Below are 268,796 nucleotides of genomic sequence, written 5' to 3'. Positions count from 1 at the left end.
ACTTGGACTCATTCCCGCAGTCGCTCAGGGCGAACCTTATGCTCTCGCCAGAGTCTTTCCTCGCCACGGTGCACACACGCTCTCTTCAGCTTTTCACCCCCTCCACGCCGTTCCAAAAGCCGTCGTCGGCGTTCCTCCCTGCACAGATACTCGTGACCCTCGCCCTTGCGAGTCTCAAACTCGAGTGCACCCATGTTGGGCGAGGTATGATAGAAGATTGGCTCGCTAGACACATTCCGGCACAGGACTCCGATAAGTCCGAAGGTTATGCGAAGGTCTTGGAGCTCTATTGTCTGCACGTACTCCCGCGCCTGGAGGAGTGGGATTACGCAGAAGATTTCTTGCAGTACGAGCGTCAGCTTCCTGCGGAAACGCGCAAGGTACGCTTTTTGTTCTGTCCTATAACTAAGGGTTGGAAGGGAGTGGATAGACGACTTCTGTCCGAGGCTGCAGCACGGGGAATAGTGATTGTGCTCACAGTAACGAGTAGTTCTGAGCGTACCCCTCCGGTTCAGAAATCCTCGGGAGTTCCTGCTTCTCGCTCGTGTATGAAGAGTGATGTCACGTCTATCTTCGCACTGTGCTATCTCTGCTGGAAATGATCATCATAGCTGCTCAGTTTGCTCTGATCTTGTACACTTGCATTCGGGTGTAGTGTTTGATCTTGCAAGACTTACCCTCATCTTTTTCAGTACATGCTCACGTCGCTTCAAAACCTGCGGGCGCAAACGCTCACCATGCGCGCCTCTACCCCTCTCCCTTCAGCATCCCCAAAGCTCTCCTACCCATCGCGCTCCCCCTCACCAGCCCTATCAAATGCGTCTTCCACCTCTTCCTCCAGCACATCCACCCACACCGCCACACCGCGCACACCCCGCCCCGGGCGGCTCGCAGGGCTCACCCCTACAAGCACCCTGACGAACTCGACTTCCACCCAGTCCATATCCTCTACAACAACATCACGCACCATCACTCCCACCTCCGCGCGCCGGCCCCGCTCGCGGAGCCGCACAGAGACGAAGAGACAGGATCCCATAGAGCACGTCTGGGGCGCGGCATCGCCGCCCGCGCGCTCTGTGCTCCAACCCGAGAGGTCAACACCGCCCGGCATGCCTGCACACCCGGTTGCCCGCCGTCCGCACTCTCGCGCGCACTTGGACGCTACCGCAGAGCGAGAGCTCGCGCAGCGCGCAACGGGCCAGCAGAGCATCGTAGCCCTCGCCCGGGCGTGGCTCGCAGCGCTTCTCGCGCCACCGCGCACGAAGCTCACTGCGTTCGTCGTATTCTGCATCGCGCTTCCCGTGTTGTCGTTCTTCTTCCGCCGCCGGCGCGCGAAGACGCCAGTTGTGGGTCATGTGGCCGCCGCGGAGGGGGTGCGCCGGCGACTTAGGGCGGCGGAGGGCAAGGGTGTGCTCGGCACGCTGTGGGAGGAGCTCGTACGGGCGGTCGGGGATACGGTGCGGATGGGCGGACGGGGACTTGTATGAATCGGTCGTGGTTGTGGAGCGCTGCTGTACGTTGATGTTCTTCGAGCTTGCGTTTTGGTGCACCATTGAATAGCGGTTGTTTTTGAAGCGCAGTGTCTTGGAATATTTTTCTTGGTTCGGATAATGTTTCCGGCACGTTCGTTCGTTTATTTTGTCTCCTTCGTACGTTATATTTTATACCGTGTTATGGTACAGTTGAATGACATTGTGAAGGAAGTTGTACAGTAGGTACATGGCCTCGTCCTAAGAACGTTGAACGGCGCGTGCACGGGATAAAGATATCATCTCATCTGTATTCCGCCAGATTTGGAGAGACGAGTGTATGAATCTTCGGCATACAGCTCCACACATAACCTTCCTCACAACGACACTGCTCCAGGGAGGCTTTGCGGAATCACGGGGCTCGGTGACCAGGCTCGATCTTTGCGGCCTCCTCTGCGCAACTTCTGCACGACAACGGAGGACCAGCCGACGGCGGGTCGACTGGACCTCACCGCCGGCGTCAGGACGTCCGAGGAAGGTGTCGCCAGGCTCGACGAGAATCCGAGGAGCGCCCTGAGCAAGTACTATCGCGACTGCGGCTGCGGACAGAGAAAATGATCGACATACCTCCGCAACGAATCGTACAGAGTAAGTAGTTGCGCAGATTGGGGCCAGGCGCTCCAACTAGGCAACGGGCGATAACGTACTTATTGATAGTTAGACTTACGGTGGGTCGGCACTGACTTCCTCCAATATTAAACCATTACAGCAGGGCGTGCCATCAAAGAGTCGAGTACAGGTGATGCAGCCGAGATTCAAGAGGATGCTGTGCGAAGCCCGAGTGATGCAGACTCACCAGTACGTCCACGCAGTGTCGCTTTGGGTCCGCTGGATAGAGGGCGAGGTGGTGAATGTGGGATAAGTAGCATATATGCCGCCTGCGGATGACGTACGTCGTGTAGATCAAGTGAATATTCTTGTTGAGAGACGAGTTTGCGGGCAGAAGATATTGCAGTGAGAAAGAACGAGAGCTGTGTTGAAACAACTCGTCAGTGGCTGCGGCAAGGTCATGGGGAACGAGATGGCTGCGTGTTTGGCGTACAGATCGCGATGCCGCCGCCGCCTGCTCCTCGTCCTCGTCCTCGTCCATCCTCATCTCCGTTTTCCCCCACGTCGTCTGCTCTTTCTCTCTCTGTCTGAACGACGCTGCGGCCATCTTCTGGGACAACGACCGTACGCACGAGCGAGCGAGAGGAGACCGGGAGAAGACACAGCCGTGGGACTCGTTCTGGACAGTAACACTACCCTGGCCTCACGCCGACGCCGACCCCTCCTGGGGCTTCTCCCAAGGGGCCACCGCCGACGCTCAAACACAACAGGCTCCATCCATCGCCTCTCTCCGAACCAGCTCCCCGCGCCCCTCATGACCGCAAACGATTCTCACCCGCCCACCAAGGCCAGCCTCAAGTCCTGGTGGAACACCTTCACCTTCGCACAGCGCGCCAAAAAGGAGGCTGAGGAGAAGAAAGGCGAGTCCCCGTTATTTCTACTGTCTTCTTTGACTTGGGTACGGCGTTGTTCGTCTGTCTGCACGCGCGGACTGTGGAGCGTCGCCCGCCGATGCGAATCGGGATACACCTGCTGACGTCGGGATATTCATGTCGTAGTCAGACCCTCGATGATGCGTCAGCGTACTGTCTGCATGATTGCAGTTAAGCTACGCTACATTGAGGGTCCTTCGCAGTATCCCGTGGCTTGACAGCCGCCGGGAAGGACTCTGATCTGCTCGCTATGGACTTGTATTATGATGAGATGCACAGTTCCATTGTCTTCGTCGATTATGGTCCGGCTGGCGTTCTGTTGCGTATGCTTCACTCTTTCAGTGCGTTATGACCCACCCGGGCTCGTATGGAAGTTATCATTTTGACAGAATATTTTGTGACTTTCTTGGTTGCATGCTGTTGCCCGACCCACTTAGGCGACATCTCTATGCTCTTGCTGGTGCTACGACTGCCTGTGCGATTTTCTTCCGGTCCTGTATTCGATGGGCGCATCAACCTCTATGCGACTTGCGCGCATATGCATTTTCCTTACGATCCGCAGCGGTGGACTCCGTACTCCCGATCGTAGCACGGCGCCCTCTGAGCCGATCGTGACCTCCGCGGTATTGCAGTCTCCTGGTTGGCATAATTGACCTCGCTATGCCGGTTATCGCGAACGTGACTTTCTGCTCTCAGTTTCCCTTGCTGCATGATCTATTGCTCTGGACGTCGGAGTCTACTGTTGATGGATGTTCTTATCATACTAAAGGTGCCCGTCTCGTGGTTTAATATTCACGGACGTGGGTATGGTGTACTGTCTCAAGTTCTGGAGCGACTCCCTCCGAGTAGTTCTGGGCTCTCTGGAATTTTGATACCTCGCATCAGTCCATCTGGCCTCAATTTTTCTTCTGTGAACTTTGTTTCACTCTCATGTTTCATCGTTAGCTTCTCCCCGGTGCAGGCTCCACAGACGATGCCGTGTCCCTCTTGTCCACTTCGTAATCGCTAACACCCATTCCTGTAGCAGGGGAGAACGTAGTGTTCGGCAAGCCACTGAAGGAGAGTCTTAAGTATGCGAGCGTGCAGATCTCCACCGCGAATGCCAACGGCGAGCTGTACGTGTGGGGGTACATCCCCGTCGTCGTCGCCAAGTGCGGGCTCTACCTCAAGGAAACCGGTGCGCACATTTCCGAAGCGTTACCTATGTTATCCCACTGATGCGTTTGAGTCAGCGACGGAGGTGGAGGGTACGTTTCGCGTGAATGGTTCGAACAAGCGCATGCGCGAGCTGCAGGCGCAGTTTGAGTCTCCGCCGCGAGTGCGTGCTAGTAGTTGCGTGTTGCACTGGGCGCGACTTATTTTTTTTCTTCCTAATTTTGGGGCAGTACGGAAAGAACATTGATTGGAAAAAGGAATATTACACGACGCACGACGTCGCGAGCGTGTTCCGGAGATTTCTCACACAAATGCCCGTACGTCTGCGTCCTGCCTCCTCCTGGTGACCGCTGAACGTGCTGCACAGGAATCTGTGATACCCCACGACATGTACCATTATGTGAGTGCTGCACATGTCTGATGCGGTGCACGGCTGACGTTCGAGCCCAGTTCCGCGATGCCCTCGGTGAGCCGTGGCGTGCAGCCACGATGTAGCGCGACTGACGGCACTCTCCAGCGAAGAACCCCCACAACCAGGACGAGGTGATCGCGACGTACAAGCGGCTGATCCGGTCGATGCCGCGCGCGAACCAGTACCTACTGTTATACGTGCTCGACCTCCTCTCCGTGTTCGCGCGCAAGGCGGACAAGAACCTCATGACCGCGAAGAGTGCGTGCGCTCCCCGCTCCTCGTCCGTGCCGCTGACGCACTAAAACTGACACACCGCGTTCCACCTAACCCTCTCCCCCACAGACCTCGCGGTGATCTTCCGACCCGCCCTGATCGCGCACCCGAGCCATGAGCTCTCGCCGCCCGAGCACCAACTGAGCCAAGACGTGCTCGAGTTCCTGATCGCGCACCAGGACTGGTTCATGCTTGACATCCCGTCGCCGCCCGCGCGGCCCGCCGAGGGCCCGACGGCGCTCGGCGAGCCCGTCGACATCATGCCGAGCTCGGACGAGGAGCAGCCCGGCGGGTGGAAGCTCGTGAACAAGGACGCGTCGATGCGCCGCATCACGCGACGGCGCACGACCACGGAGCGTGCGGGCGGCGGTGAGTGCGTGTGCGCCCTGTGGGCGCTGGTCCCGATTTCCGATCGCGACGCTGATTTGTTTTTCTCCCGTCCCGATTTGGTGCGCCGACAGATAAATTGCAGCCTGCGGCCGGGCTGTCACCCGTACTTGAATCGCCGCCGTCGCGCACGGAGAGCTCTGCGGTGAGTGTGACGCGGAGCCACACGCTGCCATCGAAGGCTCGGCGGGGAGATACGCTGGCTGCACACGAGGACGAGCGGCACGCAGCGAAGGTGCTCAAGAAGCATAAGCGTGCGTCGATGCAGACACGGCGGCCCGCAACGAGCGATCCTGCCGGTTGATTCACTGCATGGCGATGGCGGGCGGGCGATTGCACGCAGGTGCAATGCGCTTGCCGGGGCGGAGCGGGGCCGTGTACAATTAGATCTGGGGGCGGGGTGCGCCAGGCTGACTTGAGATGCATAGTACATCTCGTATACCAGTGTTCATGCTACCCCCTTTGTTTGAGTATTTGCGTGGATGTGTTCCTACTACTTACGAGCTGTTGTTTGTTGTGCCTACTATTCTACTCTTACCTGCGAATCGGATCATGCGAAGACAGGAATTAAATAATGGTCGTTATTCGACGACATTGGAGATCAATGTTAGCAATTTTTGCCTAGGAAATACACGGTAGACACAGTAGTGGGATATCAAGCTGAATACGAATCACGAGAGGCTCCGACGGACGATTGTAAAGAAAAGAAAAGCATAGGACATGTGAATACGCTGGTATCCGGGGATCGTAGCAATTGTTTTGTCTTTGCGGACGCAAACTAAAGGCCGTAAGGATTATCTTGTCCACGAAAAGATATCGAGCTGGATACGAATCACAAGAGAGACGAGTGCATAGACTGGTGGAGGAGAATATTTTGCTATTCGGGGATGATAGTAATTGTTCCATCTCTGCAGACATAAACCAAAACCTAACAAACATTTTCTTGTTGAAAGAAAAGATTCTGCGCAGGAGGAGCCAAAATGTTCTTATCAGTAGTACTCTTCCTGGAACTCATCGTCAGTTATGCGATGAAGCTAAAACGGACAGTATGCCTACATCGTCATCCTCCTCAACAGGTTGCACCCTGACATCCATCGCCAACCCATTATCCCTCCATCTCATCATTGCATCCATGTCCACGTCTTGCGCACGAGACAGGACCACAGAGCATTTTTGTAGCGAGACCACTGGTCGCGCTATGACAGATGGCCCGCGGCACCGCGACTCGATCATCGCGGCGAGCACACCATCTGTTGAACTCAAACAACCGTCCAAATCCAGGCACTTGAGATTGGGACACAGACACGGAGCGACGGGTGGGGCTCGGTACGTGAGTCGCTCAAGTACACCATCTGTGACCACCGGCCACCGTCGTGAATACGCCAACCTAAACTCCTCGAGCTCGGCACCTGTTTGCGTAAGACAATCAATTAATTCCGCTGAAGTGAGCGTCATGTTTGTCATCCGGAGAGTTTTGAGAATGCACGCCGACCTCGACAGGAGGGCCATCATTTCGCCTTGAATGGATGGCGTAAGGACTAGGACCGAATGCAGGTAATCGAGGTGGTTCTCCACCTCGAATTTCTGCAGTGCAGGGAGTACAAGGGATTGGAGAAGTGGAGAAGTATCAGTGAATACTGTGATCGCGAAGTCGCGCAGAGTAGAATGTGTTATCCTCAAGTTTTCGGGAAAATTATTGTGGTCCGCATTGCTGACCAGAAGGCAGCACTGAACTAGTGCGGGACACATCCTCAAGAGCTTGAAACACTGGTATAAAGACAGCGCGTTGTCCAGCTGCAGCTCCGTTAGCTGTGCCCAAGGAACGCCTCTAATGGACTGCAGCGGGCCCGAAATCCTCTCGGAAAAAAACCAACGGAGAGAGCGAAGTTGGGGAGCAGATGTGAAAGGTAACGGCATCACGCGGCCGACCTCTGGGCCCTCTAGACGTAAGACACGGAGGAGAGGTGCAGGAGAACTAGGCTGTGCAAGTTGTGACAACGGAGTATGTGTCGATATAGTGACCTCTTCCCAGCGGGTAATGTATTCTGCGAATATACGGAACATTTCTACAATGACATCGTCGGATATGTGGTTTGCAGGTCTGTAATCTTGATACCAAGCAAACGTGAAGCGGAGAGGAAGCGAGCCGGAGCATTGAAGCCAATGTTGCATCAACTTTGGACCAATGAAAGGAAAGAAGGATGAGGCGTAGGTGAGACTGAAGCAGCACCAGAGGGCAGGCGTCCTGAGTGCGACTCGGCGCCACAAGCTACATACCCTGCATAACAGAAGCGGAGCAGTTCCAAGAGATACGTAAGCACCAGACCAATAATGTGGATAGGAATAAGTCAAATCGAGGAAAATTTCTGTCAGAAGTTCGACGGGAAGCCTGTGTATTGGATGCTTGGCGTTCTGGCATTCAGAGGTGCGTTGCTCATCCGCAACTGGTGTAAAATCACCCGCTGATATTACCAAGCTACGGCTGCCCGTTGGGTCTGGCAGAACAAGACATGTCATGAGGCTGCAGGGGTGTTAACCTCAATCCGAACGCACCATTGGAGTCTTCAAGATGCTCCATACAACATAAAGTACGCTAGATCGGGGATCGGATTCGGATCGGATGAAGAGGATGTCCGCCTTTAACTATGCAGAGGTAACCGGGATTCAGGATAAGATGCAAACCCACTGGATGAAGACGGTCAGACCTTGTCTTGTTCAAGTTGCACTTGACTCAAAGTGGCATGCTGCAAACTTCGGATACCACGCCGGAGGAACTTACACCGCCGTTTAGGCCAAAGCTCGGGTAGATAGTCAATTTCCGAGATCAGAAGACAGTTTACAAAAAGATCAGATTGGCATCATACGGACATTTTTGGGACATTATGAGCGGGATATCTCCCGGATAACTCGCTGCTCTCAGCCTGATATCCTCCGTTCACACTCCTGCTGAGCTTTGCCCTCCATGAAGACTTCGCTGAGATTTCCCCCAAAATCTGCCTGGCGGCGTCAACCGTGGGAACCACTGGAACGCCACGTCTTTTCCCGGCATGGTCTGATGTCAAAGTCTGCTTCTCTCCTTGACCAAGCCTCCAACTTCTCTTCTTGTCATTCGTCCTGGTCGCGCCCACGTTCCAGCGCAGTCCTTGTTCTGTTCTACCGCCCATTGCACATTTTCAAGCTCAAGTGCCTTTCTTCTGCAGTGTTTTCTCTGTTGTGCTGGACTTCTTGGTCTCTGGCAAGTTGGGCTGTGACCAACTGTGTCCGTCTGGCCTTGGCTGTTGTGCCGGCTCCTGCACCAATGTCATCTCTGCCCAAATGCGCAAATACCCTGTACGAGGTGCCTTTCGGTGCATACCCCACCTCTGTGCCCTGCTGACTACCCCGCGAAGGGTGTCTGTCGCCGAGGTGTGCACTTCTACTCTTCCTCGAGTTTAGCACACTTGCTCGCTAGGTGATGGGGTCACCATCTCACAGAATCTGACGGGCCGCGGAGAGTGCTCCACAGTGTGGCACGGTGAATGCCCATGCTACACCGTATACAAGTGTAGTACTGTAGCTCCTACAATAGCGTCCTGTAGTGTCCTGTAGCATACAGAAAACCAATATATTTGTTATTTACACCCTTAACTGCAATATAACAAGCCGCGCAGCTGTTATGGAAACAAACAACGATGAGGAGCCGTGCCCTGCATGTTCCCGAGCTCAGCGGGAGATCACTTGCTGAGGTCTCACAGCTCTCGCTCTCCCCGGAGTCTCCTGGGATATGATGATTTCTATCTGGGTGATATCCGTGCCAGATCCGGAAAGAGTCGTGGGATCATCACGCGATATTTGGACCCGGATCTCAGCCTGGACTCTGGCCAAAATGGCTGTGTACTTTACAGTCAAGAGTCGTGAGAATCCCGATATTTATTTCGAGTGTCGGGAAATTCTGCTACAGAAGTCACATTAGCTTGCTCATTACTCCACGTATGTATAGTACGAAATGTCTACAGAATGTGCATCGGGAAAACCCAACTTTTCTTAGGGACTTATTTAGATTGTAGCGGCGCAAGCCCCATCCCCTGACTCCATTGGAGGCTCTGCACAGGTGCTCACGTACTATGCCTGACCATTCATTTTTGGTCCCACCATTTAGCTACTTTGTAGGTATCCTTTGTGGCATATTTACAATCTTTTTGAGCTTGAATGAGGATGAACAGCAGAATATTTGATGATCATGAAATCTGTGTATTTATACTGCAAGTAGGTGAGCAAGTGCGCCGAGGAACAGTCACAAATGTATACTAAAATATGCACTACATCAGGAAAACCCCACTTTTCCTTAAAAGGGCACTTAAATAACTTAAATGAACTTATGGTCCTTATTTAAGGACATAAGGACAAAAAGGGCTTAAGGCATATTCTCTGAGTGTCTGAAATTCGACTTATTTGAACACTTATGGCCTTAAATAAGGGTTGTCAGACCCAAAAGTCTAAATAAGTCCATAAGAGAAAGTTGGGTTTTCCTGATGTGGTAAGGGTTCTGTCTAGGAAGGATGTAGTCTGTGCTGCCATAAAGCAGCGGTGTCTTATGAGTACTGCATTGGTCAGTGGTGGGGAGGTTGTAATGTCAAAGGGATGTGTCCGCGTGAGTATTCTACTTCATTGCATATATATTACACAGAGAAATGGCAAGTCTGATGCTGGACTTCTCAGAATGTTCACAGACCATCAGAATGGTTGTATGTATCTTGCTAAACTTCAAGACTGGTAATGCAACTGCTGCTCTAAGTTTCAAACAGTATTAAAAGGCTTACAGGCTTCACTTTGTAATAAATGACAGCATCTTTGGAGTTCCTGTTAGATGTCAAGCCATGACTTCCTATTCTGGTGATGGCTAAAGTCATCTAAAAGCCATACCACCAGCTAGCACTGCTTTTCAGTTGAAGTGCCTATGTGATGGTGTACCATTTGAAACTTGTTACTGAAGTTGTATAGATGTGCTCAGAAGCTGAGACATTTTCCTGATTGTTGGCTAACATAACTATAGCTTTGAAGACCAACTAGTGTCTAGCATGAGTCTGACAAGGTATACCCACACTTATGAAAAACCCATACCCATCACATGGGTATGAGTTTTATACGGGTTGGGTATGGGTCAGCTATGGGTCTGTATAGGTCGAGACCCATCATGGGTATTTTATGAGTTACAGTGTGGAAGTCATAGTACAATAGCAGTAGGCAAGTCTTTGTGCCATTACCTGCCATGCTATTGGAGTGATGAGATGAGTCTTCTGAGCTGTGTGTGATACCAGGTTTGAATTATCTAATAGAGGTACTATATAGTTATGTCACCATCATACTTCTGGAATCCTATGTTTATAACAAACCCATAAGATGGCCCATGAGTTTTCATGAGTTACTCACTGCTGACCCACATCCATACTTATAGATACCCATACTTATAACTCATGTGGATTGGCGATACTCATGTCATATACTAAGACCGACTGGATCCTATTTTGAGATTATAAGTGAAATAGTTACAGATAATGGCTCATACCATATCAGTCATATTTGCATGAGTGGCTGCAATTTGTGAGCAAACAGCATTGTCGAGTGATCTCACTTTGATATCCGACAAGTGCTATTCAAAACAGCTGATGGCGATGTGAAAAAGTGGTCACAAGTTGCACATTCTGTCTTTTGGTCCAAGAGAATTACAATCCGACATCACATGAGTTGTTCACCCTATTTTGCAGTTACTGGAGTTTATTCTATCATTCCACTTAACATTTTTAAAGTGACATATCTCTAGCCCCCTCTGACTTCAATTCTCTCTACCACTGATTTTATTGCATGTTGCACCATTGCATTGCAGAAGCATTCAGACCAGCTCACGACACTTTATTCGAAAGTCTATGAAGCTCATATCTAAGCCGTGATTTGTTTTGAGCATGAACATGATCATACAATTTGCGACTACAATTTTATTCATGGAGCTCTCATCCTCATTCGCAACACTTAAATAGAGAAGGCTCTCAATTGCAAAATGCGTGCAAGATATCTCAAACCTCTCATTATTGTTTCGTGAAATTATGGCGATGCATATATCCTTTGCGAACTTGACAGCTTAGTACTCGATCTACTCATTGTCACTTTTTGAGTGATTCCCTACTTTATGCGAAAGTATCTCTCACTCTCTGACAATTTCTTTGACCTTCCCAAATCACAACTTTGTGAGATGCAGAAGTTGACAAGTTAAGAAGATAATGATGATTTAAATCTCAACCTTGCAGTGATGCTGAAAGATGACTTCGAAGATTACAATGATGAAGATGTTTAGTTTTATATTCACAAACCACCTCCTCTCAGTTTCCTACATACATTTCCACAGTTTGACTCTCTCTAACTTTACTCTCTTGTTTAATTTCTCACAACTTTTTTCTCCTCTTCATTATAGATCACCATTTGACCTTGCTGACTGAAAACAGTCACATTTTAGTTGGGAGGAGGACAAGTATATCATTCATGATGTTTCAACATCACAACATTTTTCAATTTTTTCTTATAAATCTCTAAGTCCCTACTCAGTTCTCCTGCAATATTTTTCCGTCTCTCAAAAATCTCAAAAAGACATATTTTTTTTTACTTTCTACTTGAAATTTTCTCTTTCATACAGATATTATGTTACAAGATGTTTAGAAGGACAGAAGATAATGAAGAAAGATGAAGAAGAAAAGTTGTGACATTGTGCAGTAACTGTTGAAATCTGGAGTCTGAGAAGTTGCTGAAGCACATTCGCTGAACGTGCGTTATACCTTTGGTTCGGCTTTTCTGTTTTCTCTTGTAACTACTTAATGCCTCAGCTCTACCGCTAGCTATATTAGGTAGTGTCGAGTGGCTTATATACCATACGTTCACTCACTGGATGCCCCAGAGAATTCTACTTCTGGTGCATCCATGTATGTACCCCCTTCCTATTATATTCACTCGTACTTACAGCATCTGCAGTGACCATCATGTCACTAACAGGTATGAAGAGAGAATTCTACTTCTGGTGCATCTGTTGACTGTCATGTCACTAACAGGTATCTCTCCAGTCTGTCTGCCCCTCCACTGTGCCCACTGCACTTATCCGGCTTTGCCATTTCAACCCTGAGTGGGTTGCTCCATTGCTACTTGCATTTCGATAGGTTATGAGCCTCGCTGTTATCAGCTGAGGAGTTTCCCTTACATCACACATGCACCCCGAATTTTATAGTGAAGCACTGCTTTCATTATCAGCAAACTGTTACCATCGACCACAGTTCTTACTCGTTCACCTCTCATCGTTTTCTACAGCAACAGGGTCGTGAAGTTTCTGACCTATGTGATCTTGTTCCATATCCTGCTTCATTACTCTTTGCACACCTCTCACATATTGACAGCTCACTCTTCTCCCCTGACTTCATCAATATTCCGTTGCCACTATCATCCTCTTCATCATCATCAAGCTCCCGTGCACCATCTCTGCAGCCTATTATGCCTATCTCTCACTGTCTACCCTGTGTCATGACCACCACCATTGCCAAGGAATTTTCTGACATCCCAAAGCTGGCCACTGATGGATCCAATTATTGGATTTAGTTGGGCTGTATCAAGCATGCCGCCAGTGGTTGCGACACCGATGAGCTTCTTGATTGTGCTGCTGACCCGATGTCTGATGCGGAGCTGAAGCTTAATAAGCAGATGCTTAATGCGATAACTGGAAAGTTCCATGACTCACTGTTCAAGAAGTACCTGAATGTCAAGAAGGTACATGAAGTCATGACTGGCTTGAAGGTTGAATTCAGAACTTCGACCGCTGCATCCAAGGCCTGGACAGAGGCAAAACTTTTCTCGCTTAGGTGCTCCAATGACCATAAGGTTCATTAGCACTTAGACTAGCTTGCTGAGCTCAAGGAGAAGCTATCGAAGATGAATGTCAAGATCGAGGACTGTACTTACATCAATGTGATTACCACATCTATCCCTCGTTCATTCGCACCCATCATCACTGCAATTACTACTGCTGTCGACATTTTCAATTTGACACTTGCATCTGGTGCTGCTTGCAAGGTTGTCACATCAACAGAAATAGTTACTGCTCTTCATGCAGAGGCTGATTCCCACTTGATGTTAAAGTCTGGTGATAAGGCTGCAACAGCCGGTGCTGCCATCACTGGCAGTCATGGAGGAGGCTGAGGGCATGGCCATCATAGTTATAGAGGTCGTGGCAATGGCTTGAGCAAAGGGAATATGCTGAAATCAGATGATGATCTTACCTGCTACAAGTGTGGCGGAAAGGGGCATTGTGCACCCAACTGCCCATTAAAGAAGCAGTATTATCAGTGCTTAAAGGAGAAATTGGAGGCCACTGTGAGCAGCTCTGATTCCACTAATACAAAGCCCAAGGCAGATGGGAAGCTGAAGGACAATGCGAAGGATACTTCTGCATCAACTGTCTTTGCAGAGTCTGTCTTGTCCATGCATATTGAGGAAGCCTGGAGTGCTTCCATAGTGTTCCCTGCTCCTCATGAGGAGATTGTGATTGACTGCACTGAGCTTGCAGCCCAAGACGAAATTCAGATCTTGGAGACTTACCATGTCTTCACCAGAGTGGCCAAATCCAGTCATCGAGTTGGTGCATTGTGCCACATGACACTGCATCTTGATCAGCTGTCAAACTTCTGCACCACTGTGCTGCATTGGATTCGTGCTGCGAACTCGGAGATCTTCTACTCGCATGGTGTGGGTGACCTGCTAATGCATCTTTCTGCTATAAATGGTGGCAGGCATATTTGGCTGAAAGGGATTCTGCATGCACCTGCTATGCATGCCACACTTATCTTGTTAGGCCTTCTCAATGAGGCCAGATTTGCCTGGCTAGGCCATGAAGGCACATTGACAATTTTGAACAGGAAAAATAATGTCATCGTGAGCATTCTGCACAAGGATAATCTTTATCACATCTTCTATGACTTTACATCCCTGGCATCAGCTGTTGAGTTATCACTTTTCAAAATTCACAAGCGGCTTGGCCATGTCAACTATGCATACCTTAAGGTCATGCTTTATCGTGATCACATCGCTGGCATCGCACTTGATCCTCAAAGTGTCGATAAGACTGAATGTAGGACATACCTTGTCGCAAAGGCACGCTATGCCCCCATTGCTGCAGTACATCAATCACTATTGGTGGAGAAGTTTGGTAAACATCTTCATATGGATGTGTGGGGGCCCGCATCAGTGTTTACCATTAATCACTGCAAGTATTATCTTACCCTCATAGATGATGCGACTCGCTGGCTTGAAATGCCACTTATGCACATGAAATCTGAGGCATTTGGAAAATATGTCAGTTTTGAAGCATGCCTGCAAACGCAGCATGGTGTGCACACTAAGATCCTGCAATCTGATCGTGGTGGTGAGTTCCTGTTCGCCAATATGGATGCGTATCTTGAGCGTGCCAGTACTGTTTGAAAGTTAACTGTTCATGATACACCGGAACATAACAGCATAGCAGAATGCACACACCTAACCATTTTCGATGGCATGTGCACTGCACTTGCTGGGTCTGGTCTTCTGAAGTGGCTATGGGGTAAAGCTCTTGCTTACATTGTTTATGTTCATAACCGCACAGCTCACCATGCACTGCAGGGAAAATCCCCTTTTGAAGTCCATTTTGGCTGCGCTCTGGATGTCTCAAATCTGCATGAATGAGGGTCAGTTGTGTTTGTCAAGGTAGATACTAACTCAAAGCTTGATGTGCGCAGCTGTGAAGCGTGCTGGATCAGTCCTGATTCTACCTCGAATGGTTGACACATTTATTGGCCAAAGGAGAAAAAGATTTCTGTTGAAAGAAATGTCATTTTTAGTGCAGACTCTCCACATGTTGAGGAGGAGCACGATATCGATATAGGACCTACCATTCAAGTTTCCGACACTGTTTCGCATCCTTTTAAATGACCTCAGCCTGATTCTGAACCTGAAAAATTCCTGTCACTCGAGCTCAGCAAAATTCACAAGCCTGTTGATCCTGATATTATCATGGGCAAGCATGAACAAAAACCAAGTGCAAAGTTGCACAAAATTGCTTCTGGTCGAGCTGAAGGCACTCTGATGGACATTGCTATTGACAATGATAAGAAATCCAAGGTGGTTGCATACTCTGTAGGTGCCGCTACATCTGATTCCCTAGAGTTCAATCCTCACTCTGTTGCTGAGGCAAAGTGTCATCCGGATTGGCTGAGGCAAAGTGTCATCCGGATTGGCTGAGGCAAAGTGTCATCCGGATTGGCTGAAATGGCAGGAGGCAATGTGTGACAAGATTTGTTATCTAGAGTCAAGAAAGAGCTGGGTGTATGTGGATCTGCTGCCATATTTGTCGGGTCACAATGTCATAGGTTCAAAATGGGTTTTTCGCACCAAGCGTGATGCACGTGGAGAGGTCACACATTATTGTGCATGCTTAGTCACCCAAGGATTCACGCAAGTCGAAGGCATGGATTATTTTTCTGATGACATCTTCACCACGGTATGCAAACTTGCATCTGTATGTGTTATTCTGTCTGTCACTGTGCGCAATGGTTGGTATGTGCATCAAGTCAACGTCAAGAGCACTTATCTCTATGGCAAGTTGCATGATGATGAGAAAATTTATATGCGGCCACCTCCAGATATTGAACTCGATGGGATATCCCCTGGACAACTACTGCTATTGCTCGTTGCTATCTACAGACTGAAGCAGTTGGGCCGACACTGGTACATTCGACTTCACAAAATCCTTGAAAGCTTTAAACTGGTTTGTCTCGAGCACAATGACACCATTTTCTACCGCTGCCACCCAGATGGTGAAATCTTCATTATATTCCTTCATGTTGATGACATGACTCTTGTCTGCTCACTCCTAGCCAACCTTCTTCACCTTAAGGATATAATCTAATCGAAACTGGAAATTACTGACAATGGCGAGCTGCACTGGCTGCTCAGAATTAAGATCTGGCATAATCTCGAGAAGCACATCATCGTGCTGTTGCAGCGCGCATATATTGAGTCGATAATTGCTTGCTATGGTTTTGCTGATGCAAAGCCACTCTCTCAGCCTATGAATACTCATGCTCATCTATCTGTCGACCAGTGCCCTGTGACCACTGCAGAGTATGTCATCATGTGCGATAAGCCATACCTCGAGGCACTCAGAGCACTACAGTACGTCTCCATCGCTACCTGTCCTGACATTACTTTCACCATCGGACAGCTCACCCAATTTGGTCAGAACCCGGGCATCATGCACTGGAACACTCTCAAGCATGTTTACCAGTACCTCAAAGGTACCGTGGACCTATGGCTTGTTTTTGGCAGCTCAGAAGACAATAACATCATTATTTACTCCGATGCTGATGGTATGAGCATGGAGGGATGCCGCACTGTTTCTGGCTACATTTTTATGCTCAACAGCAGCACTGTCTCATGGTCTTCAAAGCATCAAGATCTCATCACCTTGTCGACAACCAAAGCTGAGTACGTCACACTCACACATGCCAGCAAAGAAGCACTGTGGTTATGCTCATTTGTTATTGAATTATTCAGTGATCCTGAACACCTCATTCCTCTTCACTCTGACAATTAGTCTGTCATCGTGCTTTCGAAAGACAATCATTTTCATGCACGAATGAAACATATTGACATCTGTTTTCATTTCATTCACTATGCCATTACAGATGGCAAGATCAACTTCTCATACTGTCCTACCGAGAACATGACTGCGGACATCCTGACGAAGGCCTTGCCTTTGATGAAGAGCAAACACTTCGCTTCGTCAATGGGACTCTCAAAGGTTTGAGGGGAAGTGTTAAAATCTGGAGTCCGAGGAGTTGCTGAAGCACATTCACTGAACGTGCATTATACCTTTAGTTCAGCTGTTCTGTTTTCTCTCATAACTACTCAATGCCTCAGCTCTACCACTAGCTATATTAGGTAGTGTCGAGTGGCTTATATACTATACGTTTACTCACTGGATGCCTCAGAGAATTCTACTCCTGGTGCATCCATTTGTATTCACTTGTACTTACAGCACCTGCAGTGACCGTTACATCACTGACAGGTATGAAGAGAGAATTTTACTCCTGGTGCATCCATTGACTGTTGCATCACTGACAGATATCTCTCCATGTCTATCTGCCCCTCTGCCATGCTCACTGCACTTACCCAGCTTTGCCGTTTTGACTCTGAGTGGGTCACCCCATTGCTACTCGCATTTCGATAGTGACATCGTGAGAACTCAGTTTACCTTGCACTGGTTCCTACTTCTCATCCTCATCCTCACTCTTGCCTTAGTTCTTCATCAACTCTTCCAGTGATGGCCTTTGCAATTGTGCTCACAACATTCTCTATTCACAGTGATATTCTCACCACTTTAGAGATCATGCTATCATTTCTATGAAGACTTGGATTCCAATTTTGCATTTTACATCACAGATATCAGAAGACCTACCAGAGCAGAGATGAGATAGAGACAGAGCAGACAGAGATAGCCATGATGAAGAGATTGTTAGGTCAATTTTTACACAAACCTTGATGTAGCCTCAAGGTGTCAGAAGTATTTCGTGCAGTCACATTTTCAGTTCGCACCATAATGTAGAAGCTTGAGCAGCAGGTTCTACTATAGTGCTTAGCGATCCAATTGTATTGAGGATTGAGAATAGTTTATATTTTAGTTAGGAGGAGATAATATGCTCCCTGCAACTCTGGCCTCTGAAAATGCATTTTCCAGCGATCTCTCAGACCTCACCACTCTATGCCTTAGCCTCTGAGATGCATCTGACTCTTTCACGATACTCTGCAAACTTTTGCAACTTTGCTCAACTTTGCGTAACACCTCGTGATGTCCCTCTGAGATTTGACATTCTTTCATCACTCATAAATTACAGTCTGTCACCATTACTTTAGTTGCTTATTACTACAAGCACTATTCTAACTAACCTATTTAATAAAGCTCATTGTTTATGTCTGATGTAATAATAAGAATTCAATACTAGTATACTAAAAAGACAGCAGTCATCAATATTTAAGGTTGATGTTTATTATTGGCTGGCTGTAATCAGATGCAGCATTGCTTAAGCTAGTATTACAAATATATATTTCATAGTCTATACAAATGTAGAAAGATTAAAATATATAGTGGATTTTGCAGTAATAAAATGTGAAAACCTAGCCTAAAAAGTCTTATTGTATCCTTTAACACCACATAACAAGTAATAATTTATAGGGACAAGCCAGACAAAATACTCAAAATGAGTATAATAGCAGAACAAGAGACTTTACCCACTATACAATCTTATTAAAATTTTATATGAGATCATACAAGATCATGAACCGCTCAGGCAGTGATGTGAGATAGGTGATAAGAATCTGGACAGATTACACATTTTGCAGCAATCAGCTAAGACATATAACTTGTTTGAAGTGCGCCAATACTTTGCATGGCAGGTATGATGACTGAACCTGATTGACTAATGGCTAACTGAGTAGTTGTTGTACATCACAGCACTTAGATTAAATAACAGATAACAGCTCTATTTTAGAAAATATTGAAATTACATTCTATAGAGCATTGTATAGAGTTTAATGCATTGTAACCATTATTATTGAATCAAAATTAAGAAATAGACCTAGTTAGCATATTAGAACACTTGATTTTGTCAAGATTTGAGTGATAAACCACTTTTGCGATACTGAGGTGGACAATAAGAAGGCCTGCTTTTTTCCAATTTGGAAACTAACTTATCTAAGGTACCCATAGTTATCTGGACCATGCCCCTAATTTTTCGGTTTCTTTCTGCATTTTTATAAGATTTCTGACCTCAAAATACACTTGCTCAAATTGAAAAAGTCAGAGCCTTTAAAGTTATAATTCCTGAGAAATGAAGAGCATCATTTTTATAAGTGATGAAACTTTCAGAGCCAAAAAGATTACCTAGTATATATGTATAGTGGCCATAAAAAGTATTATTATGATGCATACAATTCTCACATTAAAAGATGATAGAAGAAGACATTATAAATGTGTCTACGAGAATCATTACAAAAAATGTTACCAACATGCCTATAAGAATTATAACAAAAATTAACCCTAAAAACTGTTACAAATGTGTCTATAAGAATCACTATAAAAAATGACTCTAGAAACTATTACATATGTGCCTACAAGAACCATCACAAAAAAATGACACTAGAAAGTGTTACAAATGTGCCTATTAGAATCACTACAAAAATGTTACCAATGCACCTATGAGAATGACTACAAAAAATGACACTAGAAACTGTTACAAATGTGCCTATGAGAATGACTACAAAAAATGACCCTAGCAACTGTTACAAATGTACTATAAGAATCACTACAAAAAATGGCACTAGAAACTGTTGCAAACATGCCTATAAGAATCATTACAAAAAATAGTATCTAATTGTGTCTAGTAAGTGTCCTACAATATTCTGTGATACTTTATAGTGTAAGTTTATGAAGTCTAAGTTTAGAAAGACCTTACAATATTTTACAAAGCCATCTACTGACTCTGAGTATATTGTGTAGTAATATTCAGTAAGTTAACAATAACCTATTATGCCAGCTCCTAATGTGCTCTTTAGTATTAGTTTGTAATAAGTTTAGAATAGTTTGAAAATGTTACGATCACTTTGTAAGATGCTTACAATAGTTGATAACGGCCTTACAATACCCTACAAAGTGTTATATTGACTGCTAGTGTGTCTAGTAATGTTTAATAAGCCTTCTACAATGCCTTATTATGCTATTTATTGAACTCTAGTACACCCTCTAGTATTAGTTTGTAAGAACCTTAGAATGACCTACAAGACCGCCTAGTTACCACTACAATAGCCTGCTATACTGTCTATTGACACCTGGGATGAGATCTAGTATGAGTTTCTAAGGACCTTACATCATGTCACAATTTTCCTGGAATTTGTGCAATTTTTCTGGATTTTATTCTAAGTGTTTGCTCCAGCCACAAGTTACATGCCTCATGGGCATTAATGAGATGACCAAAACTCATGCTGTCACATGATGCAGTGCGAGTTTTTGTCGTCTCACTAACACCCAAATAGGTGCTGTGGCGCGAAACTCGAGTGACTGAAAGTACTTCCAGCCAAACTTGCAAGGCTTGTGGTTCACTCAATTCTGCTCAGATTTTAATGAACACAGTAGGCATTCTGGCCAGATTTTTGAGCTTAATCTAATAGTATTACTCTCAGAACATCATATTCACTTTCTGCAGTGCTACAATGCATTTTCTCTGTTTTCTCTTACTCCTGCTTGTTTCTTCAATGTGTACTGCATGTAATAAATAAAGCGCCCTATCTAACATGTACATGTACATTATAAGGTTATTTCACAATTTAGCTGGAATTTTTACAATTTTTATACACTTTACGCTGAGCATTCTAATTTAAAATTAAGGTATCTTAGCCAGTTTTATAGTTTTACTCAGATTTACTTAGTTTAAGAGAGCATTCTGAACTATATTATGCATAGATTTTAATATCACTAAATTACTGTGTGCATCCCTCATTTTATTAACTATAATGCACCAACCTTTGGTGACTGCTGGAAAAAGTGCATGATAGTTAAGTTGGTGAAAGGCTCATCCTGCAAAGAATAATTCCTTTGTACCCCAGAAATTGTGACTACTAATGACTATACAACAGACAAATATAATGTGTTCCTTAAAGTTAGAAGAGCAAAGGTAGATCTCGACATCACTGTCAATTTGATATATAGAAGCAGCTAAAAAGATAAAGTAACTGAGAATATATATTATTTTATTCTCATAAAAATACATACTAAATTTGCTGCCTAGAGATGCCATTGAATGAATAAACAAATGACTATAAAGTGAAGAAAAGCGCAAGAAGAGTAAGTAGTGAGGGCGAACAGATAAGGTAAAGATCTTATCAGCTATATTGGGCAATGTTTGGCCAAGTCGTGCCAGTTTTCAATATAAAAATTTCACAGTCCGACTGAATGCAAATTATAGACAAGTAAGCAGAGCAGTAAGCAACTTTGTTACCAGAGTGGACCCTAACCCTAGGTGTCTCATACAAATTTTGTATTGAAATTTCATTCTCATAGCTTCTTGGGGCAGTTTCTTGTCACACCCAGGATCCAACTAGAATGATTCCTTCGTACCTCAGTCATTGTAACAGTAACTGTTTTAGCTAATAGCTGAATGCCCAACTTCACCAGAGATATGCTCATTAATACATCTGCCTACATAAACTGCTCCAGCTCATCTAATGATTGCTACATGTATGCCACAAACTTTGAAACAGAAACAGTATGATGGAGAATGTTGCACACCATGTTATTGTTTGATTATTCCATAGTATTCTTCTAGAGAGTATTATATAGGACTCTGCTGTGTTTGTACATCCAACTTCATATGCCAGGAAAGGGTGATAGATTATGCTTGCAAAAGTTCTTTTTATTCACAGTAAAGCTTTGGTTCTGGTGCAGTCAATAGAATAAGGTTATGTGCCAGTGTAAAGAACTTGAAATTAGTGAACCCACTTGAACCACTCTGCATTTTTTTGTTTAGCCTGCTTCGACTCTGATTGAATTGATGCCTTCTCAGTGCAATAAGCACAATATGGTGAAGTTCTCATAAATGCACGAGAAACTAAATCTTAGCTAAAAGAGGTGGCATCCAGAAAATAAGAGAGGGTGTGCCATTAGTGTTGTGTAGTCCTGTCCTGTCCTGTCTTTTTGCTTTTTTGAGAAGAACCAGGACCAGGATTAGGATTAGGACCAGTGCAGGTCAGTTTTGGTAGGATCAGGATCGGAACTGCAGTCCTAAGATCAGTCCAGACTAGTCCAGGACTAATGGCAGTTCTAACTGGTTTTGAACCAGTCTGGACTGGTCTTTCTTATCTAATGCATCAATTACATATAGATAAGAGAACACACAGACAGTAGAATCTTACTTTAGACTATACTAATTTAAAGTCAGTATGATTCGTTTATGAATATATCACCTGTAACTTATTACTAAGTACTTTAATTCCTCTGAAACTGTCATTAAGACAGTTCAAATATAGAAAGTTGAAGCCTATGTCTTTGTTCTTATAAATTGGTCCTGAACTGATCCAGGACCAGTCCTTGTGATCCTAAAAATTTCCAAAATAAGAGGGGTTAAGGACCAGGATCAGGACTGAACTAATATAGGACTAGTGTCTGGTTCAGTCCTAATTAGTCTAGTTCTGATCCAGTCCTCAGTCCTAAGGAGGTGGTCCTAGGACAGGACTACACAATACTATGTGCCATTATGGTTCATAGTATGACTAGCCATAAATTATATAACAGCTTGGCACATTTAATCAAATGTCATGGTCCTTATCTTTTGGGAAATACAGGCTGTATAATGCCTCATATAAGGCTGTCTTCATCACTTATTCATCAAAGACCTCTACCATTAAGTGAGCATCTAGTTTATCTAAACAAATCTGTTATAGACCATCTAGAGTTAAAAGTGTAATATTATATGCTATGTGCAACTTGATTTTATAATTTTTTTAATGTGCCAAGCATCACTGCCTCAAACAGAGCAGCATATTTAGTGGAAGTTGAACTCTCTTGAGGTACCTTAAATGGACCAGGTGAAAACTGAGAATTACTGCAGATTAGACAAGTTATTGTTTCAAATTAAAATTAAGAACATCAGGTATCTCAAAGTGCTAGCATGAAGATTGAAGTGTGCTAAATATAGCCTTTGTCTTGAAAGACCTCAAGTGCTTCATTGCAATTGCACAGCTCTCTAGATAAATGTAAAGTATGAGCACTTGAGATGCTCAAGCTGCCTTTAATATCCTGAATAGATGTGATGTTAATACCCACAATAAAATAACTCTGCTTTAGGATGGTGAACATAACATGCCAGCTAACAGAACAGTGGCAATCATGGTGAACTTATGCATACTATATGAAGTGATGGTTACAGCTGTCTGATTATCATTCTACCTAGAGGACACATTGTGCATGTGCTGATGAAGACAGCATGCTTGTGTGAGACATCAAAAAGCTTAAGCATTATGTAGATAGCTAGCAGATTAGCAAGAAGATTCTCAATATTAATGATTATCTTGTGTGATAATGACAATAATGAGACTAAGAAATGGGCAGCAAACTGCACAGGTCTAATTCATAAAGGAGTAATACATGCCCACAATATGGCATCTAAGTCTATTGACTGAAAATATACTGTCAAGTAAGGGCCAAAAGAATAATGAATACAGCTGCATTATATTTGATTTAGAGCAAGAAGAGAAGCTTATTGTGCAATATCTTATGCATGATAGTGGTGTCTGGGATTTCTCCATGAATGAGGGTGATGCAAACCTTTTTGTGACTGTAGACACTGATAGCTACACATGTCACTTTGACATATACTGCCCCTTGTCTGTTTTGACACTCAACTTTGGCAAGAAGGTCAAGTACTGTCCTGGCACCATTTTTATGCACTCTAATCTCAGTTCCTACTGCATTTTCTATTTTATTTTTTTCTCCTTTCTCATTGCTGATGTCTTTCTCTAATGATTTATTTAACACTCAGCCATCTTCATGGGTGGACAGCTAATCTAGCAGATCAAAATGTGAAATGTATGTGCTCATACAGTCATATATAGGCTTGCAACAGGAAATAATTAAGTCACATTTTTGACATGAAACTCAGCATACTTAACTCTTTTTACTATGACCAAGTATAACTACATTGATGCTCTCAGGCACTATTACAAATAGCAGCTTATGTGAATTTTGTGATGATCTGAGGAGTTGGTGGAGTGAAGCAAGGAACACGAAAATATTAAAGTCAAAGATGAAAATACTGGCATGGATCTGTACTAGCACAACAACTCCTAGCAATAACTTCTAATGTTATTGAACTATGATAATTGTTATCACAAGTGATCTTGGTAATGTGATGTACATTTTGAGAAACAAGTTTAATTATATATGAAAGTCATTAAAAGTCAACAAATTTACATGTCTGGATTGGCATCTTGAGATTATAAATGTTCTTTTACAAACTCTAGTGATGCTTTATATACGAATGGAAAGACGATAACAAATGCAAAGGTGGTCGATAAAATGGTGAAAAATACATGAGTCAGATAGCTAAAACTAAAGAAAATAAAAAATTGACTCCTTGGTCACAAATTAGTTTATACAACTTCCAAATTCATAATATGCAAAAGGTTACCATTAGTACAGTCATGAAACAGAGTTAATATATAACATCATGCAGAATGAGCTACATGATATAGGTTTAACATAATATCTTGATGTCTAAATATACTTAGTATTATTAGTTTAACAATAAAGTTAGTCACATATGATACATTATAATATAAAAATCCTGTTAATGTTCAGGATTCATTCTAAAAAATCTGTGCATCACTGTGTCTACATGAGTCTATGAGATTTAATAGTTTACATCTAGTATGTCTTTTGTATAAAAAGATTGATCAGCTTTCTCGAACTTAAGGTGAAAACTTAGTTAAATGCTGATTTCTATAGCATATCACTCACCTGAAATGCATCTTGCAGGGGTGTCTTGTGCTTCAATAGCTTTGCCAAGATTACTGACTCAAATGCGGTGAGCTTTATGTTGAATGAAAATAATATATCTTGCAGGTCTGCATATTCATAGAGGCAGATGAAATAATTGATAAAGAGGAGTTTCATATCAGCCAATATGACCAATTAAGTTTTGCAGAAGCTTATGATATCTTAGACTTGTTGAGTAGCAGTCCAGTAAGTTTAGTAATATAACCAGCTATGGTGATGACTATCTGTTGACTAACACTTGTGATGATATTAATATGTCAGTGCACATAAAAATCCTAAAAAACAATGTATATAAACTTACAGTTGAAAAACATTATTGTCATAAGGTTGAGAATTACTTCTAGATGACTTAAAAATATCATCAGAATGTCCTGTAATATTTCTAAGAATGAAGGCTTTCTTAGTATCTGCCATAATAAATGAGAATAATACAACACAGTATGATTGTTTCACAGTCAGCATTGTAAAATCAGATGCTACAGGTGTCAGGTTCTCTATAATAGCATTAGCTCCACCTAGCTCAGGTTGTCTCTCCATTTTTATTCTGAATGGTGCTGTTATCTGCAAAAGAATATTTCACAGTTAATAGCCAGTAGAGCTATGGCTACTGGTGAGAATAACATACAAATTTTGAAATTAAAGCTAATGTCTGAAAGCAGGACAGATGGTGGTGAAGGACACCATTTCATTGCATACTCAGATATATAATATATCAGTGTGTCTAAACAACAGGTACTTTATTATCTAAACAACAGGTACTTTATTAGAAAGAGTTTTGTAAAATCCAGTTGATATGTAAAGAGCCTCTTATCAAAAATGGGTTACCAACTACCTTTTCAGGTATGAAGCTATATCACCACTTTTACCATGCATAGAGAAAATTCATGACAAATGTTATAAATTATAATAGATATAGTTAGACTTTATTTTGAATACTGTCAAAGAGACAAAAATAGCCTGTACTTTTCACTCACAGCTGTATTTCATTTTAACTGTCAGTCTGTTTGTTATGTCAGGTTTTAATGTGGGCTGACATATTTACTTGAAGTTTATTTAGAGATCACTATCAAAATTTGTTGATCAAAAGATTTTCACCTAACTTTGATATATTGTAAGCCTCTGTGAGACTTGACACATAATATGAAAGCCTCTGTCTCAGATGTTGGGTGTACATATTTGACTTTGCAGATAAATGCTCTACTAGCATCTGTAAGCCTACAAGTACAACATTAGTTGGGCACCAGCTTTGTAAGTGCAATGTCCACTAGAAGGCAGGCAAAATGTGTGTTTCATTTATAAGATCCATGCGCACTCTCTCTAAGTAAAAAGAAAGTGTGAACACCTTTTCTCACCTCAATTCTCTTTATATGCTGCCTGTCTCCATTTTGATCTTGCTTTTTTCTACTCTCTGATCTTCTAGATCTCTTACTATAATTAGCTTTATTACTCTTACAAATGTAGCCAACAAAGACACATTTGTGATTTAGTTCAAATCAGATTTCAGCAGCTTAACAGGGCCTAATTTTTTAGGGCTGATGCCTCTAATTAAGGAAAAGAAAATCAAGAACTTGATAAGGATTGCCCACAATTGCAAGAGGCTATCATTCCTGCTGATCAATCTCTTCTCTATATTATCTTCCATCTCTCTATACTCACTGTCACATTATCTTCCACACACATTTTTTTTTACTAATAATTACAGTAAACTTCTTCTTGCTTTCTTCAATTATCTCCTAGCTCTCAGGAAAAAGTTTAAACCTTGATTAATACTTTACTATTTTTACCTACTAATGTAATCTCTGATTCAATCTTAAAATTACTCTTTTCTATTAAATGTAAGCACCCATCCTCTTTCACTTTCCATACTTAATGCTTTAAAATACACTCTTTTACAATGATGTCAGTTAATAAAAATATTCTTTATGATCATAAACAGTGATTCTGGATAAGAATTGTGACTAATAAGCAGAGATAAGAATTGTGTCTAAGAAGTAAAGATAATTCTTCAGATCATTTACAAAATACAATTTAATAATTGACACTAGTCAGAATTAAACTCTTAACCTCATTATAAGTCACATAATATGTTTTCAGCTCATGTTTTAGACTACTAGACCATTAAGCCTTGCAAGTTGTGGACCTTATATAAAATATCTGACCTTTTTAAAAAAAATAACTTAGTCAGCATACACCATCACAAAGCTGGAGCACTTCTGGGACCTTATAATCCACCAGGGCAGGAACTATATACCTTGCACAGTGTGATTAGTTAGGGAGTGACTATGTCTTGTATTTTCTTATTTTTTGCTAATCGTCATTTTCTTCCATATCGTCTAAAAAACGATCCGGTTCCTATTACTGCAGTGAACAATCATCCAATAGCTGCAGGTCTCGTTACTCATAATGTTGTTACTTCTTTATCTCTTTAGTCTCATTCTGAAAATATTTCTCTCAGTATTGTTTCAGTTTCATTTTCAGTTATTCTTGATTTGAATTGACTTTGTCCAGTTGTGAGCAGCACTTCTGTATACAATATCCTCACAAAGTGATAGCTAAATTGTGCATGCAGTGGTCAGTACTGTATTGTACACAAAGTAACCAGATTGTGTACATTGTTGTACACATTAGTAACCAGATTGTATATTGTAAATGATATTGTAATTATAAATAAAAAAGAGCAAATTGTATACAATTACAATTGTACAGAATAAACTGCACCCAGTCAGAATTGAACCTTGACCTCTCAGCACATGCTTACATAAGCACATGTGACATGCACATATCCAACTGAGCCATTTGTTTTTATCTGTCTTTCAAACTCAATTCTATATAAGGCTATTGCCTCTACTAAAAAATGTTATAGTGTTTTGTAAGAATCACTACATTCTACTTATTACTGATAACCTAACCATCTACAAATATGTAGTTCATTTTTATTATAGCTTTATTACAACATTATAACATTTTTTAGTAGAGGCAATAGCCTTATATAGAATTGAGTTTAAAAGACAGACAATAACAAATAGCTCAGTTGGATATGTGTGTGTCATATGTGCTTATATAAGCATGTGCCAAGAGGTCAAGGTTTAATTCTTACTGGGTGCAGATTATTTTGTACAATTGTAATTATATACAATCTGCCCTTCTTTATTTACAATTACAATATCATTTACAATGTACAATCTGGTTATTAATGTGTACAATAATGTACACAATCTGGTTACTTTGTGTACAATATAATACTGACCACTGTGTGCACAATTTAGCTGTCACTTCGTGAGGATATTATATACATTGAGGTTGCCTATTAGTGCTTTGTCACCATAATCCTGCAATTGATTAGACTCGCAACTGCTTGGTGCTCTCATACTGTGGTGTGAATCCTTTTAACCCCATTTCAGCACTCGGAAAAGGCTTCGGTCTTGCACATATTTCTCTATTATCTAGTTCAGTCCAGTCTTTGTCCCCAACCATGCTCAGTTTAGGTCTTGGTCTAAATGAACATACTCTTGTACCTTCATACTCAGACTCCATTGGTTGCTCAGATTGAGCACAATGTTTAATGACTGCTCGAGGTATTTTCTATTTCGCTATCTCAGTTACATCGCCTCTGTCTCCTTATCATGGTTTTAGCATTAGCTCTGGTCAAACTGGAACACTTTCTGCTATCTGAAGCAAACTTTGCTCACCCATCGCAACTCCTGACCCTCCGCGTTCCTCTCTGAATATCGCATTTGTTAATGCTCACCATTTTCAGAAATATGCTAGAAATGGCGAGACAGCTGCTATTTGGTATCACCCTATCAGTTCTGAAGAGTATAATATTGCTGCTGCTTCTCTCAATTCTGACCCGTCTTGTGCTTCACAACTGGCTTCTTCTTCAGATTCTCCTAATAATAACCTGCTTGGTTACATATCTGAAAAATATCATGACTGAGCTTTTGTCTTCACCATGAAGGATCTCAAGGATCTTCCTCCCCCATTGACTATGTGATTGTACAATTAACATTAATGAGGGAAAGACTCCACCCTTTGGTCCACTTTATCATCTTTCTCAGAAAGAATGCACTGTTTTATTTGATTATATTGAGACTAACCTCAAAAAAGAGTTTATCCACATCTTCAGCCGCTGCTCCCATTCTTTTCATCAAGAAGAAGACAGGCAATTTGAGACTTTGCATTAATTATCGCAGTCTCAACTTGATAACAAAAAAGAATCACTATCCACTTCCCCTCATCGACGATCTTCTCAACTGCATGCAGGGTTGCAAGGTGTTTTCTGTCCTTGATTTCAAGAACACCTTTAATCATGTGCGAATCAAGGCCGGCGATAAGTGGAAGACCACTTTTTGGACTTATCTAGGTTTATTCGAGTATATGGTGATGCTCTTCAGGCTTACCAATGCTCTATTCACTTTTCAGACATTCATCCAGGACATACTTTATGACCTGCTTGATTTCATCTGTGTGGTTTACATTGATGATATTCTCATCTTTTCTCACACTCAGAAGGAACAAGATCGACATGTTCAGCTTATACTCGAATGTCTGCACAATGCCGGCCTCTATGCAAATGCAAAAAAGTGCAAGTTTGACAAGTCAGGAGTCAAATTCCTCAGGTACATCCTTGGTGTGGATAATATCAAAATGCACTCACAAAAGCTCGAGACAATCACCAATTGGCCTTACCCATGCTCTATCAAAGACATGCAATCTTTCCTTGATTTTATTAATTTTTATCATCATTTTATTGATGAGTACATGCATATTGTTTTTCCTTTGAATTTTCTTACCTGAAAAAACTGTCTGGATCATTTTACTTTTGGTCCTGATGCTATTGCTGCCTTTGAACAATTAAAACACATGTTTACCTCTTCCCCTTTGCTTCACCATTTTAATCCAGCTCTCCTTTCTACTTTGTTTACTGATACTTCTAACTTTGCAATTTCTGGTATACTTCACTAGCCTGAGCTGCAAGGTTTCTTACACCCTATCACATACTACTCTCATAAGCTGTCTCCTTCCAAGATTAATTATGAAATATATGACAAGGAGCTCCTTGCAATAGTAGATTCCTTTCGCAACATGCGAGCCTGGCTAATCGGCACTCCTGTGCCAATTGCGATTGTTTCTGATCACAAAAATCTGAAATATTTCATGACCTTGCACATCCTTAATCAGTGTCAAGTGCGCTGGTCTATGTTTCTTTCTGAATTTAATTTTCATCTTGACTATGCTCCTGACTTGAAAAACCCTGCAGATGCTCCCTCGAGGTGTTCTGACTACACACCTCAAGAGGGAAATGATGTCCTTCACCTGCAGCAAAAAACTCTGCTGACTCTGGTCCATACTGAGCAACTTTTTCCAATTTCTCATCCATCTGCTTCGTTGTTTGCCCCTCCTGGTGTTTTCCATTCGATCTCAGCCCTATTGACTCTCACCATTGACAATTCAGAGCTCCTGGAGCAATTCAAAACTGTGATCTATGATGATTCTGAATGGCCAGAGGTAATTGCTCGAAGAGACCAAGACTTTGAGCTTCAGGGCAATCTGGTGTTCTATAAGGGTTTATTATTTGTTCTGTCTTCCTTGCATCCAGAAATCCTCAATACTCATCATGACTCACTCATCTCGAGGCATCCAGGGCAAGCGAGGATATTGGCACTCATTTTTTGTGACTATTCCTGGCATGAAATGCAGACTTATATATGCCACTACGTCGAAGTGTGCAACATTTGTAGCTACATCAAGACTCCTCATCACAAGCCATACAGCCTTTTGCAACTTCTCACCATCCCTGAACATCCATGGAGGTTTATCACCATGGACTTCATCATCAAGCTCCCAGTCTCACATGGTTACAACTCTATTTGGATCATTTGTGATCACCTTACACATGTGGTGCACTTTATGCCATGCAATGAGATGATTGATGCTCCCGGACTAGCCTAGTTATTCCTCAACAGGATTTTCCACTATCACAGCCTCCCTGACTTGATCATCTCCGATTGATGATCTATCTTTGTCTCTAAGTTCTGGAAAGAGCTAACTACCCTCCTTCATGTTTCTATTAATATCTCCACAGCTTATCATCCCTGTACTGATAGACTTACTGAGCACACGAACCAGACACTCAAGATGTACCTGCATATATACTCCTCGTACCAGTAGGATGATTAGGTCAACTATCTACCACTCGCTGAGTTCGCTTTCAACAATTACGTCAACTCCTCCACCAATTAGACTCCATTCTTCGCTGACTTTACCTATCACCCGACATTCGAGCCTCACCTCTCTAAGCATTCCACTGTCCCTGCTGCCACGGATCTCGCTTCATGCCTGGAACACCTTCATGACAAACTACATGCAGAGCTGAAGGAGGTGCAGGAATAACAAGCTCGATATTTCAATACTCGCACTTAGCCCACACCAAAGTTTTCTCCCAGCCAACTCATTTGGCTCCTTCGATGCAACATTAAGATGACATGACCGAATGACAAGCTTGACCATTGCAAGCTCAGTCCGTACCCTATCATCTTCGCCATTTCTGATTCTGACTCCTATTTGCTCAAACTCCCATCTTATCTATCCTATCTTCACCCCATCTTTCACACGTCACTTCTCAAACCTTATTCTGACCCCTCTGAATTCCATCTCCACGCCTCTCCCGAGCCCTTTGATCTCAACAATGCCACCAACACTATTTAAGCCATCCTCAATTGCCACAAACTCGGCCAATGGTACGAGTATCTCGTACACTGGAAGAATTTATCACACGATGAAGACTCATGGACTTCACTCTCTGACATTCCCACCATCCAGAATGAGCTTTTTGAGCATTTCCATCACTGCCCCCTGCATTGTCCTCGCCCACACCATTTTATCATTGATCGTGTCATGCCTGTTCCTTCATTTACAGGTATTTCTACTTCTCTACAGGAACCTCCCATGCTCTCTTTATCCCCAGCCGATGAACATGCTGATAAACATGCCTCTGTGCCCACTGCTGCTGCTCATGCACCTCGTCTTGCTGATGAACTCGCTGCCTGCACTCCTCTCATGCTCATCCCTCGTGCTCCTGCCGTACCTGCCACTGCTCTGCGACCTTCATTGCCCCCGCCAGTGCGTCAGAACCTGTGCCAGGTCTACGAGCCCCCGTCGCAAATAACGATGTGCTCCTGCCGCATTTCCCGACCCATGCAGCATCATGATCACTGAGTCTCACATGCTGCTTGCCCTTAGGAAGGAGGTGATGTAACAGCAATGCTGTTACATGTCTGAATATGGCCATTTCTTGATGATGCACAGTCTGTTCTTAGTTTCTTTATTTGGTATGCTCACTACTTCATATGTACACAGAATCCTACCTATGATCACGCACGGAGACTCTTAGTCAGCATAGGATATAGCTCGCACCTGCCCTCATTTTGTACCTCATCAAATCAACGCATGAGCGTCCGCTCCCATTGTTCGTGATTCCTCCGTCTGACCTCCTGAAGCATCTCCGAGCATAACGGCTCATCTCTGCTCATTTTCGTGACTTCTGTTGGTGCGGCCGTTACACCTTTGACCTGACTGCACACCCTGCCTACATGTCAGGGTCTGGCATGGTGTTCAGAGACTGTTTTGTTGGTCCTGTGGTCAAGTAATGGAGCAGTATATAACCATGCATATGCTTTATGTCGAGAAGAAATCAGTGCTATAGAAAACTCATTGCGAACTCGGACACAGTGCCTGAATTTTGGCAGCAAGAATATTGTTGGCGAGAAGATCTAAATATAGGGATGTAAAAATACCGGCATGAGGCACGGCCACGGCACGCAGCACTGGGCGCCGCAGCCGAGCCTGGCTGGGGCCAAGCTGGCTGTGGCTGAGACAAGTGGAGGATCAGATGATGGGAAACAGGAGCGTTTGTATAGCTTGCAGGCGCTGAAACGACGAACGGCGAGGATTCATTCTTGCCCCACCCGTCGTCGCAGGACCGTAGTTTGTTGAGAGAAAAGTCGGAGAGAATTTGAGACGATGGCAGGACGGTACCGCGACGAAAGCCCGGGCGGGAATTGGGACGGAGATCTGCAGAATCAGGACGACTATTACCACCTAACCGACAGCAATCTTCCCGTGCGTCCGTCTCTCCCCTTATACTTCAAATACCCTGGTTGACATCGCAACTCTTTCTTCTTCTCGTTCCCGACACACGCACAACCTACTCTCGTCCAACGGTCCTCCTGCTGTGCAGCCTCCCCACCGCCTATCCGGCGCAGACGATCCTTACGCTTCCTTCAACCACAGCAGCAGCGCTGTGCACCAAATCATAACCCCCGACCCCGTCCTGCCATTGAATAACCCTTCCGCATCCGCCATGAACAACAACGGCACGTACAGCAACCTCGACTCCCCTTATAGCAACGCTGCCTACAGCAGCAGCCAATGGTTGGAGAAGCAGCAGGCCAGCAGTCGCCGCTCCAAGTACATCGTACGTTGCACCACCATTTGATTCGCGAGTTCTGGATTCATTGCGGACGTACCACCCGTAGGTCATCGGTTCCCTCGTCACGCTCCTCATCCTCATCGGTGTCGGCGTGGGTGTTGGTGTCGGCGTCTCTAAGAGCAATAGCAGCAAGCACTCCTCGAGTAACTCCGCGTCGGGCGGTGTCGTCAACCAGACGAACCCGAACGACCCCAGCACGTTCGTTCCTGACTCGAACCTGCGCCATGTCTTTTATGGTCTTTCGTATACCCCTACGGGTTCGCAGCTCCCCGACTGCGGGAACTCGCTCGGTGCGTGATGATCAGAACGTGTGCGTGGGGGGCGCCTAACTCTTGGTGTGACTACAGCGGATGTTATTGAAGATATCCAGGTTGGTGATTTTCGCTGTCGTTTGGTGAATCATATTGATGTGCTTTGCGAATGTAGTTGATGTCCCAGCTTACCTCGGTACGCTTCGGTTCACCCAATTTATATCTTTACCCACTCTGACTCTGCCTCAGCGTATTCATCTATACGGTGCAGACTGCAACCAAACCGCTCTTGTCGTAGGTCGCCTGATGAATTAATCCCTGTGACTAGCTGACGTAGTATACAGCTGGAGGCGATCCGCCAGACGAAAACGAACATGAGCGTCTATGTCGCAGACTACAACGTTCCGACAAACTCGACGCCGTACGAGCAGCAGCGTGACTACATCATCGAGGCGCTCAAGACATACGGCACAGACAACATCCTCGGTGTTCTCGTCGGCAACGAGTTCATTCTCGAGTACGCCCCCAATTTTTCCCCTCGTCGCCCCCGTTTAATAACCGGAATGATTTTTCTTTGCGCTTAACAGCTACCTCGGTGCGAATGGTGGTACGAGCCCGAACGACGCGGTTGGCGACGCGGGCGGGAAGCTCCTCATCTCCAACATCACGGACATGAAGAGCACGCTGGCATCTAATGGTTTCGGGAGCATCCCCGTTGGCACCGCTGACGCTGGGGCATACTTCAACGACCAGGTCCTCCAGTCCGTTGACTTTGCGGTGCGTCCCCATCTCGGCCTCTATCCGCGCTGGCGACTGATCATTTTCGCCCTGTTACGCGCGTGTGACGTTGCAGATGTCGAATATCCACCCATGGTTCGCGAACGTGTCCATCGAGCAGTCCGCAGGGTGGACATATGAGTTCTTCGAACAGCAGAACGTTGCCATCACGGCAAGCTATGCGAACAACCCCAAATGGTATATCGGCGAGACCGGCTGGCCATCTGTACGTCCCGTCTCCGTTGTCCAATATAGGCGCTTGATTAGGCCTTGCTGACTACGCATCCCGGTAGAACTCGACTAACATCCAAAACGAGAGTAACGGTCCTTCAAACGCGTCCGTTGCGAACCTCCAGGTGTGCTAGATTCTGCCTTATGTGTAAAGTGATACTGACGGCGCGGTGTAGTACTTCATGGACACATTCGTGTGCGAGTCGAACCAGAACGGCACTGGGTACTTTTACTTCGAGTTCATGGACGAGACGTGGCAAGTACGTTTGACGTCCTCCACAAAATCGGTTGTTGGTGATGTGTGCTGATCGTTTCGTCTAGGCCCTTGAGTTCGGCGGTGTTGAGGGTTCTTGGGGCCTGTTCTACCCAAAGTACGCGACCTTTACAATACCACTCGCCTTGCTTGACTACTGACACACATGCTGCAGTAAAACCCTCAAGCCGCTCACCATCCCCACCTGCACGGTGTCATAAACACCCGTCGTCGCAACCTAGATACTTTGGCGCCCTGCGCCTCAGTCTTCCGTCTTTCGGTGGACCATCCCTACACTCCTCCCCTTCGTCCGCCATATCTAACGCATGTTGGACTTGAACACTTTCTTGTCGTCATCCTTCACATTCTTACCCTTTATGCATCTGCATTTTGCACATTGCCGGCTCACCCTTCGCAAATTTGCATTCTCACGGACCGTTCGCATTACCATTATTGTGTTTGGCGAGCCTCATGCGCTCCCTTCCCCTCCCCCTCCCTTATTTTTGGTTTGGAGAGCGGGCGCCGGACGCGGACTCGTAAGTAGGAGTGGCCTTGTTCGTACTAGTAGCCGTATTTGCGCCGTTGCAGGCCGTACTGTTTTTTCCACCTTCCTGACATTGTTTCTGATTCATTTTTCGTCCTGTTCGTGTCGCAAAAGTTGATATCATGACCTCCAAGTGGCATGCACTTTTATGATGGCGCTCGGTCGTGTAAAGAGCGTCTATTTGCGAATGTAGATCTAATGCGAGATTGCACTAGTAGCTCGCCTGCTCATGGATCGAATTCGGCTCGACGGTGGTCCCTCGATCGTGGTGTGGGTGCCACTGCTCTGATCATGAGTGCAGTGCCCGAGACATTATTTTCACTTTTCGTACTTGCTCGAATCATGCATATGTATATGGACACCGCCCCCGGGTGGACAGGATGTCTATCTCGTCCGGCCTGCTCGACTCTACTTAAATCAGCTGCATCGTTGTGTGCATGTGCCATCACCCCGTGGTCCCGCGGCCGTGTACGACAGTACCAGCTTAGCACCTCGCGAATAAGATAAGCCTCGCTCATACCCAATTAAGATAGGCCTCACTCCCAACTAAGTGAGTGAGGCCTATCGTGAACTTGCCGCTTGCGAAATGGAAGCAGTTATATCACGAAGCCTTGGACCCCCCGACTGCACGAGTTTCCCTGCCCACGCCCAACTTGACCCCGTTGATACTGCATAGCGACATTGTCGTCGCCATTGACCCAACATCGAGCCTTCTCTCCGTCTCACCAAGGCGCACGCGATGCTCTCACTCGCCCGCGTGCGGTCGGTCGCAGAGCTGCTCGCGATGCTCCTTGCAAGCGTTCGGACGCGTCCGCTCAAGCTCCTCGGCCCCGCCGCTGCGGTGAGTGCACTCGTGCTCGTCCTGCGGCATCTCTGTGCGCGTCGGGCACATACGCAGGCGTATACTCGAGCGCTGGCGGGAGACCCGGCGCGTGTGGCGCGCCGTATCCAGAGCGGAGACGAGGAGTACGATCCAGAGGAGTATGACGTCATTGTCGTTGGCGGAGGTGAGTATCGTCCTTGTATGTATCGCAGATGGGACGCTGACCAAAAGAGGGCCGTAGGCACCGCGGGCTGTGTGGTCGCGGCACGGCTGTCGGAGGACCCGTCGATACGTGTCCTGCTTATCGAGGCCGGTGAGAGGTGCGTTGTGCTACGGTGCTGAGCCTCGTGCATTGAGACTGAGGTAGTTAAAGCTCCCGGCATATGGTGTTCTCGCAGATACCATCTGCCTTTGCTTCTCTATTTCATGGCAAGCACGAATACAATTTCTACACCATCCCGCAACCAAACGCTGGTGGGAAGGCAAAGTACTGGCCGCGAGGCACGTTGCGTTATTCTCGTTATCGGTTGGACGCTAACAATTGTTCGATGATAGCCAAGCTTTTGGGTGGATGTGAGTGCATCGGTTTTGACAAACCGCGCATATACCCCATGTTTTTAGGCATGCTTTTGCCGTGAACCTTTCTGATGATGTCAGAGGGGTTTGCAGGAGGACCGGGGTTCTCACCGACCTGTGTCTGAAGGAGGGATTGGACTTGTAAAAATATTTTGATCTTGGCTGCACTGCCATAAGATTTGGCGTCGAAGCTTGTCTGTGACGGTCATTTCTACCTTTCTCTGATCCTATGCATTGGGGTGCATGAACGGAGTATAAATATGGCCCTTGTTTAAATTAGCGCGCTAACACGATTCCATAAATACACAGGTTCCTCATTAAATGCGATGATGTGAGTCCAGGCTCCTCTGACGCGCACAGCTCCCAATATCACAGCTCGCAGTTTCCACCACTGCGCGCCGTCCGACTATGACGAATGGGTAAGGTACCAGAAAGGCGCGGAGGGTGCAGAGGGCTGGTCGTACAGCGAATTCCTCCCGTGCGTCGATGTCTTTGTCAAAGCTCGATTTGTTAACCTCCATCGTCCCACAGGTACTTCATCAAGTTCGAGAATTTCCACCCCAGTGAAAAATTTCCCCTCGTTGACCCGACGCTGCGTGGATCCGGCGGTCCTGTCGCCAGTGAGTCTCCTCCCTTGTATATGCATATGGAGCTGATCGAACCTGCAGCTGGGTATTTTGGAAATGCTGCGGTGCATACGATGAATTTCATCGAGGCCTGCGACAGGGTCGGCATACCGCGCAATCCGGACCTGAACACGAAGAACGCGTTGGGCGTGAGCAAGGTGAGCAGGTGTCGTTGGTTATGGCGAATCTCTTGTTGACGGATTGCCGGCCAGACCAGTGAGTATATATGCGGCTACTCTGTATTCACATTGCATCTCACTACTCACAGTGACAACCATCGACTCCAACGGCCGCCGTGTGACGACAGAGACCGCATACCTGACTCGCAAGGTTCTCGCTCGGCCAAACCTCAAGGTTGTAACCAAGGCTCGGGTGTTGCGCATTGTCTTCGACGTCAGCAGTGAGACACCGCGTGCGGTGAGCGTGCAGTTCCTCGACGAGCAGGGCAAGCGCTTCGAGGCGAAGGCACGTAAGGAGGTCGTCCTCAGCGCGGGTGCGATCCATACGCCCCAGCTTCTCATGCTGTCCGGCGTTGGGCCCGCCGCACACCTTGCGGAGCATGGCATCCCCGTCGTCGCGGACCTGCCTGGGGTTGGTGCGCACCTGATGGACCACCCTACGATCGACCTGTACTTCAGGGACAAGACGCGGGCACTGGAGGCTGGAATGTCGCACACGCCCAAGGGGTTCATGAAGACGCTGGGGTTCTTCCGTGCGATGCTGCAGTACCAGCTCACGCGCCGAGGACCCCTTACGACGAACGTGAGTCGCCATGTGGTTATTGGTGATGCTGACCGATCTCATAACGATATCTCGTGCTGGCAGCTTGCCGAGGCTGTTGCATTCATACGTTCGTCCGACCGCTCACTGTTCCTCAAGGACGAGTTTATCCCAGATGCGGAGCTCGAGGACACATCGTCCGCGCCCGACGCGCCGGACATCGAACTCTTCAGCTCGCCGATGGCGTATACAGAGCACGGATATGGCCAGCCTTTCGACGGGTACACCTTTGGGCTGCATGCCACGCTCTTGCGGTGCGCTCCCGCATCCTGACTATTTTACGTCCGCATTCCACTGACGTGCATCTGGCGCCCAGGCCAACGAGCACGGGCACCATCCGCCTCAGCTCCGCTGATCCGCTCGACCCACCCATTATCGATCCCAAGTACGCATCTCCCCTTCCTGAGCATGCGCACCCTCTGACCCGTACACGTGCAGCTATCTCTCCACGCGGCACGATGTCGCGCTCCTCGCGCGTGCCGCACGCCTGCTCGCGCGCATCGCGTATACGGAGCCACTCGCGGGCATGCTTGACCCCACCGGCGAGGCGGAGCCGGCGTTCAATCATAAATTGCTTGCGCTGGACGACGCGGCGCTCGAGGAACTCGTGCGCGCGCGCGTGGAGACGCTGTACCACCCGGCGTGCACCGCACGCATGGCGCCCGCCGCGGACGGCGGTGTCGTCGACCCGTTTTTGCGCGTGCATGGCATTCCGAACTTGAGGGTCGCGGATGCGTCGGTGTTTCCGACGATTGTTGCGGGCCACACGGTGAGTTCGGCGTCGGACGTGGGCTGTGATGCTGATGCTGACGCTGCGCGGATTGTGCTAGATGTCGCCGACGATTGCTGTTGCGGAGAAGGCTGCGGATATGATCAAGGCTGCATTTCGTGCGCAGTAACGATGTGGAGTGTAGTGTGAATATGTGCGAGAGGCCCTGGGGGACGAGTGCAAAGAAAAGGAAAGCATAGGACACGTAAATACCCTAGTATCCGGGGATGGTAGCAATTGTTTTATCTCTGCAGACACAAACTAAAGGCAGTAAGGATTGTGTTGTCAACAAAAAGATATCGAGCTGGATACGAATCACAAGAGGGACGAGTACATAGAAAAAGAAAACTGGTGCCGGTGAAAATTTTGCTATTCGGGGGTGGTAGTCATCGTTTTGTCTCTGCAGACATTTTCTTGTTGAAAGAAAAGATTCTGCGCAGGAGGAGCCAAATTGTTCTTGTCAGTCCTCTTCCTGGAACTCATCGTCAGTTATGCAATGAAGCCAAAGCGACGGTATGCCTACATCGTCATCCTGCTCAGGAGGTTGCACCCTGACATCCATTGCCAACCCATTATCCCTTCATCTCGTCATTGCATCCATGTCCATATCTTGCGCACGAGACAGGACCACAGAACATTTCTGCAGTCGCTCTACGACAGATGACCCGCAGCACCACGACTCGATCATCGCGGCGAGCACACCATCTGTTGAACACACACAATTGCGCAAATCCAGGCTCTTGAGATTGGGACACAGACACGGAGCGGCAGGTGGGGCTCGGTACGTGAGTTGCTCAAGTATACCATCCATGACCACCGGCCACTGTCGTAGATACGACAACCCAAACTCCTCGAGCTCGGCGCCCGTTTCCATGAGACACTCGATTAATTCCGCCGAAGTGAGTGTCAAGTTCGTCATCCGGAAAGTTGTGAGAACGCATGCCGAATTCGACAGGAGGGCCATCATTGCACTGTGAACGGATGGCGGAAGGAATCGAACCTCATACATGTATTCGAAGTGGTTCTCCACTTCGAATTTCTGCAGTGCAGGGAGTACAAGGGATCGGAGAAGCGGAGAGACATCAGTGAATACTGTGATGGCGAAGTCGCGCAGAGTAGCATGTGTTATCCTCAAGTTTGAGGGGAAATTATTGTGGTCCGCATGGCTGACCAGAAGGTAGCACTGAACTAGTGCGGGACACATCTTCAAGAGCTTGAAACACTGGTATAAAGACAGCGCGTTGTCCAGCTGCAGCTCCGTTAGCTGTGCCCAAGGAACGCCTGTAATGGACTGTAGCGGGCCCGAAATCCTCTCCGACAAACACCAGCGCAGAGAGCGAAGTTGGGGAGCAGATGTGAAAGGCAACAGCGTCACGCGGCCGACCTCTGGGCCCTCTAGACGTAAGACACGGAGGAGAGGTGCAGGAGAACTAGGCTGTGCAAGTGACAACGGGGTATGTGTCGATATGGTGACCTCTTCCCAGCGGGTAATGTAATCTGCGAATATACGAAGCATCTCTACAACGACATCCTGGGATATGTGGTTTGCAGATATGTAATCTTGATACCAAGCAAACGTGAAGCGGAGAGGAAGCGAGCCCGAGCGTTCAAGCCAACACCGCATCAACTTTGGACCAACAAAAGGAGAGACCGATAAGCCATAAGAGAGACTAAACCAGCACCAAAGGGCAGGCGTCCTGAGTGCGACTCGGCGCCACAAGCTACATATCCTGCATAAGAGAAGGGGAGCAGTTCCAAGAGATGCGTAAGCGCCAGACTGATGATGTGGATAGGAATAAGTCAAATCGAGGAAAATTTCTGTCAGAAGTTCGACGGGAAGCCTGTGTATTGAATGCTTGGCGTTCTGGTATTCAGAGGTGCGTTGCTCATCCGCAACTGGTAGAAAATCACCCGCCGATACTACCAAGCTACGGCTGCCCGTTGGGTCTGGCAGAACAAGACATGTCATGAGGCTGCAGGGGTGTTAACACTCAATCTGAACACACCATTGGAGTCTTCAAGATGCTCCATACAACATAAAGTACGCTAGATCGGGGATCGGATTCGGATCGGATGAAGAGGATGTCCACCTTGAACTATGCAGAGGTAACCAGGATTCTGGATAAGATGCCAACCCACTGGATAAAGACGGTCAGACCTTGTCTTGTTCAAGTTGCACTTGACTCGGAGTTGCACGCTGCGGCGGCACTGCTTCAGTGCTTCGTATTACACGGGAGGAATTTACCCTCAGCGGCATTCCCCAGCACGGTCACGAACGTACACGTGATGGTCGCGTCACGTTGTGCTCAAGTAGCTCAGTCTGCTCAGTGATTTGCGTACTTTCACCCATGGCAGATGTGGCCTACAGCTGGGGCCAACCATCAAGTCGGTCAGAGACCTGGCAGGTCGTACTTCGAACGGTTCACCGTGCTCTCTAAATCTCCTATGCCGCCAATACACCTTAGATCTTCCCGTCGCACTACTGGTTCACATCTTCCTGACCACCCCCTCGGTATACGCCCTGTCCTACAGTGAATCCGGCCTCTTCCATTAATTGCCTGGTCTGCCGAGGTTGGCAAAATATTGCACAGACAGAACACCCGTATGCTGTGGCGCTGGGTGTCTGTCGATACTAAAGAGACTCTTCTTCAACCCCCAGCCCTTCACTCGATCACATGGCTCAGTTTTCCGGGATTGATCCTGTTCAATTCGCCCTCGACGGACCATATAAAACCGAAGTGTCGTCGTGCAAAATGAGATCATCGGCTAATTCACGGCGAGATCTCAATGCGGGTTCAGCAGGCGTTCATATATATGGCACGCGATCCATTCACAGATCATAGCTGCGCGCATCCCGCTTTGATCTCGTCAGTTACCGCCCTGAGATGCGTGGTGCCAAAAATATCGTACTTGGGGTTAATAAATGTTTAAATATTAAATAATCTGGGTACGTTTGGGTAGGCTTCCACTCGGATAATGAAACACAGTTGCGGTGAGCTAGCCCGCACCCCGTTCCCTACAAAACACTGTAACATCACAGGCATGCCTACACGACCGATGCATCTCGCAGGGTGTGTCACAGCGTTCTTGAAGCAAGGTTTCTGGCAGGGACAAACAAAGAGAACGACTTCGGTGCATCAGCCTGGACTCTCAGAGGAGGTTCTCAGGTGAACTGCCTGGGGGATGAGATTTTGTTTGATCGTCTTCATGTTACAACAACAGCAGCAGTAACAGCAATACCCAAGATCAGACGTAAGCGATACAATGTTTTAATCAAACATCTACACAGAACGCCCGCACTACACCTTCCCCACTTCCACTGCCGAGCCGTTTGACTTCGCCATAGTGCGCAGGTTGATAGCGGTGGCGTCGGTGTTGCCAGTGTACACAGAGAGTGTCGGGCGAAACGTGAACGATAATGTACTCACTGACTGCGAAGCCCTTTCCCTAGTCCATGCCCGTCCCAAAGTGACCCGAAGAATGATAAGTTGAGAGGAGAGACACTAGGGTGTGGCGACGTCGTCAGCACCACCGCACGTGTAAAATGCAGACGAAAATTTCGTACCGTGAAAAGAATGTAGAAGGAGAGGAACAAGATGGAAATGTCGCTATTGAGCCCATAGGTTATAAGAAAGGCGATACCGGACAGACTGTACGGCAGCGCAGATTCGATGATGATGGAGACGGTGCTAGTATATGTGCGCATGGCTTCGCGGCCAAGGGTCTTCTTGGTGCGTCTTGCGAAGGCGAGAATGCGCCCGCAGATGAAACATGTAACAAGGACATTGAGTCCAATGGAACACGTGTAGTACGCCAGACCAAGGTCTGCTGCGAGGCCCGCGAAGAAGTTCCCGCTGGGTAAGCCCGAATAATATAGCTGTGTAGTACCGATAGCTATGCAAGGTGTTCGGATTATTCGATCCGTTCCAAGGGAGATAGACCAATTGCTGTACTCACCAAGTGTAGCAAGATATAAAAGGCAGGGGAAAGCAACAATGCGGGCATCATTCCAGATGACGAAACAACGCCAAATCTGACCGACGTTAGCAACGCGTGCGATCTAAACTTGGGAGACATTACCATGAGTCCATCGGTCAGCAGGTTGAGAATGACGGTAGAAGCTGTGCCCATCGTTTGATACCAGACAGAAGCGTACATCTTCAGATACGCGGCATCACCGCCTGGAAAGCCTGCGTTCACAATCCACATCTCCTCGCCGAAGACTGCTTGGACGGCTACGAAGATTGTAACGAGTAGCAGCAGCCCAGTGCTGAACCACATGTAGAAGATATCAACTCGTTTCTTCGTTGCCTTGTACGACTCGACCAGCTGCCGGATGCTGATAAAGTATAGGACGAGCTCTACTCCTGATACAGGGAAAGCGGGACATCGATTCAACGTGTCAGTCGATGAAACAATGAGAAAATTGTCATCATACCGTACAAGATGCCGTTGATATTGTTGCCAATGTAGTACGCGTTCTGGAAGACGGGGTTGGGGACAACCGAGGTGGAATTGGACGCGGTCGAGTTGGACATTTTGTCGCGAGTCTAATCGGACAATCGGCCACGGCTGTGGCCAACACTGCTGCAAGGACGGGTAACACAGCGAGTGAACGCAAGCGCGTAGCCTTCTCGGTCTTCTCCTATATACGAAGTCAACGAAAATTTTGGACCTGAGTCGTGTGAGGTGCATCATCAGATATCTTCATTGAGCTAGCTCTATCGCCAATGACACCGATCCAATCCGCATGTACCTGATCACTAGAGGAGTGATCAGGGAGGAAATGTGCGAAAAGCGGACGAGCCTATCGCGGCATGTGACATCGACGTCGAGATATATTATGAGCTGAGCGTAGTTGGTGCACTCACTATTCAATTTCCTCGTCCAATCTGTGCTCCCAGCCGACGCAAAATGAGCCAAGGAGAAGTAGAACCGCCTCTGCCTCCACTGTTTCGTTATCACGGCAGTTGACAGTGTGGATACAGTCATCCTGTTCGAGACTTGGCGCGTTATCCGGACACCGCGGTGGCTGCTGGGCGCTCCGAGTTGAAAAATCCATGAGATCGAGAGGGCGTCATGAACAGCGATAAGCTCAAAAGGGTATCGCGTTTATAAGCGCAGCCACAGCCATGCGTCAAACAGGACCTAAATCGGCAGTTGCACCACCACCATCATACCCATACCTGTTGAGAGGAATCACCGCTCTAGGAGAGCAGTACGAGGGGACTGTACGAGAGTACAGTAGAGTCTGAAACTCATACAGCCACGGTATTCATCGGATCACCCGGAAGTGGCGTAGCTCGTGGTCGCTCGGTACAATCTGTGAGGCACCGGAGAGTGAGCAAATCCGTTTTACTTACGAGTCGCAAATTGACACTACACCGGCCGAACTCGAGCTGTGAGCGTATACTTGGCGTTTGTGACCAGTGAGTAGGTGTCCGACAAAGACTGTGCCTAGAGCGAGCTTATCTTCGTGTACCTTACATTGCATGGACAGCGTGGAAGTGTGCGCCTTTAGCTACAGCCACCATAAATTGTGTCGACAACATTATAAGCACCACTCAGGCTGGGCGAAGGCTCGCTTGGGTCTCTGCGGTTTCGCGAGCCTGTTTCCTGAAAATAACCCCCGCGAAACATCTACGAGAGGTTCGTTTTGTAATTTGTCATCGAGGCTAGCACTGATCGTGCTGCTCGGACTTCTAGCAGTAACAGAGAAAATGGAGAAACAGCTGCATCGGTTGAGAACTGTGACATTGAGGCCCGGGGAAGAGAGAGAATGCACCGTCACTGCACCGTCCCAGATCGAGATCGGTGCGTGCTTGTATGTGACCTCATATGGGAGGTCTAGACAACGCGAACGAGGCTACCAAACCAGGGCAGATCGGATGCAAATCATACGGAGTATAGAAACTATGTAAGGCCTGCTGGGATTATCGTTAAGGGGAACCAACGAAAGACATTGTAAGCTATAACACATCTAAATAAATACAAAGTTTTGTACATGATAGTTGTAGGCTATGTAGGTGGCGACATTGTCCATGATTAACGTGCAGCACCTTGCACTTACATGACTTCAGAATGTGAATAGCGATGAGCCGGGTATAGGGATGTTCTTCCTTCGCCTAAGCAACTGGTAAGCGGGGGTTCAGTGTATGAAAAGAGACAGCTTACAATTCGTGAACTATCACGACCGGTGAGATGAATATGTTCAATTGAAGTTTCAGAGAACGATGGGATGACTCACGTCGAATGAGGAAGTTAGCGAGAACTGCAACGAACAAACAAAGACTAATTAAGACAGGACCAATAACTTGGTCTGTCGCAAAGGAAAGTCAACCGTCCACACCTGTTACAAGATATCGACGCACGTACCAAAAGATCCAGGATCCCGTCTGCGAATCATGGTAATCCTGTGCTGATAGATGGCATAACCGTATATCTACACCGTCGCAGTCAGACAGATGGCTGGCAAGAAGCAAAAAATGCGGCCCACCAGGACACCTATACTGATCCCAGCGTATACGTAGGCGAAGTCGCGCGCTATTTTGTCCTTGGATGCATTGAATAAGGCCACTGCCAGGGATCCGATAAGAACGGAAATATTCAGGTATGACACCCAAGCTGCGAATAATCAGAATCAGCAGCGTCACGCAAAGTGGGAATAAGACACCCGAAACGCACTCCTCTCATTGGCAAACCAAACCTTGCCTTCGACCTTGATTGGCGTAGCGATTTTCTTGGGCACTCTCACCTGCGGCGGTAAATTTATAGAATGATAATCCCGCACGGTGGGCTGGTGGCCCTCCTCGTCGCGAGTAGTATCTGGGATGTGGTCGGCGCGAGTATAGCGAGGGTGGGGTCTGAATCTCTTTGGCAGTGCAGCTAGCGCGGAGGAAGAGAAGGGCGAAAGCAAGTCCGACATTGCGTACCATGATCGTCGAATGAGAGAATCGCGACGATGGTCGTCCTCAACAACGCCTCCATTACGTGGGGGTCTCGGTATTTGCTCTGCCGTCGAACTCATCGTGAACAGCGAGCGCGAATGTTCTGCCAGTGCCAAGACGGAGAGTAGTTCGCCACACCGAGACTGCAATTCCAGATTCCCACGATATTTCCCCCGGCCTAACGGGTATGTGAGTTACGTAATATATGACGAACGTCACAGCGCGCTCCGTTTCGAGGACGTTCTCGTGTGTTCTGGGACGACATGTATACCCCTCGTTCTCATATTTATCTTCGTCCTACCGTTCTCTACGCAACATCATTATCCTCAAGTTTCGATTCATAACGCACACCACCTTTTCTCTATTCTCATTACGTCAGTCATAACGAAGCATGGGCGCTGACTACTACAAGCTCCTTGGAGTAGAGAAGGATGCGAGCGACGACGAAATCAAGAAGGCGTACAAGAAAATGGTAAGTGCAACATATTTAATGCGCGTCACAGACTGGTTTCATAGGTGTACTTCAGGCCTTGAAATGGCACCCGGATCGCAATGGCGGATCAGAGGAAGCTTCGAAGAAGTTCAAGCAGGTGAGCACGTTGCTGCACTGATCTAAATGTGCAACATGCGATTGCTAACGCTTCATGCTATATTCTAGATTTCTGAGGCGTTTGAAGTACTCAGTGACAAGCAGAAACGAACGATCTACGATCAGCTCGGTGAGGAGGGCCTGAAGGGCGGCGGCATGCCACCACAAGGTGCTGGCGCCGGTCCTGGGGGCAGCTTCTCTGGGTTCAGCGGATTCCCCGGTGGCGGAGGATCCACGTTCACGTTCACATCGAGTCCGGGCGGTCGCGGCGGCTTTTCACCGACAGATCCTAACAAGATTTTCGAGTGGGTATTTTGCAAGACGTTGTATGGGACTACGTACTAATATGCTTCCTTGTAGGCAATTCTTCGGGATGAGCGGACTTGGTGGACTTGGGGGCATGAGTGGCTTCGGCGGCGGCGGCGGCGGTAACAGGAGGAACACGACCAGCATGTTTGGAGGTGACCATGATGACGACATGTCGGGCACGTACTTTGGCGGCATGCCAGGGGCAATGCCATCTGGTCGACCGTCAGGCAATTCTCGACGTCCCCCCACTCCCGTACCAGCCAGCGGCCCGGCGGAAATCACACGCCCTTTGAAAGTTTCGCTGGAGGAACTTTATTCCGGTACCGTCAAGCATCTAAAAGTGGGCCGGAAGTTACTTCACGGCGGTACGGAAGAGAAGGTGCTCGAAATCCATGTTCAACCAGGGTGGAAGAGCGGTACGAAGGTGCGCTTCCAGCGTGCGGGCAACGAACAGCCCTTTGGGGAGCCGCAGGACCTGGTGTTCGTCGTGGAGGAGAAGCCGCACGACCGGTGCGTGCGTGAGGGTAGCAACCTTGTTTGCCATGTATCCATACCCCTTGTCGATGCCCTCGCAGGCGATGGCGGCAAGCGTACCGTCGAGCAGCTCGACGGAAGGAAGCTACAGGTATCCCTTCCCAGTGGCATTGTGAAGCCTGGGTCGCAAACGACCGTGCCGAACGAAGGTATGCCGATCCGGAAGGACAGCAGTGTGAGGAGGAGGGGAGATCTGATCGTCAAGTGGGATATCACATTCCCAGACCGCCTCACAGCTGCGCAGAAGGAGGGCCTTCGCAAAGTGCTGGGATGAAGTGGGTGCACTGTTTTTAGGACGTTCAATAACAATGTTACAGTATAACCGTAGTGTACCTGCAATGTGGATTTATTTAATAACAAGGGAAGTGCAGAGACATTGCTTGCCAAATTTGTCACTCCTCAGATTCGAACTTGAGCTTGAGATGCTGCACCGAGTTGGGACTGGTTGTGCAGGATTCCGACACATGAGAGGAACTGGGAGTTGAAAAATGTGACAATTCCATGACAGGGTGGAGAGACCTCGCAAGCAAGGTAATCAGATTTCTGGTACCGGCGTGCGGGGGTAGTAAGGCAACCTTTCCTGATACAGGATGTTCCCCGAATCATATTCAAGCCGTGAGATTCTCGTCATATCGCACACCTGTCAATGCCATGAAGCTTGTAACACGCTGGTGTTCGTAGTGACTTCGTACCTTGGAAGAGTGGCCGTCGTTTTGATGAACATGATGTAGAGCTGCAGTGAAGAAAGAAACGATGGGAACGTGTCGAAGTAAATACCAATCGCAAAAGACAAGGGCAGACTGTGCGACCGACCTGCTCGGCTGTGAGATTTGCAGATGGAATGTGAAGTAGCACGATGACTACTCGTTTTCATTTTGAGGCGTTTTGCTCTTCACGGCTGCTAGAGCGAGCGAAACACACTCGAAATGCATGGACTAGGGAAGAAGCCCATGAGATCGTCGATAAGAGCAGTGAGGATACAATACCGGGAGTTTTGCTCACGGAGTTGATATGACGGAAATGCGTCCGACTCTAGGAACGCTGTGAACAATGGTCGGAACTGGCCGACGATGTTGAGATGCATCAAGTAGCACATCTGCGTAAATGGGGACAAAAACCTCATGGAAGGGAGCAACGAATGCGGGGGAAACAGTGAATCACCGAAAATGAATTGTCCGCCGGCTCCGCACGATGCACTAGAATGCCTGTGACCCGCAGATCTCGTTGAACGGATTTTGGGGCCGCAACATGTCGTGAAACGAGGCCGTCCTGTCGGCTGAGGTACTGCCACATTATTGTACTACTGATGCCAGGAAAGGGCGCACTCGGTATGTAGAAAATCCACGAGCATCAAGAGCACCAATTTGATCTCGGTTGGCAGCGGCATTAGGGTTCTGCCGTGAGTGAACACCCCACATTGGTAGACAGACGTGATTCTATGATGAGTACGACGTACGTATTGCAGTTTCCCGGCCACGGCAACGCCGTACCCATGCGCACCTCACAGCTAGGATTTCCATCACCGAAATACCTTGGAATTTCTTTCCTTGCCAACGGGAGCAAATCCCAGCAGGACCAGTTGGCGGACTATTCGCACAATGCTCTTGCCTCGCTGGCCTGTGTCAGTCTGAGCCTCAAGACAGCCCACGGCGTGGTGATTTGCCTGCCTGACACCGACCAGCGGTCGAGAAGAGGGAAGTCTTCTAGTAGAACATGTGTAGAGATGCGAACTAACCTCCTCAATCGTCAATTTGGTGGCAAAAAGATTCATTCACAGACAACTCACTAACCACCGCCGGATGTTGGTCGCCTGCAAGCTGGTCATCAGTTCTTCCACCTTTCCCGAGCGTGTTTTACGTCACTTAGTGAGAATATTTTTTAGATAATTTCGACGTCGGGAAACACGTCGGGGTCTGAGTCTAGACAAAGAAAGCCACAAAGTGTTAGGTGGGCAAGTAGACGCAAGACTGCAGAACCACGATGCGGTACAGAAGTTCTGGTAGCAGTCGCCGACATGTCTCCAGACGAGTTTCGAGTGACCAATAGACTACCCAAGTTGATTCGAACCAAAAAGGAAGATGACTATCACATAGAGCGAAAATTATGCATCTTGTAGAAAATTTAGCCAGCCAGTGCGCAGGAAACTACACGGTGCACGTGGGAAACGCGACGCGTAAAAGTCACGTGCAAGAAATCTTCAATGAAGAGTTTTCTTCTGCCAGTGCACGCCGTGTCGGGCAGCGACAATCGCTCTGATCATGAATTAATATCTTCTCGGTCTAGCTATGTAGCGGTATCAACTTCGCATCATTCCCTCTTAGCTTGTTACTCTTGGGGAGCCTTGAAAAAATCAGGATCATCCGCCTCAGGTGGTCGTTTGTGGTCGTGAGCTTCGTGTATTATCTCCACTTTTTGCGTGCAGACCACATGGGCGGCTGTGTAGACATGAGTGATTTGCAATTTGTGCCTAACCACAGCCGAAACGCAGTCCGCAGGCGACAACGCAACGTACTTAGACAGACTATATCCTCTTCACCAGGACGTGCCAGAAAAGCCCAACACCCTTGTCCAGCCTCGGTCTGTTCTCGCGGGTTGCTGAGTTTGATGGTGGAAATTTTTGAAAGCCTCGGAGGCTTGCGCAGAAGCAGTACTGCCGGTCACCGGTCACCTGCCACCACATTCAGCATGTTTACCACGAGGCCAGGTGGAAGAGTCGTGCATCTCGTTTAATTCATCATGCTCCGTGGTTGAGCAGATCCGATGGTTCTTTGTCTGCGGCCTCATTTTAGATTACACCATCACATATAACCGACCACTGGCTGGTCCTCTGTGTCTCTTAAGTCTCTGTACGACACACTTACGAATTCGTTCGCTGGCGGACGACGTTTCTGCTCAAAATGCCTGTAGCTGTACCCAAGACTACCGACTTCGAGATCCTAGGACTGACAGCAAATCCGACAGAAGCAGATCTCAGGGCAGCATACAAAACACTTGTATGTCGTACGGCTGCTTTTCTTCACCAATTCCTGATGTTTCCTGTAGGCTCTGAAATGGCACCCTGACCGCCATGTCACTGACAAAGAAGAAGCCCAAATGAAGTTCGTCGAAGTGAGAGTCTACCTTTCTTCTCAGTCAGAAGATGATATCTGAAAGGATGTCTGCGTATTCTTCGTAGATCAACGAAGCCTATCGGACGTTGTTGAAGCACCTTGAGAACCAGAGAAAAGATGGAAGGCGAAGAGAGCACACCGACAGCCAGTCGTCTCGGTGGTTCACATCATCGGCACACGCGTCGTCTTCAGCCTCCAGCGCGTCCGGAATGTCGTCGAGTTCAGAAGAAGATCTCAACAGACCGCATGGAGATGATCGGTGAGGAGAACGCTCTTTATGCGTTGCTGCTTGTGCGATCGGGTCTGCTGACACGGTGCTTCTTCATACCAGACGGCCTCAATACACTTCTCATCACTCGTCACCTCGTCGTGCACGAGTTTCTCCTCAAAGCAAGAAACATCCATCTCAGTGTTCATATGCACACTCGCATGGCTATGAGTCAGACGAATGGTCAGACGACGAGTGCGTACTACGGCGCCCCCACAATTGTACTTGAGCTAATGATACGTTCACAGCGACTTTGTCAAAATGAAGTTCGCCGCTTTCTCCGACGCTTCGAAGCTGCGCAAAAATAATCACAAGGCTCACATCGTGGGCGATCCGATCAACCCTCTCCGATCGCCCGCTTCAAAGGGCAATCTCGCCCAGGACTGGATATTTCCTCTGCAGGTCACGCTGGATGATCTGTACTTCGGCGCCAGACACCACTATCGCATCACTCGAACGCTGTGGTCTGGTAAAAACGAGACCGTGCGTATCGACGTTGACGTTCTTGCGGGCTGGCAGAAAGGGAAGCAGATCCGCGTGCCAGGCGGTGGCAATGAACGCAAGGACGGGTCGTTCCAGGATATCGTGTTCATAATTGAAGAAGCACCTCATCCGCGGTATAGGAGAGTAGAAGACGATCTTGTCTACACTATTCAAGTACCTTGGGTGGATTTCCACTCGCGACCATGCAGAGACACTGGAAACGACTCAGAATACAGTGACTCAGGAACCGAGGAGCAGGAAATACTCGTGCAGGGAATGAACGGTGAAGAGTTCGCACTCCCGTTACCTCGCACACTCGTCGAAGGTGCAGATGGGACACGCCTCATCGGTGCTGGCATGCCCATCCGAGAAAGGGAAAAAGTTGTCGGAAAGGGGGACCTATTGGTCAAGTGAGTGATGTTTCCCGCTTCTGCTATTCGCTCCTTACCGATCCACTACAGGTGGGAATTCATTTTCCCTGAGACCGAAAAGGCTCAGCTTTCACGCTGGCAAAATCTCAAAAAGGCTATGCATTGGAGGTTCTGATTACTTTCAGCTGCATGTCGGAAGCACGCTACGCGTTCGGTTTCTATCCGGGCAACTTTGCGGTGGTGTTTTGTATGCGTATATGGACTCATTGTATCGTATTGAATTGCTTTGAAGAGCCGTGTATGCTAGATGTTCTAAGAGAATTCGACGGTTGCGTCGATACGATTGAGCGAGGCCCGTCCTGACCCGATAAGATTAGATCGGAATCCAACCAGGCGCTTGGGAGTCTCGCGGTGTCACGGTGGTAGTACTCCATCCGCTACTCCAGAGCTCCCTACTCTTGGCTGGCCTTGGATTTGACGACATTACGATCTATTGTAACGACGAGAAGAAGTTTCATGCATTCTTTACAACTTTGACGTCGACCACACACGCTACTGACCATGGGAGCTATTCTCCGCGCATTCACCGTGCTTTCTCTCGTGTATGAGTTCTGTTCAGCCCAATACGCGCCGATATCGAGGTGAGTTGGGTGTTGAAGTATCAAGGGATGTAATTAATTGTGTGAATATGAAGATGGGGCCAGGCTACAGCCCTTGTCGAGGACATAATTTTCGTGATTGGCGGCAGGACAGATCTGTACAATTCGTATTCATACACGTCCGCACCCGTCAACAACGATGTACTCTCATTATTCCTGTCGTCATCATTCAACATCTCGTCACCGCCATGGGACTATGTTGCCGGTTGCTCAAACTGTTCCTCATCCCAGGCTCCCGCGGTGGTTTGGCACACTCTATCCGCGGTTAATACGTCCACGCTTCTGCTCTTCGGCGGAGACCTTGGTACGACTGCACCTGTTCCGGAGAGTGCAGATTCTGCTGCGCTGGTAGGCATCAGCAGTGCTCAGACTCCAGTGTGGTATCTCGAGGCAGATTCCTGGGCCGACGAACCGATGCGTCGAATGTATCATTCTTCTTCTTCCAGCGGCGGAAAAATCTACATCGTTGGTGGGCTGAAGACGGATGGGTCTAACAATGCGTACTCCGACCACTATGTTTTCGACCCTAAGACACCGTCATTTACTCAGCTGCCCTCCACGAACGGACCCCCTGACATCTATGGCCACGCGTCGATCGTCCTCTCGAACGGATGGCTCATTGTTTTTGGAGGATACTGTCAGTCAGAGAACACCCTCTTGCCTTTCACCACAGTTTGGGCGATGGATACCACACAGTCTACACTCGGCTGGGCTACGTTGTCAGTGTCTAATGCAAGTGTACCCTCTCCTCGGCGGGGATTCGCCGCCACTCTTCTGGAAGGAGGGCAGGTCGTTATTCATGGCGGAGCCGACGCAGAAATGCAGACGACACTCAGCGACGGGTGGGTTCTCGACACGACCAGAAGCCCGATGGTGTGGTCTTCTATCGACACGTTATCTCAGCTTGGACCGCGGCGGGATCATTTCGCCGTTGGACTAGGTTCTCAGGTTCTGTTTGGGTTCGGTAGGTTCTGCCTCGTGCCTTCCTTTACACTTATCTGACTCGTTGTTTGGCAAAGGGTATGCCAATAATGGTGCTGCCCCTGCCGCGCTTGAGTTGTTCGACCTTCCGTCGGCATCATTTGTCTCGACCTATACGCCTTCTTCCTCTGTGACCAACCCCACGTCACATACGATCCCAGGGCCTAGTCCCAGCAGAACAGGTCAGGCCTCAAGTCCAACTGGATCGTCAGATCCTCAGCACTCAGGTTCGGGTAGCGGGTCTGGTGGCGCGTCCGGTACAGCAGGTGACGATCCTCCAAGTTCAACCGGTGGGGCGAACAGTGGTGGCTCAGGAAGCGGTGGAGGAAGCAGCGGTAACGGTAGCAGCAGCGGCAAGCCATCTGCGCACAGTAGTCATGCCTCGACCATCGCGCTAAGCACTGTCTTCGGAGTCCTGGGACTTATCGCGGGTACCACTGCGGTTACATGGTACGTCCGGCGGCAGCTTGCACAGGACCGCTTCCATGCTCTGAGAGGCTCCGACAACGAAAGCAGTCCCGATGTACTTGTCGCAGGCCGCGAGAAGGCCTTGCCTCATGTTGTTCAGAACGTGAAGAGTAAGCTTGGAGCTCTCGTTCCCGGCCGCCCCTTGCCACAGCAAGAGCGGCGTGATATGCTGGCCGACGAGGATGCAGTACCGTGGTACAACGTGCGCAGAGACACAAGCAGTGGGCAGTCTTCAAGCAGTTCAGGCGCTCCCCACAGGCATCACGGTATCGGGGACTCCCTAAGCGAGTCGTTGGCTTCGCTGCGGTCCGTTGGGGGCACGATGCTAGCGTATGCTACTGGATCGCGCGGCTTGAAGTCGAGAGAAGCTAGTGCAGGATCTCGGTCGACAGCATGGTGGGAGGAGAATTCCTATACTCCTGTCGCAGACGACGTGGGTTTGATCAATGGTGCACCCGTCGGACGAGCCGCAAGACCGCGAGGTGGGCGACAGGCATCTGAAGCGACAATAGGAACATCGTACTCGCATTACGAGAATCCATTTGCCGATTACGACGTCGAGGAAACCAAAGCGGGCGGAGATATAGATTTGGACATTGCGGACCACGGATTTCCGTCTCTCTCAGACCCCCCTCCACCGCCGCTTGCCAACATCAAAGTCCCACCCACTCCTGTGAACGTGACTCGTCTCTCCCCGCTCTCGGAACATCCTTCTGTTGCCACAATTTCCAATCCTGTGACAACATCTGACTCGTCTCTCCTCACTGCATTCAATGCAGGGCCGAGTTCTACTGATCATTCTAGCGGCTCGGCTGAGACTTCCCGTTCCCTGCGTCCTCGACCCTCTTCTATCCTCGATGCAAACCCCTCCCCCACGCAGCCGATGCGCCGCTCAGACAGCTGGTGGACCCGCTTTGCGAAAACACCTCTTCTGGATCGGCGCTTGAGTGTGGGCAGCAGGAGAGACTCTCCGCGACCGCTCGACTTTCGAGACCCGAACCCGCCACCACGGCTCATCCCCATCGAAGAGTCGACGCACACGTACCCCGACTCCCCACCCTCACGGCAGGAGAGTGGCCACGTTCGTGCACGGCTGTACTCGAACACGCAGCACGGGCGCTCCGCGTCGTCCCTGCAGACGTCGAAGACCGCGGACTCGGAGATGATTGAGAAAATGGGGCGCACGATGGACATCGCGATGAACAGCACGCTCACGTCGCATGCGAGCGGCTCCGGCACCGACTCGCAGAGCTACAGCGACGCGGATGCCCCTCAGCGCCAGCTGAGCCTCTCGCAGTCTGCTATGTTCCCTGCCAGCGGCGACGACGAAGTGCTGAATCCCGTGCAGTCGCCCATGGAAACGACGGAAGCTGAGGCATCCCAGTCGAGGCTGCCCGCCCTTCCAGGTCACCCTCAGGTAAGCCCCCCGAAGCGCCTCGCAGCAGGAGGGAACGTTGCTGCGCGTGTGGAGGCTTTTGAGCGGCGCATGTCGCAGCAGGAGGATACTGCGCCCTTACGCATCCGGAAGGACCGTCCGAGCACGTATGGCGTGGTCCCAAAGCCCTCGCTGTTCGTCGCAAATCCTGATCAAAGAAGGTCCGACTCCACATAGCCTTACTACCCTGCTTCGCCGGTTTTCTGTCCGTTCAGGATTTTTTCTCCGCTCGCGAACACTAGAATATCCCGTTCCTTGGGCACACCCTATCTTACGGCCTAAGTTATACCTCTGTCGTGCCTTTCTTCTGACCTTCTGTGACAATATTACGATGCTCATGATTTACGAACTCGATACATCTTGCTTACGACCTGCTTCCCGTTCTTCTCTTTTGTCTGTGCTTCTGTGTACGTACCATGTGAACGCTCAAGTGCAGAAGACTATCATGGAAAAATATACTGTTGTTGTACGATTTCTCTCATCAATTTTATCGAAGGGTCTGCGCTCCAGATTGGCCGCACCTTGACGCTCCTCGTTGGAGGTACAAGGGAGAATCTTCGTATCTGCAGGCGCTCGCTGCTCCTAGCGCTGTCGCCGATCAGTCTCGCATCTTACGACAGCATCTGAACAAAGTACAGCTAGCATGGCACCACGAGAATTATCTTCCATATGCGCCTATGATCGCTACCATGCACCGGCTCGTCACTGTTGGCTGACTACTACCGAACTGAATACAAATTATTGCAATTTAGAAAATTCGACGAACCGCAACGTCGGTGCATGCGATGCATGTCCAGCTGACACCCAGGCCGTAAGTTGGAATTGATACCGTTTAGCACATAGCTGCACTGGCAGAAATCACCGGGCGCAGTCTCTCCCGCACTTGAACTAAGTTACTCACCAAATAGATAGGCGCACCGATCGCGCTGGCCAGGTTATTTTTGCGCGATGAGATCACAGTGCGTGTCCCGGCGCCGGTCGCCACGCCGGTGTTCCTCATCGACGAATATTTATTTTTATCAGCCGCAGGCAATATGCACGGCCGACCCGCCCGAAAGGAATCCTCGGGCGTTTAGTCAGCAGCACCGACCCCAGCGAAGTCGCGAAGCTGATGGCGGGCAGGTACGTGGGTCAGCGATGCCGACGGGCGTTTGTCATCTCCCGACGCAGCGGCACTGGCTACGGGGACAGTCAGCAAGGGTCCGTGCAACACTGCAATCCTGCCTTCGCGGGTCCGGACGGATCCATTATGATACCCATTCGAACCTGGGAGATATCAGATTTCGCCGCAATCGTAACTGAGCGCTCAGCGCAGCCGCTGCACGCATGGCGCACTAACTCGAATTACCCATCGCGGCCCGCAGACTTGGTCGGAAGGTATTCCGTAGTACGACAGTCTTTTGGGCTTCGTCCGATGCAGCAGGAACGCCCGGGAAGTGGAAGCGCGGGCATCAGCCGCCCGTGGTGATGTGCACTTACCCACTTACCGACAATCCACGATCTGTCAGCCTTCAGGCCTCAGGACTGGATGGTAGGCGGGATGCCGTCATGGAGCACGTATCGTATCGCTGTTGCTGCAATGCCTTTGTTTCTCCTCTTGGAACAGCCGACCGGTCGGAGCAGCCTGCTGCCAGATGGTAACATTGCACTGGAATCGTGGCGACGGCCTGCTGGATGTCCTAGAGCGACGCATTCGATGCTGATTGTTGCAACTGGTCGTCAGTCGGACGCATACGGTGTCAAGGTATTGGTCGCGTTCTCTTCTAGTCATACAACACGAGCTAGGAAAAGTACAGCACGGGCTTTGCTTCGTGCCAGCCAGCCATCTACACCGACTCGACCTCTGCGAGGTACTTCTTCGATTCCTCGTCGTCTGCCCGCTTCAGGATCTGCATTCGCATGGCAGGTGAGCGTCCGGAAGGCTCAATCACGCAGGAGCGCGTACCTCAATCAGCTTCTCGACGTACTTGGTCCAGCACTCTTCCCTGAGGGTGCCCTCGACCGACTTCCACGCGTCCCTGGGCGCGCGTCAGGACGCGGGTTCGAGATCGACATGGAGAAAATCAACGGGGTTTACATACCACTTGAACTTGCCGGTGAAATCGAGCATACCCGGGCGGGGCGTATTCACGTCTCCGACAGTGGCTGCGAGAGGCGCCCACGCTCGTCAGGACGCGCCGTGCTTGGTGATGCAGCGTGGATACGATGACGCACCTTGCTTGAAGTACTTGTAGAACTGCACGATGGCGCGACGATGATCAGCAGGGCGCGTCGCGGACGCGTGCGGCGACTCACGTAAAGCTGGTCGTCCTGCGTCGGCTTGACGGGGCCGTCCTTGGGGAGGCTCTGGATGATCTCGACGGCTTTGTTGAACTTGGCCTCGGACATGGCGGCGGCGGTGCAGACGGTGCTGGAGGATGCTGGTGTGGGTGTGGAGGACTAGGAGGGTGATCAGTGCGCATCCGGCAGACTCCGCTTACATATAGCCTGCACTGGTGGCCCCAGCGACCCCAAGCTGCGAGTGCGCTGCCCCAAGCATCGATGGCTGCGATTGACATGATTCGAGACAGAATATTAATCCTTGTGTTTTCCGTTTGTTCACCGCATCCGTCCGAGAGATCGTTCGGAACCGCGATTCTGTGTGCGCGCCGAGACTCCGCCCGAGCCTAGCTACGAAGCGCGAACGGTGGCGGAAGACGCACACAACATGCGGTAGAAGAGCATATAAGTGCTTCTCAAACCGTAACAACAACACCCGTCTCCGCGTCGTCATGCTCACCCTCACCATGCTGGCTCGCTTGAAAAATGCGCGCGGGCGCACAGCCCGTCTGGGAAAGGGCGGGTGGCTCGTGTGGCGCAGAATGAACTCCGCCACAGCTCCGACAGGCGCGAACCCGCGCATTCACATATTCCTCTGCAACTGCATCATCGCCCTAGATACTCTCCATTCCCCATTCTCCTCTCCTCGTCGCACACCACGACGACGACGACGATACCCAAATATTGACCATGTCTACCTCTCGCACTGTCCCGCCACCCTCGAGCCAGGAAATCGCGCGCAAGCTCTCCATAGTCAGGTCGCCGCCAAAGGTGCGTTCGCCACCGCTGCCCTTCAGCGCCAGCCTATCTGACACAGAGCGCGTCGCGCAGAAGACCGCCATCGTGCCCATCCCCGTATCGGGCACCGAGTCTGACTCGGACTCCGCGTTCGGCTCAGACCCCGCCAACGCCCCCATGTCCACGTCCCTACTCAGCAGCTCCTCGCAGCACCCGCCGCTCTCGTCCATCGCGGAGCGGCACTCTGCCAGCGGCGAGGAGTCGGAGGAGGACGACGACGATGACGAGGGCTACGGCGAGGGCGAGGGCCACAGGGACGCTGCGGGCGCGCACACGCGCGCCTCCCTCGACGAAACCGTGATCAAGACCGGGTACCTGTGGAAGAAGGGCGAGCGGCGAAAGGTGAGACTTTGCCCGTCGCGCTTCGCCACCGGGCGCTGACGCTGACCTGGCGCCGCGCTGCGTCTCTCTCTTAATTGCCTGTGCAGACGTGGAAGAAGCGGTGGTTCGTCCTGCGCTCTGCCCACCTCGCGTTCTACAAGACCGAGGCGGAGTACAAGCTCCTCCGTCTGCTCGATCTCTCCGACATACACTCGTGCACGCCTGTTGTGCTCAAAAAGCATGCGAACACGATCGGCCTGGTCTCTCCCACACGTACGTTCTACCTCCAGGCCGAAAGCCCCAGGAACGTGCAGGAGTGGGTGAGGGCGATCAACGATGCCCGCACGTCTCTGCTCTCCACCTCGACGCAGTCATCCGCCACGGCTCCGGTGCCCATCCCTAGCTCGACATCCGGTCCGCGCACACAGGTTGCTGCGTCACAGCTATCACGTTCGCTCTCCCAGTCTGCATATACCACCCATCAGCTGACCTCGTCCGAATCCGACGACAATTCGCCAAGCAATATCGGCACCGCCTCTGCCCCACCGCAGCCGCTATCGGTGCAGAGCGAGCTCTTATCCTCGCCATCCAAGTACCCAGGGGGGGTCAAGGACCCATCAAAAGTCGTGCTTGCAGGGTACCTGATGAAATGCGCGTCGCGCAGGCACAACTGGCACAAACGGTGGTTCATTCTCAGCGGCGAGCAGCTCGTCTACTCGCGCAGCCACATGGTGCGTGTTCAGTTCGCCTTCGCAATTCAGTCATTAGTGCCACGCTTCGGGCTTCCATTTGTCTGTATTGCGACCGGTCGCGGAGCTTGGGGAACGTGGCTGTGGCTATCCATTTCTGCTCATGATGCTGATGATGACGCCCGCGACAGGACACGAAGCCGCACCGGCAGATACCTCTTGGACAGATCCTGGACGCACTCGAATACGACCTGCCTCACGACCGGCACACGCCCAGCGTGGGCGTGGGGTCGCCGGGGGTGGCGTCGCCACCGCAGGCAGCGATGCACGGGGACGAGGGCGAGCGTGCGCACGCACACACGTTCAAGGTGGTGACGACGAAGCGGACGTTGCTGCTGTGTGCTCCGAGCGAAGAGGAGGAGATCAAGTGGCTGAGTGCGGTGCGCGCGCTTATTGCACGGCGGTCTGGGGCTGGGGTCGTGCCCGGGGACTCGGTGGTGGCGTCCGCGTCGTCGGGGAAGGTGCTGGCGTCTAGCATGCATCCTCCGATCGGGGAACACGGACATGGCGGGGTGGGCGTAGGCGCGGGCGGGGGGGCAGGAGGAGGGAGGCGGAAGGACTCGATTGCTCGGCGGCTGAGCGTGAGTGGGGGAACGGCGAATGTTCCAGCGGAAGCGGCATCGGAAAGGTAATCTCTATGTTCGGCGCTCTGCTGGCTGTTTCCCCCGGCACAGCTTTGGGTGGGAGGTGATGGCGATAAGAGGATCGGGGACGCTCAGGGAATGGTGCCGCTGCTCGCTGCGCCGTTGGGTGATGCAAAGTTGAGTTCTCGTTGTACACTAGCGTTTATTCGGTAACATGGGATCTGCTCTGTCCGCTTTCTGCAGCCACCACAGGGTCCGCGGAGGGTTGCGACCATCATCATTCACCGGGGTAGGCTCGCACCATCGTGTTCCGAGGGGGCATCTGTCAAGGACACGGTGTTTCCTTGATTGTGTCTGGTTGCGATGTTGTCGCAGCTTTACCTAAGCGCCAGCTGGTTCTCGTCTTCTGGACTGTAGGGTGGCATCGAGGTCATATGTCGCGTTGGGTGGGCCACCGAGTGGTCAGGCCTTCAGGAAGCTGCGTTTGGTGGCGTGTTGGGCACTGATAACGGCAGCTTGGCACGGACTGGCATGGAATGCTGTCAGCGTCGAGAACGGGCGCCTCCCACGGTGGATATGCACGAGGAGGGGTGGCCGGGGAGAGCGCCGGTGGCTGACTGCGGTGCCGGGGTTTGTGCGCGCCTAAGACGGATATGTTCAGATGGGAGCGCCAGCGAGGGCGAGGCCTGGGCGTGCGCCGACCGATGCGCGTGCCTGTAGAATCGCATCATGATACGGTATCTGATCTCCGCGGCTATGCTCCTACAATGGGCGTCCTTGTGACCGTTGCAGCCCCGCGAAACCGCACACGAGGGCGCCACCGCCCGTCGCAGTGGTCTGACCTTTCTCCATCTGCTCTTGGAGCTTCGGCGTGCTTGGTGAGCTGCACTCGACCTCTCAGTATGCTCTGCGCACGCCCAGGCTTGCACCAACCCTCGGCGAGGTGGCACGGGCGGGAGATGATCAAAAAGCCGAGGGGTCGGGCGGTGATTGGCTGGTGCGTGCCGGCCGAGGCGGTGAGACGGGAGTCGTCGGGGGACGCGGGGCGGGGTGATCGGGGAGCTGGCGGTAAGGTTCAGTCGGCTGGAAGGGGAAGGAGGGAAGACATGACCGTTTTCCTTCGCAGTTCGCACGGGTTCACCCCAGCGCCCTGGGGTACATATACGGCCACTCCCTCCTTCCACCGCCTCGTCCCGTCTACTCGACGTCGTCCTCTGCCTCTCCTCCTCACCGCCACCTTCTCCGTCCTCTATGCCCGACCTTCCGTCGACTCCCCGCAAGTCCGTCTCCTCCACCTCCGCCCAGCTCAGATCCTCCCAAAAGAAATCCGGAGCGCCCAAGCCGAAAGGCGCCGTCCGCGCCAAGTCGGGCTGCTACACCTGTCGCATCCGCAGAAAGGTCTGTCTCTGCGCGCCAACGCCCGCTCGTCACTCTTCCTTTCTCCCTCGCTAGACGCTGACCGATTTCTCCCTTTCTTTCTTCCACCCCCTGTGGCGCATCCTTGTTTTCAACAGAAATGCGACGAACAACCGAACACTGAGGGCGCCTGCCAGACCTGCGTCCGTCTTCGCCTGCAGTGTCTCGGTTTCGGTGCAAAGCGTCCAGACTGGATGAGAGTGAGCTTTTTTTTTGCATCAGATAGGGGCGCGTGCCAACGACGCCACACATTCCTGCAGGAGAACAATAGCGTCACCGAGCTCCGCGAGAAGATCAAGACCTTCCTCGCCTCCCAGGGAATGATCAAGGGCCATTCTGGCTCGGGCCCTCGCGCCTCTGAACAGGAGCCGCAGATGCTCGTCCTCGTCGACAACCTGCGCGCATCCCCCTCCAGCCCTCCCACTCCCACTCTGTCTGCAAGCTCCAGCGATGGCCACCGGCCACACAACGGCCTCGCAACGTCCTTCGTTCGCGACGGCTCCCATTACCCCCCAATGCAGCCCGAGCCTCCATACTCTGCCTCCAGTGTGTATTCCTATTCGTATGGGCTCCCGCTCGGTAGTAACCTTTTCTAGGCTGGCAACCCCATATTCCCGACATGGGGCATCATGACCCGTCGATGGCTCGGAGCACCACCATGCTGCCGAACTTGTCCGACATGTATCCCACACCATCCACTTCTATGTTACCGTCTTCTACTAGTCTAGTGCCCTTGTCTTCCTCGTCGTCGTCCTGTAAGGCTCCGTACCGTTATTAGTGTATTATGAATGTATTGTGCTTAATGCCCTCGTTTGTTGGCAGGGCTCCCGGCGGGTGGTTCGTCTTCTGCGCAACACGCACAGCAACAAACTGTTTCAACATACCTTTCCCCGGCATCTTCGAGCACGCCCTTCTCAGCGTACTACAATTTCACCTACGACGACGAAGACCTCAACGATACCACCAGCCCGACGGGCCCTGTGATACCCCCTACATTGAATGGCTATGCCTTGCCCATCGCCGCAGAACACTCTGATATGATCCAGTACTACCTCCAAAATGTGCTCCCCATCCAGTATCTGCTGGCGGATTCGTCCATCAGCGCCTTCATGCTCAGGCTGCTCCAGGAGAGCTCGTCTGCGCGAGACGCCGCATGCGCGCTCTCGTCGCTCCACCTGCAATGCGTGCGCTTCCCCTCGCGCGCTCACTCCTCGGACGTAACGGCCATCTTCCGGCGCATCGAGAGCACCCTGTCCTCCAAGAGCCGGTACAACGAGGGCGACGCGATGGCGGGGCTGCACATCGTGTCGACGTTCCTCTTCACCGGCGGGCGGGGCGCGTGGATGCCGTACCTCGACATCGCGAGCCAGTTCGTGGACAGCGTGCTCACGAACCCGCGGTTCTACGGGCCAGAAGAGGTGCTCCGCCGCTGCTCCGAGTCGACGCGGTTCATCATCAAGACGACGATGTGGTTCGACGTGCTGGCGAGCGTGACGACGCAGCAGGTCCCGCGCTTCCTCGCGACGTACCGCCAGCTCTTTGGCCGCAGCGGCGCGTACATCGACGACCCGCTCGCGTCCGCGCCCGAGATCTCGATGCTGCCCGTCATGGGCTGCGAGAACCACATCGTGCTCGCGATCGCGGAGATATCGAGCCTCGCGCACTGGAAGGAGAGCCACCGCGCGCGCGGCTGCCTCAGCGTCCCCCGCCTCGTCGAGCGCGGCGTCGACATCGAGAACCGCTACCTCTCCGCGAGCGCAGGTGCGTACGCGCCGCCCGACCCGAGCTCGCTCGCCGCGGACCCCGACGTCGCCGCGCGCCGGCAGCTCACGAACGACATCTTCCGCGCGTCCGCGCGCGTGTACCTGCACACCGTCCTCTCCGGCGACTTCCCGTCGTGCCCGGAGATCATCGCGGGCGTCGCGGAGACGATCGAGTGCCTGCGCCGCGTGCCGACGCACCTGCCCGCGGTCTCGCGCGGCGTGGTGCGCAGCGTCGTGTTCGGGATATGCATCTGCGGGTGCCTCACGGACGACCCGCGCCACCGCGCGTTCCTCCTCAAGATGCTCGAGTCGCAGCAGGGCGAGTCCGTCGGGAACGTGTCCGAGGTGCGCAAGCTCATGGAGGACGTGTGGGCCCGCCGCGAGCGCAACCAGGGAGGGCCCGTCAATTGGCGCGACGTGATGCGCGAGTCGCAGCGGGACCTGCTGCTGCTCGTCTAGTTCGCCGATGCGAAAACCCCCCTCCCCTCCTGCTCCCGCATCCACTTCTCTGTTACAGCCCACGATATTCAATAAAAGCACAACGCCATATCTGCTCTCTTCCTGCTTGCTTTGTTTTCTGCTTCCGCTGCTCCGTGTTTTATGCTGTGCGCGTCTCCGCCTCCTCTCCAGTGTCTCAATGTAAATATTACACCAGACGAGGCTCTCCCCGTTCATGCTCTCCGCCGGTTCCCCGTGTTCACGACGTATGTTCCCGCCTCGAATTTTATGACCGTTCGCATGCTACGTTTTATGTCTCGCTCCCCCGCAGCTGCTGTAGCGTAACTGTAAATTTAATACGCTACGTGTACTACACCACCCCGTCTACGGATTCCCGCCCCGCCCCGGACCGCCCAGCTGTTGTTCTATGTTCCCAATGCACGGACATACCTTCGTTGGCCTCCTTTATTTCGGGATGTATTTCGGGCTGCTCGTCGTTCTATTCCAAGACTGATCATGAGAAGGAAGGCTTCCGGTTCCAAGACGCGAACACGTTCCGTGGGCTTATCGGCCGTCGACCCTCTGCCCTCTGCACACGACCACAGGTGCACCGTGCACGGCCGCAGAACAGGGTATCATAGTGTCGGGGGAGCACAGGCGCCGATAAGAGCGAAGAAGCTTCGCACCACGATTAAAACACTGATTCGCAGAGCACACGCACCGCACCGCAACGACCACCACATTATTAACTCGATCGTAACGAGGCAAAACGAGGGCGCCTTCCATTATGAGCGCCTAGCCGCACCGATATGGCAGCCACGCACCGGGGCCCCGGCGTGCGCCCGTCTGGCGCTTGCCCCGTTTGGGCTCGCAGCGATAACGAGGATGAATGTCCGGCGCACCGGAGGCTCCGTGGTCCCCCCCGGCCCCCAGGAAGCGCTCGATTCTCCACCGGCGTTTCCTGGGCTCCGTCTGCGTTCTGCGTGCGGGGGACCCGAGATACGAAAGTGGGTCCTCTTCTGCCTCGAGCCTTGCAATTGCGGGCAGTGGGTCTTTTTGAGGGTGGTGGGTTCGACGAAGGTGATTCGGATGTGGCGGTGGGGGATCCAGAAGCTGCGTGTTCAGCGTTCGGCACGCGCTGCAAATGTGGACCTACACTCATCTGGCTCGATCGGGTGCTGGAATACAGGTTTTCGTCTGGGCGTCTGTGTGTCCGAGGGCGCGGACTGGTTCGGCCGTGGCAGGATCAGCGGGGGCGCTGGGGAGGAGTCTGCGTGCGCTTCTGGGCCGGAAGAGCTTGGGAGCCTCGAGGACGGCGAGGACGTCTTTATGAGGGGTCGCGGACACGCGCTGTCGCGGTGGGCAGGCGCTCCGGTGTGTGCGGAGGCGGTCGTCGCCAGCGATGGATACTGCTCTCCGAGGGGACGGCTGCACGCGCACCGCATCAATTGAACGTGCGTGGACAGCGCGGCGGGTTGGTCCCTGCCGTCGTCGTCGTCATCAATACAAGGACTGCCTTATTCGCGCGTGCCCTTCCCGACGAGTCGACGTCGGAGAGCAGCGCGTTTTCTGATGCGAAGTTCATGTCCCTTGTGACTGCGTGCAGCAGACCTTGCCCGTCGTCGCCTTGTACTCTCTCTGACAGCAGACGTGTGGGGATCGTGCAGCGAGCCCATCCGGTGGCTCGCGTTGGTGAGATGGTGTGTTGATGAGCCGAGATGGTGAGTCATGCTGAGAGTCGCTACCGCTGCTACTTCGTATTGACGACTCGAGGACGTCCAGCTGTGCAGAAGGCACCAAATGAGACAACTAGAGCTGTACGCGGTAAATTGGTAAATAGACCTCGCTCCTCGCGCTGGACTCGAGGACGCGGTGGCTGTGCGAAATACAGCTATTTCTCTCTAGAAATGGAACACAGCGTGCTCTGGGGGGGCATCGCCTCGGAAAAGCTAGTTGGCTCCATACAAGTCCCGAACAGCGACGTCGACTCGCAGCCTTGAGCTTTGGGCGCGGGCAGCTCGACGCCGTGAGGAGCATGTGCAGAAGACGGTTGTTAGGGAGGAAGAGGTAGCGACGGGACGCAATAATGCGATCTTCGAGCGGTAGATCTGTGGGGCTAGGCACGAGATGGCAGACGTGCGTTCGTCCGGAAGTTTCCTCTCGTAGATGGCAGGAGGATTGATGGTGCGGTCGAGGGAGAAGACAGGTGTGAGTACGTGGTTTGGCCTGATATGGTAGACGCTCCGGAAGGACGGGGCTTACATAATCGCAGGGGCTTCGGAGACGTATACGGGGTGTCGAAGACGGTGGCGTTGGAGTGACGGGGTCTGGGAACGCCGGAGAGGAAGGAGGATGAGTAGTAGCGAAGTGCCGGAGGACGAGCACCGGAGGCTAGTGGATCTGTACGGCGGTTCGGAGGTCGGTGGTGCGGAGAATGGGATCGGAGTCGAAACGGGTGGCGTCGGTGATGGAGCACTTTCTGGGTGCACGTTCTGCGCACAGGACGGCGGCGAAACATATGCTCCCGTAGCTATTTCCCCAGCCCGTCGCGCGTGCTGCGATCCGGCGTGGCGGTGATTTTCAGTCACGAAAAACAACAATCCTCCCAAGTTCTCGCGGTCGCTGACATTCCGCAAGAACATACGCCTCGCCTTTTTACAGTCACAATTGCCGAGTCTCTCACTGCCCCCGCTCCCCGCCTCCGCATTCTATATTACTTACATGCTTCACTGCGCACCGCTATAATCATTCGCTCTCCGTCACGTCTCTTCTCTTCCACATGGCCCACCAGGCACTGGACGAGCCCGCCCAGTCCTCCCCCGAATTTTACTCTGACGAGCCGTCCAGTAATGCCTCTCCCGTCTCCGCTTCACCTTCCCTCAATATGACACCAGCAATGTTCGACGAAGGCGACTCTTCCGGCAGAGGCAGCGCCACGAGCACCCCCGCGCGCTCCGCCCCCGAAACAACGCGCCCGCACTCTGCTGGCAAAGGCGGCTGCTGGTACGTGCCTCGGCGCTCCCCCTTCCCGTCCTCCACTTGACGTCTGACCACGCACGCACGCACGCATATCAGGACCTGCCGCGTACGGCGAAAGGTGTGTCTCGCCCGTCCATCCTCGTGTGCGCACCGCTGACCGCGCGCACCGCAGAAATGCGACGAGGAGCGCGAGGGCGAGTCCTGCAAGACGTGTCTCCGCCTCGGGCTCAAGTGCCTCGGCTGGGGCGTCAAGCGGCCAGACTGGATGCGCGTACGTCCGCTACTTCTCTCTCTCTCTCTCCCTGCTCTCCCCCCTGCCTCCGTCTGTGTTTGCGCGCACTCACCGTGGCGCTCTAGGACAAGGAGCGCGTCGCCGCGTACCGCGCCGAGATCAAGGAGCAGCTCACGCGCGAGGGCCGCATCCGCGGGCAGCCCCGCACCACCTTCGGGCACCTCCACCCGCCCCCGCCGCCCCCTCCCCCGCTCGGTGTCGCGGGGCCCGGCCCCAGCACCCTGCGGCGCAACCACAGCTTCGGCGAGGGCGACGCGAGCTTCCGGCGCGCCTACGCCGCGTCGCCCTACCACCACCCCCACCGGCTCGTCCACGGCCGAGGTGAGTGGCGCGCTAATTTGTCATGCCCCCGGCCCCGCCACCGCGCGCGGAGACACCGCTGACGTGCTGCTTTTATCCTCCGCAGGGACCGTCAGTGCGCGCAGCAGCCCTACTGCCCAGCACTACCCTCTTGGTGTGCCGTTCGTTGCCCCGATGGACGCACCCTTTGACGTGCAGGAGTTTCCGTATCACCCCGCTTCGCTGTCCCCTACACTACCAATTCCAACTAATGAGCCTGTACCCGAGCCCGTACCGTACACACCATTTCTGCCCGCCGCGCACGAGACGGACGCGCCGCACTCCGCGGGCCTGGCGCTGCCCTCGCCGCACGTCGCCCCGGGGCCGTTCACGACCGTGGACGAGTACGTCGGGTACTACTTCAACTACGTCCAAAAAGTACAATACGCGTTCGCAGGGCCCGCGCTCACCAACACGCTCTACCCCGTAAGTCCCTCGCCCTCAATCTCAATCACACTTCGATCGCTCAGATCTCGTTCCGCAGATCGTCGCCGCGGACCCATCGGGCGTCGTCGCCCACGCGATCTGCGCATTATCTAGTCTACACTCTACACGCGTGCGCATCGCGCAGCGGCTCGAGGCCCCGGTGCAGAACCCGGAGCAGTCGATGCCCAAGTACTTCTACGACCAGGCGCTCGCGCAGATCGCGCGCGCCAAGGCGCACGGCGCGCAGTACGCCGACGCGGACGCGGTCGCCGCCGTGCAGCTCATCTCCTTCTCCGTCCTCGCCAACGGCTGGGGCGACTGGCCCGCGCTGCTCGAGGTCGCGTGCGACTGGCTCGGCCAGAGCAGGATCCACGAGGAGCAAAACCCCAAGCTCACGCTGCTCAACATGAGCCCCGCCGCGCGGTACGCGGCCAAGGCGACCATGGTGCGTCCCTGCCGCCTCTTCCCCCTTCCTCCCCCGCCCAATGTACTGACCTTCCGCGTGCGAACCCGCGCAGTGGATCGACGTCTTCTCGAGCATCACGTTCATGCAGCCGCCGCGCTTCCTGCCGCTCTACCGGCGGCTCTTCGCGGGCGGCGGCGGGTTCTGGGCGAACTCGCAGCAGCAGCACTTTGATCTGCGCATGGACGCGCTAACGGGGTGCCCGGACGAGGCCGTGCTGGCCATCGCGGAGATCTCGGCGCTCGCGCACTGGAAGGCGGCGGAGCAGCGCAGCGGCAGCCTCAGCATGCGCGAGCTCGTGCGCCGCGGGGACCTGATCGAGCAGCAGCTGAGGCAGCTGGCGGTGCCCCGGCAGTATGCCGACGTCGAAGAGGCGGCGGCGGCAGCGGCGGACGCGCAACAGCCGGGGCTGGAGCAGGCGGACGCTGCTGCGTCCGCGGTCGGGTCGTATGCGATGGAGGAAGTGCGGCAGCTTACGGCGGACATCTTTCGGGAGACGGCGGTTTTATACCTGCACACGGTGTTGAGCGAATCTATACGGGGTATGTGTTCACGCGCCGCCTGTGTGAGAACGGGGTTAGCGAGTCTGACCGTTCTGTCTGCGCGTTTGCTGCTGCAGGTGTCCCGGAGATTGTGCAGAGCGTGAGCACGATCGTGGCGCTGCTCAACCAGCTCCCGCCGTCGGACTATGACCGCGCGCTCATCTTCCCGTTGTTCCTGACGGGGAGCATGACGGAGGACCCGCTGCTGCAAAACGTGATCAAGGAGCGGTTCGCGCTGGTGGACGACGGGCTGGGCCACATCATGCAGGCGCGGACGTTGCTGGAGCACATCTGGGGCAGGAGCGCACCGATCCACGGGTCGTCGCTGGTCACGGTGGTCGAGTGGCGGGAGACGCTGTGCAACCAGTGGCGGAACCTGCTGCTGCTATGAAAAGTCACATGATCTACTCACCGTTTTGCTTCCATTTTTTTTCGAGATTGTAGATGCTTCCGCGCTCGCTGTTCCCCCCGTTCGGGTTCTGTCGATAGTTAATCCTTACCTGCTTTGTGTCGTTCTGTGTGCTACCGTTTCGTACAGCCGCGCATTTGTGCGTTCTGGTGCTGTAATACCCCCCAACCGACGTTATTTGCAATCTTAATAGAAGTAATTTAATGGCTTTGTGTCAGCATTCGTATCTGTTATTATTATGTTCGGGAATAGAATTATACCTTGTGGATCAGGGCCGAACCTTGTTGCTAGGGGGCGGAAAGGCGTCGAGGATCGCGACGGGAAGGTGTCAGTGTCGCGTTGCACGAGAAGCGGGCCGTCGGGCGCGCTGGGACGCCCGACGATGGACGAACGAGGAGGAGTATATGAACGCAGAGAGTGGCCAAGCAGGGAAGACAGGCCGATCGGGGATAGCGGGAGCAAGGACGGGGGTGAGGGAGGAGGGAAAGAGCGTGAGGGAGGCGAATCCTTATAGCTATTTCCCGATCAGCCGGCATATAGGCCCAGCCAATCAGGGCGCGCCTGGGAAACGCCGATGATGGAGCGCCCCGCGGGCGACATTGCTCCTCGGCCTCTTTCTCCCTCCGCCACCATTTTTCGCCTCGGTTTGACAGTGGCGCTGCGCCGCCACGCGCGCGCGCGGACGCTGGGCGGGACTCTTTGGACGGCGTCCTTCTGATCCCGAGTCTGTGCCTTTCCGTTCCGAGGTCACGTGCTGCTCGACCACCAGCGCCACTGTATGGCACCGGCGCCCATCTCGACTCTCCTCTTTCTCTTTTCTCGAATCCGCGCTGCGACAGCGCTCTGACGGTGGCGGTCTCGGAGCCGTTGTAGATGCGCGTCACAGCTGGACGCTCGGGAGCGGGCCGCATCCGAATATTCCAGCGCCATCAATCATTCAATCAGAAACCATCGTTCGTGTCTTCCCGTTTATTTACAGCCCCCGTTGTGAGTCATTTCGCTGAGCCCGCCGCTGCACGCGCGCAGCGCGATGCGGTGCATAGCCCAACAGGGAACATTCGCGTATACTTACCCAACGTTTCCATCCCCCCTTTTGCTAGTGCTGCCCCGTCCATGGATGAAGAACTGCAGGCGTCGCGGTCCGGGTACCGCCCCACGCAACGTATGCACTGCAGTTATAGTAGAGAGAGTGACTCAGTTCCGCACTCATCACCCCGCAAGAGGCTGCGACGTGTGTGAGCGAGCTGCTAGTGCCCGTGCGGCTGGAGGTTTGATCGCCTGTTCCAGGAGCAGCGAGCTTGAGGTTTTGCTGCCCGGACGACCTGCCGGCATCCTCGTGTGTCCTTCGGGCCTGGTGAAATGCTGATGCGAACTCGCGCGGTGCAGAATGTGCGTCGAACGCGTTCCGTGCGTCTTTTGCTGGCAGCGCCCTGCCTACGGATGGCAGCGCGACCCGGGTAAGTGCCAGCTCGCGGACGTGTGCGCCACTCACGCGATGTTGGCTCGGGCAGTGGCCGCTCACTCCGCGAGGGCCGCGACGTGCGGCTCGTGCGGGCGAGAACCCTAGGCGGGGGTGTCGATCGCCCGTGCATCCTCGTGCATCAAGCCCGAACGACTTGTTTGCGTGCTCGACGCCTCATGTGTTCTGCGGGGCCGGCGAAACGCCGATGCAGGCTCGCTCGCCAGCAGCTTGTTCGCTGGTTTGTTGCCACCGAGCGAAGGCGGCCTTTCCGATCCAAGACGATCCTTCCTCAAGTAAGTTTCGTTCAATCCGCAGACGTCCTGCGCCCACCGAGCAAGCCTGTTACCACACGATGATGACGGCAGTCACTCCAAGCACAGTACGTCGTCCAGGCTCCGTAGCTACCGGCTGCTGGTAGTGCGGGCTGCCCCAAACATACCGCGTCCAAGTGCGGTCGGCGGTACAGTGCTCATTGCTGCCTCAACGTGAAGAACGTACGGCCGTGCCATACCAACATTTCTAGCGAGAATGTGTGACGCCTTAATCGGGAACGCGAACCGGATGGTCAGATACAGAGGAGGTACGAGGGTTAAAACAAAGAGTGTACCGTCTGCCTTTCTGGTGCCTAGCCGGACGGAGACCATCATAAAATTTAAAGTCAGGGCGTAGCTGGTAAGTTCTTTGCTGCGAGAGTCCTCGCGCGGTTTAGCTGTTGAGATGTGATTGTCGTTACCCGTTTACATATCTCCTGATTGTGATGGGAGACCGCGGAAGTCTGGTCTTCCCTAGTCCTCTGTTTCCGAATGTTGGATCCTCGTTGGGGAGTGTGCAGTTACAGTTGTGTCACAGCAGGCTGAATGATTCAAAGTCGAGGAACCTAGCTCGCAGTTTGCGACAGTTATCTCCTACTGTCGTCCTGTGTTTTCATGGATATTTATGCTTTATCTGTGCTAGAAGACCCGTTGCTTATACGCACATCAGTCGACCTTGGCGACACTTTCCAGCACATCTACGAAGGGCGGTGAGTCGCATAGAGACTAACTCCGGCTTGCATCTCTGATCATGGGTGACTCCATTTGCACTTTCTTCTCTACAACCACGCGGCGTCGATCAAAGTGTCTAGTTCCTACCTTCCACCCACCCGCTCCCAAAATTTGTATATACAGCAGGTATTTATTCGCCGCTGCTCAGCACTTTCACCCAACCACCCATCCACGGCCCCTTCCTCAGTGCCACTTAAGTAGCGATGCTCACCTCCATGTATGTCGACTGACGACTATCGCACTCAACGTGCATTCTAAGAGCGACTCGGATGGGGGATATCAAGGTGAGGTGTTATGCATCTTTAAGGTGGCCATCGACGAGGATACGTGCGATGTCCACGCCATAGCTGTACATACACCTTTGAGCGCCTCGTATTCCGGCTGCCTTCCATCCTGCCTGATCCCCGCTGAATGGTGTACATGGAAGAGAACATGTCTGCTCGGAGACTCGGACTGCGGTTCGTCTCGACTTTGCCCAGGTCTGCATCACTGTCTAGTCGTTGTATTATGTTTCGTACTCAAATTCTGTTTCATGTGGGTTGACTTCGCGTGTTGAGTATCTCACCACGCCAGATCACTGAGCAGGATAGTGGGGGAAAGGGAGGTAGCTACGAGATAGCTGGCGGCGGGAGGAGAAGCCAGGGAGTTATCTGCACCCGCTGTACCGAAAGTCACCAAATGTTTTACTGTGCTGGCTGCCATGGTTTTTTCGACGTTCGACATATTACTTTCCGGCAGCCTCCGAGGCGGAGCTGAGGAGCGGCACAGTGTGAATGTCTATGAATGTCTGGCTTGCGAGACTATCACCAACGATCGTCTGGCTTGAGATACTACGCGATTGACCAATATTGGTCTGACTCTGGTGGGATGGTCTGTCAGTGATCAATAAATGTTGTATTTCAGACGGCGCTTGCCGCAGCTGTGGACTACCTATCCGTGAAGATAAGATCTTCAGCCTACCTACGTAAGTGGCGGATGGAATATAAGTTTGCATTTCTGACTCTAACCACGACAACGCACTGTCCGACATGTCTTCCAACTCGCCATTAGGTCTCGCACAACTGTCACACTTGTCAACGTCTCGTAGTGAAAATGGACGCTCTCCGTCCGCACCTCCCGGTGTCGACGTCGTCAGACCATCGTCTTCTGGCCTGTCACGCCCTCCCGCTATGGCTCTCCCCCCCTCTCAACCTCGTCTATCAGCACAAGCTACCGCCGAGAGCTCGTACACTAGTACGACTATAGATCTGATGCCTCAGCTCGAACGGTCTGGACCGTCGGTTGTGAAGACGCGAACAGGAAGCGTGCTCTCGAGAGGATTCATCTTGAAGACGGATCACTACCCATCAGGTTAGCTGCGTGCTTATGGATGGCGTACATTTTACTCTTGATTCACCTCTGAAAATCTGCAGGACGCGCTCTGGATCTTGACCTGAATGTACACGGAGCCCCGAACTTCAGAGCTCCCAGACATGGCAACCTGAACGTGTTCGGCGTGGCGCAGCCACGCACACAAGGTCTTCGTGGTATCCTGTCCGTACTACGCTGCCGGCCAAATGCCTCTAACCCTACTCATGTGGTGTGGTTCTGTACACGAGAAGAGCCAATAGGTGAGCTGATTTCTGTCAATGTACATGCGTGCAGGCTCGAAGTTGTGTAGCAGCGTCTTAGTCTGTCGCGATGCATCCTGACTATCTCCGCCGGCTCGTTCTGGTACACATATTGACCATAGCTTACTTTTTCTGAAAGTTTATATATCTGGTCGACCATTTGTTCTGCGTGACGCGTCTGAGCCTCGGCGGACGTTGAAGCTATCTGATCGCGCGGAAAATCTGGAAGCTATTGAACTACGTCTGAAAAATGACATTCTTGTAGAAGCCAACAAGTAAGCTTCAGTCTGTTCGAATAATGTGCTGAATCAACTTACGATGCCTAGATTCGGAGGGTTAATACTTACTCACAATGAAGTCGGTAAGGATACCAAGCTGATAACATCATTATTCTCGAATGACAATTTCTCCAGCTTCTGATACTGGAGATGGCCCTATTCTGCCCACATGGACTGCAGTCGACACCGCAAATGTCAGAACTACTCGAGAGTTAATGGAGAACATGCACAACGTCGGCTGGAATGTCGAGGTAAGGTTACTGAAATTATAGATTTACCCACTTCTAACTCTCTGAGCTCACCTCAGTATCACCGGTAGGCATCTCGTTGATGAGCAGAACACGCGAACTGATCATGTCCGCAGTATCCCGATATCTCCTGAGCGACCCATAGAGGTGGGAACACATATTCATCAGGATATATCAAAATACTCACTCCGCTCACCAGGATAACTACCTCGATGCATATTTACGCGTCATACAACATACGGATCCGTCATCGACAGCTCTGGTATTTAACTGTGGTATGGGCGTCGTGAGAACTACCTTCGCCATGGTAGCTGCGTGTATCGTTCGACGGAAGCTTCTGATTGCTCGTGGGATGGACGACCCGTACGCCGGCAAGATCAAGTCGGGTACTAGCACTGTAAGTACACAGATCTTAGTCAGGCCTTGTATACGCGTTGTGCTCATGCGATCTTTGATAAGCCGTCAAACAGCCAGGTGAGCCAGGTTTTATATATCCTCCAGCAACGCCTGATGCACGCGCGACTGACTGTCATCGCCGTCGACAGCTGTCCAATATGAAGATCGCACAGGCATTAGAGCAGGCCAGCGCGCAGCAAGATCACAATAGGTCACTCCTCCGGATCACCTACATTATACAGCAATGTAAGGACCTTTTATTTCTTTTTACGACCCGATTATTTTCGGTCAGGAATGATTTCTTACGCCTTACACGCTCCGACACAGGCCTTGACACAAAGAGCTCGCGGTCCGCTATTGAACTGCTCCTTACTCAGCCCGCGCTTCTTGAGAGTCTGCGCAAAGCACACATGGGCAACTACGGTATCATTCTGAGTTTGTTGGGCTGTCTTGACCATGGACTCAAGTCGAAAAGGCTCGTCGACAGAGTCATCGATTCCTGTGCGCCACTGTATTACTTGTCACCACTGACTACACCTCTGACGTGAGATGACATTACTCCACAAGGTGATCATGTCACGAACTTGCGGGAAGACATCTTTATGTACCGAGTGAAGTATTCGCTGACGACGACGATGGACGAAGCAGAACGGGATACCTTCTTGAAAAAGGCCGTTCAAGCCCTTGAGAAGTAGTGCGTAGTGTATTCGAGTTCTTTTAAGCAACAATGACCTAAATGATTTCAGCTTTTTCTTGATTGCCTTTGCCGAGTACGTCGACACGCAGCCGGATTTCTCGCAGAGCTTCTCCAGCTGGCTGAAGGTCGGATATCTATTCTGCGAGAACATGAGCCATATGGCTGATGCACCTGATTTTCACAGGCAAGGTCAGAGATCTGGAAGTAAGTTACACCTTTCAGAGCTAGTCTTATTCTGCTAAATCATCGCACTCTAGCCAAGTCATGTTTCTGCGCCGATCGTATGGGTCCATTCTGAACGTCTTCGCGCCCGTCAGCGACCTTTCGTCACTGTCCAAGACGGGCTCTCAAGGTGGGGTCTTAGTTCCTGGACGGCGGAACGATGTCGCAATTTCTGGAGGACAGATACTGGGCGACGAATATTCTGATCATGTCATTAACGTAAGTCTCTTCGCCTTAGCGCTTGAACGTATGAATTAATTGTGTATAGAATCGTAGTGGGATTATCTTGCGAGAAGGGTCAGTGTATTCTGCTAAGTGCGCGATAGTGTCATCGACTGGAGCAAATTTACAGAACTTTGCTGAAGTCCGACTTGTGGCTGAGCCAGTCTCATCATGTCGAGGACGGCGTGAGAGGTGCCATCAACTTCCGGAATGTTCCCGGCACAAAAATATATGCGCTCGGCCAACCGACACTGGAGGCCATCGACGAGGTAGTGAGGCGCGTACGCAGCGCGCACCCATCCGCGGACCGCGTGATGTGGATTACACTCAGGGAAGAGCCGATTGTGTACGTCAATGGTGCACCGTACTGCCTGCGACGCGAGCGGTTCTCGCTCCGCAACATGAAAGGTACGTTAACACTTGCCTGCTGGAGTATGGGCAGTGATCGGAGTGTGGTCATAGACTACGGCGGTATATCCGCTTCGAGGTTGGAGGTACTTGAGGAGCGGCTCAGAGACGATGTGCTTGCGGAGCTGAACGCCTTCGGAGGCAGGTCAGTAATCCTCAGACCGTATTACTGTCCATGCTGAGCACACGGACACTTCAGGCTGCTCCTACACACGGAGACTCCGGACGGAGCTGTCATACCAGTTTGGGAAGAAGTAGAAAACCAGAATGTTTCCGTGTTGAAGGATGTCATGGCTGTGCGCAAGCACATTGGAGATGAAGCTGAGCTCTGCTATGCGCGCATACCCATAACGGCCGAACGGCCGCCAGACTTCTCCGATTTGAGCGAGCTGATCGACGTGGTCGTTCGCAACAGCGGATCGCATACACCTATCGTAATCAATTGTCAGCTTGGGCGCGGGAGGAGCACCTTGACTTCTGTGAGTTAGCGTTCGCTTGTTATTGTGCACTGCCATGAGGTTCATTTTGCATTTGTACAAAGACTATCTTAGTTCTCATACAGCAGTGGCTAGAAGATGCTGCCAGAGTTAAATCATCCACTATACCGCGTGTACGCAGCCGATCGGTTACTTCATCGTCAACTGCAAGGCGCGTCGGCATCAACGGGCATCTACCATCACGTCATTCCTATCAGGTCATCAACAGTATGCTTTTTTTGGTTCAATTGCTGAGTGCGAGCCTAAGCACCAATATTCCAGACCTCCTGCGTGTCATCCGCAAAGGACCTGCCGTGAAGGGCATTGTAGACGACGCGATAGATCAGTGCGCACAAGTTGTGAACTTGCGGGACGCCATCGAGGAAGCGAGAGCGCAAGCGGAACAAGCTACAGACCAGCAGCGGAGGCGTTCATACGCACACAAAGGCAAGTATAATCTTCGCTCCAATTTGCGCATCATGACACGCCCACTGAAATTAATGCATCACAGGATTGCACTATCTCAGACGCTACTTCGAGCTCATCCTCTTTCAGGCGTATCTGCAATCTGTCGAGCCAGATACCATGCAGTCCTTTGAAACGTTTGAGTCGTTCGTAAAGAGCCGTCCTGGTGTGTTCACACCTTCATTCTTCAGAGATGTTTACCGACGTGAGATTTGCATCAGTGATTAAGACCTTTGAAAAGGAGCTGACTGTGGACGATATGAGTACCCTACAGCCCTTGGAACGGGCGGACTTCGCAGATGGTGTTGCTCTACCAGACGAAGTTCGACAGGTCGTCACCAACCGCGCCGGAAGTATTCTCTCTGCTTCAACTATCCTCAAGAGTGATTTTTTCTCAAACCTGCAGAAGATGAGTCTGCCCGAGTGAGTCGCATCTCATCTGCCGTTGCTGCTCTGCTGAAGAGGTACATAGACGGATAGAGGGGGCACCTAATTTCCGACGTGTCCCACTTAAGCTCCGCCTAGTATCTTCCGATACCTTGTCGGCCCCTGACCAGGCGGACTTCTTGACTGAGACTGTGACTGACGGTAGGTGGGTCTGTGGAAGGTTCGTCTTGGTCTCTGCTTTATTTTTGTTTGGTGACTGACGGTCGTGGACGGTAGTGGAATGCCCACGGTGCAAGGGTATATTTCCTTCCTCAGCATACATATATGTTACTCATAACACTACATAGGCTGAGGCGTGCATTAGCACGAGTGGATTGTAGCCCAGACAGCCACAACATGGTCTATTGGACATCGCTGCGAGAGGTCAGGTCAAATTTCGTAGGCAAGGTGATTGTCTGAACAATCTCTCAGGAGCCGGTAATATACATCGCTGGCAGACCTCATGTCTTGCGCCTCATAGACAAGCCATTAGAGAACGTCGAGTAAGCATTGTCTTACTATGTCTTTCCTTGCCGTTGACACTCCATGGTACAGAGCTACTGGTGTGACGACTGCTATGGTGGAAGCAATGGAAGAGAACTTCAAGAAGGACGTCTTGAACGAAGTTCACTCCGGCGGCGGCCGCATTCTGCTGCACGATGAAGTTGAGGAGCGTCCCGGTGTATTCTCTATCATACCCATCTGGGAAGACGTCACTGATCAAGACATCATGACACCGCGAGATGTCTTTGACCTCATGGTAAGAGAAGACTACAAGGTAAGCGTGTTCCATTCATCAGAGGTCGCATCTACTCACAGATTGCAGGTGGACTATGCCCGGATTGCCGTGGTACGTTCCTACGTTAATTCTTATGTTTTCTATGGTCTTTGTCATGACAACAAAATATGAATCGGTAGACGGACGAACAAGCACCACTCCCTGATGCTCTCTGGCAATTGCTCGAGCGCGTTCGCTCAGGACTTGTCAGTGGTAGAGTGAGCGATTTCTTCTTCAACTGCCAGATGGGTCGGGGTCGCACAACGACTGGCATGATTGCTGCGTGCCTTATCTCGACAACGCTGAGTTGGGAGCATGAATTGGAGAGGGGTCTGCTGTCACCAAAAATAGAAAGTGAATATGGACTAGAACAATACGACTTAATTGATGGGCCTTCTGAGGAAGAGGCGTACTTACAAGGTATCCGTTCCGCGTTCCCTGTCATGCAGTTGCTTTCACCGATGATGTTCGATAGGAGAGTACAAGGTTATCTTGCAACTCGTCGGGGTACTCTCGCATGGGAAGGTAGCAAAGCGGCTTACCGACCAAGCGATCGACCTTATGCAAGACGTACAGAATTTGCGCAAGGCTATATACGAGTGCGTTCTCAATGAGCTTATGTTATTTACCTGATGGCCTAAATCGACGACTAGTTATAAACTGAAAGTGAATGCGAGCGAGAAAGGCAGCGCTCGACAGTCCAAGTTGATGGACCTCGGCGTGAATTACCTGTAAGTTCATGTCCTCTACGTCGTGGCAAGAGGCGTGTTAAATAATACCCAGGTATCGTTATGGGACGATGATTGTATTCGCCAACTATCTCATCGAGGCGCGGGAAGGGAAGTTGCAAGGATCGGATGTGCCCTTTCCCGCGTGGCTTAGGGAGCGGAGGGAAATCACCAGGCTCTTGGGACGCAGGTCACTAGACTGAATACGAAGACCCATGGGACACTTCGCTCGCGTATGAGGATCACACGCATTAGCGACATGACAATTTCAAACGCACTCAGAGTAGATGTCTGTATTCGATGCCATCATTCCTTTCATTGCTGCACTCGCGTGTGACCAGGGTTCAACGACTTGAAAATACAGTATTACTGTGAAAGAGTGAATCCGAAAGGTGAACTAGTCACACAAGGCGGCAGATGACACCGTTACCTGCATTAAGCTTGTTGGATACGGTTCACAAAATTAGCGTGAAAGCGAATGGGAATCAGCACGATAGGCTGCAACCTTGATACTTTGTGCTCAAACATACAGTCTAGTGTAATCGCTTCTGCGATGTTACTTGAGATACCACTGGAGTAGGCGATAGCTGTAGGATCAGTTCGCTAAATGGAAACATTTGCGCGGATCTTCATCGCCATCCTTGGCTATTTGGAACTCATCCAGGGACGGAGAATAATTCACAAAGGAGAAACACTCACAGAACGTCGAGTAAGATTGTGATAGACCCTGGAGTTATGATGGAGGCATGGCTACTAATGTCCTTAATTCACACAGTATAACTGTCCGTCCTGGTATAACGTCTTGCGCCATTGTCTCTAGGGAATAATAAACTGTACACTCATGGAGGACCTTAGTCCTAAGACACTATTTCTACCTTCTTCGCGAATATCCAGACAGGCCAATCGATCCACGGAGACTTCATGAGCTTATATCCTTTCAGTTCCAGGCCAATCTTCTCGTAGATTTGTACCTGCGCAAAGGCACGTTAGAGTCGACAACAATGGCGAACGCCCGTTGCTCACATTTATCGGATTCGTCGTGGCCAACCCGAAGGTCTCACCATTCGCCTAATTGCAAGATGTCAGACTGATCGCTGCACACTCACATCAATTCGACATGTACCTCGTCGAAAGCTAATTTAAACAGGGCTTTGGCTATCCCTTTGCCTTGATAATCTTTGCGGACGAACGCAAAATTGCACCAGTAGCCATTCAGCTCGGTCTATCAAGCACTTTAGTATCTAGGCCAACTGAGAACGCATTTGAAAGGAATGTACATTAGTGATACCTATGCTTTCATCGATGAAGGCAGGGAAGTCTTTCTTGAGCTAGGATGGACTGTATGAACGACCTTACAACACGTTTACTGATATTACGTACTGCTTGTGAATGGTAAGCTTTGCCTTCTTCCGACAATACCTTCATGAGATCATGGTAGCCTAACTCCAACTGACCTTCCCTGCACCGTCCGATGAGACATGGGTGATACGGGAGGTGTAAGATGCGTACGTGTCGAAGAGATTCCTTCCAGGTCTTGTACAGAGAGTGAAGGCTACCATGACACCGCTTTGGTCAGTAGCGGTGTACATTTCTCCAGACACAAGGGCCAGTGGCTTGATCATTGCGCGGACCATGATGGAAATGATCGTAGGGTTTCCGCCCGTCAGCGCTATGGCCAGAGGATCTAAACGAAGACCTTATGAGCAAGTTGATCCTCGTGAAGTTGCACGAAGACTGGCCTTTCGGCATGAGATCTGAGAAAATTTTCACTGCTTCCTCAACCATAGCCTCTGGCACAGGCATTATTATCAGTGAATGGTGATGAACCGGACATTGAATTGACTGACCACTAGGCTTGTCAATGCGTTGCACAATGATGTTTGAGGGAGCCATTGAGCACTTCCACTGCCCGAAAGGTTTGCTGAACGAATGGAAAAGCTGGTGCGGGGGTCTTATGTGACCGGCTCCGGATTCATGCTTTAACGAAGGATAACCACTCGATAAGCGCATAAGATATGGACGGGCGGCCAAGGTCATTCGGGATGCCAGTGCGACATCGGTGGACAGACCGAGCGCACAAGGTGAGACATCGGTCGACAGACCGAGTGCACAAGGTGAGACATCGTAACGATGATCACGAACCTTTTCAAATACCCCAGTTATGATGACCGCACCACGAGCTTGAAGAACAGGGTTTTGCTTCTCAGATTGCCACGAAATGGCGTGGATGGCTACCCACAATATTACAGTAAGGATCGTATCATGAGGCCCCTGGTCAAAAAATCGTCCACAGGCGGCCTTTGGGCGGTCTGCGAAGAAAAGGCGGGATCTTGATCTTCGCATCTCGCCGGGATGCAGGGATTGCGGACGCGAGCGGCCCAGGCGGCGCGACTTGGTGGCACACCGATGCGCAGTGGTACCACCCTGAGATTCCGGAGCGTTTGATTTCGCAGTCCGCACTGTGAATGGATTTTTTGGAGGGGCCTATCGATATGACCGTTTAGGTCCCCGTGTCCCGGGTCGATCTAAAGGTTGCTTTCACTCTGGCTTGCACTGTGTGACTGACCTGCAGATTCTTTCTGAGGGCCACAACACTGCATGGAGGACTCAAAGTCTTTCCATGAGTACTACATGGTCGGACTGTAGCACGCACAGCAACCGGTGTATGGTCAGAATGCCACGTGATCTGAGCCACAGCAAGTGGAATTTACCGAAGCGATCCGATCCGGCTTAATTGAACAAGTCATGACCCGACAAACTGGTTTGACCGGCTCGGGTCGGAGTCACAGCAACACTAGTCACGATATGCAGGCCATACTATGAAGAGCTGTATAGCTCGGATAACTTGAGAGTCTGTCCCACTGGATCCAAGACACGAAAATGCAGACTATGCCTGTTGACCGGAAGCTCTACTGTAGGTTTTCGACCAATCTGGATGGTCACAGGTCACAAGGACCTTGGCCTGTCTGGAATCCGACACTCTATCCGCGGTCACACAGGTGGTGTCCAGATGTGACTATTCGCTGTTCCAGGCAGATTTTCTCAGGCCTGCAGCGTGAGGACACTCACAATGTGCAGAGAATGCTGCAATACTAATGATAGATGAAGGCTAATCACAGTTAGCCTTCAACACCCCCATGAATAGCTGCAGGTTGGCCGGCCTGATGGCTGGCAGGTGTCCGCAATATGTTATGCATCCGCTGTCACGTCCTGCCTGTCCACCTGTCCAGATCATTGCAAAACTATCTGTGGTTACACCCCCATCCGGATTGGTCAAAAAGCTACAGTAGTATGCAGATAAAAAGATGGAGAATAAAGGCAATAATGTACAACTACACAAGAACAGCGTACGGACCAGATAAACAATAGCACAGCTGAGACCGGAAGGCAGGAAGGGAGGTGCGAATGGGGAACGGCAAGGGGCACAAAATTCTGAGTGGGTCCGAATATGGTGAGTGGCAGGATGTAGGCTTCCCGATGGATCAAAGAACATGTCAATCTATATGATGCATTGGGGATCTACCAAGGATAGGAGTTCAGCTACCGTCTGGACTAGGGAAGGAGCGCTATGCCCAACATCCCGATATATTTCTCGGTCAGTGGCCAAATTGGGATATGGCCCAAAGGCCGAGAAGTGCTGTAGTGCAGGCCGGAAGAGCTGATATATTGCGCACATCTGCGGGGTACATCATGACCAGTGAGTGGTGAGCTCTGGTCCCAATGTATCGCTGTCTGGTTCTCATTTGCGCATTTAATGTATCAAATCCACACATACACCTGGTGTGCTCTCATGGACTTGGAATGGTTCTTCGACTGAGATTTTGAATGCACAATGAAGATCTGCATGTTGATGGTGGCTCTGCATACCTGTTTTATGCAGCCATGCTGAGCTCTATTCTTTCAGTTTGGCAGAGGTATGGAGACCGGTGCACACTGGGTCATTTGAACTGGTGAGGATAAAGACATTTAAAAGTCAAATTTTTGCCATTTAACCCCACAATTTGCCTTCTGCACAGATGTCATCTCTCAACATTTGTGGTTTCTTCTGCCTGGCTTCTGGGCATTGTGTGTCTAGCACGAAGCCCAATTCTACATTTAAGACCTATTATTGCATCTACGACACCACAGTCCAGTGTGCATCTGCCGCTGCTGTTGGTGCTGAACTGCGTATCTATAGCCCGATGAATGATGTCATCCTCACTGACAACATGATTGCATTGGTGTTTGCAAGAGCTCATATCCTCTCCAGTGGTGGTACAGTTCTTCTTGAGGCATCTCACCTTTATCCCTTTCCCCATGATCTGAGTAGTGATAGCTATGAAGATACGATTGCGAATGTTCCATCTGCATTCATTTTTGGTGTTGGGACTGTTGGTGGAGGGTATGGCATGCTTGAACGTCCGGCCAAGTTCAGTGATGCTCCCGTGGAGAAGATCAAGGTATTTGACATTAACATATCGGACTATGTCCGCAACAGTACGAGGCTGTCTATTATGCAGTGCACCTATATGTATTCCTTCTTGCATTATTGACTGATGATATTGTATACAGACTCATGCAAGTAGGCCCGCACTGGATGAATGCTCGGGTTCCGATTGCGGGATCTACTGTGCACTTTTTCGGTCCATGCTGGTTGATTGACCCTACTGGGAAGATTGCAATTAGCATCGAGTCTATCGTTATGAACCTTGGTGGACCTTCGGTGCCTCCCCAAGTTGCACCTCCTCCTGACTTCAGTTCACCTTCGAAGTGCAAGTGCTATGTAGCATTTCCATCCACTACATCATCATCTGTTCTCTCCGCGCAGCCTGGTACTTTGGCTATGTGAGTGGTATTTGTTGTTTTAACAGTCATGTAGTAACTGTATAATTAAGTTCCACTCTGTCTCTCCTGTTTTCGATTATGAATGCCGCTATTCAAATGGAGATGTTTCCTTTGCTGTACATTGGACGTGGACTGGCATTCTACATCATACTTACTGTTGCTTAGCAAAGCAAAGGTGACTGGAGAACACAGTGGCACTACACCTCTCACTGATCCGTTATGGAGGATCTGAAGATGGAGGCAACTGATGGCTCCCTGGTCTCTCAGAAGGTGTGAGATAAGCATGCTGCGAAGTAGGGATGGCAGTAGATAGAACTGTCACATGTCTATGTCAAACAGGTTATTATTATGTCTGTAATCTAGCCTGACTGTGTTGTATTGCGTGGCACGAGCTCAACAATGAGTGTCACAAAAGTTAGTACAGTTGTGCACACATTAAGATTCTGCATTCCTCAGTTTGCGCGCTCAGCTAGCACAGCTCAGGATACCGCATGCTGAATTCCCCCGACATCCACCATTCCAACAATGTTCACATGTTTGCACTGAATGATAGGATTGTCTGACATGGTATGCACCCTGTCATATGCTTTTTATCACACTAAACATTCATTGGTACTATGGTCTCTCCATTTTTGGGCTTGCAGCGACTTCGGTGTTCTCATGCTGCAGCATGACTTGCTCTTCATTCTCCTGTGGTTGATTTTCTAATTTGCAGGATATAATGCATCGTCTCTCCACAGGCAATGTCAGGCAGCACACTTTCAGCAATGGACGACTGTGTCATCTTCTGTATGTTCTTCCGATGTTCAATAATGCACAATGCCTTACACAGTAAGTCCTATTTCAAATGCACAGTCAATTGATACTGACACCAAATAGAATGACTGCACTATCATATTCTGCTTGAAGGTGTCTATGTCTCCTATGCTGATCACAACTGTCTCCGCATCCACGCTGTTGTCAATGAAGCTTGGCATGTTGGGATAACTGATTTGCTGCCACAACTTGCATGCCTGCTCACAGTATGACATATTCAGATTCATCATGCACTCCACTAATCTACATTACAGTTGAATGCCCTATCATAATCTGAATTCGAATAGCTGCCATATGCTCATGTCAGGATGTGTTACGCGGCAGCGAAACACGAGTGTCAAGTCGAGTCGTCACGAGACAAGGTCTTAGTCTAAGACACAAGTCCGTTCAAGAGACACTTCTGGCGATGTCCTCGCACTGAAGGTCGATCAGAGTTCGTTCTTATGACTCGCAGTAGCTGTCTGCTACTAGCGGTCGATCTTAGTCAAAGACAAGTGAAAAGCTGGTTTAATGGTAACTAGGTCGAGATGGGGATTCAGCTCGACAAGGTCGTCTACTTATACAAAAGGTATCCGCAGTACTACGCAGTAATACGGGATCGTTCATTGGCTAGATAAGGTGAAACGATGTCTGGGCAAGGTAACAGCGAGGAAGTAATATGTGTGAGAAAGCTGAGTAAGATCGTGAGATATAATTAGTACTAATGGGGATGACGAGTCGTGTATCAGAACGAGGTAAAGATGCGGCATACATGCACGTCTTGCATGTTGTGATAAGAGGAAGGTCCGGAGTTGGATCCGATATAACCCTAGACTAGGGGTTCTGGACGTTTGGGTAGAGAATCGGAGGTTACGCTCCGATGAGTCACGTGTTGGATCACGTGGTCTGGTAAAGTAAGGGGAACGAAGAAAGGAAAAAGAAAAGACGTGCCATAACTGAGGAGCATTGTAACATCAGCTCCCGTCTAATGTTTCTTGTCCCACAAGAAATATTTGTAGTCTTCATCGTCGTCGGGGACAGTCCCGGACATAATGATCACCTCCACATCTGTAGCACATCCTTCGGCCAGTTCGTGGTCCTTGTTCATGCGTACGTCCATCACGATAGGGATGACTGCGACGCGAAGAAGTCGATGCGTGTGAGAAGGAGGGTTGCGATAATGGGGATTGACCTGTAGGTACGTGCGAACGAGGGGGGCGAGGTCGAACAGGAATTGGTTCTGGTGATGAACGAGGAGTGGATGCGGGTCTCCCATTAGTGGTGTATCCGAGGATGTGCCCGATGTCTTCGTCTCCATGCTCCCTCCAGATCTCCTGTGCTGTACGACTGACTGTACTGTGCATCAGAGACCAGACTTGGTCGACTCTGGTTCGGGCTCTACTCGTCCTCTCCTCTGCTGCAATGAGCTCTTGTCTGGCCGTCTGCATCCACTCGACCATTTCTAATGCTCGTTGCATAGAAACCACCGCTTGTCGATCTTGCGGGAGATTTCATAGGGCGACGAGAATATCTGTGAAGTCGACGGGGGTACGGATGGCCGAGATCAGACATGTAGCAAATTCTTGTTCGTCCGATGCGTGACTGAGTTCGATTGAAGGTGAAGGCGATGAAGCGTGGATGAAGGGTGTCTGTGTTCAGGAGGGTATTCCATTGACAAGCGTAGGTGATGCGGGGGTACTCATAATCGTAGAAACGACTTCAGCGAGTATGTTGTGAACAAGGTCGTCTATAGCAGAAGTGGGCATTGGTGATACGTGGTTTTCTCCTCCCTTTATACCTTTCGGTCATTAAGGGAATTGCGGTTATCTGTGATGTGAAACAGAATGTCGTGGATGTGGGTAACAATCAAATAGATGAAAATCCATTGGGCGATAAAGAGCATTCCCATGGAGATAAGGACTGCCTGGTCAGTTCCAGGCATCGTTCTGATCACCCCAGCAGTTAGCGTGTGGGTGGTCTCGTGTGAAGAGCGTGTGTTCGATGAGTCATCTGATAAGCATTCGGTGGATGATCCAAAGGAAAGTGAGGGTTGTGCAGTGGAGGACTATTAGGAAGATAACTAGGAAGGCCGTCGTGGTAGTCATTCCAGTTTCCTCATCCTCTACTCGATTCCCCTCATCCTTTTATATGCGTCGAGGGTCTGCTTTGCGTTCTGTAAATTGTGGGCAGGTTCCCACGAGTTTTCTGCTGATGAATATCCCTTCCACTTGACTAAGTACCTCAGGTGACCTCGGTATGCCTTGTGATTCAGGATTGCTTCGACTTCGTACTCTTCTTCATTATCCACGACATCAGGTGGTGGGTTCACATAGTTCGGACCATGTATGTCGTTTTCGCGATAAGGAGATAGAAGGGCGGCGTGGAATACGGAATGAACTTGCCAGGTCTTCGGGAGTCTGAGGCGATAGTTGGCTGATCCGATGACTCCAATGATTTCGAATGGCCCCTCATGCTTGGGAGCTATCTTGCGCGAGGCATAGTTGACCTTCAGGTTCCTCGAGTCTAGCCAGACCTTCTGTCCTAGTGTGAACTTCGGCGATCCTTGTCTGACTCGGTCCGCCATCTGTTGTCGGGCTAACTCATGCATGGCTAGTGCTTCTAGTCTTATCTTCTGCAGCATGTCAAGCCTGGATTCAACCGATGGAATGTTCGTCCTTGGGAATACGGAAGGGAGTCCACATGGTTCATATCCCATCATGATGCGGAATGGGCTCATCTTCCGTGCCGAGTGTTCCCTTGTGTTATGACAAAACTCGAGGTCTGGCAGGCGATCAGCCTATGTTTCAGGGTTGTTTCCACAATAGAGTCGAAGATAGATTTCCAGCTCCTGGTTGACTCGTTCTGTTTCTCCGTCCGTCTGAGGGTGATAAGCTGTGCTCATCGGTGATCTAATCTGGAGTAGTCGATTTAACTCTTGGAAAACCTTGGATGCGTATTGAGGTCCTCTATCTGAGATGATTCGGTCAGGTAGTCCGAATTGCGAGTAAACTTTGTCATGAAAAATCTTGGCTGTTCCTTCAGCTGTGATCATTTTGAGGCAGGGCGTAAGAATCACCCCCTTCGTAAGGTCATGGTCTACTACGACCATAATCAAATCAAAGCCGTTGGAAACGGGGAGGTCGGTGATAAAATCTGTGGTGCAACAGGAAAATGGTAATGCGTGTGGGTCTGCGGGGATTGATTCCAAAGGAATATGAGTTGGGTGAGTATTCGGTTTCATCTGTTGACAGGCGGCACAGCCTTCAACGTAATTGTTGACAAATGCATACATGCCGGGCCACCAAAATTCATGACGTAGGAGTTCAAGAGTATTGAACTTTCCAGGGTGGCCCATGGCAGGGGAGTCGTGATGTAGTCGAACGAGGTCACGACGAAGAGATTCAGATGGTGGGACATAAATCTTTCCTTTGTAAAGGATGACACCATCGCGAACTCTCCAGTCGGAGAGCGAGGACTTCATTGGGAACGGCCCTTTGTGCGCGATCGCTTCAAGGGCTTCATGAACAATGAGGTCCTTTGCTGCGTGATTTCTGATTTCGTCAAATAGCATCGGGGAAATGGATCGCACAAATAGTGCATCGGGTAGAAGGATGTGATCTTCATTGTCACTTTCACTGTCATCGAGTCCGTTACAATGAGATAGCGCATCAGATTGGATCATCTGAGTGCCAGGGACGTGAATGAGGTGAAGATCGTATTGTGATAATTTAAGACTCCATCGTGCTTGTCGGCGGTTTAACTTCTGCGCTGTACGGAAGTACGTGAGGTTCTTGTGATTACTGTGAACTTCGACGGGATGAGGAGAGCCTTCTAGATAATGGCGCCATTCGGTAAGGGCTCGAATGATTCCGAGAAGTTCGCGGTCATAGATTTCGTAGTTTCGTTCAGCTGGATTGAGCGTCTGTGAAATGTAGGCACAAGGATGGAGTTCTCCATTGATATCGGCTTGTCGTAAAACTGCACCCGTAGCAAACTTGGAAGCATCAGATTCGACAATGAAGGGTTTTGCTTTGTCGGGCAGCAACAACACTGGGGCAGTACTGAATCGTTGTTTCAATGTATCAAAAGCTGTCTGACATTCTGTTGTCCATTCAAAAGGTGGAGATCCAGCAGCGGTACGCGTAAGGTTCGTCAATGGTTTAGCAATATCCGAGAAGTTGGCAATGAATTTCCGGTAAAAGTTTCCAAACCCGAGGAAAGAGCGAACACCTTTTACCGTGCTTGGTTCAGGCCATTCTGCAATTCCTTTAAGTTTGATAGGGTCCATGCCGATGTAGTTTTCTCGAATGATCATGCCTAGGAATTCGACTTCCTTAACGTCAAAAAAACACTTTTCCAGTTTAAGGAATAGGTCGTTGTCTTTGAGTCATTGGAGTACACGTCGGGTTCGAACGTGATGTTCTTCCAAATTGTTCGAGAAGATGAGGATATCATCCATGTAAATGACTATCCATCCTTCATCGATCATGTCCTTGAAGAGTGCGTTCATCATCATTTGGAAAGTCACCGGGGAGTTGCAGAGTCCAAAGAACATGACCATAGGTTCGAAAAGTCCGCGATTTGTCTTAAACGCGCCCTTCCATTGGTCACCATCTTTGACTCTGACATTGTTATATCCGGAGCGTAAATCCATTTTCGTAAAGATCGATGCACCTTTGAGTTGATCCATGAGCTCAGAAATGAGCGGAAGAGGGTATGCATTTTTCACCGTTCCCTCATTCAGGTATCGGTAGTTCTGACAGGGACGTAGTGCTCCATCTTTCTTTCCAACGAAGAAGAATGGCGAGGCCATGGGGAACTTCGACGGTCGAATGTATCCTTTTCGCAGATTTTCTTCCAAGAAGTCATCCATCGCTCCTTGTTCCTTGAGCGATAACAGATAGACTTTACAGTCTCGTGGAATAAAATCGGGTTTCAAGTCAATGGTGTGGTCCCAGGGCCTGGTTTCTGGGAAGCGTTCAGCTGCTTTCTTTTCAAAGACTGACTTCAAATCGTGGAGGTAGTTGGGGACCAACTCTTCAACGGTTTTGGGTTTGTCTACAGCTGATGCTTCCTTGTGTGCTTGTTGTGCCAATTCCTGTGATTTACCGGATGGTTTATAAAAAACCGTATTCTGTGCATTACAGAATAATGGGGATCAAGTACTGTGTGTAATTCTTCCGATGGTGGGGCCTCTTCGTATAGTGAAGACTGCGGTTCCAGTCTCTTCATTTGTTAAAGGTGACTCCTTCCTGATGGGTTCAAATACTCCAATAACTGGTTCTCCTGCAATATAGGAGATAACTAGATCGTCATCATCAAATTGATCCATAGAGGGTTCTAATAGTGGGTCGTCTGGTTCGGTATCATTCCGTACTGCGGGTAACTCGCCACGCTCAGTGTCATCGGCTATGATTTCTCTGATAGATTCTGAATGTCCAAATGAGGTCGGAGAAGTTTCGGTGGTGATTAACTCCGGGAGGTCATCTTCTTTGAAAATTGAAACTTCTTCATCTGGTACATCTTCGACGGTGGGTTTCAGCGGCCATTTGGCATCCTTGCCAAACCAAAAGTCACCGGTTTCCCAATTAATCATCAGATTGAGGCGTTTAAGCCACGGCATGCCGAGAAGTATATTATCTTTGCCAATACCGGTTAAGAGGAAGCGAGTAAGTGTCTTCCTTCCTCCAATCTTCATCATCTTCCAGGTATAGTGGGTAATGGTACCCATCTGATTCGGTGTGCCATCTGCATTTACGACTTTAATCAGTTTTGGTAATTCCCATTTAAGGAAATCATTTTCTTCCGCAAATCGAATATGCATGAACATTTCGGCCTCACCGGAATCGATCAAGGCTTCTGTTGCAACGTCTTCCTTCTCTCCCAACGAAATATTCACAGTGATTGAATTTCCGCTAGTGTTACAAATAACGAGGGGAGATACGGTAAGATACAACAGTCCATGCGTTACTAGTGGCCATCGTTTCAAAAACTCAACTGGGTTCGTTCTTCATCAGTCATGTCGTTGAAGACATTTCGCACATAGGCGATCTGTTCCTCTCTGGTTCCTTCCTTCAGTATCTCCTTCTTCTGTGCGAGATCTTCTCGCATCTTCTTGATCCACGTGATCGTGTCTGTGTCCAACCCGGGCTGTATCATTCTAGCACGGGTGAAACCTCCAAATTGGGAGTGAAATTGTCTGTCGTTGGCTATATGGCCCTTCTGTTCGCATAGGAAACATAATCCTTCTTTCATTCTCTTCAGTCGCTCGTCCGGGGACAAGTGCGAGATGTTGATATGATCAATATCCATCGCATTTGGATCCTTTGCAGAAGTCGAGTAGTAGGGACGATGGACAGATCGGCCCTTTCCTCGTGTCGTCGTAGTGGCTCCTCGCTTGAAGATCTGAGCAGATCTCCATTGGTTATCAAACCGCGAGGCATATTCGTACCACTTGTCAAGTGTCTTGGGCATGCTTTCCATCCCCTATATCCTTTGTCGGAGTGGGTCGTTAAGTCCCCATTTGAAATACTCGATATTTCCGGCATCTTCTAATTTCGCCTTGGATTCAAGCGATCGGAATTCGGCAATGTAGTCATCCGCAGTACGAGTCCCTTGCTTGATGTTACGTAGCAAGGTACGAGCGGTTTCTTCAATATTTTCATCGCCAAATGCTTTGTTCACACTCGCAATGAACTCTTTCCAACTTCCATAAGAAAGGAAGTCATCATTGGTGAGTTCCGTTTCTATGAAGCTCTGCGCCCATGATCCTGCCGTCCCTCCTTGCATGTGCGACAGCACGAATGCAATCTTCTGATTATCCTCTTGGTAGACATGGCTATTTCCAGCCATGTAATTCTTGCATTGGTTTATAAATTCCCTGAGCTTTGAACGGTCTGAACCGTTGAAGATCTCGGGTTTTCTAAAACTAAGTTCCTTTTGGCTAACATGGTGATGACCTTCATCCATGGTAATTGTAGCCACTGGTGGGACGTCAACAGTTATGATTGGTGCAAGAGTCGATTGTGGTATGGGATCCTGGGCAGGGGGGTTCCAAGGGGCGTCTGGTCTTTCTCCTCGATAAGAGATTGGTATACTGCTGTCTGCGATGTGTAGCAGTACAAGCTTTCCAACGTTATGGGGTAGATTTGCTTCGTAGTCACCACCTGGGTGATCGATGTGCTGGTCTGGTCTGATGAATAAGGGTCTTCCGTTTAAAACGTGTATGTTCCTTTGCGCGTCCCACTCTGCCCGAGATGAGAGGAGATCGATGTATTGCTTGGGAAGAGCAGTCGGGTTGATAAAGTTCAAATCCAGTGTGGATAAATTCTCCTGTGTGACCTACGTCTACACGTAGACTGCACACCGTCCTTAACTAAGTGGGTTCGTTTGTCGTTGGCTAACAAGCCCGTAGAGTGTCTTCTGTCTTCAAACTGATACACCTATTTGCTAATTGCTCGAGTGATTACCTCAGTCTCCTCGGCCTATTGGTCTCTCGGACAGACCCCTCTCCGAAGATGAGTGATCAGTCTATCCCTTCAGCTACCTTGATTACAGAGTAATCTCAAACGGTGCTTTAGCAATCGAATCAGGTGTATCATTTAGTCTTCAAGGTTCGGTCCGGTCGGTAGTTCATTGTTAGACTTTTTGGGAAGTCACAGAAAGTAATAAGATCTCGACCTAATGTTACGCGGCAGCGAAACACGAGTGTCAAGTCGAGTCGTCACGAGACAAGGTCTTAGTCTAAGACACAAGTCCGTTCAAGAGACACTTCTGGCGATGTCCTCGCACTGAAGGTCGATCAGAGTTCGTTCTTATGACTCGCAGTAGCTGTCTGCTACTAGCGGTCGATCTTAGTCAAAGACAAGTGAAAAGCTGGTTTAATGGTAACTAGGTCGAGATGGGGATTCAGCTCGACAAGGTCGTCTACTTATACAAAAGGTATCCGCAGTACTACGCAGTAATACGGGATCGTTCATTGGCTAGATAAGGTGAAACGATGTCTGGGCAAGGTAACAGTGAGGAAGTAATATGTGTGAGAAAGCTGAGTAAGATCGTGAGATATAATTAGTACTAATGGGGATGACGAGTCGTGTATCAGAACGAGGTAAAGATGCGGCATACATGCACGTCTTGCATGTTGTGATAAGAGGAAGGTCCGGAGTTGGATCCGATATAACCCTAGACTAGGGGTTCTGGACGTTTGGGTAGAGAATCGGAGGTTACGCTCCGATGAGTCACGTGTTGGATCACGTGGTCTGGTAAAGTAAGGGGAACGAAGAAAGGAAAAAGAAAAGACGCACCATAACTGAGGAGCATTGTAACAGGATGTGCCATCCAAACATGACATTGTTACTCACCAGTTATTGCACATCTCATGAACTCGATGCATGCTCCAGAATCATCAAGAGATGATGCTGGGTATGTCATAGCTGTGCTATTTTGCTGCAGCTCGACAAATGGAAACAGCACATGTCATGCATCCTGTGTACAATGCATCTCGGCACTCTGGGTATATGGTCTGCAATGTCAGCCTTGCATGTGAGCTACCAAAGGACCTGTGTTCTGCCTGCGAGACCCTGTCTCTATCCACTTGGCACAACTCGGGCAATGCACACATGTTTTCCCACTAGCATCCAGAGTCCAAGACAAATTTTTGATGTCCAACTTAAGTGCTGGCTCTTGATGCACGACTGGATGTGCAAATGATAGCGGCAGTATGAACAAATTGCACTGTAGAGGCTGAAGTGTCTGGAGTACAGGAGCCTGATATATGGGTATCCCTCACCGGATGAGATGTGGAATAGAAAGAGAAGGTAGCAATGCTGAATGGGGTAATAGATTATGTCTGTCCGAGCTTGGTAAACATCCTTCAAGAGAAGTGAGACTTGTGTCAAAAGGATCGGAAGTAAGTGAGTCTAAAGAACCAAAATTATATAGATTTTGTAATAGAAGTACTGGTGAGGTGCATGCTGAGGGAAAAAATGGAGTCTGGACCGACAATGAAGTACTCGGAGACACTGTTGCAGATGAGTCTGCATGCAATTCTGAAGAGACTGCCATCGCCCGAAACTTGTTTGCAATGGAGAGGTGTAAGATAATGGAGTAGATGCCCTGGAAAGGTCAGAGAGCAATATGGAGGAATCCACAGATGTTAAAGGGCACAAGCTTTTCTGTTGAGGAGATGGGCATAGATGAGTGGCTCTGTCTTCCTCTGCTTGACCCAGCCATCCTGAGGTGTTGGGGCAACAAAGGTCCAAGCCATTAAACATGGCTAAGTAGGATTAAGATGACATTAAGATAGGGAGTGTGCAGCTGGTGCAACACATCCAGAGTATATTCAGAGTGCTGCATCTGCCAGCACTCTGCATCTGCATTCAACAGACCACATTTGTCACGTGCCCCTGACTTTTCACATACTTTGCCTTAGAGCTCACACTTCACGAGAAATGTTGATTTAACTTTACAGATGCTGTGATGGCATGTTTAGAAATGTATCTCCATTTTTTTATTCAACAAATCTGAGTAACGTAAGGCCAGAAACAGAAAATGTCCAATGCGGGGAGGATAACATGCAAGTGACTGAGAATGGACCTCGTACAAGAGTTTCCTATCTCCCTTGCTAAGAGGAGGGTATTCCCGATTCCAATCTCGCCCCCCTCTTGGCTTCCTCTGCCAATCTTGCATCACCGTGACAGACTTTGGCTGAGACACCTGATGTGTCATGCTGTGATGATAGTAGCCAAGGATGAAGTGGCTCTCTGAGTCTCTATCTTACAGCAAAGCAACCTTTAGAACATCCCGGGACACGTGAACCTTAAATGTGATGCGTGACGCTCTGCCTTCACCGAGACAGGTGCCCACACGCATTTTGGAGCACGCTCAGCAGTGTTCATGCTGCAAAGGTGTTCCCATCCCATTTTCAAGCAGGAAATTTTCTGTGTGCATGTATGGGGGCATTGTAGCATACAATCAAGAATTTTTTTCAATTTTTTGAGGCCACGGGAGGCCAGGGATTCAAGTAGAAGTGTCACCTCCCAGCCAAATTACCTAAAGATATTCTACTAGCTGAGCTCATAGCGGCTCTCGGGTGAAAGCAGCATGTCCCATGTAGACTATCGCACCTGAGCTTTACACACCCATTTTGTGAAGGGCTAATAATTGGCTGAAATGTGTCATGTTACCAGAGCGCCTCACTGAGATCGTGGGAGTCACCCAGCCAGGTGATTGTGAGAGTGAAATCATATATGGACAGACCCTTGGCCAAGCTATCTGGCCAGCAGCTGAGTGGGCAAGGTGTGGCCAAGCAGACCACCCACACAAGCCTCAGACAGCTTGCTGGGCTCAAAATTATGCGAGATTTCATCGAAGTACATCTTCTTTCTCGGCAGCCCGTGTTTCAGATGTATCATTGGCGCAGCAATCTACTGTTGTGAACCGGGTTAATCCATTGGTTCAAAAATACAGGTGTTCGGAAATTTAGAAATATATTGCACGACAATGCCTGCATAGGTACAGAATATCTTTACAAAACAAATCTGCAGATGAAATTGTTTTCGCAATCTGGACTGTCCATTCTGTTAAAAACATGTGACATTTCTCACAGAGCATCAGTTGGCAGAGATGGAGAAAGGGAGTGATGCATACTCACTGGTGATGATCAGAACAACCTTCCAGAGTATTCTGTGAATGGCTGAGTGCTGCACACAAATGAGACATAGGAAAAGTAACAAACCCCATAATATGCAAATAGATGGGCCAGTGCTCCACATGTATTCTGTCAATCAGTCATATGTTTGCTGATAATTGAACACTCTTTTAGGTGCCATCTTCACCAGGACATTGGGGATCTTGGTGCTCACTTCACTGACCTCATCAGCAAAAGTGCACACAGCTTGCATGGATTTCCAAAGCAGGTGATTATTTGTAAGTCGCCGAGGTAGCTTGTATACTCACAGAGGCTCTTGCAAGCCTTTTTCATCAGCGGCAAGCCTTGCAAGCACTGCGATCACAGGCAATTTATTGCCATTACTTGCACCGTTGCACGTAGCTAGCAGCGTAGTTAGTAATTGTATATACATGCAAATCTACTGACTTCAGCCCAGTGTCGCACACACTAAAAATAGGCTCCAGTATCTAGACACCGGCATATTAAGGTAGTGAGAGAAGTGCGGTTTTTATAAGCTATTGGTGGCATACATTATGATTCTAGGTAGTAGAGCTAAGGATATGAGCAATAAAAACATACCCAGCTGTCGAGGAGTTGGAAGTCGATGGCCGAGACAGTGCAGCACAACCCGCATGCGTGTATGTCCGGTGCTACGGTCTGAGTGGAATATATGAAAGAGTTGAGTAATTGTCAGCACGACACGGATGAAGGGACTTGGAAGTACTCACCTCAAAGCGGCGCGAACCCATCCTGTCCATACTCATCCTCAACAGCTCCTTCCTCGCCATCTTCGGGTCCAAGATTCTCTTCATGGTCTTCATCGGCATCGTCCTCACCATCACTGCCTGCCACCTCATCTTCATCATCCTCATAGTCGTCTCCCTCCTGGTCTCCCTCATCACCCTCCCGATCTCCCTCATTGCCCTCCTGGTCTCTCGCATCATCCTCCTGTTCTCCCTCTTCATCCTCATCCTCGTCGTCATCATCTGATCCATCGTTCAAATCTGGGGGTTGGTAATGTTCAGAATTTACCGTACCCCTGTGGCCGATGCCGCCGCCCAAGAAATGCATGAACATATCCCAGTCAACAAACCTGCCCAACAGAGTCAACAGAGCTACAGCGGTAAGAAATCATTACTTACATGTTTACATAGTAGAATTTCCAGTCTTCATCCTCTTCAGCCGGCAGGTGTGCGATAGTAGGAGACATCAGCTCCTTCGTCTTCCCATGTGCAAATGCCGGGATAAGGTGAACACCACGCAGAACTTAATCTGGGCTTACGAAACTGAACTGAGCATATTCAGGATCACTTGAGGGAATGAAGTTGATGCGTGGGAGGCAACGAGCCTTGAAACCACCTGGTGCTGAATTATCCAGTGCAAACCAACGAACTCAGAGGAAGTCGATGCGCTGAGGCTCCCGTGATGTTGATGATGGACCGACATTTCGCACATTGACATGAAAAATCCCGAAGACTCGCGCGTACCAATACAAATGCTCCCCGGCATTGTCAGACTCGCCGTTCTGTGAAAGAACCATGATGTGAGGGTGAGTGCGAGGATTGATAGAATCTTGTGTGCATCGCATGTCGTAACTTGTGTAATTGACACAGAAAACCTTGTGGCCATAGAGACAATTGTTGACAAACCTTATCCCGTCTCGGTCTTCATTCGAGAAAACTTGACAGTCACCATCGGATATTCAGCCAGTGAGACATGTTAGCAGGTGATCTTTGAGGTTTGGAACGAAGTCCTGTGAGTATTGACACTGAATGTAAGCATGTAATATCGGACTGCACATGAGGACTTACGACAAATGCAGGGTCTGTTTTGTTTTCGGTGATCCATTTTGTGATATCCGCGTAGTACCTCTCAGACTCAGACACGTGGTAGCAAGCTCGCGGCAGAGTAAAAGGAAGTGGCTCTTGATCAGCAAATGCGGGGGTGACTTTCTTAGTGCTCTCTGCGGCGGACCTTGTAACACTGTCAGCGAGTCATCGAGATTCTTCCTCCCTCCGCTTGATGGACTGTATAATGGCCTCATGCTGCTGATGTCTTGCAATCTGAAATGCAAATTTGATCTTGTTCGTGCGCGCGTAGAATCGCTTGACTCGCCGATGCTCGAGTTTGCCCTATTAGGTTACTAAGTCATATTTGCACTGTGATGCTCCTGGAAATACATGATGGAACTCACCACTTGGGTAGTATAGTTATCAGTGGTGCCATAGATTTGTATTGTCCTTGGATAATCCCCAAGTGAGTGGTACTTGTAGGTCTCCATATTGAGCTTCTTAATCTTCTGTCCAGCCTTACCTTTGCCCTTGACCTTGGCCCCCTTCATGGCCATTGCGGCTGTACGATGTCCTCTCGCCGCTTCCTCCTTTGGAAGTTCCCGTGTGACAAAGGCATTACAGGTTGTGCGACGGAATTGGCACACAGCAGCACTGAGAGAGACTGTGGCCTTCTCGAAGATCTTCAGTGTCCAGTCCATGTGAATGTGCAGTTTGGCATGTGCATGCCAATTCACAAGCTCAAACAGCATATCGGCAACAATCTTGTCATGGTTCTTGGGGAGCAGGCCTTTGATGATGGGGATAATGCACTGGCCATGACGGTTTTCTGTTATTGAAAGTAATATATTCACACGAGGCTGTACATACCTGTAACATGTCTTCAAAGTCCCGGGCGGCCAACTTTTTCATGCCGGAAATGTTGCGACTGAATCGCTGTATGATATCACACCCGAAAGTAGGGACCATCCGAAATCTGAAGATTGTGATGTGAGCATGCTCATAAAGATGTAGCAGAGTTGACATTACCTTCGGTTGAATTCTTGAATCTTGTCCCCACCCGCTGCATAAAGGATCCGGAGCAAGTGCGTGAATATCACCTTCCATACACTGAGTTCGAATTCATGCATCAGGTCCGGTACGAACATGGAGAAGAAGTTGAATCCAAACTTTGCTAGACGGGTTGAGAACGCACTCTGAATCATGGTAGGTTAGTGAAGATATAAGCTGCAGATGAGGGTGACGAACATGAGAGGGTGTAAAAGACTTCGCGTTGAGAATTTCGTACTTCTTGCTGGTCAGTGCCCAACCTTTCTCAAATATCCATCGGCGGGCCTTTTTGAGCATTGTGCGAAGCCAGTTGTCATCTTCACGAGTGGCCGCATGGTGCTGTTAGTCAGCTCGAGTGCCTATGGCTCCAATATTTGCCTTCTTGGTCAAGCAGCGAGGGCATGGACACTTCGCAAGGTACTTGATGCATGCAAGGAGAACTCTGTGTGTTTTCCAAATGAGCAATCATGAGAACAGCACTGTGGAGCTTACTTACTTCTCTGGGTAATCAGCCGAATATGTAAAAAATTGCGGAAATAATCGTCGAAGAACACCATCTCCACACAGGAGAATTATACCATGCTTATATGCATGCATAAATTCTGGATCCAGGAGTAAAAGCCAGATTGCTTGCATTCGCTCATGCTTGCAGAATGTCAGGGTAGCGGCCATTGCAGCAACCTTGTATATCGACCTGTAGTAGTCTTGTATCTTGTCGGGGAGCTAGTAACGCAGAGAGAGAAATAGCAATTCGGTAAGAGTACTATAAATATAAGCCAGGAAGTACTTACTGAAGGGATGTATGCCAAATGGTGTGCTGCAAAAGCGCTCAGTTTGCCTCGGAAGTACTTGGAGAGACTCCCGAAATAGGCATATATGGGCCAGAGCGATGCCGTTCCAAAACTTGCAAGGTGCGTAGAGTCAGACCAGACCATAATTGGCGCAATGGTAATCTCAACGTCCAGGCTATCATCTGGATTATGTGGCAGAGTGCGCAGCTTTGCATCCTCTTCAAGCATGGCATCCGAATTGTAGAGCTCACTGTATATTCGCACCGGTTCTGGTTCCACCTCTACATCATCATCAGATGATGCAGACTCCGAGGAAGATGCATCGTTGGATGAAGAAGGAGGCTGCCAAAACAGCTTGTGAGGAATGACATGGAATCGGGTGGCTGAGATGTCCTGGTACGCTGCTTTGATCACTTGTAGAAGGGGTCGATAGTATATACCCGTGACTTCAAACTCTGGCGCATCATCTTCAGATCTGTACAGGACATTTTCTTTCGGCAGATGGACCTTGACGGCTGCTTCGCACCAGTCGTCACCTGCATCAAATGCCTCGCTGTAATTATCTAGCTGTTTGAGTTCCCGAGCTGCTCGAAAGTTCTCGAGATCTGCAATATCGAAATCCTCTGCGTGAAGCACATCATTTACTAAGCAATCCAGATCTGCGACAGATTTTACAGAAGATGAGTTGTAGAGCCATGATATGAGATGATATGTGGTGGCATTAAGGAAGGGGGCGAAGTAGTTTTGCTCCGCATCATGGAGTTTCTTCATAAATGCCGCACCAAAACTGCGCAGAGAATTCCAGTGGCTAGAGTCAGAAGACCAAGCTGTTATGAGAGTCGGTGAGTCACAGAGAGAATCCAGTGTTATTTCATCCTCAGGATCTGCTAGAGGTGTCGTGATATACTCGCAATAGACTCCGAATTGGTTGGGTTCTGTCTGGAAACAAGGAACAATTTCTTCGGCAGCAGGCTCTGGATCAGGAGGGAGAGGTGGTGCATCATCCATGATACCCGCATCATGAGCCTTTTGAGACCTCTTGGTCGGGATCTTCTCTCTCAGAATATGCGCTGCAAGACCGCCGAAGTTGGAGGGAAGGTAATCCACTAACCTCCGGGGGAGTATGCATCGTCGTCCAGCTCGACTAATGGTACTTGGATCAGGGGGGTCCTCTTGTATTAACGGAGGGACTGCCATGGAATCATTAGCTTCCCCGGCATAACCTGCAGACTCGAAATCTTCAACCTGCAATTGCTGAGCGATTATGAACAGTTCAGTATAGCTAACGAGTTATTTTGCACACCTCATTCAGCACTTCTCTAAGAGCAGCACATTCTTCATCTAGATTCTGTGTCCTATCCCATTTTCTAAGCTTTGCCTTCTTCTCCTTTTCTCCCCGTGCTTCATACTTGTCAATAGATGATGCTGTGTACTCGTAGGCTTTGCGACACTGTCCGAGGTGAGCTCTGTACCGTCTGTCCGAGATGTTCTTTTGATAGGCAAGGCATATAGTCATGAGAACAAGAAATATTAAAAAAAGGCGCATCTCAGTGCTTGATAGTGCAGGATCACGCAGAAATCTGTCAAAGTCCGTATCTCTGCCTCACGTCATGGTCACGTGAGGTGACGCATTCACACTCTACAGTTTCAGTGCATCCAGGTGAGCACGTTCATGATCCTATCTCCATACCACAATGAACCCCCACAATGAACCCCCAATCCTTCCCTATATCTTTCCTCATGCCTGCTCCATATATCTTCGGCAAGAAACCTCGAAAAGTGCTTCCACATAACAAACGACTCCGTCCCGAGGCTCTCACTGGCCATGGAAAATCTTTCCATAGTGCGCAGACTGCGCATGTATCTCGACGACAACGCCATCCTGCTGTTAATAGAAGCCCGTCCCGTCTGCAGGCATCAAATCGAGGCTGTACTTCAATATTCTCAGATGCACAGAACTCAGATGCAGAAGATACCCCAGGTGCCATGGACGATCATGAAGACCCAGGAGAAGATGAAGATCCAGGTGAAGATGAAGAAGATGATGAAGAAGCTGAGGCAGAAGAGCAACTCCCCCGCAAAAAGTGTCAGCGTGAGGATTACATGGACTTAGACCCAGCTGAGCGATGCAAGCGCTGCCGTTTTGATTATCTCCTTGACAGGCTGGAGTCCGGAAAGGTCTACAAGTAAGTTCTTGTCCTCTTTCTCAATATTTTCTGATCAGCCTTTAAGAGATGATCGAGTTCAGGTGTTGTACCATAAAGGTGCTCAGTTTACTCCTCAGGCAATAGGAGTATTCTCGCAGCCTATGCAGTCATTGCAGCTGGGTCTACGCAGCACGAGAAAGCACGCGGCTAGCAGTGATAGTGCAGAGCAGGGGTATACCCCTGGGTACTTTAAGGCATACCCCTACCCTTACCCTCCAAGGGTACATACTCTTGACCAGGGGTAAGGGTATGGGTAAGGGTACCAAACCCTGAGGGTATACCCCTCAATCTTTGCTCTTATTTGAGAAAATGACATTATATATATTAAGTCTGAGGTTTGTACCCCTCTTCTTTTATCTTTAAAGCTTCTGTAAACATGATTCAAGTTGTACTCAGACTGTACATACTCTATATTCACCCTGTAGTTACTATCTACATCATATATACTATAGGTAGTAATACCCTCCAAGGGTACAAGGGTTTGAAAATCCATCCCCCTACCCTTACCCTCTGATCCGATACCCTTATCCTTGACCCTTGAGGGTTATCCATACCCTTGCTCTGCACTAAGCAGTGATAGTGACAGCGACGAGGAGGAAGATGACTTACCCGAAGGACTGTACGCATATATTCACGCACTAATATATGCTTTGTTATCAGCTCTCCTGCAGAGCTTCAAGAGCTTCAGTATACTTATGAGGCAATCCTGGATATTATACCTGGACTCAAGGATAACCTCAATTTATTCATGGAAGACCCAACGGCACTTATGGTCCTGGGAAATTATGTGAGTACCTGTTCTGTCTCATCAGAGTATTACAAATTTGCCCTATCTTGTGCAGCTTGATGGGTGGATGCGCAGTGCACGCTCGGATGATATAGGTGCCCTCAAGCAACGGATCATCAGCCACATACCGAAGTTGGCCGAATACCCAATTCTCGATCCGAAGGACCCAAAGTGGGAGCGCGGATTTGTCAACATCACCACGGGGCGTCTCTTGTGCCCCCAGAGCAAGCTTGAAGACTTCAAGCAAGGCCCGAACGAGTATGACTTCGTTTGCTCTCCAGAACGGACACTGATTGCTCTTCACATTGTAGCTTCTGTCGGCAAGTCCGAGATGGCAAGATCGAGATTCTGTCAGACGACTTTCCCTGCTTTCTGTACGATCAGGATGAGTACGACCCGGAGGAGTTAGATGCTGGGCTGTTGAAGGGACCGTTACTGCTTGCAGTGGGTTCTCTTTCCTACTCACATTATAGCGTGCTAACCCCATTGAATAGTGCTTCAAGTCTCTCTTCACTGGCCCTCGCACTGCTAAGAACTCAGCAACTGGAAAAGAGAAGGGTCCCGGACGTCCACTGCTCACGAAGATCTACAAACTCTCGCGAGTCTCTCCACGCCACATCGCCCATGTTGCAGTCATAGTGAGTTCAGCTTCCTACACATCACATGTTAGATGCCACTAGGTTCATTTCATTCTCACAAGCCAAGACAAGTGGTCGACACTAGATGGCAACTTCCACGGTGAAAAATTCTTCAACGCTATATTGAATCTCTTCGACGATGATCCTGCATGGGCAAAGGAAACCATTGAGTGGTGGGACCGGTGAGTGCAAAGTATTGCTGACATTATTTTACCATTCACTTTCTTTATGCTTAGGGAAGTATACGGAATGACTTCATATGGTGACGACACTGCCGCAGGAACTTCTCGCGTCTCTGGCACCATTTCGCGACTCGCAGCGCAACGTGCAGCTCGCGCACGCCGTAGCGAGTCCTAGGTAATTTTCACTTCTCAGGTGATCTTGCTGATACTTACTGTGCTAGTTATGCTTTAGTTTTGATGTGCACAACCTGCACATGAATGCTCGCCCCCGGCAGCCCCATCCTGGTCATTGCGCAACTCTTGCACGCTAGTCAACCACTTCTCGCACTTTCGGCTATTCTGGGTCTCTTTGCATGCCTCTCGGTCTCTGAATCTTGCCCGCTCTGGTCTTATTTATGTTGCATTTCTGTGCATCATGTCTATGCTGTGCTCTAGTCCTCACTCGTGCTTATACCCTGCATTTCTCACGTCATCCTTCGTTCGTTGTCCCTCTCTGTCCTTGTGCCTCTTTATTGTTGTTGTTATTGCCATTGTTGTAGTGCTCCGTAGTCTAACGGGACTTCAGTATTCACAAATACATTATTATGTGCCCTACCGCACGTGAACGGGAGTGAATAAGCATAAAGTATTAGTAATTGTCTGCCTAGCATACAAATTATTGACCTCGATGGTATAGTCTTGCAAATGCTAACCTATCTTGCAAATAGCTACCTGCCCGGCTACATTTGCAAGCTGGCCCATGATATGCAAGTGCCAGTAATGGTTTTACAATTAATTAAGTACTCAATGGCTACAATAGCAAATGTATTGCCTGCATGGTGAGGTTTGCAAGCTGTGTAAAAATTACATATCCGTGCATCTACCTACATTTCTCCTGGCACTTTTGCTGATGCTCCAGTGTGTGAAAATTCTCGAGCAACAGAATGTGCTGCACCGTAAGATAGAGGCTTGGATCGAGGTGCAGCAGCTGTACATTCCAGCTGCTGCTGTGCTGCGCATGTGTGCGATGGCTGCTGCCTGCCATGAGGTGTTTTACCAAGATATGGTTCTATACCTCCCATCCAAATTGCCAAGAGGGATGGCTTGTGAGCCACTGCTGTGGGATTATGAGCTCTGCCTGAGAGTTGCTCAAGCATTTGATTCTTTGGGGGATTTTCATGGCCACTTACAACTCTGTGCCCACATGTACAAGTTCAAGGATGCCTTTTTGCAAGGCCAACGATACAACACCTGCATGTGGACCCTTGTTTCCCAAGTGAAGGCTAAGATACAAGTTAACACCCCATGCTATAGGTGTTCTTATAGTGCTGTTAATACATTGTCAAGATTTGGCGATGGAGCATCAACAGTGACATATGCAGAATGACCGACGCAAACAATGGGGAGACAGAATTGTGTAGAAGGTTGAGTTGGATATGGCTCACACATGGAGTGGGTTCAATCGGGCAGGATGATGGCATGCAAGAGCGTGCGTTGTGTTTTTTGTGAATCTAGGAACTCCGTCGCTGACAAGATGTCTCAGAACTCCATATCGAGTGGTGCAAGGCTCGAGCAAGGGCGCTTCGATGGATCGAAGAATGTCATTACATACAGCGGGTAATTTGGTTTCATAACTGGTCTTCTCAGTGGTGGCTACAGTAGGTCGAGAGGATGTTATTGCTGGCACGGGAGCACCAGGAGGGGGTCACAGCTTACACCCTCCAGGAGGCTGTAATAAGAGAGTCCATGCGCAACTACTGCAAGAACTCGTGGCACTATGTCGGACAATGGCTGGCTATGGGGGCATCAGATACTGCTTCCTTGATGGTGGCTGCAAATTTGGTGTCTGCAGATGCTGGTCTGTCACTGGGTCCCTCTGAAGTCCTGGGCCCCATTCAGCCTCAGGCTACTGCATCGGGATCGGGACTTGCAAATATCAACCTGCCATTCTTTCAGTTATCATCTGTGGCTGCACATTAGATTCTGCCCCCGAAGGGGCTCGCAATGTGACTGCAGGCTCGAGCGGAGGTGTGGCTGTAGTCTCGGACTGACAGGTCTCATTCAACCTGTGGCCAATATCATATGTTGAGAATCCGGAGTACATTGGCATGACCAATTACTAATATTTGACCCGCAATTTCTTGTACCAACTTGAGGGGAATTAATAAATGTAATTTCTTGATATGGCTGTATAAGAAAAGTCATTACGAAGACAATGGGCATTCAGCTGTGAATATTTTTCTTCATTCTGTATAAGGAAACTTGTTACAAAAACACTTGCAAACAAATGGAGTAGGTGGCGCTAAGATGGCAGTGGACAAAAGGGCAGGACAGGGCAGGAGCGGTAAGAAGGGGGTCGGGAATGTTGCTGTCAATTGAAGATGGATCTGAAGAAGAATTGCAGGAAGGTGTCAAAAATGGACGTGTTGAAACAGTGACGCTGGCCACCCCAAAAAAGGAGGCATGCATGGAGGTACCTGCAGCAGTGTTATAGCACCAAGGAAACAGGTAAGCAGCGCAGAATGATGTATCAGGGCCTCTGGTAAGTACATCTATGGGTGTATCGGTCTCCTGCTCTTACTTCAGTACTTGATATATCACTCTGCCAGGTACAGGTGAGCGCATGTCTATAACTATAAGGTGAACGTGGTGGCTTACAGCGAGGGGGGGTTCTCCATCGTTGGATGTAGTAAGCATTACAATTGTTTGTAGCCAAGGGGGGTACTGCTTAAGATACGAGATATAGTAAATTTTGCTAAAAGAACTTAGACACCGAATTCTGCTCATCACAAAAATGTTGACTGAGTTAAATATAAGACAAAGGATGTTCATCATGGCATCTTTAGTACACATTATATCGTTCAATGAAATTGTTATATCATCTTTGACAAAAAGGCTGTGCTTATAAATTCTAAGATCAGAAAGTAAATCTTCAATGGTGCTTATAAGGTTAACCGTAGTTTACAACATCTACAAATTTAGTCTATAGGTGTCATAATGTAAATAGCAGTATAGCAGATATAAAATGTCACTAGAAACATTCTTTGTCTTATGTTTCCAAACATGCAGTTCCTGCATGTTCGGAACTAGCAGTGACCCGTGCTTCGCGACGGGCAACACTATTGCAACGTCACATGGCAATCGCAAAAGATGACATTATTAAGCAGATACCAGGAGTATCGTCTGAAGCCGTTGCATGGTTTCCTCTCGCAGGTTCATGTTGCGTCGCATGCGATGATCGAGAGCATCTTGGGGATCATAAATATATAGCTTGTGCATATGAGGGTGCTTCGTCGTCGGGTGGTAGCAATGTTCCATGATGATGACACAACTCGCCGTGAATACGAACTACTGGCTGTGCTCTCCCTCCAGCGTTAACTGAACACCGAGCGACGTAAAAGCGAGTGCTGCATTGTACTGCCGAATATTCTCTTGGAACTCCTGTGCCTGGGGATCATCTGTACTGGTAAAGAGGTTGCTGATAAACTCTGGAGGTGGATCCGAGACCAAAAGTCTAACTTGTCCCTGATTGCAGCAGGTTATGAATGCAGAGAAGTTTGCGGTCGATTTGGAAGCGACCCTTTCGGCATGCCAACGCAGCGCGTTGCAGCGGGAGCAGACGATGTCCATACGCCCAAGGTCGTGTCGGGCCTGCGGCTCCATATATGGCTGGCATGCCCAGAGAACATTCAATGCGCACTGGGGGAGGGTGCACCCGTCCGCGTTCACCTCTCGGCACACCTGCGAGCTGATCGTCCGAAGCACCTTGATCCCCATCATTACCATGATCTGCCGCACTCTGGGCTGATTCAGCACATCAGTTCATGTCATGACAGCTCTCGAGGCAGCAGAACGTACCTTGTGCAGTCTGACGCTCACGATCACGTCGTGCCCGTTGAGCGACTTGCCGTCTAGTGAGTGCCTGTTCCGACTGCTCGTGTTCGTCATGTTGCTGCTCAGCTTCATGTGCTCGATGCTCGCCATGGAGGTGTTGACGCTCATGTTCGCTAGGTTGCTGCTCCACTTCGCGCGCTTGATACTCACCTTGGAGGTGTTGTTGGGCTTCCGAGCGTGTTGGAGTCGCGGGGGGAGAAGAATGTGTATCTCGTCCCTCCATCTGCTGATACTGAGGCCCGACCTCACGTGCATCACGTTCACGTTGGCGGCGGCGTCGCTGAGCATCCGAGCGCACTGAGGTCGCGGGAGGTTCCACTTCTTCCTCGGTCTGCTGATGGCGAGGCTCGGCCTCACGTGTATCACGTTCACGTTGACGGCGGTGTCGCTGAGCCTTCGAGCGTGCTGAGGTCGCGGCAGGGGTAGGGAGAGCACCTTCCTCCTCAGACTGCTCGTGTTGGTTTTCCGCATGCTGACGCGCTTCACGTTCACGCTGACGGCGGCGTTACTGAGCCTCAGAGCGTGTTGTAGTCACAGCAGGGGTGAGGAGACCATGAGGAGTGCCTTCTTGTTCTCGCCGTCAATGCTGGACAGCGATACGGTTGGAAGGCTCCGGGGCAGGTACTGATGGACCGGCCTCATTTTCAGCTTCATGTCGTTGACGTTGCTGACGTTCTCGGTCGCGGCGCCACCTTTGAGCTTCCGACCGCTTATTTGTAGCCTGAGGTGTGTGTGAGGGAGAAGTCGGTGGTGCAGGGTGAAAAATGTCGCCCTGAGGATGTGATACTGCTTCAGTCCGAGCTCAAGGTAGTCGATGCCTGTTACGGGTGTTGAGAGGGTCTCCAATGATGGGCTAAGTGCGACACGACATCAGCACGTCAGCTCGAGAAGAATAACATATCAAATACCTGGGGGACGCGTCAACGCGTCGGGCTCAGCAGCACTCGATTTTGTCGATCAGCGTGACGGCGCAGACTCTTCGGTGTCTGCGGAAAAGCCTGGAGTTGTCCCGAGCCGCGGTCTGAGTCCATTTTCGCGCCCCGGAAGCCATGTAATTATGAAGCTCAGTACGAAGAAAGAAAGAAAAAATATAGCATGAGTGAGACTCGAGATAAGAAAAGTTAAGCTAGAGTATGGTGAGCATGGAAAGACAGGAGAACATAATGGCGTAATGCGAGAGACGGCCGCGCCAGAAGGGCGACGTGCTGGACGCGACGTGCAGACGCGTCAGAAGCGCCTGGTGCTAGACGCGGTGTCAGGTGCTAAAGATATCAGCTGGCCAATCAAGTTCGAGTGTTGTCTCTAAGCGGTTTGTCTCAAGCGGTTGTCTCAAGCGGTTGTCTCAAGCGTTTGTCTCGTGGGAAAGATGTCTTGTCTCTTGTAGTATAGATAGTATAGATAAGTCTCCCTTCGGCCCGGGCGAATGGATAGGAGACTGGTTTTTCCCAAAAAAAGGTGCAATGTCAATGTGAAGATATTGAGACGCAGCGCCCGTCGCCGTGGCAATATTCTCACGTGATACACTGCCTTGAATGTCGGTTCGCCACCGACGTTTATATCCTCTACAAATCCTCTCTTTGTCTTTCGTTTCCGTCGACGACCGACGCAAGAAGGGTGCGTTTGCGTTCTCAAAATTCGCCGTTTAGCATACTGGCTCCATGCCGAGGTCGCTTGTCGTCACCCGCCGCCGCCTGTTCGTTGCACTCGCCGCAGCTCTCGTTTTCCTACCCTTCGTATCCGGCCATGACTTCCAGAACTTGCACGCCGGGAATGCACGCGCGATAGCTCGTCGCCAGCTTAGTTTTCCTTTCCCGAATCCTGTCGGTCCCACCAGCTCGAGCGACTCGGCCACCACGGCCAGCCACAGCAGCGGCACGTCCTCAGCGACGTCTTCCACCCCATCCAGTGCATCAGCGACTTCCGCAGCAAGCTCGCAGGTCACGACGAGCGAGGGTCACAGCTCCTCGTCCGACACGGCAAGCTCGGCGGCGAGCTCGGCCACGTCTTCGGCGCCCACGAGCACTCCTACGTCGTCTACTCCGTCGGCCTCGGCCAGTGCGTCATCAGAGTCGACGTCGTCGTCCTCCCCGACGGCTATAACGACGCAGGTAGCGACGAGGGTGAGCACGAACGCGGACGGTGAGGTTTCGACGTTGGTGTACACGGTGACCGCGTCCGGGTCATCGAGCTCAGCCTCGGCGAGTCACACGTCGGGCTCGGGCTCATCGGGTGGGTCGAGCGGGGTCAGCACTTCGACGATCATCGGCCTGTCCGTTGCGGGAGGAGTGGCGCTGATCGGACTGGTGGCGTTCGTTTTATGGAAGATAGGCAGAAAGCGTTTCTCGAACGACTTCGAGGACGGTGAGTCTGCTAGTATGTCTGGGTTTGAGTTTCTCGATTGCTCACGGGTGGACTCGCCAGGGGACGCGATCAAATGGCCCGAGTTGAACGCGCACGGGGAGAGCCCGCACGCGCTGCCGACGCAGCGTACGGCCGGAGCGGGATTCGAGACGTCGTCAGAGGTGAACCTGATACGGCCGGAATCTCGGAGCGGGAGCTTCGCGGCGTCGACGGAGATGTACCCTGGGCAGAACGACCCGTACGCGGTGCCGCCACTGCCGCACCTGAACCCGAACTCGGGCACGCCGTACCACGACGACTCCGGTGCTGGCTACTACGACCCGTACAACGGTCCCGTGCCGCAGACGATCGAAGGAGAGGCGATCCCGATGACGCAGATCGCGGCACGGTCGCGAAGCCCGATGCCTGGGGTAATGGACGGGCGGCGGTCGCCAGGGCCGCAGGCGGCTTTTGGTTACGATGCAGGCAGAGCTCCCAGTCCAGTACTGGGACCAGCTACAGGCTTGGGGATTCCGCCGCAGCCGGCAAGAGCACGAAGTCCAGGGCCAGGTGGAACTTACAGTGGAAGGGCGTCCCCAGGACCGCAATCCGCCTACGGTGCTCCACCTAGTTATGGCCCATGATAATGGGTGTGTATGTAGGAGGGGAGACAAGGTTGGTTCGGTGAAGGTGAGGATCGATGGCTGGACCATATAAGAAATCATCTGGAGGATGTGGTTGGATTAGCGAAGGTCATTGAGGACGGGGACAGGCACGCTTGTGGAGGACGGACAGGAGACGACACCAATCCTATGTGATTCGCGTATGCGGCCACACAAGAGCCGTGTTCGTTTTCTTGAATTCATCCGTCTGTTCTCCGTCCTCCCGATCGCTTATGATGACGCGCTGGCCATCATGGTTGTCCTCCGCAATGTGCAGTGCAGGCTGGCAGGTTCAGTCTCGTCGCTCGATTTCCTCTTGATTATTCCGTTTGATCAAGGTCGTGTCGCTCATTTGTTCGCATTGCCAGCTTGTAGGCATAGCCACACCTATATGGCTCCCGTCGTATCCCTCCGCTCATATCTCCTTAGGTTCGGTCGATTCGGACCTGGGTTGCTCGTCGCTGTCTCGCATATGGACTTCCGTTCATCTTCACACATACATCTAGACGGATACTTCTTCGTGCTCATACAGACTAATACTCGGTGTAACACTTTATCCATTTGTTACGCTGCCGCACTTGTCTGCTGTTCTGCATTGACGTTCTTCAGCGGCTATGCAAAGGACATGCCTGCCTTAGACAACCTGACAATCGCTGAAACTGCAAAAGTTCATCAATCTTAACAAGCCTTTGGAAATCAACGCACGACCACCTGAAACACTGGACCTCGGCAGCCCAACTGGCGGCCGGCGGCCGGAACGTTGGCCTTTCTTTCTTCAAAGATCTACAACACTTTGGGAAGCAGACATATATACAGGGTAGGGCCGTTCAACAGCATAATGAAGTAAGATATTGAAGACAGGCAGATGCAGTAATAAGCTCTGGTTGTCCGATAATGGGCGTCGAACATTCAAGCAATTAGGATGCCGTACGCAGCGAGAATGAGAGGTGGAAAGGTGCTCATGAACGTATCCAAGCATGGAAGAACAAGACAGCACTAATCACGTACGTACCAAAATCGAACCGAGTGAGCAGCCAGGGGAGTTGAAACGCTGTCCCGAATGCCGTACCCACGGCGCTGATGATGGCAGCGTGCTTCGCATCGAGTGCCCCGGGGACGGTCCTGACCACCGCAACACCAAGGGTCTGTCCTGTAGTTCCAAAGATTCCGAGAAGCATCACCCCGACAACCTTAACAATCATCCTGCCGTACCTCGACCGAAGGCTTTCCGGGTCAAAGCCATACCGCCATATGCGATCGGCATGATGGTCAAGACGTGACAGCGCAAGGAGGACGAGGCCGCTTGCGCCACCGACGATTACACCCCCTACCGTACTTGTCGCCCACATCGCAGAATAGTGGGCATCGCTATAGGGTGCCATGTTCCTCATGAGCACAATTCCAGAGAACGAGCAGAGATACGACCACCCGGCCGCAACTACCGCGGACAATAAAGTCGCAGTCGTAATGGCGAATAAAACCAGAAAGCATGTCCAGTTCTTGACCGGAGACGGGTGCTCAGATGGGAGGGCCACGTCATTGGCCGACTCCGAAGGCGGGTATAATGTGTACGTTGCCATCCCATGGAACTGTTGATTGGAAATGTTCGCAGTTTGCAAGCGTGGCGCCGAATGGAGGGTTGGGCGGGAAAGAATCGTCGCCTGGCCAAGGGGAGACTGGGGCCGAGTCTCTTCTACAGAGACATGGACGCGCAATGGTGTTTGCTGAACCATGATGCTGAGTAGCGTCCTAGATGGGTCGACGAAGGGATGAGGACCGTCCAGGCGTGCCTTTATATGGTGTGGCGGTGTCCAAGGCCCGCACTCTCATCTCCTTTGTGCTGTCGACGGCCCGTTAATCTTCCTTCTTGAGGCATTGTGCTTGCCACATCTGGCATGACGAGATACTTAACGGGGAAGAGCATGAGGTCAACCCATATAAAACAGAATTTGAGGACAAAATACAATATAAGATCGAGGCAAGATCAGACAATGATGCAGACCTGGGTAAAGTCTCGAGACAAACCGTAGTTCGAGAAGACACATGCAGGGATGGAAGGCAGGATATGAGGCGCTCGAAGATGTAGGAAGTACAGCTATGGCTTGGACGCACGTATCCTCATCGATGGCCACCTGAAAGACGAATAATACCTCATCTTGATATCGCCCATCGGAGTCGCCCTTGGAATGCACGTAAGTGTCGTAGTCGTCAGTCGGCATACTTAGAGGTACGCGAGGGGAACAGTGCTAAGTGGCACTGGTGAAGGGGCAGCGTGTAGTTGGGTGAAAGTGCAGATCGTGCAGCAGCGAATAAATGCCTATTGTATATACAAATTCTGGGAACAGGTGTGGAAGGTATGAAACTAGACGCTTTGATCGACACGGTGTGGTGGTAGAGAAGTCAGAGATGCAAGTTGAAGTTAGTCTCTATGCGACTCACCGCCCTTCGGAATTATGCTGGAGAGCGCCGCCAAGAATTTCCTCCGAGCCCAGAGGTGAATAAATGGTTGCCGTCTGTCTGACCAAGCGGTTAAGTAACTAGCCAGACTATCATCCGTATAAGCAATTAGCCTTCTAGCATTAGTCCTCTAGCACAGTCAAAGCGCAAATATCCATGAAAGCACAGGACGACAGCAGGAGATAACTCAAGCTGTAAGTTCCTTGGCTGCGAATCACTTGCCCTGCGGTGACCCAACTGACTGTGACTGCACGCCTGCCAAAGAAGAATCCATCATGAATTCGGAACAGAAGACCGAACTTCCGCAGTTTCCAATAACAATCAGAAGATATGTAAACGAGTAACGATAATCACATCTCAACAGCTAAACCGCGTGAGGACTCTCGAAGTAAGGAACTTACCAGCTACGCTCTTACTTTCCTGATACGGTCTCTATCCGGTTAGTCGCCCGAAGGCAGACGGTAGACACTCTGCTTCAACTTCGTACCCTCAGGATATCCGTATCTGACCATCCGGTTCGCGTCCTCGAGTAAGGCCATCAACAATTGCGAGCGTAACGTGAGCGCTGGGCACCTACGCGTAATCCCATACCATGTCGCAGCGTGTAGTAATACAGTACCACTCGGGACGCATATGCAATGATGAGCAGACACCGCTCGAACTTGAAAACTTTGTTTGGCTCTGTTGTCCAAAGGCTTCGTTCCTGACGTGTGTACGCACGCATACGCCGCCAAGATGAGGTATAACCGTTATGAATTCTTTTCACTCGGTGTGTAGTAAGCAGTACCAAGTATCCCAGAAGGGATGGATATATACACTAAGCAAGCATACACAATATACCATACAGCAACAATCCATCTACAAATAACAATTTGAGGCGAAGTTCCATCACGATCCCGCCACCCAGTAACTACCGTGTCCCTTTAGTGGTAAAGAACGCATCGCAAACTGGACATCTTGAGACGAGGCAGTGGGAGCCGCACGGGAGCACTGGCTTGTAATACATATGACATGAGAAGGAAAGAGAGGGACGAGACGATGATGATGATGCATATGGATGTCTGAGGTGTGTGCCGGAGCATCCTTCTTCCTGTGGTCCTGTACTTTCGACATTCTCCGCTTCTCCAGTGCGCTGCAGCGCCTCCCGTGCAGATGGAGAAGTATGTGCGAACGCGAAAACGAAAGTGTGATATGCCGATACAACCGACGAGTTCAAGCCTTGATTTAGCGCACGGCAAGGGAGTGTCAAGAGACCAGCCCTAGTCTCGGTCACACTACCGCCTGTAGGACATCCCACAATACTCGCATTCGGTCGTGCCCCACAGCAGCGGACGTAACGGTCTGTCGAACTGTTCGTTCCGTGGCATGGCGCGTTGGAACCTCTGCTGCGGCTGCGACGAGCATGGGGGCACAGTTAAGAGACACGGCGCGCACATATGGCGTGTATCTACGCGTGCACGCATTCTGGCAACGCGCCGGTAATGGACGCTGAGGATGTGCTCGAAAGCCACGATGGCAAATATTCGTCTTGTGACTCCGCACCCATGCCTGCTGCGTTCACGGTGTTCGTGAAGGTAGACAGAAGGGACTGTTTGGTTCATTGCCTGATATTGATAATCAACTGCATGTGGACGGGGCGCGCTAGTGCCCGCAGTCGCAGGAAATGCATTCATATTCATATCTTGACCGGCCCGTGGGTAACGAGGGCTCAATGGATAGTTCGATGGAAGGAGGTATCTTCCTCCCACATGAAAGGTGTCATGATCACTTGTAGAGACAGCGAATGAGTTGAGATCGGATTCGGAAGGCCCTGAGTAAGGTGGGTCGTAAGAAGGAACATGGAGAGAGTATTGTCCAAGCGGGTGCTCTGCGACGCCATTGTAAGATCGACCAAAAAGTCGTGGTGTCCGGATTGAATGGTAAGGAGCGTATCGGCGGTTGGAAAGTCTCGTAAGCGGGAGTGCTAGGTATACGGGAGATGGTACCGAGGGTTGCTCTGACAACAGCAAGGAAATGCTTGACAGCGATGGAGGACTGTTGTGCAAGTCGGGGCAGTCATCTGCACTAGCATAGTAGTGGTCTGAGGACGGGGAGTATGTGTAACGGATCCGACCACCGGAATGGGAAGGGCCAACCGGGAACGAATCGTATCCATCAACCGGTTGGTCCAGGAGCGTATCCCCAACAAACGGGTGCCCCCGCGGTGAGGTGCTATCCAGGTTTCCGAAGATATCGTTGTCCAGGTAGCTAGGGACCTCAGGGAAGGATAAAGAGGGACCGGAGGGAGTCCTGGATGCATGAGAGCACAAGTTGAGTATGAGTCCATACGGTAGGAAGCGGGAACATCACGCACATGAGCCCGAGCACCGACCGGGCGGAGACGACGGTTGAGGTGTACAACGCGGGGGACGCGCCAACGTCGACACAGTCCGATTATATGTATATCGTGCGGTATGCGCCTTCGATCGATGGCCTTTACAACGAGCCTACTGCTCGTCGCGTGGCCACCGCTCAGACCTCTGCTAATACTTGAGTATGTGAATCAGTGAGGGTGATAGAACGCGCACATCCAGGCCCAGGAGACCGCCTTATAGTAAGGGGATAAAGTGTAAATGGAATGTGGTAATGACGCGTAAGGCCGTATTGCAGCAGTTCTCTTCACCATTGCTGAGCCAGGCGATGCGTAGCACTGAAAACGCTTTGAGTAGATCCGAGGAAATGATGCCTAAGACTTGGAGTGAAAAGTTGAATTCTGAACGCTCAATGGAGTGCCTATTTATACGCAGACAGTGTCACCAGAGAATAAAGGGATTTCCTATTTAGTCTAGATTGGAGCAATGGTCAAATTTTTCATGCAACATGCGCAGCACAGCACAATAGCGAGAGATCCAGATCGTCTTCTTCTTCCAAAAACAATCGGTTTTCCAAACAAAGCGCCATGACAGGACGTACGCGTGGTCCGTGCACTAACTGACTCATCACCGGGAACCGTACAAGAGAAGATTACAGCATTGAAGTCAATACCTCAAACACAGCAATATTGTGGGGCTTAACTAGTGTTACAGCAAAGAATCCTGGCCCCCCTTTCGTTTGCTGCCTGCCAAGATAACTTCGTTGTCATACAGTACTTCGGCTAGACCATTGGTGAGTCGTTGAGATGCCAGCATGAGAGTTATATGACCCGTATCTAAACCTAGAGTGTGAGACAAGTAGGACAAACAGTCGCGTCGGCAGGGTTTTGTTTGGCTCTGTTGTCCAACGACGCGGTTGTCAGTACTTGTCACCTCAAGCGCTAGCACTGGCACGTGCACCGTGACTCCCGCGGAAGCGCGCGGCGCGCCTGAACGGCCTGAACACACTGCTGCACAACAAATGTACAGTCCAAACATTTCCCTCATTGAATATTGACTGCCGATTGATACCGTGTCCAACATATCGTGATGTGCACAACACTGGCCTACTCATGGGTGATATGTGGACAAGGTGGAGGGCGAGGGCGCTGGCCGTGGGCGACGCGTAAGGGGGACTAAGGTGCGTGGCGGCAGTGCTGGGTGCTAGGCAACAACGCTAGGTGCGGGGCGGCGGCGGTGGCTGTGGGACTGTGCAATATAGTATTGAGTGTGGTAGAGCTGTATAGAGCTAGCTAGAGAGCAATTAATATCACTGTGTCTGGCATGATCTGACACTATGATTTCACTATTTCACTCAATGTCGCTCTACGGCGATACGGATTATTCCAAAATATTGGGTGAGGTAGAGCCACTGTATCGAGAGGCTCGATATGGCTTGAGGGTGTTTTGACTGAGCTCTCAGTCCAGAAGAAAGAATACAGCGATATATCTCAAATCAACCTCACGTGTACCGGCATATGATCTTGTAATATCCAGAAGCATCAAAGAAATAACCGCAATGTCAACAGTCAAAATATTCAGAAAAATATAAGTGAAAAATCCGGCAGAATAATGAATAACAGTGATTCTGCTTGCTAGGGGTGCACACATGATGAGATAAATGTGTAGAAACCGAGCAAGGAGAACATTCAAATGAGAAAAAAGGGGGGAAAAATTGCGCCTGCAGATCTGCAGTTTTCGATAGAGCTTTGAGCGCTGTCCATGCTACTCCTCCAGTGGTCGCTACGATTGCATGGCGAGGTTGTAAGGTGCATTAGGGTTCCCGACACAGCCCTCCTGACCCGTCAGATGCCTAACCAAGGCGGGGGTGTGACAAAAATTTTGCAGGCACCCGCCGTAATAAACTTCACCCTTGTATTCAAACTTCTTCGCCATCTTTAAGTTAACGCCCACCTTGATGGCGTCCGATCTGGGTAGCCCTCCACAGAAAGCAGGAGCGAAGAATTCCTTGTGAATCAAGACGTGTTCGGGCAAGTAGGTCTCTTCGATGATGTTGGAGCAATATGGGCATGTGGTGGACCAATTGGGAGGCACTTCCTCGCACTTTAGCGGGGGAAAGCAAGTGAGGCAGGGCGAAGTAGTAGTTTTGTCTTGGCGCACACCAGAGTCATGCGTGTTCAAGTTGCTACGATGAAAGTCTCCTTCCGGACGTGCAGAAGAGGACGCAGAGTCACGGATTGCGGCTCGGGACTTTTGTGTTCCTTTGCGATTAGTGCCACGGTTAGCCGGGGTAGTTCCATGGAATGTGTTGGACGGGCGCACTGGGGACGGACGCATGTCGGAGTATGAGCGAGCATGCGGGGCAATACGTTCGCTGTCGTACCCCGTGCGCGGGTGAGAATCTTCCGCAGACGGGGAGATCCGATCAAAGGCTCTGTGCGGATAAACAAGCGGCATTGTGCCAAAAGAGGATGGGGGCAAGGGAATGTCAGACGCAGAGGCCACCAGATTGGTTTCATGTGTTATGTTTTCTGGGCGGGCATAACGCAAAATATCGTTTGAAAGTGTAATGTCTTGGGAGGGACCTTTAGTCGAAGACTGGGTATAATGCGGCTTTGAGGCAGAGAGCGAGGGGAAATCATATCTTGATAACACGGAACGGTTCGACGACGAACCAGAGTTGGACACCGAACCAAGACCGGAAGATGATGCAGCATGCTGTACAGGGAGAGAACCTGGAGACGAAACATAGGGCGAGGAGATACTTTGTCTTCCACGTGCACTATCCGAGCCGGAGTCAAGCAAATAGGTCGAAAGAAAGGCAACCGGATGTATGGTGCTTGAAGGTGTATGTGCTACTACGGCTTGAATATCCAAGTCAATATTCAATGGCGACCTGGAAGACACACAAACTTTCTCACGTTTATATCGCCCATCGGATTTGCACTCGGGGTGGGCGTCGGACTCGGTGTGCATGTCGGACACGGAAAGCAAGTTGGAATCGGAATAAGTATCAGTTGGCATATTTTGACGGACGCGAAGTGAGCAGCGTTAAGTGGGCTAGGGGGATGGAGGTGTGTAGGTGGATTAAGTAGAACCGCGCAGCAACGAATAAATGCCAGTATATATACAAAAGGATGGGTGGGAAACTAGACGCTTTGCTCGCCTAGGACGGCTGCAGAGAAAAAAGCGCAGGCACAACAAGCAGATCCATGTGGAGAGATGCAAGCTGCTAAGAGTCTCCACACGACTCACCGCCTTTCTGCGTCACAAAGGTCACTGTTGCCGAGGCAAAATTTTCCCGAAGTCCAGAGGTGAATGAATCGAAGCTCAATGACCTTCTGGTACGAGTCAAGTATAAATATCCATGAAAGCAAAGGACGGTGCAGTTCCAACTTGTTGTCGCTTTGCCATGACTTCGATCATTTGCCACGATTATTACTGTGACTGCACGCTTTGCGTGGGCACGTGCACTGTGACGACCCGCGGTGTACAGCCATAACTCACTCGCACGCGTGGAACTTCTTGAGTCCGATCGAGAATGGTTTGCGTTAGCATCTAGTACTGTAATACTGTAACAGATGGCAGTCTACAACATAGTGTAGTACAAAACATTCCAGATGATATATCACCAGCGAAGACGCGAAACAGAGATATATAGTGCAGCGTCCATGACGTTCCGGAGAACCAGGAGCGATGATGAAGAAACACAAAGAGCAAGAAACGAGGAGCGATAAACCTAGCGTGCAAAACTGCGTACCGATGGACCGGTCTGCAGGTGAAACTGAGATATAACCTGAGATTAACCTGAGATAGCAAGCGGTAAATAGCACAGCACAGAGATAACACTGCAACATCGAAGAGGCCAATCACTAGGAAATAAAGATCAGCGAGTATGGAAGACTTCAACCGCATTGCGACTCACCCGCCTCCCCAGACGCGCAACATTGTACGGCGCATCGATACTAGTGACACATAGCTTAACATCCTCCTCGACGCCCCTCTTTGACCTATTCTGTTTACTTTTCCGCTTCTTCTGCATCCTTGTCACCTTCTGCCGCTGATCCACGCCCTCTGTCGCATTCTTCCGCTGCTCAACGGCCTCCCTGACGAACCTGGAGTGCCTCAACAGCGCATCCCGCCTGCTGAAGATGCGATGACAACCGCCATAATACACGACCCCATCGAAAACGTGCGATTTTGCAGAGGCGATGTCCACCCCAGCTGCGAGTGCTTCCGCCAGGGGAAGACCACCACATAGCGGCTTGCTGTCCGCCTCTTTGTGCGCTGTTAGGTGTCGCGAGAGGTCACCACTGTGCTTAAGGCGCAGGCCGCAGATGTGGCACTCGCACGAGCCCGGTGATGGAGGGGTCACTGGCCCGCTGACCCGCATCGTTCGCGGTGTGAAGCTCACAAATTCATCGGCTTCCCCGAAAGGTAGAGGGGAGAATGACAGGACGGGAATGACGGGTGAGGTCACAATCGCATGGTCCTGAGTTGAGGAGGAGGGGGCGTTGAGGAAGGTTAAAGAGCGTGAATAGGAAGACGAGGGTGGAGTGACCAATGCTTGGGCCCTGGGAGAAAAGGACAAGTGCGATAATGGAATATCCGGCAGGATGAGCGATGTTGCGACCCCGAGATCCTGAGGGAGCAACGAGGAAGCAGCAGAGTGTGAAGAGAAGGCGGATGAGGACGTGGAGGAGGGTGGCAAGGAGCAGAAGGTAGAGAGGGCCGACGAGGTGGGAGAGAAGCAGGGCGATGAAGAGGACAAAAATGCCGACTGTGAGGGAGATGAGTATGGCATATACCGATCTTCCCTCGCACGGGGTGAAGTACGAGGCCGGCGCGGTGCGGAGGGCGATGCTTTCTGACTTTGTACAAACGCTGACATCGAGTGAAGAGGAGCGTCCACCACTGAAAAGGGAGGACATATGTTTCCCAGGTTCAAGGTGTCGAGTGGTGAGCCATCGCATTGGGAAGATGGCCCCGCGACAGGCCCAGGTGGAAAGACACCCTCAGGAGTTGCGAAGACACTTTGCCCGAAGTCGGGCAAAGGGGGGACGTAACTGGAGGGAGCATAGCGTCCCTGTGTCAGGATATGGTCGTACAGTTGTGGGGGATGCACTGACTTGTACTCCAGTGATCCGTTGACGATGTCGTCAGGCAGGTCCAGGGGGGAGGATAATGACTCGTCGACAGTCCAGTCAAACAAGTCATACGGGGACCAGTTGTCCATAAACGAGAAAGTATCCTTCGTGGACTGCTGGCCATCCGAAACTGAGGTTGAACAAAGAGGGTTGAACGAAGAAGAGGAAGAAGAGTCCATAACTTGAGAAGGGGACAGAAGAAAGATCGGGGAAAGTGGGACGGAGATGGAAGTGTGAACCGAGGGGGCCGCACATCTTGGAGAGCAGATGAAGGGGTATATATGAGAGGGACCACCTCAAGCAGTGGGAGGACTCGCGCGGCGCCACTGGACGTTGATTGCCCAAGGTAAATCAAACTCAGCAGTGGGTCACCTCCCCAGTCGGAGTCTGAACATTTACGACTTGAGCGCTTGAGCCGTGGCGAAGTGACAGTTTGGTGATACTGGCAGTACATTTCCTCCCTATTCAAAGGAGGAGAAGTTGAAAAAATGTCCGTGCAAGAGTGATGTGCCAAATTTTATGCCTACACGGACTTGTGCAACCCCCAGTGCCCCCATGCGCAGTTTGAACCCCCTTGGCAAGACTCAGCAATTTGTGCAGCCACAGCGTGACAGATCCGAGTGACACTTGTTTAATATTGCGCGAACACGTGTTCGCGAAAACATGCATACGACGCGTGCATATGAATTTTTTTTGCAGCGTAGGAGCGCACCGACTAAGGCATCACCTCGCGACTCCGGACATCGAAACACTCCCGCACTTACAGCAGTGCGCTGCAACAGGCCAACAAAGTAGTGAGGAAGAACCCGCCGTCACGTACCGCCCCAAGAGGACTAAATTGGGAGACAGAATGAATCAGATAAACTCAGCCACCTAGCCGGCTCTACGTACATACACGATTGGCTGGGATGCTATCCCAACTATCCCAGGCCGCCCGATGCGATCTCACGAACCACCAGCAGGCCGGCCAGACATGAACATGACTGGTCTCGTACCCAGACGGTTATCTCATCGCACCCTACCACCGCAGATAACACGTCTGGGGCAGTTTGATAGAGCCCTCCTACCTTACAGTTAGCGCCCGTTAGCCGCTCGAGAAGCCTCGCTTACGTGCTTCTTTAATTATGTGCCTGCCCACTCGTTGAGCGCGACTTTTGATCTCTATGCCCAGTTTACATGTATCTTTTGAGGAGATTTGATGGGAGTGAGTTCCAGAGAACCTCTGAAGCTTTTCTGAGATGGCCCGGATACTGCTGACACAAAGGAGCACCAGAAATGCATTAAGCCGGCTACTTTGAGTGAAAATGTCAAGGAATCTGGCTGAAAATATGCTTGGGCTCTTCCTGTGGTGCTAAAATGTTTCTAGAGGCATTTACAGCATTACTATACAGTGTTCATGCTAGTTCTGAGATGTGCATGCCTACAATAGCTTGATTTTCAATGAAGGAGGACATTCAAGCTTCGCAGTAGTTGCCTGATTCGGCACAGACCTAGCCTAAGGTCTGTCGCTTATCCGGCGCTTAACGCGCGCTAACTGTAAGGTAGGAGGGCTCTATCAAACTGCCCCAGACGTGTTATCTGCGGTGGTAGGTATATACTAGATATGGATCGACTGTCATCCATAGCCATATATAGTCAGCAACGGAGACTAGATGGTGAGGTGCGATGAGGTAACCGTCTGGGTACGAGACCAGAACATGACAAACACGCACCGAGAAATGCACTGCCAGCGCTTGCGTCTGTATTCTGCGGGCCTGCCTGGCCCTCACGCAGATTAGATGCATGTACGCTCGTCCAGACCAGTCGAAAGCTGATAGGATTGGGGGGATTGAATTGGTCGACAGAGAGAGCACTGAGAACGAGGGAAGCGCCGCCTCCTCGTGGCAGAGACCTTGCTTGCGAAATTTGCCACTGCATAGATTCGAACTTGAGCTTGAGACGTCGCAAGCCGAGTCGGGACTTGTCGTGCAAGATTCAGATGCACGGAAGGAACCGGGGAGTCAAAAAGCGCGACAATTAAGAGGGTGGAGAGACCTTGCAAGCAAGGTAATAACATCACACTAGAACGCCAGAGAGTACAGGGCGCTGAGATCAAGCTATGACCGGGGACCAAGCGTATGGAGATACACTGAAACAATCGAGGTGTATAGTGTCCAAGATGTGCAGGAGAGCCTGAAAACAGAGAGAACAGACACTTGTGAAAGAGAATTAGTTATACATCGGAATTCAGGAGAACGAAGGTATGAGCATAGATGGACAGAATACAGCGGAGCGGATAGATAAAGACAAGAGATAGAACAGCACAGAGCAGACGAGAGGACGAAGTCGCAACCAGCGAAAATACTACAATAAAAATTAAAAATAAAGTGAGAGGCACAACGGGTCTACAGCACGAGGATCGTCAGTATGCAGCGAAGACTCCAAGACGAAACAGCTCACCATTTTTTGATTCCGCTTTTGCATGCACGCTCCAAATTGTACTCTGTGGTAAGGCTCCCAACGCAGGACCGCGAACGCAGAAGATGGCGTGACAGTGAATCCTTACGACTGAACTCCTTCATGCATCCTCCATAATATTCCACACCTGCATGCACAAACGGCATCATGGTTTCCACCCTGACGCCGACGCGGATCGCCTCAGCCTCCGGCAGCCCACCACAGAGCATCCTGAGAGCCTGCTTGCTGTGGGTCCGGACATGCCTATCTAGGTCACACCACCGCTTGTAGGACATCCCACAGTACTCGCAATCGGTCGCGCCCTGCGGTGGCGGACGTAACGGTCCGTCGAACTGTTCGTTCCGTGGCGCGGTGCGTTGGAACCGCGGTTGCAGCTGCGACGAGCACGGAGGGACAGTAGGAGATACGGCGCGCGCGTATGGCGCATATCGACGCGTGCGCGGCCCCTGGCGACGTGCTGGTGCTGGACGCGGAGGCCTTGCGCGCGAAGGACGCGACGGCACGTATTCATCTTGCGACTCTGAGGCATCACCTTCTCCTTCCGCGTCCTGCTCCTGAGATAGTGCGGTCGTGGCGTTCGTGGCGTTCGTGGCTTTCGTGCGAGATGCGCGGACGGGAGAGGCAGACCGCGCAAAGATCTGGACTAGAGGTGAAACCTGGGAGAGCTCAGGAAGTAGTGGGGAGGTATAAGAGCCTATGGGAGCCTGGTTCTGTAAAGGGTGGTAGTCGTCCGCCGCATCGTGGTAATAGCCAAAGGAGGCGTCACCGGAAAGAGTGGAGTAGGCGGCCTGATCGTGGCGATCGGACGGACCGATGGGGAAGAGCTGGAGTGGCAAGCCATCGGCCTCGCCTGCAAAGGTGTCCCAGATGCAGGCCGACGCATGCGACGTCAAGATATCTCGACCGCGGAAGGTGTCATCGTTTATGTGGCCAACCTGGGGCAAACCGAGGGAAGTACCAGACGGAGTCCTGTGCACACGCAGCCAAGAACCTAAGTACACAGATGATGAACAAAGAAAGATCACGCACATGAGACCAAGTAGGGACTCAGTGGAGAGGACAGATGAACCGAAGTGGGTAGCGTGCGAGATAACATCGCCAAAGAAATCGAAGGAGGATGTGGACTCAGGACTGCTATCAATGACCGGGGAAGACACGTCCGGAAAGGGAACGGACGAATGCGCGGTTGAAGAGGCGTATACGTAGGCAGTCGCGCCGAATGTTGGCTCCTTGTCGAAGGCCTGCATGTAAGTGTTAAGGCGGGCAGAGTATTCCATAGCGGAGGGGGGGGAAGGAATGCGGGAGTGGGAGGGCGGGGCGAGGACAAAGAGATAGCATGCTTACCCGGCATTATTTGTAGCCGTGGGCGGCGCAGAGCGACGGACGGGACGCACCCTGTCGAGGCTGGGAGGTGGGACAGTTACATCGTTATAAGAGCACACTGGTGCTCGATGTGAAGGATGTGATGGATTATATTATTACCAATTTCGGAAGTGATGTGCACGTGCCATACACACCGATCTTCGACTTCATCTTCTCAATTTGAATCATATGCATGATCATGATGGACGTTTCTCTTGATTCTTGCATTTTCGGACTATCCAGCCTCTCTGTCCTTCCACATCAAAGCCTTAAGCCTTGTCAATCTAACAAGAGGACAATATGATGCAGGCGACCACCCTACTCGCACGCGCAAGGTCCGTCGGAGAAAGCCGAGGACAACGAAGAGGTTGAGCTTCCCTCTCTACTGGTCCATTATCTAACTGTGTGGTCCCTCTATCGTGCTTGGATGAAGCGGGAGGGTGAAGGCACTCCAAGCTCGCATGTAACCCTGCCTGGTCAATGCAAGGATCACATCCACGATCCACGAACAACTTGAATTCTCCAAATGCAATTCTCTCGGATTCACCGAGGGGCAGCGTGGCAGTGCTGGCATGCACAGTACTTGTTTGCTTGCTATTTCACCAAGGCCTCTGTCTCTGACAGTAATGATGACACTCTGGGCGCGTCGTTCAGGAGCTTAGAGGTGAGTGAGAAACGTGAGTTAACGGGCCTCTGGAATTCCGATTGAGCTTCCTATAAGTACCATATCCCCCTGCTTATGCCGACGCAAACTCAGCTCGGGAAATTGGGGGCGACGCACGAGCAAAGGGGATATCTAATAGCCATCACGATTGAGTTAGGATTCCGAAACGGGAAGGTAGGATACCTAGAAAGGAACCAGGGGACGTGTACCGACTGTTTCCACTGAGTTATCAATTAGCATGTCAATGTGTTTACCGCCCGCCACTTATTGACCAATATTTATGCCCATAGTATTTCGGAGTCACCACGAAGGTCAAACTGCTCCAAGTAACCAACTCTAATTACCTCTAATCCAAAGCGGCATGATCTCCAAAAATGTCCTTCGGGTCGGATGCCTGTGCGGCGGACAGTACTACTAGGGACACGTACTGAAGGGCAATGATGACGCCGAAGGCGGAGGTGGGAGAGCACTACGCACAGTCGCCCTCGCATTCGCCGCATAACGCGCAGTGTGCACCAAAGTAAGAGACGTTCTTTGTAATTAATGTATGCTTTACGTACCGTCCGCAGGTAGCCACTGCGCATCGTCTTTACAATATCACCAGCCAAGTACTGTATCCCGCCCATCGTCCATTACAACTGCAAGTGTAGCATAGAGATGCACGAGGGAATCGCATAAAATTCAGCCGTAGCTCAGCCACCGCTTCCATACCACCTCGTACAGCCAGGCCAGTTGCAGCCCTCCAGACACACTCGTCGAGACCGTTGCAGAGCATTAATGGGACAGGGGAGATTAGATTGGTGGAGATAGGAAAGAGAGTTGTCCGACAGATAAATGGTACAACATCACGGTAGGTCGACGGAGACGGCGCGATATTACAAGTAGCGAGAGACAAGTACACGTCCATAAGGAAGACAAGATATACAACGGCCGAGGCGCACAGAAAGACCGCGAGGAAGAGCGGGATTGGGCCTCGGGGAGTGAAATGTAGTTATACACGAGACTGCACGTGTGCCTGGTGAACGAATAAAAGTATAAGTATAAATGGCAATAGAGAAAATAGATGGAAATAATACAACACAGCGAATAGCTGCAGAAGGATAACGAAAACATCACAGGGCGAATGGAAGGAGGGGATCGAGAAAATAGTGTATAGAACAGAAAAAAGAACGACATAAGTATCTGGAACGCAACCATCGTCAGCATACACAGAATATTTCAAAATCAAAAGGCTCACAGTTTTTCACTATAATCTGCGGGCGCGCTCCAAATTGTACTGCGTCGTAAGGCTTCCGACGCGGCACTTCGAACGCTGGAGATGGCGGGAGAGCGAGTCCTTACGACTAAACTCCTTCATGCATCCGCCATAATATTCCACTCCGTCATAGACATACGGCATCTCGGCCTTCACATTGACGCCGGCGCTAATGGCCTCCGCCTTCGGGAGTCCGCCGCAGAGCGTCCTGCGAGCATTCCCGTCATGGCTCCGGACATGCCTGTCCAGGTCACACCACCGCTTGTATGATGCCGGGCAGTACTTGCACTGAGTCGCTCCTGGAGACGGCGGACGTACCTCCCCGTCGAATTGTTCGTTCCGTGGCGTAGCGCGCTCGAACTGCGGCTGGGGCTGGGGCTGGGACGACGGCGATGGCACGGTAGGAGATACCGCGCGCGCGTATGGCGCGTATCGACGCGTGCGCGCCCCCTGGCGACGTGCCGGTGCTGGACGCGAAGGCTTTGCACGCGAAGGCCTTGCACGCGAAGGCCCTGCACGCGACGGCACGTACTCGTCGCCGGACTCCGAGTCGTCGCTCTCTCCCTCCGTAATCTGCTGCGTGTCCAATACCTGCTGCTGAAAGATGGCATTCGCTGCCTTGGCGCGAGACGCGTGGGTCACAGGCAAGGGCGGCAGTGAAAGAGCCGGGATGGGGGAAAGCACCTCGGCCGGAGATGTGACCGAGGAATGCTCTGAGAATGACGCAGAAATGTTTGAGGGTGATGGGGGCCTGTTGTGCGCGTCGTGATAATCATCTGCACCACCATGGTGGTGGTCTGAGGTGCTGAGGGACGGGGAGTACGGGGAGTGGATTCGACCGCCGAGACGGGAGGGGCTACCGAGGAAGGAATCGTATCCGTCAATCGGTTGGTCCAGGAACGTATCCCCGACAAACGGGCGCCCCCGCGGTGAGGTGCTATCCAGGTTTCCGAAGATATCGTTGCCCAGGTAGTTGGGGACCACGGGCATGGTCAAGGAGGAACCGGAGGAGGTCCTGAATACATCAGAGCACGAGCGTCAGTGGGAGCACATATAGTAGGGAACGAGAAGGGTACGCACATGAGCCCGAGCATTGACCCGGCAGAGACAACCGAAGGGGTATAGAAGGCGAAGGACGCGCCAATGTCGACAGAGTCAGATGACATTGTAGAATCAGGGCTTCCATGGGGTGCGGGAGACGAGGTAACACCGAAAGATATAGGTCCTTCCGAGTACATGGACGCGTAGGGGGGCACGTCGAATGGAGCCTCGGAGTCGAGGGCCTGCAGGCAAGCGCTGAGGCGGTGGGAGTATTCCATGGCAGAAGGAGGGGGAAGGCGGGGGAAGAGCGCGGGGCGCAGATGGAGAGACAGGATGCTTACCCGGCATGATTTATAGCGATGGAGGGAGCAGAGGGACGGAAGGGACGCGGGGGCGGGCGAGAGAGACGGTGGGACAGTTACAATGCTCTAAGAGCACGTCGTGTAGATCCATTCCAAGATGTGCTCTTACAGCAGGGCTTCCACCCCCGCACCTGTTCCTAATCTGTTCCTAACCTTAACCCGGCTGCATTTAGATCATCGCGTACTCGTGACTGGCGCGCCAATTGAAGCTGGCGATCCCCAGTCTGAGGGTAAGTAACACCGAAGCAACACCAAAGTGCGCCACCTCTCGGCTCATTTCAAGTCTGTAGATCTCTGAATGTTGAGAAGCTTTTCCTCGCAGAACGTGCGCAGAATCCCGACGAGGAGGCGCCTATTGTCCGACTCCTTCTTGCAACTCAGCATACTTCAAGTTGATAACGTTCGTAGTTGGACCGAAGCATTTTCGGTGACAGCTACAACTTGAAGATGGACGAGCTCGTCGCTCACTGTGCCAAAGCCCACGACTGGATACATCAATTTGCTCAGGACAAGTGTACCATTTCCCCGTTCTGACATAAAGTCGGCTCTGGACGAGATGAGGTTGATAACGAATGCCCGTGAGTACAGTAGGATATGTACCGAACCAGGGATCGGAAATACCAAGACAGAGGGAAGTAATGCACTTACCCACTCATCTTCTCCGCCAGCACTAGTACTTATCAATACTTATTCTCCCCTTATCTTGAGCCGATATATACGTGACTTGTATTGGCTAGGTACGTTCTGATCAGCCCCACGCACCACTCATCGAACTGCGAACTTTGTGAGTAGAGGGTTCTTTCCCTCGCCCCGATTAACCAACTCTGACCTAACTCCAACCTCTAATTTATAGTCTTAAAATGTCAAACACCATCTTCGACTCGGGCACTTCTGCTGCTATGAATCTAACGACTCGGTAGGCCACTCCCGATGACTTACATGCGAGACGCGGGGAGCGTCCCGCTCTGACCGTGCGGAGTCTGCGAGGTCGGCCTCCGCGCTCTCGTCTACTCTAAGGATGGCCGGGATGCTAGTACTGGAGGAGCTGGGGCGCCACATCAAGTTCGGGCTCCTTGATCTCTTGTGACCAGCCTACGAGCGGGAGGCTGCAGATGGCAGCAAAGTTCCTCGCTTCTCTCCCCATTGTGTCCTTTCGGCTCAGTGGCCCTGAAAATGCAGGCGGCCTGCGTTCACTGCGCCCTTCCAGTACGCGCCTTTAATTTTTGTCTTTTCCAGCATCGCATGTGCCGTCGCATCCTGGGTAGGTATACTTCGCCCGGAGTACATATTTATCGAGCAAAGTCAAAGCAAAGTAGTTTCTATTGAATCTGTCTGCCCTGTGTCGACAGAACCGTTCTGTCGACCTCTTACGGCCATGATGGCTCGGCCTCACCCGTCTTGTTTGGCCCAGCGCCACCGTGACATTTCGCAAGGCGATATTAGGATATTTTAGACTCCGCAAAAGGTAGTACTAGTAAAGTGCAGCTCCGTTCGAATTAGATTCATAGAATGAAACGGACCTTCTCATCCACGTCGCGCATACAACCCCTACCTGGTCGCCCACCTGGATTCTACCTCTCTTCAAACCGTGGCTATAATCAGGAACTTGCGTGAGACACAACCAACATACCGAGTGAGTTGTGCAAAGACATACCGATAGCTCAGCGCACGAGCACTTAGGAACCTGTCCCTTATGCCTCCCCAACGCGTCTCCGCCAGCACCTTCCTCGAGCTCAAGGCACAGCTCGTGCAGCAAGAGGACAAAGTCAAGGCCGCAGGGAGGCCCTCCGCCATCGTCGGTGCGAAGCGCGATAAGGACAGCGACAAGGTACGTCCCACTCCCTTGCTCACGTTCTCGTCTATCTGATCCCTCCAGTGCAGAAGATCAGCCGCTGGTCGAAGCAGAATGCCGGCGTGCAGGCGCGCGCAGCCCGTGACGTCGAGCTCGAGGCCGTTTCCCGTCGCACGTACGAGTCCGCGCGTGCGAACCTCGAACACAAGGCCCACGTGTACGAACAGCTACGCAAGGGCAAGTCTGCAGGACTCAGCGACGCTCAATATGACACGCAACTCGTTGATGTGCGTGTCTCCACCCTCCTCATGGACTTGGCGCCTGACTCATGCCGTGCAGTTCGACCAGAAGGCTATCGATCACTACGAGTCCGACGATGACGATGTTGACGAGTCGCTTATCGTCCCAAAGGCCCCGGAAAACGAAGCGGTGCGTGCAGTTCGGGTATCTGGTGACATCACTGTGCTCAGCTGCTGGTGTGCAGGATGATCCGATAGTCGAGTATGAAGACGAATTTGGGCGCGTGAGGACGGCTCGACGCTCCGAGGTCCCGCGCGAAGCCTTACAGCGTCAGGACGAAGTAGAGAATAACGACGAGTGCGTCATTCCCCACATCCACTTTACTCTGCATTCTGACCATCGATGCCTCCCATCCGCCACTCATCGATCTCTGCATTCACAGCCCTTACGTGATCCGTGAGTGTGCCTCTTTCCTCACCCTTCGCACGGGCTAACCACCTCTAATTTCTAATTTCTAACATTTAACTTGTTTTGGTCTCCTGCACCGCCAGATGATCCGGTAAACCACTTCCCGATTTACGAGCCGGATGCGGAGCGCGTTGCGCGCATCGCTGAGGAGCTCGCCGAGTCCGAGAGCGCGGCGGCTGCGCACTACGATGCGTCCAAGGAGGTGCGCGCCACGGGTGCGGGGTTCTACCAGTTCGCAGGCGACGAGGAGACCCGCGAGCGCCAGATGCGCGAGCTTCGCGCCGCGAGAGAGGAAACAGAGCGGGCAAGACAAGAGGCGGGTGCGCTCAACGTGCGCCCTGGTGTCGAGGGCCTGCACGAGGACGACGAGAGCGTCGTCGGAGCCCGTAGTAGGGCGATGGAGAAGCGGAAGCGGGAGGTGGAGGAGCGCAGGAGGCTTGTGGAGGAGAAGCGGAGAAAAATCGGTGCGCGCGCCACTCCGACTGTGGGCGCGAATGTCAGTTCGACGGGGGCTGCGGAGCCGGTTGTGTCGACGAACGTGGTCGTGACTCCTGCGGCACCACAACTTCAGGCTCATCGGGAGGCGGCATCATCATCAGCACAGAAACCGCCACCTGGTGATCCGTTCGCGACACTGGAGGCACAATCTGTGAGGGGCAAGGGCGAGGCGAAGGAGACACAGCTACCTTCACCGATCAGTGCCGCAGACGCGTTCCTCGACCAGCTTGCGCAGGAAATGCTCAAAGGCGCGAAGTCCTGAATAGTTGGTATGTCTCCGTGTATTACACTCGTACAAATGCCTAAATCAAGTCCGTGTAGTCCACGACGTTGTGCATTCCTGATACATCACACGTTCAATCCTATCTTTTCCCTTGCCTCCAGCACCAGCCGCTCCGGGCATACCAAGCTGTACCGCCCGCCCTCCTGCATGTACTCGACAACCCACACTCCCCAGCGCTCCTCTCTACTCCGCACCAGCTCCCGACCATCCAACACATCACGCACAAACGCCTCCGCGGTCCGCAACACGTCCAGCGCGGGGCGGCCCGCCGTCTCGTGCCCGCAGCAGATGCGCACGTCCTGCGGGCTCGACTCGGCGCACACGCGGTCGATGAGCTCACTGAGACTCGCGAGCCACACTGCGATGTCCCCCTCCGCGGGAAAGATGATCGGTGCGCGCTCATACAGCGTGTCGCCGGCGTAGAGTACGCGCTCGACCGCGTCCCACAGTGCGAGCTCGTCGGGGGTGTGCCCTGGTGTGTGCAGGAGCGTCAGTCCGACTGGGACTCCAGACGCGGAGAGGAGGGGCGTGTTGTGCGGGACGAGCGTCGGCGTGAACGTAGGTGTGGGCACTCCGAGGCGCGCACATTGCGAGTGCGCGGGCAGGTTTGCGCGGGAGACGAACGTTGGGGAGTGTGCGGACTCCAGGATGGGCGAGTCGTGAGCGAAGTCTTCCACTCCGACTGCGAGGAACTTAGGACATAGATTTGGATGCGGTAGGTACAGGGCGTGCGGACGTACGTATGTGGTCGTAATGACAATGGCTGAGCACGACGACGTAACGCAGGCGCGCGCGTTCGTTCAGCGGGCGGCCGCCGTTGTCTGTGACCGGCACAGTCTCTATGAATTCGCGCAGGCTGGTGATCTCGACGCCATGATCGCGCGATCGGCCGCCACAGCCGGTGTCGAGTAGCACAAGGGTGTTCGCGGCGGGGACGAGCTTGGCGTAGATGAAGGGCTGCTCCCCGAATACGTCGTCGGTCTCGACGATGAGGAAGGTGGTGGGGGTGAGCCGACGTGCGCTGAAGGCACTCCGGCGGGGGGGCTGTGCCGACGACTTTGATGATGGCGTGGACTTGATGGTTGGTTCTGAGGGGGAGTAGGGCGGCGGCGGGGGATCCTGGGGCGCGGGTGCGACCTGCACAGGGAGGTCGAAGACGATGATGGCGCCCGCGACGACCCAGACGATGAACGCAGCTATGGACATCATCGTAGTCCCGAGAGAGCTGCGGGAATGCGAAGGACATGAGTAAGGAGCTTATATGAACGTACCAAGCGCGCCAAGGAGCCAAGGTGAGGGCGAGCCAAGAAGGGGGCAACGTTAACAAACGACTACTTCCGCCTTTGGCCGGCTCGCACACGTCGCAGTATATCCCTGGTGAGTTCGACGTTTCGGGGCGAATCACCAGCAGCGAGTTGCAGCAACTTTCCCTCGCGTGATCTGCACCGCCAATATTATATCGCACATGCGCGTCGCACGCACGTACCTCGGTCCGAGCTTAGCTCCCGCCCTATGCTCAGCGATGTCGACTCCCGCACCAGAGATCACAGTGCTCTACTTCGCGGCGGCATCGACGGCGACGGGGCTGACGATGGAGCGCGTCCCACTGCCGCTGCTACCAGACTCAACCAATTTTGCAACCGCAGCTGAACTTACAGCCGACTCCAATCGCTGTTCTTACCCAACAGGCTTCCCGCTCACGTCGCTGGCGGCGCTGCTGAGCGCGCGGCATCCGCATGCGGGGCTGGGGGCGATCCTGGCGGGGAGTAAATGGGCGGTAGACGCGGAGATGGTGGAGGAGCCCGAGGCGGTGTTCTTACGCGGCGGAGAGGAGGTCGCGGTGATCTGTCCGGTGTCAGGAGGGTAGGCTTAGCTAGTTCGGAACGTTCAGAGAGGGACTCATGGCAAGGCAGACGGCGGTGAATGGGTCGTTGCGCGCTGTGGAGTTCGCATTCTTAGGCTCGGAACTGATATCCATATCCTCCCACTGTCTTACCCCAGACGATTGATACCACGCCAGCTTCAGTGCGTGAAACCCTGCAGGATCATTCACGGGAGTAGTCCACGAAGCATCTGGCGCTGAATGCTGAGGGATATCACCGTCGGATGTCCGGTGGTCCGCTGCTTGCACTCAGTACTCTCCCTCGGGCTGACATTAAGGAGCCAATCTGCTTCGACGTTCATACCTGAGGATATACGTGTCTGAGAGCGTGTACTCCCATCCACGGCGTCAGAACGTGTAAATGCGAGAATCCTGTGGAGATCGATGTTAGTAGATGAGCGTAAGGACATAGTGCGCATGAGCAAGCTCATAAAAGTGAGAAAAAGGGCGGGTATGGAGACTCCGCATACAGTGCCGCGGAACAGTGTTAACACACCGAGGACAGGCTGCCTGGAGGTATGAAAGAGAACCTTGCGTGGTGATAATACGCCAAATAACAGCTCATAAGAAGAGGGTAGTACTTATTTACCGTTTGAAAGAGGGTATCTTTTGAGAGAAATTTACAGGGAACATGAACCACAAAATGGTCGCCGGCACCATTGAGCTTGGACGCGCGGACTGGCGCTAACGCGACGCGTTTGGATATCACGTGCCTCGCGTGGGCACGACTGGGCACGACCGTCGCGTCATGCTTCGCATTCGCAATTGAATATCCCCGACTCCAGGAACTGGAGGAGGGCTTTGGCAAGGGGAAACGGCAGACGCCTCTGCGAATGAAGTTGTGCGAAAACAACATCAGTAAATAAGTTGAGTAATAACACTTACGATTTGAGTCTTGACTCCGTCTAGGATTCCGGTCGCGAACGTCGCTGTTGCACTGGACCTGTCGACACTGTTCGAGTGCAGGTCTATTTACGTAAGATCGCGCTCGCGAACGTTCCGCCCTTGCGCTCGACCTGCCCACGGTGTTCTAGCGCAGGTCTATTCACGTAGGATGGCGCTCGCAAACATCACGTGCGCGCTCGATTTCTCGACGATGTTGGCGCTGCTGGACGACGTTACACCTCAGTGTCGCTCCTCGACGAGTCGCTATACGACATCATTCTGTTTTGCATGTGAGTGTATTCTTCTTCTCGTATTATTACTAATCTACTGATTCACCACTAAACCATGTAGAATCTACGTGGACCTGCTCTCTTGAAGACATAGTTTTCGCATTTTTTGCGACTGTTTCGGACAAGTGTAGCTGCAAAATAGGTGCGTCTATGCTTGTTGACTTGTTCAAATGGATACTTACAGTTTAATTTGCACAATGCAGTTGCTATTTGTGATACTGTGTTCACAGTTTCGCAGTGCTGTTTTGATTGAGTTCGTGTCTAAGCACGTTAAACATTTCGTGTTCAAGCACGTTAAACATTTTGTGTTCAAGCACGTTAAATATTTTGTGTTCAAGCACATTAAGTATTTGTCTTCAAGCACACTGTTCAAGTACACTAAGGATTTGTGTTGAAACACCTTTAAATCTTCGGACTGAAGTAGCGTAAGCGATTGACTTTAGCCATGGCAGATTTCAATCCCTCATGGTTCTATTTGTCTGATGAACAGTATTTGCGTACACTCCAAAGGTTAAGTCTTCATACTCTGCAGTCTGCAGCTGTGTCATCTCACTGTTTAATACCTCAGAAAGACCGTAACAAGTCTGAGATTTGCAGAAGACTTCTTGTTGACTTTCAATTGAGTCGTGCATCTGTTGCTATCATGTCCAATGAAGATGTAGCAAAGTGTCTGCATGGTGATGATCAACTTCTCAAATCCCGGTATGCTCTGCTCAGTGCTCTGTATATTAAATTGTATGGTGAACCTGTAGCACTAGCAATACGTTCTGCGAACTCTCCACTTTTTGAGGAACATCCATTAATTGGATATGCCATACTGCCTGTAGAATTATGTATAGAATTACCCTGGTTTGTCACTCCAGCTAGTGTTCTCATTCACCGTTTGTCATCTGTGTTAATGCGAACACTTTATAACTATGGTATTACGTTTACAAACCAATTGCCGGTAAAACGTCATGCACGTTGCACAGTTATAGTTGAGCATATTGTTGAGTTGTCCCAGTACTTATTCAAAGTTGAATCTTCAAAGTTTTTGAATACTATCTTGTGTCATTTACCATTCTTATCTCAGAGTGAGTTATGTAGTCCTCGTAGTGAACTGATTTTCAAGCTACTAAAGTCAAGTGTTCCATCTGAGATTTTTGATAAATTAAACATGGAGTCTCATACAAACAGTGATGCAAAGAAAGAGCAGCGTAGAGTTGAAAAGGCGTTAGAAATTGAACAGGACAGTGCAGAGACAAAAGCATATATTGATGCATGGCCACAACTTGTTCCTCACAATGTGATTCTTAACTGTCTGAACAATTATTACACTCATACTCAGTGGCATTCACCTTCAATTTGTGCTGTATGTGCTCGTCAGTCACATGAGATTCATATTTCTGAATATAAGATGGATGGTTTACTGCTGAATAAGCAAGTATTATCTGCATTCCAAATCACAGATCCTTTCATTCTAGAAAACTGCGTAGTTAAACAGAATAGCTCTGAGTTTGTTTTTAAGGACTCAAGGTTAGACGGCTGTATGTTGGACAAGAAAGGGCTGACTTATGATAATGGCATGGTCACAGCTATCAAAATTTGTTCGAGCTGCTATACAGCAATACAACATCGTACTACACCACAATATGGCTTAGTTAATAATCTGTATCGTGGTTGTCTGCCTGAGCAATACAATGATATAACCTGGGTTGAAGAAATGGTTTGTGCAATCTACCGTAGCACTGCACATGTCACAAGAATTTATCAGTCATCTGACCCTGCACAGCCAAAGGTGTTTCATGGAAACACATGTGCACATGATTTAAATGTTGTTTCCACAGCATCAGTGCTTCCAAGAACACCTGCCGATGTTGCTGGTATGCTTACAGTTGTTTTTATTGGTCCACATAAGTTTAAGCCTGAGTACGTAGGAAACATGTATCGTGTGCGAAAGCGTAAGATTTGGAGCTTCTTACTGTGGCTTAAGAGTCATAACAAGTTGTATAAACATATGACTTTTGATCTGTCTGCACTTGATATGTATCCTGAAGATGATGTGTTACCGGGTCTTAGTTCACGAATTGTCGAAGATCACAGAATGGATACTACACTTATATTTCAAGATGAAACGGCAGGCTTTTCAGAACATCCTGCAGAATTATTTGCCAAAAGCTGCCCTCTATCAAATGAACCACAACTTATGATGGAGAAAATGGGCATGTCAGATCCAGAAGGAGATAAACTTAGTGGGAGAAGCTTTACTGCTGCGGCAATAAGAAGTATAGTTAATCCAACTGCATCGCAACCTGATCTTGTAGTTCATCATGGTATGCTGCCTGTCTCTGAATACAACAATCCTAACTTGTTTCCAGGTATGTTTCCAACACTATATCCATTTGGCATTGGTGGGTTTGAAGATCCTAGTAGGCCAAAGCCAATAGAGTTTGATACTCAGGTCAACTACTATCTTGATCTTGCAGACAAGGCATTTCGGTATCATCACATGTTTATGTTCATTGCACTTAATATATGGCAGCGTCGCTCTGCTCACTTACACACACACTTTGCAGTACAAAAGCCCTACTTTCAGACTATCGCTAGAAGATTAGTCACTCTTTCACCCTCCTTGCTTATGTCAGTCTCTAACCATCTTGAGAATGAAGGTAAATATGCAGATTTGACTGACCAGCAAAAAGATGCATTAGACTTGCTAAAGCATGTGAACACTATTGGTGGACATATTCCTGGTTCTCAAGCCTCAAAAATTCGGGTCAGAAATGAGATACGTAGCTACTTTGGTTACTTTGGCATGCCACATATTTACATGACCATAAATCCTTTGCCTGCACATAATCCAATTTTCCAAGTCATGTATGGTGACACTACTGTAGACTTGGCCAAACGATTTCCACTAGTTGTGCCTGCACATGAACGTGCTTTGCGGCTGGCCAAAGATCCAGTTGCAGCATGCGATTTCTTCTACTTTTGTATACACACTATATTTGAAGACCTCTTGGGCTGGGATTTTTCTAAGAGACGCTCCAAAAGGCAAGGTGGAATCTTAGGAAAGTTGCGTGCATTTTATGGTACACCTGAATGTACTGAGCGTGGTACACTGCATGGTCACTTTGTATTATGGCTACTTGGAGGTCTGAATCCTTCTGATTTGCATGCTAGGTTGCGTGACAGTCATGAGTTTGAATACCGATTTTTCAGATACTGGGAGAGCATTATATTTCATCACTTGCCTAATATTGATATGCAAGTTGATCAAACGTACGAACCTCGTATTGAACGACCACCACAACCACCTATTGTTGGTGAATCGGCACTCAATATTCTGAATGAATGGGAGTCAGTGTTTGTCACTGAAATTAAAAAATGTGGAGAAGTCTTGCAGCGTCATCAACACCGTAAAGTCTGTGAAAAATACGGTAATGAAGGTAAATGCAGATTTTTATTTCCCCATGAGGTTGTTGAGAGCTCATATTTTGATCGTAATACTAACTCTGTCATTCTGATGTGTAAAGATGCAAATGTGAACTACTACAATCCATATATTCTGGTTTTTTGCAGACATAATCATGACATTAAATGTATTCTTTCTGGTAAAGCTGCGAAGGCTGCAATGTTTTATATTACAGACTATATTACTAAGGTTGACCTAAAAACCTATCAGATGCTATCATTGTTATCAAAGGCAGTAGCAAGTTTACCCAGTGGCAATGACCAATCCTCGCAATTGACTAGTTACAGTACAAAAACCTTACTAAATAGGTGCTTGGCTCAATTCTTGCGTCAACAACAGATCCACTCTCAGCAAGCAGCCTGGTACATACGTAAGAGAGGCGATAGTATTTCATCACATCCTACAAAGCCCTTGCTATCTATTTTGTTACTGCTTTATGTCAAAGAGCATTATTCATTTGCTATGCAAATTGAAAGTCAGAGTGGTGAGGATAATCATTCTGATGCTGATGACATAGAAGAGTGTACTATCAATATTAAAGTGAATAAAAATGGACAGCTACTCGAACGGAACCAAATTGATGATTACGTCTACAGACCAGACACTCTTTCTCACTTAAACTTCTATGACTTCTGCAGATACTTCACATTAGAGTCTAAAACAGCACAGCATAACCATCATACATCAGATGATCGACTAGGTGTACTTCGACGTCTTTCTGTAAAGGAACAACATCCTCTTGCAGATACACATGTACTTGTTGAGCACTTCACTCCAATGCATGTTGACTTTAATATGGAGCGTGTTCCACGTCCAATTGGTACACTGATCCCTCGCCGTGAAAATAGTGAAAGGTATGCAATATTTATGCTGGCACACTTTAAACCATTCAGTGATACAGTTCCACTTGTAGAGTACGGTGACACCTTTCAGCATACCTTCAGTGTATATGACTTTAGTGAGTTCAGCAAAACCAAGATGTGCAACTGGGAGGCAGCATATGAATGCGAAGATGCAAGAGACAGTGAACGGTTGCGCAAGCGAGCGACGCTGCTAGCAGAATCACGTCACTTGACAAAATCCATGTACTCATCTGTTACAGCAGACACAGATGATGATGTTGATGTTACATCACATGATAGACGAAGTGCAGTCAATGACTTTAAGATACAGCAGTTTGTCTCTTTACTTGAACAGTGCAATTGGCTCTATCACAACACTTATCACAAGATAGCTGCACTATCCACTGTTAAATATAATATAACCCACTTGCAGTTGCAGAAGTGGAAGTCAGCCCTACATGAGCAAGAGATGCAAGTAATGCAGAAAAGACGTAATGCTGGCAACATGAGCTCTCAGTTTACTCTCGAAAAAACTCCTGCATACACTGAGTATTACATGACGCCTACAATACCAGAACAATTAACCACATCCACAGAAGCCCCAAATATGAGTGATACTACTGCATTAGTTGAACAGTCCCCAATGAAAGTTCTACAGTCTGTTCAAACATCCTACAGTTTAAATGCTAAGCAGGCATGTGCCTTTCAGATTTGTGCAAAACATTTTATTCAAAACTATGTAGTCAAATCAGACACTGTAATGGAACCGCTGTACTTGTTGCTCACCGGTCCCGGTGGCACAGGCAAGACGCATGTTGTCAAAGCCTTGAAAGAATTGATGACATACTTTGGCTGCTTATACCAAATTCGTTTTCTTGCACCTACCGGCTCTGCTGCTGCTCTAATCGATGGAATGACAATTCACAAAGGACTCGGTTTGAAGATACAATCAAAGACAAAGGGTAAAGGCAACAGGCGACTGGGCGAAAGTGAACAGGACTATACAGTAACAATTAGTGTTCAAAATCGTACAGTATTGCGTGATGAATGGCAGCGTGTTGAGTTTGTACTTATTGATGAAATCTCACTGGTTAGCTGTCAGTTACTCTCTGAGATAGATCATGCATTACGTTATGCCAAAGAAAAACCAGATGTATGGTTTGGAGGTATTAATATAATTTTTGCGGGAGATTTTTATCAATATCCTCCAGTAGGTGGCACACCGCTATACACACCTATATCAGCATATGCAAGACAGACATCAGATGAACTCAGCAAGAGGCTTGGTCGACTTGCATGGAAGCAAGTAAATGCAGTGGTAGAGTTGACTGAGCAACAACGTATGAAAGATGATCCTGAGTATGGTGATGCAGTCAATAGATTGCGAACACGTGAATGCACAATGGGAGATGTTGACCTATTTAATACACGGGTAGTTAAGTCAGCGACCCATCTTGATGGCCTTCAAATAAAAGATGATGATGATGATCCTACAGTAATTGTCAATACCAACCTGCTACAACAAGTTATTAATACTGAAAAGGCACAGGCAAACTGTGATGCAGACAATGGTTTGAGCTTAATAATATGCACAGCGGTCGATAAGATTGATGGTCAGGTACCTGAGAAATCCATTCGTGATGCACTTCTGCGGCTCAATGTAACACCACTTACTTCTGAAGGTGCCCTCCCAGCATTCATTTCATTATATGTAGGCATGCCTGTGGTACTACGCAGTCGAAACATCTCCACAGAACTTGGAATCACCAATGGTGCTCAAGGCATAGTTAGGCACATCTCGATTAAACACTGTCCTGTCGGATACACATATGCAGATTGTGTTATAGTTGAGTTTCCTACAAGCAAGGTACATCTGCCTGATTTGCCTTCAGGCTATGTGCCTATTGCTCCAACAACATGGCGGTTTACAACTACACTTAGAGATGCCAATGGAGATACACAAAGGTACCAAGTTACCCGACTGCAACTCATCATACAACCTGCATTTGCGGTCACCGGCCACACGTCGCAAGGCAAAACACTGCCTAAAGTACTTAACAACATGACTGAGGGCGGCTTTGCAGCCTACGTTGCTGCATCGAGAGCACGCACACGAAATGGCGTATTCATCTCAGAGCCAGTAAAGTTGGAACAGCTAAACAAGCCTGTTTCTGCTGACCTATACCATGAGACACAGAAATTTAAAGTGCTTGAGCAAAATACTTTAATTCACTATGGCTTTAAAACAGGATCCCTCGTACCTTTGCCAAATCCTGAAAGTGAAGATGACATCTCCACAAAGTCATTTCATGTCAACTTTAGTGACAGTAGCTCACAGTCAAAAGGAACCAAACGGAAAGCCTCACAAATGGAAGAATCAGGGATTTTGCCATCAATATCAATGCCACATTCTGACTCATCATCATACATGTACAAGCACGGTTGCCAATGGTCATCCACAGACTACTCATGTGCATATGATGCCACATTTATGTCACTTTATCACAGCTACTCTCAACTGAGCTCTTCTTTGCGTGCAATGTGGAAGAATCAGTCAGCTATTGCTAGTCTGTTGGTCAGTTGTTTTGAGAATCTGAGCCCAGACTCCAGTGCCGAGCAGTTTAACATGCAACGTGATTTTCTCCGAGATTTTCTTAGTAGACGATCACCTATGGAATATCCAAGATATGGTCCACAGTTTGCCTCTGCAGCAAGCATAATTGAATGTGCATTGGAAAACACCACTAACCATATAGTCACGACCATACAGTGTCTTGCCTGTCATCAAACACGCCCAATCACACTAAGAATCCCATCTGTTATTGTGTCCACCGGCATGCAGTCCTCTGCTGAAACTCAAACTATACAAACTTGGTTAAGTAAGACCATGACATCATCCATTCTGCATGCAAGAAGATTACTATGTCAATGCGACAGTGAAGTTGATCATAATATAAGCAACATTACACCACCGCCCATCCTATACTTTGAATATCCGTCACAGGAACATACAGTTATCACTCCCATATTTGATCTGGAATTCAATATGCAGACCACCTACTCATTGGCAACTGTAATATACTTTGGATCTAGTCACTTTACAGCACGTCTCCTCCACTCTCACAACTCAGGATGGATATACGACGACCAACAGAATGACGGTGTCCCACAATATGAAAACAGAATGGATACCGATGACCTTACACCACTCCTTACACTCGACGGATGCTGGGCGCACATCCTCGTGTATACATCAAATGGTCCATTCAATCGAATCAATTGAATCAACAAAATATTGTATTATTGCCACCATGACACTATACCTATTTTACTGACTTTATTACCTGATCGACACGATCTTCATGCTCAGATGATCCTTTCATTTGAATTTTTAAAAGACAGCCATACCATCAGTATCTTATATCATATGACTATATGTAACAGTACTGCAACTATCCCACCGGCTTCATTACCTGATCTACATCATCTGTCTTGTCCAATACTGTCAGCGAATTCAAGTGTTGTTCAGTACTGGTTAAAACAGAAGGCACAGACTGGAGGTAAGAGAACCGTCTCTTCTTCGGAGCCTTACCTCCACCAGTGTTATCAGCCGCCGCAGCAATACGCATCATCAACAAGTGCTCTGACTCGCAGTCCGCAATCAGCTATAGCCACCATTAGAAGTCATTTTCTGATAACAAACAAATGCGGGCAAACGCCAACTCACCTTCATCCCCAAGCGACTCACGATCATGACAGTGTCAAGTCGTGTAAGAAACTTGCGACCTACGTTTGCCCCATTTGGACTCACGTGCTCACGAAGCTGAAAGTTTACTGAAAGCTCAATGAGCTCACCGGCACGCACCATGTCAAGGGATGACTGCACAGGAGTAGACCACCTACATAAACACAACATCACCTCAAGCAATGCAGACAGATGATTTCATATCATGACATACCTGTCGTCATACTCGCCCTTCAGCTCCATGCATGACACAACATTGTCTGATGTCCACGAGAGCCTCCCACCAGCAACTAGCTCTGCCAATGCACCATACGGGTCAATAACCATGTTCAGATCGGCACTGTCAAACAACGGTGCTTCCACCATAGGCGTGAGCACACGTGTCTCTGCAATAAAACACGGCATGGCACCAAGCCAGACATCATCAATTACAGATGTCGTTCCACGGCGTGCATGCATTTCCATGAAACGTAAGATGTTTGATCGGGCAGTGATGGCTCGCCGGAATGCAGGACCTTCACCGGCAACCACAACAGTCTGCAGAGCGAGATTCGGATTTCCCCTCGGCAGCCTAGATACGAATCAATCACATCGGCAAGCAGCTTGTGAACTGCAGAAGTGACAAACCTGAATGAGCGCCTGAAAGGGGGCAGAAGACTCATCTGAGAAACAAATCCAGACACACGCAGTGTAACCTCCTCGCGCGAGCTTCGCCACACCAGGTACAAATACCCACCCGAACCGACCTGAACATCAAATTGACGCTCAACTGTCTCGAACTGATCGTACGTCTCGAGCAGGAACTGCGATCCCTGTCCATCGGCACCCATTTCCGGATTCGGCGCCTTCGTACGTGTGGTCCACTCGTCGAATAATTTCACTGACCAAGATTCAGCCATCATCCAGTCCCATCACGAAAACAGAAACTCGACGCACCACAACGCGCATCCTGAAAGACCTTTGCCATCGTGTCAGAACTCAGGTGAGCCTCCAAATTCATTTTGATTGAAAGCAGCAAGATTTTTACTAAACTTTATACACCAGTGTCAATTGCCAGCAAGACACGATCAACGAGCAAGAACGAACACACCGGTGGAGGTAAGTAGCCATCCACAACGACCGACGCTCGCCCCCGCACGACAAACCGTTCGCGCGTCAGATTCAAATCTTACCGTCGCGCCCAGCTCATTGTGGACACGCGCCACTGCTGCGCGTCAAATTCGGCGCACGTTCACGACCGCTCTAGCCACATCTCCACCACTGACACGGACGGTCGCCGACGTTCTCCGCCACCATCGCCAACTCGGCCGCGACGTGCAGCAATACCAACACGGAACCTCGCCCGACCCAAACGCGCGTCCCCACTGGGAGCGCGTTCGCGACCGCTTTCCGCAGCACCTCGACCGCGGACGGCCTCCACCACCTGCATTCTCGCCAATGCGACGACCACGCGGACCTGCCGTTGGAACGCCAATACCGCGCCTGGCCGACCACAAAACATGCGCCCCCCCTGCGCACGCAGTTTCCTCCCCCCTCTGGCTCAGGTTTCGCGATCGCGCGCGGCTTGACCACCACGCGGACCTCCCGGCGTGCCAACACCAATCCCGCGCTGAGCTTCTCGCAAAACACGCGCACCCGCTCGGGTGCATATTTTTCTCCACTATTTTACTTACACTTTGCTGACATCCAGCAGTCCCAACACCGCACCTCGCCCGACCCAAATGCGCGTCCCCACTGCGCGCGCAATTCGGCGCGCGTTCGCGGCCCCTCTCCACAGCACCTCGACCGCCGACACCCTCCACCACCTGCATTCTCGCCAATGCGACCACCACGTGGACCTGCCGTTGGAACGCCAATACCGCGCCTGGCCCACCGCAAAACACGCGGCCCCGCTACGCGCGCCGCCACCTCGACTCTCTCCCTCACACTTCGCGACCGCGCGCGGCTTAACCAACACGCGGACCTCCCGGCGCGCAAATCCCAATGCCGCACCTAGCCCATCGCACAACACACGCACCCGCTCGGTGCGTATTTTTCTCTGCTATTTTGCTTACATTTTGCTGACATCCAGCAATGCCAACACGGTGCCTCGCCCGACCAAAACGCGCGCCTGGACTGCGCGCGCAATTCCGCACGCGTTTGCGCCCCTCTCCACAGCACCTCGACCGCCAACACCCTCCACCACCTACTCTCGCCAACCGGACCACCACGCGGACCTCCCGTTCGAATGCCAATACCGCGCCTGGGCCACCGCAAAACACGCGCCCCCGCCGCGCGCGCCGCAACCTCGACCCTCTCCCTCACACTTCGCGACCGCGCCCAGGTCGACCACCGCCCGGACCTCCCGTTCGAACGCCAAGGCCGCACCTCGCCCCTCGCAAAGCACGCACCTGCGCTGCGTACGCAATTTCCTCCACACTCTCGCCCCCGTTTCGGCACCGTGCCCAGACAGTGAATGCTGACGGACATGCCCCAACAGTCGCACCGCGAACAACTCCCACCTCGCCCGATTTCCTCTCGCAACCGCCACCATGGCCTCCGTCACTGATGCTCCTGCAACCACCACTGGCAGCAAACGCAAGATGAGGCATCTGTCACCGTCCGCACCAGTGCCTTCACCCGCAAAAAGGCAGAAGCCCGAAGACAGCGACGACATGTAAGTCTTCATACCCACTCACCGCCATATACCAGCCAACATGCAGTTCTTTGCAGATTCTCGCCGACAGCACACACTGACTCCACCGCATCCGATACTCCCGCAGACGATGCTCACGCCAGTCACCGACCCGACGAGACTCCTGGTAAGCCCTACCGCAACAAAGGAAAGCACGTCGAGAAAACCAGGACACCGTGAGTCGCTGTTTGCCACCAGACAGACACTTCCACTAACTGCACCATATATACAAGAACCGAAGTGCTCCAGTCGCTGTCGAAACTCAGGTACGCCCTTTGGCAATTATCCACTGTGACTCACACTGACACTTTCTTGCAGAGAAACACTCGCCGTGACACGTGCCACGAACAACGTGTTTGTCCTCGTGCAACCCGTGTATCTCAAGAGGGCATTCCCTTCGAACATCGCCGAGTATGTCCATTTGCCCTTGCTTTTTCTGCCATACTACTAATCGACCCCAAAGACGTCTGGACCACGTCTCGATCGCCACCGCACATGACATCATCAATCTCGCGACCGCAGACCCCACAGCACTCCACTTTGTCACCATCGGAGCCTCCGACTACCTTCAGCTCAAGACGAGCACCCATCTCACGCTCTTCTCTGTCGTCGGCTCCGTTACCCACAGCGACCTGATCAGTCCGAGCGGTCGCAGCCGTCAACTCTGCGTTGCACCATCAGCACTCACCTGGCCACGTGCGGCCGCCGTCCTGGGTGCCATTCTCAACAGACGAACACTCGTCTTCCCGTCGTTCCATGCCGGCCTCTCCTTCTCGACAAGGTTGACCACTGGCACCTCAAACACTCCAACCAAGATCCGCGGCATGGCTCCCGCCACTCCGGTGAACGCACAACGCGGTACGTGACGTCTCGCACTACAAAATGTTCGCTAACGCACCCTGCAGGTCCACCCCCCGTGCTGCCGGCCGATCGAGATGGTAAGATCGCCCCCAACCTTCTCGCACATGCGCCCTAACTCACTCCTCCCGCAGTGTCGACTTTCGACGGGTGTAAGCCCTTCAAGTTCTCCATGCGCTCCATATCGATGCTTCCCAAAATCCACGACGATCTCTCCACAGAGTCTGCCGTCCTCCTGCTCTTCACTCTTGGGAAGTACATCAAGAGCCACCCTGAACTCGACGACGAAAACGCCGACACCACTATCTCCCTCAACATCCAATCCATCGTCCTTCTCGCCAATCCGGGATCGATGCCCCGCGGCTTCCTCGAAGACGAGCCCATGCCCCTCCTCGGAGTCTTCCGACCGAATTCCGAGCCTGACCAACGCCACTCGGATGACAGCGACGACGATGATGCCTCGCTTGTCTAGTTTTTTCCATTACTGTAACTATCACAAATGCCTGTACTTGTACTATACGTATCGATCACACACCCTTGCTCATACAAAAACCGTGAGCACCCCGTCGGAGTCGGGGAATGGCGCTCGCGCCGCTACGATTGAATATTGAGCAGTAGTGACAGAAGAGATAGAGCTCATATTTCGGGTGCACTGCAGCTGGTGGCTGATGTAGAACCTGGGGCGGTCCCTCCAGAACTGGCCTCCTACACTGGCAGTGGGACTCGGAGTGATGCCCCGCACCGAATCCTGCACGAGCCTTGCTTCATCATAGCCTGAAGAGCGAGCTCCTAGTTAAATATGGAACCGTGGCCTCTTCATCATGTACCATGTTTCAATGCGGAGGAGCATGTCAAGCGCATGCACTCAATCTCTGGCGGTTTGCATCTCTGCATGAGCAGGCGGCCTCGAGGGAGACTCGGAACCTGTGGAGTCCGCTTCTGCACATCTTCTCTCCGGCCAAGCTCGAGGACTCGGCATAAGTCTGTGTCAGAAATCCAGAGGAGCCCACTGAGATGTTAGAGTCGCAGGCACCCGAGTCGAGAAGGGTGTCTGAGATTCTCGCGGCTAGACATCAAACATTAGAGTTGATTAGTCGGTACGGGGTAGGTGTAGCATATATTATCTCGCATGGAATTACTACCCCTTTGATGGGTGGTGCACTGGTGGTTTGATCGGTAGGTGGGGGGTGTCAATACAACTCTTTCCCTTCTAGGTATCTTTCCTTCCCATTTTGGTATCCCGAAGCTTGACGAGAAATTGTTTGATTTCTAGCTTATCGGTACTTCAACCCTATTGTTAGAAATCGCGCCTTAGTTCCCAAATAGGAAGGTAGTGATGGCGGGTCAAGATGTGTCGGGGCGCGTGATTACGCGTCCTAAAATAGATTTCTGTATATATACAGTTCTAGACGCTCCACTTTATATAAGCAAATTTCCTTCTTTGTCTTTCTTTGTAATCATGCCCTCGGCTTGTCTGCCCTTGGGCGCTCCCCAATTTCTGGAGCTCCAGAAATTTGGGCGCTACTTTCCAACACTCCCCCTCAAGCTGATGGGCATTCCGAGCTTCTTTGTGAGCTTCTCGTGCCTCGGCTTAGGGAGTGATTTTGTTAGGATATCCGCTATCATGTCCTCCGTGGGACAGTAGTGGATATCAATATATTTATCCCTCAATTTTTCGCGCACATAATGATGCTTTACATCAAAATGTTTTGATTTCGCGTGGAATTGGGGATCACGTGCGATTGAGATCGCCGCTGTATTATCCTCGAATAAAATTGTAGGATCTTGTTGCTCGAAACCTATTTCTTTGAATAGTGTTCGGAGCCACACGGCTTCTTTTGCCGCTTCGGCGGATGCCATGTATTCGGCTTCCGTGGTGGATGACGCGACCATGGTTTGCTTCTTTGAGCTCCACGTGATCGTGCCATTTCCTAATTTAAATAAATATCCTGAGATTGATTTGCGATCTCGGATATCGTTCACATAGTCTGCATCTGAGTAGCCCACAAATATGGATTGATCTTCGGGCTTGACATCTGCAATTGGCCCGTAGATTATTCCAAGTTCTCGCATTCCGGATAGATAGCGGAGGACGCGTTTAGCAGCAGTCCAATGAGCCATTCCGGGATTGGCAGTAAATGAGCTAAGCCGTTGCACGGCGTGAGCAATGTCTGGTCTCGTGGCAATTGCCGCGTACATCAGTGATCCGACGAGCGATGCATATCCGTTGTCTCGGTCGCATTCGTCATCAGTTTCGGGTTCTTCTTTTTCAAGCACTGTATTTAGATCAAGAGGCATCCCGACCGTGTTGGCGTTCGTAAGCCCATTCTTGTGTAGGATAGACTCAATATATTTTGTCTGAGAGATTTTGATTGTCCGCTTTGAACGGTCTCTCTCAATTTCTATCCCCACAATTTTTCGGGGTTCGCCAAGGTCGGTAACTTCGAACATATTTCGGAGTTCCCTCTTCAATTGGTCCATCAGTGCGCAATCATTGGTGAATATTAATAGGTCGTCTACCCAAACGGTGACGATTTCTATCTTATCACCTTTGATCCGAATGTACGCACATGGATCCGAGAATAGGTGCTTGAATCCCGCGTCTAGTAACTTGCGGTTCAGCACGATATTCCATTCTCGGCCAGACTGCTTTAGCCCGTAGAGGGTTTTCTTTAATTTACATACGCGGTATGTTCCATCGCTGTATCCTTCGGGTTGCCACATATACACTTCTTCTTTGAGAGTTCCATTGAGATAGGCGCCTTTCACGTCCATCTGTCCGATCTCCCAATCTAAGATTGCGGCTAGCCCGAGGATAGCTTGAATGGTTTCGAGGCGGACTACGGGCGCGAACGTCTCGGTATAGTCCATGCCTGGGATTTGAGAATATCCCTTCGCAACCAGGCGGGCTTTGTATTTGATTATTTCACCCTCTTTGTTTGTTTTCTTAACTAGAACCCATTTATTTCCTACGGGTTTTCGATCTTCGGGAGGTTCCACTAACTCCCAAGTCTCCATACCCTGTAGTTGATTGAGTTCCGTCTGGACTGCCTGTTCCCATTTGGGCCACTCGAGTGATCTCTTGGCATCACTGAGCGTCTTTGGCTCATCCGCATCCGCATTTCCGTGGGCGCTCATCGCAATATAGACTAATTCGGCATTTGATTTATCTGGATCATTATCCAGATCTTCGTCTGCCTCTGGGTCGTGCATTAGACGGTAATCATGCCGAACTGTCTTTCTTCTGGTTCGTCTGGGCTGGCTTGGTGCATCCGTCCCGCTTTCCTCGCGTTGATCAGGATCATCATCCTGTCTGCGCTTTCGCGGATTTTTGGCAGGTGACTGTGGCGTGGAAGTTCCTAACTCCCCCTCGCGCCGCGCGTCTGCGGTTGTTGTGAGGTTTGGGACTTCGGGTCTTCTTTCCGCATGCGGCACGTCTGACGCATTGCTAGGTAAAGTGCCCGGAAATATATTTTGCTCCCCCTCACGCTGTGCTGTGAGGATAGGTACATCGGATCCTATTTGCTCTTGTGGCACGTGAGGCGCGTTGCCGGGCAAATGGTCTGGGGAATTCGAAGAAAATTGGAAATTACGCGAGATTTTAATCTGGCGCGTATGTGCATCATAATATTTGATGGCTTTGGGTCCGTCCATGTATCCAACAAAAATATACTTGTTGGCACGGGGCGCTAGCTTTGATAGTGTTGCGTCCTCCGTGAGGACCCATACGGGGGAACCGAATTCTTGTAGGTACGAGATATTTGGTTTCGTCCCATTCCATTTTTCTTCGGGAGTTGCCCCATTTAACGCCTGGGTAGGCGATCTATTTTTAATATAGACTGCGTGAGCAATCACTTCAGCCCAAAGATAACGAGGTAGATCTCTCGCATAGATCATCGCGCGCGCTAGTCCAAGCAGTGTGCGATTCAATCTCTCAGAGACTCCGTTCTGGGATGGTGAGTATGGTGCAGTCGGACCCATCTCGATCCCTTTCATTTGACACCAGTTAATTAATTCGGTGTTCATATATTCTTGACCGTTGTCGAGCCTGAGTCGCAAGGGTTTATTTCCAAACTTGCGCTCGATATAGGTAATATAATTCTTTACCTTTTCAGTTACTTCATCTTTATGCCTCATAAATAGTACTGTACTTCGACGACTGTAATCATCGGTAAATGTAATAAAATATTTCCACCCTTGTAGAGCGGCTGTCTGCGCAGGTCCCCACACATCCGTGTGTGTTAATTCTCCGGGTACCTTGCTGCATTCGTCCGTCTCTTTGGGAAATGGCTTCCGTGTTGCCTTTGCTTGGATGCACGCCTCGCAATTGATTTCATCTGGGCTTGGCGAGATTTCTAGGCCATCAACAAGCCCTTCACGATATAATCGCATAAGCGCTGGTTTCCCGATATGGCCATAGATCTTGTGCCACTCTTCCCAGGTATGCGGGCCGTATTCCTTAGCAGTATAGGTTCGTGCAGGTTGTGGAACTATTGGACGCAATTTCAATGAATATAGTCGTCCATTTTTCTTGCCTATAGCAAGAGTGTGTTTATTTTTATCTATTAGTATTGCGCGACTATTACCCATAAGTACTCTTCCTCCCACGTCGTCCAAACGCGTGATGGAGAGGAGGCTATTGGGTGCTGTCGGCGCATACAGTACACTGTGGAGACGGAATTTCACTTTCCGGTCTCCTACTTTACTTTCGACATCGACCGTACCGCAGCCCAATGCCTGCGTTGGTTGCGGTCCGATGCCCGTGATCGCGTGATCTTCGAGCGCCTGATAGGTCGCGAAGACTTCACGACGATTTGTAATGTGCGAAGTTGTCCCGGAGTCGGCAAACCACTCATAGAAAGAAGCGATTTTGCCATCAGATCCGAGAGATACAGTGTCGCTATCATTATCGTAGGCTATTTTTGCCTCATCCTCTTTCGATTCGACCTCGCGCGCTTCGTAAGCACGTTCCGTCTTTTGCCGTTTCATCGGCGGGCCCTGTCCGGCTTTGCCGCCGCCTTTAGCCCAACAATCCGTGGCCTTATGCCCGAATTTTCCGCAATTCATACATTTGACCTTGTCGCGGTGCCGACACTCGTTACCAAGATGTCCCGGCTTTCCGCAGATCGAACATTTTTTGTATTCCCCAAAGGGGCGCTTCTTTCCTTTGGCAACCATGGCTTGGTCCGAGGATTGACCGCACTCGCCACGCTCGTGCCTTCGCCTATTTTCATCAAGAATGATGGCAATCAATTCTTGTGATGTAAACTGAGGGCGCACGTTGTCAGCACCTTCGGCGCCAACATTGCCGCCCACAGCGCCAAAGTAAGAGCTGAGGAAAGAGTCCCAGCTCTCCGGTAATGAGGTAGCCAGAATGAGCCGGAAATCTTCGTCAGAAACAACCTTCCCCATTAGGTGGAGTTGTTCCTGGATCTGTCGTAGCTGTGTAATATGACTGGAGATATTATCTTCTTCCTTGGCTTGCATCCGGTAAAAACGCCGGCACAGCGCGAGAATTCCATGCTGTTCCTTGACTGTGCGAAGCTGCTCCCACATGGCCCGTGCCGTCTCGGCTCCAGCGATGTGCACCATCTGGGAATCTCCCAGCGATAGCACAATTACGTTCTGGGCCTTGAGGTCCTTCTCTCCCCAGGCGCTAATCTCCGCCTCTCTCGCTGCCCTATTGGCCGGGTCATTACTTGGCTGTGGCTTCGGTGTCTTTCCGGTCACATACTCCTGGAGACCCTTATCATTAAGGATGGCCTCGACGCGGCGCTTCCACGAGAGCCAATTGTCTTCCTTCAGGAGCGGGATCCGGTAAGCATTGCTATTGCTCGTATTATCAGCGCTGGTCGACATTATTTGTTCTCGTACTAGTAAGGGGGTAACAATTTTTGTAGCCACAATAGGGGCTGTTGTTATCCAAGTATTTATTGGCTAGAGCCGGGGCTCATAACCTGTTAGAAATCGCGCCTTAGTTCCCAAATAGGAAGGTAGTGATGGCGGGTCAAGATGTGTCGGGGCGCGTGATTACGCGTCCTAAAATAGATTTCTGTATATATACAGTTCTAGACGCTCCACTTTATATAAGCAAATTTCCTTCTTTGTCTTTCTTTGTAATCATGCCCTCGGCTTGTCTGCCCTTGGGCGCTCCCCAATTTCTGGAGCTTCAGAAATTTGGGCGCTACTTTCCAACACCTATGAAGCTTGATAACACGTCGCGAGAGTGCACAATCTCTGCATGCACATTTTTGGCTGTGTTTGGCACCATGAACAACTCTTTCACGACACTAGCATGTCTGTCAGGCTCGAGAGCCTTTTGGTCGGATTGCGGAGGTGGGTGGAAGTCGTCGCACCTTCCTCAGCCCTCCACGGAGGAGTCTGGTCTCGTACCCAGACTGTTAGCTCATCACGCACTGCCACCGCAGATAACATATCTCAGGCAAGTGAACCTCAGAAAATATCCGAGACATGGATCTGCGGATTCTTAGTGTTCGGGTGCGACATAGTGCTTTTGTGCTGCAATTCGAGCATTTTGCAGGGAGCTCAGGTGGTCAAATGGCATCCCAATAAGGTATACTCGGAGTTTAAACAGCCCAGTGTACTTCGTATTCTGTACTTACCACCTGCCATCTGGGCTTTGAGATAGACTCATTTCCAGTCACCAAAACTGTATGAGGAGGGAGTACAGTAACAATTCAAACCCCGACTATACCATATTCGGATGGGTCACGGGATAGTGTCATGCATAAGTGCTTGCCACCACTTGCAATCGCGTCAAGCACGAGGATTCTGAAGTCCAGAGACATCCTGAATATTAGCTGAGATGCCATGTATGTTTTTCTCAAAACAATACCTCTAGAAACCCCATGATCCCCCCTCACTCATGAAGGTGAGACAGTCCACCTGTACCTAGATGAAGCACAGCACACAAGAATACCTCAGAAAATATGTGAGGATGGATCATGCAAGAATATGAACCTCAGAGATAAAAATTGTGACTTCTCTTGCTGCACTTCTGTTGCGAAACACATATTTGTGCTAAAGAATAGCACAATCACGTGGCAAATGGCATCCCAATATGGTATACTCGGAGTTTAAAATCTTACTGTACTCGCACCTCTCACAGTTCTTCCAGACAGCTTGGTATATAGAGTATATTATGGGTCACCGCTCCACCCCAGTGACCATGGCGGTGACCCCCCCTAAAAGAAATCGAAGGGTCACCAGCCCTGTACACGCCGGTCATCAGGACTCGGCTGGTGACCCCCCAAAAGCGGCAAGCACGGTCGGGCAGATTCAGCGGGCGCCCAGGGCAACGACGAGGCTCGCGCATGCCTAAGGCAACATCGCGCCCCGCCCCCCGCACTGCGATGTTGCCATCACATCGTCATCGCCGCCACTGCTGTTGCCGCCCTCCAGCAGTTCCAGCCTCTTCCAGTGGTCCTAGCCTTTTCTCTCACGCCCCTCATGCCCCTCACGCGAGCTCGAGCCGAGGCAACAAACACGTCAAGAAGCGGCCGAGGCAACGTCAAGCAGCGCGTTCACCCCCGACACTCAACGCCCGACCTGTGCAGGCCCGTCCTGCATGCGGCCAGCTGAACCATTCAAAACTGTCTCGCCCAACGGCAAAAGGCAGCAGGCAGTCACTTCATTTTCTTGGAGGCAAGAACGATGAGCATCAGATGGGCCGACATGCTCATCCCTCACGCTTGCAGCCGGTGAACACATCGGCGAGCATCGTGTTCACTCTCGCAGCGCGAGTTGTTCGTGCACTTGGTGGCGCCCGCCCTCTGTCAAAGCACGCGAACTTGAAACTGGCCATGCCATATTCTTAGGCGCGTGCCGCCCTGCGACCTCCCTGTCTTCATCTTTTCCGTATTGTACATCTTATCTGTCTTAATTCCCATTTCTCCTGTGACTGAAGAAAACACGGCCACCGTACACACTCAATTTGCGGCTGCCAGTGATGCCAGCAGTGCGTCTTTCTACCGTACGAACAGATTAATATTTTTTTTGGCTGCCATTCATCCTGCCGCCTTCGCGACCTGCCTCGTGTTGTGACCATTGAAATTTCCCGTGGCGATCGCACCCCGCCGTGGCGTCCCTGATCGTGCCCTTCGCACCGCCACCTTCACGCCATTGAATAAAAGGCCCCCAGCTTGTTCTCCCCCCAAACAGTGGTGCACGGCACGTCTGACTTGGGCAGTCAGGACGTTGAAAGATCCATAGCTCTACATGGGTGTAAGTCTCTCCCCTTTCGGTCCTCGAGCATCCCCAACGATTCTAACTACACTCAGGCAGAACTTCCCTCACTCTCCCAGCCACATCACTACAGGAGGCAGAGGCCCGCAAGAGCTCTGTTGTACCACTCAGATGTGGCATCCTGCACCACATCAAGAGCTTGCCGTGAAGACGCTCCATCTGCCTACACACCTCTGAACCTCTGTCCCATGCACTGAGGAATCTCAGCCGAGTCGCACAATGATGGAACCATTGCAGCCACAGCAGTACCGGGTGGTCTCGTATGACCCACCTTCACCTGCGGTCCTGAGGAAGCTGCAGCGCGAGGTCGCCATCAGCAGTCTCGCCCAGCACCACGTTGCATCCACCTTTGTGCACTACGAGGTGCCGCGATGGTCGCCCGTCATGTTGCCTGAGGTCCCGGGCCTGCAGACGACAAACTGCGAAGGACCTCTGCACCCCACTTCCGCGTGCAGCGCTGTCACTAGCCCTGGCCCTCCCCGCATCGTGCCCGGCACTGCTGCGCTTGCCGCCGTCACCAGTTCACTCCAGCAGTCAATCGCGCAACTGGAGCTCGAGTCGCACGATACGCGCGTCAAAAAGGCCAAGCTGGACCAAGATGACAAGCAAACCGGGTCGAGCTACGATTGCCACGTGCAAAACTACATCAAGTACTGGACAGCATTTCAGGCCGAGCACCATCAGAAGGCACCCGAGGAGGTGCCTGTCCTGGCTTTTCCTATCACTGCTCTCAAAACCTCCTTCTTCTTGGAGTATGAGATGTCTCGTGAAAAGGTGAACCACCCTCTGTGATGCCTTGCGATGGTGATCGCCCCGACTGACACACATCTTGGATCACAGCGCCGATATGGCAAGAATGACACGATCGCGGGATCAAACGTAGGCAAATCGCACGTCTCGCAGGTGATCAGCGCACTTGAGAGCTGGCGGCGCAACAATGCCTATTTGTACAAGGACGATCCCGATGCACAGCTCTCATTGCGCTCAGACATCCGCATCCGCACCGCGGAGTCTTCCGCAAAGCATCAGGAACTGAAGCACATCGACAAGGCGCAGGCTCTCAAAGCTGTGGGAAGCTCCGGAGGTGAGAATCACTTGCTCACCGAAGCTCACAAAGGCACAATTGACTGACAAATGATGTTTGTTTCAAGACACTTACACATCAGAGGAGCTCAGGTGCTGCTCGATCTGGTGCCTGTCCGATGTTTCCGGCAGCAAGCAAGTTTGGCTGGGCTTACGTGACCGTGCCATGCTCCTCCTGTCGTCAACAACGGCGTTCCGTGGGGAGAGCTCCCGCATCCTTGAGTGGTCGGACTTGTTCATGTCATCGATCCCCATGGATGATGTTCGCATTGGGTACAGGGTTCCGGTGAGTCAAGCATGCGAGGGGGATGTCGACAGTGCTCATGTTGCTATCAGGTGCTTGCCGCACTGGCAGATAATGCCAAGCACAACCAGCAGGGCCGTCTAGATGAGCATGGTGCTATTCGCCACCGAGAGGTCGAGCTCTGCCCTGTCGGAGGGCTGGCCTTGCTCTTCTTCAGTTTTTTTCACGTCCTTCATCTACCACTGCCTGACTTGCTCCCAGATTTTGACGATACGGACTGTGGTGAGTATGGGCACCGCGACTGGTATGCCTACCATGTGTTCTGGGGGAAACAACCTGCAGCCCCTATGTCATATGATAGTGAGTGCCCGCTCTGCCTGCTCATTCCTTGCAGTGCCAACTGAGCCAGCTCTCATCTCCAGACCACCGGGACAGACTGAGAGGCATTCACAAGGAGAATGAGATCTCGATCACAAAGGTCACGCACACCGGCCGGAGTTATGCCGCGCAGACTGCGCGGGCACATGGTGCCACGATCAGCAGGACAAAAGCACTCAGCGGATGGAATGAGAACGGGTCCTTCTGCCAGTGCTACGAACGGACATTTCCGGTGGATGCCCTGCTCGGTGCGGCCATGTTCAATGGTCAAAAGCCAGAGATGTATTGCCTTCCGCGCGATGCTCTCAGTGAGTAGTTGGCCACATATATGCATGCCCCATGTCACTGATCAAGCTGTGCTACCATCAGATCCACCGCCTGAACTCCTCACGCAGATTTTCCCCTGGGTCGAGCAAGAGCAGGTCGCTCTCGAAGCTCGAGTTCGAGAGAATCCACTGGCTCAAGATTACGCCCTGCGCCACTTCCTCCGACTTCTGGTATGGCTGCGCCGCGTTCTGCTTCAAGATGCGGCACTCCTGTGCGCGATGCATCCCTCTGCCCCCGTTTTCGGATTTGCGCTGTTCAATACTCCTGCTTTTCACGGCTTTGTCAGTGAAGCGATGCCCGCCATCCGAGAAGCAGAAGAGCGGGCCCGCGTAGCATACCAGAACCTTCCCGAGCATCTGATAACCAGCCTGCGAGGTGCAACCACCGGTGTCCTTATGGAGCAGAAGAGGCAGCATGAGGAGAACAACCGGCAGATGGCGGACATGTCGCAGCAAATTCTCAAGATGGAAGGCATGATTGGCATGCTGGTGAACTCGAAAAGCACTCGCAAGTCAAAGCCAGGTATGGGTCTTCACTCGCGGAAATGTTAACATGGTTTTAATCTGCATCATTGTCTCTGTAGCGGCCTTTGTGGCCCCGAATCCAAGCCCGACAACCTCAGCCCCTGCTGCACCACCGGCTGCACTTCCGGCTGTCGCCCCTCCCACCATCACAATCAATTTCCACGGTGGCGATGGGCCCGGAGGCAGCGCGGCAACACCCACTATACCGTCGATCACGGCGTCCGTTACCGAGACGCTGAGCGGTTCAGTGCCGCCCATCACAACTGCCACTTCATCTGGTTCCACAGGATCGGCTGCTCCAGCACCATTGGCAGTTCCGGGGCTCGTTCCACCTGTTGCGGCACTGGCATACACCGGTCTGCAGTCAGCTCGGCGAGAAGAGCTTCAGTGCATGTATGGTGAAGATGCCTTCAACAAGCACGAGCCGTGGGTCTGGAAAGCGGGGGAGCTTCTCCCATCCTATCGGTACCAACCGGTGAGCACGATTATGGACGTCTGGACAGAGTGGACGGCGGGACTCGGTGGGCACATTCCCGTGCACGAGCTGATGGAGAAGTGGGGCAGCCGCTGGCGTCACAACAATGCAGCCCTCAAAACGGAAGGTGGGCGTCGGAAGAAGATCATTGAGCTCATCACTGAGCTCTCGCAGAAGCCGCGCTGGTCCGTCCAACTCGCGTTGCGCGTCCTCGAAGAGAAGTATCACCCGAGGTATAGAGCACGCAAGTTCTGTGAATACCTCACAGAGTCTGGCGGCGCTGGATGTTTCCTTCTCTCCTAGTCCTTCAGAGTCTTTTCCGGTGTTTTCTTTTCTTTCTTCCTTTTGTCTAATCTACAATGGCCTTATTTCTACTGTACAGAAACTTCTCTAGTGTACAATACAAACTTGTCCCATGTTTTGCAATACAGATTTTCGAGTGATCTCAGTACTACACAAGAAGAAATTGCGTCAAGAAAGCAGCAGTGCACCAAGGAACCATCACGATCACGTGCGAGTACGATTCCACTGCCGCCCCGATAGTGCACATATGCAGACGTGTACAGACCCGTACATATGTCACAGGGAGGGATTTTGGCAAGCTTCACTCTGTAGCAACGCGCAGCGGGAGGGAGGCTGCGAGGAAGTCTGTATGGCAACTATTGCTAGAATAGGTATCTACTGCCCAAACGGGCCGCGCGGCATACACGGCGCGTTATGGTCACCGGCGGCATATACCGAGGGGCACCGGCCCGCGCGTGGGAAGGTACCACGGGTCGGTCACCGGCCAAGCGCGGTGGCCACCGCGACCCAGGGACAATACTGTGTACGTACTACCTGCCGTCTGGATTCGAGACTAGCTTCGAGACTAAAGCACGGCTTTTCGAGCGGCTGTTGAGAGCTAAGTGCGAAGTAGGGGGCCGCCCCGGATGTGTGGTAGGGTTGCGATAACAGTCTGGGTACGAGACCCACCGGGTTAAGGTTAGGAACAGATTAGGAACAGGCGCGGGGGAGATACCCTGCTGTAAGAGCACATCTTGGAACGGATCTACACGACGTGCTCTTATAGCATTGTAACTGTCCCACAGTCTCTCTCGCCCGCCCCCGCGTCCCTTCCATCTCCTGCTCCCTCCATCGCTATAAATCATGCCGGGTAAGCATCCTGTCTCTCCATCTGCGCCCCGCGCTCTTCCCCCGCACCCCTTCCCCCTCCTTCTGCCATGGAATACTCCCACTGCCTCAGCGCTTGCCTGCAGGCCCTCGACTGCGAGGCTCCATTCGACGCGCCCCCCTACGCGTCCATGTACTCGGAAGGACCTATATCTTTCGGTGTTACCTCGTCTCCCGCACCCCATGGAAGCCCTGATTCTACAATGTCATCTGACTCTGTCGACATTGGCGCGTCCTTCGCCTTCTATACCCCTTCGGTTGTCTCTGCCGGGTCAATGCTCGGGCTCATGTGCGTGGCTCTCTCGTTCCCTACTGTATGTGCTCCCACTGATGCTTGTGCTCTGATGTATTCAGGACCCCCTTTGGTTCCTCGTTGACCTTCCCCGAGGTCCCCAACTACCTCGACAACGATATTTTCGGAAACCTGGATAGCACCTCACCGCGGGGGCGCCCGTTTGTTGGGGATACGTTCCTGGGCCAACCGGTTGATGGATACGATTCCTTCCTCGGTAACCCCTCCCGTCTCGGCGGTCGGATCCACTCCCCGTACTCCCCGTCCCTCAGGACCTCAGACCACCACCATGGTGGTGCAGATGATTACCACAACGCGCACAACGGGCCCTCATCACCCTCAAACTATTCTGCGTCATTCTCAGAGCATTCCTCGGTCACATCTCCCGCCGAGGTGCTTTCCCCCATCTCGGCTCTTTCACTGCCGCCCTTGCCTGTGACCCGCGCGTCTCGCGCCAAGGCAGCGAATGCCACCGCCCAGCAGCAGGCACACGACTCGGAGGAGGACGCTGATGGATCGAGCGAGGACTCCGGCTCGTCAGACGAATACGTGCCCTCGCTGAAGGCATCGTCAAGCTCGCGCGGTGTTCCTCGGCGGCGAGGTACGCTCACGAGGAACACGCGCCAACACGCTCCATACGCGCGGAGTACATCCTCTGCACTTGCCGGACCGTCTTCGCCCTCCGCCCTGTCGTCCTCACCCTCCACGCCGTTGCGGCGGGTAGCAGCGCGGAACAAGCAGATTGCGGGGCCGGTGCGTCTGCCGCGGCAGGGGGAGACGAAGTGCGAATACTGCGAAGAGGAAATTCCACGGTTCACGGATCTGAAGCGACACGTCCTGACGCACAGTCCGGCCGCGCGCAGGTATGTCTGCGGTGGGTTACCTCGAGCAGCGGCGATTCGCGCCGGCGTCAATGTGGAGGCCAGGTTGCCGTACGTGTATGGGGGTGTGGCATTCTATGGCGGATGCATGCGCGAGTTCAGTCGTAAAGACTCCTTCTCTCGGCATCTTAGGTATTCGAAGCACTGCGTGGGAAGCCTTACGGCGCCGTATAACTTGGAACGTCCCCATGAGGAGTGAATCAACGGTGAGCTCGTCATCTAGGAGTCTCTGTGCATGCTGACCATAGTCGTGCTCCAGGTTGTCGCGTCCCTCTGTTTATTATTTCTTATTGCCCTATTCCTCTTGGCTCCAATTCCCTCTCTGAATCTGGTCCGTCATAATCTCGATCTCCTTCCGATCTGTTCACTTTGTTGTGTTCCGGCCATATATTCCATTCATCTATACACAACCATTTACCCGCCGGGCACAGTGAATTGTTGTGTATACTCAATTTTTTACCGTGGACTCCTGCTTTCACTCTTCGTCATCCTGTTCCTCATGCATTTTCCGTGCCCCTCGGACGTTGTATATCTGATCTTCCTCGTGGATGATTTGTCTTCTTTGTGATGTGTGCTCGCCTCTTGCCACTCGGTCTTATCGCTCCGTCTCCGGTGATCTGCCGGGATGTTGTACATTTATGAGGCAACTCTATTTCTTGCCTAACCAATCCAATCTCTTCAACTCTCTCTATCACTCTATCAAATCTTGGACGGTCTCGTCGAGCGTATCTGGAGGAGGTTGGTCTTCGCGAGGGAATTATGATTCAGCCAATTGTGTAGGTGTTTTCTCCGGCAGAGGTGGCTTTATCTCATCCCTTCGTGCGACCACACGCCCGACGCTACGGCCAGCCGCCGGACGGTGGGTACTGAATTGCCCCTGCGTGTTGTACAATGAAGGCTCTGCTGCGAGTGCAGTGCTCGTCGAACTCCCCCCTCCATAACCCTGCGGTGCGTGCCTCGCATACTATCCAGAACCGCGCCGTCTTCCTCGTGCAGCTCTCTACGCCTCGTAATGCACGTTGTAGTTCCTTTCTTGGTATGTCTCCTTCCCGTTTCGGCATCGTAACCGTCATTAACGTTGTCCCTCTTAGAATGTGTCCTCTTTAGTTGCGCGACGCCCCAAACACAACTTATGGAATTCCTCCGGCTGAGCTTACGTCCGAGCAGGCGGTATCTGTACTTATAAGGGCGCTCAGTCGTCTTCGAAAACCCAGTTAACCTTAAGCTTATGTAACAATGTGTTCAGTGGCGGCATCATCACTGAACGGGCCTCTGGGCGAATAGTTGCGTCGTGCATGCAAGCACAGCCACGGAGCTGAGCTGAGATCTCTGGGTGAGTGAGACTTGTTTTAGTATGATTGTTTGTGGTTTGCATATGTCAGCCTTGCATCGACCAGCTGGCAGAATCTCTGCGCGGTCTGGGATGAAACGCCTCCACAAGTACGCTCCTCAATTGTGCAATCTCTGGATGCTACAATTAGACAAACGACGATTGGAAAAGGAAGGTGAACTCCGTCGTCCTCGGCCTCCGCCGCCGGACCTTGCATGCGGGAATAACCTTGCCATTCGCGCTATTGTCCACTTACTGCCGAACCTTGAGCGCTTGAGCTGGAGACGCAGCAACGGATGACGAAGGGCCCCAGGGCGGCGGCGGAGACACTCTAAGATCACATCTGCGGACAGATCTGCTTGGCCGACCACGCTGTGATCTTAGGATGTTGTAACTGTCCCACGATACTTTGGCTTCCGGCGGCGACAAAGGGCATCCTTTCAGTCATTCTGCTCCCTCAATTGCTATAAAACATGCCGGGTAAGCATCCAGTCTTTCCATCCACACCCGTCGCTCTTCCCCGCATCTCTTCCTCCTCTGTCCTCTGCAATGGGACGCTCTCTCCGCCTCAACACCTACATGCAGGCCCTCGACGAGGAGCTAGCATTCAACGCGAACCCTTACGTGTCTTCATACTACCCGAACACATCCAATCCCTTCCCGGAGGTGCCTTCTCCTATCTTCAATAGCAGTCCGGAATCGACATCCTCCTTCGATTCCTTTGCGGATGTTGTCTCGGCCACTACCGACTTCAACTCATCCGTCCCGTCTACTGAACTCATGCTAGGCCTCATGTGCGTGGCCTTCACCCTTCACGTTATGTGTACACTGTACTCATGTCATTGCATCTCTTCAGGACCCCTTCTGGTACTTCCCTGGCCTTGCCCCAGTTTGGCCACATTGACAATGACAACTTCGGCATCCCAGTACACTTGACATCACATAGATTGTCCTTCGTGCCACGCCATTTCTTTCCCGTTGGTCCGTCTGACGGCCACAATCAGGCTACCTACTCTTCATGTTCCGGTAACACCTATTCTGGCCACCACCGCAACGCGGCAGATAACTACTACCACACGCCCTCATCAGCATCTTACACCTCCTCAGTGTCTTACACCTCTTCGACGTCCTATACCTCTTCAGTATCTTATGGCTACCCGCCACTCCCAGAGTTCTCCTTGGTCCGAGTTCCAGTATGGGGCTCATCCCCTTCCCCATCACAACAAGCATGGGATTCTGAGCAGGACATGGATGGAGAGCATGATGGCTCGGAGTCGGAAGATGAATATGTACCATCGCGTCCTTCGTGCGCAAAGCCATCGCGTTGTTCGCGCGCAGAGCCATCGCGTTGTTCGCCCAAACCATCACGTCTTTCGCGCGCAAAGCCTTCGTGTCCGGCACAAGCTCGGCGCCAAACTGCGCGTACGCGTCGGTACGCGCCCTATGCGCTCGCCGAGTCGTCAACGGTGCCATCGTCGTCGTCGCAGTTCCGGCGCACCGCGTCACGGAATGAACAGTTTGACGAGGCGGTACGTCCGCCGCCGGCGGGCACGACTGAGTGCGAGTACTGCGGGGCATCCTACAAGCGGTGGTCTGACCTGAATAGGCATGTCCGGAGCCACAGCAAGAAGGCTCTCAGGATACTCTGCGGCGGTCTGCCGAAGGCGGAAGCGATCCGCGCCGGTGTCACTGTGGAGGCCAAGATGCCGTTTGTGCATGAGGGAGTGGAATATTATGGCGGATGCATGACAGAGTTCACTCGTAAGGACTCGCTCTCCCGCCATCTCCTGCGGTCGAGGCGCTGCGTCGGGAGCATTACGATTTACAATCTGGAGCGCACCCGTAGAGTAGGCGACGAGGAGTGAACAGATGGTGAGCTGTCTTGTCTTGGAATTTCTAGTGCATACTGATGATGGCCGCCGAGTCTCCAGAACATCGCATCCCTTTTTTCTCTTCTGCGTGTTTTTCCTCTCTTGGCTTCGATTTGCTGCTCTCATCTGCTCTGCGCTATTCTGGTTCTCGTCTCCACTTACTACTCCGTTGGATTCCGTCCATCTATGCCCACATATTCATCTACGAGGTTGACTTTTTATAAATAACGACGAGTCTGCTTTCGAAGGTTCTGTTTACACCCCCTCTATATCTCTCCTTGTCGTGCCTTTGCACGTTCTGGATATCGTACATTGCGCTTTTCCTCTGGCTGTGTATCCCCCCCTCTGATCTCAGCTAGGTCTCATTGCACTGTGCTCTCTGGTGATCCCGCGCCATGTTGCGCATTATCCTGAGCGGAAGTGCTCTCCCTCTCTCTCCACCAATCCAATCTCTATAATTTTATCAACTTTCGGGTGGTCTGGACGAGCATATCTGTCTGAAGGCTGAGCAGGTCTGCCGAAGATGTAGACACAACGCTTTTTCATCGAAGGTGCGAACGGCCAGTTTGTCATGTTCCCATGCCTGGCGAGTAAGATTGGTCTCGTACCCAGACGGTTATCTAACGGCGTCGCACCCTATCACCGCGTCACGGTGTTATCTGCGGGGTGCGATGAGATAACCGTCTGGGTACGAGACCAAGATGATATCGGGCGGCCTGCGATAGTTGGAGAGCAGCTTCTCAACCAATCGCGGAGAGCCGGCCAGGTGGCTGAGTTTATCTGATTCTTCGCGTGCCTCCAAATGAATGATGTGTGGATTGCGCAGTGGCTAGCGGCCTGTCGTGGGGACTCCGGTGCTCACTGTACGCAGTATGGCATGAATGCTTTGTGGGCAAGCACTGCGAGTAAGAGGTCCTTACACCTCTTGGCCGTGCCTCGGCATGTTCAAGAGAGGTACACGGCCGACTCAGATATTCCAACGGCGCGATATCCAGATTCCACAGCCTTTCGCGCACGCGCCGAAGTGCCTTTTTCGGAAAGGATGGGCCACACTGAGCACTGCACCGACTCGTTGCGTGAGGGTTCCCCTTCATCCTTTATATACTCTTCACCTCCGCATGATGTGCAGCCAACGCAGGTCTTCTCTCCTCTCTCCTTCGCGTGTCATTTTAATTTCTTTCCCTTCCCTCCTCTTCTCCCGTCCCAATCATGAACTCTTCTTTGTTCGCCGATCCCCTTTGTTTGACTTCCACCTTCATATGGGATGGCCAACAGGCCGGCCACCTAGATGCATTCATAGACCCGTTTTCATTCTTTCACTCTTCATCGGCGCGTGCTCTGTCGTGCGTGTTTCAGTAACTGAACATCATATGCTGACATATAGGCCTCGCCGTACAGTTCTGGCTTCTCACCTCTCGAGCCGTTGCCCCTGGGGAATGTTTCAGCTCCGTGGCCTACACTTGAGCACTCGCTTCCTCCGATAACCACCCACTATGGGCAGCCTTCTCCACCCTCGCTTTGCCGGTCATATCGTAGCGCTGGTGCAATGCATGGCTCTCGATTCATGCCGTATCCCTCTCCTGCCTGCCAGTGGTCAAATTCGTCGTCCTCGGTCAATTCATCCCCAGACCCTCTTTTCAGCGCCATGGCGGATGTCGGTCTTGATTCCACCTCCATCTCTCCGGAATCCGCGGTATCCTCGCCCACGAGCTCAATCTCCAGCTTCACACCGCGCATGGTGCAGGTCAGCGAACCGGTCCCTCTCCTACCATGCGGCTCGAAGACATGTCCATTTTGTGATTTTCCTTTCAAACGCAAGGCTGACCTTCACCGGCACGTCAAATCCCATTACCCACCAGATTATAAACCCTTGTGCGGCGGTCTTCCGCTTGGGGAGGCTATCAAGGCTGGGGTGGATCTGGAGACTGCGAACATGTGGGAATTCGAGGGTGTGGTGTATGCTGGTGGCTGCATGTCCGTTTTCAGCAGGACGGACTCGTTGAAGAGGCATTTGAAGAACTCGAGGAAAGATGTGTTGCAGGGGAAGAAGGCGAATTTGTGCGTCGCATCCATCTACACCCCATACAATGTCGCACGTCTGCGGAAACATGTGAGGTCAACTTATGTCGCAGCCTCTTTTGCTTGCTGATGGTCACATTTCAGTAACTGACGGTTTGTTCCTCTTCTGCAACGTTGACATGATATCTACCTTGCTGTCCTCCTTGCTCTGAACTGACCTCTTTTCTGTGGTTATATCCTATTTTTGTTTATTCGGCCTCTCTATTTGTCTCCTTTTCAGCAGACTTGCCTTCAGTGTTATCGATAAGCACGTGTACATGCTAGGACCGTCGCTGTCTAGCCTTGTTGCTTTCCTGCGCTTTCGTATTCACCTTCACCTTTTTTGCTATCTCGCGTCCCGAACACCTCGGACGCTGTTGTCATCTATCAGTTTTTTCGCCTCTGTCTGATATCCCGTGCATCATGTTACGTGTATGTACCAAGGTATTATTAGCTATCACCTCCATTAACACCAGTTGCTAAAGGAAATACAGTCTCATTTAAATAAACTTGCTTCTATGCAACTTCTATTCGCATAACTGCGAGTGATGACGCAGTGCTAGGTCGCGCCGGAGGTCACGGTGCACGTGGCCGCGGAGAATGCAGAGTCACATGTGGAGCTCGCTCTCACTTCAACGCACTCCAATCTCACATCGCGCATATTCAATCGTTAATCATGCAAGAGCAGTGTGGACGTCAAATATTCCTATTAGACTCGCTGCGCTGCAAGGTTGCACGAGATCCCGTAATTACGCATGGATCTGCAATCCGCCGGATAAATAAACTCCTGAAGGGTGCGAGCCTCGTGTTGTGTGCCAGTACTTCGTAGACGCTAGCGCTGGTCAAAAATCGTGAACTTGTCGGTGTTGTCGCCAAACTCCGTGCGGCTATAGATAATCATAAGTATCATAAGCTCTAGTGGTTTCTTCTCGCGATGGTCCTGAACACGCCTGAAAGCGTCGTGATAGGCTGATAGCTTGCCTCGAATCATGTTTTCACGGGCTAACTAAATTTATTGAACACGCAGTCACTGCGCTGGTAAGTTTATTTCTCTCAACTCCCTGCAGCAGTCACATTTACAAAGAGAACCGCGACAATTATGGCCAGACTTCGTATAATTCGACGGTGAGCTCAATCTTTACCTTCTTAGACTCTTATCGGTTAATCTTTCATTATCGAACATTGATGCCATGGCAGCTTTGGACCAGGTCAACCTCGTATGGCAGGATCATGGAGATCGATGCGCGTGTCGAGCGCGTGAGGTTTTCACGTATCAACGGAGAGGAGATACCGTCTGATATACGTGGTCAGCTGTTTGGAATTAAGGTACAATGAACCTGTTCGTCATGGACCTCAAGGCAGTGGCTCTCCTTCATACCAGCATATGATTCAATGCGAAGAACGCAGAAAATTACACGATGACGTCTACATGAAGAAAGGATCGATTTTATGCATGCCCCATCAGGACGTTAGAAGGATATGTTAGAAGTTCCCCATCATCAGCAGCTCACCCGACAGTCCCCTGAGTGCATCCAACAACTCCCGATCCTCGTTCGACATCGCCGCGACGTCCTTCACTGTGCCTACGAACGGCAGCTCGTCCGGTTCGCACTCCGCACCCTCCGGCGGAAGCGCCCCGGTGGCGAAGTACTCCCGCACGTACTTGGCGGTGCACAGAGACGGCGCGGAGAGGGTGCAGTGCCCGAATGAGTTTTGTACAAGTAAACCAGATCCGCCGTAGCGCGCATGCACCTTGCGCCCGTCCGAGAGGGGGCACACGGGATCGTACCGCGGCGCGATGAGCAGCACCGGGTTCGCGGTGCTCTCGGCGGCGAGCGGGCCCGTGTATCGCCACTTAGAGCGAACGCTCCACTCGGTGCACTGCAGATAGATCTGGCCCCAAATCGGGCCCGCAGACGGGGACACTGCGGTCAGGTTCGCGAGGTGAGCGGCGAAGTCGTCGGGGGCGTACGAGGTGGGCTCTCTGTCGGCGCACGCGATAAAGTAGAACGCCTCCGTCTCCGAGTCAGCAAGCCACGCTGGAGTGCTCTTGCAGCTGCACGCGAACCCGCCGTTGACAGTGGCCCACAGCTTCGCCAGCGTCGTAGTGTCGTTCTGCTCCACTGCGACATACGTGTCCGCCAGGCTTCCGAAGAGCGCCGCGGGATTGTACGTTGCCAAGAACATCGCTCGAATCAGTTCCGTTGTCCCGATAACCGTCGGCCCGCCCGATGCGAAAGGTAGCGCAACGGGCTCAGCAGAAATACGCTCCATGATGACGTCCACACGTGCGATGATCTCCTCCACGGTGGGCTCGTACAATGGGCATTTCTCTGGGCCCGCTTGGTGACAGAATGTGAAAAAAGATGTTCGGACCTTTTCGGTGTCGACAAGGTTGCTGTTCCATACCTCGCCTGGGACGTCCCCTCGGTAATTGTACCCATCCATTACGCCGTCGATGATCAGCCGGCCCACCTTGTCGGGGTACATCGCCGCAAAGTATTGCCCTAGGACCGACCCGTAGCTCTACAGCCACCAAAGTCAGCAGTCGCAAAAACGGGAACGAGACCATGCGCTGCTCACGAAGCCCCAGTACTGCAGCTTCTCCTGGCCAAGTTTCTCTGTTATGCGCAGCATGTCCGTCGCGACGCTCGGCGTACTCATGAACCGTCCGCCGCCCCACTCCTTCAAGCTCCCTGCCGCGTCCTCGATCCCGCTCCCGCCGAGCGCCTGCGCGCAACGCTGACCAACTACTTGCTCCCGAGCGCGGGCCAATGGGACAGATACGCCGTCTGGGTGGAGCAGTCCGCCACCCTGAAGGTTCCAGATCTGGTACTCCGCCTCGCTAGCGAAGCACTGCGCGACGGGCGTGCTAGCGCCCGTCCCGCGCGGGTCGAACCCGAGTACGTCGTACGCGGGCCCGACGATCTGCGAGAGGTTCTTCCCCGCGCGCGCGACGAGCGACGTCCCCGAGCCCCCCGGTCCGCCCGGGTTGAGGAGGATTGTCCCCTTGTAGTTCGCCTTGTCTGTGGCAGGCAGCATCTGTAGCGCGATCGTCACGTTCGGGCCGAACCCGGCCGGGGAGAGGTAGTCGAGGGGAAGGACGAGTCGTGCGCATTGGTATTCGACGAAGCAGGGTGTCCAGTGGATGTCTGAGGCCGGTGTGAGCTGTTGGCGAGAGTCAACTAGTCTGAGCGCACGTCAATGCGTGATGATCACCGTCAGGACGCACAGAGTACCAGTCGAATTCGGGATCGGCGTTCTGTAAGGAGGCAGCCTCATGGAACTGACGACGGTGCTGGACGCAGGGGATAATATTCCGTATGCCGACTACTCCCAGCAAGAACAGGCTTAGGTATATCGTCGAACGCCATCCGTTGCGTCGCCGCCGGGTGGCAGTGGCGGATGCGATACCTAGGAGGGCCTGTTCATCGTCAGGTGCGTAGCCCATCTCCTCGAATTCTCAATAGAGGTGATGGCGGAACGTGCTCGGGGCAGTATTGGGGCCTCAATCGATTAGAGAGGTACAAGTACTGTTGCCGCGCTGCGGGTGGTTCCAGGAACAGGTACCGCAGCTCAACCGCAGCTAGCGTCAGATATACCTACTTGTCAGATATCCGTCCTAGTACGATACGTCGTGTTTGACGCGCTGGGAATCTTCGCGTCCACTCGAGAACGCTGCTTACTTATGTGTGATAGAACGTATCGGTCAGACTGCGGGCCCGGGGTGAGCGCTTGAGCGTCCTACCATCTGATCTGTCGAGATATCGAGTCAGTGTCCAGATCTCCTGGAGCATATAAACGATTGGCGCTGAAGTGGACATTGAATTGAACATTAACATTGGTGTTGAACAAACGTCAACACGTCAACGACGTGGAACGATCGATTGTCCAGAGCTTCCTTGTCTCGATCGAACGTATTCATCATCATCGATGCCCACAGAGAATCATGGTGAAGTCACAACGCTTCCGCTGTGAGAAAATAGTTCTAATGGGTCTAAGGGGAGCACTTAAATATCGCGATAAGTATATGGAAGGCGAGATCAACGCAGCGTCCGAAGCTCGACAGTCCACCAGATCGGCTTCGTCGTCTTAATCCAGACGTCCTCGCCGGGGAGGAGGTGGTTCGACGTTGAGACCATTCCGTCGAACGAGGATATGCAATCGGCTGGTAAATATGGCGCAATAGTCGTATCAGTGCTAAACAGTGCCAGGGATGCAGAACAAGCGCACTTAGATTCCACCGCAGCCCTCGTGTAGTGATCGACGTCGAGTCAATCCCGACAGGTAGCAGTCCGCATGTTGGGCCAAGCAGTTCGTGATTGATCCTAATGTGGTGTTCACCCTGCATTTTGGGAGGAAGCTGAAGGAAGGGTGTCAGAGTACTGGCATGAGACGCACCTTGTCGAGCACCCACGCGAGGTTATCATCAGAGATCGCATATATGTGCTTGCGTGACTTGCGAAGCTTGTGGAGAAGCGACAGCGTGTGCACGGTCTGGTCGAGCCGGCCAGACAGCCCGCCTAGGATGATAATGTCGTACTGCACGCACGACGCACGACGTAAGCTTGAGATGTCATGAGGATTGAAGCACGTAGATGCGAGGGGACGTACAGTGATGCCCTCTGTCTTCTCCTTGTCGGAGAGGATATGGATGCACTTCATGAGGTCAGTTGAGTACTGGTCCGGATCATGTACGATGGGGACACCCTACTCTTGTAAGTACATGCCAGAATGTAGCTTACAGTTATGTGGCATACCTGGGACGCATAGTACTCCGTCACGTCCCCCCTGAGCGAGTCTAGGTCGCCCTTGATGAGATCCGGGAGTAACCTGCAGCGCACACCGCCTGAGCGGGACTGAACCGCCGTATGCATGTCGACTCACAAGCTGCGTTCGTCGACACCCGCGGGGGTACACTTGAGTACATCGTGGAGGCGGTTCGCGCCGCCATCTGCGCAGCAATGCCAGGTGCATGCGCGCCAGACGAGATGGAGAAGGGGGAGGGAGAAGGGCTGGTTGAGGATGATAAGCGCATGGGGCTGTGAGGGTGTCGGAGACGTTGTCTCCGTCGCCGACGAGGACGAGGATGGAGGTGAGTGGGAGAGGAAGGGTAAGGACCAGGTAGACTCCGCCATGGCGTCGGTGCAGCAGCACGCGAGGAGAGCGTCCGAGGATTCGGACGAGGAAGGCATCGGTAGCGAGCACGTGACTCGGGTAGCAGCGCGCATTGATGTACTCGGCGCCCCTCCCTCTTCTCTCCTTTCCAGCTGATGCAATATGGACAGAATACATGAGTTCTACCAGTCCTACTCCTGGCACCAGGTGTGTGAGTCCTCGCTGCTTCATGGAGGCCTGACATCCTGACTGGGAGCTGGTTGCAGTCCCATGACCAGGTGAGTGCGCAATGCCACTTAAACAACGTCGAGACACTTATAGTGAACACCATTGTCATGTTGTAGGCAACAGTGCTGTTACTTGTACCATATGAGACGGTCGAGGAGGAGGTTACGGTGCGTTTAGGTACTCGGTGTTTGTTCAGAAGCTTCACAAAGACCTTGCTAGGTCGCCATCGAAAGAAACCACTTGGTAGCTGGCGTGCGTGGCCAGGCCCCCATTGTAAAGGTGTGCATGAAGCACTGTCGCATCCTCCATATTCATACTTTGGTGTTGCAGGGTCGCCTTTACGGTACCGTGGACACTGCCAACTCCGACTGGCAGCTCGAGCCGCGTGCCTCGCCGCGTTCCACGCGTGAACGCGCAACCTCTACGACCTCCGCGGGCTCGAATCAGTCTTCGTACGCCTATGTCTCAGACCCAGATTTCTCCAGCAGTTTTGCCGCCTCACTCGAAAATGGGCTTGCCTCTGAACTTGACGACCCTGTCTCATCCTCGCCCGCTCTGTCTTCGCCCATCTCTTCCATGGACGAAAACTCTTTCGCAATGCTTAACCACCGCCGCTCACATGGCGCATCTCGTCCGATCTCACCTCCCTCTGCGCCCCCGTTCAGCCTCACGTCGTCCTACTCCTCGATGGAGTCGCTGCATACCGCCTCCGGCCGCTTGCTCACCATACATATTGAGAAGGCAGAGTCCATGATCTGGCCATCGCTAGTTGTCGGGCCCGTTCCAGAGACACTGTCGCCCTCAATGCTGGGTGCATATCCGTGGGCGTCGGCTTCGACACTCACGGCCGAGTCCAAGTACAACATGGACCCAACTAGTCTCGTTCTGCTTGCGCTTGATCTATATGACATCCGAAAGGCATATGAAGAAGCATTCGAATACTTTGTGTAAGCCCCTTCGAGTCTGTTATGAGTTCACCATCATGACCTACTACCCCTCGCAGACGAGCATGGCACCAGGCGCATGTCCCATCAGCCACCATCCGCCTCGCTACACACTACCTCCCCCTCCAATCCGTCTTTCCTGATCTGGTCCCGAGCCCAAGCAGCCATGCACCTCCCTTGGAGTCTGTCGAGCTGACCGAGGTCCCCGCAATCTCCCCCTCCACCGTGGAGCCCTCCACGCCCAAGCAGGTGCCTCCCAGCATGCCCCCTACGCCTGGCACGCCCGCTTACTACCTCGATCGGCTCGGCGGCGGACCTGGGCTGGCACAGCTCTTTCTCGCCGCAGGCCTCCTCCATCTTGAGGGCGCCGCCGCGCCGCTCCTCTCCTCTGCATATGCGGGGCTCTCCTCCCTCCGTGCCCCTGCGCACACTAGCAGCAGCATCTCCGGGGCCGCGATTTCCGCCAGCCACCACACACACGGCAGCAGCACCGATGCATGGCGTCGCGACCGAGCGGCCGCCCGCTGCTACTTCGAGCGCGCACGCGCCCTTGCACCTGCGCTTGACGTTCCCCTTCTCCCGCCCGACGCGGACTCAGATTCGTCCGGCAAGGAGAGCGGCAGCGGTGACAGAGACAGGGAGCGCGGACGGCGCGGCACGATTTTGGGCCCGGGCGCGCGTCAGCAGCTCGAGATGCCGTCGATCGAGGTGCACCGTGCACCGCCTACGCCCGCGGAGCAGCAGACGCGTCGGCGGCGGAAGAAAGGCTCGGGGGATCTGTCGAGCGCGATTATGGAGGGCGTGCGCGACGCGGACGCGGACGATGATGACCGGACGTGGTATCTGTACATCCCAGGGCTAGTCGGTGCAGGCACGGCGCTGCTCGTCGTCGGGTTCTTGTCGTTTTCTTCATGGAGGAAGAGCCAGGGCTCTTGAGGGACATGGATGATCTTGTGTTATGTGTATTATCTGAATGACAACTCACGATATTTTGTTCTCTGATTGCTGATATTGCTTCGTCTTCGTCGCTGCTCACGTCGTTCCTTCGCCACTGTAGTACTTATCTCACGCGCACAAATACATCCCTAGAAGATCGCATCGGAAAACACCGGAAACTGTTGAATAGCGTTATGGAGGATAATGTAAATGTAAACGGTATAAACAGGAATATTGGTATATGTCTGGCGTCAGCGAGGCTGTATGCAACAATGATAGGAAGTAAGGTCAGCTGTAACGAGAGGATTTGCAGTCAGTAGCTAGTATGACAGGTACGTACGAAAGCAGAACTCCGACCAAAGGGGGTGACGCGAAGGTGAACGGACATAGCAAAAGAAACAGAACAGTGGACAGAGCAGAGGAGCAGGGGGTAAGTGGTTGAGGGTTCAAGATCAGTTTCTGGATCCCGAGATGTTGCTCGTAATCTGTTTGATCCTGTCCCGCTCGGCCTGCATGTGCTGTAACAGCATCCCGTCGAACTTCTGCAGCGACTCGCGCTGCCACCTCCGCGACCGGCTGCCTTCTGCAGTTGCTGGCCGGCGAGAGAGCGAGCGTGAACGCGAGGACGGGGTATGCTGTGGCGCAAACGGGAACAGCGGGGCATCAGTACCGCCCACAAGCCTCTTGCGCACCGAGAAGAAGCTTGCGCGGGGTGGTGTTTCTGGCACATTCCCGATGGGTTTCTTCCGGTCAGACACGTCATACGACACACCCTCCCTAAAGGCATTCGGAGGCCTTAGGTGAGGTGTCGAGTGGTTGCCCAATCGCATGATCGACGGCCGTGAACCGACGCTCGAGACGCGGTGCGACGATGTTGGGGTGCGAGGAATGCGCGGCTCGGCATACATCGGTGGGGGTGGGGGAGGATGTGTGTCCTCCTCGTCCTCGCTCTCGTCTGACGTGTCTAAGTCGTCCATCGCATTGTGGTGCGATTGAATGCGGTCAAAGAACGCGGTGGGTGACGCGGGCGCCGGCGCGGAATGAATGGAAGAAGCAACATCCTCGGTAGGGATGCGCAGTGATAGTGACGTGAGCCCTCGCCTATCCGAAATAGGAACCGCAGGAGCAGGGTGGATGAAAGACTCCATGGACGCCTTGTCGACAGACGGCTCTGGCATGCCACCAACGGAAGTAAAGGAACGATGGCCAGCCTCTGACGACGCATGGGAAGGGGTGGAAGGGCGATATAAGGGCTTCACTGCAGGTGATCTAGGAGGGGGAGGTAAGACTGTGGGGCCCAACGACGAAGACACGCGGGGTGGCGGGGACATAGCAGCACTGCGAGGTTCGGGATCTGCGTCGCGCAAAGGAGACACCACCCTGGAAGGACCAGAACCATTCTCGTTGATACTCCGTCTCGCGTACGGCGAGGGTGAACGACAGCTCCCAAATACTGCGTCGCGGAACGCGGAGGCAGCGGGAGAATGGGGAGAGTATTCTGATATCGACGGTCGGTCCCCAGAGAACAAAGACACCGAGACAGATGCTCTTGGTGCTGACTCTTCCCCGTCGGTATCCATAGGCGTCGCGTAGGACAAATCATCGTCAGATAAACGTGACCCGCTGATAAAACTACGGTAAGACGAAAACGACGGGTTATCGCCAAGCACCTGCAGGGCCGGCGACGAACGAGACGACGTTATCTGATGGATGGATAACGGAGGTGGCGAAATCGAGAACATAGTTCTCTGAGCAACATTTGCACGCTCATGGACCGCAGAAAGCCGCGGTGACGACACCGCCTTTCGTACGACCGATGAGTAGGCCTCTGATGACCCTACAGAGACCTGCTCCCGGTCCCTCGAATTCGATTCTGACAGGTCAGGCTGCGAAAGCGAGTACAGAGGATTGATGAGCTGCCTACGGGGAGGTGGTGGGGCAAGGGGTAGCGGCTCCGACGGAGTCTCTGCACGCGCGGGAGGAACAGTCTCTGATAGCCATGAACGACGAGCGGCCTGTATCAGTGTCCTTTGAGTCGGGGAGAGAGTGGCAGTACTGTGAGGAGGGTTTGGACTCGGCTTTGGAGCGTTCGAGTTATGCTGCTGCTCGATCTCCGCGATCAACGTGAGGTGTTGCAGAATCGGCCGACCAATACCGCGCCTAGGCGTTGAAGTCGATGACAGTGTAAAGGTGGAATCAGCCGCACGGGATTCAGTAGTCGAAGTCGTCGTTGGAGACGTGGGGGACGCAGATGACTGTTCAGGAGAGGAAAGAAAGGAATGGTCCGACGCACTGTTCAAGGAGTGAGTGATCGCCTCCCGTAAAAGTTCCTTCCGCCACGAATCGTCTTCTGTACTGGATGACCAATCTCCGGGGCTCCTTGACGGAGGTAATTGTTCTGCCAGAACCGCTGCACCCACTGACTCCCGAACACCCAACCCAAAGGCCGCCGACGCCTGAACAGCGAATGGATAGTCCTCCAAAGACGGCGGAAGATCGACAGCATCAGTAGGATCAATGACGTCGTCAACCAAGTCGTTTTCATGAGGTGTAGTCTGACTCTTCGTCCTACGCACATCTGCCCGGCTTTTGATATCCTGTTCTGCTTCCTTCGCAGCTGTAGCAAGGTCTTGCATTCGCTCACGTAGTACTACCACTCGGTTCATGGCGTTCAGATTAGGAACAGGAGGAGTAGGCGTCTGAGGTTGCAAACTCGCGTGAGGGCGAGGAACATAGCCAGACGCTGTGGTTGAATCAGAGGTCGTCCTCAGGATGGGTCCGGACTGATCGAGTGCTGGAGGGCTGCGTAAAACCGGAGTCGTAGGCTTCGACTTGGACTTCCCTATCCTGAAAAAGTCCAGGAACGTTGCATTGGTCTGCTTGCCCTGTGTCTTTTTCGATGGTGACATCGGCACTAACGACATTGGAGAAGGTTTTGCGTGAGCAGGCGGTAGGAAGTAGCTGTTGTTCACAAGCAGACGCAGACGGTAAGACACATCGTCGGCGTCGAACTCAGGATTGCCTGGCAGCACGATCTCAGGGGAAAACGCGGACGTTTGCTCATCGCCGTCAAACGAACTCGGTAAAAGCGAAGACTCGGTCTGAGAACCCGAGTAGGTCGACGCAGGATATAGCGAGGACGACGTCGAAGAATGCTGGGTAAGTACCGAATCCCTGAAGTTTCGACAAGCACTTCCTCCAGCACGGTTTGCGGACATCTCTGGGTGGCCTTCACCGGGGGCCGTAGGACTTGGCTGTGAGGATGAACCTGAGGAACCCTTCACCTTGAAAGCTTGACGAGGTAAACTCATCCCGCGCAGCCTCGTCTTCACCTAGAAAACTGTGAATACTTGCGCGACTTTGGGGATGCAGATGGACGTACCCCTCGCACGGAACCACCTTCTGACTTGGTTTGTCTGCCGCGAACGTCATCGCGCACAACGCGACTGGAGGATGCACCCTTGTCCTCTTTGTCCTCCAGACTAGGCCTCCTTTCTGAACCAGCAGTTTTTGGCCTACGTGGCGTATGTGAGAGCTGCGTGGGAGTCCCAGGATGTGATGAAACCGCGATATCCTGAGATTCGTCCGAAAAACCTTTGGGAGTAGGCGGGGCGATGCCTCCATAGGGAGACTCGTCGTGCCCTTCACCACGCCGAGCGGCCGAGCGTCCCAAACTCTTTGGCCTCCTCCCTCCCGTGAGTGTTCTCGTCCTCGTCCGCGATCGACGCCTCAGCGATGCACCCCCCGAGCTCGCGGTGCTAACCAGCGAGTTGGAGCGACTTGCGGTGGCCCTGTCTTGGGAGATGGGAACGACAACGGTCGTCGGGAGGGCCATTAGGGCCTCGCTCGCTGCATGCAACACGATGGTCGTCGACGCGTACGGTGAAATTCTGGGAGGTGTCGACAAACTGTCGCTTCGTGCCGCCTATTATTCTGCCGACATGTCGACGGGCAAACCCGACACATATTCTCACGCCTGCTATCCGCTTACGTAATCTACAGACGGAAGTCATCGTTCGACGCGACCTGCTTTCTACAGGGAGGTTAGTCAAGACGCTGCAGTAATGGCCCTCATCGATTGTGCGTCGCTTGTGTTACTCTTTGCAAAAAGTGACAGATGGGATGCCATCTTCGCAGTCCTTCCACAGGCCAACGGACTACTTCCAAAGTGGCAGCTAGTTGTGGCAGTTATGGCCGTTTTCAACACCGTTCAAAATTTTGTGACTCTCAAATTTACCCGCAGGATTTACAATGCGAGTCACTTGGGTATGTTCTCGCCGTGTTGATTTAGCGGCTTCTCACTCTAATTATTTCATACAGTCAGCCCACTGCAGGCGCGAACGTTTGCCATCTGGACGCTGACGTCGGCTGTGATACGCCTCTATGCTGCGTACAACATTAACAGCAAACCGTGAGTTATTCTGAATACTCTTGAGCCCTTGGCGTTCAACAGAAACTTGGCAGTATCTATGACATGACGATATTTAGCTATCTCTTTGCCTTCGCCCATTTCGGTTCGGAACTCCTGATCTTCCGCACTGCCAAAATCAATGTTGCGGTACTCAGCCCGGTCTTTGTGTCCAGTGAGTCTCCTGTTCATTGCATACTTTCTCGGATTGAATTATTCCGTGTCATGCCTACGCACGTGTGCCTAAGCCATCTCGCTGGCATGGATGCTGTCGCAGTATGACTTTTATGTCAAAGTTTGATCGACCCCGGTAACCTACTTGCTTGAAACATCGGCCACTTGAACTTCTGCCAATCGGCTACCGTGCTGCATCGTGGACAGGTGTCCACAAATTTGATCATCTACAAAAAAATACCATCTTGGGTTTTCATATACCACTAATTATAATATACTGGGGCGATTGCACTCAATGGAATTTTTTTTTCCCTTGCTTATGCTTTGGGGGCGACAGGCCACAGGCAGACGTGAGCTGTAAGCTGACACTGGCAAGTCGTGACTGGTCAAATCCGTCGTTGACTCGCTGCCACATCAAGAATAAACGATACTATGCCATGACACGAAATTGGGACCAATCTCAGCTTATCGCCAATCGCACGTCCTATGAACACGCACTGAGTACCGCGAAAGTTATACTCCACTCCCTGCGGGCGAGCTTTGAGCTCGTAGAGCCGGTCACAATGGATCCACTGACGAAGGTCAAGGACAGACAGGACGATCGAGGCAGCAATCATGCCTGGACTCGCGCTTCATTAAGCCAAGGCGGACAAGTTAAAGACTTTGAACGCACTAGCAGTGTCGCGGGAGTATCCCGCCGACTCAGCTCCGGATAACAGGCGGTGATTTCCAAGAAGTTGGTTGTGCGAGGTTAGCACTGCACGCCTGTAGTTAGTGCCGTCAGTCGAACGGGTGCCGCAAAGATGGAGCTTGGTACACCGATATCTTTGCGCTGGACAAGACAATGAGAGTGCAATATAAGTTGCAGCGCCCGACCGACTACTGCGAAAAACACCGCACCTTTCGAGCGACGGCCGGTCCAGTGAGGACCTGTCGAGTACGGAGGGAAAATGACGGTGAAAAAGATGCATCATGGGGAAGGAACGCTGGTAAAATCTACCGTGCGGCACGTACATCACGATGTTTTCCGGGCTGAATACCGACGACAATTGAAACAGTGGTTGATGGGAAGAAGTTAGTGTCCAACTCCACGTTCTTGGTGGGCATACCATCCTTGAACACTGAGCGGACGTTCCGCGAGACGCACAAGATGGAAAAAAATGGTGATTTGATGTGAGCAGTCACCATATCAGGGACAAATCGCGCAACACGAAGGTCAACTGAGGGAGTGCGAGTCACTGACAGGCGAGGCACGTTAGGAGGCGAAGTTTGAGGGATATTTCTTAACCATATATGATCCCATCCATGCACTCCATTGCGATACTAGTATGGTCTCCGGAGCTCATGAATGTAGGACTGAGATTTGACCAGAGCACCCCGCTTGCGATCATGATGATTCATGTTGATCGAGCCCCATTTATTCCTGTCGGCTCGCCGTCATCACCCACAGTCTCGTACTAGTCTTCAGACTACCACAATCCTGGAGCAAATTTGAGGGCACATAGTGGTGAAGCAACGGAACCAACCTCGTAAGATCAAGTGTCTGTGGGCTAGACCACGGAATTTGGAGCGTCAAGTAGGGGTCAGCAGATTTCATAAGAAAGCGATCGAAGTCAGGCGCAGGCACCAGCACAAGGTGAAAGTCACATTGGAGGAAGCAAGCGTGATTTAGAATGTATAGGCAACAAACTTGCCGAGACAAATGGGAGCTGCCGGTCAGAAATAAATTGATGTTCGTAACATGAGCTCAAGGCAATCTCATATGCGATGTTGGATGCTGAGCGTAAGCGAAACCACGTTCTACAGCATCTAAATCACACCTTTTGACGCCACGCCGGTGAAGAATTTCGTGCACCACTGTGAATGAAAGTAGGAGCTACCTTGCGAAGGTGGTCCAACGGTCTCACGGTCCGCTGTTTATTCTTCATTGATAGAATACATAGAATTCATATGAAGTTTGGTACGCACATGTGCTATGACCGAACATCATCCTGGCGCAGCGTGGAGTGAAGGAGGCATAAATAAAAAGCATGGAGAGTTCACACGAGCAGCGAGCGTTTCTGGACAATCCGCCTTGTCCGATGGGACGTAACAAATTACCTAACTTAGCGGGTGAGCGTGGATGGCTCGCAAGCGGCCTGAATGAAACGTTCGTCTCCTGAGTCAGTACCCATCCGGTTTGCATCCACGTAAGACAAGAAACAGAATCTCAGGACGCAATGTGGTCCATAAAGCGTTCGGAGATTGGCTTACATTACATGCCGAGTGCTCAGAGTCAGAACTAACCGGAACATGAGCCATCACGTGTGTCTATATTGTGGAACGATCTGCAGTGAACGTTTGACAGAAGCATCCATGAGAGTGCTAAGAATGAGAGCTATGATTGCACATGCTTCAGGTAAGCGAAGACGATGCCGTAAAGAAAGAAGGGGGATTTTGAATGGTGAGCCGAGGTAAGGGAGACTTGCCATTGGTGGCGCGAGATTTCAGCCACAGCATGTAAGATCACGCCGTGGGCTGGCGCGCTCGATGATCCTCTCCGCTGACTCGCACACATGTCGCTCTATAAAACCCAGGCTGTCCACCCCATACTTTCCGCCTCACCTGAGCTCGTATTTTCCCTGCTCAACGTTGTCTTCGTCCCCGACTGAGCTGCTGAGTCACGCACTACTGTTTAAATAATGACCTCGGAATCTTTACTGGCTAACTCTTACCCACCAGAATTGTTGTCTGTCATATGTGGGTACGTCTATGCTGCTGGACTTCCACCTCCGGTGCCATGTCTTGACCCACCGGCTCATTCCGAGGGTGGCGTACCCACATTCCTCCCCTCCTCGTATCCAGCTGCCTATTGGTCCCAGGATGTCGTGCGCAGAACCTTACTCAATCTCACTCGTGTTAACCGCGCCTGGTATGGAGCAGCGAAGCCTTGGCTGTGGCACAAGGTCGAAGTTCGTTTACCGCGTAGCTGGCTCTCCCTCGTCGAAGAGGTAGCCGGGGGCGATGAAGACGAAATTGACCCCGAGCAGGCTGCTACGGTTGTTGGTGAGACTATACAGGTAGTTGAAGATGCTACGTTGTCCGCCAGAAATATCATGGGTGGTATGACGGACAAGGAGCTGCACGAGAGGGTACTCGAAAAATTGAGCGGCTTGGACGGGTCCATCCCGCCAGAACTGCTCACGCCTCTCGCAAGCCGTGACCCCAGCCCGAGGCGTCTCAGGCCTAAGAGCAAAAGCCCGGCCCGCTGGAAGCTGATGCGCTCCATAAGCGTCGCAATTCAAGATGTTATGGAACACGATAACCCAGGTGTCTATGGTATGTCCCTACGGCCTTTCATCCTTCGCCAATATTTGGTGATTAATGTATTTTATACAGTACCCGCGCCTGATGATCCTCGTCCAGGGCGTTTGACCCGGCATCTCGACTTCAATCATTTTCGTACGATCGGAATGAGACGGTCTGTCGAAGAGGGCGTCAACAACCGTTTCGTTACAGGTGAAAGGCTGGAAGCTGTGTTGAAAGTATGTTCCCCCTCTGAGCTGAGAATTATTGATTTACAATTGGCAACTCTCGCTCCGTGCAGGAATTGTCCGGTCTCTTGGCATTTGGTGCCACAGAGTACATGGATGGTGCCCTCACGCTCTCTGTGTTGACAGAGCTATTGCTTCGAGGCTATGCTTCGCATGGCCGAGGACGACCCTCTCGTGGACGAGACCCGGTTTTCTTTGACCCAAAGGATACTGAGGCAGAAGACCGCGAGCGGCGCAGGGAGTACAAGGAGTTGGAGGCGTTAGACCTCACCGGATGCGTCAGCGCTGTCTTCGTGAACGCGCTCACGCAATTCGTGAACGATCATTTCATTGACCACTCAGAACTCCCGTCGAGCGGGAATGAAGACGAGGGCGAGAACGAGCGTGGTCGTCCGAAGTCGCGCAGCGTCGTTCGCTACGAACCACTGGTATTTTTGTCGTTGCAGCGCCTGTGTCTGCGAGGTGTCAAGTCCGTGCAGGCGCAGATCCTGAATCCGCTGGTCCTGGCGTTCCCGTCCCTTACACATCTCGACCTTTCCTGCACACGTGTCACACCCGACCTTCTGCAGGCCCTAGGGACCTCGCCAACCGTCCATCTGCAGTCACTTGCGCTCGAGCGGTGTAACTGGCTCACCGGTGAGAGCATCCGGGAGTTCCTCGTTGAAGCGCCCGCCGCGCAGGGCATTCGGGAACTCAGCCTATATGGCGACTTGACGTTCCCTTCCCCACTCTCCGAAGATGAACTACATAACATCTTTGCGCACGCCCCGTGTTTTAGAACCGGGGCGCTGGCGTACCTGGACTTGTCGAGCGCGCCTGTTACGAGCGCACTCCTCTGTGATGTGTGTGCGCCTCAACCCCAGCTACGCTCCTTGGGTCTGTCGCACATCCGCAACCTCGAACTCAGTGCCGTGGCTGACTTCCTCAGAACGAAAGCGGTGAACGTCGAGGTGCTTACCCTTGTTACGTCCTCGCAGGATCTCGGGTATGGGGCAGAGGCAGTCTCGGCGCGCCAAGCGTCGATCGCTCTTCATGCTCAAATCATCCGTCCACTGTGTACGCCGCCATTCTCTTGCAACCTTTCCTCGTCAAGCAAAGAGAAGAGCGCAGAGCCGCCCACCCGGCTGCGTGTCGTAGAACTTGCCACGCCCCTGCTTGCCACAGTTGGCTCTGGTGCAGGTTCGTGGCGCGTCATCAAAAGCAAGGGTGGACGCGGATGGTATGTTGATGTGGCGAGCGGCTGGGTCGTAAAGTCTCCACCCTCTAGCTGTGGCGCACATAGTTCTATTCTGAGGAGGGATCTGGAGCAGGACCACCCGTGGCGAATTGAATTGGAGCGTCTTGCAGACGCTAACGGGAACGTTAGCAGTGGAATTGGGTGGCATGCCAGAAAGATGGAGGTGCGTTTCTCTGGCCCATTTACTCTACCAAAATCATGGAGTACTCATACTCGTTTTGCTTTGTTCTTTGTGCAGGTCTTGCAAGGCCACGGTCTTCTGGGAAGAGAAGCGGGGCTGTACGGCGCTGTGTCGTTCGCATATCAAGGCTGAACATGGAGAGCGAAAGTATTTTACACCTGCTTGCTTTACTCCGACTTCTCTCACCGCTTACTATTGTACTCGCACGTGGCGTGCTCCTGCCTGCGCGAATGGTACTCTTGCTCAACACTAATGATCTGTCGTGTTCTTTCACACCGCCCCAGTGACCCCTTGTCCCATATGTGTGTGTATACTTCTCACGTCCGAAGACGTGCATCCCTGTGTACACGGTTGTGTCAAGTCATCGATCATCACTTACAACTCTGCCCTGCATTGGCGTAATACCGGATGTTTACCATATCAGCGCTGCTTGTATCCGCAATTCACAAGCGAAGTGTGCGGTTTTAGAACGCACATAAGTACCATACACAGGTCTAAGAACCACACCGAGCGCTAAGCCTCGAGCGACCCCGGATGGCACTGCTCCGCCTCGCGATCGCGAACCTTCACAAGATTCAGCTCCCAATCAGGGGTGAACATTTGAACATTGACATGGACTAAGTAGATCGAATCCATGCGTTCTCTGAGCAACGTCTGCGTTGAGTTCACCGACGTGATTTGAGTACGGTACATGAGCGGAGTTGGTAACATTCCACGAAGTCAACCTCCCGGACCGAGCTTTCCGCTTCGGTGTAATTGAACTTTTCCTCCGACCAGTGCCGAGTACTGTGCCACCGCGGCGGTCGCATTCAAAACCACCGTTCGACCACTGTCAGGACTGTGCGTAACACTACATAGTTGCTGCACCCGCCAAGGTTTGCCGCAGTGCGATGAGTAAATTCCAAAGCCGGAGCTCCAAAGTTCAAACTTTGAATGATCAACATGCGTTTGCGGGTCACGGATCGCGTACCCACGTGAAATTTACTATTAGCTCTTGGCGTCATCACATCCCAAGCGCTGCTTTCCTGGTAAGCTTCGGAAGCTCACAGATAAAATAAGGATATCCGGATATCCGGATAGATGGGTATCTCTGACAGAACCTTGACGGACTCGGAACGTACCACTGTAGTAACCTGACATATTTTTGGTGATCAGTCACAAACCGAGCTGTCACGGATGAGAACCTTCACGTTGCCGCATCGCGATACACGCCACCTGCTTCCTGGAGGGATTAGAGCCAGCGAATACCACGCGTTTGAATCCGTAAAATCGTCGCCCACGCGCACCATCTGGGTCGACAAATAAGTGGACCGTGGCATTGGACCGTGGCATTCATCGAGTCACAATTAGTGAGATCCTGACCCCAACCTGTCCGTTTAAAACTCGCAGGCATCGTGGAGGGCGCAGCCGCGGAGCTCGTGCTCCAGAGCATCATCTATTCAGACCTAGTCCCTGTGTCCTAGCAAAGTGCTAAATGCAACTCGACAGAACTTGCGGTAGTCTCACTATTCATTCATAGTCGCTCATGGGTTCATGAGGCATGCGTCCTACGCTCATGGTAGGGGACGAGTCAGTCGCATTGTTCAACCTATGCTGGACAGCAGGAAACCAGGCGCACCTAGCAGTTATTGAAGTGCGCGAGTTATAAGGCATGCTGCACACAAAGAGGAGGCAACGTTTTCGCGCCGACATGTCAGGTTTGCACCGCTCTCCATGAGGCAAGGTATACGGGTCCCACAAGATACATGGGATTCCAGCGCGTCCTCAAGCTCAGTTACTTGGCAGTTGGTAGATACAAATGATTCGAACGCATACGCGAGGGGTTTCGCGCGCCAGATCTGACACTTGGGTAATTGATCCCCAACGTTGCCACCACTGCATCAGAAAGTATGAGTATCCATTCAAGCCATACACGCTGCAGGAGTACAGAGGCACACCTGCTAAAGCGTTTGCAACTCTCAGACACGCATTCTTTGTTCGACCCAGACTTGCTGCGGTCTGGAGAAAAGGGAGCTGGCGGTTTATATGCGACATGTACAGTGAGTGGAATCCATATCTTCCGGCGAGTTTACGGCCAGACATTTATGTCATGTCTTCCGTCATGTCGGGAAGGTGAGGCCTCCGAGTGATAACGTGACAGCCGCCTCGTCGGCACGCAGCAACATCGATCCAGCCGACTGAACACTGCATATCATGCCTGAAATACGAAGCTCCGGCGCGGGGGATGTAAGCAAGAAAATGTAGCGTCAGAGTTGACAACGGCCTCAGAGGATACCAGTTTTGTGCTTGAATAGAGGAGAATGCTGTGCTTGAGTGTGAGTGAGTACGGTGGAAGAAAAAAACAAAAGAAAAATGCTTGGGCTGTGCACTGCCGGCGCGGACCGTTGGATTGGTCGCGGAAATTGTGCTAATTAACCATGCTACGAGCGACGACGAGGCGAGGCCACAATGAAAAGAATCGACGAACACTACAATTGCAGATGAGGGTGACAATTAAAGGCGTGACAGCTTTCTAGGTCTGGATGGCGTGAGAATAGCGGTGTTGGGGCTGGGAGTGCTGAAAAAGGCATGTGAGTTCTCTGTTTGACCTCAGAAGCAGTGCCACTGCCAAGCATCTTTTGGCGATACAAAGCGCCCCTCGTCGCTCGTTACCACTCTGTTCCCATCGTATTCTACGTTTGCGATATCTCTCTCACCTTGAGCTCGGTTTCCGCTTGTTTGCAGCTTCCGCAGTACTATGTGTAAGTGTCATTCCATGCGGGCACCGTTCGAACGTCTAACCCAAATACCACAGCCTCGCAATTAGAACACAACAATCATTCAACAGAAACTCAAGCAACTGCTGTGCAACACCGTGCTACCTTTGAATTTGCAGACCCAGAAGCGTCAGCGCCTCCGCCACCTACAAGTGCTGTCACTAGGGTGGATTCCAAAAGGAGCGGCAGGCGGTTGTCGCGTATAAGTACCTCGGTTCCAACGATCGAAGGTCTGCGCAGAGCCCTCACAATCCAGATGATACCACCCAAACCAATTCGCAAAGCGCCCAGCCTCCTCCACGGCGTGAAGGCTATCATCACGATGTCTTGTGCGTATTCAAGCTCATAGTGGTCTTTGTGTCTGCCACTGAAATTTTGCAGGGTTGAATGTCCTGCTCGTCTGCATTCCTGTATCCGTATGTACTTTGTCGACGAGTCGAGTTTGTTTTTCTGACACACCCTCGATAGTGGGCTCTGCACTTCGCTCTGCCAACTACCAACTCCAATGATACCCTGATTTTCATCTGTACGTATCGCTCATGCTCCCATAAGTCCTAGTCTGATCTTGCTGTAGTCTCCTTCCTGTCCATTATACCACTCGCCAAGGTAGTATCATCATCTTGCTAGTTTGTCCTGAATTATCATTGCTCATGCATCCGCTCCAGTTACTCGCGTTTGCGACAGATGAAATGTCATTACGCGTCGGACAAACACTTGCCGGTCTACTCAATGCGACTCTCGTACGTGACACCACCCGTTCATGACATATATTTTTAGCTGACGACTTTTAACAGGGTAATGCGTATGTGCATACGTTATTTCTCATGTCTCTTACACTGACGATCCGTTAAAGCGTTGAGTTGATTGTGGCGGTAAGCCCCTAGCACACTCTGATGAGCCCCACATTTACGGGTGAACAACAGATCATTGCACTGGTGAAGTGTGAACTACAGGTTGTTCAGTCATCTCGTACGTTGGCGCCCACATCTTCCGATATAAACGTTGAACGATGATCGTTTTTCTGCCTTTGATCCGATGTTGCACGGTTGTATTTGGCATGGGCGCTCTTTGCCATCAGTCGTGGGCTCCATTCTCAGCAATCTGCGTCAGTGTTTGATATTTCTTGCCCAATAAGCGTGCGCTTACTGATTAGTCGGTTTCTGAGCAGTTCTCGTGCTTGGAATGTGTTTCTTTGCCGGTGGCATGCGCTTCTCTGAGCAAGGTTTCGGTCTGAGTGCGTGCCTCTTTCCATGATCTTACATCAAATGCTCACAGCTTCTAAAATGATTACGATGCTATCCCCCGATAGGCGCCACACAGCTCAATTCTTCACTGCTCATAGTGTCCGTTATTGCTGTACTTCTGCCTGCTGCATTCCACCTATCAGCAGGTCCCGAGATCCCAGACCCTGAGGAGGGCCGCGACATTCTCAGTTTCAGCCGAGGTGTCAGTAATCTCGATCTAATTCATCCTATGCCATACTGATTTATCTCGTATACAGGGCGCTATCATACTCCTCTTCAGTAAGTGGTCTTCAGACGGCGCTCGCGCTTGATCCTGATCATTCATTTCGTTCGCAGTCTATGCTTGTTACCTGTGCTTCCAACTATTCTCCCATAAAGCGTTGTACGATGACCGCAGTGACGACGTGATCAAATCGATCAAGTACGCAAATGGGACTCCGGGTGCATACATTGCGCGAAAATGGCGCTCGCACACGCAACACAGCGCGAGCACGGAGCCACTGGCACAGACAAGTACGACCGCCACCGATAAAGCGAATGCCACCACTTCGACCACCACTACTGACGTGGAGGCTGCGGTTGTGGCTCCGAAAGAGGAGGAAACAGAGGAAGAGACACCGCAGATGAGTGTCCCTCTAGCAGTTGGCCTTCTCATTGTGGTCACTGTGGTACGTCATACGCTTTCCGCACTTCGGTTTCCATTCGGACTCATAGTATTATTCCCGCAGATCGTGGCTGTTACTGCCGAGTGGCTTGTGGACTCTATCAGCGGCCTCACGGCTAGCGGTAAGATCAGTAAGGAATTTGTTGGTTTGATCCTGCTGCCTATTGTTGGGAATGCTGCAGGTATGTTCATATTCGGCCACGTACGATATGCATGCAAGCCAATTAATGTGCGATGCAGAGCACGTCACGGCCGTGACCGTCTCTGTCAAGGACAAGCTCACGCTCAGTTTGGGCGTTGCGGTCGGTTCCAGCATCGTAAGCCAACGTCATTCCATTTCCGATGATCGTACAACTAAACGTGTTGCTAGCAAATTGCACTCTTTGTAATACCGTTCTCTGTTATTCTAGGGTGGTGGATCGGAAAGCCGTTGACTCTTCTGTTCGACCCGTTCGAGTCGATCGTACTGTTCCTATCAGGCATGTCGCTCGTATGCCCCCTTCGTCATGGCGATCACTCACTCGCTGCGCTTCATGCATAGTCCTCGTTGTCAATTACGTTGTGCAAGATGGAAAGAGGTATGTGAAATGACATTTCTGCGTGGATCCCTCGAATGACCATGATTCAGCAACTGGCTTGAGGGCATGATCCTCATGTGTCTCTATGTCATCATCGCTCTCACGTTCTGGTACTACCCAGGTAAGATCTATTACCTTCCGGACGAAGCTAGATGCCTCCATTACTGACACGTTCCCTCCAGGCGTTAACATCTCGCAGCAATTGGCGTCATGCTGATTGCTGTCCACAATCTTTTCCCGCGTGTGTCCCTTATTTACTCTACGGATATAGTATTTCTAGATTCAGCTGCGAATGACGTGGTATATTATCTCTGGTAGCTAAGTTCCCGTCGTAAGACAGCTGGATCACATTTGTAGCATAGGTTAGCATAGATGGTCGGACTTTGGAACGTGTCACATACTGTGTCCTTCTGATGTTCATGAACAGAATACCCGCTTGGAGTTAAGAGTATATGCCGTGAAACTTATTGTACATCGATATATAGCTACAATACATCATGTTACAACTTCGCTTTCAACGGTGAGCTAGGATTTGACAGCGTTGCAGCGGCAGCTGCAAGTACAGTGGTACCACGTTCCTTTACCTTCATAGCTAGTGCAGCAGCGGGGTATCAGTGCGTCTGCAAGTGATTGATAAGAATGCCCAAGGTACGCACTGAAAATGATCTTTGCTCCTTCCTTCCACATCTCCGTCACTAGTGTCTCACCTGGGTAGACAACACCGGCAAATCTGAACAACATCGCCATATTAGTCGCCACAGTGGGAACCAAAGCAGTGTGCACGAATACTGACCGCACTTTAATGTCCTTGAAGTCACCAAATGCTTTCAACACATGCTTCCCAGCGATACCAAAGAAACACAAGCCTAGCCCAAATATGCATCAATATCATGCTACAGCATCCCCAAGGACGAGGATACTCACCATGTAGGATGGGCCTGTCGAACCCGCCGACCGCAGCAAATTCCGGCAAGATCTAAAGGGGTCATGAGAACAGCGGAAATGCTGTGAACGATTCACACCCACATGCAGCGGGTTATAGTCGCCGCTCAACCTGACACCCCGATCAATCAGACGCACGTCAGGGGACAATGTAGCTTGTTGTAACTGACCGGTACAGTGCGGCTTGCACAGGTAATGTCTTCTCTTCGAGGGTAGCATCAGGCTTGCGCTGAGGCGGTGTGTTGGCTGCGGAAGCAGCACCACGGTCTAGATCTCGATACGCTGAGCGATAAGCGTACTTCTTTACCCAGGGGGTACCCACCGTCGCCAACCCGTTTCCCCCCAAAGCCACCAGCACCACGGATAAATACCGTCGACTGGTTCTCGAAGATGACCTTGCCGGTTGCCTTGTCTTTCGTCTCCACAATCGTTGTCACAGCTGCGGCTTTGCCCTTGTCAAGCACCTCCAGTAATCTGGGAGCACGATGAGCAAGGAGTGACACAGAACTACGGTTGATTGCTATCCGTGCTGCAGGAAGTGGATACTGACCGCGCCTCATTGACAAAGTTTCCGCTCGTGGGTATGGGTGCTTTGATGGCCAAATATTGTTCACCATGGAGCAGCTTGGCCTAACAAGCCGAACATCTTATAAGAGAATATACGGACGCAGGAAGTGTGTCCACGTACTGGATTGTAATTTGGCAACCAGTCAAGAGACATACCCATGCTCGCTGGAAACTGGGGAATGACACCGAACGTCGAGATAGCAGAGAACGCGTCGTCCCCCTCGAACGTCCACTGCAGCTCCCTCTCTGTCGCACCAATGCCGATGTTGTACAGAATGACGTCACGCTCCGTGTAGCTGTAGTCCTCTGGGTCTGGTACATTCCTCTTGGCGGTCGCAACAAGCTCAGAGTCTTCCGGATCTGTGTATGTACTATCGTCACTTGTGTTACCGAAGTTCTCGACAAGCTGAGGAAGACACTGTGAGAAACAATACAGTGTACACAACTGAGTCAACAGACCTGCTCCATCGCTTCTTGAGTAGACGCGGGATTGGTCGCACGACCATCCGCTGGATGTGACCTTAACACCAAGACACAATGAAAACGAAGAATAAAGCGCTTACTAAAGTCGGTGAGCATGCCCCACTTCGAGATGATTGTCTCTGGCGTGAGGGGCTGGTTCGTAGAGAAGCCGTGTCCACCTGCACGCTGCCAGCGGATCTGTGCTACCCACCCAGCGGCGATCTGAAAGAGACCGCCAGTGGTCTCATTCGCTTCGCTGGATAGATATCCTACTACTGGGGCGACATACTCTTCCTGGTGTGAACATGGGAGGTGAGCGCCCGATAACCAGCGGATTGGACAATTCTGACCTTCAGCGCTTCAATGTTGGTGTAAGCGCTGAGCGTGATGGGGATCTCCTGACATGAACGATCTGAGCAATCGCAAGCAACTCAATCACTCACCGCCCCAGACCCAATGTCGGCCCTGCAGATGGGATAACGATATTCGCCAAAATATTATACTTGGCGCCCTCGATGGCAAGAGTACGAGTGAAGCCCAAAATCGCCGCCTTCGCGGCGGAGTACTACAACCCGCCACCTAGTCAGACACGACGAAGGTCTGGCTCGATGATAACAGACTGACATTTACCAAGCCGGCCATACCATCTGCAATAAAGCAGATCAGAGATCATAGTAAGAGTCCGGATAGAGAAGAGGAAACGTACAGAGCCCAGCTTGCGAACTTGTCGTCACGATCCGACCATATTTCTGCTTCTGGAAGATAGGCCAAAGTGCTTTGGCGCACTAAAGACCAGAATCAACATCCTAATTGCCAGAACCGCGTTCAAGTACTGCATGTATCACCGACCTTATAGGTGCCCCTGTATGGAAACCAAGATTTCAATCAAAAGCTTCGGAAGACACCCGGGTGCACTCACCGCATATGCACCGCAAAGACATCATCCCACTCCTTGTCAGTCATGTTCCCAAAGTTGTTCGGGCGAACTAGTCCAGCATTGGCGACAAGCACATGGACGCCGCCGAATGCATTGAGCGCAACTTTGACTATTCCTTCGCCATCTTCGACAGACGCGACCGCCGCAACCGCCTTGCCGCCCGCTGTGACATCCAGGGCACAACATCAGCATTCGAACTCACCAAAGGCAAAAATAGGTTGACCCTTCTTGATCTCGTTCACGACACTGTTCGCAACCTTCTCGTTAATGTCGTTCACCACGACGTTCGCGCCGAGGCGTGCATACATGAGAGCATATGCACGGCCAAGGCCTGCTCCTGCGCCGGTCACGATGACAGTCTTGTCATCGAACCGTACTTCGGAAGATGATTGTGCGTTCGTAGAGAGCTTCTCAGCTAGAGAAAGTTTCTCCTGCGGTACGGTAGGTCAATTATCAACCGTGTAATTGAACCATGATATTTTCGTACCCGCGCGTCAACATCTGGGAGGCCCTGAGGGCTTATTAGTGCGTTAGTATGGATGAATATGCACGGCCGATGTTATACTACGACGTACTGCCCATGCTCGTCGAAGTCTTGTATCTCTGTCCACTTCTCCTGGACCTGCAGGACATTATGAGCATATACACATTTCTCTTTGCATGCAACGGCAAATACTTACGGCAGAAGGTGTGAAGGACGAATCTGCCTTGAAGACAGTTCCCTTGCTACGCTCCCAACGAATCTCCGCGACGTATCCGGCACCGACTTCGAAGACCTTACCTGAAGCGTCCGGGCCGTCAGGATGAGTCACAGCAGCGACGAATGGAGCGACAAATGCGGGCTACAATTTGAAGGACGCGTCTAACTAGCGCGAGCTACTCGAGGTGGGACACACGACATACCTTTAGATTAGCGAGCATTTCAGGCGGCATGACAGTCTCCGTCATAGCAGACGCAGCCATCTGTTCACAAAAGCACCTATCATCAGCAACAATGCATAGCAAGATCTGGCGGAATTGACGTACGGGGGCAATCACAGTAGCCTTGATGCCATACTTGGCACCTTCCAATGCAAGTGCCTTCGTGAAGCCAACGAGGCCCATCTTAGCAGCACTGTAGTTCGCCTGGCCAAAGTTGCCTGCACACCACACCCTGTTCAGACCACAGAACGCGACGGACGCAGCGATGTTACGCGCCATAGAGACCTGCAGCACTCGCGGTGTTTACAATGCGACCGAAACCTTGCTTGCAGAAGATAGGCCAAGCAGCCTTCGTGCAGGAGAAAGATCCCTTCAGGTGCACAAGGTTGACCTGGTCCCACTCCTGATCTGACATGTTCTTGAAGCTAGAACGAGAGACATGAACACAACCTCGCGTGATACACGTACAACGTACCCCTTGTCCCTGAGGATACCCGCGTTGTTGATGAGAATGGTCACCGTTCCAAACGCGTCGACCGCTGCTTTGATCACGGCAGCGCCGTCTGCGACCGAAGACGTGTTCGTGACGGCCTTCCCTCCCGCTAGTGCACGGCGACTCAGGTGTATGCGCTTCGGTATGTCCGATATGGTGCGCACCGTTCACAATCTCTTCAACGACCTTCTGCGCAGCTGCCTGGCTGACGTCGTTCACGACTACATTCGCTCCCCGCGCTGCGAATAAGAGCGAATACCTATGTCCAATGTAGAGTCCAACCCTTCACGACACCTGAACTGTGCAGCACTCACGCTTTGCCCAAACCTCCTCCCGCGCCGGTGACAACTACGGTCTGGCCTTTGAAAGACAACTGCGACATCGTGATAGTGGACCGAAAGTACTATTAGGGCAATCTCAGGTGAGAGGGCCTATATGTACGTGACCGCAACGGCTCCGAACGCATGTGATTGACGTTTGCGATCAGTATAGTAGGGAGCCGGCGTCGCGATCATTGGTATGTGATGCATATGTGCGACCGGAGACGAGAAGCGTTATGAGGAGGGAAACAATATCATTGTCAGATTGCACAACGCTGTATCGTGTGGCTTATGTTTTGCAAGGGAGCCGGGCTCGTCTGCTACGTATTAATCTAGCTTGTTCAGACTCATGCATTCTGAGGGAGTAGTCCTCCGGTCGACTCTGTATCATGCAGCTGATCAAGACTCGGAGAACTGTCGTACGAACATATCGGTCCAGTCACTCAAACCTTGCTTCTTACGATTGTTCCCTCGCCAGACACTCGTATTCGTCCAGTGCCTGACGCCGCACCGAGCTCGCTTCAAGGAGCACAGACCAATGGGTTTGCTCAACTGAGAAATAGGTATTCCAATCGTTTGGTCGACCTCGGCAAGCTGATCCGCGATACAGTGCTCAGCGACGGTGTACAAAGCACAGTTCCCTAGTTCTCGGCAGCGACTTCGAAGAGGCACTTCAGGGGAACTTGAACGACCTCAGCGAACGACCCGCTTGCTGAGACGATGGCGCTGGATTGAAGAGAGCAGTGAAAAGAAGATTGTCCGGTTGACTTGCCTCAACAGAAGGGCCCTCTAAGTTCCCCCACTTTGATAAGTACTTGAGCGGCATCCAAGAGCTTCTCCGTATGGTCATTGGCAGCCATGGCCAAAGGGTGGCAGAACTTGAAGCTTGAAGCTCGGAGTGTATGATGCATCGCAAGCAAGCATTCTCCTATTGATCACTGTCCAGGGACCCTCGCAATTAAACATCACCGTAATTGCATCACAGACATGTACCTTCAAGATGCGGTCAACGTGTCGTTGTGCAATCCATCGTGTGGTAGTCCCAAACCGACCTGTGACCTTGCAACGCTGAGCTGTTTATTTCCAACTATGGCTGCTGTCAGACAAGGCCCGTTCTCATGTCACTTGAACGCTAGTTGCAAATGTAATAGTTCTCCCGCCACTCATGTCTTGCTAATGTGGTCCGTTGGAAAAGCGATTCTTGCATTCGAATTTCCGAGTTCAGAACGCGTCGGGTAAGTTCACAGTCGCTAGTGGCAAATGACCAGAGCCTCCAGAGCGCTAGCCTTCTCGAGACAGAGTAGGGTAGGGAGAACGCTTCGCAGCACACATTGAGTCTCTCTAAGGGACGAACGAGATCAATTGAACGTGTAACGCACCAATTTCAGTTTTCTCAACTCTTCGTGACCTGACAAGTATGAGGTCCTCGCGGCTCATATCTTTCGTCTCCATGGCGAACGCCCCTGGCCTTGCAAGTTTGGAAGGGTTATATTCTGGCTTTAGGACTGCCGACAGACACACATACACCGCATAGAATACGATAATTAGACCAAAACCGAGACGTGTCGAGCGCTCTGCGCAGATATAGTACAGCTGTCACGTAGCTATACCATGCATGCCGGGCCAGGAATTCAAAAGGAAGCGCGACCGCCAAGCGGAAAACGAGAGGAAGGGGAACAAGGCTTGGTAGGACAAGTCGTGCACAAGACGACAGATGGGGAAGATCTTGGCAAGACGGAAGGGCAAGATGGGGTTCGAACCCGGCGGGCAATAGTACTAACACAAGCCGACAAAACCTGCAAGTGCGCAGAGGGCATTTTGGGCGGGAAGTAGGGGACAAAGCAAGACGAGAGGTCACGGAGTCGACCGTATGTGGGGGAAGAATGCAAAACAATAACGAAACAAGAGAAGGTGGCAGATAAAATAGAGACGATGTTTGCGAGCGTGACGCATGGAACAAAACGAGCATGGAGGCATATGCGCCGAGATAAAGAGGAGACTGAGAGCGTGCACTGACGACAACGAGATCTATACAGATGAAATGCAAATGTTCAACCAAGTGGCATGCGGGGCGTCGGGCAGAGGTTGAAGCCAATTGAAGAACAATTGAAGAAAGCAACGCGCAATGACAGACATAGACATGGACATGGACGAGGGGGAGGATGTGGGTAGTGTTGTAATAATAAACAAATACGTGTGTTGGATGCAAGGACTGGCGGAGATGAAAGACCGATGATCGTGGCATGGGATCGTGGCGTGATAGAGAGGGTGATGATTAAGGCCTAAGGAGTTGTGATGTTGAGGTCGAATGCGGGTTGACGGTACGGATCACGCCCAACAACATCGGAGCAACCTCGCCACAGTGAGCCGGGTACCTCACTCGTCCATCTTCTCCGAGTTCATGAGCTCTTCGTGGACGTGTCTCTGTGCCCAATCGATCGCGTACAGCGACGCCTTCAAGAACTTCTTGTTCGCGTACTTCTGACAGACGTGCTGTTTTGTGAACCCGTGCTCCGTCAACTTTTGCAGCAGCCAAGTGTGTCCCGGTAGGAGGTGCTCCTCAGTGAAGCCGGAGTAGAAGACGAACGCGTCGGTCTGAAAGTGGCGAACAATGCGTTAGCGCTTCCATCATCCCGCCGACAAATCAACATCACGTGAAAGACACGCATTTGGAGAACAACAACGTGGTAAAGGCATGTCTCCCACATGCAATCGCGTATGAAGGGGGAAGGAGAGAGCGAGCACACACCCAGTCTCCTCCTAGCATCCTCCTCGCAGTGTACATCCCGATGGCGGCCACCAAGCTCGGCTTGACCCTCAAGAAGCGGTAGTCCAGGAGCGTCACCTCGGTCAAGAATTTGCCCAGCGTGCGGGTCTGAATATCGTAGTCGTCTGCCTTGCTGATCTTTCTCATCCAGCTGTAGGGTGAGCAGTAGTGACTGATCTTGAAGTCGAGCGTCTGCAGCATGATCCGCTCGCCCTTCAGGATCTCTTCCCTTCCATAACCATTCTCGGTCATGAAGACAAACTCGTCAACAGAAGGTGCCAGTATCTCCTCGTATTTCGATGCGATGAACATGGCGGTCACGCCAACGAGCTGGAGCTTGAGAACTGATACGATACGCTTGGTAAGGAAGCGATCGACGATGTTGATTGCGATCCATAGTGTCTCCGGAAGCATGTGATAGCGCAGATGCACTTGCAGCAACCAGTCTACGAGCGTCTGGCGCATGTCCCAGGTAATCTCGGTTTGACCGTCCATGTAATCGGGGTTTGGCATCACATCGTCCTGTACAAGTTCCTCAGCAAGAGGCTCGCCCGCGAAGAGGACGCAGGTTTACCTCAAGTTCTTGCATGTACTCGAAGATATCATCGGAATACTCGGACACCATCGTCATATCGAACTCATCCGACGGATCGTTGAAGGTCTCCTTGATATCTTCAATCTGACGGCTATACCGCTGAGCACGATCTGTCGAGACCTCAGGCCAAACGCGCGCAGCCTTCGCGTTGGCAATGCACTGAGCCTCCTCGTCTTCGCTGTCCTCTGTGCTGTCGACGCCGATCATACCCTCCACCTCTTCCTCGCCGACGATCAGGCTGGCTTCTTCGATGGTAAGGACCCTGGCAGGCGGCTGCTCCTCGACGTCCATGCTGTCTTCATCCTCTTGGGCCTCGATGGCCTGTGCACGCAGTTCGCGTTCGGTCGGGACGGGAACACGGTGAACGGGACGGTTAGGCAAATGGGGCCTCTGAGCACGAGTCGCACGCGCGTGCACAGGCACCACAGTTGCGACGGTTGGCGCGGCTCTGCCAGGACCAACAGGGACGCGCTGAGGCCCAGTCGCGGCTACGAGGGAGGAAGAGCGACTGCGTTTGACGTTTGCATCGATGATTTCCTTGTCTTTCCCAGTAGGTCTGCTGGCAGCGTCCTGCGGGTGCACAGAAACGACGTTGTTAGTGGACCAACCTTACAGATATAAAACCAGACGGAGTTGCACGTACTTTGCGGTTGACTGCTGTGGTCGTGACTTCGCCGAGGGCGGGACGCTGGGGCCCGTTCTTCTGTATGTGACCGTTGGCGACGGCGCGTGACGCGCCTGCGATTGCAATACCGGATCCTTGACGAACATGTCGACTCGTGGCATTCTCATCGCCGTGTACTCTGGGGCGTTGAGGACCTGTTCGGTTTCGCATGGGAAGCTGTGTTCATGGACGACATAAAAGATCAAAGCTCAGGGCATATTGACGGAAGAGAAGATTCTTGCAACACTTACGCGGACGTTATGGCTTGCCATTTGAATCGTATCTGACTACTGTGACGAGGGGTGAAATGTTGCTCTTGATGGGGGTGCGCTTCACGGAATGTAAGGTGGAAACGACGATAAAGAAAAATGTGCCCGACGCGCCAAAAGATGGAAGGAGGAAAGGGGAGAGAGAGGAGGCGGGTGTCTGCGAGTGTCAGCCTGGGGGACAACAAGAGGCGCAAGGTTCACTTTCGCGATTTCAACCTCGTCCGCGTCGCGCGAGCACGTGACCAGTAAACCTGCGCAAAGAACGCGTCCACAGGCGCCCACTCCTCAGTGATGGACAGCCTGAGGTGCCGCCGCCTTTCTCGTTTTCTGTCGCTGTGACATGTTCCATTTCATTCTCGAGCTCTAGGGTGCCAAGGTACTTCAGTTATTGTGCTAAGTGAATATTGTCATCTTGACTGCCCACGGTTCGTTACACAACGAGTCCGGACTCAAATCGACACCACGAACCGAAGACGAATATAGCTGCTGTCGGAAGGCGGTAACACTACATAGATCCCTTAGCAAATGCATCATCATCACCGAGATCAGTGGGGCAAGCCAGCACATGTCACGATAAGACGCAGTCTCCCGAAATGAGGGAAAACAACCGAGCACAGCTCCGTTGTCCGGACAACGGCGAATGGAATGTAAGCAACGTGCAAGTCCACAATCGCGTCTGGACTCGGAAACGGCAGGGCTGGTGGATTCCGATTGATCCCATGTCGAGTAACAGTGAATCCCCGCAATATACGTCGGAACAGTAAGCGCCAACTCCCCCGCTTCGCAACAACAAAACCTAGCTAACCAGCAAAGCCAGTCAAATCAGGAGTAACCAGGAGGTATATGTTTGTCGTTCTCTTCTTTTTGGCTAGCTGGGTTCACTCAATCTGAATTAGTCTATCCACGCAGACCTGCATTGGTAATTTCGTGATGGCTCAGACAAGATGTCAAGATACTCACCTGGCAGCATTTGGCAGGGTCTGCGCTGGGGCACTCAGTAAGGCGTGTACGCCATTGCGAGCCGCCGTGCCCGACGCTGTGCTTTAGGTGCCGGTCATCGCGCGCCGCATCGAGTTGCGGTGTCTTGACATTTCCTAGATGGCTCGTCCGCCTTCGCTTTATTCTCGCAGCAGCTCTCCCGCGAGGGTTTCTGAATGGCCTCGTCCACTCAACCTGTATGTAACACGTAAGAAAACAAAACTCAGCCGTGATCTATGAGAAACAGGATAATCGTCTTACCACGCAGTGGACAGTGCACTACTCATCGCGGGATTATCTCGCGATATCTTCCGTTCTAAGACTTGCCCAACGTCTGAACTTTCCATCCTCTTTCCATTCGATTTCAACGTTTCCAACGCCAGGTGGAAGAGCTGCAGAAGCGCTCATACCCAGCCCTGCTCTGCCGACATTACCGCTCACCTCAAGAGGCTCGACCAGAGCGAGGCCACCGCTTTCAGCCTGGCCAAGACTCGTACCTGGCTGCCAGCCTTGCTTCATGAGAAGACGATGTCCGACATTTGTATCCGGCAAAGGAGTGGGAGGGGCCGATCTTGAAGAAGTCGGTATTGAAGCGAATGGTGATTCCGAACGAGATACGGGATAAGAGGCTGGCGATGGTGAAAATTTCGTCTGCAGATGTGAGTGTGGGGTGTCGAGCGGAATATGAGGATGTAGGGCGCGTCGCCGTGCACTCCTGTCAACATATCGCGGTGTTGGCTCCCTAGTGGGCGGTGAATCGTGACGCGACAGCAAGCTCCGTTTCAGCATCGTCAGCGCACGCTTCGGATTCCGTTCTCCTGCCGCTCCACTTTGGCTAGAAACCGTCAGTGGAGCATTCGTCGCTTCCAGCTCGCGCTTCTTGTTCGCTTCGGCATAGCGCTCCACCCTACGTACAGCGAACAAAGGTATTTCTTTGCCCTCCTGCCGCGAACAGTCGACACACGGCATCTGGTCGTCATGAAGGTGAACAGCGAACGTCGTACTTCCAACACTGAGGCGATCGAGATGTCGCAGACGGCGGGGAATGCTTGCAACTCTGGGTGGAGACAAACGGAAACCCTTCTCCTCTGAGCACGACGTGTCCATGTCAGGTGCCACAGAATAACCTGCACCCTGCACCCCACCAAACGGCGCAGAGCCAGAAGACCTAAGAAACGTGCCATGCTTCGAGCCCATGTCCACCACCGCCCATTCCTCCCGCTTCTGGTCCCAATACATTGTTGCATGCAGCTTCGATACCTCCATCTCCTTCAGGCGTAAGCGCGGAGTGTCGCTGCCGGGCGGGGCAATGTCGCGACCAAATTGGACTTCCGAGTAGCCATCGATGACTGCGAGTGTCTGCCTCTTCGGCAAGACAGAAGTTTTCTGCACGAGAAGTCGCAGAGACGCCGGGGCGTGGGCGAACAACCTCGAAGATGGTTTAGGAGGGGGATGAGGGGAGTTATCCGATGGCTGCGCAGCCCAGGGAGGTGATCCGGCATCGCCTGGCCATTCCAGCGCGGGGGAATGAATAGTACCAGATATATCCTGTGACGATCGTTCGTCGTGCCACTCACTATGCAGATGGTCATATGATGGCACGGCATGAGGATGTACAGCAGGGATTCTGTCAGGGGGTATCTCCCCTGCCTCCATGGCGTTCATATAGCTAGCAGCAACGTCTGTTAAGAGGATGCGTTCAGTCACTTAGTTAGGATCTCCGAGGTCATGTTCATGCGCACGGGGACGATAAAGACATTTGCCTCCAGCCAATGTCAGACGTAGTCACGGTACGATGGACGGTGCGAACAAAGCAGTATTTGTCATTGTCGACGTTGGCCTCAGCTTCGCGGCAGCAAACAAGCGCGCTCCTAGCGCCACCGTTTCGGACTTTGTTTGACTCAATGATCTTGCACACTACTTACTCTGACAAACCGAGCTGGTCAATGCAAAGGTAATACTAGCAGTGGTACTAGAGCATCTCATCTTTCTAGCTGGTCTACATTGTATACGTAAAGTATCTCGAACATATGGAGTACTTGTCAGAGGCGAGTGGCCCTGCACGGTATTGTCGATAGTTACTAATAGTCACGACCATAATGGCTCTCAGGATCACTACAAGCTTCTCCTTAACAAGGAGTGGCTCGTCAGAATAGACAGCGAGAAGTCCATCCCCTATCTATTGGTTTGTCTTCGCGCATTGTCGTTACATTACATCCTCGTCACGTTCCGTATGCTCTGTAGAAATTCTACTCGTCAACAGTAGACCAATGCTGTTGCATCATGATCACCGACACGAAAGGCGTGTGGGGTGAAGGTAAGCAACTTTGCCATTGGATTGAAAGATGCAGGTTTCAGTGGCTATTTTCAGTGTTGTCGAGCAAGCAGTTTGCGCGGCGATGGCGCGACTGCAACCCGCAGTCATCGTCGATGTTCATCACGACAGAAGAAGAGGATGAATGGAGGACAAGCACTTTGGAACTCGTGTCGTCCGCACATACTCTCGGCGGCATTCTCGACCTATCTTTCGACATCGTCGATTCGCGTTACGCGGTATGCCTTGTCGTCCCCATTGATCATCGTTTCTTCTATCACTCATTATTTACATACAGGATTTTGCGTTTGAACTGGGAAGTGACGCGTTCAAATGGCGATGGGAGACCTACAACGTCGGGCCCAAAGTCTCAGCTGATCTGATATCCAAACACCTCATCATGCCTCTGATCAGCGTTACCCATCTTGCGTTCTCCTCTGCAGATACTATCAGCGAATTGTCGGAGGTCAACCTTGAGAAGGTGAGACGCGTTTACCAAGGTCACTCGGTGCTGAAATACTTCCGTTAACGTGTCACCAGGCAGTGGACAAAGTCGGGAGAACTGCCAGGCGGACAGTGGATACGCATGTAAAAAATGCGATTTCTAGGCCCCGTGTCGCGACCACACTGCGCCGTATGACAGCCATCTTCAATTTCCTTCCGGAGCTCCGTGAGCATCTCCGCCCTGGTCGTTATCTTCCTCTTTGACTATGAAATCCTAGCTTCTATCTCCTCGAGCGTGGAGAGACCCAACCTCCTTTCACCACCGCAAAGGTCACGAGCCCCTTCGAAGCCTCCACAGGACCGGCTTTTAGGGTCTCCGGTCGTCCCCGTACGTCTCACAATCAAACGGTTATTCTCAGGGTTTACCTCCTTTGGTTGAGTGCAGGCTCATGGTACGCGGCCATCCGCTCGGTTTCCTCCCGGGTCACAGTCTCCATCCTCCCAAAATTTGCCGCCAAAGCAGGCTGCAGATGACGACTCTGCTACGGAGCAGTCTGATGATGATGTGCCACCTCCCCAAAAAGAGAAGGGTAAGGCCAAAGATTTGAAGGTTCAAAACCATATCTTGCCGAGCGCCCTTGCTTCGCGATCAGGCTCCCCTACACGTGTTAGCTCTAAGTCCCAGCCCACCCCTGATAAATCTGGTTCCCAGGAGCAAGCCCCGGGGGACGGCTCGTCTCCTGAACCAGTCTCCAAGAGAGTTAAACGCGCCCCCGTGGTGTCATCAAGTGACGAAGACAGCGAAGCAGAGCGCAGAAGACGGGTAGTGCAGATCAAAGGGGGCGTGCAACGAGGGGCTAAACAACCACTGAAGCGTGGAGGAAGACGGTTCTGATGTTGTGCGCAAATGTGTAGTATCGATGATGCTTCCGGATGTATGTTCTCCCCGTGGACAATAATTGTGTGTTCTCAGTTATCTCCATTGATTTCATCAAACCTGGGAGGGCAAGGCACATGTCGTTGTATCGTGTTTGCGTCGTGTCTTCTTTCTAGACTAGTGCATGTGAAAGGATGCTGTCTTTAGTGCTGCGATTTTATCTATACAGATCCAGCCGGATGTAAAATGCACAAAGTTCCAAGTAATGGAAGCGATGCTGCATTGCATGCTGAGGTAGAGCTTCATGTACCGCTGAAGGTTTGTCCATCAGAGGTCGTATATTAGTGATACAAAATTCGCGCATATTTGACGAGGCACAGTAAGAGATACATTCGAGATCCGTTGACCCTTGTAATGGTCTAGGAAACAGATGTCGAAAGATTTGCACACAAGGCAGAAATCCCTATCACCACCGGGGGGTGACCCGTGCTGCCAGAGCAGCTTCCTTACAAGCATCACAAGGTTCTTGTATCAAATTAAGGACTCTCCGCTGGTCACGGAAGGTCTGAACAAGTAAAAGCAGGGCGTGGTCAGAGCGAAAAGTTGCAACGGTGAACTCCATACCTTGGGGCATGGACAATTTTTGGCAGTCTTATGGATGTGCGCGGAACTCAGACCGCAGTTGGGCCTTCCGCAGTCGGTTTGTTCGCCTGAATAGTACAGAAGGACGTAGTGCTGAGCACACACATCGCCCGGATGTTGATGAATAACCAGCAACGCTGATGAGACCGAGTTAAATGAGACTGACGCCACATCCTCGATGTTGATTTCCGAAGCTAGTGGGTATGGCAAGAATGAATATGCGAACAAGCTCACGTTTGCACGGACAGAAACACTCACCATTCTTGTGAGCACATCTGCACCACAGCAAGCAAAAAATTGGAGATTGCACCGAGCTGGTCAACACGCACCGCCTATCATGCACAGGTGGAAAGACGGATATCTCGGCTAGTTTACTCCTCTTATATATGCCAGAACAAAAATTCATGGCGTCGCGAGGTGATCCTACAGGCATAAATCCACCACATAGAGTAGCTCTAGTATATGAAGCAACGTGACGATTTCAATCACGCTGGATACAGCGTCTCCAGAAACATAAGTTTACTGTGGGTCTGTGGAGATGCGTAGTTCCGACAATGATGGCTAAGATTACGTGCCGATAAGGGTTGGACCTCGGGAATGTCGCAAGGTCAGGAGATCCGACTGCAACAAGCTCGACATAGACATTGCAAGCCATGTGATCTCCAAGATCGTCTATGAGACTCGCCTGTGACTCGGTAACCATGCTGGGGTAGCCAACAAGGGGTCGGCAAGATATGACAATGTCAAGGAGAAGGCCCGGCAATACGCCGTTTGAAGTAAATCCAGAAGATATTGGTGGGCGGAATCACGAAGATCACAGATTCTATCGTGATGCTTCGTTTTCATCGTCCGAACCCGTACGTGGCGTGTCCTTGGTTTCTGATGCAATCTAGCTGCAAAAAATTCAAGACGGGACTTCGAATGGAAGCACAGACCGGTCGAGGATGCCGCATTTGGTCTGCAACAAGTCGCGCATCATCCATATTAACCATGACGGAATGCACCGCAGTAAACCGCCCAAGTGAAGGGGGTATGCATAGGGACTTTGTCATATTTAATCAATTCCACGGTGAATTTAGGATGGATAATTACAGATCTGCAGCGAGCGGGCGAGCTACGAGCATCTCCACGCAATGAAAAGCACCAGGAGGACGCACCAGAGATCGGATGGCAAGACACGTCTATCTGCCATAAAAACATCGGAGAAAATGTTCAAACGAAGCAATGTCGATTGAACAAGCTTCGGAACATCTGCAACGAAGGGATGAAGAGGTATTACTTCTGCTCGCCGAAAAAGCACTGGCAAAGGTATGTGGAGATGCTCAGCGCGATATCAAGACGAATTCTCCGCTACTGGAGGGAAGACCACATGGGCAGGTGCATTGAGACTCCACCTGGCGTAATCCGACTCGTCGAGTTCACATACATCTCTAAAGGGCTTCAAGACAACGGGCCGCATAGCTCAGCTCTGAAGGGCGACACCGACACAGTGTGCGCGTAAAATCGCATCAATTATAGGCCAGACGGCAGTGCGCGTCAAGAAGGACAACTCACCAGTTTGCTTTCCAGACGTGTCGAGGACCTCGGGCCACGAATCAGCTGTTTTGCCGCCGAAGAGTCAGGGTGCTCGCATTAGAATCGCAAAGCACAAACATCGGGCATACAAGTTTGTCAACAGAAGGAATGAGGAAAACCGGAAGGCTAGCTGGGTTGGCTAGCTACAACTAAAGACCCAAGTTACATGTTTCTCTGAATAGAGTCTGGGCAGGCAGTTGCCAGTGCCTCTACCGGATATTTCGTTATGACAGTAATTAATCTACGACCAGCACGGCATAGATTAGACTATTCCAGCATTACAAGTGGAATCAAGTACTTCTCTATACACTTCTCTATATAAGAAATCAGGGCGGTCCAGTGAGCGTCTCGACTAGAGCCACGTAAAGTCGACATATGAGTTCCAGACACAGGTACGACCACAAGGAGGCCTTCAAGTTCGGGTTTCAAGCTTGCAGTCATCTCTCTATGAGGATTCGTCGTCTGCCCTGAGGTGGGCAACTTTAAGCTTGTACACCAGTCTGATCATGACACTGATCAAGCTCAAGCTGAAGATAGTCTGCTTCAATTGGCGAGGGTCAAACCGCAGTACACGAATTCGGGATGTTGAAAATTTGATCTCAGAAACGCGTGCATAGATCTGGCATCCACGAGGTGTTGTCCGAAAACCCGGAGACGAGCATATGGGACAGACCAGCATGTGCAGTGGTAGGCTCATCCTTCCGAACTGCAAAGTGGAGGAACTGGTGGTACAACAGACTCGGAGGAGGTCGCAGGTACCTGCAAACCGGGAGGGGTGACAGAGAACATGTTAATCTAATATGTTGCAACATCTCCCCCCATGGCTCACACCAATAGTAATCCCTGGTTGTCACAGAACTGAACCAGAGCATCCCTGCACTGTGTTCAAGCCTTTTAAACTTCAGTATCTCGTAAAACACACCATAGCAGGGAGAGCCCGTCAAGAACACGTCTGCCGTTTTCAGTCAGCACATTGCCGGATCACCGGCATCCCTTCGGCATGGCTCATCACGAGTGAAATCGTGTACTACGGCTAAGGGGGCGCGTATTGAAGCAGACCTATATGATTCCGTCCCTTCCCTCACTCATAGGGATCATTTTGTAGTCTGCCTACGGGAGACTAAGCTGAAGATGGATGGCGGCCCGGGTACCAAATGGCAGAAAGTGGAATGATCAGATTTGGCTCTGAGATTAGGTAATGTCTCCCACTGGCCGCTGAGCCGCCACCGAGCTAAGTGCGACCATCATCTGGAACTCTGGAGTACTTACCGTTCTACTAGTGACGGCTTAAATAATGAGCGCTGCTCAGGTTATGTCAGCCACCGATGCGCCAATAGTAAAGCCAAAGGTCAAATTATCTGTGTGTACGGTCGAGGATGAGGATCTAATCGTGCTGCAGGTCAAAACAAGGGCCAAACAAAGATATTTGAAAGCCAAGAAAGAAAGACGTAAACAACGAAAGGGTCTTGCCACTGTACCGGAGAAGGCTGCTGAAGAACAATCATACGTGTTGCCGGTGGGGGTTGAAACTGACGAGGACTCTGAGGAACATGAGATTGACCGTCACGCATCGGAAGCAAGCGACCATGAGCTCGAGCGTGGAGAGGCAGCACAGAAGGAGAATAGACCCAAAAAAAGACGCAAACTGAACAGTTCTGATAAGGGCGACAGTGGACCGACTACACCTACTTCCACAGATCGCAGCAAAACGGAATACAGGGAAGTGGCACTTACGGTACAGGATTATCCACGCGGACAATCGCCAACGCCCAAAGCAATCCTTCCCTCATTTTCTCTGCCTTCTCAACCGGATGCCCCGTCAAAGTCGGTCCTCGCTTTGCAGGGTATCGACAAAGCTTTGGTGGAAGCCGAAGTTATCGACCCCGCCCAAGTCATGGGATTTTCATCTACAGCTAATGCCAACAATGGAACACAATTGAGCGAAAGGACAAGAAAGAGACTTGCAGATCTGGGTATCTCCGAACTGTTCGCTGGTTTGTCTCGTTTTCGCTTGCCACGCAACGAGAGTTTATTAACTACTGAATTTCATGATCAGTGCAAACGGCAGTTGTTCCCTTTCTTCTGTCAACAGACCGCCTGAAGTCGCTTTACCTCCCTTACGATCCCCCAAACGATGTCTGTGTCTCGGCGCCTACTGGAAGTGGGAAGACTTTGGCCTATGTTCTACCCATTGTGGAAGTAAGCACTGCTTCTCGTCTCTACTTGATTGTGATGGGGAATTCTAGTTAGATCTTGTCGCCACGGATCGTCATTCGTCTCAGGACACTCGTGGTTCTGCCTACACGTGATTTGGTTATCCAAGTGCGCGAAACTTTCGAAGCCGTATCAAAAGGCAGAGGTTTGAAGGTATGGCAGTCGTGCTTAGTGTCCAATATCCTTCGGTGTGGTGACTCTTTCACCCCGTAGATCGGGACAGCTACTGGACAGCACTCTTTTGCTCACGAGCAAGCACAACTCATTGCAGACAAGTCACCCGGGTGCGTTGTAAACTTTCACTGTCTGCATATTTTTCTAGGATTCATTCATTCCGTGCATTGATTTGTACTTCCAGACTGCAGGGGGGCTCAAGCAAGGTGGATATTCTAATCTGCACTCCAGGAAGGCTTATGGATCATCTCAATGGAAGTCCTAACTTCTCCTTACAGCACCTGCGATTTCTGGTATGCCACCCATCATTCGTCTGACGTTACTACCTTCTTATGATCCGGTACAGGTGATTGACGAAGCAGACCGTCTTCTCGCACAATCCTTCCAAGATTGGTTGGCTCAAGTGCTGGCAGCAACCCGACCTCCACTACGTCAGGAAGAGCCAGACGTGTCTCCCGATCTTCTCTCAGAGCAGTCAGTTCCCAGTACAGATGCTCTCTCCCCCGCTTCGCTTCATCTGCTCCGCGGCGTGCCTGATATTTGCACAGATACGGACGAGAAAAGAGACTCGTCGTGTCAAAAGCTGCTATTCTCTGCCACCTTGACCAGAGACCCGGCTAAGATATCTGCATTAAATTTACACAATCCGAGGTACTTCATTGTGCAGAGTCGAAAGGAGAGTGCAGTGCCTGAAGAGGCGAGCGTACTGGATCTAGTAATGGAGAAATTCACAATGCCTGCGGGTTTAACGGTACGCCATCTCTAAACTATCCTACCAAAGAAACTAATACGTCCGGTCATCCTTGAAGGAACATATGATTGTGTGCTCGTCTTCTGAGAAGCCATTGACATTGTTTCATCTGGTGCACAACCGCGGTGTCACCAATGCTCTTGTCTTCACTAAGTCTGCGGAGTCAACAACACGCCTTGTTCGACTGTTCGAATACTTCGAGGCGGCACGTTCTTCTGAAGACCAGAGTTGCTGTAATACCGTCGCACGGGCTTATTCGAGTGATCTGGGTGCCACCGAGCGGAAATCCCTCTTGGAAAGGTTCAAGAAACAGGAGATTGACATGTACGTACCGGCAAACCCTGCGTTGTGACTTACACAAATGGTGAATGCGACTGCGTATAGACTCATCTGCTCAGATCTTATATCCCGTGGGATTGACATCAGCCATGTTTCACATGTTGTGAGCTACGATGCTCCTGTGGATATGCGAAAGTATGTACACCGGGTAGGTCGGACAGCACGTGCGGGTCGCTCCGGACATGCATGGACCTTAGTTGAGGAACAAGAGGTATGCCGCATTTCTGATGGGACGGTGGCATCTAAATCGCTGATCCGTACATCGCAGGCTCGCTACTTCAAGTCAATGCTGAAGACATCCGATCATCTGGATAAAGTCAAGCGAATAAGGGTCTCGGATAAGGATGTTGTTTCCCTTCGATCTTCGTACGAGGTCAGTATTCTCTCGAACCGTCTGTGCCTTGCTCACTTTCTGGCTTAAAGAGTGCACTCGATCAACTGAAGGAGGCGTATGCTCGCTCGGCGAATTGATGCGGGTTATTCGCTCCTCCGCCGAAGGATAGATGTATAACTCATCCCTGAGGCGACCGTCGGGTGGTGGAGCGTATTTATCTTTGGCTGGGTTACTTCTCTTTTGATGCTTCCATCTCAGAAGAAAGAAGAGACTACTATATGAACCACCGCAGTTGATAGAGGTTGCCGCCGTTGCATGGAAGAAAGGAGATACCACTTCATGAACCACCGCAGTTGATAGAAGTCGCCCTCGCCGCTGCATGGAAGAAAGGAGACACCACTTCATGAACCACCGCAGTTGATAGAAGTCGCCCTCGCCGCTGCATGGAAGAAAGGAGACACCACTTCATGAACCACCACAGTTGATAGAAGTCGCCCTCGCCGCTGCATGGAAGAAAGGAGATACCACTTCATGAACCACCGCAGTTGATAGAAATCGCCCTCGCCGCTGCATGCAGTCTACTAGACGCTGGTTAACGAGCCTATTGCGATATTATTGCGATATGTGCTTTTGTCATAAGAAGGGACTTGCTATAGAACTCTCTTCACACCCCGCAACCAATGAGTAATTCTGCGATGTCACTTGATGCGGAAGACATGGGAGGTTTTGGTTTTTGTCGTACAACGTTTGATGTCACGGTGCCGGGAGGGCAAAGAGCGCGCGTCTTTCCTAGTACTTATATGAAGGCGGAAAGACACAAATGACACTATCCACTTAACCCTCGAGCTCCCCAGTTCGGAAGCTAATACGCAACAATGGCTGAGGCCCACAATCTTGATGTCCCCGAGCAGCTGCTCGAGCGTAACAAAAACTGGGCAAATGACATCGGGGAGGCATTCTTCAGGGAAAGCGTTCAGGGCCCTCAGGTTCCTAAGGTATGCTGCGGTCATTGCGCGTGTTTTCCTAATCCGGACCTAAACGCTTTGTTCCACAGGTGCTCTGGATAGGCTGCATCGACTCGCGCGTCCCTGAGTCTGTTATCACAGCCAGTATGCCTGGCCAGATCTTAACCCACAGGAACATCGCAAAGTGCGTGCGTTACGTCCTTCTAATAGTCTCCATTATAGATCGGTACTGATTTGCTCACCTACACAGCCAGTTTCATTTGGACGATAACAACGCGCTTTCCGTGCTTAGCCTTGCGATTCAGCCCATCGGAGTCTCACACATAATTGTAGTCGGGCATACTTACTGCGGTGGGGTAAATGCATGCCACGCAGCCGCTCACGGAGGCGAATCCATAGATCCCAACACGCCACTTGGACGCTGGCTGGCGCCGTTAACTGCGCTAGCGGAGGAGAGTGGACTCTCTATCCCCGACCTAGTGAAGGAGAATGTGTGTATGCAAGTGCGGAATGTGGAGAAGAGCGAGGCCGTCCGGGCCGCGAGGGCGGAGGGAAAAAATCTGTGGATACATGGGTGGTTGTATCAGTTGGAAGCTGGGTGCCTGCACGAATTGATTAAATATGGACCAAAGAATATGTTGTAACCGATAAGCCCACGATACTGCGTTGTCTGTTTGGAATACTTGTCTGTCAGGATATTTTAACCTACGAAGGAATGATTCAGTACTTCACGTACATAGTCGCAATTTTTTTGGGGTGAACGAAGTTAGTGGGCAAAGAGGTCCAGTGTTATGAGAAATCGAGACCTAGTGCTTCTGACATGCAATTCACGTAAACCATAAGGAAATGACATCTACATTTGGCCCGAGAAATTATTCGTTTAAGTCGTGGAGGAGTTACATGTATACAGAGATATTAATGTAGGATAAAAGAAGCGACAACGCTCACTGATATACACCAGAAAGAAAGAATTGATTGTACACTGATCCGAATCCGCAAGATGCTTCACGCTCCAGCCGATAGTCCGTCTACGATTCAACGATCTTGACCCACTCCTTCGCACCTTTCTTCAAGCATCTCTCCAGGTCTTCCGACACGAGTATCTTGTTCGTCTCCAGCTCACTGAGATCTTCGCCCTGGTCGCGGATCACGTCAAGCACGACCCCGGCCAGGTCAGGACCGCGCTTAAGAGGGCCAGCTTCTGGCCGCCACCGCGGAAGCTCCATGGTGCTGCGAGGCTTCTTGAGTTTCCGCCAGCAGATTTCATGCAATCGATATGAGAGCGGGTCGAGGCGCATGTCTGGAGAAAGGGAGACAGGAAGCCGCTCGCTCGTTATGCGTGAGGAAATGGCCGAGGCGCGGGCGGCGCCTGTCCACGAAGACGCAGCCCAAACAGCATTGATTTCAAACGGCTAGGAAGAATGGACGATTAGTTGAAGGAAAAGTAACGACAGTGACTACGTACTCCAGCGATAAAGGTAAGTACGTCAAATGTAAGAATGAATGGCAGCATCGCGGTCGAAATGACACCGTTTCGAATAGCGCCCGATTTAGCCTTCTTGATGAGATCTGTGAAACGCTGCTTGATATCTTCGGCATCGTAAGAGGCAGGATAGATGATGCGCAACTAAAATGATGTTCGATTAATTGTTTACTTTCAACGAAGGAGAATCTTACCTCCTTCAGCTTCTTCTTGTTTGGAGTTCGAACTAAGAATTCAATACGGCTGTTCTTAGTAGCAGACATTCCCTTAGATATGAGCTGCCCAATATGATCAGTACGGCGTGTCTTCGATCTGTAATCACAACCTGCTCACTTTCACTGCTTTGGCCTGCTCGGAGTAATGTAAATGTAAACGCAGATTCGGCAGGAAATACACAAATTCTCACCTTAAAGCCATGGCCCTTCTCTCTAGCTTCCCGTTCCTCTTCTTCCCACTTGCGCATCGCCTTACGAGTAACACTTTCCTTCCCATTTTCCGGCGGCTTTGATAGCGCCGCGGCCATTGGAGAGTACAGCACGAAGGGCGGGATCTTATCCCTCGCTTTCTCTGAAGGTTGAAAGACGGTAGGAAACGGTATGGCAAAGGCAACAGTGGGGTGGGTCGCCGATGGCAAATCGGGAGAAACGGGCTCCGCGCTCTCTAAGACATCAACGTCTGACTGGCCTCCTTCATCGATAGAGTCTCGTTCATGATACGCCTGAATCCCATTGGAGTATCGTGGGGGTAAAGCGGGTGCGCCATCTGCTAGAGGATGTTTCTCGTCCGTCTTGTCTGGAACCTGCTCAGCCACTCCGAAAGTACTGGAGGTGTGCGCTGGTGGGGTCGCTGCAAGATACTTCTCCTGATAGTTATTATGATATTCAGCCATGGAGATGGAAGAAAGTGATGAAGAGATGAGTAAGTAACTCACTGCGGATGACGATGGAAGCAAATTCGTGGCCGAGACTCTGACAAACACTCGATCTACCAAATATGGGAAGCGTAGTATTCGAGTTCAGCTCTCGGAATCACCAATCTGATTCAGAAAGTTTCACACAGTTCGGGTATGGTGTAACTGCAATGTGCCGGATCCGGAGGCATCATGATTGTAGTAGCAGGATCACCTTCAATGCTCCGCTCTTCTTCACGACACCAAGCCATCACAAAGTCGTGGTCTAAACTCTGGAAACAGAGGACGGCGCGGCGTAAAGTTGTAGAGATGTCCGAGCAGCGCGATGTCACCCTTCCCCTTGCAGGCATCAGAGTCGTGGAGGTCCGTCCGCATGTCTTTCTGCGAAGCCTCCACCAGCTTATCACATCCCTACCATCTTTACCAGTTTGCTGGGCTTGCACCAGGCCCCATGGCTGGCATGATCCTGGCTGACTTTGGTGCCACAGTGATACGCGTAGATCGTCCTTCAGTTCCGCCAACGGTGGCCCCAGATGTCCTTTGCCGCGGAAAGCGCTCGATAGCCATCGACAGCAGAGTTCGTGCTATTTTTGTTTTAATAGTTGTTCATGATATGAGCGATTCATCGAGGATCGGCAGGTACCGGCCGGACGTAAGGCTCTGCGCAGGCTCGTCGATAGTGCAGACGTTCTCATTGACCCATTTCGTCCATGCGTCATGGAGCGCATGGGACTTGGTCCAGAAACGTTCGTAGGCAATGAAGGGAGCAACAAACGACTTGTTTACGCGCGCTTGGTTGGGTAAGTGTCGAGAATTGAGTCGAGTCGCTGAAAGCTAAGTCGAGCAGCTTTACGCGAATAGGTTAGTTTGTGATCCGCACGTGTCGTACTCGTATGTTGATACAGAAGTAAGGTCGTCAAAAGGATATGGCGGGTGAGTGTTCTTATCTTGTTCTCTGATGACTGTCAAATAGTCAAATCTCTCGTCTGCAGGACATGATATCAATTACCTCGCCTCGAGCGGTGTACTGTCGGTAGGCGTTTTAGCAACTGCTGATCTCGATATCTGCTGAGAACATGTTGCTTTGACGTTACTTCATAAGCTTATGCCAGGGGATGAAAAACCAATGTTCCCCGCTAATCTCCTAGGAGATTTCGCTGGAGGTGGCCTTACATCCGCATTGGGAATCCTGCTTGCACTCATGGAGCGGCAGCGCAGCGGTCTAGGACAGGTAGTGAACACAGATATGGCGCGTTTACAGAAGTCATGTTCTCTTCTGCGTTTGGATTGACGCGTTGTGCAGGTATCAGGAACGCGTTACGTCTCGACCTTCCTCATGCTTACGCATCTCTATGCTCCCCCTCCACTCTCTGGCGAGCGAGGAAAGACAACGCTTGATGGTGGAGCGCCATTTTACGATGTTTATACGTGTGCAGATGGGCGCTGGATGACCGTGGGATGTCTAGAGCCGCAGTTCTTTCGCGTATTCCTTGATAAGTTCCTAGGTGTGGTTCCGCCGAAGTTCACACTTTCGGATGGATGGAGGCCAACATACGAGACGCAGGCAGACCGGAGCGCGTGGCCGTTGTTGAAGGAATATTTGAAGCAAGGATTCAGGATGCATCCAAGGGACTTTTGGACCGAAGTGTTTCATGGTATATGACCTCTTGTCGAAAACATGAACAAAAGATTGACGCATGTTTACTTCATTCGTAGGAACTGATGCATGCACCGTTCCTGTTCTGTCGCTTTCCGAGGCAGCGGCTTCCACGCCTTCAAGCACGCCTTCAAGCACGCCTCTACTTATTCCGACGCCACATCCACATCTGGGAAGGACACCGTCTGTTGCATTACGTGATGTCTCTCCTCAAGATGTAAAGCGGACTACTGAACTTATTCGTGGGCAACACACGGAGGAGGTGCTCAGCGAACTCGGGCTAACCGATGAAGAAAAGAGGGAGCTGATGCGTGATGGTGCGTTAGGGAAAGACTGCGCAAGGTTGTAAGGAAAATAGTACTGAGTCAATCTATTATAATACATCAGCAAAAGTGGAGAAATCTGCTATGCCCTGGTGGCGTTTGGAACACGTGATAAGACTGATGGCGTATCAGAAGGCCTTGCAAGGCCTTCTGAGCGTCCATCTCGCTGCTGACCCCCACATATACCCTCCGTACTGCCTCCCGTAACTGCGCAACTCTCTGCCAGTCTGACTACCCCTGGCGTATGACGGCTCACAAACAACTGCAAATGTTGAACTTCATCAAAATTGCTTGGTCACCTCACGTCGGCATCCTCTTCTCTCTCTTCCTGCCTCTACTGTTCCCTTCGACTAGCTACTGCATACCACACTCTCATGCGGGGCCATCTTTGTACCCACAGATGTGCCTCGCAGTCTCCATGTACTCTGCCTGAGCTTCGGATTGGCAGATACATCCTGTCCCTCATGGATGCTGTCTGACAATCTTCGCTCTAGATACACCGGCACAATGCCAATGGGGATTTGGAGGTTGAATGGAGGCTATGCTAGCCAGGTATGTTTGGAGTATTATCTGATTATTTCTCTTTCATTTCCCTGGCACTGCACATCTGCAGGAAGACTTGATGCTGCTCGGGCCTATTGTGTCGCACTGCAGCTCGATGCGCGGTGCATAGGTGCACGGGCGGCGGCCCTGTCGGGGTGCGATCGGCATCAACTCGCTCCTGACAGGGCCTGTCGCTACAATTTATGCTCCTGGGGTCATTATTTCTGTGTTTTCGGTGCATTTAGTGTGTGGGTCGGGTCGATATCTATTCTACAGTCTTGTTATATTTTCATGTAGTTATAATATTGGAATATATTCTTTATAGTTAACAGGACTCTGCATATGCTTGATGTGTGAAAATTCCCTATCATATCCAGAAAATGAACCCTCGACACATCTGGCCTTATAAGGCTTTGGAAGCTTCGGAAGGCTCATAAGGATGCCTGCTTTTGCCAGGTTTATGGCCCTTCCGAACTCTCATGGTCATATTATAAGGCCCGGTGAAAAACTCGGCAGGATACGAGTCTTATGTACCTTACAAGGGCTTATCATGCCTTATAAGTTTCGTCTAGTTTTGCTGATGTATGTATCAATGCGTGTTTACAGTGTACTTATTTTGTGTCGCTGCTTTGGAATGTTTGCACGTCTAGCTATATATTAACTAATATTACTTGACGTTCGGCTGCGAGTTGTGTTCTCGGGCCCGGGCCGGGGGGCAGTCTCCTTATAGTGGTAGGGTTGGCCGGAAATTAAATAAATTAAATGAAATTAATTCGAGCGAGCGAGAAGGTATTCACTCTGTATCTTTGCGTGATGCCCAGCATGTCCTCAACTCCTGCGCAAAGTGCCTTGGTGTATGAATATCGGGTTTCATGCCACTTACACATAATCCATGATGATTTTCCAGAGTTATATTCAAATCATGCAGTACAGTCAGACATAGGAACACAACTGCAGGGATGACTCTTCTTGTGAGGCAACTAATGAAGCTTAGGTCCTGTAAATTTTACACATTCACGGCATGCAGAAATCCTTTAAATTTTCTGCTCGCCCTTTGGGCGAGAGTGTATGTCCCTCTTGTAGCACAATAAAACTTTGGCCCAGTGCAGTTGCATTCACTGTAGCCATCTGGATGCACTGAGTTTCTCCTGCAACCTTAAAAAATTTCCATGATATCACAAGGACTGCCAGTTGTAATTTTTACTGGCAGGACATGCATTGAATATGAGAAAAGTCCCAGTGTGCAGGTTTGGCTGCACATAAGTGTTATCATGGTTGTGGTCCTCACCTGGGACTGTACATAGGCAGTAATTTTTTATGTTTAGAGAGCATATAGAGCACTCAGTTATGGACACTAATTTTTATTAAAACATGCTGCAGAGTGTGTAATTTGAATAGCTGTAGTGCAGTGCCCAACCTTAGGTATGTGCTTACATCAGAAATGCCATTTGGGGCAGGTTGCCTGCTGCATTGAGTAGGCACATGACGCGGGGCCGCCCGCGCCGGTAGGTTAGGTTTTTCAAACTCCGCTAGGACCTAACCACCCTACCACTATAAGGAGACTCCCGGCCGGGGTACACTGGGGGCAAAAGTGGATGTTCTGCCTTGGAACAGTGTCTGAACATCCAAGGAACAGATTATGTTTTTGGACATGTCACATGTTCTGAACATGATAAGGAACATCTAATATGTCTCGCACAATGTTCTATTGGAGAGCATGCTGGAGACATGTTGGCATGTACCATTCTGGAACATATAATATGTCTCACACAATGTCTCATTGGAGAATGTCCTGCAGACTTGCTGCATGTTTCATTCTGGAACATTTATTATTTTGCTACTATATTCTGGGCTTATCTCTTGATGCAATATGCTCTGTATAATAAGGATTTCCCATGGCCAAACACATTACATTTCTGGCTGCCGTTAATCTTCAGAACATTGTGAGAAGATGTTAAGTGCTCCTACTCCAAACATACAAGATGTCCTGACCACCAAGAACATCTGCAGTACATGTATGATACATACTAAAATTATACTAAAATTTTACATGTGCTGCAAATGTTCTTGGTGCCCAGGACATCTTGTATGTTTGGAGTAGGAGCACTTAACATCTTCTCACAATGTTCTGAAGATTAACGGCAGCCAGAAATGTAATGTGTTTGGCCATGGGAAATCCTTATTATACAGAGCATATTGCATCAAGAGATAAGCCCAGAATATAGTAGCAAAATAATAAATGTTCCAGAATGAAACATGCAGCAAGTCTGCAGGACATTCTCCAATGAGACATTGTGTGAGACATATTATATGTTCCAGAATGGTACATGCAACATGTCTCCAGCATGCTCTCCAATAGAACATTGTGCGAGACATATTAGATGTTCCTTATCATGTTCAGAACATGTGACATGTCCAAAAACGTAATCTGTTCCTTGGATGTTCAGACACTGTTCCAAGGCAGAACATCCACTTTTGCCTCCAGTGGTACCATCCTCGCGTCGCGCGTATCGCGTTTATCACGGGCGTTACATCTTCACGTGACTCATCTCATGCAACCGCTGTCGGCTCTGGCTGTCAGAGTGACCTATCCGTGTTCAACTCTGTGCGGAAACGACCAGACACATCCCTCTACACTCCCTAGTGGAATACCAACGACGGCCTAAATTGCCATGACCTCGAAGACACTCAAGAAGTTTACCCGGGAGGAGGTTGCACAGGTGCGCGTCACTCGTACTTTCCCAGGACACCCCTCTTGACCAATAATTCATGTTTTCAGCATAATAACGAAGAGAGTTTGGTGAGTACGAGTCTTTCTTTACGCAGTCAATACCACTAATGTGATGTTGCAGTGGATCATTGTAGACTCGAAAGTCTACGATGTGACACGGTTTAAGGACCTCCATCCGGGTGGGGCTTCAGTATTCCTGGACGAGGGTATACGTGCGCACGATTTAATGCTCTCGCAGAAGTCCGTCAATTTTAACTTCCCACTCCAGCTGGAGAAGATGCGACCGAAATATTTTATGGCCTTCACCGGCATGAAGTGCTTGAGCGTCCACAATACGCCCGCCTGCAGATTGGCACCATTGAAGATGAGGAGCAGCAAATACGCGGGAAAGTAATTGGGGAGATTAGCGGCGTCCCATATGCTGAGCCAACCTGGCTCGTGGGTGGGTTCAAGAGTCCGTACTATACTGAGGTGCGTTGCCGCCTCGCGCTTTGGCTAGCTTTAATCCGCTGGCGTGCCATATATAGGGGCATAGGAAGTTCCAAGCCGCTGTGCGCAAGTTCATAGACGAGGTCGTATACCCTGATGCCCAAGTGAGTAAGCAGGCTGTCAATTCACGTTCTACAAGATTAAATATCCAATGGTATCCCAGGCGCGCGAATTGGATGGCAAGCGGCCGTCGCTGAGTGTCATCGACAAAATGGCGTACGTCTTGACGCTTGCAGAATCATTGCCTAGCTAATAACTCAACAACACATTCCGACTCAAGGGAGATCAACATGCACGCGATGCGCATGGGCCCAGGGAAGCATCTCAAAGGCCTCACGCTCATGAATGGACTTGTTACTCCCGAGGAGGCAAGTACCTAATCACTCCCCTAATTTTTTCGTCTATTAACAGACGTTAATTTCCTCCAGTTTGATTATTTCCATGAAGTAAAGCGTCTGCCATTCCAGTTGGCGAGCTTTGATGCTTACTTCCGTGGAGCGTAGTTGATCATTCAGCAAGAGGTTACTCGGTGTGGTGCTCGCGGGTACGGCGATGGTATCCAAGCCGGCTGCGTCATCGGACTATCCCCTGTGCTCAACTTTGGTTCTCCGGAAATAAAGGCGAGGGTCATCCCCGAAGTCCTGGGCGGAAAGAAGTTTATATGTCTTGCGGTCAGTGATTTACTGTCTCGCAAGTTCATGCTTGTGAGCACCAGATCATGAATTGAAGTAGCCCATGATCAGATTTCAGAAGCACATGCCGGGAGCGACGTCTTCGGGCTGCAGACCACTGCGAAGAAGACTGAAGACGGGAAGTACTGGATTATCAACGGTACGAAGAAGTGGATCACGAACGGCATGTGTGTCGCCCTGCGTTGTGTCTGCCGCGTACGTGCGGTACTCACTGCATAATCTAATTATTTTAGGTGGGCAGATTAGTGAGTGGATTACTCGCTGCCGATCTCAAGAGTTCTAACGTGGTCTGGTACCAACTAGCTTCACCATCGGGTGCAAGACAGAGGTATGCATCCCAGCTCCCGGCAAAAATTCATTGATGGATGTCCTTGCAGGATGGCTTCACAGTGATCCTTGTGGAGCGCAGCGATGGGGTGGCAACGAAGCCAATCAAGACGTCCTACTCACCGACCGCGGGTACCGCCTATGTCACTTTTGACAGTGTGAAGGTACCCGTGGAGAACACCCTCGGAGAGGAGGGTGGAGGTATTTTCGTCATGCTGAGGTATCCATGCACTCGCTCGGGTCTGGCACGCGTGTTTCTGACGCGCGGTTTGTGTTAGTAACTTCAATCACGAGCGATGGGTGATGTGCTGTACGTCAGCGCGGGGCCAGCGGTTGGTTATTGAGCAATGTATGAAGTGAGTGCTGTCGAAAAGTCACGTTCCCCGCATCTCGTGACTATCCCTACTGATGACTGGATCTTCTTCTACAGGTGGGTTACTCAACGAAAGGCGTTTGGCAAGCCATTAAGTTCCCAAGCGGTGGTGCGGAGTAAGCTTGCAGGAATGATTGCTCGGGCGGAGAGCGTGCAGAATTGGCTGGAGAACATCACCTACCAGATGTGCAATATGGTGCGAGATCTTGACTTTGTCTGTACGCTGGATATTTATTTTTCTCGTCGCAGGACTATAAGGAGCAGGCAAACAAGCTGGCAGGGTAAGTCCAGGGCTTGATCGGCCTTGCGATGACCGCTCGCATTTGTTGAGGCTGATCTTTCTGTGCAGACAGATCGCCTTTCTGAAAATGTACAGCACGCGATGTGCACAGGAGACCGCCACTGACGCCGTACAGATCTTCGGTGGGCGGGGAGTCACTCAATCGGGAATGGGCCAAATGATTGAGCATGTACGTATGCTCCTTCCCTTATAGAAGGGAGAGAAGCTTATTGCCGAGCGTTTCAGTACCATCGGACAATTGCGTTCGATGCTATTCTTGGAGGAGGTAAGTATACCTTGTCGTGTTACTCTCTTCCTGTGCTGACCATCGGTGGACATTTAGCCGAGGATGTGTTGGCAGATCTAGGAGTTCGACAGGCGATGAGGAGCATGCCGAAGGATGCGAGATTATAAGGAGTCTCGGTGGTTTAATATCAGTGTAGACTTGTGGGCAGTTGTGTATGGAGGAGCCTGGGGTTATGGCCCGCCGGGCGTCTCTAGACCTTCCTTCTTGATCAGATGCGCTGAGCGGTAATGTCGTACCTCCTGACTGTCAATAAAGTTTGAACGTTGCGTTAATACCTCTGGAATGTCTTCGTCAAGGTATCATTCACCCTTTTCGGTTCCCCCTCCGTCGGTGCGGAGTGAGAAACAATACCGGCGATTGCGACATACTTTTCACGGACATCGTACGCGTGCACCACACTGGTCAGTGGTAAGGTATGTAAGCTTGTGCTGACTCGTCCGCAGCTAGAAATTCTGTATAAGAGCGCATCCCACTGTTTCGTCTGCAGAGAAGATGTTGCAGACCAAGACATATCCGATCTCTGCACTTCCGCTGCCTCCATCGACCCATATCCTCACGCGTAATCTCACCCCGGATCCACAAACACCCTCAGTGTCGAGTTTCTATGACACACTCTCCAGGACGCCCAGCCTGCAACGCAAGGCGCGGTTGCTCGCCCCACCCGCACATTTCTCACTTGTCGTACCGTGCCCCCAGCCATTTCCCTACCGGATCCCGCTGCCGGAGAATGGAGAGCCCATCGCCGACCGAGCAGCCTATGTCGAGAAATGGCTAGCAGATCGCGAGGCCCTGCACGAGCGGCCTACAGCAGCTTCTCCGACTAGGGGCCTGCGGAAATTCTACCGAGAGAAAAAGGCGCAGCCCCGCGTGCTCATCGGGCTCTCGGAGACGGGTCTGCGAGACTGCGTGCCCCACTTGAAAGTCGGCGATGTTTTCGCGACACTCGGATCTCCGTCGCTGACGCGAGCTTCCACTGATCCCAACCCTGAGACCGCAAAGCCCTCGTCCGCGTCGGAAGAGGACACTGCAGCCCGCGAGGAGCTTATCGATGTCCTTAGTGGATACGCAGTTTTACTTTCCACTGACGGCGACCCTGAGACGCACTGGGCGCCTTGGTCCCTACGCTACAGTGGCCATCAGTTTGGTGTCTGGGCCGGCCAGCTGGGCGATGGAAGGGCGATCTCAGTCCGTTGAGTGTCCATACGCGCTTGCTCAGGGTATCAGACTCATAGTTGTGATCGCAGTGTCTACGCCACATCCCTCTGATCCTGACTTGATTTACGAGCTTCAGTTGAAGGGCGCAGGTCGTACGCCCTTCTCGCGCAACGGAGATGGGCTGGCCGTAGTTAGATCCTCTATTCGCGAGTATCTATGTTCAGAAGGTGCATATTTACTCTGCTGCTGTATTCATTTATTTTTTCTCACATCCGCTTTTTAACATAGCCATGCATGCACTGTCTATACCCACCACCCGCTCACTCTCGCTGATCTCTCTCCCCGAGCTCCCAGTTGCCCGCGAGCGCATGGAAAGTGCATGCGTGCTCACCCGCATGGCACCTTCATTCATCCGTATAGGCTCCTTTGAAGCCTTAAATCCTCCCGAGGGCACTTCCGTCTTCGGAATAGGCCAACAGGACACACACTGGGAAGGCCTCCGTGCGCTGGGGGAGTGGGTCGTCCGCCGGGTGCTCAAGCTCGAGGGCCTGCAGTGGAAGGGAGAGGGCGTCGAACATGGTGATCCGTGGGGCACCAAGCTGGTACTCGAGGTCGCGAGGAGGAACGCAAAGATGGTTGCTGCCTGGCAGGCCTATGGATTCATGCACGGCGTTATCAACACGGATAAGTGGGTACGCTGTTCGTACTTGTCCTCGCTGTTGTCTGACGTTGTGGAGTAGTGTCTCCGTCCTTGGCCTGACAATCGATTATGGTGAGATGCTTTTTTGACCATCAATGACTGTAGAGGATGAACGACAGTTCCGGTCGGTAGGACCTTTCGCGTTCATGGATGTCTTCGACCCATTCCACATTTGCAACCATACCGATGATGAAGGAAGGTACTCATACAAGGTTTGCATCGCGATCTGCTACGCCTCCTACATACTCTAATGTCACTATCATTTAGCTCCAGCCATCCATGATGTCAGTGAAAGTTTGACCCTTCGTTTTTGCGAGTGCACTGAGCCCTCATCGTCTGCAGCATTTATGCTCTCCGCGCACTTCTGACAGCCCTTTCCCCAATAATCGGAGCAGAGGCGGAACTCGGCAGGGCAGTCTCCGCCGGATGGGCGGAGGATGCCTCGCCCGACAAGCTCGCCGAATGGCGCAAGAAAGGCACCGAGCTCGTCAAAGACGAGATGGAACGCGTCGCACAGGACATCTGCTCCGCCGAGTATGGCAGGCTCATGCACAAGGCAAGCAGAGTGGTCCGCTTTCCAGCGTGTGGATGTAGACTGAGTGGGGTTCTCTGTGCTTGCAGCGTCTAGCGCTGCGCCGCTTTGATGCCACCGACGAGCTGAGGCTCGCACGTCCGTTGCTTAATCTCATGTCGGAACATGAACTCGATTTCCACTCTACCTTCAGGCGGCTCGCCTTCTTCCGCCCGACTATGGCGGAAGGAAGCTCTGACTCTGCTACCGGCCCAGCCCTCGGCGAATACATCTCTGGCATACTCTCATCGACGTCTGAGCCACAACGGCTGAACCGAGACAAGGCTGTGAGCGACTGGCGCGCGTGGTTAGAAAGTTATGCAGCTCGTATTGAGAGCGAACGTGATGAGTGGATAGCTGCTTCTCCAGATGCCAATGGTGCAAACGGTGCTATCGAACGGGACTTGGATAAGGAGAGGGAGAAAGCAGCCCTGGTGGCAAACCCGCGTTTCGTGCTGCGGCAGTGGGTGCTCGAGGAGGTCATCAAGAAGGTAGAAGAAGATGCCGAGAGCGGAAAGAGGATCCTAGCAAAGGTCATGCAGGTACGATCATATTCCTTTCGACAAATATTCTTCCTGGCTGATGAGGTCGCGCGATGGTTCTAGATGTGCTGTAGTCCGTTCGAACCATGGGGTGCCGAGAGTTTTGAGGGTGATGTTGATACATTGGATGCGGAGATCAAGGAGGAAAGGAGATATTGTGGCGTGGGAGACAGGACCTTCTTGGGTTTTCAGTGCAGTTGCTCGAGTTGAGGCCTGCGGCATTGGAAGATTGCATATGAACGCGAGGCGTTCGGAGATGTAGTCAATCATGTAAGAAGAGTCTTTCCAACGAGGAATGTTGTGGCCTTACACCCAGGTGAAAGCAGTTGAGCAGCCAGTGGTTGGGTATGAGTGAGGCCTATCGTACCGGATGTGTTTTACTTATTTGAACGTAGCTTTCTACTGGCCATCGCGGAGGTTATTTACCTAACGCGATAGAGATGATTCTCGGCAACCTAAGTCGGCCAGCCTCCGAAGTTAGTACAACTACTACTAGTCACAGGCGCACCAAAAACGTCTGTTTTCGTTGCGTACCAGCATCGGGATGCCGTCTGAGGTCAGAGGACAATGACCGGACTTCTGCTGCACGATCGCTGTCCTCTCCAAACTCAGCGACTCGTGTCTCATACGTCTTCATTGCCCAATATTCTACAGAGGCCCAGTCCGAGTGACACGCGCATATTCCCGCAGCATCGATCGTGAAGTCGTCCGCGTCAGCAGCGTAGCCTTCTTCGTCCAACAAACGCACAGCGCGGACGATCGCACGCAGGCGGTCTGCCGTTTGTCCAGGGTTGTAATACGGAATGGACTCCCAAATGCGTGTGAGCTCCTTTCGTCGTTGGTCGCTGGAGAGCCTGTCTTTCTTCGGAAGAGTACAAGTGGCACAGGAGCAGGTGAAGCCGTGCGACATCGACAACCGTTGTTGTCGTTCCCTGAAAACGCTCCCGTACACGCGTCTCGAACTGATGTACGAGACCAGAAGCTCCCCGCCAACCGCTATGTCGCGTAAGGCGTATATCCGCAACCGACCACTGGCCGCATGCCACGAGTATCGTGCGTTCGGAGAGCATGAATGGTTGAATCTGGATGCGACGATGCACAACGCACTGTCGTATCCCCCCACTTGGAACGCATTTGTATCGTGGATGCCAAGGATCGGGTTCGGAAAGCGACCCGTGTCGGCATACACATTCATGAGCGAGAGAAACACCTGCTTGTCGGCTGCAGAGAGGCGCTTGACTGCTGTGATCACCTTGCCCTGGTGGATTCTTCCACCATTGTCCGGGTTCTCGACGATGTAGAGAGGAGGATCGGTAAGAACAAGATCGCCTCGACGGAATGGCCGCGATGCAAAGGCACCCAGTCCCTTTCCATTGACTGGCCTCAATGTGAATCCACCAGGAAGATTCGCATTGAGATCAGCGACGGATGCAAGCGAAAGCTCTGCCATATTCTGAAGGCCCGCTGTAGATTCATTTGTTCTAGCTGATTCGGCTGCGGAGATCTTGACAAGTTCTTTATCCGCGCATTTCGAGTCACCACCGGCATCCATATAGTCTTGGATATCTATATGGTCGCTCATTATGAGCCTGCGGAAGGTCCGATACAACGGGAAGCTTACCTCGGCGCGCACCTTCAAATTTGGCCTGTTCTCTGCGTGCAACGCTTCTCCTGAAGTATGCCTTAACCGTCACTGGCGACAGCTGCAAAGCAGCAGTGGCGTCAGCCTCTGCTTCAGACCACCTGCAGTACGGCATGAGCGTTGTCAAATGGGACGAGGCCGGGCCCAAACCTCTTGAGCTTCAGGTTCGCCATTGATCTATTCAGAGGGTATATATGGTTGGTCGGATCTGACTGCATCGCTTCGGCGTAGTGCTCGAGTGCCTCGAAGTAGTTCTCGTGTTGGAATGCAGCATTTCCCTGTAGATGTGGCTTAAGTGCTCTGCACTTGGAGGATGAAGTCAAGAAGCAGTATACCTTTTCTTTTGCTTCTTGGGCATCCATGGTCGGGGCGAATGTCTTGGAACACGAGCTCTGTGAGATCGTAGGATACTGGTGGAGGAGCGCGACCATTCTATATGCCGCGAGCTGGCCTCGCCCAGTCGGGGAAGTTGATGTGGACTGCATGCTTCCAACACGGTCCCGGATTGGCGGGAGTTTGCCCAAATGTAATGCGGCGGTGATTGCATTATCTACCTCCCATATAATTTCATGCGCATGTACTCGCTGAAGTGCAGGTATTCGGGCCGATTTGCCCAAACAGAACGATGAAGCTTTGAAGACGCAGAAGATAGCATGACACGTACCACCGGCCATTCCGTCGTGAACAAGGTTTGCAGACCGGACTCTCCATTGACATCAACACGTTCCCTAGCGCAGGCAGACCTCATGCCCAGCTGTCAAGTATCAGGATGGAAGGCTTGTCATGCGCAGAATGCGGAAGCGCACATCTGCAAATTATGTATTGTCCGACGTTCGAGAACGAAGTCGTCAGCATTACCATTATATCAATTATCTTCTCTAGGCACGGTTGCAATAATGGGAAATTCGTGGAAGGATCCACGCCACGTGAACAAAGACCCGTAGTAGCAATCACCACCGCCCAGCAAAGTAGGTGAAAGCATTCCTTCACAATCATACCGCCAGCATCTTGAGCTAACCACTCTCCAAAAGCACCCGGGCCAGTCGCAACGTGTGCTGAATGTCTGTGATTGCGATCCATACAGTGAAAGTGTACATTGGCATTTCGAATACTTCCCTAAGTCGCGCTCCCAAAGATCTGGTACCGTCTGCAGATGCTGGGACCGATCTCGTCGTACTGCGCTTTGGTGTGGCAAAAGGAGTAGAACTCAGGCTGCGGGAGACAATCAGCATCACGAACCCACGGAGCACACATGCAATACGCACAAGGGACGCCATGAGAGAGCCGCCGAACCAGACTGCGTAGCGCTGGCGCTTGTGGGAGATGACTTCCACTTCGACGCCGGATGACTACGGCGGCAAATGAGTTTGTGTATCGATACGAGCGTGTAGTACTACGCACCCGCAGGTGACTACCACTCGCTACAACACTGGCATCCAGCCTACGGTCGACGAGCTGCTTCAAATCACGCTTCAGACGCTGTCCGAAGTGTTGAAACATGGTCGAGCCACCAGACAAGACGATGTTCTGTATCATGCGTAGTCAGGACAGTCTTGTGACTCGAATATGGCGAGATATATTCACCTTGTAAAGTCCTCGCCGCACATCGATCGGGGACTGCTGGATGACACCGTCGACAATTTCTGGTAATGGCGTGAGGAAGTCAGAGGAAAAAATCTCGGGGTTGAAGAATATTTCAGGGGCCAGGAACCGCTCATAGCCAACATCAACCGCGTATTTCTAGGAACCTAGGTGAACACGCGGTGAAGTCAATTGGCAGATGCACCTACCCTGCCAGTGACAGTATACTCGCCCTCATACCTCTCGAAGTATTTGTAGGGCTCCGCATCGTACTTCCTAAACTCCTTCACGATATCCTGGCAGACATAGCTGAAGTTTTCCTTCACCTTCCCTGCCACCTTGAGTTGATCCTCTGGAGGCACAGACGCCATCTCCCCCCGCTCACGCATCAAATTTAGGACGAACTGTGATATATCACGGCCAGCGATGGGGATGTGCTTGATGGCACTTCCGATGACATAACCCTCCGCGCATGGAATGACGTGCGTGACACCGTCTCCGGAGTCGATGACGGTACCCGTGAGGGTGCGATCTGTGACTCTGTTCGATGACCATGAGGCTGCGAGTGCGAGTACAGCCTGCACGGCGATATACAGGCCCTTGATGTTGAAGGACTCAAAGAAGATCTCCGCAGTCTGTTCTCGATTCTCCGGCGGATTCAGTGGAGGCTCAGTCTACGCAGCGCGACATGCATAGGCGCATCACAAACCAGTCACCATATGGCGTGTGAGTGCACTCACCAGAAGGAAATAGTGATCCTCTGGTTCCGCGCGCAGATATTTGAAGATCGTCTGTTCCCAATAACGCTCCATGTAGTCCCAGTTCTCGATTTGCCCATGACGGATGGGATAATACACGCCATAGCCAGGTGTCTGCGCGTTCGCGAGGGCCTCGTCGCCGATGAAGAAGTCAAGGTCTTCGACCCCGCGTTTGGAAGCGAGATGTCCGGGCCTTGGGGGTACTGCTGGACCAGAGCGCGCAGATTGGGTTGCAGGGCCTCTCGTTGAGATTGCTGTGGGGAAGACACTGAAGAAGGGGTATCAAGCACGGTATTCGTTTGATACACATTCTTCACTTACAATGAGGGATCGGAGTTTCCGGCGAACCTAGGAGGGCAGAGTCAAGCAAGAGCACATGAGCGGTCAAACCCACTACATACCCAACTTTCGAAAAGCCGGTGCCATTGTCGCAGATGATTGGAGCAAGGAGTGACATGGTGTTCGCCGGAGAAAGTTGCGGCTATGCAGTTATTGTCGCAGTTGTTGCACCAATAAATATTACATAATTAATAGCTTCCCCGCGATCTTCGCTGGGTCGGTGGCGTAGTTGGTTATCGCATCTGTCTAACACAGTATTTGTTTAAAGCTGTCGGCGCACATAAGGTCCTCAGTTCGACCCTGGGCCGACTCAGTCTGAACAATTTTGCATTTTTTTTACTCAGCCGTTTGCGAAACTACAGACACCTGATGCAAAACCGCGTTGGATCGTAAAATAAAATAACGACCACTGATTGAGAGCTCCCACTCTCCGAGTGTTCGGAGAGGTGCTTGTTTGATGTCTGACTTATGGCCTGATTTTTTGCTGGTGGCAGTGGTCGGGCCTATAGTTTCGCAAACGGCTGTAATGCCTCCTGCCGAAAACTACAGGCTCTGACTATTATTACCCAATCCTCTTTCAGCGGCATTGATCCGCTCATTGGCCTATTGAAAACGGAAGTCAGCTGAAAAACTGTGCGACATGTGCTAAGAGATACTCGCCTCTCGCAACAAATCGCCCTCTACATCAAGGAGAACCTCCGCCTGCTCGCCATTCCACGGGACGACTGCCCAACGGGTTGACGGATTCTGCACGTACAAGCAGACATCCTCAGGGAGATACTGGCCGTGCTCGGCATTGAACTCTTCCCTCAACTGGCGCTCTTCTGCCGGGATGTTGTCAGTGTGAGGGTAATGTGACTGAGTATTTATGTAGCCTACCTTCTGTCATTGCATCCAATTGCGCCATCATGCCCTTGACTATTTCTTCTGCCGAATTGCGATACTGCCGCCGGCGCTCAAGCTCAAGAAGTAGCTTATTGTACGAATACTGGTAGGACGCGAAGCGGTGTTGGAGGTCGTCGATGGACAAGAGATGATGGTGCAGCTGTGCTAGATGTTCATTGCTTTCGCTCTGGAACGGGGTGTTGATGAGGAATGTGAAACAGAAACCTGAAATTTTTGAGATGCACCTCCACCGCTTCTTGACGCTCGAGCATCTCAGTCATGATGTCACCTAGTTCATCCAAGTCATCCAGCGTCTTCCGATGCGTATCTAGATGCTGCTCAGCGGTCCGCTTGGCTGTAAGCAGCTGCTCACTTCACACTTCATTGCTCTCTTGAATGACCTCATGGAGTGCGTGAACTACTTACTGTGATGCTTCAATCGAGCTGACACCGTCTTCCAACTCAGAAATGATAGCGGGTAGCTCCTCCGTGTCCCGGTTCATGGCTTGAGGTTAGTACGCGAATGAACGGATGTACAGAGCAGCATCGATGAGTAAAACAAACCTTGCAAATCATCCTCCAATAACTCTTCACCCGTCTCGCTGTCTCTTAGCGCACTAGACATCTGGTCATAGTGTCTTGCGAGACTTTCTAGTTGTCCAGCCATTTCGTGTGATGTCTCTTCGTGCACGTTGAATATATCATCGATGGAGAGAAGTGAGGGTTCAATAGACACTGCATTCTGAATGGCCGATATTGTCCTGGAGAGCGACTCTGGATACCCAGATGTCCGCGCAAAAATGTCCTACACAGAACGCATGTAATAGAGATAAATCTAAGAGTAGCATGAAACGTACGTCAAGAGCGTTGCGATCGCTTTCTATGGTATCCAGAACGTCCTCAATCGCCCGCTCGTCTACGAAGTCGCGCAGCGTCTTCCACGTGCTCTTCTTTAAGCGAGAGCCCTCCGCCTTATGATTCTCATTCTGCATTTCGTTGCGCAGAGTCTCGGTGGGACTTGTGCCAGGCTGTTGCTCGCTGAAGATGGGGTTATCATCGTGTTCCTCGTCTGAGTTTAGCTGACTGCCAAACGGGGACGAGCCAGATGACGTAGAGTAAAAGTCTGGTGGCACAGATTGTGAGCCGAGGGACACGAGAACCGTGTCCAGCGTGTCTGTGCGTTGATTGCGAATCGCGTCCCATTCCTTGACTATCGTTGTCAGCCAGGACGCAACTGACAGTCTTAACACTTACCGCGGCACGCTTTTCTTGCTCCAACCGCCTCAATTCGATACTCTTAGCAACATGTGCAGCCAACTGGAAAAAGCTCGTAAGTTATGCGTTGTAACAATTTACAGACGGACACACGCCACACACCTTGAGCTGCTCGAGCACAGCATCTGTCATCCACCTGACCTTCGCATCCAGCGCAAGTACATCTACCACACTTTGTACTGAAGACGATGACAATGCGCTGGCGCGTGAGCATAAATGTTCGCCATGCTGGAGTGCTTTCTTGGACTGCAGAACGAGGGAAACGAGGTGGGGCTGGTCGGGACCTAGGGTAGTGGGTAGTGGGGAAGTTGTCATATTGTGGATTTTTTCCGAGAAATCCTTCAACAAATGACAGAGATGCAGCTGCAGGTGGTAGATAATATATGTCCGACAGTGTATTCGACCCAGGGTTTAATCGCGATCTTGAAGAGTAGGAGCGGTGACCGTGACAGACGCGTCAGGTGGCGCCTCCGACTCTTTCCAGCAGCCCGGCCTGCCTGCACGGCCAACGTTCCAAGCCTCTCCCTGTATTCGAAAGATTTTTAGGTGTTAGAGCCTAGACTATTCATACTGCGATTACTGGCGCGTTGAAGATTCGTCATGAGGTTCAGCGCGCTCTTCGCATGTCTCACAAGTCTTTGTGTGGCAGTTCGCGCAGTGAGCGTAAGTGAGATCCAGGGCTCGTCATTTCAGTCTCCATTTACAGGACAGACAGTCCGAAATGTGACTGGAGTGGTTACTGCTAAGGTAGGTGACCAGACTTCGGTCAGAACTAGAGTGACCTCTTAAAACGCGTTACAGGACAAGTACGGTGTCTGGATACTCAGCGAAGCATCTGACGACGTACGCGTGTCAAACGGACTCAGAGTCTATGGATGGTCTATTTCAAAGCTGGTGAACATCGGTGACATGATCTCGCTCTCCGGAAAGGTGTCCGAATATCGAGCAAACGCGAGCCCTAACGATCTCTTCCTCACCGAATTGGCTTCACCTCAAGATGTCACTGTCATTTCCCGCGACAACGTTGCGATACCGATTGTGATCGGGAAGGACCGCATTCCCCCTACTGGCAGCCTTACTGCCTTGGACAAAGGTGCAGATGGTTGGCTCTCCGTTCCAAATAACGTCACGCTCCTGGAACCCGTCAATGCTACTTTGCAGCCTGACCTGTATGGCCTCGACTTTTGGGAAAGTCTTGAAGGGCAACTAGTCGCGGTACAGTCTCCCGTGGCCGCCAGCTTCCCTGACAGGTTTGGCTCGATCTGGGTTTATGGAGACTGGCCAGTGACCGGGAAGAACACCCGAGGTGGTCTCACCATCACATTCTCCGGTGAGGGTTATAAGTGATGCATTTATGCTTTGAAGTAATTTCATTTCGCTTCGTGTCCTAGAGACAACTGGTATCCCTCATGCACACCCAGAGACTATCTTGATCGGTCGTCCTTTCGACGGGGCTAGAAACCCGAGCACTTCTATTGGAGCGACCCTCACGGATATTACTGGCATTGTAACTTATCAGGTACATGACGTTAAGGGTGCATATACGCAGATTAAAGTACTGATTCGAGCCGCTCGGCCCAGTATGGTTACTACTACATCTTACCTCTCACAGCACCGAAGATTATATCTGTCCCTGAAATTGAAGTCCCAACTTCGTCTCTAACTTCGACCAAGAACCCTTGTGAGATCACCATTGGCGACTACAATGTCAGCTACTTGACCATTTGACGCGCCGAATTTTCCTCACACTAGCCCGCCCAGGTTGATAATATGTCGCGCCGCTCCCGACACCTAACTCACGTCGCGGAGCACGTCGCAGACTACCTCCACTCGCCGGACGTTCTCTTCGTGCAGGAGATTCAGGATGACTCAGGATCGAGTGACGACGGTACCGTATCTGCTGCCAAGACTCTCACCACGCTCGTCTCCGCTATCAAGAAGGCCAGTGGCGGGGTGCATTACGCGGCTGTGGACATCGACCCGGAGAACAACATGGACGGTGGTAAGCCTGGAGGAAATATTCGTGTCGCTTATTTGTGCGATGTCCCCTCTCGTTGTGCCAAGTTCCGCTAATCACGGGCAGCGACAGGTGGCGTCCCGACAAGGTCTCGCCTGTTCCGGGTTCTCCGATTGGAAAGGCCACAGAGGCTACAGAAGTTCTCGTCGATGAGAAAGGCAAACTCAGTCTGACGTACGCAGCCAGTTTCTGTAACTTCAGCGGTCCCCAACCGCTTTTTTCTACCAGGTTGAACCCCGGACGTGTCAATCCCACGAATTCTGCGTGGGAGGAGACTCGTAAGCCCCTTGCAGCTGCGTGGCAGACGACATCTGGGGAACGGTTCATTACGGTCAACGTGCACTTCAGCTCGAAGCGCGACAGCTCCTCCGCGCAAGGCGATGCGCGTCCACCCGTCAACGGCGTGGTAGAGCGGCGCAGCCGTCAAGTAGACGTCATCGCTGTAAGTGCTTGACCTCTGCTCTTTCGACACCATGGATGCTGATACTTGGCCGCACAACAGAACTTCGTGGAGAGCATACTCATACAGGATGTCAACGCGAGCATCATCATCGGCGGGGACATGAACGAATACATCCAGACACGCACTGTCTTCGCCCCCTTTGTGGGGCTGCTCACGGACATTAACGATGCCGCCGGCGTGCCGCAAGAGGAGCGCTATACATACGTGTACGACCAGAACATGCAGGAGATCGACCACGTGTTCCTGTCGGCTGCGGTAGCACGACGCGCGCCGCTAGTCGAGCATGTACATGTGAATACGTGGGCGGCGAGCCTCTCTGCTCGCGCGAGCGACCATGACCCGAGTGTCGCGAAGGTATGGGTGTGTGAGCCGGACAATGAGGGTGAGCCTAATGTCGAGCTAAGTTGTCTTCAGAGTACTCACTCGCGGCCATTGATTTAGATGCATCATCCGACAGCAGCATCGTTCTTGAGTATACAGACTACGTCGAGGGACAACTTGTCCTATAAGGTCTTGCCAAAGGTGGCCCTTAACATCCATTCGTTCCTCGGCATCAGGATACCATCCAGTTCTTGTCATCACAAGTGTACATGTATATAGTACCTGGAAGCATTGTGTGTATATGGTGTAGCCTGTATTTATAGAGGCCGTATGTGCAACACGTTGATTGTGAAGTATTTCTGGTGCTGTCTGAGCATGCGCATGTGGAATATGTTCAACGCAGCCTAGTGCACGAAGACAGATACCTTCGAACATGCATAGATGAATCACGGCACACGCACTAACTTGGAGTAACAGAAATTTCTTTGGCACAAGATTGAACAACTACATTGATAGCTACGCCGCTTGCGCAGGGAGTACTACGTGCATCATATCCTTCAATCAGCCATACACACCTTCTGACTGGTGGATCAACAGTGGAGTACTCCGATGACCTGGGGTACTTTATTTGAACTTGTGTCCGGGTTGTATGAATATCATGCAACTCCAAGACAATCTCGAACGTGCACATTGCGTACGTTCGACCCCTGAGCACTCCACAACTAGCCGGATCCAGCGCACCGTGGGCACGCAACAAGCTCGCCCTTCCGGGCGGCGATCGGTTGCGCAAGGTCGTCTTACCGGAAAGCCTTCTCGTGAGTGCACAAGCAGCACGTGAATATCTCTTTATCCGCCTACACCACAGTTTTGAGCCCATCAATGTCAGATCCAACAACAGGAGGACTTACCGGCTGTGTGCTTGAGTAGCCTCACCACATGAGTCATGCAGCAGCAGAGCCACCTACGTACGAGGAATAGATATTAGCGGCGAGAATATGCGTGCAATCAAACATCGAGCACTCACCGTAATTGGTTCCAAATGACACTGTCCACAGCACCGGCTTACACGGATCGCCACTCAACTACATGACATACTCATCAATGCTCCGCCCTACAGTATCGGATCAGGGGGAGACGACATACGCTAGTGGGTTAACTCTCCCTCACCCCGAATGCGTGATGAGTGGTAAGACCGAAGGAAGAGAAGCCGCGCAGGAGCCCTCTATATAGGACTTGAAGAAAGTTCAGGGCAGGCCAACGAAACTTCCAAATAGGCAAAAAGGACCCCGGAACCAGTTCTATGTTGATGTCGCGGATTGGTCGCGGATTCTGAATTTCCGATTCTGCACGCCTCAATTGGGGCCTTGGTTCCACTCCCAAAATGGCCTGCTTCCTGCGCTGCTTCCTGCGTTTTTTGTATATACACCAGAATGCGATGTACTAGACTAGTTAAACGTTAGCGTTCAACGTTCAACGTTTGAACCTTTGACTGACTTGTACCCCACGAGTCGCACGCACACTTTTGCTGAGCTTTACGCAAATGCAAATTTTACTGAGGCTCTGGGGAATCCTCGCGAGTGAGCTAGGCAACAAAACCCAGAATAAAGTGGCCTGATGTGAGTGCTACTTTCAACATACCCACATACTTCAGGACGGCGTATTCACGCGCCATTAGGCATATAAGCTCGGTGGTGGTACTTTCAAGGTCTTACTCTATCATTGCAACACTGCAGTAAGAGTGCGTACACGGCGTGCGATCCAGCGTAGCGTCTTGCTATGTCTCGTCGTCGACGCTTTTGCGACCGATATTTGCAACTGGCAATTCCTCAAGCTGTTGGGTTTCGGACCATGGCATCAACATCTCAAAGGAGACAGACGGCAAAGTGCAGCACGAGATCTTTAGAAGATACGATGCTGGCGAGCGGGAGATAATATTGCAATTTGACGGAAATCCACAGATGAATGTGCCGACGATACCACGATAGACTCTGCGCTCAAATGTAACGGAAGATGTTAGCCTTCTGTGATGTCAGGGCGGACCCCATTTTTAGATGCGATGCCTTGACAAACGAAAGAAGACTCACGACATTGCGGCGCAACCCCTCTTCGATCTTTCCATCCTCGAACTCCGTATTTGCCAGCGATCCTTCACGCTCCTTTAGCTTCTCCACGTAGTCCGCATCTCGCTCCGCAACCGTCGTGGCAGGCTTTAACGGGTGAGACTTAGGGGCGTTGTCTTCCAGAGAGTCAGCTTGGTGGGTCTCATCCTTCATATATTTCTGCTGTTCATGATTGCAGCGTCGAAAGCAGCGTTCAACGACGATGGGCATCCGTCGCAGCGCATACCGAGGAAATGCTTACGGTTGTGTTGTCCACAGGTGTGTCATTGTGCACGCAACGATGCGCGCCAGTAGAGGCCACGGTCCGAAGTGTTAACTGGAATGGTCTGCGACAAGTGCAACGCTGGAGAGCGAGAGACATGGTGAGTGCCTGCAGCAAGCCGTCTCCGAGCCCGAGCCTGGCGGAAATCGAATTGATGACGTCACATGTAATCATGTGACCCACATTGGGCGCTTTCGCCATCCAAGGGCTCAGGCTGGTGCTCTCTCAGCACACCATGTCCTTCAAGTCGATGAATAGACCTGTTCTTGATCGAGCTACAGCTCTTTGTCTTGCTTGCTCGTCCTCTCTTCCTCCTCGCAAGGCTATCTCGAGTTCGCCTTCGTCAATTATCGGGGGTGACGAGATCTTTATCACTCCTTGCTGTGGTCGCCCAATCTGCCCAGCGTGTCTATCCGCCAATCCTCGTCTATCGAGATATAACCCATGTCTGCGTTGCCTAGGTGGGATGGACGCCGTCAACAGCCGCTCTCTTGTCAGCAGCAAAGCCACTAGTGAGCCTAGGTACGGGTATAGCGCACATACTATTAAGAATGTCGACGGGGCGGTCAGAGATGAGGACGTTTTCACCTTAGGAGACGATGACGCGGACGATATAGACGATGAACCCGAAGGTATCGTGACGCCTCCTCCCCCCTATGAGGAGACTTCGGTCCCAGATTGCCCCTTGGAGACTCTATCCAGCAACCCCAGCGGTAGTCGGCGGTCATCTGCATCCGCTGATCATCCTGCGTTGGACTCTGCTGAAGTCGCAGAGTCCTCGACTCCTGCTAGGTATTACATCAAACCATCAGATACTCTGCTCGGCATCGCTCTCAAGTTCGATGTTGACGTGAGCGTCTCACGTCCATAGTTGTATGTCTGCTAATATTCCTACAGGCTCATGCTGTATGCCGTCTGAATGGTCTTCCTCCAAGTACCATACGCACCACCCCACATCTACTGCACACCCGCAGTTTCTTGACACTACCGCCAAGTGCACGCAACACTAATATGGTCAGGGGGTTTAACTCACAGCGAGAGGACGAAGAGCACGTCGCGCGCCGCGTACGTGCCCATGCCGAGCTGCGCTTCCGGGCGCTGACGAAAGAGGATGATCCACGAGTCGCACGGGCATACGTTGCCATAGCAGACTTGCGAGATCCGCTTGATGACAGTGAATTCAAGCTGAATGCAGATCACTGCGATGATGCATCCTGGAAGAAAATCGGTCCCGAACCTTCTGCCGAGCTTGAAACTCTGGAGGAACGTGCGGTGGATCAATACTACGATGACGACGAGTGGGAGCAGAGAGAAAGAAGGGAGGGGCGACAGGTGGTTCTTCCCAAGTTTCCATTGGAGGATCGCCCGCGTGTAGGACAAGTCGTGGACCCCAGCCGCATTGCATGGTGGCAATGGCTCTAATGGCCCAACGTAGCTTGCTCGTTTTTATCTGGATGTACCACTACCGGTATTGGTGAAGTCGCAAACTATCATCGGGACAATGGCGACTGTACGATGTCTTACCTCTGTAGAGTATACAGCAATATTGACTACGATAGCAAGTTGGCTAGTCTATCACCAGGTCAATTGTTCTCCCGTAAATTACAATCGATGTATGTTGTAATATCGTGCAGCACGCAGTATATTGATGCTGTTCAATCTGTCACAAAAATTGAAACAAGGGCGAATATGACAGTGGTCCATCCAGCGCAAACGGAGATGGCAAGCCAACCAGTCTGGTCAACCAGGGTAACTCCCAACTTGTGCCTTCACCATCTACTCATCAACAAACAACCTCTTGAGGTACTCCGCAGCAGCCTTGCGCACCTCGTCACTCACTTCTGAATTGGCCAGGACCTCCGTCGCAAGCGCTGCCTTCTCTTTCTTGTTGAACCGCTCCGCTTCCTTCCCTACGCCCACGCCAGCTCCAGCAGCGGCTTGTGTGCGGAGCAACCCTGAGAGGTCCGTGCACGCCTCGACGAGCGACTGAGAGACGGCTGTAAGACGATCCAGTGCTTGCACGATCGCTCCCTCCTGCTGGGACTGGGGCTGTGGCGGACCAGGGGGAGGCTGTGGAGGATATTCGGCTGGTGCTTGACGGGAATCCCAATATGTAGGGCCCGACGGATGCACATGCATTGGCATGAACGGCGCACCAGGATATGGCATTGGCGGCGGCTGAGCGGCAGAAACTATGTATTGTTGACCCTGGGATATGCTGCGTAAATTCACAGGTGGTGGAATCAAAGAAGCGGTTGGAGGCTGCGGTTGCGGCGCTGGGCCTCTGGTGCTGGAACTATTGCTGGGCTGCACAGTATTCTCACGCTCTTGTGCATGCCCAGCATTGAGGTCCTGTTCAGGATTATCATCCACCAATTGTGGGTCAATATTGTGCTGAGCGTCGGCGAACAGCGTAGTTTTGCCAAGTCCAAAAAGCGGAACGGGCAATCCAGTCTTTTGGTCCTCCTGATAGCTAATGGACAAGAGGCAGACGAGGGTGATTAGCCAGTGAATACAGAGGAAATATACATAATGGCACATACCGGTTTTTGAATAGGCCGTACCATCCCATCGTGTACCAATGGTCGATCACTTTGACATTCAGGTTGCCAACGGGGGCACCAGCGGCGCGCGCAGCTTCCAGTCGGCTTTCTAAAAAGGATTGGCGCTCCGTCGCTGAGTTGAAATGCGCAGGCACACCGGCCACATGATGCACCGCGTCGGGCGCACCATCAATAGGAGGAGCAGGGCGCGCGAGGAAGGCTTCCAGCGCATATATTTGTTTGAATACCTCTAGGTTGCGGTGAAAACAGCTCTTGAGCGCTGTAAAAGTCTTGCGACTGCCGAAAATTGCCGTCGCGGTCTATAGAAGCGACGGTGGGGTAGATCAGTCCCAAATTGACCACCCGCTCGCATCGACAACAGCTGCTTAAACTTACATCACGGAACACTGTATTCATTTTCGTGTTGAACGCGTCCCAATGAGCGTCGTTGCACAGTATCCAAGTGAACAGGTTCGTCTTCTCCTGGTCTGTCCAATGCTTCGGCCCACCATTGGGGCCGACGTCAGGATCTTCCTTCTCGTAATCCGCTCTCTCCTCAGCAACACCAGGACTGGCCACTGGTGCACGGCGTCTCTTGCTGGCAGAGGAGGACGGTGTAGTCGACGGATCGTCTGGCTGTCTGCGCTTCCCTGAGCTTGGTCCGGGCGTGCTGGGTATTGTGTGACTGTGGCTCGGACCTGCCGAAGGAAGGCTAGTCGCTCCGGAAAGCGAAGAGCTGTACGGTGCTACATTGGTAGGATAGTACGCGTGCGTTCCTATGCCCTGTAACACAGAGACGTTAGAAATTTAAAGTCTGAGCAGAACTCTGGGCCGCACCGCCCTTCGTAAGGAGCAAGAAACACACCTCGATCTCTGGCCCTTGCTGCGTATTTGCAGTATGGCTGCTGCTCCCTGCCACTCCAGAGGTCCCGGAAGTATTTCTGTGCGAGGATTTGCGTGTCAGTGAGCGAACTGATGGGATGCACACCGGGATCCTACAGGGCCATATCAAACTGGTTCAACTCGCCCGGGTGGACGTGGAATCGAGCGAGTTCTGTCTTCGATCTGTTTGGTTCAGGCGGAGATGGGCAACTCTAGATCTCTCGAACCAGCCGCATTACACAGACCTCGTTGTACAAACACCGTCACAATTATAGCATTCAAGATATTCACGGGCTACATCGTAATACAGCGGAAAATCACGTATGAACAAAGAAGGCGAAGGGTGAATAAAAAAACACAAAAAACCACAGCCTCACCCGCAGCAGACCTACACACGCGAAGAGAAGGGGGAAGTATTTCAGGCCAAACGGGAAAGAAAGTATATACTTTTTTCGCGCCAGATAGAAAATTCAATCCAAGGGGACCAGCGGGAACACTCGAGACCACACTTTGGTCATCCTTAGGGGAAGTAAAGTGGAAAATAATACGGCACGATGGAAAAGAGATCACTTCGTGGGAGCACTTGGAATTCGAATCGATGCAGGAAGCAACCGGAAACAACCCTATCTCCTGTCCCCGCCGGCAGCTCCATTCGGACGAAACATGTATTGGTGGGTGGTCCCACCAGTCCCTTGAGAAGATGTTGGCCGAGAGCCGGGTGAGTTGGCGGCGGCAGCGGCGGCACCATATGACGTTGTCTGTGTAGGACGAGGTCTGTAATAGGCACTACTCCTTTGTGATTCCGTCTGTGCGTTGGCGAGTACGGGAGATGGGGTGTTGGCGGCAACAGTAGGCATCGGCCAGGGCATGGTCGAGGTGTTTGTCGCAGTCGTAGTGCGCACGGGGGCGATGGTAGTAGGCGTAGAAGGAGCCGGTCGTGCGGCTGGCGCGGATGGAGGATTCATGGACATGGTCGATGCAGCTGGCGGGTTAGCAGACGCAGGAGTTGCCGGACTCTGCGTTGGAGACACCGCAACAGGTGCTGGTGCTGGTGCAGGTGCAGGTGCAGAGGTCGCCGGAGCTTGGTTCACAGTAGGATGAGAAGTCGAGTCACTTTCGCGAGCGACGGACTCGGTGTCGCGGCGCCGCTTTGTTCCGCGAGTGGTGCTTTCCTTGATGCCCATGGATGTCGCCTTTAGAAGTATCTGATGTCTGCGTGATCGTTAGTGTCCGGAAAAGCGCAATACTCACGACAAGCTGTAACTCACCTTGTCCTACTGTTTCCCCACTGCTGTACAACCCAGTCCCACTCAATCTCACCCTTGTTCTGTGGACCCCCCATTTCCCTACTCTGCTCGGCGAGTTTCTTTAACCGATCCGTCTCTTCCTCCGACCATGTACCCTGCTGTCCACCAGGCGCAGCTGAACCCGTGGCCGCATTAAAGGTCGAGATAGTTCCCGTGCTCGCAGCCGTGGGCGGAGCCGGGGCAGCAGCTGTTGGAGCAGCCTGTGGCGGTGTAGAGTATGCATATGAAGGAGGTTGCGGCTGATATGAGTAGTAAGGAGCGGTTGGATACCGTGGCCCGGAAGGGCCATACAAAGGAGGTGGGTAGAATGGTTGTGAGTGTGGAGGCGGGTGAGAAGGTGGAGGCATCGCAGATGTGCCTAAAGACATCACAAAGGATTGGGGATTCGTGATCACAGGGTTAGCGTTAGAAGAGCCACTGGCAGTGGAGGCCGGCCCTGGAGCAGATGGTGAGATCTGAGGGTACGGCGACATGGAAGAATAGACAGGCGGGGGAGGATTTCCCACAAGCTGACTTGGGTTCGCAAGCTGAAGACACATTCATCACAACGAAGGTAAGGAAAATCGAACATCGCTTACGAGGCTGTCACAGACGCGTTTGGCCTCAGAAATCATAGCCAATGGATCAACCTTTGCTGTAGGACCCATCTGATAACACTGGGCTATAACTAAGGGCGATGCAGCTTTCTGCGTAAACAGGCCGGTCATAACTTGCATCCGATGCAAAAGACAGGGGAACAAAATACTAACAACAAGTTCCTCCGCCGCGTTGTAGAATTCCGAGCAAAGGTTCAATGCTCGCCATTGAAATTCGTAAAATTGCTGATTCTGTGGGATAGTACCTCCTGGTACTGGAGGGTAATGGTAGAAGCCAGGGTGATGGGTGTTGGCAGGGGCTTTTGTGGATGTACCCGGAGGAGCGCGCGGTTTACGATTTCTTGACCCCCTTGGCCGGCCTGGTTTGCGCTTCTCGGAGCCATCAGCGTCACCAGACTGTTGTTGGTGTTGATCCTGTGTGGCATGTTTGGGGTTCGCGGTGTTAGCAGCCGGACTTGCGGTTGGTGGTTAGCTGGAGCGTAGGGGTGACAAAAAGTACACACCCTGTAGTACCTGTATTGGGCTGCGCAGCGGATGTACGTGGTGAGGACTGATGGCTGGGTGAACGCTGCTCATTGTGGTCGAGTTCCTCCTCGACGATGTCCTCGTCATCCTCTTCCTCCTCCTCCTCTTCCTCGCGATGAGTGGAGCCGTTTGGTGCTGAGGAATAAGGGTTAGCCGGATATTGATGTTGCGGCGACCGACCAGACTGGACGAGAGGGGGATTAAGAGCGTGCGAGAGAGGCTGATAATACTGGTCCATCTCTTTTTTGAGGAGATACAACGATGGAGAATATCTGAGGTCGTGGTTGTCGAAGGACAACAATTCTCGTGGGAACAAATCTTCGCCTGGGTCACACTCCTTTTTGCCCAGGACAAACGACTCTCACATTCCCCCACCAGCATCTAACTCTGGCTGTGGAACGTCTTGGGGCCTTACGCAACAGTTGGGCTCAATTTCTAGATAAAATACATCAATATTTGAGTGTTCGAGGAGATTTTGAGGCACTCTGAAGTGTCACGCTTATGTGACATGCATGTGACATATGTGACCATTTGGCCGCGGCTCCATAATTCTTGCCCGACTCAACGCCGCCACTTCCTCTGTGGCCACCATCGCACTGGTCGGCGACGCATCCTTCTTCTCTCTCAGACGATCATCATCTGCCGTATCCTTTCTATCCTGACCTGCGCCACTCCAGCTCATATATTCACACCCCATCCATGTTTTCAAGCCCAACACAGACACAGGGCTCAAGCGCCATAGCCGCCAACGCCCTCCGCAGCGCAGGCCTCATGGATCGCGACGCACGAATGCGCGATGTTTCCGACAAACCGGGCGGTCGAAAGGGAGTAACAAAGTCTTCCCACGCCAACCGCACTCCTCACCGTCCTCGCGCAATCGACGCCGTGATTGGCAAGGACCAGGCGAGCACCTCAATGAACGCACGGGCTGCTATGCTTGCTGCTCGAATAGCCGCAGGGGATTCGATAGCGATTCGCGGTGCGGCGAAGGGAACGCTGGGCCGTCTGCGCAGGAACGCGATGAGCACACCCGACGGCAAGGGCTCCAAGACGATAGAGCTGTGGGAAGAGTTCGTCAAACTACGATGGAACGCAGAGGCGAAATTTCTGAATCTAGAAGTGAGTAGCTGAGGAGTTTCCGGGTGGCGTACATTGACGTCGGAACAGCGAATTGGGGAAGACGAATTGATCAGATACCACCGTCTGTGGTCGGCAAATTCGACGACGACTTCGTACAAGGTGACCGCGGTGGTGTTCAAACTTGCCGCACGTCTCTTCCCAGATGTGCGTGTGTTTGTCGGCCGTCGTCCGTAGAATCCGCTAACGTCGCCCGTGCAGGTGGAGACGATCTCGCTCGCGTACAATGAACTGAAGACGGGATATGCGATCTCTTCTCTCTCCCACTATTTGCCGAAGCTCGCGAATTTGTCGCTGCAGGGCAATGAATTGACCTCGTGGAAGGACCTGGACTATATTTCGGGGCGGAAGGGAAAGTTGGAGAACCTGCGAGAGCTGATACTGCTGGGGAACCCGGTGCGAGAGCTGGAGTACCAGAACAATAGGGGCGATCGCTACAGAAGGTGGGTCGTTGCGGTGCGTATTGCACGTATTGCTGACGCTTGTGCAGCGAGGTGGCGCGGCGGTTCCCTTCGCTAGAAGTACTCGATCAGGAAGCAGTGACGAAGATCGCATTCGATGTGCCCCACGCATCGACGTCGGCGGCAGCGTCAGTGCCACACATAACGGCGACGACGTTCCCGTGCGAGATGGTCCCGTCATTCATCACAGGAGTCGACAGCGCGCTCGTCAGCAATTTTCTCATGCGCTACTTTCCTCTGTTCGACCGCCAACGCGCGGGTTTACTCGACGTTTATCATCCGGAAGCGACATTCTCCTTTTCCGCGAATACAGGGATTCCACCGCGTGCGCGGATAGAGGGTCTCCATCACTCGATGCCAAACCAGCGAAAACTGGAGTGGCCCGGGTGGCTTATTGGCGGGCGCGGTGGCTCGCGGAATCTTTCACGGATTTGGGGCAGCGTTGATAAGATGACGAAGACGCTCCATGTGGGCAACGAAGAAATTATTAAGACCATAGCGGACCTTCCCACTACAAAGCACGACCTTGTCGGTGCACCGGACAAGTTCTGCATCGATGCATGGCCCGTTCCTCACGGCGATTCGATCCATCTGTTTGTGAGTCTACACGGACAATTTGTGGAAGGTAGGCACTGCATATATAGGTTTACGGGCAACTTGAGTAACGTCGCCGGGCAGAACCTGCGGCAGGTGTCCGTTCGTTTGACCGCTCATTCATACTGGCTCCTGCACCGGAAGGTTCAAGGTACAGTTTCTGCGTTTGATGTCTAGTATAACTCTCATTGTCTGTCCAATAGAGCGAAGCAGAATGGTTGGGATGTCGTTATCCTTTCCGACCAACTCAACGTGCGCGCATATTCGAGCCCAGAGGCCTGGCGGCCAGGGCCGATGCGGGTACAAGCGGGCGATCCTCTCCCTGGACTGATACCTGAAGCGCAGGCTCAGCTACAACAGATCGTGCGTGTGATCCTTAATTTCTCGGTTCGGCTTTGCTGATGAATTGTTGTTTACTTAGCCGGAGCCGCAGAGATCACTTGTAACACAGATCTGTCAGCAGACAGGTTTGAATGTTCGATTTGCAGTCGATTGTCTCGAGGGGAATGGATGGGACATTCCTCGCGCCGTAGCGAATTTTGAGCAAGTCAAGGTACGTACACGCACTATCACGATAACGTGTCGACATTTATCGTCGCGTATAGGGCACTCTCACGCGAGATGCTTTCCTATGACCTTGTATCAACCAGATGTAGCATCTGACCACTGAGATTTCGTCACCCGTGGAAGTTTGGTTGGACGGACTTGAATCTTTGAAGAAACGCTCCCCCTTACTTCCAGACCTCTCATACCAATTTGTCGCGCATAATCATTGTACGCGACATGGTGTCTCATATCCCTCATCATATCCACGCACACATATTGTTTTATCACATTAGCAAGCACCTCCTCGTCGTCATCTGTCCTCTTCTTTTTATCTCGATTTACGAAACGAACGAGTATAGTGGTGTATTCCGAGTTCCAGTACTTATTACTAGCAATGTCGTTATTGCGCGAGGTTCTCAGCCTTGCGGTGGCTACGCTGTTGGTGCACCGGAACTCTTTCAACACGCAGCCGGGAGTATTCTAAATCGTGAATATAATACAGTACTTGTTCCTTTCTCGGGGTAGCCGGAAGTTGAGGTCATTAGTACTCATGTAAGTAGTACTCATGTTCTGCCTTGCAACGCGAGGATCCCTACATACTAACATAGTGCTTAGGCCTTAGCTATGTCTTTGCAACTATGGCACCTTTTTAGCTGTTTGACCGGAGGACGTTTTGGACTTCCAGAAGTTGACGTGGGCATTTCAGCTCGGATGTTCGTCGGACACATGCGGCACTTATTTGCTGAATGTTTACGACTATGGGCGCCGCAGCGTGCAAATTTAAAGGGACGGAGAATTTTTACAGTAAGAAAAAAAAAACACTCTCTGACGTACGCAAATCAAACCGCGAGTCTTCTACTGGAGCCGTGCGATTGCTCGACACAAGGCTGTCGACAACTGGAATGCTTTCTACTCTTTTTTTACCATTCTCGATGACCCAACAGCTGCCACTTTAACGCCGCCTCGAGGTGGGACTATAGCCTCGTTTTGGAGGCGGACCTCTGATGCCCGGCAGGTTCTTGCCTCGTGTACTTCCTTTCCAACATTCCAGCAAAATTTTATAAGGACGGTCAGCACCCCGAGATTTCTTTCTAAATTCTTTGCGCAGGGGCTTGAGACTCCAGGACGAGCTTTCTGTTACCATTACTTTACCCGGCGAGGATGGCAACTGCAGGTCACACTCGGTACTATGCTGAGTGCACAACACTTGATCATTCTTCGTTAGTAGAGGCAGCAGCAAGGGCAGACGAAAAGGCTGTCAGACTTGCCATCGATTCTGGTGCCGATGTGAACACATCGGATGCCACTGGTCGGACTCTGATTTCCTGCACGATTGGAGGAGAGAGGTGAGTTTTGTACGTCGTAGCACTTCTCAATTATGGTTTGCTGATCTCTAACAGCTGGGAGGATGCTGACGTCTCGGACGCGTCGTACATGCTGCAAACACGCCTCCGGATACTGAAATTGCTCCTCAATCATCATGACATCTCTCTGTACGCGCTGAACGTGCCAGTGCGTGGAGTGACACCGCTAGGTCTTGCTGCGTGGTTGAACGTTCCCGATATTGTACATCTTCTGGTAGAAGGTAGCAATGGCATGGTGGCGGTGGATGGCGTAGATGCACATGCGGCAACACCTCTGATGTGTATGTTAAATAACCCCGCGAATGGCATGTATGTACTAATATCTCGATTGGCTAGATGCCGCACGAGATGGCAGGCGTGAGGTGGTTTGCCACCTGGTAAGTGATGCGTCCAGTTAGATTTCGTCTCCAGCTGATTAGCATATCACAGCTTATGCATGACGCAAGGCCCGATCTAAGAGACATGAACCACCGATCATCAATTCAATACGCCCTTCCTCATTCTGAAATTATCGGGCTCTGTGAAGTCGCGCTTCGGAGACACAGAGCGCGAGAGAACACGGTCGGTTCACCGTTCCGAGTATTACCTTTAAAAAGATTCTCTGCTCACATCTGGTCCAGTCACGCAACAAGCGTAACCTCGCCGTTCTTCCTGAGCCGTTCTACAGCCATCTTCTGGCGTGCAACACCGCGAGATTGTTCGACAGCGTTTTCTCTTCTCCTCACTCTCCCCGATCAAATGTCGGGCTGTCTGACGCCTTACTTTGCACGGTGCTGTCTGCTGATCTATCTGCTCTTTACCCACTACTATTTCCCACCCACCCTTCTTCCACGGGAAGTCAGGCCTGGCGTCTGCCACTGATAAACCTTCCTGACGCAGGAGGCTGGAGCTTGATACATCACTGCGTGGCTGCGGAACTTCCATCTGTTGGCGTGCTCGATGCACTGTATCGAGCCGGTGCTGATCTCAGTCTATACACTGCTTCTGGACATGGAACACCTCTTCACTGTCTGGCTCACAAGGCCACACCGGCCCAAAGTGATACACAAGGTTCTACACTACGGTCGTTCATTCGTCATCTAGTCCGCGACCTTGGTGCTCCTCTTTCCGCTAGAGATCATAACAATGACACTTGCTTACATGTGGCTTCGGAGCGTGGGCAAAGTATCGACGTTTTGATAGCTTTACTTTCTTGTGACCCCAACGGGCGTGTTCGTGAGCTTCGCAATTCGAGAGGGTATGTGTCCTCGTACTACGATCTAGCCAATCATCGCGGCTAATATGTAGCAGCTTGACAGCTGTAGATGTCGCGAAGCCAGAATTCCGAGCTGTCTTTGGCATGGACGCAGAGCATCTGCGCTGTGCCTCGTCAGCGTCTGCCTGCACCATTCGGCCCCTTAGCGTTCCATCTCTCAGATCTGTATCATCCCTGGCGAGCATCTCCGCGACCTTGCGTTCACATTCATCTTCAGAAAGGAACCAGATGCACGATCTCCCACAGCCGAATTCCTCTGTGTCGTCTCAGTCGCAGGGTATCTTCAACAATCTACAATCCGTATCCCTGCAGCTGGCGGATGCGAGCACGCTCGACGTTGGTGCATGTCGCCAGCTCTTGCTACAAACGTCGGAAATGAGCGATGATCTCCTGGCTCATCTGCGTTCCCGCATCCATGATGCGGCGGACGAGCTGCGGGATGCCCGCGGGATATTCAAGCAGGTCGACGGTCTACTTGAGGATGTGACAAGGAACCTGGAGGGCGTTCTCGGCGAGTCTTTAGTCGCTGGCTCCGAAATGGAACTCGGCGAGCGTGCTAGGCGACGCACTACAGACTCAGGTGATTCGGAGGCTACTGCTGTATCCAAGGATAATGTGCAGCTCGCTAGGAAGTCTCGCTCGATGTCGGACCTCAAAGCAGAGCACGTGGACGCAATCTCTCCGCCAGACGAGTGGACAGCATCACCATTCCCTGCGATTGTGGTGTTCAGCTCTGACGACACCCCCTCAGCCATTGCGGATGACTCTCCGTTTGTGGATGGTGAGGATAAAGGTTTCCTGAAGTTGGTCCCTCCATGGGTGAGGGACTTACCCGGGATGAAGAGCAAGAGCGACGTCAGAGCGAGCCCCGTCGCAGACCAGACGTCATTGACAGTGTTGCACTCGGATCGGAATGATTCTACAAAGAGCGGTGCTGCCAAGATCAAGGCATGGTTGCGGAAGAAGATTAAAGCCGACGTATCGTACGGAGGCAACGATCGCGCTTTAAGGCCTTCAGTCAATATAGGGCATGACAAATCCGCTGTACAGCTATCACGCAGCAACAGTAGTGTCTCTTCCATTGATCTGGCTCAGCCGTCTGCTCAGGGATCTCACGCTGCTGGCATAAGTCGTGAAACCGTCGTCCCTATGTGCCGCACATGCTTGAATACTGCCAGCAAGGATCTGTCGCAGATAGAGGGCTGCATGGACAATGTAAGAACGATTCTGTCCAGTTTCTAGACCTTCGCTAATCCTACTTGCTTCCAGGCTGATCATTTTATTTCCCTCGCGTATCGTTCTCTTGCTCAGGCTGAAAGGAATTTAAATGCCGCCATCATGGCATGTTACATTCATTCATGCCCCGTCTTTCTTCTGACGAGATATCTCTGCAGAATCGCGAAGCTTCTCTGGAATATTCTCGTCTTACACAGCTTCGGAACTGCCCTCAGGATATCGGCTCGAGCTTACCTGGTTCACACTTGCAGTCCATCGAGTTTCCATGCACCACGACGCCCACTGTTTCCAACGACGACCAGGTACAATCTACGCCATCATCATCTGCCAGTTCCTCTGTAACTTCGCTGTCTGCTACCTTGATTGATACTGATGAGGACGACACTCATGCTCTACGAAGACTCTTGGGAAGAAAAATTGTAGCACGGACAGACGGCGCTTTCGAGGAGATCGACAAGGTGGTTGTCTGGCTTCGCATTGTTCAGAGCACTCTCCAGGACCTGAAGAGAAGGACCTCATACCTGCTATGAGTGTGCTCCGAGTCAAAACAGCCTGTTAATATTATATACGGACTGCCAGTGTACTACTAGCTTATGCTGTAGTAAACTGACTTTGTATTTACGTTGTATATTCATGTACCGTTAGAACTCATCTGTACCTACATGTAGCACTCTCATCCGGACTTTTGTCGTCGCAATATTTATTTATTTCGCTGCCCTTCTCCCGTCATTAATAATTGCTTGCTTCCACTCGCGTTGGTAAGATAAGTAGGTGACCCACTTCGTCTACTATCGTCACAGCGTGACACGTCAGGTGCCTCAGCCAAAGTCTGTCACGGTGGCGCAAGATTGGCGGGGAAATGCATGAATTTGAAGCATTAACAGCCTAAATCCTCCATCCCTCCCTCAAAATAAAATTATCTGTTTTTGTGACTAATTCCCAAAAATCATATTCTACAAAGTTACAGAAGCAGATTTTCAATGCTTGTCCTAGTATATGTGGAGATTTTAGCTATTCACTGTTTCTTCCGCCAAGTATCACAAAAAGGTCACGTGATAGTAGACAAAGTGGGTATATCTTAGGGTACACAGGCAGGTCACCCTATTCAACACAGTCGAACCTTGAACAGTTGAACTCTGGGTGGATAGAAAAAGGTCTGGGGTGCATCAGCAAAACCCAACTTTTACTTAAAAGGGCACTTAAATGACTTAAATGGACTTACAATCCTTATTTAAGGGTATAAGGTCAAAAAGGAGTCTAATGCATATTATATGAGTGTCTGAAATCAGACTTATTGACACTTATTTGAAGACTTATTACCTTAAATAAGGGTTGTAAGACCGAAAAGTCAAAATAGCTCTGTAAGAAAAAGTTGGGTTTTGCTGATGTGGAAAAGGGAGAGGTGAACCTTAGTTTATCAGGCCCTTGGATTAACCTGGGGCTCATTTGCGATGAGCCTTAGGCCCAAATGCTCGCCAGGTCACATGCTTACAAATGGTGCTTTTCTTCCCAGTTTGCACTTATTAGCTTGTGAAAATATTGTTATATGCAAAATAATATATTGGTGTGTTCTCCAGCGAACAGTTGCAAGTTTACTGCACACACATACTGCAGCCCAATTGTTCCCAGCTCCCTTAAGTTAATGTCTGAACTGCACATGAATTCATCATGTGTTGCCACATGAATGACATCACAGCCATGGTGATGTAAACCACGTGCAGCATGGAAAACTCATTACGGGTGGGCAACAGTGTGACAGATGAGTGGCAGCAGGCAGTTGGTAAGGAGGTGCCTAAGGCAGTTTGCCACAAAGTGGTGGTGAGATTCTCAGTGGTGACATCAAATACTGCCATGCAGAGAAAGCAATGCTCACCTACTGGCCCAAACTGTGAGTGATCTACAGTACAATCATTGAGCAAGATCAGTCAATGAGAGATAAAAATAAATACTTGCAGCTCACTCACCGAATATTCACCCTATCGAAATTGTTGTAATTCTGTGTGTGTTCGAAGTCATAGTAGTTATATCTGATTTACAACTTGGTCTAATACTGTTAACAAATGAACACCATGCTTCTTTCATTTGCATAACAGGACATGCTCTTGATGTGACAAAATTGAGGTACTGGTACAGACCATCAGATAATGCAGGCACCACAGAAAAAGTAGCAGAACAAAGGACATACAGATAGGTATACTGTACTGATACGACCTTAAGTTCAGTCACGCATCACCTCCAATTTTCGCTGACCCCAAGAATAATTGTTTCTCGATTTGTCTGAATTTTTGAGATTTTTTGAAAAATGGAAAAAGTCACGTGCATGAACTTAAGGTCGTATCAGTACAGTACATGCAATCAGGTCTTCAGCAAACCCCAGGATAAAATCAGATGCAACAGGAGTTAGACAGGGGTTAAATGAGATGCAACACATGCAAAGAGATGAGTTGGAGAATTGAACATTGAAAACAACATCTGCCATGCTATGCCACACAATCAGGGCAAATTGAGCCTGAGGTTAATTTTCATCCAGGTTTAACCCAGTGAACCCTTAGGCCAGCTCCAACTCATTCATGGTATGTCACACTCAGGGTATTCATGGGCTATGCTCAGGTTCACTTGGGAGTTTAACTAAGTTTTATAACAGTTAGTTGAAACTGAGGCCATCTGAAGTAGTTAGGTTTTAGTGGAGTTTGAAAAACTTAACTTACTAATCAGGAAAGACACCTTTGGTGACAGGTTACTCTAAGAGCATCCTAGAGCATCCTAAAGCACTTAAAGCACTTAAAGCACTCAGAGCACTTAGAGCACTCAGAGTGCTCTCAAAGAAAGGTCTTTTATGCAAAAATTTTCAGACATTCTCAGAGTGCTCTCAGAGTGTACCTAGGATACTCCTAGAAAGCTCTCAGAATTCTCTTAAGTTGCCCTTATATTCTTTTAAATTATCCTTAAGGAACTCTCAAGTATAGAGATTAGAAAAATAAATATATTGCCATCACACTATCTAGATTAGCAGTAAGTACCAAAAATCATCTGAGTTTAAAAGGTGGTTTTTCAACTTGTCATCAGCCAGAATTAAACCCTCAACCTTGAAGGTAAGTCACATGATCAAATAACACTGAACAATTTAGCCACTACACTATATCTGGTTATAAACTTACACTCATATAATATATATATATATATATATATATGAGATTTTGCTAAAGGGACTTGGGCAAATTCTGCCTATTACAAGAGGGTAGCTCAGTTAAACACAATGCAAAGCATGCTTATAATCACATCTTCAGTACATACTTTACAATTCAACTACATTATGATCTCATCTTTCACAAAAAGACACAAGTGCAAATGGCCTTACTTAATATAATAGCTAAATAGCAGAAGCAAAATATGTTATAATGTAAAGTATTATATAAAGTACAGAGGGAAATTTTGTAACAGCCTTATAAATGCAACAGATTATTTCTTATAGATACTGTAAATTCTATGAGTATCTCAAAGTGATTCAGAGTGCTGCTGAGATACTCTGAGAAAGTCTCAAATTCCTAAAATTGCTCAAACTGCTTTCAGATACTCTAAGATGCTCTGAGACACTCTGAAAAAGTACATAGAATCTAGAACAATAGTGTTTTTCCAGATGAATAATTTGTGAGGCAGAACTCAGTAAAATGCTCTAAAAAAGCCTAATTTCTGAGGGTAGCTCAGGCTATGCTGGAGTACTCTGAGGTACTTTGAGCTGCTTTGAGCTGCTCTGAGCTACTTTGAAAAAATTCATACTTCCTAGAGTAACCTAGAGCAAAAGTGTTATTCCTGATGAACACACACATTATTCACAACGGAATTTGGTCAGTATCATACTGTAACAAGGCCCTTTGCCACCTAACAGTGGTGATGTCACAGCCTTCTTGGCCATGCCAGCCCTATTTTCTAGCACCTGTGACACTATAGCATCAGTGTGTCACACCTCTCTCAATCATCTGCTGTAGTGCTAGACTTAAACTTTACATGTCACACCACCATGCCAAAGTGGTCGAAATAGTACAGTACTTATGATGTCATGGAAAAAATTTTACATTGCAGGAGAACCTCATTGCATTCAGATGGCTACAGTGCAATCACACAGTGGTCTGAAGTTCAATTGTGCTAACTTGCAAGATGGACATACACTCTCGAAAGGTGAGGATAAAATTTGAAGGATTTTTGCATGTTATCAACATGTAAAATTTACAGAACCCTGAGTTTCTTTAGTTGCATCACAAGAAGAGCCCATTAGGGAATAGAGAATCGGGATTCCTCTGTATGGAGGATAGATCTCCTCAGCTCCATTCAGAGCTGGATGGAGATTGTACCATTACATGGAGATGCCAGCTTCAGACAGAAAGAGCTAAATGCCTCAAGCAAGCAAATGTATCTAGACAGCATTGATATCTCTTCCTATATGCTCTATGAGTATTTTTCAAGAATATCCAACAGCTTGAGCCTGTCCCTGGTGCTCATGAGTATTTCCCATGAGCCACATGCTGTCTCCATCCAGCTCTATGCGGAGATGTGATCTCCATCCAGTATGGCATGGAGATGGCCTGCCCTGTATGATAGGGGGGATTTCCATCACTCCGGGGCTCCATCTGCTACCATATAGAGCCTATGGAGCTATCCCGAGTTCCTGATGTCATCCCTATAGTTGTGTTTACATGTCTGACTGTACTGCATAGTTTGAATATAACTCTAGAAAATCATCATGGATTTTGTGTAAGTGATATGAAATCTGATATTCATACACCAAGGCACCTGTGCGCAGGAGTTGAGAACATGCTGAGCATCATGCAAAGATGCAGAATGAATACTTTCTCACTTGCTTGAATTAATTTTATTTAATTTATTTAATTTCCGGCCGACCCTACACCACCAGATGAGCCAGATACAGGATGGATAACCAAGACTGAGGTTACCTGACAGATAACTGTCAGTTACCCATCAGAGGGTTTTGACACAGTACCTACCAAGTAAATAATATAGTTAACTGTAGTGTAACCAATGATGGCTGTCTACCAAGTAAACTGGGAATATCTATAATGTACCCAGTGAGTAACAGGAGCTGGATACCATGTCAGTACCTGCTGAGCACCTCACAAGTATCTATCACATGATCTGTGGGTCCCTGCAGGCAATCACAAAAGGCAGGTTATACCACATACAATTGTATGACATTACTACACTACAGCACTGTAGAGGAATATATAGCATGTAAAAAAGAATGTCAGAAGAGTATAGGATGGGCTGGAACACAGTGAGAGGAATAGCAAGCACATCAGCAAAACATGGTGAAAGGTGGGAGGTTAGTGCAGGGTGCACTGCAGAAGTAGGTACAGAAGCTAGTGAGTAGTCTTACTGCTGCATGCTATGGGTCTTGTGCTAAGAGATATGCCACTGTAGTAAGGATTTAGGAACTCACCAATTGTGATGCTGCATGCCTCGCACTAAGTCTTGTGGATAATAGTGTTGCTCTCTTCGGTGTTTGCATGTTGATGCTGTCACTTCATAGACATGTGTGAAAATCAGAAGCACAAGATTGTGTGTCACAAGAAAGGGATATTGCAAGACAACGCATGAGCATGAGGGTGTGAGCAGTCAAAAATCACGAAGTCAAAGACGCCCATGTGTTTGAACAAGTCAAACAAGGCTCAACAAATGGCAGGATGAGCTCAACTTCTCAACTCTCCCAACTCATTTCAGTTTCTTGCCTCAGGGGTTTCTCTTCTATCTTACACTTATTTTAGCTTGCTAGTGAGTACTGATCTTGGAATTTCAAAATCTCAAAAGTACTTTTTTTTCATCCCCCCAGAAACATTACAAGAAGCGGCTTGGGTTGATAGTGATGCCGGCGGCGATGGTAACAGCAACGTGGATAGCAACAGTGACAGGCTACAGCGGGATGGACTTAGAGAGTGCCTACGATCGCACTTGCTCATTATCGACAGTACATAGACAGTAATTTGTTCCTATATAGCACTATGTAGACAAGTACTTGAGTACTTGCTGGCATACTGCTGCACAGTTATCCGTTGGGTATCCATTGGATACCCAGCGGATAACCAGCTCTGGGTAGTGTTGCAGGGTCCAGTCCTGGGACTGGTCCAGAACTGCCTCAGGACCAGTGGACCATATAGGACTGCTATCTGGGCCAGTCCTGGTCCTGGTCCTGGTCCTGGTCCTGGTCCTGGTCCTGGTCCTGGTCCTGGTCCTGGTCCTGGTCCTGGTCCTGAAGGTTTTCAGAATTCCTAGAACTGCTAGGACTGGTCCAGGACCAGTCTAGGACCAGTCCTGGACTGATACTGTTTAGGTACTGTTAAAGCCTGTTTTACCTCAAAATTTAGGCCAAAGCTGAGAAGTTAGCATGATAGCAAACTAGAATTCAAGTAAGGCTTAGATATAATGCAAAAACACTAGTAATAATGAAGTACAACCCTCTCACAAGTTGTGTATACCATGTCTTAATCTCTCAACAGGAGTCAAAGTAAACAAAGACCAGTCCAGGACCGGTTAAGACCAGTTAAGACTGGTCCAAGACTGAGTCTGGACCTGGACCAGTCCAGACTAATCCAGGACTGCAGTCCTTACTGATCGTAACAGGACTGGTCCTGGTCCTGGTCCTGGCCAAAAAAGGCAAAAGCCCGGACCGGACTGGACCCTGCAACACCAGCTCTGGGTACCTGCCAGGTACCCAAGTCCAGTTAACTGCCCAGTAATTGTCCCCTGCCACCAGGCGGTAACCGCTAGTTACATAGAGGATAATTACTGTGCCATTACGACCAATCCGGCCGGGGGTGTGACAACGGACAGCCTTGTAACGATCCGGCCACCTGGCCGGAACAGTCGTGACAGCGGACGGTGGACACATTGCGGCCAGCCGGCCAAGCCAGCCGCTGGGGAGGGAAAACTGACGGGGTGACCGGCCCGCCGGCCAAGTCACGGTCTGGGTACCCAATCCGGCCACTACACCCGTGACATAGGACATGCCTAGGATTCCGGCCAGGCCAACCCCGTTCGGACGCGTGACTGGCCGGATTGGTCGTAATAGCACAGTAGTGGGTCACTACAAAGTAACTACAGCAGGTAAATAATGGGGATCTTAATTCATGTACCAAACGGTTAGTTGATTGTAGTTACCCATTAGATGCACGATATGTAATCAGCGGTTACAGGCTAAGTACCGGCCAAATCTTTTCGGACCCGGTATCCGCCCGGTATCCGCCTCGCCTGGTGGTGTACCACTATAAGGAGACTGCCCGGGCCGGGCCGGCTTCGAGAGGGTCCGCACGTGGTCGACGCGTCGTGCGAAGCGCCCACCGCCACTTGCGTTTTCCGCTCGCTACATCCGATACCCCATCCAATCCCCATGACCAGCTATTAGGAAATCTTCTCAAATGGCGCCATTTTCAGCTCCGAGTGTCGTTGTAAGAGGCTTTAAGGAACGGGCGGAAGCTCTGACTGTACAAGGTTGATACTCTTTGTGAATCACCCCGAGTCTTGTTGACGTTCATGCAGGAGACAGATTGTACGTTGGAACATCGACAGGCAATTTGCATATTTACACTTTGAGTGCTGCTGGTAAGTATCTTCGACCAATGTAAGCTCCATCTAATCACTCTGCTCTCATTACGGTAGGTGAAGAGGCACAGTTCCTGGAAACCAAGAAGGCCCTTAGTCGGAGAGCTATCGAACACATGGGTTTTCTAAAGGACGTGAATTCTTTAGCCGTACTGACTGGTCTGCATCTGCTCCCACGCTACTTTAGACATATTTTCGTTGATCATTACCTATAGACTCGCTGGTGACATTATACCCGCTACCGGCGTTTGCTCCTCCCACCCCTCTCACGAAGACGAAGGGAGCTCTTTCATTTGCAACATATACCGGTATTGTGTACGGTAACTTGGATGGCAAGTCACAACCTTCTTCGGACGGAGACTTCGGAAAGGCCAAGGAAGTACCATCTGTTGTAACGTATCTTGCGGTCGGTTGTAGGAGGAAGATTGTTTTATACTCATGGAAAGACGGAGAACCACAGGATGTGCAGGTGCAACGCAGTCTGCATAAAAACTCGATCGTAGTTGGCTGATTGTAGCCGCTAGGAAGCAACTCTACCGCATTCCCCTCGTTCGATGACATTCTTGAACAACAACGTTATATGTTTCGGCTACATGCCGACAGATTTTGCTGTCTTCTCCATCAAAACGTTCTCGACTATCGAATTTACGGCACCTCTTTCCCCGACCACTTCCGGCGTAGGCATCAGCACTAAGGGTATGGGAGCGCTCAGTGGTCTCGGTGGTTACATGACTCTCGGACTTGGCGCAAAGGCGAGACCTTGCCTCATTAACATCAGTGACAATGAAGCTCTTGTTGCGAAGGATAGTAAGTAAATTAACATTTTGTGAGATTGAAGAATGCGATATGACAGAGTCACTCAGATAATGGTATTTTTCTTGGCCTTGAGGGGAAAGTTACCAGATCCACCAATATAGATTGGCCCGCACCCCCAGAAGACTTAGGTAGGGCAAAGCTCGTCTACGTTCAATACGATCAGTCATCCTAATCTTTGCAGCGTTCGTGAAGCCATACATCTTCTCGATAATGCCCCCTGGCTCCGTTCCAGCGTCTCAAGCCGAAGGTAGTATATCGGGAGCCGCCGTCTCCCAGCCATCCTTCATTCCATCTCCCGTCATCGACATTCGCTCTTCTCTCTCGCTGTTGCCCGTGCAAACTCTGCCTTTCCCACCTACTTCGGAGGGCATCTCGAGCCACCACCATATCGTCCGCTTACTGACTGCGTCGTCCACGGCAAAGTCACCTTTGTACCTTGTAACAACCCCTACAGACCGCGCTACCGCCGCTGTCGCTGGCAGTTCAATCTGGGAGTTTCGAATGAAGACATGGAATGAGCAAATCGACGAACTAGTAGAGGAAGGCTCCTACGAGAATGCACTGGCAATACTGGACTCTATAGATCCAGCAGTTTTGCCCGACAAGGTCAGCTATCCGCTCTGCATGCCAGTAAATGACTTATTTTCGAATTTCGTGAATTAGGACCGCAGACAGCGCCAAGTTCAAGCCTTGCATGCTGTCTCACAATTTCGGGCGACACACTATGACGACGCCATCAACACCTTTATAGACCTAGACATAAATCCTGCGAAAGTAGTTGCACTGTATCCGGAAAGCGTGGCTGGCAGATTGTCTGTTCCCCAGGATGCGTGGATACCACTATTCGGAGGACCCAAATGCGTCGTCCCCCCACCAGTTGAGGACCTCACAAAGGAAGGGGAAGGAGAGGGTTCTGTTACTACCGGAGATGTCCCACTGAGAGCACCGTCACCCAAGGGTTCTGTGCTTGGTGTCTTGAAGACCGGCTTGGAATCGGTCACTTCCGTGGCACAAAAGGACGACGATACCTCGTCAATTAGCGGCACCGGCAAGCGAAAGGAAATACGGAAAGGTACAGTTTTCTATCGGTAGTAGAAGGCCTGGGCTTAAACGGAGGCAGATGACTTCCACCGGTCTGTTGAGTCCCTGATGCGGTACCTTTCGGAATGTCGACGCAAGGCTACAGGAGCCCTCGAGGCGCTGAGCATCACCTCTGCCCAATCCCATCGGATGCCTTACCTCTCAGCAACTTCCATAGATGAACTGTTCGGGCTGCCCAATGCTCCGCTCTCTGCACTGACGCCGGAAGAACTTGTACGCTTCGCGCAAATTGTGGACACCGCACTCTTTAAGTCGTACCTTCTGGTCAGGCCAGGGTTGCTTGCGCCTCTATGTCGACAGCCGAATTGGTGCGAAGTGTCAGAGGTCGAGGAGGTCCTACAGGCTCGCGAGGTATGATACGATGTCTCTACCTTTGCGATAATACTCAAGGTAGCATCGAACAGAAATTTTCCGAATTGATTTATCTGTATAATGGAAGGAAGATGCATGGCAAGGCTTTGGACTTATTACGACAGTGTGTATTATCATCGGCTACTGCACAATCTGAGTCAGGGCAGTGTGCTGATCATACGCCGATAGACTGAGCGAAAAGGAGACCGACACGCGAGACAAGCTCATGCCGTCAGTCACCTATTTGCAGCGGTTAGGACCAGAGAATATGGAGCAGATCTTCGAGTACTCACGCTGGCTGTTCGACCGGGACTCTGAGATCGCGCTGGAGGTAAGGCAGCACGCTGCATCAAATAACCAACACTCACGATGCCAGATTTTCACGTCGGAGGAAGCTGAGCTGCCACGGCAACGCGTTGCCGAGTTTCTGGAGAAGATCGACCTGAGTATATGCGCACGCTACTTGGAGTACCTCATTGATGAGCGTTCGGAAGAGTCTTCGCTGCTCCATGACCGACTGGCGGAGCTGTATCTGCGCATGGCCATGTCGGCGAAGAAGCAGGGCAATGAAGGTCACTTTTTGCGACTTACTTTGCTCTGGTTTCAATGTTGACAAAAACTTCAGATTTGGGGCAGACGGCGTATGCCAAACTGCTTCGCTTTATCGACACGACAGATCACTACCAAGTTGACCGGGTGTTCGGTCTTCTGCCATCAGAAGGTTGGTACAGCTACGTTTACCATGTTATCCCCCTTTTCCGACTTTGACAACTGATTGGTGGTTCGCATCAGACCTCTTCGAAGCCAAAGCAATTCTACTGGGGCGCTTGGGTAGGCACGACAGTGCGCTCGAGATATACGTATATCGTCTGGAGGATTACACCAAGGCGGAGGCGTACGTCTCCCCTCGCCTTGCAAGTCTCTTGGCTGTAGTTGACAGAATAAGATTTCAGGTACTGCAAGCGTGTCTACAAGCCGGGAAGTGAGACATCCAATGTCTTCCTCACACTCCTCCGGACGTACCTCCGCCCGACGTCACCGCGCTTCGCCTCCGCCGACCTCCTCCAACCGGCGCTCGCACTCATTAGCAGGCATGGGCCACGTTTGGACTCCGTAGAAACACTACAGCTCCTGCCGCCGCTCGTGGCGACGGCAGACGTGCGCGACTTCCTACGGTCTGCGCTGCGTGCGCCTATTCTTGACACGCGTGTTGTGCGCGAGATCGCGAAGGCGCGAGAGGATCAAATTACGCGGCGTCTGATGGCGTTGCAGACGAAGCGGGTGCGGGTGACGGATAGTCGGATGTGCGTGCTCTTCCTATTGCACGAAATGTTTCCTGCTCACTATCAACGTTGACAGATGTCCGCAATGTCATAAACGCATCGGCCATAGCGTGATCGCAGTTCATGCTCCTCGGTAAGAGAGCTTGTCAAACCCATCCCCGGAGGTTTCTAATGTTGTCCGTTAGCGGTGAAGTAACGCATTACCAGTGCCGTGAGGCATTCTCGAAGAAGTTGAAGGACCTCAGTAATAGGTCTTAGCGCCTTCTGCTAGTGCGGTGTCCATTTGTCTACTGATGTGGATGGCACGCATACGTTTTCTGATGCGATTTGGACTACAATTCTACCATGTGGCTGGAGCTTTGGATTATCATGGGATGTTTTTACTTGCCCTCAAAGTTAGTCTAGGTTCTGACTCCTTGTCGAGAGGTCGGACAATTTAGACGGAGCTGTAATTTTACTAGTGTTTGATAACACTGACACCGGAGACGGGGACTAATATCTAAGTTCCTTACATTGTGGGAACATCCGGCCTAACACTGTACATGTATGACGGCCCGTATGTAGCTCCGACGGTCGAAAATATGTTTACAATGTAAGGCCTGATGTCTGGGCATGCGATACCCAAATCACACATTGATAATGTGTGATATTGCAACATATACAATGTTCGCAAATGGCTATGTTACCATATAACATTCGTCCGAAAATTTTAGGTCTCGTTCGGCATGTCCGGCGGGAAGAAATTCTGATCGACATTATGCCTTTCAGGGCAGACAACAGATTAAATATCGAACTAGTATAAGGGCGACACAAAGTTACAATGTATGATCATTTGACATTTGACATTAGAGTCTATATATGAGGTGAGATGTCAGGGCCTCACACCCTTGACCTAATATTCAAACTGTAAGGAGGTCGGACACCCATAGCGCCGCTAAGCGGCTTGACGAGTGGCACACTCGATGGCCGCTTAGTGGTCATTGAATCGCCAAGTGTACCGCTCAGCGGCTTTTCAACTGGTCGTGGGAGATTGCACAAGCACAAGCACAAGTTCGATCAAAGGAAGTACATTAACTGTATATAATGAGAAAGCGGCAAACGACAGGACATTGACAAACAGCGCAGGATGCAACGACGAGGGGCAAGGGACAGGAACAGCACGTAAAATTACGAGGAAACCACTTATTTGCACACAAGCTGGGCCAAGTCATCCCTATCCACCCTAAGCGTCCTGCCGCCTTCTTCCAGTACTAGAACAAGCGGGTCTGCCACACCCCGCATCGTTTTGCCGTACGCTCCGAAGTTGGGGCCACGCTTACACACGATCGCATAATCGCCAGGGCCTGGTCGCAATATGGCGAGGTCTTGGAGAGAGACATCGGCATATTCCAGCTTTCGCGTCCGGTATTCGCATCACACCTTGCCGTCCACTGGGGAGGCTCCCTTCATCATGGTCATCAGCTTGTCTTGGAGTTGACCAGCTGTGCACATGAACTTGAAGCGATAAGTATGGAATGCAGGTGCCACAGCCGCATCCAGCATCCATCCATTGGGTCCTGATGTGAATTCAGCGGACATTTTGTGTTGATGATGAGGCTACGCACCATTAGGTTCGACTGAAGACATCGATCCATCGGGTCCTAATGTGGATTCAGTGGACGCTCGGTAGTGGCGGCGCGGTTACGCACCATCAAGTTCCACCGAATACGCCCACGCCGAATCTGTGTCGTGTGACGCGGGTTCTAATTCGTGGCCCAATGGGGTCCAAGGCCGCTCAGGGAGCAGACCACGCTCCGCCGTGTCGATGTTGCCCCTGCAATGAGGCAGTTAGATATGACCAGAACTACAAGTAATGAATCTTACCTTTCTTCTGACCGGAATGCGATCTCGGGCTTTCAGAACAAAAGGACGCCCCTCGAGGTTAAAAGCTTGGCTTCAAGCTCAACCTCGTAATCGCCGTGGTACGTGACATTTCGCAATGTGCCCACAAATCCCTTCAAAGGGCCTTTGATGACATGCACCACTCGCCCGATGTCGGGATTCCGTTGGTCAGGATGCTTGAGGGCAAGCTCCATCTCCACCTCTTCCTCTGTTTGCGTCTCAGAGCGTAAGGGGTGCTGCTCTCCCGGCCTTGATACTGTCACTGATGGCTGTATCGAGGTCCATTCTGCCTCGGACTCTGTGATAAGAGATCTCAGGGTAACACATGATGCTATATCGAGTTTTGAGCATCGATAACGTCGCAGGTGGTGGGACATACCTCAGAGGTTTCCAACACAGAAGAAGTATGAAAGACTCCTGTTATTGGGTTTCTAGTTCGCTGAGAAAAGTTCAGTACTTGGAAGCATCGTCGTACGTAGAACATACATGCTGAGGAAAGTTCTGCTATTAAGGATTGCAATTGCATGAGAAGTGCACAGCATACCTCGACTTTGTTCGCATGAACAATCGTGACATCGAAATCATCCACGGCAATCACTTGCCCTTCCAAGCCCGCATGGAGGCCCGTCTTAACTTTGACCGCATCGCCAACTGCCCAAAGGGGGTGTAACTGAGTTACAGGTAGCACGAGAGACGAAAGTTCGTCATCCAACTTCTCGTGGTAGAGATTGGTTAGCGTAGCCTGTCCATTAATGACTGAATGCACAACACCGATGAGGCCGCATTGCTCGCCCTGTATAATGATCACACGCGTGCCTGCAGCCGGTTCGAAGTCAACACAGAATAGAATGAGCTTCGCTATCGCTGTCTTTGGCACGAATTTCGCCGCATTAAAGACGAATACGTCGTTTCGAGTCGTGTGGACGTCGAAAGTCACCCGGTCCAAAGTGAGTTCGAGCTGCAGGAGGCCGCCTTTGAACTTCTTGCCCTTGAGAATATGTATCAGCCGATCACCTTCGCTTTCTGTCACAGCCTCTCCGAACAACTCCTTCAGTAATGCTGGCGGCATCGGTTGCTGAGAAGTTCTTCCGTGCTGCCGCTTTTTTGTAGTAGGCAAGCGCGGAACCACCCAGACGCGGAGGAGAGAGTCCTCTCGCGACTCCATGAAGGCCACATCGTGCTCATATGTACCACGCGAGATGCACACCCAAGGAGAGAGGAAACTATTTTCCATAGCTTGAAGGTGGATTCCATCGGGGGCAAGAGAGACGACTGCGCCACCCGACTGCGAGGCCCGCTGTGCACGTCTAGCCACCATGTCTCTCTCCGTAATAGACTGGGCCATGGCTTCTGCGTCAGCAGCATCGTCGCCAACACATGCATTATCAAGATGCGCCCGAGCTTGTTGAGTGCGTTGGACGTCGGCGAGCAACTCGGCTGGAAATAAGCTGTAAGATATATCCAATAACACAGCTGAGACACTTACCCAGTTCCTCCTCCTCTTCTTCTTCTTCCTCCTCCTCCTCCTCCTCCTCCTCGTTGTCGACGATAGCCTCGATATCCAAGTATGGGTTCTTGGCATTCCATGCATGAGGATTGAAAATGTAAGAACTGACTGCAGTACTTACCGCTTTCCGCGCACACTTTGAAGACATGGCAGCGTCAGTGGTACTGAGAGGTCGGGATAGTGTCCGTTAGATGTGAGCAATCATATCTTATGAGATGTCGCTTGGAGTACACGAGGCTTCGACCACGAGGCGTTCATCATCAATCAGCCCACATGTACAATTACTTCCGAGTAACACGCGCAATGTCCTTCAACGTCGCACTGCTGGTGATGAGGTGTCACCGAGAAGATTTCCGATGTAGCAGCTGCTCCTGCAGTTATGCGTGAGCATGCACAAGCGCCGCATTCTCCTATACATTGAGAAACATGTCAGTATAGCTACACCGCCCTTCGTCCATATCGTGCACATACATTATTGTCAGCCTGTCAGCCTATCAACCTCAGCGTGTACAATTGACCTGGCGCGATCTGGCTGTAACTGCACGGGTGCGTTAATGTCAAGGGTCTTCAGAAATTTTTACGCGTAAGGTAATCAATAACCAAATCAGCTGCAATTCAATTGTATCCCACTCTGGTATGCAACCGGCGCAAAAGGGTGATGAAACAAACCGTCCGGCAGCTTGGCTACCTATACTATAGCTAAAGATAATGAGGACCCCACAAGAATAAATAACAATGAAACTACAAAAGAGAGCGAACTACACTACAACGTTACTAAAGGCTCCAGGCCACATAGCGAATGACAAGCGCTACGGCTGAGAGATGGTGGTGGAACGAGAACAAGAGGAAAGAAACACCCATTCCACCTCCAGCGGAGTTTTGACGCATCCCGTCGCTTTGTCCCGCGCAAATAAGGCAGCCACACATCACGGGCCACTTGTCATGAGCCGCTTGTCACGAGCCGCTTCTCAGCCTCTGTTTGTCTCGCACAAATACACCGCGTGCGCCATCTGGCCGCTGTCCAGAATTTGGGCGCCTTCTTCCTTGCCTTCGAATTTCCATCATCCCTGCAATATTGGCCAGTTCTTCCATCACCATGTCTGCCTCCTCCTCCTCGCCCATGCCCTCCTCGCCGTTGTCATTGTCGATGCCATCACCCTCTTCCACTCCAGTGCCGTCATCGCTGCCCTTTTCCTTGCCCACTTCGATGCCCTGAGGGCTTCCTCGTAACGCCCTCTTCTGTGCAGGTGCCCTCTTTCTCGCTGAGCTGTTCTCGTGTGCGCCGCCGCGCCTGTTTGAATTAGGGGCCAATAGTATACATTGTATTAGAACCTGTATCATAGCCATCCGAGCCACATCTCTGATGATTGAGCGTCATATCGGGTTTGTACCAAACATAAACATAAGAACCGCGAAAACGCACCATTAATTGGCGCCTGAGCCGCTAGAACAACCCACAGGCCAATATTGGCTCTGCTTGAAAGCCCGGAACCGTACGTTGTTGCCCATGGACGTATCGTCCACGGCTCACTCTGGCTATACAGATATTACAGATGCTACATAACGATCACTCGCAAATACCGGTCCTTCGTCAAGGTCTCGACGTCTCCGCTTTCTACAATACCTGGCGCGTATTCATGGAATGGTCGGAAATTACGACGATCGACCACCTGAGCGTACCATGTGAGTGCTCTATGCACATCGCTTACATGAATTCCGTGCTGACGCCGTGCTTCTCGTTGACTTCCGCAACAGGTATTCGTGGAACCATCCAGCACGATGCTTCTAATCCCAGGTATGTTGCCTTTATATATCCTGCCTGCTGCTGCCAGGCTGATAACGCGAACCCATCGCCATCCGTCCCGGATTTCGCTGTCCACGCTACTCCCTCAGAATTTCGAAAAGTCGGCCGCAAATATGTCAGACAAGGTGGATGCGGAAGTTCGCTGTCCACATTTCAGTTGCTGACGTTACTCGCCTACAGGTCTCCGTGTCCCCAGTCCAATGTCCAAAATCTAGTACCGAGACGGACGTGGCGAGCACATCCCGTCCACCTTCGTTGGACACGCGCATGTCCTTACTGGAGGAGATCGAGGACCTAAAGCGTGAACAACAAAAATTAATGCAGCTGATCCTTATCTTAGAGAAGGAGGTGAAGACCATGGAGCTCCGAGTCGAACAGTCGGGACGACGTGCAGTTCATGTTCGAGAGTATGCAGAGGCTACAGCCGACCTGGCTGCGCTGGTCCACGCCGAGCGAGGATCATTGAGCACCCCTCCCCCTCCCCCTTACGGTGCGTACGTGGATCAAAATCCTATTGATGACACCTGTATTCACTATTCCCAGGTGCCTGAGCTGCTTGCGGGGGGCATTGGTTTCGCTGTTCGTGTCATGTACCTCGCTCAATATTAATGTATCTTGCGCTCCATTTGCGGACGGAGAATTATCTCTAGTCCTTCCATTAGGCAGGCACCCGCGAAGGCTGCGAAGGTCACGTGTGAGACTCGACAGGATAAGTATAGACCACGAAGGACCTCGTCAATTCATTCTGCCAGGCCATCTGCATGACTCGCGATGAGAAGACGGGCGAGGCGAGGTACATGCGTGCGCAAAGTGCCGCTCGGCGATGTGGACATTTAAAGATAGATTAAATAAGTTTTCTATAATCCTTGCTGAAAATAAATTCATTTGAAGTGGACATAACTATACCATAAGTCTGAAGCCACCATAAGTCTGGAGCTACCTTTCAAGGAAACAGTAGATGCATTTCCACAAATTTCGCTTCGCGTACTATGGGGAACCCTCTCTTACCCCAGAGTACGTGATGCGAAATTCGTGAAAATGCGTCTATTGTTTTGGATCTGTCAGATTATAAATTTCGTGGCACGTGGGACCCATGAGGGGTATGCCTATATATATTGCGGTGTCTCCGAGTCTTTCCCCATCTCACGTTCGGAGCATACCACCACCACCACCACCACCATCCCCCCACTACTGTCCAAACTGATCCTCATGGCTAATTGTGGTCGTAAGTGATGATTATACATTTTGACGTGAATCAATATTAACATTGTTTGCACTGCTGTGGCCTCAGCACCCTCCATCAGTGACTTACAGAACCAGATTCGGGCCCTTAGCGCCAACGTAAGTCAGACTGAGGCTATCGCACTGAAGGTGCAGCGGGCTGTGGAGATCATTCGTGCGGCCCTTGGTATCAACACCGGAGGGGCATCGCCCTCCACGCCGCCCTCCACCGTGCTGCCCTCCACCGCGCAGCCCTCCGCTGCGCCGCCCTCCACCACGCCGCCCTCCTCCGCGCCGCCCTTCTCCAATGTTACTGAGGCGGTCTAACGTAAGTCCTTAAGATGAGTGATTTATATCGGTAGATAACCTGACTGATCAGATGTGCACAAGGTTACTGGGAGGCAGTCGGGTGTGGGGCATTCCGCGGGGGTTCTGTATAATTGTCGGCCGCGTTTGTTGTACTTTTATTTACTGTGCCTGAAATGACCTTCGGAAGTCATGGAAAGTCTTCAGGTTGGAGGCTGATCTCGCAAGACAATCATCAGCAAGCTCAATGGCATTGACTTCTTTACACATACATGACATGGAAATACATCAGATCTCGCACTTCCAACACTCTGCCAGGCGCCTATCCCCCACATACATCGATATATCTTCTAGGTAAGGACAAGCACAATATAATTGAGTGACTTGTGCACGTCGATTGGCGTCTAACTTGACGCTGCGCCCCTCGACTATACGCAAGTGTCGTACCGAAGGAAAGAGATCTAGCCACCCCGGTAAGCTGTTCTGTGCTGATGTGAATGGCGGCGAAGCAACGAATGAAATGGGCAACTTACAAGAACACTCAGATGAGTTGAAGATAAGGTAAATTCATCTGCGTCCCATGTAGCGCGGATGGTGATCGTGCGCACATTCGAAAGACCGCGTTTCGTGCGAAGGTGTTGTGGGTCGTCTACAATGAAGAACGAGTCGGATTCTGGCTGTGCGATGTAACCACAGGGAAGGGCGATGTCGAGCTCTTGGAGACGCGTACAGCGTCGAGCACTGTTTATCACCCCTCGGAGCTCGGAATTGAGAAATAGGCCAATCGCGAAAGGATGATCCAGTATGACCACAAGACGCTGCAGTGCAGGAAGACCCCGTGCAAGTAAGGGGATTATGTAGTCGTGAGAACCCACGAGGACTTCGAGGTGGTCCATATTAGGTGGATGGGCGGTGTAGGGGAGGAAACCAGGGCGAGTAAAGTGACCAATCCGGAGCTCACATATGCTGGGATGATGAAGGAGGAAACGGAAAATTGTGTTGATGGGTAGCGCACCATCGATGTAGAGGGTTTCCAGATGCTCCATGTGGAGGTGAGGTAAAATAAGACGCCACGATGGTGAACCTCTGTTGTCGAGCTGGAGATCGAGCGCAGTGAGCGCTGCACTGTTGAGGGTGTGAACCATCCAACTAATGTACTCCGCAGAGAAGAATACGGCAGATTTGACCTGCATCTTCTGCAGACGAGGATAAAATAGACCGGAGTTGACGACAGGGATGTCTTCAGGAGACTCGATAGCTCGAAGATCGCTAGAGCAACTTCAGACATAGGTGCGACACCCCTGACGTGGCCACGGTCTGTAGGAACTTGCATGTGGCTAGAGCGAGCCGCGCGTTGTGAAGCTCGATGACAATGTTGGATATAGCGAGCTGGGTACGACTCGAGATGAAGAATCCCGCCAACCCGTAAAGCTGGCATTTGGCCATTGCTGCATTCGCGATGATACAGATCCACATAGATGGGGGAGTAGGAAGGCCTTGCATGCCGCGCCACACGATGACGGGCCGTGTGTGCTCATAAGTTATGACTGGACCGACATTGTTCGAGGAATCAATGAAGCCTGCGGCCTTTAGATAGAGCGGCAGTACGTAGACTCGGAGAAGCCCAGACACAAGTGAAAGTGTGTATAACGTGTCACGATCGTTCGCCAAAATATGGAGAATGATATTGCCTAGCTCGACCGGGAGCATCAAAAAGGGAAATACGTGCTTTGAATTGACTGGATGATGTGTCTGAGAAAGTGCATCAGTCTGAATACTGACTGCATGATGCAGACCGTACCGCATGCACAACAACCCTCTTATCAGTCTGTGAATTGGAATCATCTTCTTTAAGTTTCTTGTGACGCTGCGAATCGTCCTCCTCATGGCGACGCTTGGACAAAACCTAAAGGTTAAACAATGAGTACACTACCGGCATGAAAAGCATAGAACTCGTACCTGGGCATCTTCGACAAATCCACAGCGCTGTTGCTTTGTGCAATGGTTCAAGGCGCGCAAGAACTGTGATCATTGGTATATGTGCTTGCAGGTCAGAGGATGCAGAAAGCTTACTTCTGACATGAGCCTTTTCGCTGGCGGTGCGTCAAGAGCATCATCGAGAGTAGACCGTTTCCCAAGTATGCTTGGGGAACTGGAGCGAAGCGTGCTATAATTCGAGCCCATGGGACAGTGTGGGATGGAGATTCTTTCGAAGTTAAATATGCTCGAGAGCGACCAGCGCATAGTGCATCCGAGACTTCAGCGGGGTGAGTGACGAAGCAGTGAGAACAATGGAGATCTGAAGCGGACAATGGAAGACTTACCATTGATTCACCGCGGACAATGCACAACCGGTCCAGCAGTGCCCATGGTGGCACTGAATGATTAGTTCACGAACAGAGCATGTGAACAGGCGCATCAGCTCACCTGGGGATCCACCATCGTGTTTCAGCCAATGACGAGAACAATAACGCTGCATATCTGGATGGGACCGATAAGGGATAATGAGATGGCGATGCACGCAGAATCATTGACCGTCGGATCAGCTTGGCAGCTCAGGAAGCTTCAGAACTCAGAATTCTCTGCACGGAGCTACACATGACAATAGTATTTCGATCAATTACTACAACCGATGTGATCTGTCAGCGCATCCGCGATCACCGTGGAAGGTAATTTGCCTAAGTCCGTATCATTAGTTTCTCCTCGCCGCGAATTCTGGCTATGGTTCACACGTGAGCCAGCAAATGACGACACACAAAGACGCTTCTTACGAGGTCAGGTATTTCGAATGCCAGTTTGAACTGTAGGGTACTGCGCTGAGCACGAGTGATAGTCTTCATCCAGTCAGGGTTGTAGAAGTTCTTCGGCAACTGCGTGATCAGCTTTCTCTTGGACGATGACGACACATTTGCTTCAAAGATGCGAGACAGCGAGTAATTGCCTTGTTCCGTGAGATGAAGTGGGTGCACATCCTCATAAGAATCGACGTTCCTGTAAAACGCAGCAAGAGAGGGATGGCGCCATGGCAAGCAAACACGTCGAACTTTCTTGTCGTTGCGACGAGTATACTCGCCATCGGTCTCGTCCGAACTCATGCCTCCTTGACCTAAGGCCATGTGGATAATCTTGACTTTTCCCCAGATTGCCGGATTGTCTTGAAGGTTGACCTCGATGATGTCACCACGCCGTTTATACACCTTCAAATATATATAAGTCAAATCGAAATCAAAGACTGAGATGACGTACCGTCTCCCTGCGACTGTTCTTCCTACGTTGCTTCTTCGCAGTGTTCCTCGCTGACTCCACTTCTTCGTCCTCCATTAATTCCACTTCTGTGAATCGCTTGTGAGGCCCATTCTGCAGCGTGCGCAGGCAACACTGTGATGCCGTCGTGATTGTCCATGCTGGATCAGACACAAGCGGTGGGTGCTCGCCTCCTGCTACCTGCTTGAGAAACTCCTCAGTGATGATGTGGATCACCTCCTTGTTCCATGCAGAACTCAGCGGCAATGACCACTCGATCAGGGGAGCAGTGACATCGGGACCATCCCCCTCACCATCGTGCCATGCTTGCATGATTTCCGGCTTCGGGACCGGAGAGAGGGGGCTGTCTCGAGCCTTTGGTAGAAGACCTTTCACCTTCAGGTATTCTCGAAAGCGATCCTGTAGGTTAATTCAGAACGAGAATAAGCTATAAGTGTGCTACTCACATGAAAGACGTTATCACGTTCTCCTCTGAAGCGCTTGACACGCGAGATCGGCGCATCATCGCAATCGTCGTTATCCTCCTCTCCGCCATCATATTCACCATTTGGCGTGGGGTGGGAGACAGTGGACCGCCCTTCGTTCTTGGCAGACGTCGATGCCCGCGCCGACGGTAAAAGCGTAGCCAGAGGGGCCAACTGCCTAATGATCTCGTTCTGGCGTTCGAGTACCGGAGTGAAGTTGGAAAGTGCCTTCTGCACCAATTGATCGACAGCGAGGCCGATAAATTCGACCAGCTGTTGCATGGCTGTGACCTCAACTGTCAGCGCAGGTGCCAGGGATTCCTTTGCCATTCCTCCAATGTTCGCAGGGGGCGGAGTAGGTTGCCGCGGCTCAATGTGATGCGTAGGGGCAAGCAAAGGCAGGGATTTAGGACCGACAGACCCTAGCTGAGGGACTGAACCATCCAAGCCAGGAGGAGCGCCTTGTGCCTTGTCCACCTGAAGGGGAGCAGGCTGCACTTCGTCCATATGAGTGCTGGCGGCGAGTCCCTCGTGAGAATCTATGAATGACCTGGGAATTGTAGGGTGGGGACAGAGCATTCTCTCTACACCAGGGGCGAACAGCGTTAAGTTCGACAAGGTCGTAGAAGAAAAATATTCTTACCTACGGTGAATTCCTCTGCCAAGTCATTCCGCAGAGCCATACTATCGTGAATGTAAGCCAACGTACCCACGCGATATGCAACTACACTCACAAAGTTGACTGGACTCCTGCGTCTGTATTGACGGCTGGCCTATACCAGCCGTCCTTGTTGGCAGTGAGCACACTGGAAGGCTGCGACATCGCAGGTGACTTGCCCGTCCTCTCACGTTCGCCTGCTCATATCTCGCACCACAACACTGTGCCTTGTGACCAGCGACTGTCAAACTACAATGCAACAATGGGGAACTTATCGGAAGTTCGCATGTCTATTTGACCTTCTCAGCCGCTCCATGAACAATGGATGTAACGAGATTAGCGATTTTCATATCACAATGCAATCATGTAAAACTTACGCTATATTTGCTGCCTGTCTATAAACATGTGTCTATAAATATCATGAGCATCTGCCCCTTAGTGATCCAGCCCTAATCCCATGCCCGCGACGAAGGGTGCAGGCCGAGCACGGCCGTGCTACTCCAAAACGTTCAACTGTCAGGGTCAGTTTAGAGATTGGAATATGGTCCGCACGCATCAGAGAGCAGACAGAAGACGCAAGAAGGTAAGCAATTAACAAAAACACATAAGAAATATTTACTTCCAAAAGTACCAGACATCTTCTGTGCTCGAAGGCGACGAACTAGCAGACCGGATCTTTGAATTAACTTTGAAGGACGCACTCACGGATGAACCTACCGCAGAGTCTGCACTGCCGCCACCGCCCCCACCACCGGCCCGGCACCCATCTTCAACAGTGCCCCCTCCCAGCCTACAGTGTCCCCCCTTCCACCCATTCCACCCCCACTCACTTCCCTACCTGGGCTCTGGATTGTCGATTACGAGATCTGAGACTGTTTCTTGAGCACTTCACGTGTAAAAGATGAGGGTATTGTGGCCCCCCAAGACAGCAAAGCTGCTGCGGCTGCCTGCACTACACTGTGCGAGGAGCTGGCTTGGTTTCAGGAAACCTGCGCCAAGCTAGAGAAGTTGATGTTGCGCGACCAATCAATGATCATTTTGCACGATGCAATGTTAGAACAGCTCACCTCTAACATTTCAGACATGCAAGAATGGATTGAAAAGGTGAAGGGCCCTGCAGCACCGCCAGATGCGATCACCACAAGTTAGTGGTCTCTCTTGCTCACTCAAGCCAGTATCACTCACCGACGTTAGGTCGCTATTTCGACCACCCGCTGCAGCGCGGAGATCCCCTTCTGCTCTTGGCGGTGTTCATAGTACTGATCCTGAAGCTGCTCAGTCAGGTGCTGCGAACAACTTGTAACTTCGCATTGCAGATGTTGAAGGTTTTGCTGGACACTGCACTGCGCCAGGGCACACGGTCATTATCCTACCGTGAGGAGCAGATTTTAGATCATTTCCCCCGCGACATTCGTGGCGTGCGGAAAGCCTTCGATTTGGAGGCTGTTGTCATAGTTTACGCAACTTGTCCGTCATGCTGCTGCACATATGCGCCTTCATATCAAGATGATATACCTGTTTATCCGAGTCGTTGTCAGCATCGCAGCGGCCCACGCAGCAAACCTTGCAACTCACGATTGACGACTACTCGCGTTCTGGACGGCAAAAGCGTTCGCTCTCCTATACGCCCTTTCATCGTTCAAGACTTCCATGCATTTGTGGGTGGGCTTATCAGCCGACCGGGGATGGAGGAGATCCTCCGACAGGGGAAGGCAATACGAGATTGCTACAATCTACGCGACATCACCGATGGATCTGCCGTCGCCAACATGCAGGGACCGGACGGAAAACCCTTCGCCGATGCAGCTGAGGGCGAGTTACGCTTACTTTGGGCCCTTTCGGTGGACTGGTTCAACCCATATCTCAACAAAATCGCAGGGTTGTTGATTTCAATGGGGTCGATGGCTATGTCGTGTTTATACCTTCCGCCGAGCATGCGATACAAAACCGATAATCTATATCTCGTGGGCATTATTCCTGGACCCAAGGAGCCCCAAGCTCGAGAGCACTAATCACTTCCTCCGCCCGCTGGTCGACCAACTGTTAGTCTCCTGGGAGCGCGGCATTTGTACAACAGAACTTACGACTATCCTCACGGTCGCTGTGTATGCTCAGCGCTCGCCCTCGTCATCACTGACTTGCCAGGATCTCGTAAGGTTGGCGGATTAAGCCAGCCATAGCGCAGGTGCTTTTGCTCGCAGTGCCATTTGAAGAAGCAGAGTATCAATAACATTGACATGACGACTTGGAAGATGAAAACGGCTGAAGAGATCTTGGAAGCTGCTGTCCGCTGGCGCGACACTGACACGCAGGAAGAGCGAAAACGCATTTTTAAGGAGTTTGGCGTTCAATGGTCCGAACTTAATCGCCCTACCGTATTGGGATCCCGTTCAGCGCATAGGTCATCGACGGGATGCATAACATCTTTCTCGGAGTAACCCAGTTCCACAGCAGAAAAGTGATTGGAATGGACGTACCTATAGGGGACCATGAGGATGCTGGAAACTCGCGCAAAATCAAGGAGAACGACTTGATCAGCCTTCAACGCCTCCTGCTGAAGGACCCCGAGCCTCGCTTGTTGTTGCGCTTCAATAAAGTCACCCTGGGACACATGTGCGGGGAGCTCAGCTTCCGGTTACCTCGCCCTGTTCACGAGATGAAAAAATCGGTGCTCGCCGATGTGTTGGTATGCACTCACATTGAGCTCGAATGGTAACACTGATCTCACATCAGACTCGGTGAACGGGTTACACACAGACGCATGCGACCATTGCTGTTTGGATTCGCCCTTCTGCTTCTGCTACAGACCGCGCCCCACTGACAAGCACCCCCAATACTGCAGAGCTTGCACCTCAGACTCTGATCGGAGAAGTGTACACAGCAGAATATGCAGCTGAACATGCAGCCACAGCGAAGCTTGCAGACAGACAGGATGAAGTGGACAGCTTGTCAATACGGGCTTTTCGCAAACGAGATCTCAAACACGTACAGGCTGACATTGCCGAGACATCCCGCCCCATTTATTCCGTTGGACCACCTGCAAACATGGGTACGAAAGGCCAAGGCAAGCTCAAAGCCGATCACTGGAAAGCTGCAATAGAATTCGAATTACCTGTCTCGATCATGAAGCATTGGCACCGCGAACGACTGGACAACTTATCAGATGAGTCTAAGCACCGTCATAATCTCGCTCACTGCACGATGCGGCTGGCCTGTGCAGTTCATCAAGCCACTTCATATCGGACTACAGAAAATCATCGCACCAGATATACAATCCATATGCACGCTTACCTCTCCGACATCCTGGAGCTGAAGCCCGGGCTCACCCTGATGCCCAATCACCACAATGCACTTCACCTCGGTGACTTCCTCATGCGCTTCGGTTCAGTCCATGGCTGGTGGATGTTCCCCTTCGAGCGCCTCATCGGAGTGTTGCAGCAAGTGAATACAAACTACAAGCAGGGTGAGCATTTGTCCTCTTAATTGTATAAGATATCCACTCACTTGTTTGGCAGGGCAATTCGAGAAGACTACACTTGCACACCTTTCAGTCATGTTACCTGAACTGAACTCCCATTTACCCTGACATTGTCATGAACTGGACAGCCAGCAGACGTCGGCCCATTGTCACCATGTTGACCTCTACCAGCAGTGGGCCCATACCTTTCATGTGTGGGATACTAGCAGTGGGCCCACCGCTAGTGTTCTTATCCCAGTGCTCGGCCCACTAGCAGGGCATATTACAGTGTTGTAACCGTTAAGCAATGGGCCCACCGCCACAGGTCAGAGGGTGGGCCGACGCCAGAGCATGTTATCGCCATCGATGGG

The 268,796-nt window shown here is 51.0% G+C and overlaps 85 protein-coding genes and 1 non-coding gene across 86 annotated transcripts in view; 44 read left to right on the top strand and 42 right to left on the bottom strand.

The window, feature by feature from the left end:
- The window catches only part of SCP_1200860 (hypothetical protein), a gene marked incomplete at both ends in the record, with an annotated part of 1,791 nt that extends 304 nt beyond the window's left edge, over positions 1-1,487 (top strand). The window contains 2 exons of the mRNA XM_027762973.1: positions 1-380; positions 693-1,487. The exon at positions 1-380 is cut by the window's left edge and continues 304 nt beyond it. Of these exons, the coding sequence (XP_027618774.1) occupies positions 1-380; positions 693-1,487 (1,175 nt within the window). The remainder of the gene's footprint in view (positions 381-692) is intronic.
- A 1,405-nt stretch (positions 1,488-2,892) lies between these two features.
- Positions 2,893-5,541, top strand: SCP_1200850 (Rho-GTPase-activating protein; the record flags this gene model as incomplete). Its single annotated transcript, XM_027762972.1, has 9 exons — positions 2,893-2,998; positions 4,038-4,187; positions 4,243-4,328; positions 4,396-4,482; positions 4,533-4,565; positions 4,616-4,631; positions 4,683-4,835; positions 4,920-5,219; positions 5,312-5,541. The coding sequence occupies 9 exons, from the start codon at positions 2,893-2,895 to the stop codon at positions 5,539-5,541; spliced, it is 1,161 nt and encodes a 386-aa protein (XP_027618773.1).
- A 685-nt stretch (positions 5,542-6,226) lies between these two features.
- On the bottom strand, positions 6,227-7,815 carry SCP_1200840 (hypothetical protein; the record flags this gene model as incomplete). Its single annotated transcript, XM_027762971.1, has 3 exons — positions 6,227-6,241; positions 6,294-7,732; positions 7,791-7,815. The coding sequence occupies 3 exons, from the start codon at positions 7,813-7,815 to the stop codon at positions 6,227-6,229; spliced, it is 1,479 nt and encodes a 492-aa protein (XP_027618772.1).
- Positions 7,816-32,904: 25,089 nt separating this feature from the next.
- Positions 32,905-35,106, top strand: SCP_1200830 (Probable glucan endo-1,3-beta-glucosidase; the record flags this gene model as incomplete). Its single annotated transcript, XM_027762970.1, has 13 exons — positions 32,905-33,003; positions 33,122-33,358; positions 33,420-33,663; positions 33,721-33,743; positions 33,800-33,820; positions 33,874-33,918; positions 33,969-34,141; positions 34,212-34,401; positions 34,478-34,627; positions 34,695-34,757; positions 34,809-34,892; positions 34,954-35,003; positions 35,061-35,106. The coding sequence occupies 13 exons, from the start codon at positions 32,905-32,907 to the stop codon at positions 35,104-35,106; spliced, it is 1,425 nt and encodes a 474-aa protein (XP_027618771.1).
- A 1,062-nt stretch (positions 35,107-36,168) lies between these two features.
- Positions 36,169-39,133, top strand: SCP_1200820 (Dehydrogenase patE; the record flags this gene model as incomplete). The annotated part of the gene is made up of 12 exons (XM_027762969.1): positions 36,169-36,436; positions 36,494-36,572; positions 36,626-36,825; positions 37,138-37,159; positions 37,211-37,306; positions 37,360-37,448; positions 37,497-37,625; positions 37,723-38,216; positions 38,280-38,488; positions 38,551-38,619; positions 38,673-39,003; positions 39,065-39,133. The coding sequence occupies 12 exons, from the start codon at positions 36,169-36,171 to the stop codon at positions 39,131-39,133; spliced, it is 2,055 nt and encodes a 684-aa protein (XP_027618770.1).
- Positions 39,134-39,583: 450 nt separating this feature from the next.
- Positions 39,584-41,034, bottom strand: SCP_1200810 (hypothetical protein; the record flags this gene model as incomplete). Its single annotated transcript, XM_027762968.1, has 2 exons — positions 39,584-40,950; positions 41,010-41,034. The coding sequence occupies 2 exons, from the start codon at positions 41,032-41,034 to the stop codon at positions 39,584-39,586; spliced, it is 1,392 nt and encodes a 463-aa protein (XP_027618769.1).
- Positions 41,035-42,302: 1,268 nt separating this feature from the next.
- Positions 42,303-43,541, bottom strand: SCP_1200800 (hypothetical protein; the record flags this gene model as incomplete). Its single annotated transcript, XM_027762967.1, has 5 exons — positions 42,303-42,506; positions 42,569-42,897; positions 42,961-43,036; positions 43,084-43,370; positions 43,442-43,541. 5 exons carry the CDS (start codon positions 43,539-43,541, stop codon positions 42,303-42,305), a joined length of 996 nt encoding a protein of 331 aa, XP_027618768.1.
- A 1,538-nt stretch (positions 43,542-45,079) lies between these two features.
- Positions 45,080-46,030, bottom strand: SCP_1200790 (hypothetical protein; the record flags this gene model as incomplete). The annotated part of the gene is made up of 6 exons (XM_027762966.1): positions 45,080-45,128; positions 45,178-45,187; positions 45,251-45,322; positions 45,379-45,445; positions 45,500-45,627; positions 45,688-46,030. The coding sequence occupies 6 exons, from the start codon at positions 46,028-46,030 to the stop codon at positions 45,080-45,082; spliced, it is 669 nt and encodes a 222-aa protein (XP_027618767.1).
- Positions 46,031-46,341: 311 nt separating this feature from the next.
- SCP_1200780 (Protein psi1) lies at positions 46,342-47,656 on the top strand (the record flags this gene model as incomplete). Its single annotated transcript, XM_027762965.1, has 4 exons — positions 46,342-46,422; positions 46,478-46,540; positions 46,609-46,844; positions 46,900-47,656. 4 exons carry the CDS (start codon positions 46,342-46,344, stop codon positions 47,654-47,656), a joined length of 1,137 nt encoding a protein of 378 aa, XP_027618766.1.
- Positions 47,657-50,279: 2,623 nt separating this feature from the next.
- Positions 50,280-51,789, top strand: SCP_1200770 (Protein psi1; the record flags this gene model as incomplete). Its single annotated transcript, XM_027762964.1, has 6 exons — positions 50,280-50,375; positions 50,425-50,490; positions 50,558-50,751; positions 50,824-50,955; positions 51,009-51,653; positions 51,705-51,789. The coding sequence occupies 6 exons, from the start codon at positions 50,280-50,282 to the stop codon at positions 51,787-51,789; spliced, it is 1,218 nt and encodes a 405-aa protein (XP_027618765.1).
- Positions 51,790-52,175: 386 nt separating this feature from the next.
- Positions 52,176-55,334, top strand: SCP_1200760 (hypothetical protein; the record flags this gene model as incomplete). The annotated part of the gene is made up of 3 exons (XM_027762963.1): positions 52,176-52,255; positions 52,309-53,237; positions 53,293-55,334. 3 exons carry the CDS (start codon positions 52,176-52,178, stop codon positions 55,332-55,334), a joined length of 3,051 nt encoding a protein of 1,016 aa, XP_027618764.1.
- A 1,649-nt stretch (positions 55,335-56,983) lies between these two features.
- SCP_1200750 (Putative acyl-CoA-binding) lies at positions 56,984-57,545 on the bottom strand (the record flags this gene model as incomplete). Its single annotated transcript, XM_027762962.1, has 5 exons — positions 56,984-57,046; positions 57,103-57,175; positions 57,239-57,302; positions 57,372-57,393; positions 57,453-57,545. The coding sequence occupies 5 exons, from the start codon at positions 57,543-57,545 to the stop codon at positions 56,984-56,986; spliced, it is 315 nt and encodes a 104-aa protein (XP_027618763.1).
- Positions 57,546-58,166: 621 nt separating this feature from the next.
- Positions 58,167-59,976, top strand: SCP_1200740 (PH-domain-containing protein; the record flags this gene model as incomplete). The annotated part of the gene is made up of 4 exons (XM_027762961.1): positions 58,167-58,247; positions 58,311-58,616; positions 58,703-59,326; positions 59,476-59,976. 4 exons carry the CDS (start codon positions 58,167-58,169, stop codon positions 59,974-59,976), a joined length of 1,512 nt encoding a protein of 503 aa, XP_027618762.1.
- Positions 59,977-60,830: 854 nt separating this feature from the next.
- On the top strand, positions 60,831-63,566 carry SCP_1200730 (hypothetical protein; the record flags this gene model as incomplete). The annotated part of the gene is made up of 6 exons (XM_027762960.1): positions 60,831-60,996; positions 61,055-61,326; positions 61,443-61,544; positions 61,605-61,890; positions 61,941-62,099; positions 62,167-63,566. The coding sequence occupies 6 exons, from the start codon at positions 60,831-60,833 to the stop codon at positions 63,564-63,566; spliced, it is 2,385 nt and encodes a 794-aa protein (XP_027618761.1).
- Positions 63,567-64,061: 495 nt separating this feature from the next.
- Positions 64,062-64,997, top strand: SCP_1200720 (hypothetical protein; the record flags this gene model as incomplete). Its single annotated transcript, XM_027762959.1, has 1 exon — positions 64,062-64,997. The coding sequence occupies one exon, from the start codon at positions 64,062-64,064 to the stop codon at positions 64,995-64,997; it is 936 nt and encodes a 311-aa protein (XP_027618760.1).
- Positions 64,998-66,324: 1,327 nt separating this feature from the next.
- On the top strand, positions 66,325-68,977 carry SCP_1200710 (hypothetical protein; the record flags this gene model as incomplete). Its single annotated transcript, XM_027762958.1, has 8 exons — positions 66,325-66,548; positions 66,621-66,642; positions 66,697-66,795; positions 66,882-67,137; positions 67,223-67,581; positions 67,640-68,026; positions 68,100-68,586; positions 68,664-68,977. The coding sequence occupies 8 exons, from the start codon at positions 66,325-66,327 to the stop codon at positions 68,975-68,977; spliced, it is 2,148 nt and encodes a 715-aa protein (XP_027618759.1).
- Positions 68,978-72,528: 3,551 nt separating this feature from the next.
- Positions 72,529-78,657, top strand: SCP_1200700 (Paladin; the record flags this gene model as incomplete). Its single annotated transcript, XM_027762957.1, has 34 exons — positions 72,529-72,850; positions 72,913-73,110; positions 73,161-73,170; positions 73,233-73,385; positions 73,437-73,471; positions 73,524-73,639; positions 73,696-73,703; positions 73,753-73,783; positions 73,836-74,033; positions 74,096-74,110; positions 74,182-74,278; positions 74,360-74,533; positions 74,600-74,726; positions 74,779-74,854; positions 74,914-74,933; positions 74,987-75,170; positions 75,220-75,248; positions 75,304-75,581; positions 75,636-75,726; positions 75,781-76,060; positions 76,123-76,285; positions 76,340-76,504; positions 76,569-76,688; positions 76,744-76,945; positions 76,995-77,129; positions 77,186-77,206; positions 77,257-77,332; positions 77,381-77,451; positions 77,504-77,726; positions 77,775-77,798; positions 77,867-78,146; positions 78,202-78,325; positions 78,380-78,457; positions 78,510-78,657. 34 exons carry the CDS (start codon positions 72,529-72,531, stop codon positions 78,655-78,657), a joined length of 4,272 nt encoding a protein of 1,423 aa, XP_027618758.1.
- A 654-nt stretch (positions 78,658-79,311) lies between these two features.
- Positions 79,312-80,347, bottom strand: SCP_1200690 (hypothetical protein; the record flags this gene model as incomplete). The annotated part of the gene is made up of 8 exons (XM_027762956.1): positions 79,312-79,425; positions 79,478-79,522; positions 79,578-79,676; positions 79,732-79,782; positions 79,835-79,913; positions 79,964-80,138; positions 80,194-80,244; positions 80,302-80,347. The coding sequence occupies 8 exons, from the start codon at positions 80,345-80,347 to the stop codon at positions 79,312-79,314; spliced, it is 660 nt and encodes a 219-aa protein (XP_027618757.1).
- Positions 80,348-82,470: 2,123 nt separating this feature from the next.
- SCP_1200680 (hypothetical protein) lies at positions 82,471-83,282 on the top strand (the record flags this gene model as incomplete). Its single annotated transcript, XM_027762955.1, has 2 exons — positions 82,471-82,952; positions 83,006-83,282. The coding sequence occupies 2 exons, from the start codon at positions 82,471-82,473 to the stop codon at positions 83,280-83,282; spliced, it is 759 nt and encodes a 252-aa protein (XP_027618756.1).
- A 1,776-nt stretch (positions 83,283-85,058) lies between these two features.
- On the bottom strand, positions 85,059-85,349 carry SCP_1200670 (hypothetical protein; the record flags this gene model as incomplete). Its single annotated transcript, XM_027762954.1, has 1 exon — positions 85,059-85,349. One exon carries the CDS (start codon positions 85,347-85,349, stop codon positions 85,059-85,061), a length of 291 nt encoding a protein of 96 aa, XP_027618755.1.
- An 846-nt stretch (positions 85,350-86,195) lies between these two features.
- On the bottom strand, positions 86,196-86,681 carry SCP_1200660 (hypothetical protein; the record flags this gene model as incomplete). The annotated part of the gene is made up of 1 exon (XM_027762953.1): positions 86,196-86,681. The coding sequence occupies one exon, from the start codon at positions 86,679-86,681 to the stop codon at positions 86,196-86,198; it is 486 nt and encodes a 161-aa protein (XP_027618754.1).
- Positions 86,682-86,870: 189 nt separating this feature from the next.
- SCP_1200650 (hypothetical protein) lies at positions 86,871-88,388 on the bottom strand (the record flags this gene model as incomplete). The annotated part of the gene is made up of 1 exon (XM_027762952.1): positions 86,871-88,388. One exon carries the CDS (start codon positions 88,386-88,388, stop codon positions 86,871-86,873), a length of 1,518 nt encoding a protein of 505 aa, XP_027618753.1.
- A 72-nt stretch (positions 88,389-88,460) lies between these two features.
- On the bottom strand, positions 88,461-88,946 carry SCP_1200640 (hypothetical protein; the record flags this gene model as incomplete). Its single annotated transcript, XM_027762951.1, has 1 exon — positions 88,461-88,946. The coding sequence occupies one exon, from the start codon at positions 88,944-88,946 to the stop codon at positions 88,461-88,463; it is 486 nt and encodes a 161-aa protein (XP_027618752.1).
- Positions 88,947-89,231: 285 nt separating this feature from the next.
- On the bottom strand, positions 89,232-89,903 carry SCP_1200630 (hypothetical protein; the record flags this gene model as incomplete). Its single annotated transcript, XM_027762950.1, has 1 exon — positions 89,232-89,903. The coding sequence occupies one exon, from the start codon at positions 89,901-89,903 to the stop codon at positions 89,232-89,234; it is 672 nt and encodes a 223-aa protein (XP_027618751.1).
- Positions 89,904-90,058: 155 nt separating this feature from the next.
- Positions 90,059-90,547, bottom strand: SCP_1200620 (hypothetical protein; the record flags this gene model as incomplete). The annotated part of the gene is made up of 1 exon (XM_027762949.1): positions 90,059-90,547. One exon carries the CDS (start codon positions 90,545-90,547, stop codon positions 90,059-90,061), a length of 489 nt encoding a protein of 162 aa, XP_027618750.1.
- A 4,924-nt stretch (positions 90,548-95,471) lies between these two features.
- Positions 95,472-95,952, bottom strand: SCP_1200610 (hypothetical protein; the record flags this gene model as incomplete). Its single annotated transcript, XM_027762948.1, has 2 exons — positions 95,472-95,835; positions 95,885-95,952. The coding sequence occupies 2 exons, from the start codon at positions 95,950-95,952 to the stop codon at positions 95,472-95,474; spliced, it is 432 nt and encodes a 143-aa protein (XP_027618749.1).
- Positions 95,953-96,736: 784 nt separating this feature from the next.
- On the bottom strand, positions 96,737-97,879 carry SCP_1200600 (hypothetical protein; the record flags this gene model as incomplete). Its single annotated transcript, XM_027762947.1, has 5 exons — positions 96,737-96,874; positions 96,937-97,344; positions 97,403-97,508; positions 97,562-97,728; positions 97,781-97,879. The coding sequence occupies 5 exons, from the start codon at positions 97,877-97,879 to the stop codon at positions 96,737-96,739; spliced, it is 918 nt and encodes a 305-aa protein (XP_027618748.1).
- A 45-nt stretch (positions 97,880-97,924) lies between these two features.
- On the bottom strand, positions 97,925-99,889 carry SCP_1200590 (hypothetical protein; the record flags this gene model as incomplete). Its single annotated transcript, XM_027762946.1, has 4 exons — positions 97,925-98,024; positions 98,079-98,305; positions 98,374-99,618; positions 99,677-99,889. 4 exons carry the CDS (start codon positions 99,887-99,889, stop codon positions 97,925-97,927), a joined length of 1,785 nt encoding a protein of 594 aa, XP_027618747.1.
- Positions 99,890-100,359: 470 nt separating this feature from the next.
- Positions 100,360-102,736, top strand: SCP_1200580 (hypothetical protein; the record flags this gene model as incomplete). The annotated part of the gene is made up of 9 exons (XM_027762945.1): positions 100,360-100,559; positions 100,606-100,821; positions 101,241-101,367; positions 101,423-101,625; positions 101,679-101,811; positions 101,862-102,005; positions 102,048-102,187; positions 102,242-102,355; positions 102,727-102,736. The coding sequence occupies 9 exons, from the start codon at positions 100,360-100,362 to the stop codon at positions 102,734-102,736; spliced, it is 1,287 nt and encodes a 428-aa protein (XP_027618746.1).
- A 2,778-nt stretch (positions 102,737-105,514) lies between these two features.
- SCP_1200570 (hypothetical protein) lies at positions 105,515-106,168 on the bottom strand (the record flags this gene model as incomplete). The annotated part of the gene is made up of 2 exons (XM_027762944.1): positions 105,515-105,970; positions 106,025-106,168. 2 exons carry the CDS (start codon positions 106,166-106,168, stop codon positions 105,515-105,517), a joined length of 600 nt encoding a protein of 199 aa, XP_027618745.1.
- A 1,550-nt stretch (positions 106,169-107,718) lies between these two features.
- SCP_1200560 (hypothetical protein) lies at positions 107,719-109,044 on the top strand (the record flags this gene model as incomplete). Its single annotated transcript, XM_027762943.1, has 2 exons — positions 107,719-108,421; positions 108,482-109,044. 2 exons carry the CDS (start codon positions 107,719-107,721, stop codon positions 109,042-109,044), a joined length of 1,266 nt encoding a protein of 421 aa, XP_027618744.1.
- A 977-nt stretch (positions 109,045-110,021) lies between these two features.
- SCP_1200550 (hypothetical protein) lies at positions 110,022-110,795 on the bottom strand (the record flags this gene model as incomplete). Its single annotated transcript, XM_027762942.1, has 1 exon — positions 110,022-110,795. One exon carries the CDS (start codon positions 110,793-110,795, stop codon positions 110,022-110,024), a length of 774 nt encoding a protein of 257 aa, XP_027618743.1.
- A 3,077-nt stretch (positions 110,796-113,872) lies between these two features.
- SCP_1200540 (hypothetical protein) lies at positions 113,873-114,052 on the top strand (the record flags this gene model as incomplete). Its single annotated transcript, XM_027762941.1, has 1 exon — positions 113,873-114,052. The coding sequence occupies one exon, from the start codon at positions 113,873-113,875 to the stop codon at positions 114,050-114,052; it is 180 nt and encodes a 59-aa protein (XP_027618742.1).
- A 1,600-nt stretch (positions 114,053-115,652) lies between these two features.
- On the bottom strand, positions 115,653-116,846 carry SCP_1200530 (hypothetical protein; the record flags this gene model as incomplete). Its single annotated transcript, XM_027762940.1, has 1 exon — positions 115,653-116,846. One exon carries the CDS (start codon positions 116,844-116,846, stop codon positions 115,653-115,655), a length of 1,194 nt encoding a protein of 397 aa, XP_027618741.1.
- Positions 116,847-117,739: 893 nt separating this feature from the next.
- On the bottom strand, positions 117,740-119,196 carry SCP_1200520 (hypothetical protein; the record flags this gene model as incomplete). Its single annotated transcript, XM_027762939.1, has 3 exons — positions 117,740-117,742; positions 117,796-118,936; positions 119,000-119,196. The coding sequence occupies 3 exons, from the start codon at positions 119,194-119,196 to the stop codon at positions 117,740-117,742; spliced, it is 1,341 nt and encodes a 446-aa protein (XP_027618740.1).
- A 1,881-nt stretch (positions 119,197-121,077) lies between these two features.
- On the bottom strand, positions 121,078-122,751 carry SCP_1200510 (hypothetical protein; the record flags this gene model as incomplete). The annotated part of the gene is made up of 3 exons (XM_027762938.1): positions 121,078-121,102; positions 121,457-122,443; positions 122,504-122,751. 3 exons carry the CDS (start codon positions 122,749-122,751, stop codon positions 121,078-121,080), a joined length of 1,260 nt encoding a protein of 419 aa, XP_027618739.1.
- A 1,995-nt stretch (positions 122,752-124,746) lies between these two features.
- On the bottom strand, positions 124,747-126,074 carry SCP_1200500 (hypothetical protein; the record flags this gene model as incomplete). The annotated part of the gene is made up of 2 exons (XM_027762937.1): positions 124,747-125,770; positions 125,836-126,074. 2 exons carry the CDS (start codon positions 126,072-126,074, stop codon positions 124,747-124,749), a joined length of 1,263 nt encoding a protein of 420 aa, XP_027618738.1.
- A 1,777-nt stretch (positions 126,075-127,851) lies between these two features.
- SCP_1200490 (hypothetical protein) lies at positions 127,852-129,418 on the top strand (the record flags this gene model as incomplete). Its single annotated transcript, XM_027762936.1, has 6 exons — positions 127,852-127,986; positions 128,040-128,237; positions 128,290-128,379; positions 128,435-128,547; positions 128,633-128,646; positions 128,742-129,418. The coding sequence occupies 6 exons, from the start codon at positions 127,852-127,854 to the stop codon at positions 129,416-129,418; spliced, it is 1,227 nt and encodes a 408-aa protein (XP_027618737.1).
- An 86-nt stretch (positions 129,419-129,504) lies between these two features.
- Positions 129,505-130,648, bottom strand: SCP_1200480 (hypothetical protein; the record flags this gene model as incomplete). The annotated part of the gene is made up of 2 exons (XM_027762935.1): positions 129,505-130,121; positions 130,180-130,648. The coding sequence occupies 2 exons, from the start codon at positions 130,646-130,648 to the stop codon at positions 129,505-129,507; spliced, it is 1,086 nt and encodes a 361-aa protein (XP_027618736.1).
- A 313-nt stretch (positions 130,649-130,961) lies between these two features.
- Positions 130,962-131,306, top strand: SCP_1200470 (Molybdopterin synthase sulfur carrier subunit; the record flags this gene model as incomplete). The annotated part of the gene is made up of 1 exon (XM_027762934.1): positions 130,962-131,306. The coding sequence occupies one exon, from the start codon at positions 130,962-130,964 to the stop codon at positions 131,304-131,306; it is 345 nt and encodes a 114-aa protein (XP_027618735.1).
- Positions 131,307-140,244: 8,938 nt separating this feature from the next.
- SCP_1200460 (hypothetical protein) lies at positions 140,245-141,504 on the bottom strand (the record flags this gene model as incomplete). Its single annotated transcript, XM_027762933.1, has 5 exons — positions 140,245-140,457; positions 140,520-140,691; positions 140,752-141,108; positions 141,165-141,417; positions 141,474-141,504. The coding sequence occupies 5 exons, from the start codon at positions 141,502-141,504 to the stop codon at positions 140,245-140,247; spliced, it is 1,026 nt and encodes a 341-aa protein (XP_027618734.1).
- Positions 141,505-141,974: 470 nt separating this feature from the next.
- On the top strand, positions 141,975-142,992 carry SCP_1200450 (hypothetical protein; the record flags this gene model as incomplete). The annotated part of the gene is made up of 3 exons (XM_027762932.1): positions 141,975-142,180; positions 142,231-142,561; positions 142,609-142,992. The coding sequence occupies 3 exons, from the start codon at positions 141,975-141,977 to the stop codon at positions 142,990-142,992; spliced, it is 921 nt and encodes a 306-aa protein (XP_027618733.1).
- Positions 142,993-143,068: 76 nt separating this feature from the next.
- SCP_1200440 (hypothetical protein) lies at positions 143,069-144,541 on the top strand (the record flags this gene model as incomplete). The annotated part of the gene is made up of 7 exons (XM_027762931.1): positions 143,069-143,193; positions 143,250-143,387; positions 143,445-143,477; positions 143,530-143,622; positions 143,675-144,069; positions 144,117-144,149; positions 144,204-144,541. The coding sequence occupies 7 exons, from the start codon at positions 143,069-143,071 to the stop codon at positions 144,539-144,541; spliced, it is 1,155 nt and encodes a 384-aa protein (XP_027618732.1).
- Positions 144,542-145,590: 1,049 nt separating this feature from the next.
- Positions 145,591-149,928, bottom strand: SCP_1200430 (hypothetical protein; the record flags this gene model as incomplete). Its single annotated transcript, XM_027762930.1, has 1 exon — positions 145,591-149,928. One exon carries the CDS (start codon positions 149,926-149,928, stop codon positions 145,591-145,593), a length of 4,338 nt encoding a protein of 1,445 aa, XP_027618731.1.
- Positions 149,929-152,553: 2,625 nt separating this feature from the next.
- Positions 152,554-155,668, top strand: SCP_1200420 (hypothetical protein; the record flags this gene model as incomplete). Its single annotated transcript, XM_027762929.1, has 7 exons — positions 152,554-153,108; positions 153,175-153,418; positions 153,486-153,703; positions 153,754-154,021; positions 154,084-154,347; positions 154,409-154,888; positions 154,950-155,668. The coding sequence occupies 7 exons, from the start codon at positions 152,554-152,556 to the stop codon at positions 155,666-155,668; spliced, it is 2,748 nt and encodes a 915-aa protein (XP_027618730.1).
- A 917-nt stretch (positions 155,669-156,585) lies between these two features.
- SCP_1200410 (hypothetical protein) lies at positions 156,586-158,992 on the top strand (the record flags this gene model as incomplete). Its single annotated transcript, XM_027762928.1, has 3 exons — positions 156,586-156,824; positions 156,890-157,812; positions 158,955-158,992. 3 exons carry the CDS (start codon positions 156,586-156,588, stop codon positions 158,990-158,992), a joined length of 1,200 nt encoding a protein of 399 aa, XP_027618729.1.
- Positions 158,993-159,587: 595 nt separating this feature from the next.
- On the top strand, positions 159,588-160,903 carry SCP_1200400 (hypothetical protein; the record flags this gene model as incomplete). Its single annotated transcript, XM_027762927.1, has 2 exons — positions 159,588-159,832; positions 159,895-160,903. The coding sequence occupies 2 exons, from the start codon at positions 159,588-159,590 to the stop codon at positions 160,901-160,903; spliced, it is 1,254 nt and encodes a 417-aa protein (XP_027618728.1).
- A 1,215-nt stretch (positions 160,904-162,118) lies between these two features.
- SCP_1200390 (hypothetical protein) lies at positions 162,119-163,075 on the top strand (the record flags this gene model as incomplete). The annotated part of the gene is made up of 3 exons (XM_027762926.1): positions 162,119-162,252; positions 162,308-163,019; positions 163,073-163,075. The coding sequence occupies 3 exons, from the start codon at positions 162,119-162,121 to the stop codon at positions 163,073-163,075; spliced, it is 849 nt and encodes a 282-aa protein (XP_027618727.1).
- A 1,374-nt stretch (positions 163,076-164,449) lies between these two features.
- SCP_1200380 (hypothetical protein) lies at positions 164,450-166,418 on the bottom strand (the record flags this gene model as incomplete). The annotated part of the gene is made up of 3 exons (XM_027762925.1): positions 164,450-165,493; positions 165,551-166,135; positions 166,200-166,418. 3 exons carry the CDS (start codon positions 166,416-166,418, stop codon positions 164,450-164,452), a joined length of 1,848 nt encoding a protein of 615 aa, XP_027618726.1.
- Positions 166,419-167,010: 592 nt separating this feature from the next.
- Positions 167,011-168,105, bottom strand: SCP_1200370 (Thiamin pyrophosphokinase 1; the record flags this gene model as incomplete). Its single annotated transcript, XM_027762924.1, has 6 exons — positions 167,011-167,135; positions 167,201-167,312; positions 167,369-167,509; positions 167,582-167,677; positions 167,728-167,800; positions 167,855-168,105. 6 exons carry the CDS (start codon positions 168,103-168,105, stop codon positions 167,011-167,013), a joined length of 798 nt encoding a protein of 265 aa, XP_027618725.1.
- A 142-nt stretch (positions 168,106-168,247) lies between these two features.
- SCP_1200360 (hypothetical protein) lies at positions 168,248-170,193 on the top strand (the record flags this gene model as incomplete). Its single annotated transcript, XM_027762923.1, has 6 exons — positions 168,248-168,292; positions 168,352-168,363; positions 168,430-168,480; positions 168,533-168,592; positions 168,644-169,260; positions 169,317-170,193. The coding sequence occupies 6 exons, from the start codon at positions 168,248-168,250 to the stop codon at positions 170,191-170,193; spliced, it is 1,662 nt and encodes a 553-aa protein (XP_027618724.1).
- Positions 170,194-170,645: 452 nt separating this feature from the next.
- SCP_1200350 (predicted protein) lies at positions 170,646-174,028 on the bottom strand (the record flags this gene model as incomplete). The annotated part of the gene is made up of 2 exons (XM_027762922.1): positions 170,646-173,525; positions 173,576-174,028. 2 exons carry the CDS (start codon positions 174,026-174,028, stop codon positions 170,646-170,648), a joined length of 3,333 nt encoding a protein of 1,110 aa, XP_027618723.1.
- Positions 174,029-174,257: 229 nt separating this feature from the next.
- On the top strand, positions 174,258-174,902 carry SCP_1200340 (Ergosterol biosynthetic protein; the record flags this gene model as incomplete). The annotated part of the gene is made up of 5 exons (XM_027762921.1): positions 174,258-174,273; positions 174,331-174,459; positions 174,514-174,604; positions 174,658-174,776; positions 174,850-174,902. The coding sequence occupies 5 exons, from the start codon at positions 174,258-174,260 to the stop codon at positions 174,900-174,902; spliced, it is 408 nt and encodes a 135-aa protein (XP_027618722.1).
- A 287-nt stretch (positions 174,903-175,189) lies between these two features.
- Positions 175,190-175,887, bottom strand: SCP_1200330 (hypothetical protein; the record flags this gene model as incomplete). Its single annotated transcript, XM_027762920.1, has 6 exons — positions 175,190-175,205; positions 175,274-175,394; positions 175,449-175,540; positions 175,593-175,607; positions 175,676-175,705; positions 175,790-175,887. 6 exons carry the CDS (start codon positions 175,885-175,887, stop codon positions 175,190-175,192), a joined length of 372 nt encoding a protein of 123 aa, XP_027618721.1.
- Positions 175,888-177,456: 1,569 nt separating this feature from the next.
- SCP_1200320 (hypothetical protein) lies at positions 177,457-179,858 on the top strand (the record flags this gene model as incomplete). The annotated part of the gene is made up of 4 exons (XM_027762919.1): positions 177,457-178,093; positions 178,154-178,299; positions 178,362-179,708; positions 179,784-179,858. 4 exons carry the CDS (start codon positions 177,457-177,459, stop codon positions 179,856-179,858), a joined length of 2,205 nt encoding a protein of 734 aa, XP_027618720.1.
- A 2,605-nt stretch (positions 179,859-182,463) lies between these two features.
- On the top strand, positions 182,464-185,185 carry SCP_1200310 (hypothetical protein; the record flags this gene model as incomplete). The annotated part of the gene is made up of 20 exons (XM_027762918.1): positions 182,464-182,467; positions 182,521-182,811; positions 182,864-182,898; positions 182,951-183,008; positions 183,057-183,088; positions 183,148-183,222; positions 183,277-183,284; positions 183,336-183,354; positions 183,406-183,451; positions 183,561-183,587; positions 183,651-183,716; positions 183,792-183,928; positions 183,984-184,005; positions 184,063-184,394; positions 184,455-184,572; positions 184,631-184,707; positions 184,761-184,869; positions 184,932-184,968; positions 185,019-185,089; positions 185,151-185,185. 20 exons carry the CDS (start codon positions 182,464-182,466, stop codon positions 185,183-185,185), a joined length of 1,599 nt encoding a protein of 532 aa, XP_027618719.1.
- Positions 185,186-185,468: 283 nt separating this feature from the next.
- Positions 185,469-189,672, bottom strand: SCP_1200300 (Peroxisomal hydratase-dehydrogenase-epimerase; the record flags this gene model as incomplete). Its single annotated transcript, XM_027762917.1, has 27 exons — positions 185,469-185,560; positions 185,625-185,698; positions 185,762-185,834; positions 185,893-185,944; positions 185,995-186,022; positions 186,081-186,177; positions 186,233-186,384; positions 186,461-186,540; positions 186,599-186,883; positions 186,937-186,986; positions 187,041-187,233; positions 187,290-187,317; positions 187,383-187,504; positions 187,564-187,586; positions 187,646-187,724; positions 187,789-187,801; positions 187,859-188,039; positions 188,100-188,307; positions 188,364-188,394; positions 188,452-188,498; positions 188,557-188,718; positions 188,780-188,839; positions 188,903-189,015; positions 189,074-189,222; positions 189,273-189,399; positions 189,455-189,549; positions 189,605-189,672. 27 exons carry the CDS (start codon positions 189,670-189,672, stop codon positions 185,469-185,471), a joined length of 2,682 nt encoding a protein of 893 aa, XP_027618718.1.
- A 1,188-nt stretch (positions 189,673-190,860) lies between these two features.
- Positions 190,861-193,807, bottom strand: SCP_1200290 (predicted protein; the record flags this gene model as incomplete). Its single annotated transcript, XM_027762916.1, has 5 exons — positions 190,861-190,927; positions 191,991-192,205; positions 192,360-192,899; positions 192,952-193,542; positions 193,616-193,807. 5 exons carry the CDS (start codon positions 193,805-193,807, stop codon positions 190,861-190,863), a joined length of 1,605 nt encoding a protein of 534 aa, XP_027618717.1.
- A 1,370-nt stretch (positions 193,808-195,177) lies between these two features.
- Positions 195,178-196,539, bottom strand: SCP_1200280 (predicted protein; the record flags this gene model as incomplete). Its single annotated transcript, XM_027762915.1, has 1 exon — positions 195,178-196,539. One exon carries the CDS (start codon positions 196,537-196,539, stop codon positions 195,178-195,180), a length of 1,362 nt encoding a protein of 453 aa, XP_027618716.1.
- A 374-nt stretch (positions 196,540-196,913) lies between these two features.
- Positions 196,914-198,536, top strand: SCP_1200270 (hypothetical protein; the record flags this gene model as incomplete). Its single annotated transcript, XM_027762914.1, has 8 exons — positions 196,914-196,931; positions 196,994-197,068; positions 197,128-197,200; positions 197,255-197,436; positions 197,496-197,678; positions 197,738-197,867; positions 197,920-198,029; positions 198,087-198,536. The coding sequence occupies 8 exons, from the start codon at positions 196,914-196,916 to the stop codon at positions 198,534-198,536; spliced, it is 1,221 nt and encodes a 406-aa protein (XP_027618715.1).
- Positions 198,537-202,029: 3,493 nt separating this feature from the next.
- Positions 202,030-204,684, top strand: SCP_1200260 (ATP-dependent RNA helicase dbp6; the record flags this gene model as incomplete). Its single annotated transcript, XM_027762913.1, has 11 exons — positions 202,030-202,083; positions 202,135-202,729; positions 202,792-202,934; positions 202,986-203,102; positions 203,163-203,233; positions 203,308-203,416; positions 203,470-203,874; positions 203,933-204,198; positions 204,259-204,424; positions 204,482-204,586; positions 204,637-204,684. 11 exons carry the CDS (start codon positions 202,030-202,032, stop codon positions 204,682-204,684), a joined length of 2,079 nt encoding a protein of 692 aa, XP_027618714.1.
- A 738-nt stretch (positions 204,685-205,422) lies between these two features.
- SCP_1200250 (Carbonic anhydrase) lies at positions 205,423-206,156 on the top strand (the record flags this gene model as incomplete). The annotated part of the gene is made up of 3 exons (XM_027762912.1): positions 205,423-205,542; positions 205,602-205,696; positions 205,763-206,156. 3 exons carry the CDS (start codon positions 205,423-205,425, stop codon positions 206,154-206,156), a joined length of 609 nt encoding a protein of 202 aa, XP_027618713.1.
- Positions 206,157-206,540: 384 nt separating this feature from the next.
- Positions 206,541-207,884, bottom strand: SCP_1200240 (hypothetical protein; the record flags this gene model as incomplete). Its single annotated transcript, XM_027762911.1, has 5 exons — positions 206,541-206,924; positions 206,978-207,139; positions 207,190-207,273; positions 207,329-207,343; positions 207,402-207,884. 5 exons carry the CDS (start codon positions 207,882-207,884, stop codon positions 206,541-206,543), a joined length of 1,128 nt encoding a protein of 375 aa, XP_027618712.1.
- A 213-nt stretch (positions 207,885-208,097) lies between these two features.
- On the top strand, positions 208,098-209,911 carry SCP_1200230 (Isopenicillin N epimerase component 2; the record flags this gene model as incomplete). The annotated part of the gene is made up of 9 exons (XM_027762910.1): positions 208,098-208,268; positions 208,333-208,482; positions 208,545-208,705; positions 208,753-208,766; positions 208,818-208,838; positions 208,898-208,938; positions 209,008-209,154; positions 209,209-209,560; positions 209,622-209,911. 9 exons carry the CDS (start codon positions 208,098-208,100, stop codon positions 209,909-209,911), a joined length of 1,347 nt encoding a protein of 448 aa, XP_027618711.1.
- Positions 209,912-213,100: 3,189 nt separating this feature from the next.
- SCP_1200220 (Acyl-CoA dehydrogenase apdG) lies at positions 213,101-215,734 on the top strand (the record flags this gene model as incomplete). The annotated part of the gene is made up of 19 exons (XM_027762909.1): positions 213,101-213,148; positions 213,208-213,228; positions 213,281-213,371; positions 213,428-213,630; positions 213,687-213,752; positions 213,812-213,864; positions 213,929-214,016; positions 214,077-214,094; positions 214,152-214,319; positions 214,392-214,507; positions 214,574-214,585; positions 214,644-214,668; positions 214,718-214,887; positions 214,946-215,023; positions 215,098-215,236; positions 215,290-215,321; positions 215,390-215,510; positions 215,567-215,606; positions 215,664-215,734. The coding sequence occupies 19 exons, from the start codon at positions 213,101-213,103 to the stop codon at positions 215,732-215,734; spliced, it is 1,560 nt and encodes a 519-aa protein (XP_027618710.1).
- A 385-nt stretch (positions 215,735-216,119) lies between these two features.
- On the top strand, positions 216,120-218,805 carry SCP_1200210 (UPF0061 protein; the record flags this gene model as incomplete). The annotated part of the gene is made up of 9 exons (XM_027762908.1): positions 216,120-216,816; positions 216,872-217,009; positions 217,071-217,470; positions 217,523-217,554; positions 217,615-217,694; positions 217,750-217,766; positions 217,825-218,038; positions 218,104-218,595; positions 218,659-218,805. 9 exons carry the CDS (start codon positions 216,120-216,122, stop codon positions 218,803-218,805), a joined length of 2,217 nt encoding a protein of 738 aa, XP_027618709.1.
- Positions 218,806-219,091: 286 nt separating this feature from the next.
- On the bottom strand, positions 219,092-220,985 carry SCP_1200200 (SET domain-containing protein; the record flags this gene model as incomplete). The annotated part of the gene is made up of 5 exons (XM_027762907.1): positions 219,092-220,161; positions 220,217-220,338; positions 220,388-220,515; positions 220,573-220,821; positions 220,902-220,985. The coding sequence occupies 5 exons, from the start codon at positions 220,983-220,985 to the stop codon at positions 219,092-219,094; spliced, it is 1,653 nt and encodes a 550-aa protein (XP_027618708.1).
- A 368-nt stretch (positions 220,986-221,353) lies between these two features.
- SCP_1200190 (Actin-related protein) lies at positions 221,354-223,033 on the bottom strand (the record flags this gene model as incomplete). The annotated part of the gene is made up of 8 exons (XM_027762906.1): positions 221,354-221,449; positions 221,503-221,586; positions 221,639-221,764; positions 221,822-221,977; positions 222,028-222,492; positions 222,559-222,844; positions 222,898-222,924; positions 222,978-223,033. The coding sequence occupies 8 exons, from the start codon at positions 223,031-223,033 to the stop codon at positions 221,354-221,356; spliced, it is 1,296 nt and encodes a 431-aa protein (XP_027618707.1).
- Positions 223,034-223,129: 96 nt separating this feature from the next.
- SCP_t1200180 lies at positions 223,130-223,228 on the top strand. The gene is made up of 2 exons: positions 223,130-223,167; positions 223,193-223,228. It is a non-coding gene; the product is annotated as a tRNA-Val (tRNA).
- A 230-nt stretch (positions 223,229-223,458) lies between these two features.
- SCP_1200170 (hypothetical protein) lies at positions 223,459-225,390 on the bottom strand (the record flags this gene model as incomplete). Its single annotated transcript, XM_027762905.1, has 9 exons — positions 223,459-223,518; positions 223,576-223,739; positions 223,795-223,987; positions 224,046-224,172; positions 224,227-224,305; positions 224,365-224,605; positions 224,658-225,005; positions 225,055-225,117; positions 225,178-225,390. 9 exons carry the CDS (start codon positions 225,388-225,390, stop codon positions 223,459-223,461), a joined length of 1,488 nt encoding a protein of 495 aa, XP_027618706.1.
- Positions 225,391-225,698: 308 nt separating this feature from the next.
- On the top strand, positions 225,699-228,064 carry SCP_1200160 (hypothetical protein; the record flags this gene model as incomplete). The annotated part of the gene is made up of 10 exons (XM_027762904.1): positions 225,699-225,738; positions 225,791-225,822; positions 225,877-226,405; positions 226,467-226,594; positions 226,657-226,782; positions 226,837-227,111; positions 227,165-227,266; positions 227,321-227,534; positions 227,595-227,937; positions 227,997-228,064. The coding sequence occupies 10 exons, from the start codon at positions 225,699-225,701 to the stop codon at positions 228,062-228,064; spliced, it is 1,857 nt and encodes a 618-aa protein (XP_027618705.1).
- Positions 228,065-229,870: 1,806 nt separating this feature from the next.
- SCP_1200150 (hypothetical protein) lies at positions 229,871-230,149 on the bottom strand (the record flags this gene model as incomplete). The annotated part of the gene is made up of 2 exons (XM_027762903.1): positions 229,871-229,897; positions 229,961-230,149. 2 exons carry the CDS (start codon positions 230,147-230,149, stop codon positions 229,871-229,873), a joined length of 216 nt encoding a protein of 71 aa, XP_027618704.1.
- Positions 230,150-230,493: 344 nt separating this feature from the next.
- On the top strand, positions 230,494-231,680 carry SCP_1200140 (hypothetical protein; the record flags this gene model as incomplete). Its single annotated transcript, XM_027762902.1, has 2 exons — positions 230,494-231,108; positions 231,156-231,680. The coding sequence occupies 2 exons, from the start codon at positions 230,494-230,496 to the stop codon at positions 231,678-231,680; spliced, it is 1,140 nt and encodes a 379-aa protein (XP_027618703.1).
- Positions 231,681-232,034: 354 nt separating this feature from the next.
- Positions 232,035-233,808, bottom strand: SCP_1200130 (hypothetical protein; the record flags this gene model as incomplete). The annotated part of the gene is made up of 5 exons (XM_027762901.1): positions 232,035-232,731; positions 232,802-233,121; positions 233,198-233,584; positions 233,667-233,742; positions 233,801-233,808. 5 exons carry the CDS (start codon positions 233,806-233,808, stop codon positions 232,035-232,037), a joined length of 1,488 nt encoding a protein of 495 aa, XP_027618702.1.
- A 498-nt stretch (positions 233,809-234,306) lies between these two features.
- On the bottom strand, positions 234,307-236,349 carry SCP_1200120 (hypothetical protein; the record flags this gene model as incomplete). The annotated part of the gene is made up of 5 exons (XM_027762900.1): positions 234,307-234,895; positions 234,952-235,517; positions 235,569-235,676; positions 235,740-236,040; positions 236,090-236,349. The coding sequence occupies 5 exons, from the start codon at positions 236,347-236,349 to the stop codon at positions 234,307-234,309; spliced, it is 1,824 nt and encodes a 607-aa protein (XP_027618701.1).
- Positions 236,350-236,810: 461 nt separating this feature from the next.
- SCP_1200110 (mRNA export factor mex67) lies at positions 236,811-238,938 on the top strand (the record flags this gene model as incomplete). Its single annotated transcript, XM_027762899.1, has 8 exons — positions 236,811-237,230; positions 237,279-237,395; positions 237,450-237,691; positions 237,739-238,334; positions 238,388-238,454; positions 238,507-238,666; positions 238,725-238,856; positions 238,909-238,938. 8 exons carry the CDS (start codon positions 236,811-236,813, stop codon positions 238,936-238,938), a joined length of 1,764 nt encoding a protein of 587 aa, XP_027618700.1.
- A 1,072-nt stretch (positions 238,939-240,010) lies between these two features.
- SCP_1200100 (hypothetical protein) lies at positions 240,011-243,234 on the top strand (the record flags this gene model as incomplete). The annotated part of the gene is made up of 7 exons (XM_027762898.1): positions 240,011-240,195; positions 240,250-240,494; positions 240,550-240,590; positions 240,643-240,774; positions 240,834-241,450; positions 241,504-242,683; positions 242,863-243,234. The coding sequence occupies 7 exons, from the start codon at positions 240,011-240,013 to the stop codon at positions 243,232-243,234; spliced, it is 2,772 nt and encodes a 923-aa protein (XP_027618699.1).
- Positions 243,235-250,128: 6,894 nt separating this feature from the next.
- On the top strand, positions 250,129-254,121 carry SCP_1200090 (Vacuolar morphogenesis protein; the record flags this gene model as incomplete). The annotated part of the gene is made up of 17 exons (XM_027762897.1): positions 250,129-250,201; positions 250,250-250,312; positions 250,370-250,471; positions 250,528-250,781; positions 250,837-251,119; positions 251,176-251,256; positions 251,310-251,734; positions 251,792-252,200; positions 252,249-252,580; positions 252,634-252,704; positions 252,770-252,911; positions 252,957-253,152; positions 253,206-253,301; positions 253,373-253,475; positions 253,534-253,884; positions 253,940-253,996; positions 254,049-254,121. 17 exons carry the CDS (start codon positions 250,129-250,131, stop codon positions 254,119-254,121), a joined length of 3,111 nt encoding a protein of 1,036 aa, XP_027618698.1.
- Positions 254,122-256,194: 2,073 nt separating this feature from the next.
- Positions 256,195-257,399, bottom strand: SCP_1200080 (hypothetical protein; the record flags this gene model as incomplete). Its single annotated transcript, XM_027762896.1, has 4 exons — positions 256,195-256,233; positions 256,289-257,181; positions 257,231-257,318; positions 257,373-257,399. The coding sequence occupies 4 exons, from the start codon at positions 257,397-257,399 to the stop codon at positions 256,195-256,197; spliced, it is 1,047 nt and encodes a 348-aa protein (XP_027618697.1).
- Positions 257,400-258,205: 806 nt separating this feature from the next.
- On the bottom strand, positions 258,206-258,598 carry SCP_1200070 (hypothetical protein; the record flags this gene model as incomplete). The annotated part of the gene is made up of 1 exon (XM_027762895.1): positions 258,206-258,598. One exon carries the CDS (start codon positions 258,596-258,598, stop codon positions 258,206-258,208), a length of 393 nt encoding a protein of 130 aa, XP_027618696.1.
- A 206-nt stretch (positions 258,599-258,804) lies between these two features.
- SCP_1200060 (hypothetical protein) lies at positions 258,805-259,664 on the top strand (the record flags this gene model as incomplete). Its single annotated transcript, XM_027762894.1, has 3 exons — positions 258,805-258,934; positions 259,007-259,170; positions 259,236-259,664. 3 exons carry the CDS (start codon positions 258,805-258,807, stop codon positions 259,662-259,664), a joined length of 723 nt encoding a protein of 240 aa, XP_027618695.1.
- A 600-nt stretch (positions 259,665-260,264) lies between these two features.
- SCP_1200050 (hypothetical protein) lies at positions 260,265-260,603 on the top strand (the record flags this gene model as incomplete). The annotated part of the gene is made up of 2 exons (XM_027762893.1): positions 260,265-260,280; positions 260,347-260,603. The coding sequence occupies 2 exons, from the start codon at positions 260,265-260,267 to the stop codon at positions 260,601-260,603; spliced, it is 273 nt and encodes a 90-aa protein (XP_027618694.1).
- Positions 260,604-261,010: 407 nt separating this feature from the next.
- On the bottom strand, positions 261,011-262,766 carry SCP_1200040 (hypothetical protein; the record flags this gene model as incomplete). Its single annotated transcript, XM_027762892.1, has 6 exons — positions 261,011-261,043; positions 261,116-261,851; positions 261,889-262,334; positions 262,384-262,488; positions 262,542-262,568; positions 262,656-262,766. 6 exons carry the CDS (start codon positions 262,764-262,766, stop codon positions 261,011-261,013), a joined length of 1,458 nt encoding a protein of 485 aa, XP_027618693.1.
- Positions 262,767-263,274: 508 nt separating this feature from the next.
- Positions 263,275-265,133, bottom strand: SCP_1200030 (hypothetical protein; the record flags this gene model as incomplete). Its single annotated transcript, XM_027762891.1, has 6 exons — positions 263,275-263,301; positions 263,354-263,779; positions 263,829-264,245; positions 264,293-264,894; positions 264,954-264,994; positions 265,045-265,133. 6 exons carry the CDS (start codon positions 265,131-265,133, stop codon positions 263,275-263,277), a joined length of 1,602 nt encoding a protein of 533 aa, XP_027618692.1.
- A 918-nt stretch (positions 265,134-266,051) lies between these two features.
- Positions 266,052-266,980, top strand: SCP_1200020 (hypothetical protein; the record flags this gene model as incomplete). Its single annotated transcript, XM_027762890.1, has 2 exons — positions 266,052-266,112; positions 266,163-266,980. 2 exons carry the CDS (start codon positions 266,052-266,054, stop codon positions 266,978-266,980), a joined length of 879 nt encoding a protein of 292 aa, XP_027618691.1.
- A 455-nt stretch (positions 266,981-267,435) lies between these two features.
- Positions 267,436-268,554, top strand: SCP_1200010 (hypothetical protein; the record flags this gene model as incomplete). The annotated part of the gene is made up of 3 exons (XM_027762889.1): positions 267,436-267,654; positions 267,726-268,431; positions 268,484-268,554. 3 exons carry the CDS (start codon positions 267,436-267,438, stop codon positions 268,552-268,554), a joined length of 996 nt encoding a protein of 331 aa, XP_027618690.1.
- Positions 268,555-268,796: the final 242 nt, after the last annotated feature.

Source organism: Sparassis crispa (assembly GCF_003851025.1).
Source record: "Sparassis crispa DNA, contig_000010F, whole genome shotgun sequence".
Classification (NCBI taxonomy): Eukaryota; Fungi; Basidiomycota; class Agaricomycetes; order Polyporales; family Sparassidaceae; genus Sparassis; species Sparassis crispa.
Note: the sequence above shows the minus strand (reverse complement) of the source record. Positions and strands in the feature narration are given on the sequence as shown.